The sequence below is a fragment of the Saccopteryx bilineata genome, chromosome 6 (genome assembly GCF_036850765.1).
Source record: "Saccopteryx bilineata isolate mSacBil1 chromosome 6, mSacBil1_pri_phased_curated, whole genome shotgun sequence".
Lineage (NCBI taxonomy): Eukaryota > Metazoa > Chordata > Mammalia > Chiroptera > Emballonuridae > Saccopteryx > Saccopteryx bilineata.
In genome coordinates this window covers 162,684,447-162,917,653 of record NC_089495.1, presented here as the reverse complement: position 1 = coordinate 162,917,653, position 233,207 = coordinate 162,684,447, and the positions used below count along the sequence as shown (strand labels likewise).

Sequence of the window (233,207 nt, the reverse complement as noted above, 5' to 3'; positions counted from 1 at the left end):
TTAGTTAATTCCCTCAGCTCCCATCACAGGCTTTCTTACTTTCCCCTGACACTAAAAACCCAAACTGGATCATCCCCTGGAAATGTCCTAAGATTTGTAAGAGCAAAAAGTATAAAGGTAAAAAACCACAGTTTTTTTCTAATAATTTATAACCATCCTCCCACCAGGACTTTACTTAAAAATACACGCTTTTAGGTGGGGTTGTTTTTTTTTTTTTATTTGAAACATGTATTTACTTTTGCTTTGGGGCCAAACATGAAAACTGAGCTGCTTCAACAATTTAATTTTTAAAACCTGTATTAGATTTTTTATTTTTATAAGGCAATTAGAATTAGCTGATGGAGGAAAAAGATTTCAAAGAAAAAGTCTCTCTAGGGAAACTAAGTACTAATTAAACCCATTCTAAAATGAAAAAAATGAGAGCAGTTTCACAAATTTAGTTTTATAGGTTAGCTTTGGTTTTCTTTAATATGGCCTTAAAATTATTTTATAAGCGATGTGCAACCAGAGGTTTGCTTACTTATTCCAGAGTAATTTGGGATTTCAACATCTGTGTCAGAGAAAACTATTGGCAACTGCTAATTTAAAATTACTTAGAAATGCCTTAAGAAATTCAATAGCTCCATATATTAGCTTTGTAGGGATACTTAGAAATTGCAAGCCTGGCCTGTGGTGGTGCAGTGTATTGAGCACCTACCTAGAATGCTAAGGTCACTGGTTCAAAACCTTGGGCTTGCTGGGTTAAAGAACATATGACAAACAAGCAAGCAATGAAGAACTAAACTGAAAGAATTATGAGTTGATAATTCTTGCGCTGCCTCCCCCCAATAAAGTCAATAAATAAAATCTTAAAAATATTGCAAAACATTTCATTGACCATATTATTAAATACCACAATCAGCAGTTACACCTTTGGAATTTAAATGGTGAAATCTTTAAAGTGATGTAGCAGCCTGACCAGGTGGTGGTGCAGTGGATAGAGCATTGGCCTGGGATGCATAGGATCCAGGTTCAAAACCCTGAAGTCACAGGCTTGAGCACTGGCTTGCCAGCTTGAGTGTGGGATCATAGATAAGACCCCATGGTTGCTGGCTTGAGCCCAAACGTCACTGGTGAGTCCAAAGTGTTGGGGACCAAAAAGTCGACAGGGTTTTTAGAGTTTGGATTTCTGGAGGACAGAGGTGTGGGGAACTGGCCTAAGCTGACAGTCTGCCCAACCCTCCACCTCGCTTGCAAAAAACTAAGCCTTCCCCACACCTCCATGTTAGCTGTGATGCTTGTCCTGCCTCCCATGTTCTCCTGAAAAGACTGGAAGCAAGTTTCCTCTTTATGTAAAGTCAGGATGTTAAGTATTGGTGGGAGGGTTTTGCACTTGGTGGAATTCTTGGGTTGCCTTGGAAACTATAATCAGAAAATTCATTGATTTGCTAATGGCCCACTTTGCCCTAAAAATAAAGGAAGATGCAGTTTCTGGTGGCAGCCATGTTTTCTCTGCTAGGGCAGTGTTTCTGCCAGCAGTAAGTAATTGCAAAGCCTTCCCAAACCTATCTTTATATATTTTTAATTCTTTAAGTCATTTTATTTAATTCTGCACCATTCTCGCTTGGGAACTGAATATACTGGTCATGGCGGGTCCACAACATCAAGGTCCCTGGCTTCAGCAAGGGGTTACTAACTTTGCTGTAGCCCCCTGGTCAAGGCACATCTAAGAAAGGAATCAGTGAACAACTAAAGTGCCCCAATGAAGAATTGATGCTTCTCATCTCTCTCCTTTCCTCTCTATCTGCCCTTCTCTGTCTCTTTCTCTCTCCATTAAATAAATAAAAATAAAGTGATGTAGCAATATGTACTAGAGATTGGGAATCCAGCAACTAAATTGTAAATAATTTTTTACCCTAATGCTCATTGAATCCTCTTTAATAGAAGAACAAAAAAAGCTAGGGAGAGAAAACTGGAGAGAAGAGAGTAAAGGAAATTGTGTCCAGGCTAGTACTAGGCCTTGCTCATGCAGTCCTCAACTTTTGGTCCACACTCACGTTCTGAGTGGTCTTATCCAGGCTATAAATGCCATTCCACACTGGTGACACATTTGTATCTCTAGTTCATATCCTGGAGGAACCTAAAATAATGTTCAAAGCTGAGCTCCCAACTCTTCTTCCACTCACAGCTCCATCAATAACCTTCCCCACCACAGGTGAGGATAATGAGGATGACAAGGCCATCATTGCAGTTCCTCAGATTAAACCCTAGGGTCATCCTTGATTCCTCCCTTCTTTTGCCACATCAGATCTATTACCAAGCCTTGTCAGATCTTTCAGTGTCTACTCCCTTACCACCTGGGCCAAGCAGCCAGCATCTCTCATTTGGATTATTTTAATAGCCTTAAGTGGTCTCCTTCCTCCACCTTTACCTCAATTCTGTCTACAGAACTCAGCTGCCACAAGTCTTTTTGAAAACCTAGCTCTAGTCCTTGTTTGCTCAGAACACTTCAGTGGTTCCCAATCTCACTGAAAATAAACCTTACTAAAGCTTGTGAAAGGGCCTCTAGCCTTCCATCCGGTTTCAGCCAGCAGCGTCTCCTTCACTCACCCTGCTCCAACATCCCTGCCTTCTTTCTGATACAGAGGTGCCAGGAGGGAATTGTGGTGGCATATGTGCCAGCCACCACACAACTCTCCATGGGGCCTTTGCACTGCATTCTTGCTGCCTAGAATTTTCTGCCCTCCCAATGGTGCCATATACTTGGCTTACTCCCTGCCAACTTCAGGTCTAGTGAATTACTGACTTGGTACCCTCAGGCCTTCTATACACCATCACTCTGTTCACGTTCCTTGGCTTACTTTTAATGCTTTTCACTAATATATTTATCAATGTATTTGTATTTGTGTGTTGCTGTTTTCCCACAATAGAACATAGATTGTTCAGTGTCTAGAACAGGTGTCCCCAAACTTTGTGCACAGGGGGCCAGTTCACTGTCCCTCAGACCGTTGGAGGGCCGGACTATAAAAAAAAACTATGAACAAATCCCTATGCACACTGCACATATCTTATTTTAAAGTAAAAAAAACAAAACGGGAACAAATACAACATTTAAAATAAAGAACAAGTAAATTTAAATCAAGAAACTGACCAGTATTTCAATGGGAACTATGCTCCTCTCACTGACCATCAATGAAAGAGGTGCCCCTTCCGGAAGTGCAGCGGGGGCCAGATAAATGGCCTCGGGGGCTGCATGTGGCCCGCGGGCCGTAGTTTGGGGACCCCTGGTCTAGAATAATGTCTAGTACATAGTAGACACTTCATAAATATTTACTGAAGGAATAAAAAATCATCACTGCTCCTCAGAAGTGGATACTTTTGTCCCCACTGTACAGATAAGGAAGTGAATTTCAGGCCTAGGGTTTTGAAATTTAAAAAGTTTATGGCAAAGGAAAGCTGTAGATGCTGTTGATCTTTGGATCATAATCTTGTAGCATGGTCCAGTACAGAACTGTGTATTTAATAAAAACAGCCTAAATTTTCCCTTATTGCAAAGCTGAAAAGGAAATGTTACTCAACATCCTCATCTCTTGGATCACACATCCACTGTATATTTGCAAAAGAGGAACAGGTTAGCTAGAATTAATCCAAGTAATACTGCTTTTTCTAAAATTGCCAAATGAATTTTTATAGCGGTGATTTCTACCTTTGAGTCTATGTGGATTATGAAAATTTCCATAATTGTGTTAAGCAAGAATATGGCCGTGTGATTTGGTGTTAATTGGGCTTTTTTCCCTCTCTGTACACCTTGGGACTAAAGCTATTTTACACATTTTTAAATATCTGCTCTAACATCAAAGGTGGTACCTTGGAGTTGAAAGCTTAAGTACAGCGTCTGGGTGAACTTAGACAAGTTATCTAACTTGTTTCCTAATCAGTACCAAGGGTCTTCAAAGCCACCTTAGGGTTGGTTAATCCTGAGAATTAAATATGTCATAGTCCCTATCACACAGGAGATGCCAAATCAAAGTTGGTTTTCCTTTTCTATTAAAACACCCACACTGCAAAACGAAACAAATGAAATGCTGCATCATAACGTTAATGCACAGCAAATTTCTAGGTCTGCCTTATTCACCTCAAAGCGCGAACCTCTACAACTAAACGAAAATGATTGACTCAAATGAAAGAAGAAAGTTGAGAAATGTGCATTTTTGTGGAATTGTGCAGCGCACAAAGTTGATTGCTTAGTCGCCTTGGAATTTGACAACGGAACCTGCTCAGTTGACAGACAACGACAAAGGTCTGCCCACTCTGCCTTAGCTGCGGCGACCTTCCACAGAGAAGGACCCCAATCCCACTTCTTGTAGTGCGGCTGCGCAGTGGAAGTAACTGTCCTTTTAGCGCTGCCGTAGACCGCGAAGCCCAGCAGCGCGTTCCTATGGGCTGGGCGTGTGTGGCGCCAAAGCGCAAAGCGGAGGCGCAGGCAAGGATCCGCAGCTGGGAGACTGGGGACCGCGGGAGCGGAGAGTTGCGGCTGTGAGCCCGACGACTGGTCGGCGTGCGAGCGGGGGGTTGACAAGGCCCCGGGACTGGGACGGCACCGCCCTGTTCTGCAACAGGGCCGTGGAGCTGCTCTGTGAGCTGCCGACCTTCGATGTGAGGGGCCCGGCGGGCAGGATGGGCGAGTTGGGGCCGGGTCTGAGGGCAGGACGCGACAGCACCCTTCCGGTTTTCTTGCGCCGCCCAGGAGGGGTTCATTCTCACAGAGTCAACGCCAAAGTCCAGCACAGAAATTTTGGAACCTGGCCAAAGTATAGGTGGAAAACGAAAGTCTTCGTGCTTGTATCACGCAGAAATTTGGTGCATTTCTATATATGGGTATAGTTCTTATAGTGGGGTTTTTTTTTTTCCATCTATGACTTTACTGCTGTTCTTTGCTGAACCTGGCATTTGTGCATGCAGGCGAATGCTAGGCCTCTGGAGTCTGGCTGGGATTCTGACATGGTCGTGTGGGTTTGAGCCAGTTACTCAAACTTTCTGTGTGCTGTTTTCTCTTCTGCAAAAACGGGGACCATGGTAATAACAGTACCCAATTCTTGGTGTAGTGAGGGCTCAGTGAGGTGGTGTACATCGGGTCTCTGAAGAAAGCTTGACACATTAATGACTAAGTCTTTGCTGCTGCTGCTACTAATCACTGTTATTAATTTTCTATTATTTTTTATTGCTACTGTCCCGGTCAGGGTGCTAAGCACTTGACCTACACTGTCTCTTGTCCTCACAATAATCCTATGTGGTTTAAACTTTTTTTCATTTTTCCCAGCTATGTATATGTGGTGACAAGGGGAGATTATCTTGCCCATGGTGACAGCCAGTAAGAATGAACGCTAAGGATTTAAATCCTGGCAGTCTGGCTTCAGACCTGCACTCGAAATTCTGTACTTGACTACGTTTTGCTATCATAGGACAGCCACTGTGTGGATGCCAGGATACATTCTGCTAGGAGAGGGGTGTCAAACAGCTAATATAAAGCAACATATAAAGTTACACCAAAGAGGCTTGGAAGAGCAGCACAAAGAAAAATCTCCATTGTGAGCTGGAGCACAGGAGGGGGCTTTGGAGGTAGGTCTGGAAGGCTGAGGTCACCACTCTGAGTAGGGAGTGGCTCAGCCTAAGGATATGGCTGACAGCTGATCCTCTAGGAAGGGTGACTGACAGTGTGTGCAGGTTCTAGGTGTAAGAGTTTGGTGTGTGTGGTTCTAGGTATAAGAGAGTTTAGTATTCACACAGAGCATATGGAAGCTGGTAAAGGATCTTAGGGGAGTGATTGGGTAATTTTTTGAGTTTTGAGGATGTCTATGGCAGCAGTGGGGGAATGGATTGGAGAGAAGAAAGAATGGAAACAGAGAAATGATTATGGGTGGTTATAATGGACTAGGTTAGATTTATATGGTCCAAACTGTCCAGTCAGGAGGCCCTGAAATCAGTGTTTGGGTTTCAGTGACTTGAGACAAATAAGACTTGTGACCATTAGAAGGGGTGGAGTGGGGTGGAGAAAGGATGGGTAACAAATGAGGGGAAGGAATTGGGACCTCGGAGGCTTTTTTCTCAGGTAGCTGAGTAAACAATACTGCAGTTCAGGAGGAAGAATGGGTTTGGGGGTTTGTTTTTCTTTTTTTATGGAGACAGAGAGTCAGAGAGAGGGATAGATAGGGACAGACAGACAGGAACAAAGAGAGATGAGAAGCATCAATCATCAGTTTTTCGTTGTGACACCTTAGTTGTTCATTGATTGCTTTCTCATATATGTCTTGACCGTGGGCCTTCAGCAGACTGAGTAACCCAGAGGTCCCCAAACTATGGGCCCCGCCACACTTCCGGAAGGGGCACCTCTTTCATTAGTAGTCAGTGAGAAGAGCACAGGATGCGAATGCTGTATGTGGCGGTGCTGCAAAGCGCAGCGTTGCTCAAGTACAGTACTACTTCCAGTGACACAGGATGCACACATCACGGCTCTGGAAGCACGTCATATCACTTGTTACGGTTAGCAGTGACAAATATGGAACCGGACATTGACCATCTCATTAGCCAAAAGCAGGCCCATAGTTCCCATTGAAATACTGGTCAGTTTGTTGATTTAAATTTACTTGTTCTTTATTTTAAATATTGTATTTGTTACCACTTTGTTTTTTTACTTTAAAATAAGATATGTGCAGTGTGCATAGGGATTTGTTCAGTTTTTTTTATAGTCTGGCCCTCCAACGGTCTGAGGGGCAGTGAACTGGCCCCCTGTGTAAAAAGTTTGGGGACCCCTGGAGTAACCCCTTGCTCCAGCCAGCGACCTTGGGTTCAAGCTGGCAACCTCGGGATCTCAAACCTGGGTCCTTCCACATCCTAGTCGGAGGCTCGACCCACTGCGCCCCCACCTGATTAGGCTATGTCCATACAGATTTGCTTTACATACTTCAAGATTTCTTCTGTCATTTTGGGTGTGTTTCATTTTCTCCCCATTTTCACTGTCTCTTTTTCTTCCTAGTCTTTGTGGGCTGGCCTTAAGTTATAGTTGTTGTTGTGTCCAGTGGCGCAGTTTCTTTGATCACCTGAACTAGGTGCTCCAGGAATGTCCACTATGTGTGTTATTTGGGCCTTCCTATTATAATAGGGTATTCTTTTTTTTTTATTGATTTTAATTTGTTTACATAGATTCTAGTGTCGCCCCCCAATGCATCTCCTCCCCCGTATTCCCAACATTTCCCTTGCATCCCTCCCCATAGCGCCCTCCCCCTTCCTTTCAGGATTATCCCATCCCATCATCCCCTTTCCCTCTGTTCTCTTTTCCTCTGTTCCCTCTGTTCTCTTTTCCTCTGGTCCCTTTGGTCCCTTCGATCCCTTCTCTGTCTCAGTATAATTGAGTTTTGATTGTTACTGGCCCATTGTGTGTAATTGATCCTCAAGCTGGCTGCATTTCAGCCCTTCCCACCAGTCTCGTGGCTTCTGTGAATCCTTGGTTGTAAGATCCTTAATTCTTTTCCAATACAGGTAGTTAGTACAGTGAGTTTTCTCTTAATATTTAATACATTAGCTTTACCCCACTAATTTTGATACGTTGTATTTTCATTTTCATTCAGTTTGAAATATTTTGATTTCCCCCTTTCTTCTTTGCTTTGTGGCTTGTTTAGCAGTGTTTGTGTTACTCATTTTCCAAATATTTGGGGATTTTTCAGATATCATACTGGTCTTGATTTCTAATTTAATTCTACTGTGGTCTGAGAACATACTTTGAGAGAGAGCAAGAGAGAGAGAGGGATAGATAGGGACAGACAGGAAGGAAGAGTGATGAGAAGCATCAACTCATAGTTGTGGCACCTTAATTGTTCATTGGTTGTTTCTCATACGTGCCATGACGAGGAGGCTCCTTGCTCAAGCCAGTGACCATGGGGTCATGTCTGTGTTCCCATGCTCGAGTCAGTGACCCTGCACTCAAGCCTGCAACCCCACGCTCAAGCTGGTGAGCTGGTGCGGAAGCCAGATAAACCCACGCTCAAGCTGGCAACCTTGGGTTTTCAAACCTGGGTCCTCAGTGTCCCAGGCCGATGCTCTACCCACTGTGCCACTGCCTGATCAGGCAAGAGAACATACATGACTCTATAAATTTTTGAACATTGTTTCAAGGCCCAGAATATGGTCTAGTTTGGTAAATGTTCCAGGTGCACTTCTGCTATGGTTGGAAATGTTCCAGGTTCTATAAACTTCAATTGGTTGATAGTGTTCACATCTATTAGATTCAATTTCCTTGTTACTCCTTATCCCAGTTAGAAGCCCAAGATGAATGAAGATGTGTATCCTTATTTTTAGATTTTATTTATTGACTTTTGGAGAGAGGGAGAGAGAGAGAATGAGAGGCAAGAAGCAGGAAACATCTACTCGTAGTATAGTAGTTGCTTCTTGTATGTCCCTTGACCAGGAAAACCCAGGGTTTCAAACCAGCAACCTCAGTGTTGTCCAGGTCAACGCTTTATCCACTGCACCACCACAGGCCAGGCAAGATGTGTATCCTTTGATGAGTTTTGGCAAATGTATATACCCATGTAACCCAAACTATATTGAGAATTGCTATTTTAATAACTGGTAGAACTAATTCCATTCATTGCTCTTTCTTTCCAGAGTTTTGTTTTATCTAATTGTGTCTATAAACTTTAGAACTGCCCAGTTCTTGGTCAAGGGGTTGATTGGGCCAGTTTATATTTTTATTGGAAATACACTATTTCCCCATGTATAAGACACACCCTTCCCCACAAAATTTGCAGTCTAACAACTGGGTGCGTCTTATACAGTGGTTGTAGAATTTTTTACTTGCATTTCCCACTTTTTCATGCAGATGAGGAGTTATATGAATTTTATGATGAATAAAACTTGAGTTCAATAAATATATGTAATACATTTGCCCTCAAAAATTCGGGCCCCAAAATTAAGGTGTGTTTTATACATGGGGAAATATAGTATAACATTAATCAGGTAATGTTGAATCTTCCTGTCCAAATATTGAGCTTTTCACCTATTCCAGTCTTTGGGTCTTCCCATTAGCACTTTAAGGTGTTTTTCATACAGGCATGTGTAGTAAATACACAGCTGGAATGGAATGGGATGCAGGGCTGCTGGGTGGTGGGTGCCTGTTGCAGGAAGGGGAGGGAGAATAAAATGTAGCACAATGTTTTTAGTATATCTAGGTAATGGACACAGGAATGTTTCTTACAAAACTACTTTGCTATATATTTCATTTTATAATTAAAAAATTAAAAACAAACCCAGAAGTTAAATCAATTTAATAGAAAAGTATTACAAATAGTGACTTCGAATTATAGTAGTTTGTTCTGATAAATTGAATAACTGTAATTTGGATATAAACTATTCTTTTTTAAACATATACAGTTTCCAGTGTGATGACATTTCAATAAGGAAAAGATTGCATTTGGAATAAATATCATTTTCCCTGAGTCCACAGACCTAAAATAAGCACTGTCCAAACATCTCCACATGGCGCAGCAGTCCCTGAGAAAGGGGCTTCTCCTTTGTCCCTTATGGGAGATAGTCACAGGGAGTGCTTGTTTAGACCTACCATTGAGAATACTAATGAATTAAACCCAAAACAGTAACAGTGGAATGGTAAAACTATACAGAGCTCTACTTTTGCATTTTAATCTCTGCAGCCAAAGTCAAGAGCACAACCCTGAAACTGTTGTCATTTTGTTTTAGTCATTCTTTGCTGAGAGCCCCATAATCTGATTTCACCAGTGAGTAGCACAATTGGGAATTTTACCAGGAAATCACCCTGGACTGCTAATAAAAATGTACTCTTTCTGACATGTCTATTTCCCCAGCATCTGGTTCATATGTCCAGGGGTTCATGACCAATAAGCCAGATAAAATTAGGGCATCATAGCGGCTTAATTTTAAACGATGCTCTTTCAAATTGAATTCCAGGAAAACAAGCAATCTATACAGAGAAGGATGCTGAAGTCATCTTACTGATTAGTTTGTTGAGAGCTCTAACTTTTTCTTCCAAGATTCGGTTTTTCTTCTCAGCCCCTCGTTGCTTCTGTTCAGTGACCTGAAGTGTTTTCATCAGATGAGCATTTTCCACATAAAGCTCCTTGAGTAGCAAATCAGATTTTGTGTTCTTCTCAAACTAGAGAGAGGAGAAAGCTCTACTTTACTGTGAATCTAGTGCAGAAATGCTACATAATTACCCTGCTCCCTTTTATTCTTCCATCTTTATTCAAACCATAATTTGGGGGGTTTTAGAAATCTGATACAAACATTGGATGTCATAACAATTTTGGTTATCCTGGCATCAGAGAGGAAGTTGAAAACCTGAAGAACTATGTGGCAGAGACAATTCAAGTCCACTTTTTGAGACTCGAGCATGAAATAAAGACATGAAGGCCTAAAAAAGGACTGTTGAGGTCAGAGAGCAGGGAGAGGCTTCAGAGTGCTAGGGAGCCAGGTGTCTGGGTGGACCTGGTGGGCGATAGCCACGACTTTGAACTGGAACTGGTTTTTCCAGGTGGGAGGAGGCAAACAGGGTGTGCAAAGGAGTGACTATAAGGGGGAGTCAGGCCCTGGACGGTTGGCTCAGCGGTAGAGTGTCAGCCTGGCGTGCTGGGGACCCGGGTTCGATTCCCGGCCAGGGCACATAGGAGAAGCGCCCATTTGCTTCTCCACCCCCCCCTTCCTCTCTGTCTCTCTCTTCCCCTCCCGCAGCCAAGGCTCCATTGGAGCAAAGATGGCCCGGGCGCTGGGGATGGCTCCTTGGCCTCTGCCCCAGGCGCTAGAGTGGCTCTGGTTGCGGCAAAGCGACGCCCCGGAGGGGCACAGCATCGCCCCCTGGTGGGCATGCCAGGTGGATCCCGGTCGGGTGCATGCGGGAGTCTGACTGTCTATCCCCGTTTCCAGCTTCAGAAAAATACAAAAAAAAAAGGGGGGGGGAGTCAGAATCTGACAGGAGGGAAAGCAAGGACTTGGGAGGCTGTAAGAATGTCAGTGGGATGGCGGAGCAAATGTGGACAAGCAGGGGAATGGTCCCCGAAGAGTGACTCAGCCAGGGAACCTTCCACCATGATTCAGGAACAAGCAGCAACAAATGGCTCATCCCCTTTGGGCTTGGCTCAGGGTCCCGCAGATAAACCACACTGGATTACCATGTAATAAAGTGTTTATACAGACTCACATTCCTCTTCATTTCTAGCACTGCGGTAGAACTGGAGTAGCTGGTATTTGCCCTTGTGTCTTGTCTTTGCCTCTGACCTCGCTTCCTCTCCCAGCACTCCCGGTGCTGGCTGCTTCTTACTGCCTGAACGTGGCCCGTTCTTACTGCCTGAACTGCTGGCTGACGGGACTGGTGAGCGCTGTTCATCGGGGCAGCTAGGGCCTTTCTGTTGTTCCTTTGTCTATAGCAGCCCAAGTTATTTTTCCCCCATGGTGATTTCTTTAAAAACACAGATCATATCATATTCTTACCTACTTCGAATGGCTTTAAATTAGAATTAAATCCAAACTAATGACCTTGATGGGACCTACCTACCTGCCCCTGAGTTCACACCAGCCTCAATGACTGCTCAGTGGCCTTCCACGTGCCATGCTTCGTCTCGCGTGAGGACATCTGCCTGCACTGCTGTGTGTGGAATGCACCTCCTCAGGGTTCTGGCCTGTCCCGCAGCACACGTGGAGGTATGTGGGTGCCCTTTTACAGCTGTCCCAGTGATGGGGTACTGTTGGCATTTAGCACTACAGTGCACAGGACAATCCCACAGCATTCTCTCTTCTAAAATGCCAACCTGGCCCCTGCTGGGGGACACAGACCTTCCCATGGCTGGGTCATTAGGCATCTGCTCCCATGCCATACCCTGACTGTCCTCACCAGATTCCAGTTGTCACCATTTTTTCTTTTCTTGAGAGTACTTCTTACAACCTGAAGTCATTTATCTTGTCATTATCTATCTCTGCCCCACAATGTCAGGTCCTTGAGGGCTTATCCCAGGGTCTATCTACAACAATGCCTTAACGTATAATCGGCTTGCAGTGACTGAGTATATGCATGAATAAACATTTTTCTTAGGTTATAATACGCCTTAATTCCCAAACAAAAACAATGTACAAATGTAATGTAGAATATATATTTTCTACTAACAGCTTTTAATTGTTAATCTGGAAAAAATTTTACATCCAGAGTCAAAATGTTTACAAAGCCCCACGTTCAGTGATTCCAAATGAACATGTGGTTCTTTTGAATTCTGTGACAAGACACAGATCAGCTACTTAAGCGTCCATAAAAGGAAAAACGTTCTGAAAGAGGATATTAGCGTGCACTGACTGAAGCCCCTCGCTCACCTGCTCTCCCAGCTCACCCACTTTTTCTTGTAGAAGCACTTCCATATTCTTCAAAATCATTTCCACCTCTTCTATTCGCTCTTCTGTGTCTTTAAGCTGTTTTTTATGTTCTTCCTGCCACAAAGAAGGTTACAGACAGTATTTTACTTTCTTTTTGGGGGGTGTAGGAGGAGGAGAGATAGTGAGGCAGACTCCTGCATGCGCCCCAACCGGGGTCCACCTGGCAACCCTGTCTGAGGCCGATGCTCAAGTACTGAGCTTAGTTTAGTACCTGAGGCTGACACACTTGGACCAGCTGAGCCATCATCATCAGTGCCTGGGGCTACCCTCTTGCCAATTGAGCCACTGGCTTCGGGAAGGCAAGAAGAGAAGGAGGAGAGGGAGGGGGAGAGAAGAAGACTGTCGCTTCTCCTGTGTGCACTGACTGGGAATCGAACTTGGGATATCCATATGCCCAGCCAAAGCTCTACCACTCAGCCACTGGCCAGGGCTGTATTTTACATTTTGAAGAGTCATTTCAGGCTTAATTAAAGTGGAAATTAGCTAAAATTTGTGAATTTAATAGTAAGTATAGATGACACTTCATCTGTATAAATTTTAAAATGTCACATGCCACAAAACTCATTTCTTTGTAGATGAAGAAGCCATGGCCAAATAGCTCAGTTGGTCAGAGCATCGTCTGGATACACAAAGGTTGCCATTCTCTTTCTTGGGGCACATATAGACACAGATCAGTGTTTTTGTCTCTCCTCTCTATATAAAATCAATTTTAAAAAATTTAAAAAGAAGCCCTGGCCAGATTGCTTGGTAGAGCATCATCCAGAAGCAAAGAGATTGCTGGTTCAATCTCTGTTCAGTGCACATACTAGAACAGGTTGATGTTCCTGTCTGTCTCCTTCCTCTCAAATCAATAAATAACAACAACAAAAAAAGAATTACCAGGCTGCTTTGTCTTAAAAATGTAATCATACATTACTCCAAAGTGAGTTCCCCCAAATGCATTACTAAGTAGTTCCAAAGATTTTCGATTTTCTTTGTTTTTGTCAATAACCTGTCATAATTTATTTTTAGCTTAACATTTTTGCATAATACTGAAAGATTATTCTTTGTAAGAACATACGCTTTACAGACACTAAATTTTGCCCATCTTGCAAGTCTTTCTCTAACTTTTCCTCATGAAGGCACCCAGTGCCCTCTGGCTCCGGATCTCCACAGCTGCCTGCCCTGGACTTTTCCCCATGAATTGCATTGTGACATTTCAGGACTGAATTGTTTTCTCAAGCTTTCAACTTAAACACTTACACAGGGTTCAACCACACAGTTCAAACACTTTAAAAGTGCTTCCTCCTCGAGGCCTTGCAATCATGCTTTGAGGTGGGTACCACGGGTGTCTGAATTTTACAGCTGGGAGGTGGGGAGCCAGGATCCCAATCCCTGCAGTCTGTGCTCTGAGCCATTGTGTCCTGCTGCCCTTTAAGGCAGTGCCCCTCCTTCCGTCTCTAGATGCCTAGTGCAGCACCTGGCACATAGCAGCCTCCCAAGTCTATGCCGTTCCCTTGCTGACTTCTTGTTCCACTGCCCTCCTCCTCGCTCCCTCTGATAAATATTCTTAAACATGCCTAGTACATACCCACCTCAGGGCCCTTGCACATGCTGCTCCTGCTGCCTAGATTCCTCTTTCCCAGGGGGTACGCCTTGTTGCCTCAACAACTTCAGGCACTGGCTCAAGAACCACCTTCGTTGGCTATCCTATTTAAAATTGCAAATACCCCATTCCAGAACACTTATCACAATCTGACATTATCCACATTATTTATTTTCTATTTTCATTTCTTGGCTCCTTACCCTCTTAAAATAGAGGCTCCAGAAGGGCACAGATTGTTGCCTTGTGTGTCGTTTCTGTATCTCCAATACCTAGATCACTGTGTCCCTAGTGAGTAACTTCTGAAGTCCTCTGTACCTTTGGGTGGGTTTTTTTTCCCCAGTCTGCATAATGGTTTGAAAAGTCTTTGATTGGGCACATCATTTGGAAATGGGAGTTTTCATGAAAAACTGTTTCTGGTTTTTCTTTGAAATCCGGAGAATTGGAATGCTGAGGCTTGTGTTCCTGCAGAGGCTGTACAGGCGGGACCAGCACCCATCATCTCACAGACTGTCCATCACCACCTTTCAGGCCCTTTAGCATTTAGTGTGTGGCCCCTAATGTTTAGCTATGGGGCCTTCTGCAGATACATACAGCCCCCAAGGACACACTGCATCTGGGAGGAACTATGGGCCCCAGGCTGAAAAGACCCTCAGGATTAGCTCACTCTGCTCTTTGATGAGGTGGGACACCCTCCCCAAGAGACTTACCACCCCTCCCTGACCCTTCCTGAGCATCTGTTAAGAGTCCCTCATTATTCACAGTGAGAATCAGGGTCCCACATCACCATCTTTCAGGCCCTGTTAGTATGAGGCCCTGTACAACCAGTCCTTAGGGAGTTAGAGCAGCTGTTGAGCTGTCTTTCTCTAGGCACTGCGGCAGCTTTGGCTGAGAGATCAGCAACCCATCCTTGCCCTCCCATCACCATCAGCTGGAACCTCAGGCCCTTGTCTCCATGCACCATGGTTGTGCTTCCAGTCCCCCCTTCCTCCTGGAGGCTGCACTCCAGGCAGAGCTGAGCTGCCCACTGTTCCCATTCCAGCAGCTGCTGCAGCTCAGCCATGCGGCCCAGAGGCATACTCTGTTCCACCTGCCTCTGCAGCTGGTGGACCTGCAAGTGCTGGCCAGGACTGTAAACTCGCAGCCTCACGTTGGCTCCACGCAGTTGTACCAGGAAAATGCCACGGCAGCTTTGATGTGACTGCTGAGAACTACACGGTCACTGACAATCGTGGAAGACTGTGTTTAAGGACTTCCTACAACTACCAGGGCAAGTTACACATCTTCTCTGTGGTCCCTGCACCTGAAGCAAAACGCAGGACTTACAAAGAACCTATTCGTTGGAATTCTGACAGCAAAACTCCCATGTAGCCAGAGCTTCTGCACAGTGAGTGTCAGAATGACAAGGGTGAGATGTCACTTTGGATCTGTGGGAGGATCACGGTACATTCTGTCCAGTTTTACCCTCCGGCATACCTCACTGGAGTCTGATTATTGCTGGATGTGGTCATTTTCCTTTAAGTGGAGTTCACAGTCTTGAAACCTCAGTGAAGCCAGGGTCACAGAGGGCAATCAACACAGTGAATGCAGAAGGGAACATGACAGCAGGTGTGGAATGAAGCCCCCAGCCACCGAGGACAGCACAGAACTCTTGGAGTTACACTGATTATGATTGAACTGCACATCACGTGGCCAGTATTTTTCTAGGCAATCGGGAGGTCAGATCCAAACACCATTTATTTCACTCTGACTCTGGGGGCTTCATCTAGAATACAGAGCATTTCCTTGGCCCCTGGAAGAACTGGCCAATCAGCCCTCACACAGCTCTGAGGCTCCATCAAATGTCATTCTTAGAAGGACATTTCAGATCTTGCTCCCTGGCATATGTCATCAGTTTGCCTCAAACTTATAAAAAACTTTTCTGTCACAGAGAAAAGGAAGGTGCCCACTTTAGCCCACAAGGGCTGGAACGAGGCTGTGAACCTCCAGCCCAGATTCCTTTCAACAGTCACTGTGTCAACTCACATCTCAGGGGCCATGTCATCACTAACACACCTCTCTAGGACAGGGGTCATCCTGAGATGCACCTGCACATGAACAACTTCCAGGAAGATAGCTGCCGTGCTCTTTTGGGAGAGAAAGAGAAGGAAGAACCAACGCTCAGGCACCTCTGCCAAAAACTGCTTCCTCTCGAGTCTCCTGCTACAGATGGTCATTCTCCAGTCACCCCATCCAGAGCCCGAGCCCTGTCCCAGGCCCCATGACTCCAAGTGTCAGAGTGCCCACACATCCCAACGGCACTTCTACTCTGTCACCTTCTACAGATACTGTGCTCTGAACCCTGGTGCCTGACAGCAACCTTTTCTGCAGGGAAGCTGCCGTGGGCTCAGCACGGGCATCCCTGCAGCCTGCTTTGCAACCATCTATGGGCAATGAGCCCATAAGCATCCACAAACTGAATTCTCGTCAGTCTGTTCCATCTCCCTCTTCATAGAAGAGAGATGCAGATGGAGCTGGCCCAGCTCCAGAGGCCACAGGCCGCCCTTCGTGCTCCTCTGAGCCTTCCCACTGCCAGGTGGGGGCTGTACTATCCCCCTCTGAGAGGTAGGCTCTGAGCCTTGTTCGTGAATCCAGGCTAGACTAACACAATGTTGGATTTGGTCACCAGGCTTATAAAATAAAACAGAAAACAGTGCTGGCACCTCCTATGGCATTACCCGAGCTGCTCTTCTGCTAGTGTGTGTCCAACATACTTGGCTCTGTGACCCCTGAGCTTCCTCGGGAGAACCCACAGAGGCACCAGTGACAACACTGGCTCCCTCCCATGTATCCACACCCACCCTCACCACAGCTCACTCAAAGGAGCCTTAACTGATCTTGAAACTAGAATTCAACTGCAAAAAAAGGGGGGAAAACCCACAAAAATGTGGAAACTAAACAACATACTTCTAAAAAATGAATGGGCCAAAGAAGAAATAAGCGCAGAGATCAAAAGATATATACAGACAAATGAAAATGACAATAGGACATGTCAAAATCTCTGGGATGCAGCAAAAGCAGTAATAAGAGGAAAGTTCATATCACTTCAGGCCTATATGAACAAACAAGAGAAAACCCAAATAAACCACTTAACTTCACACCTTAAGGAACTAGAAGAAGAATAACAAAGACAACCCAAAACCAGCAGAAGAAAGGAGATAATAAAAATCAAAGCAGAAATAAACGAAATAGAGAACAGAAAAACTATAGAAAAAATCAATAAAACAAGGAGCTGGTTCTTTGAAAAGATCAACAAAATTGACAAACCCTTGGCAAGACTCACCAAGGAAAAAAGGCACAGGACTCAAATAAATAAATACCAAAATGAAAGAGGAGAAATCACCACAGACATTATAGATATACAAAGAATTATTGTAGAATACTATGAAAAACTATATGCCACTCAACAATCTAGAAGAAATGGATAAATTCCTAGAACAATACAACCTTCCTAGACTGAGTCATGAAGAAGCAGAAAGCCTAAACAGACCAATGAGCAGGGAGGAAATAGAAAAAACTATTAAAAACCTCCCCAAAAATAAAAGTCCAGGCCCAGGCGGTTATACTAGTGAATTCTATCAAACATTCAAAGAAGACTTGGTTCCTATTCTACTCAAAGTCTTCCAAAAAATTGAAGAAGAAGCAATACTTCCAAACACATTTTATAAGGCCAACATAACCCTCATACCGAAACCTGGCAAGGATGGCACAAAGAAAGAAAACTACAGACCAATATCTCTAATGAATACAGATGCTAAAATACTAAACAAAATACTGGCAAATCGAATACAACAACATATTAAAAAAATAATACATCATGATCAAGTGGGATTCATCCCAGAATCTCAAGGATGGTTCAACATACGTAAAACGGTTAACGTAATTCACATTAACAAAACAAAGAACAAAAACCACATGATCTTATCAATAGATGCAGAAAAGGCTTTTGATAAAATACAACACAATTTTATGTTTAAGACTCTCAACAAAATGGGTATAGAAGGAAAATATCTCAACATGATAAAGGCCATATATGATAAACCATCAGCCAACATCATATTAAATGGCATAAAACTGAGGACTTTCCACCTTAAATCAGGAACAAGACAGGGTTGTCCACTCTCTCCACTCTTATTTAGCGTGGTGCTAGAAGTTCTGGCCAGAGCAATCAGACAAGACAAAGAAATAAAAGGCATCCATATCGGGAAAGAAGAAGTAAAGGTATCACTTTTTGCTGATGATATGATCCTATACATCGAAAACCCGAAGGACTCCACAAAAAGATTACTAGAAACAATAAACCAATACAGTAAGGTCGCAGGATACAAAATTAACATACAAAAGTCCATAGCCTTTCTATATGCCAACAATGAAATATTAGAAAACGAACTAAAAAAAATAATCCCCTTCACGATTACAACAAAAAAAATAAAATATCTAGGAATAAACATAACAAAGAATGTAAAGGACCTATATAACGAAAACTACAAAGCATTGTTAAGAGAAATAGAAAAAGACACAATGAGATGGAAAAATATTCCTTGTTCTTGGATAGGAAGAATAAATATAATTAAAATGGCCATATTACCCAAAGCAATATATAAATTTAATGCAATTCCCATCAAAATTTCTATGACATTTTTTAAAGAAATGGAACAAAAAATCATCAGATTTATATGGAAGTATAAAAAACCCCGAATAGCCAAAGCAATCCTAAGGAAAAAGAATGAAGCTGGGGGCATTACAATACCTGACTTTAAACTTTATTATGGGGCCACGATAATCAAAACAGCATGGTATTGGCAGAAAAATAGACACTCAGACCAATGGAACAGAATAGAAATCCCAGAAATAAAACCACATATATATGGTCAAATAATCTTTGATAAAGGGGCCAACAACACACAATGGAGAAAAGAAAGCCTCTTCAACAAATGGTGTTGGGAAAACTGGAAAGCCACATGCAAAAGAATGAAACTCTACTACAGCTTGTCTCCATGTACTAAAATTAATTCAAAATGGATCAAAGATCTAAATATAAGACCTGAAACAATAAAGTACATAGAAGAAAATATAGGTACTAAACTCATGGACCTGGATTTTAAAGAACATTTTATGAACTTGACTCCAATGGCAAGAGAAGTGAAGGCAAAGATAAATGAATGGGACTACATCAGAATAAAAAGTTTTTGCTCAGCAAGAGAACTGACAGCAAATTAAATGGGAAATGTTATTTTAAAACAACAGCTCAGATAAGGGCCTAATATCCAAAATTTACAAAGAACTCATAAAACTCAACCACAAACAAACAATCCAATAAAAAAATGGGAAGAGGACATGAACAGACACTTCTCCCAGGAAGAAATACAAATGGCCAACAGATATATGAAAAGATGTTCAGCTTCATTAGTTATTAGAGAAATGCAAATCAAAACTACAATGAGATACCACTTCACCCGTTAGATTAGCTATTATCAACAAGAAGGGTAATAGCAAATGTTGGAGAGGCTGCGGAGAAAAGGGAACTCTCATCCACTGTTGGTGGGACTGTAAAGTAGTACGACCATTATGGAGGAAAGTATGATGGTTCCTCAAAAAACTGAAAATAGAACTACCTTATGACCCAGCAATCCCTCTACTGGGTATATACCCCAAAACCTCAGAAACACTGATACGTAAAGACACATGTAGCCCCATATTCATTGCAGCACTGTTCACAGTGGCCAAGACATGGAAACAACCAAAAAGCCCTTCAATAGAAGACTGGGTAAAGAAGATGTGGCACATATACACTATGGAATACTACTCAGCCATAAGAAATGATGACATCAGATCATTTAAAGCAAAATGGTGGGATCTTGATAACATTATACGGAGTGAAATAAGTAAATCAGAAAAAAACAAGAACTACATGATTCCATACATTGGTGGAACATAAAAAACGAGACTAAGAGACATGGACAAGAGTGTGGTGGTTACCAGGGGTGGGGGGAGGGAGGATGCGGGAGGAAAGGAGGGAGAGGGTTAGGGGGAGGGGGAGGGGCACAAAGAAAACTAGATAGAGGGTGACGGAGGACAATCTGACTCTGGGCGAGGGGTATGCAACATAATTTAATGACAAGATAACCTAGACATGTTTTCTTTGAATATATGTACCCTGATTTATTAATGTCATCCCATTAACATTAATAAAAATTTATTAAAAAAAAAAAAGATGCCTCTACTTCCCTCCTCTGGACTTTCATCAGTGTGGCTTGGGGGGGGGGGGGTCCTAAATCACAAAGAAGCAAAAACCAGGTCATGTTGCAGCGGGATTACTTATGTGAGATATCTTCTGCGTGTGACGCTGGTTGACTCCTTAGCCTCAAAGAGTTCAATCTGGCCAGGTGGCTCAGTGGTAGAGCATTGGCCCGGCATGTGGATGTCCTGGGTTGGATTCCCAGTCAGGGCACACAGGAGAAGCACCCATCTGCTTCTCCACCCCTCCCACTTCTCTCTCTCTCTCTCTCTCTCTCTCTTCCCTACCCACAGCCATGTCTCAATTGGTTTGAGCACATCTGCCTCAGGTGCTAAAAATAACTCAGTTGTGAGCACCACCTTAGGTGGGCAGAGCATCGGGCCTGTATGGGGGTTGCAGGGTAGATCCCAGTCAGGGCACATGTGGGAGTCTGTTCCAGTATCTCCTCTCCCTTCACTTGGAAAAGAAAATAAAAATGAGAACCCACAAATACAGAGTCACCTCTGGGAAAACACTTGTTTGCAGTAGAAAAGCTAACAGCCTACAGGAGCCCCCACAATCCTTGGGGGGGTGTCACAGCCAGGCTGACCCCTCTGCAACATCAAGCATCTTGCCCTCAACCAGGTGACCATGGCCAAGTCCATCTCTGGGGCCAAAAGCCAGTAGGGGGCCCTGCAAAGAGTTTCAGCAGAGGGAGGCAATTGCCACACTCAAGTGCAGTTGGTGCTGGGATTGATGTCACATGGGTTAAAGACCCCTTCGCTGCTGTGCTGGGGGTGGGTAGCCTCTCCCATGCCCCCTCTTCTCTCCCTACAGCTCCCTGTTCCTCCAGCTGCACCCCACATGATTCTGAGCTGTTAGTACTCAAGACACTTGCTGTCACACACCTACTATTCTCTCCCAGGAAGAACAGGCTACCCCCAGTGTCCGAACACCTCACAGTCAGGAGCACCTGACCTTCCTGTTTGTCCACATCTGCGAGCTCTCTGCCCACTCATCTTTGCACCTCGTGAGCCTCACAACTGCTGGATAAATGCTGGGGCAGGCGCGCACGTGAGAGCCAGCAGGTGTGACACACAGACATGCAATTTCAGGGCTTCACTGTGCACATGTAAATATGTGTGGGATGGGGGCATGGAGTACCTTATTGATGGGGTCTACTTTGTGCTCTTGATTGGCTACTTTGTATATGACACCGCTTCCCCTCCTCAGAGGCGACTCTGAAGCTTTCCTCTGGCTCCTCAGTTCTGTAATGGCATGCCCAAAGTCGTGTTCCTGGCCACCTTCCCTCTGGGGTAAACTGAGGCACAGCTCTTCACATTGCCTGCTGAAGGTCAACCCAAACCTGGACTAGGTTTGACTTCAGTCCTGGGCCTGGTAAGTGCACCTCTAGCTGTGCAAACTCAGGTTGGCCCGAAACTTCTGAGGCACGGACTAGTCTTAGCAAGGTTCTGTCAGCACTGATCTGCACAGACTCCCCTTCCTAGGTGGGACCCACATCTCAGGCCATCACACCCACCCACCTGGTTTCGACGTTTTTCAAGGGTCTCTCTGAGCTGTGACCATGACAGTCTCAGGCTCTGACATTCCTGATTCATGTGTTCAAGTTCAAGTTCGAGTTTCTTAATTTGGTCACCCTGTTTAAAAAAAAATCAATCTTATAAGAAATATCTTAGCAGTCTGATGCAGAAAGTTCAGAAAATAACAGAAAAGCAAAATTTGCAAAATGTAAATCCCCATGAGCCCTGCAGCACAATGACCACACTTGAGTTGTGCTGTCATCCTTCAGCCCTTCCTCTACAAATACATTCTACCAATCAGACAGGTACAATGTCAAGTGCTGTGCTTTTCTTCTTATTGTGTCTTGATTATCTCCCCATGACATGAAATATTTGAAAAAATGGTTTTTAACACCTGTTAAAATTTATTTTATCATACAGTAAACTGTTGATGGTTGATTCAAGCAGATTCCAATTCTGTTTCTGCCATTCCAAATACCACAGAAGTGAGAACATTTCCAGCTGAGCCTGACCTGGGGTGGCGCAGTGGATGATGCATCGACTTGGAATGCAGAGGTTGCCAGTTCGAGGTCCCAGGCTTGCCTGGTCAGGGCACAAGTGAGGAGCAACTACTATGAGCTGGTGCTTCCACCTACCCCATTTCTCTCTCTCGCCTCTCTAAAATCAGTGAATGGAATTTTTTTTTTTTTTTTTTTTTTTTAGTAAATTTTTTTTTAATTGATTTTTTTTTTTTTTTTTTTTTTAGAGAGAGGGGAGAAAGAGAGAGAAAGAGAGAAAGGGGAGGAGCAGGAAGCATCAACTCCCATATGTGCCTTGACCAGGCAAGCCCAGGGTTTCGAACCGGCAACCTCAGTGTTCCAGGTCGACGCTTTATCCCACTGCGCCACCACAGGTCTGAATGGAATCTTAAAAACAAAAAAACAAACAAAAAAACCTTCCAGCGAAGTCCACAGTGCTCAGGTAAAAGTCCCGTACATAGAATCATGAAGTCAAAGGCTACTGACACTCTGGAGGCTCTGAGACATATTTTGCCAAACTGTCCTCCAGAAAGGTTTACCAATTTACTCTTACCATCAGAATTCCTTTCTGCTGTCTTTCCAGAAACTTGGGATTTACAAAAGCTGCTGAAGTCCATGTATTTTCCAGGTCTTTGCTGTTAAGCCCCTCACTTCAACTGTAGAGCAGTGCCTACCTTTTGCCACGTCAGGGCTGCTCCTGAGGTGTTTTCGGCCGCTCCTCTATGTGCCCGCCCCTCTCTACCCCACTACCCTCCCTGGCCTCTGCTCACCTGCAGCTCCTCCCGGTGTCCAGCCTCCTCCAGTCTCTGTGTTAACAGCTGAATGGTGATGCAGTTTTTCTCAATTTGGGACTGCTGGGTAGAGGCCTCTTCTCCCAGCTGAAGGACCCTGAGATTGAGCTGAAAGAATTCATCCTTGCATTTCTGACTCTAGAGCAAATGGGTTAAAACAAATAAGTTTTTTGTTTTTTGTTTTTGTTTTTTTAGCAAGGGAAAGGGGACAAACAGGAAGGGAGAGAGATGAGAAACACCAACTCATAGTTGTGGCACCTTAGATGTTCATTGATTGCTTTCTCATATGTGCCTTGACTGCGGGTTGGGGTAGGGGCTCCAGCCCAGCCAGTGACACCTTGCTCAAGCCAGCGACCTTCAGCTTCAAACCAGTGACCTTTGGGCTCAAGCCAGCAACCATGGGGTCATGTCTATGTTCCCATGCACAAGCCAGTGACCTTGGGTTTTCGAAACTGGGTCCTCAGCATCCCAGGCTGATGCTCTATCCACTGCGCCACTGCCTGGTCAGGTGAAAGTAATTTTAAAAAAAGCAGCAGCTCAATTCGGATCATTTCAATAGTTCTCAACCAGGGATTGTTTCCCAACGGACATTTCCAATGTCTTGAGACATTTTTGGTTACAATTAGGGAAGGGAGAATGAGTGCTACTCAGCACCCTCCAATATATAGAATGATCTGGTCCAAATGGCAATAAGGGAAATAGGAAACCATGCTCTATCCCTAGAAAAAATAATACGCACCTAGACAACCAGAGGTGGTTATATGACATAAAGATCCAAATCACTGTTCTGAAAACCTTTCATAATTTTCTCATTTCTTTCAATATTTTTAACATTATTTTTAGCAATTTAAAGGAAAACAAAACAAAACAAAACCCTGCCTGGACTGTGGTGGTACAGTGGATAAGAGCTTCGACTTAGAATGCTGAGGTTGCCGGCTTGCCCAGTCATGGCACATACAAACAATAACTAACAACTAATGTGAAGCAACTATGAGCTGATACTTCTCACACCTCAACCCCTTCTCTCTTCTCTGTAAAATCAATAAATAAAATCTTTAAAAAAAACTAAAGGAAACACCCTGGCCAGTTTGCTCAGTGGTAAAGCATCAGCCTAGCGTGTGGATGTCCTGGGTTCGATGACCGGCCAGGCCACACAGGAGAAGCTCCCATCTGCTTCTCTGCCCTTCCCTCTCTCTTTCCTCTCTATCTCTCCCTTCCCCTTCCACAGCCAAGGTTCCACTGGAGCGGGGTTAGCCAGGGTGCTGAGGATGGCTCCATGACCTCGCCTCAGGTGCTAGTGTGGCTCTGTTGCTGAGCATCAGCCTCAGATGGGGGTTACCAGGTGGATCACAGTTGGGGCACATGCGGGAGTCTCTGCCTCCTTGCCTCTCACTTGATTTAAAAAAAAAATCCCTTCACCTTTTTTACCCAATTCCCCTCCCTTCTGATAACTCATCTGTTCTCTATGACTCTGTATTTGTTCATTTATTTTATATTGTTAGATTCCACATATTAGCATATTCTTCATTTCTGACTGGTCTTCTTAATGGTTTCTTTTTCTTTTACAGAGAGTCTGTCAGAGGGAGAGATAGACAGAGACAGACAGACAGGAACGAAAAGAGATGAGAAGCATCAATCATCAGTTTTTCGTTGCGACACCTTAGTTGTTCATTGATTGCTTTCTCATATGTGCCTTGACTGCAGGCCTTCAGCAGACTAAGTAACCCCTTGCTTGAGCCAGCGACCTTGGGTCCAAGCTGGTGAGCTTTGCTCAAACCAGCTGAGCTCAAGCTGGCGACCTCGGGATCTCGAACCTGGGTCCTCCGCATCCCAGTCCGATGCTCCATCTAATGCGCCACCGCCTAGTCAGGCTCTTTGTGCTTTTTAATGCTTGCTGTTTTTTGAGCTTCTTACCAAGTTCCTTGAGCATCCATTGTTTTTAACTTATATATTGCTTGCTTCCATTTCATTTAATTCTTTATCTGGGGATTTCTCTTGTTCTTTGTTTTCGGGCATGTTTGTCTCCCATTTTGGCAGTCTTCCTGTATTTGTATATTAGGCAAATCTGCTATATCTCCCAGTCTTGGTGTGGTGGCCTTGTGTGTGGGTGTCTTGTAGGACCCAGTGGCACAGTCTCCCTATCATTTGAGCTAAGTTCTACAGGAATATCTCTTGTGTGGGTTATGTGAGCCCTCCAGTTTAGTTGAGTCTTAACTGCTGTTGGCCTGTCCATGGGTGGGTCTGACTCTCAAAATTGCTGACTATAAGGATTGACCCTGACCACAGCGTATAAGCTGCTGTGCAAGGGCTGACCTCACAAACAAGATTACCCCAGCAGGGTGAGGTGCCTGCTGAGATCTCTCTTTCAGCATGCTGCTTATGAAGCTAATTGATTAATGCTCCAACATGATCTGAAATCTGCCACCAGATATATTTTCTCTGGGGCATCTTGGGAGAAATTCCAGTGCAGGTCAATGTCAGGCACTACCGGTAACTGGCCCTGGACTACCTTTTAGAAGCTACAAAGTGATTCAGTTTGTGACTGCCTCTGCTGGGTCTGGGTGTGCATGGAAGCGGCCACCACCTTCCACCAGCACCGGTAAATCAGCAAAAGGCCCAAGGCACCCCAGATCCACCACCACCTGCCAGGTCTCAGTCACTGAATAAACCGGTGATGTTCCATGAGTTGTATGAGGTAGGTTCTCAGTGAGTCACCAGGAAGAGGCAAGTGGTGTTTACCAGATTGCTACTGACTCAAACCAAGTGCCAGTTTGGGGTCTGAAGTCACACACCAAAAGTACCAGCATACATGAAGGCCACCTGTCACCTGCTGGATGCTCACAGACCTATTTGGTGTGCTGGGATCTCAGGGAATCATCAGGCTGAGGTAGCAGAGTTCATCAGCCCCAAACAGACCAGGATTTGCCATGTGAAGAAAGGGCTCCAAACAGGAATGAGGTGGTCAGGCTTAGGAGGGAAAAACGGCCTATCCCTGGAGCCACACAACTCTCTCTCCCCAATTCCGCCTAGATCTCCTCAAAAGGCGCCTTAGAAAGTCTACAATAGGGGCCTAAGCTGGCCACAGCCAGCTGACTTCTGTGCAGGCAAGGGATGGCCATCATGAGTTCAGAGGGTAGGGTTAGTGAATCTGTAGTGAGGAGGAGGCTCTAGTCAGGCCTGTAGGGGTGAAGAGAACTGCTCCAGAACTATACAACTCAGGCTCTGATACCCCAAGTCTGCCTGGGCCTCCTCAAGAGCTCTCCAATAAAGTCTACACAATAGAGCCAGGCAGCTGACTCCTATGCAGGGCATGAGTTAGCAGGGCAGGGTGATAAGGAGTCCATAGGGTGGGGTTACTGCATTCCCCCAGGCTGGTGCCATATGAAGGAGAGTGATCAACTCAGGGAAGATGGCATCTGTGGGCTATATATGACAGGGACTCAGCACAGGGTCCCTGAAGGTTATTCCTTCAGCTCTCTCACTAGAGCCATACAATCTGGTCTCTCTTCATATGACTCAAGTCCACTGTGAGCTGCCCTCCCTTCATCAGAGTTTGGGATGAGTGGCTGCAAATGAAATTTTGTGCACTTGCCCTTTAAGAGGGCACCTGGATTTCTAGCGGGCTCCACCTCTCCTGGGTGGACAGAATCCTGGCTGATTTTCACAGCCAGATGTTTTGTGGGCTCCTCTTCCTGGCTTCAGTACTCTGGACTGGGGATCCTGGCATGGAGTTGAGACCCCACATTTCTCAAGGGAGACCTTACAGCTGAGATATTCCTCCAAATTCTTAACTACCACAATGGGTGCAGGATCAGCCCTTTTCACGTTTTTGCTCTTCATACCAGTCTCAATATGGCTTCTGTGAATCCTTGGTTATAAGACTTCTCTTCAGCTAATCTTCAGTTGGTTAATCAGGTTGATTGCTCTAGAATTTAGCTGAAATTTCAGTTTGATCCTGGGAGGACATGAGTGTGGTTTCCACCTATTCTGCCGCCATCTTGGATCCCCAAAATTATTTTTCTATAGTTATACGCATTCACCTTTTCCTCTCAGGAAAACCTTGATTCTATTAATAGCCAGATAGGGAACCTTCCTTCATGTCCTGGTGTAAACATGCTAGTTGATTTTCTTTTATTCATCTTTACTTTATGAAGTCTTTCTTTGGATCAAACCCACAGAATAGTTGCAAGTTTACAGAGAATATCCATGTATCCTTTACAAAGGCTCACTGGCCTTTACTTATCTGCATTGCAACTGGTGTTCTCTATGCACACACACAGTGTGGTTTGTTGAGCCACAGCCCTGTACTACATTGCTCTTACAAGGCTGCCATGCATGCAAGTCGGGCTCTTCGACATACACTTTGTTGTGCCATACACATTCCAGTTTTGTCAACAGGCCCAAATACGATCTTTGGAGCACCCAGAATCAGGTAGTTCCTTCATCTGTCAGGTCGTTTTAGCCTCCTTAAGTTTGGAATGTTTCTATAACCTTTGCCTTGTATGACACTGACATTAAAAAAATTTTTAGCTTTACCAAGCAGTGGTGCAGTGGATAGAGCATCGGACTGGGAAGCAGAGGACCCAGGTTCAAGACCCCGAGGTCGCCAGCTTGAGTGCGGGCTCATCTAGTTTAAGTAAGGCTCAACAGCTTGAGCCCAAGGTCACTGACTTGACAAAGGGGTCACTTGGTCTGCTGTAGCCCCACGGTCAAGGCACATATGAGAAAGCAATCAATGAACTAAGGTGCCTCCACGAAGAACTGATACTTTTTGTCTCTCTTCTTTCCTGTCTGCTGCTCCTGTTGTCCCTTTCTTTGTCTCTCTCTGTCTCTGTCACACACACAAAAAAAGAGTCTATTGATTTTAAAGAGAGGGGGTAAGGGGGAGAGAGAGAGAAAGGCCGTGTGTGTGTATGGGGGGGGGAAGAATCAACTCATAGTTGCTTCCTGTACACACCTTGCCAAGGCAAGCCTGGGGTTTAAAACTGGCAACCTTGGCATTCCAGGTTGATGCTATTATCCAGTGAGCCACCACAAGTCAAGCAACACTGACATTTTTTTTTTTTTTTTTTTTTATTCATTTTAGAGAGGAGAGGGAGAGACAGAGAGAGAGAAGGGAGGGAGGAGCTGGAAGCATCAACTCCCATATGTGCCCTGACCAGGCAAGCTCAGGGCTTTGAACCGGCGACCTCAGCACTTCCAGGTCAATGCTCCATCCCACTGCGCCACCACAGGTCAAGCAACACTGACATTTTTGACAAACATAGTCTCTTCTGTTCTCCCCCCTTTAACAGTTCCTCATTTGGGGTTTGTCTGTTGCTCTCTTGTGATTACTGTCAGGTAATATATTCTGGCCAAAACACTGCTCAAGTGCTGTTGTATCCTCCTCAGGGCACCACATTGGGAAGTGTGAGAGGCCAAATGTCTCTGGTATTTCTGTTGATCACCTCTTTTTTTTTTTTTTTTTTTACAGGGATAGAGAGAGTCAGAGAGAGGGATAAATAGGAACAGACAGACAGGAACGGAGAGAGATGAGAAGCATCAATCATCAGTTTTTCGTTGCAACACCTTAGTTGTTCATTGATTGCTTTCTCATATGTGCCCTGACTGGGGGGCTAGAGCAGATGGAGTAACCCCTTGCTCAAGCCACCGACCTTGGGTCCAAGCTGGTGAGCTTTTCGCTCAAGCCAGATGAGCCGCACTCAAGCTGGTGACCTTGGGGTCTCGAACCTGGGTCCTCCGCATCCCAGTCTGACTCTATATCCACTACGCCACCACCTGGTCAGGCTATGTTGATCCCCTCTTTAATCCTTTTTTTTTTTTTTTTTTTTTTTTTTTAATTTTATTTTAGTGATAGGAGGGGAGGCAGAGAGAAAGACTCCTACATGCACCCTGACTGGGATCCACCTGGCAAGCCCACTAGGGGGCAATACTCTGCCCATCTGGGGCTATTTTTTAACACCTGAGGCAGAGGCCATGGAGTCATCCTCAGCACTTCAGGACAATTCGCTCGAACCAGTCGAGCCATGGCTGCAACAGGGGGAGAAAGAGAGAGAGAGAAAGAGAGGGGAAGAGGGGTGTAGAAGCAGATGGTTGCTTCTCTTGTGTGCCCGGACTGGGAATCAAACCTGGAACATCCACACACCAGGTGGCCGCACTACTGCAGAGCCAACTGACCAAGGCATCACCTCTTTAATTCTAATTTGCATTCATCTGGGTTTTAATTGCAGAAGGCAAAATTATATGTTAACAGCCGTCTTCTGAGCACATGGGTATTTTGCAATTTATAAGAAAAACAAGAGGCCCTGGCCGGTTGGCTCAGCGGTAGAGCGTCGGCCTGGCGTGCGGGGGACCCGGGTTTGATTTCCAGCCAGGGCACATAGGAAAAGCGCCCATTTGCTTCTCCACCCCCCCCCTTCCTCTCTGTCTCTCTCTTCCCCTCCCACAGCCAAGGCTCCATTGGAGCAGAGATGGCCTGGGCGCTGGGGCTGGCTCCTTGGCCTCTGCCCCAGGTGCTAAAGTGGCTCTGGTCGTGGCAGAGCGATGCCCCAGAGGGGCAGAGCATCACCCCCTGGTGGGCAGAGCATCGCCCCTGGTGGGCGTGCCGGGTGGATCCCGGTGGGGCACATGCGGGAGTCTGTCTGACTGTCTCTCCCCGTTTCCAGCTTCAATAAAAAAATAAAAAAAAAGAAAGAAAAACAAGAGACAGAGGACTAGATAGAACAATACTATCAGAAAACTGCTGGATAGATCCACAGTATAGGATGGCCTACAAGATGACTGCCAAGTCTCTCCAAAATGTCAGCATCATTGGGGAGGAACAGGTGTTCTAGATTAAAAAGACTAAAGACACATCATGGCTGACCATATTTTCAAAAAGACATCCTTAACAACTTCTCTCATCCCACATCTCCTCTGCAGTGTGACGTAAATACTCACGAAAATGAGCCTATGTCCCTCCATGTGGCTCTGTGGGGTCTACGGTAGTGATATGGAGTAATTTCCAAGGTGGGATCAGAAGCCTTGCACCTTCCACCTGGTCCTTCTGAAACACTCGTTCTCCGATACCTCCCTTCTGACATTCCCTCCAGGAGCACGGCCCCAAGGATATAGCCTCAAGATTATTCTAGCCTCAGCCATCTTGGTCACCTCACCTGTTCAGTCTTCCCAGCCAAGGTGTCATTCTCACAAAGCAGAGATAGACTGTCTGCTCTGTGCTGTCTGAATCCCGGACTCACATAATACATAGCACGGTAAAGAGGTTTTTATGCCAGTAAAACCCAAATAGCATTGATAGTTCAATGTGGTGTGTCAACCTCAACTGGACCCTAGTTCTAAAAAGTTTACTATATAAGAAATTTCTGAACAGTCCGACCAGGTGATGATGCAATGGATAGAGTGTCGGTCTGGGGCACTAAAGACCCAGATTAAAAACCCCGAGGTCACTGGCTTGAGCATGGGACCACAGACGTGACCCCATAATTGTTGGCTTAAGCCCAAAGGTCTCTTGCTTGAAACCCATGGTCGCTGGCTTGAGCAAGGGGTAACTGACTCAGCTGGAGCCCTCGGTCAAGGCACATATGAGAAAGCAATCAATGAACAACTAAGGTGCCACAACTGTGAGCTGATGCTTCTCAGCTCTCTTCTTGTCTGTCTCCCCCCACACACAGACAGGCAGAGGAATTTCTGAACAATCAGAGTAATATGGATTGCTCTGAATAATGGTCATGATTAAGTTCCTTTAGTGTGATAGCAATACTGTGGCTAGGTAGAACATGCACTCTTTTTTTTTTTGTATTTTTCTGAAGTTGGAAACAGGAAGGCAGTCAGACTCCCGCATGCGCCCAACTGGGATCCACCCGACATGCCCACCAGGGGGCGATGTTCTGTCCATCTGGGGAGTTGCTCTGTTGCATCCACAGCCATTCTAGTGCCTGAGGCAGAGGCCATAGAGCCATCCTCAGCACCCAGGCCAACTTTGCTCCATTGGAGCCTTGGCTGCGAGAGAGGAAGAGAGAAACAGAGAGGAAGGAGAGGGGGAGGGGTGGAGAAGTAGATAGGCGCTTCTCCTGTGTACCCTGGCTGGGAATCAAACCTGGGATTCCTGCACGCCAGGCCGATGCTCTACCACTGAGCAAACCGGCCAGGGCCCATGCACTCATTTTTAAGAGACACTTGCTGAGATATTTTGGAGCAGAGTATTATTATATCGGTAACTCTCAAAAGGTTCAGAAAACACATATATGGACAGAAGTACAAAAGCAGATATAAACAAACAAATGAAGCACATATTACAGTGAACAACTGTAAAATTAAGGTTGTTGTGTGTGGCTGGTCAGTTTATTATCATTTCAACTTTTCTGTGTCTTTACAGTTTTACATTAACCAAAAGCTGAGGGAAAGCAAGCAAGTGGATGCCTCTAATCCATTTACAAATGTGTCCTGGAGATAAGCTGGAATGGGGTAGGGTCAGGCAGCTATCTGAGCCCAGGAAATCTTCAAATAGGTCATTTATACAAAATGCTGGTCCTCAGGCAAACGTAGAGTCTGAAGATTCATTTTAAATCAATCCCTGAATTATTCTCCCAATGGAGGAGGCCCAAGCAAGGCTACCACACATGCGTGGAAGCAAACACCCAAATCTGGGAGCCAAGACAAGCCACTCACCACAAGCAGTCTGAGGCAGTCTCTGTGGCAGGAACCTCATCAGCCGAGCATGGGAAGAGGGGGGCCAGGAGAGAAAAGCTGGGGGACTTATCTCGGGGATGGAGCAGGGATTTAAGAAGCTGAAGGTAACCAAAACACTCCTAGAACTAATTAGTAAGCTCAGCAATGGGCAGGATACAAGACCAAGAGATAAAAATGCATTGTAAGTCCATGTCCCAACAGTGAACATGCAGAAACCAAAATTCACAACAGTACTATTTGGGGTTTCTGGTCTGGCAGGTAAAGAGCTTGAAAATCATTATTCCCATCTCCTAACAAGAAAGAAAGCAAATTAAACTGAAAACCAACAATGCTTCTTTGCTCCATCAGAGAACTGAGGTCACAGGGCAAACCAGCACCCTGAAAACTGGAGACGCGGCAAAGAGAACTGCTGTTTACCGGGAGCAGATGGCTGGAGCCTGAAACAGGACGGGACGCTGGTGCTGGAAGAGTGAGTGCTGGGGGCTGTGCCTGAACTGGCTTGAGTCACAAAGTCACAGGAGGCCAGGCTCAGGGGAGCCCCCCACTTTCCCAAACCTCAGAAACCCTTACAATTAAGATCAGAGAAAAACGCCCTCTCGCTTCTAACAAGTATAATAAAGTGACTGCTACTGACTTTATGTCCCCCCAAAATTCATATTGAAGACCTAACCCCCAATGTTATTATATTTGGAGACAGGACTTTTAGGAGGTAATTAAAGTTAAATGAGCTCAAAGGATGGGGTTCTAAGGTTCTAATCTGAGAGTGCTATGACCTGATAAGAAGGAAAAGAAGAGACAGCCTCTCCCTCTGTGTGCACGCGCTGAGGGACGGTCATGTGCAGACAGTGAGGACAGATGTTTGCAAGCCAAGGGGAGAGTTCTCACCAGGAGCCAAATCAGCCAGCACCCTCATCTGGGACTTCTGGCCTCCAGAACTCTGAGGCAATAAATCTCTGTTGCTTAAGCCCCCACCCAGTCTGTGGTGTTTTATATCCTAGCAGACTGCTACAGTGACCATTTTGAAGTACATTCACAGCACTCTGTTCTTATCTGGCTCACAGAGGAAACCACTTTCCCAGAGTGGAACCAACATAGGAGAAAGGGATACGCAGTGGCCAGAATAAAAGAGCAACACCACCAAATGCTGACAAGGATATGGAGAAACTGTATCACCAGCAATTTCCACATTGCTGGTGGAATGTAAGTTGTTACAACCACTCTGGATAACAGTTTGGCAGTTTCTCATAGAACTTAACATGGAACTACCACACATACATAGCTCAGCAACTTCACTGTTGGGCACTTATCCCACTGAAATAGAAACTTACCATATTACAAAATCCTGCACAGTTATATTCATAGCGGCATTATTTGTGATGGCCCAAAACTGAAATCAGCCCAGCTATCCATTAAAAGGTGAGTGTTAAAACAAACTGTGGGACATTAATACCTTCGAATGCTACTCAGCAATAAAAAGAAGCTATGCCACTGGATGACTCTCCAGGGTTATATGTGTGCACAGCCAGTCCCAAAGGTTATATTCTGTATTATTCCTTTTATATAACACTTTGAAATCACACAGTTTTAGAAGTGAAGGAAATATTATTGGTTGTCAGGGGTTGGGGTGGGAGTAGGGCGCAGGAAGGCGGTGGGTGTGGTTATAAAAGAACAACATGAAAGGTCCTTGTGGTGTCAAGGACCCTTCAGTATCTTGACTATGGCGGTGAATACATGAACATACACAGGGAATAAAATGGTGTGGAACTTACACACAAACACACACGATTACACAAGTATAAGAGGTGAAATCTGAATAAGATCCATGCATTGTATCGATGTCAATAGCTTGGTTGTGTTATTTGTAACAGGCTAATTTGTGTCCTCCCAAAATTCACATATTGAAGCCCAAACCCCCAATACCTCAGAATATAATGGTATTGAGAGACAGGGTCTATAAAAGAGGTGATTAAGGTAAAATGAGATCATATGAGGGGCTGTAATCCAATATGATGTGTCCTAGTAGAAAGAGATTAGGAGAAAGACACAAACCAGGGAAGACCATGTGAGGACATAAGGAGAAGACAGCTGTCTACAAGCCATTAATAACGATGATAACATTATAACCCATTGAATAAAACAGGAAATCTATGATAATACTATAGTGAGGTAACTGAATAAATAAATAGAGAGAAGAGAAAGCTCCTACACTGAAATACCAATTAATAAATACAAAAGGAATAGTGGAGTTAGTCACCAACTGGCTACCATCATAGAAATCATAGTAATAACTGACTCCGCCAAAAAACAAAAGATGCTGAAGTAAGTGGAGTTTGATGAAGAACAGAACATTTACATAATATCAAAGTATCCACCCATAAGATGAGAAGAATAACTTGACTGTGGAGTAGCCTGGCCAACACCGCTAACCAGGAATCACTAGTAATGGGGCCAATCACTGTGTCCAACTGCATGAAATGAGAACACAGTACCAGTTTTTTTATATTTCTGCCAAAGATGCATTATCTCAATCTAATTACAAGGAAACATCAAACAAAACTGAGGAACTTCCTACAAAATATCTGCTTGTTATCTTTGGAAGTGCCAAGACCCACGATGGGTGAAGCATCAACCTGGAATGCTGAGGTTCCTGCTCCTCCCCCTTCTCTCTCTCTCTCCCTCCCTGACTCCCTCTCTTTCTCTCTAAAATGAATAAAGTCTTTTAAAAAAGTGCCAAGGTCCTAAAGCCCCAGGGCAGACTGAAAGAGACTGAAGGCCAAGCACGATTCTGCCCAGGTGGGAGGGCTGGCAGAGCTGACCAGGCAGGAGTAAGGCAGGGACCCCACACCACATTCATTTCCTGATTTTGAGGGATGAGGGGTTGACGGGTCACAACTCACACTCAGATCTTTCAGAAAAAAGTTCTCTATTTCCTTCTGGTACATTTGAAATGATTTCAAAATAAAATGGAAAAAAGGAGGCTGTGGCATCAGCATCATGCCAGGTGTGGATACTTGACCTGTTTGCTGAGCTCGTCCATTTCAGAGCAGGCCTTCTCCTTGTCTCTCTTTAAAGCCTCCATTTCCTTTCTGTTGAAGAAACAAAATTAACATATCACTTTGAGCAGCCAGTTTCTTTTTTCCCAGTCTTCACCCTGTGTAACTGCAGCCTTGGATGTGTAGCCACACAACACTGTCACACCTGCTCCTGGTACCCTGCAACCACTCTGCCTGTTCTACACTATTCCAGCTGCGGCTGCTGACCCAATGCGGATCCCAGTCCTCAGAACCAGAGGACACTGCCACGGTTACAGAACGTCCTTCACGACATTCCTCAATTCACCCATTAATTCCTCTTCAGCACAGCCTGAGACTACTCACTACCAGCAGCATAAAGGCCAAAGTGGCCTGACATTCAAGAAGTTCTTGTCCAAGGGGTGCTGGCAGCAAACAGAAAAAAATGGTTTCTAGATTGAAAAAAATTTTAAATTTCAGAACTGCTATAATGTATTAATAATAGCAATCACTTACTGACTACCTGCTCAGGATTTCACATTTTAATTAATCATCACAGCAATTGTATTAAATCAGCACCGCATTCTCAGCATTTTAGAGCTGAGCTAATCTTTAACTTCAGAGTTGAAAAGGAGGCAACCACCTGTCCTTGGATAAAATAGAGCAATTGTGAGAGCAGAACTCCAGTAACAGGTTTTCTGTGTTCCCCTCACCCCCAACACTCTCTCCAGCCTCCGTGCTCAGGTCTTCGCCCCTCTTCCCCTCCCCACCTCCCCACCCTGACTCTGACTCACTCACTCAAGTCAATAGGCCAGAAACAAATCTTGGAGGAAAAGTACAGCTGAAACCATTATCAAGACATGAATGAACAGGATTTACATGCCCAGAAAGGCATCATGGGCACCACTCACCCCTACAAAAGTACTTGCTGCCTCCCCCAGCCCTTAGCATAGTGTGGAGTGTTCTGTAGGGGTGAAAAGTGTGTGCACATGGACTTCAGAGAGATGCAGGTCTGTGCTGGAGCTGCGCGCTGTGGTGGTGACTTCCTGACTCACGCATGCACTTTCTACTTCAAACTTCTGAGACCAGGCACTCAGGAATGAAGGTGGTTGCCAACATTTGCAAGGTCTGAGCCCTTTCAGCATGTCCAGGCTGGTCAGAGGTCAGCACGGCTCACCAACTTAGGGTATTCTGGAATGCAGGGTTGATCTGTGAACACATCCCATTTTCTATAGCAATAATACCTCCTAAGCTCCTTCTACAAAGAGTGAAATGTGTGATAGGCTGTCAGTTCTGCGTGGAACCACTGAGACAGGGCCCGTACCTCTGTGTATCATTTGTCCTTTCTGTAGATTCGAGCTCTTGCTGAATCCTCCCCAGCTCATTTTTCAACACCGTGTTTTCTTCAGAAAGCCTATTCAACTCAATTCTGCATGAAAAATAAAAAGAGAAAGAAGAGTGGAAACTCTAGCCACTAGGACCATATGCAGTCCGCACAAGGCTGGTCTAGAAGTTGGAAGTCATGGCAATCCTGCAGTCCACATTTCATTTCCCCTTCCCTAGAGCTTCCTCTTCCTTTTTCTCTATCCAGTGTTAACACGATATGGTTTGCATCTCCCTAGAAATAAGCCACAGAAAACAGAGCTTTCTAAGCTTCCAAAATGATCACACAATTAACAACTTACTAATGTATTTGGTACCTTGGTTCCATTTACTTTGTGTTTATAGCTGACCTGTTTCTGCATCTTATAACCTCTAACTGAAATGTGTCCGTGGTTGGTACCAATGCACAATGTTGGTGTGAGTCCTCAGCTTATTACAAAAGATAGTCATCCTTCTCCCCGTTATCTCCAGCATGGAGCTAAGAAACACAGGGTTCAGAAGACTGAAACACTTGGGCATATTTTTCTCTTTAGGGAGAGGCCCCACCTCGTAGCCTATAACCTGAAGTCACAGCTCTGGGAGGAGAAACCTAGGAAGACGCTCACATCAATATGGAGAGAATCCTGATTATCAGGGGGATTCTTCCTGGGAAAAAGGATGTATGAGCAGTTACTACATGAATGACCTGTATCTGGAGCCACCTTTACTTTCTGATGACTCTCAGAGTCTCTGCTTACGTAACACCATCAATGTGCGACAGATGAGCAAATTACCAATAAATAGCACAAATGAGGTAGCTAAAACCCATACCTGCTGCCTAGAGAATTTATTCTTAATACATGTTGGTTTGGCTGACATTTATCACCCCCAGTAAATCTCTATCTGGCATTGAAACTTTTTCAATCTAAAAATAATCAAAGCTATATGACCTTATTATGTTTATTTTATGTATTTTTATAATATCAAGTACTTCTTTTATAAGCATAAGTAGGATTTCATTTTATCTCATGAGAAACTAAAGAGAAAAATAAATAAAAGTCATTGGAATTTTAAAAGTAGCTCAAGTTTTCAAGCAGTGGAGTAAAACAAATGAGATCTGTGTTTTGAAACTGTCACTGGCTCCAGGATAGAAATAAATTGATTCAATTTATTCCATTTATATGTGTGGGGGGGCAGCGGTCTACTTCGAGTTGCCTGGACCTCACTGAACAACTAGCGCCTGTGTGAAGCTGATCATACAGTGCATGACTGCTCTCACTGAAGGTGATGGATACCTCCAAGAGCTCCAAACAAAACAAAAACCTGGAAGCTGAAACCAAGCTGTGATCATTAAGCAACACAAAGATAGGGAATACCTTAAAGCCAATGTCTATGCCAGCAATGTTAAGACACTTTCATAGACACCTGCATTAAGGTAGTACTCTGCAAGTAGGTTAACATGATCCCAGATTAATTGGCCCCCAATTGTTGGCAAAAGTACTATACATCCTTCCTGCAGGAAGCAGCCCCAGGATTGTAGTCCCCTGGGGGGACTACAGCTCCCCCAGGATTCACAGAGATGAACATCACACAAAAATGAGCTCATAATCAAAGATTACAACATACATAGAAAAAAGCCACCTCGCCTGACCAGGTCGTGGCGCAGTAGATAGAGCGTCGGACTGGGACGCAGAGGACCCAGGTTCAAAACCCTGAGGTCACCAGCTTGAGTGTGGGCTCACCACCTTGAGCGCAGGGTCATTGGCTTGAACGTGGGATCACAGACATAACCCCATGATGCTGGCTTAAGCAAGGGGTCACTCGGTCTGCTGTAGCCCCCTAGTCAAGGCACATATGAGAAAGTAATCAATGAACAACTAAGGAGCCATAACAAAGAATTGATGCTTCTTATCTCTCCCTTCCTGTCTGTCTGTCCCTATCTTTTCCTCTCTCTTTCTCTGTCATAAAACAAAAAAGAAAGAAAAAAGAAAAAAGCCACTTCTAAGAGTCAACAGAAGCAAAAAAAAACACAACAAAAACAAAAACAAAACCCCAGAATTAGATCCCATAGAAACCTCAGACATTGGAATCATCAGACACTGAAGATAAATATAATGAAATACCTATATAAATAAAAGATAAAAATTTAAAAATGAACATGCAACAAGTAATTATAAAAATGTGGCCATGGCTGGTTGGTTCAGTGGTAAGAGCATCAGTCCAGCATGTGGATGTCCCAGGTTCAATACCCAGCCAGGGCACACAGGAGAAGCGCCCATCTGCCTCTCCACACCTCCCCTTCTCCCTTACTCTATTTCTCTCTTCCCCTCCCGCAGCCAAGGCTCCACTGGAGCAAAGTTGAGCCGGGCACTGAGAATGGTTCCATGGCCACCGCCTCACGCACTAAAATGGCTCTGGTTGCAATGCCCCAGATGGGCAGAGCACTGGCCCTTAGTGGGCATGCCAGGTGAATCCTGGTCGGGTGCATGTGAGAGTCTGTCTCTCATCCTCCTCGCTTCTCACTTCAGAAAAATACAAACAAAAAAAAAGTCAATGTCACAGAATTTCTGGAAATGAAAAAAAGTCAATGTTAAAATGAATACCAAATCGGTTAAATAAAAGATTAGACACAATTGAAGAAATTTCTGACTTGAAGCACAGAGATATGAGAAAAGTACCCAGAATGTGACAGAGAAAACAGGATAGAAGATATGAAAAAAGGTTAAGAAATAGAAGAAAAGTGAAAAGATCTAACACCCTCATTTACTTCGAGAAGATAAATGAGACTCAATATTTTAAGAATGGCTAAGAATTTTTTGTAAGACTCAAATCTACACATTTAATAGGCACAATATCTTAAGTAAGTTAAGTTGAAAGAAAACCACACCTATGCCTTATGGCCCAACAATTCTACATCAGTGAGTCATCATCAAACATCTCACAACAAGGAAAAAGCCCAGGAGGAGGAGCAGGAGCAGGTGGATTCCCTGGTGAATTTTACCAAACCTTTAAAATCAACAACAGTCCGTCTAAAAGTCTTCCCAAATACTGAAGAGGACAGAATACTTCCTAACTCATTCTATGAGGCCAACATTACTCCAGTAACCAAAGCCAAGCAAAGATACTCCAGGAAAACTATAGACCAACATCCTTTACCAATATTGATGTTAAAACCTCAATAAAATACTAGCCAAAATTATTGTTTAACAGGTAGTTTCTGTTTGAGATGATGAAAGTTTTGGAAGTGCGTAGTGATAATGATTGTGCAACACTATGAGTGTTGAATGCCCGATTTATACACTTAAAAATAGTTAAAATGATTGATTTTATGTTATATATATTTTTTATCATGATAGAAAGGTCAATGTCCACTGACGAAAATTAATTTAAAAACTGATACACTCTCTTAGATAAAAAGATATTAAAGAAATATGATAACTAAATGCATAGCACGATCTTTGATTGATCTAGAATGAACAATAAGGAAGAAACAATTGGGGAAATCGGAACATGGAGTGCAAATTAAAAATAGCATTGAATTCATGTTAAATTTCCCATATCTGATTATGATACTGTGGATGTGCAGAAGCATGTCCTTGTTCTTACAAAATAACATGCTAGTGTTTAGCAGTCAAGTGTCTACAATCACTTGAATTTCAGAAAAAATAAGGGTGCAAAGGGGGGTACATAGAACAAAAAAGAGAGCAGGGTGACCTTGGATGGCTCAGGTCAGGTGGGCACCCAGACCATCCCTGCTGTTCTCTAAACTGCTGGCAGAAGTTCTTCACAACACAAATCTGGTTTTGCCACTCTACATAAAGGACAAAATCATCACCATGATCTTCAAAATCCTGCAGGTCTGACCTTCGCCCAGCTGGGGTCCTGCAGCTGCTGTGGTTTGGGAGGTGGTTTATCTAGAAGTCGCTATAAGACACACACTGGAGTTGTGGCCAATGGCCCACTGGCTGGGGACAGCTCTGCCCCCAGAGTGGGAACCAGGACTGTGGGCCAGCCTTGGGGTAAGGGACCCCGGTGGTCTCAGGGTGTGCCTCCTTCCAGCTGCGGGTCTTTTGTGAACTGGTCTCTCAGTGGCTCCTGACACAGATGTCCCTTCCTCCTTACAGCAATCTTCCTCAAAGGACACAAGTCTCTCAGTTTTGGGAACCTTCCCCGTTTCTTCACCCACTTCACCCTCTACAGGGGGCAGCAGTACCACAGGCTCCTCAGAAGTAATTGAATTCCACCCTCCTGTCTTCTCCCTCTCTGGCTGTATTTCCCGGGAGTCCTCTAATTGCTCTGTGACACACTTCCAACCTCCCTGCACATATCCTATCCAGCTGTGGCCCATCAATTCGGCCTCCAGCCTTCTGCCAATCAGCTTCCTGCACTTCTGAGGCTGTCACTATGACTACGACCCCAGCCACCATCACCTCTTGTATGGACAGCTCCAGCAACCACTTCCTTTGCCCTGTCACCTCAGAGCCCTGTTCAGGGACCCTGGCAGCGTGCTTAGAAGCCCTCCCCAGTCCCAGCAGCACCAGCAACTACCACCTTCCCCTCTGAACAGGCTCACTCTCCAGACCCCTCTGACCTGAGACAACCCCCCCATCAGGTCTCCTCTATCTAGGAGGCTAGGACTGTGCCATGTAGCCTTCCCCGACCTGAACCCCAGCCTCGCAGAAAACCAGCAGCTTGAATTTGGGATCATTACTTCTATATAATCTCTAAGGATTTCACCACACATGTATGTGTCCCTGAAAAATGTGCATGGTTTGAGTGGCATAGCCTTTGTCTCCTCACCCTTAAAATGTTGGGAATGAATTTCTTTCTAACACTGAGACGTGCAGGAGGCGTAGTGCTTCCCCACATGATGGAGCTACAAACACCCGTTTTGCTCCCAAATGCAATGGCTTCCAGCTATGCTATTTTCTTTCTTAAGCTGGGTGGCACACTGACACTTATTCCTTTTGGTTTATCATAAATCTTATATAATCTTTATTTTTTTTAAGGAAGCAGCCTGCCCGTTGTTCCATGCCAGCAGGAGTTGGCACGTGAGCTGCAGTGGAGGTCTCACCACACCTGTAGTCATGCTCCAGGACAAACTCGAGTCTGCTGTGACAGTGTCACCAGCTTTGACAAGTGACACAAAGCCCTATGGAGCCTCCGTCTACACGTGAAGCACGCACCTCACAGATGTACTGTGTGGAGTTAATGGGACCAAATGACACTGCCTACAATGACCACGTCACAGTCACTGTGGCGTGCAAGCACCCATGACATCTCCATGGCAGCCTTCTGTCTCCAGAGGAGCTAGGAGAACACCTGAAGCCATGCCCTGCAGTATCTGTGAAAGCCCTTCTAGAATTCCAGGCTTCTTTCCAAGAAAGCATGTGCCAGTCTGAGTCCCCCAGGGGAATATGGGGAGGAGAGCTAGCCACATACCTGGGCTCTCTCTGTGCTCTGCCAACAGACCAACATCTCCAGGTCATCTCCCCACCTTGAGGCTGCCACTGAAGGCATCAGCTGCAGCTCCTAGAGCCGTTGGGGCACCAGGCCCAGTCCCAATACTGCCAGCTGGTGCCAAGCACCCCAAAACACAGCAGCAGAAGGGCCCTTTAGGTGGACGATGGCCTCCTCTATTGCTGCTCCAATAGCACAGGGACTTCCAGCTCAAGGACGATGCCTGGCACACACATGGGTGGGATGCTGTAGTGGATCCTGCTCAAAGTCAGCAGGAAGAGGGCTCAGATGTCCAAGGACTGAAACGAGGCTCCAAGCCCAATCTGTCTTTGTCCTTGTGACACCAGCAGAAACTTCCGAAGGACAAGGGCAGGGTACATCAGAGTCAGATGAGATGCCAAGGCTCATCTCTGCCCCTCTATCCTCTCACTGGGTGTCTGGTGACCTTCGGGATGCCTGAGGCCAGGGTCAGGCTCATGACCACTGGACAAGCATCAGGGTTCTATAACCACCTGTTAGATCAGCTGCGAGCAGGTCAGCCAGAAAGGCACATGCACAAAGTGAGAGAGGTCAGAGGGTGTAACTTGGCATTCTGATAATGGAGAGAGAACAAACCTATTGTTCTCTCTTGAGTCTGCTCCTTTCTCAAGAGCCCAAATGATCACTTCCAGCTGCAGAAGTTTGGTTTTCATGTCATTTTTCATGAAATTTCTCTCTCCAGGGAAATTTCAGCTTCTGCCTCCTTCAAGGCTTTGAACGGAACCTACCTGGCCACCCAGGGGCCAGCGAGCCTGGGTTGGAGCTCGAGGTGCCCCTCCTGGCCTTTCCCCCACTGGACTGCAGCCGCAACGCCAGGGTGCTCTCACTGCCCCAGGCCTGCTCCTCTGAGGGCTGCCCCAGGCTCCCTGCAGGGGCTGACGCACTGCCTGGGCTCCCAGATTGCTCCTTGAGAACTGCCTGCTGCCTCCCAGTCTCCCCATAGCCAGCCCACCCTCTGGGGCTCAGGGGATGGGGCATCTCCCTCTGTTCCAAGGGCAGTGCCCAGACTTCAGGCTGGCTCAGGCTGACTGGGCCATCAGCACAAGGCACTTGGTCCTCCAGGACCACTCCCCTGTCCACCCACCTTGGCTGTACCTGTGACCACTTCTCTGTGGGAGCAGAAACCACCTTCTTGAGGTCAAGCACACCCCGACTGTGCTCTCCGAGGCTGAAGTTCTTTAAGGGCATTCTGGATGCCACGGAAGGGGCTGGGACTGGGCTCTGCCCGGGGCCTCCTGCCTGCACTGAGGGTCGCGGGCCCACCAGCACCCTGCTGCTTCTCCTTAAGGGCAAAGGACTGCACTTGCTCTTTGCTTGTCAACTCCTGAGCTTCAGCTGCCGCTGTTTACAGTGTGTGAGTCTCTCCCTCTCTTCCCTTGGCTCCTTCTCCAGGTCGAGCTGCTCTGTCTCTCTCACTGGCAGCACCTCTTCCTCCTTCTGCTGATGCTGTAAGTGATAAATCCCTACAGTGGGTGGCCTGCTGGTCCAGCTCAACTTTAACCTCTTTCTTACAGACACAGAATGAGTCACAGACACTGGAAGCTGCAGCTCTAAGTCCTAGACCTTCCCCTCTGGTTAGAAAAGTCACACAAACTTTTCTTTTTCTTTCTATTTTCCATTGATTTGAGAGAGAGAGAGAGAGAGAGAGAGAGAGAGAGAGGCTGCAGTTCCACTTAACTGTTCCAGTTATAGTAGTTGTGCACTCACTGGTTGCTTCCTGCATGTCAAACCCATCACCATAGAGTTCTGGGACAATGCTCTGTTCACTGAGCCAGCCAGCCAAGGCTACACAGTCTTTTATTTATTTTTTTTTTTACATTTATTTATTAATTTTAGCAAGAGAGGAAGGAGCAGAGTGAGAGACAGGAACATCGATCTGTTCATGTTTGTACCCTGACCGGGGATCGAACTGGCAATCTCTATGCTCTGGGATGACGCCTAACCAACCGAGCTATCCAGCCACACAGTGTTTTCTTATTCTAAGCCTCAGACCTCCTCTTTGCTTGGCTGGCTTTTTAAGAATTTTTCTATTTATTGATTTTAGCAAGAGGGGAGGAAGAGAAAGAGGGGGGGAGAGAGGGGGAGAGAGAAACACTGATCTGCTATTCCCCTTGTTTTTGCCTTCATCGGTTGACTCCTGCATGTGTCCCAACCAGGGATCAAACCATACCTTGGAGTATCAGGACAATGTGCTAACCACCTGAGCTGACTTGCTGGGGCTTGGCTGGCTTTATCCTCCCTACTTCCACGGCTCCTGGACTTGTACACACATCCTAGAACCCGCATCAGAGAGGCTGCTGGAGGACTGTCCCTCACAGGCTTGGGTTCCATATACAGAAGCCAACACAGATGTCATTAAGTGTCAGTTATTAAAAATGAACAAAATTAAAATCCAGGCCCTTAGTCACCCAGACCACATGTTCATGCTCACCAGCTACATGTGGCTGGTGGCTGTCTTAATGGACACAGCAGACACAGGGATGTCCTTCACTGCAGAAAGTTCAAAGGACAGCATTGGCCTTGAGTTTTAATCAGATGGGTAAAACCTATCCATAGTCAAAACTGCCCTGAAAACCTCTCTCAGTTGCTGGGGCAGAGGCCTTGGCAGCCCTGGAAGAACGGAGTCACGGCTGTGGTGAGGGCTGCATGACAGCACTCAGCCTGCGACAGGCGTGTTCTCTGCCCCACCCAGTGTCGCCCGAGCCAGACAGGGCTCTGCCTCCAGGCTGCAGAGGGACCGTGAACAGCAGGAACAGCTCCTCCCAAAGAAGGTCAAGGCCTCTAGGGCTGGCGATGCCAGGGAGAAGGCCACCTGCCCAGCTCCTTTGCTGCCTCGTGGGGGTTTGCAGAGATCTTTGGTCACTTATCACACAGCTCTGAGTTTCAGAGAAAATAACAAAGTTTACGGGAAGCACGTGATTTAAAAATGACTTATCACCTCCATCCAGAGCATCAGTCAGTTCCTGCAAGCCTCAGAGGGTGTCATCTGGAGCAGACGGGGGAAAGCAGCACAGGCACGGACTTCTCAGGCTGCTCCCAAACCTCAAGACGAAGAAAAGACGGGCCCACCTCTCCCAGGTTGGAGCACGTGACCTCCTGCTATCAGCGAGGTGACTGGAGCCATGTCCGTTTGGCAACAATAAGGAACCCAACCGTGCCGACAGGAAGCCCGTTCATGAAGACAGCAGGTGTGTGGTGGGCACCTTAGCTGTGAGCTGTCTGCTCAGCTTTAGGTCAACAGGTATGTGGTGTGGCCATGTTCTCCTGAGCTAGGGAGGATCCAAGACTCCACACAGGACAGGGAGGGGCTGGCTGACCATCACTGAGCCCACAATAACTAGTTACTCAATCTAAGTTGATGACACTGTGAGACTACATTCTGGTTTTCCCAAGAAATCTTTTTACTCCTTTGCACATACATTTTAGCCTTTTCAAGAACCTCACTAACCCAAATTGATGGCTCTTTCCATTGTTTTAGGGCTTTCAGATCTTTTATCCATCTCCCCATGAGCTACAGCAATGTTCTAGAAAATTACAATGAGATATGATATTAAATGATGGAGAATATATTGCACTTTACTACACCAATCAAGTCTGAAACTGAAGGTGAACAACACTGAATTAAAACTCTACAAAGTACATCGTTTCATAGCCCAAGCTCTGGTTAATACCTATTTCAAATTTAAGGCAAAAATTCTTATACAATGACCTGCTCTTTCAGTGCTCAGCCACCTGCCCCCGAGAAAAACCACCTAGTTAATAGCTATTACTATTCTGAGCAGTTTGCATAAGCCAATTTTAAATTTTGGTCCCTGACAAGACACCCTAGACGTGAAACCCCGAAAGGACACAGCGCTGGACCTGAACTGCTGCAGCTCGTGCTGATGCGTCTGGGGCAGCTCCTCGTCCCCCGGGGCCGGCTCCCGGGCTGGCTGCTGAGTCTGCTCCAGCCGCCCCCTCTCCAGCTCATGGCCGTGGGTTGCACTCTGCAGCTGGTCTTGCAGGCCTCGGATGACCTCCTGAGATTTCACGTGGAGCTTTTCGAGGTTGGCTTTCTGATCCTCCAGCACACTGACCTCAAGCCTGAAAGCCTGCTCCATTTCCTTTCTCTTCTTTGCAAAGTCCTTTTTCATCACTTCAATTTCTCTTTCATAGTAATTTACCTGAGCAGAGAAATATGAGCAATGTCAACCAGGACTGACTGACAAGAGACCACAGAAGTATGAGGCTGCCTGGTGGCCCCAAAGAGCAGGTGGCCCAGATCTGAGGCGGCGCAGGAAACAGCCATGCCAACAATGTCTAAGGGTCCCCAAGGGCCCAGGTGGCCAGAGGCTTTATTTTTCCCCATAACCTCCCATCATCCCCATGAGGCAGATCCAGCAGGTAGAGAAGGGAGGCTGGAGGCCAGCTGGGCCAGGAACCTAGCCTGGAAGCATGAGGATGATGGCTGAGGCTGTGACAACAGTGAGAGAACAGGGAGCCTTCTTGAGGTCAGTGGGGCGGCTCTAAACTCCCTGGAGGCTCCAGTGGAAAGGACTATTATCCAGCCACAAATACAGCTGATACAGCAGCTATGAACTAACACAGCCAGGGAACCCACAAACATAACCGCAAGACAGAGGTGGCCCTGCATTGCTGCTACTCAGTCTGAGACACCTGACCCGATAACGAGTCATGGACATAATCCTCTAACAAAACCCACCACAATCCAATAACAGAGCAAGAGACACAATCAAATGGGAAGACAGACTTGGCCAGGGTGGTCCTGGCATGAATCCATGAAGTATAACACCAAGGGTAAGTCCCAAGGTCATTTTAGCTTAGAACAAGACCAGGAGCTGTGACTCCCCAGTGGCAGAGCAAGCAGAGATGTCTGGCCTCAGCAGTATCCTTGTGACATACATAAGCCCATTCCCTCCCACTATTAGTTATTCCTTATGGAATAACTCCCTCCAAAGAGGGCTTGAGGTTAAATGTCAAGTTTATTTCCTGTTCCCTATAGACGTTCTCCCCAAGTGGGCTGACAATGGAGCAGGGGCTCCACGGACAGACATGTGCATGCAGAACCGTCAGCACAGCGAGTGAAGCTCTTGGGCATGCAGCAGGAAGCGCCCACATGTCCCTGTGGCCTCCCCCATGCCCCCCCTGACCTTCGTCTCCAGCTGGATCTTGAGGTCTTGGTAATGTTCCTTCACCTGCTCCATCATTATCTCCGTTTCTATACTCAGTGGAGCAGAATCACCCAGGAAAGAGATGATGCCTGCAAACAAGAACATTCTGTTTATATCCTGCCAAGGGAGTCGGCATGTGACACCTGGATGGCACTGCATACTCATCCCAGATTCCCTCTACTGCCCAGGATGACGCCCAGCCTTCCCCACCACCCAGGACAACTCCCAGTCTTCCACACCCGCCCAGGACAACGCCCAGCCTTCCACACCGCCCAGGACAACGCCCAGCCTTCCACACCGCCCAGGACAACGCCCAGCCTTCCACACCATCCAGGACAACGCCCAGCCTTCCACACCACCCAGGACAACATCCAGCCTTCCACACCGTCCAGGACAATGCCCAGCCTTCCACATTGCCCAGGACAATTCCCACCCAGCCTTCCACACCGCCCAGGACAACGCCCAGCCTTCCACACCGCTCAGGACAACGCCCAGCCTTCCACACTGCTCAGGACAACGCCCAGCCTTCCACACCGCCCAGGACAATTCCCACCCAGCCTTCCACACCACCCAGGACAATTCCCACCTGCCCAGGACAACGCCCAGCCTTCCACACCGCCCAGGACAACGCCCAGCCTTCCACACCGTCCAGGACAACACCCAGCCTTCCACACCGCCCAGGACAACACCCAGCCTTCCACACCGCCCAGGACAATTCCCACCCAGCCTTCCACACCGCCCAGGACAATTCCCACCCAGCCTTCCACACCGCCCAGGACAATGCCCAACCTTCCACACCGCCCAGGACAATTCCCACCCAGCCTTCCACACCGCCCAGGACAATGCCCAGCCTTCCACACCGCCCAGGACAATTCCCACCCAGCCTTCCACACCGCCCAGGACAATTCCTACCCAGCCTTCCACAGGTACCTTCTGCAGGAGGAACTCAGTGCTGGCAGTGGGGGGGCCCTTGAAGCTTTCCACTGTCTGTTACACCCCATTCTGACTCAACATTTTGAGTTTTTGACACAGATTACTCCAAGATATAACTAGGAGACTCCTGCAAGATTTGTCAGGCTCTTTAATTCCCTAAAAAATGCCACAAATGATATAGTTACTGCACCCTAAATTGTGTTCCCTGACCCAGGTACACAGAAAACCTCTAAAGGCAGAAAAATAATGTGATGTGCAGCACAAACATCTGTGGCAGTCAGTGCTTAGAGACGAGGCATGTGCCCCATTCAAATCACGGGGAGTTGCGACAAGTCAGGCAAAAAGTGAAGCCCTTGTGGAACCAAGATTCTGAGAGATCACAGGGGAGATTCTTCTCACCAACAACATCAGACATCTGGGCAGCTCATTTTGATGACACACCCATGGGCCCATAAGTCCTACCAGGTCTCCTGGGGTGCCAGGCATTCCCAATATTATGCATGTTGGGGTGGGATGGTATACCAAAGGGATTTGTGTTGGCCCAGTGGTCAGAAAAATGAGAGGAAAAGACACATTCCCTAATCTTACCATCTTCCATTTCCCAAATTATGTTCCATGAAAGAAAGCGACAGACTCAGAGACCCTGGGGCTGGGTGAACTCAGCATAAGCACTTCAGGGAAGAAGGTACCCCAATGCCCTGACAGCCACAAGCTGCATCTGGGTCTGGTCAGTGGGCACAGATAAATGGGCATCCATCACGAATGGCTCCAGCTGGATACACCAATGGCTCAGGCACCATAATCCACACGGCCCCCTCCATCGTAACTCTGCTGTCCGAGCTGTCCCCTACCACACAGACAGAGGCCCCTCCACAGTCAGCTGTAGGGGTGAATGGGAAGAAAAAAGCCCGCAGCTGAGAGAATGCTTTTGGTTTGCCAGTGACACATGAAGTGTGGGGCTGCTTCGGAGCAAGGACAACCCTGGTGCAGGATCGCAGCTCTGCTGTGCCCTCGAGCGCCTCCAGGGACAAAGGAGGCCGCAAGTGCTCCCTTCCCTGTGGCTGGGCTGCCCGCCTGGCATCACATCACAATTCACACGGGATCTGGTAACATCTGATGCCCTGGCCACATCCCCACACCTCCCAGCGGAGGGCAATCATGCCTGGGGGTCTCAGGAGCCATCAGATTCCACTGAAAAAGCTGCAGGTGCGGGTGTTTCCTCAGGGGCCAAGGACGCTGGGACCACAAGCACAGAGAACCCACCGGTTCTGATGGAGGTTCTCACCTCAGCTCCCTTGGGCATGCACTATTTCTGTTTTATTAAGTAAGCTCTTCCCAAGCAATATGGGAAACACGAGTGCTCTGGGGGACACTGATGAGCAAGATGTTCTGAGGGGCTGCGTGATCGATGTGCGATCGATGAAAGCAGCCAGGCTGCTGCGGCAGTCCCTACAGTCCTCAAGATCCCCACTGGCTGCAGCAGTCATGAAGCCATGCACATCGTGTGACCCCGCATGGTGCCTGCCCTGTACCATTGCCAGGAGGATACAACAAGCCAAAACCACCCTGTCCTCAAAAGGACCACCAAAACTCAAGAATAGCTCTGGAATCTGAAACTCCTCACTCTGGTCTCTAGAAGAACACTTAAACACAGGGCCTCGGAGCCTCTCGGAGCCTGGTGCTCATCCCAAATCTATGGGCCGACTTAGGAAGCAGGAAGCCCTGGTTTTCTCATTATACTTGCAAGCATGCAGCTCTGCGTCAAGAGGGTGGGGCACTTCCTGGTGCCACAACCCACTTCAGAACTCAAGGGTGATGCCCTCCACATAACTCAGGTAGTAAACACCAAGTCTGGTCCACCTTGGCACACATGGTGCCTCTGTGAACACTGGGAAGTCCCTGGCCCATTTACACGATGTAGTGCCTTCCCTTTGTAAGAGCTGTCACAGACCCGGGACAGGCCGCCCCCACACCACCAATGTCCCCAGCTTCCGACCGTCTCTATGTGTCTGGCACATGGTAAACACTCACCCAGATCCCCTGGCACCTTTCACACACTGGAGAGTCACTTGATGCACCTACCTTATGGTCACAGGAGGCCACCCTAACTTTTACCATTTTTACCCAACTGGTAAAACCTTCATCCTCCTCTACCTCTCTCTGGGTTCTAGGTGTTGTGTCAAACTCTGGCCTTGGGTTACAGGCCCTTCTGCCACATGTGGCAGTTTGAGGAGCTCGTGATCACCTGGAGGCTGGGTAAGGCCCAGATACGCTGTGAAGCAAGCCCACCTACCAGTGTCCTCCCTGAACCTGAAGGCAGCCTGTGAAGCAGGGGTAGGTCAATGCCCATTGCCACCAGCCCCAACCTCCAGGGACCAGGCTCCTACCTGCTTGTCCATGTCTAGGGAGCAGCTGTCCATTTCGCTGTGCATGGGGCTGGCCGTGCCATCTCTGGGGCAACTGTGCCCGCAGACCCTCCACTGCAGCCTGCAGCTCGTCATTGTGGTCCTGCAGATCCTGTGGGGCAGAGCCAGACACCTCCTCCAGCTGCTGTGGCCACCCAGTCCAAGGAGCCACTGATGTGGAGACTGGGCCATTCAGGGAGCAGCTAAGCCAGTGCCCGGGGCAACCAGCTGGGCCTAAGTAAGCCACACATAAGGGGGACTGAAGACCTGTCCACAGACAGGCAGTGGTGGGGGCATCCCTCAGGGATTGGTGTGCATTTCAGTCCATTTGGGATGCTGTAACAAAAATACCATAGACCGGCGACTTATAAACAACAGAAATTTAACTCTCAGGATTTTGGAGGCTAGTCCGTGATCAAGGTGCTAGCAGTCTCAGTATCTAGAGATGGCTTCTGGATCATAGGCAGCCATCTTTCCCCATGTCCTCACGCGATGAAAGGGATGGAGAGTTCCTGGAGTCCCTTTTATAAAACACTAATCCCCTTCATTGGGCTTACCCTCATGCCTTCCCAGATTCCACCTCCTAAGATCATCACACTGGGGGGATAGGCTTCACCATATGAATTTGGGGGAACACAAACATTCAATATGTAACAGTGTGGAAATGCAGAAAAAAAATCTGCATGTGTGGTTTCTGACCAAGGACATGCTGCCCCATTACTGTATGCTAACGCATCCATGGCAACAGTGAAAACGTTCAACTGCAAATACTCTCTAAGGCCGATCTGGTTAACATTTTACACTCCCTTTTACCAAAGGCAGCCTTGTCAAGAGAACTGAGGCTGAGTTGAAGACAAAAAGCTAAGATGATAATTAAATAGAAAAGGAATTTGGCAATAAGGGAAGGCATGCTTTCTTTGCTAACAAATATCCTGGTTACAAAATAAAGAAAAACACCAAGCAGTGACTTTGGAAAGACTGAGTGATGCACATGGGAAAGGTTCAAGGTTATCTTTACCTATGAAGATTGACTATAAAAAAATGCCCTCAGCCAAGAGGCAGAAACACCCCTGTCTCAGCACACCAAGTACCCAGATCTTGGTACCTAAGACCATTCTCTCATATAAGGAACCAGGACTCCTTGGAGAAAGGCTGATTCCAGGGCAAATGCAGGTAAAGTGCAAGATGAGTCTTGAGCATCTTATGATACCAGAAAGTATGAAACTAATCAATAAAATAAAAGGTGATGATGACGTGTCTCGAGGAAATGACTGCCAGCTGGAAGACACTCACACTGGCCAAATCTTACGCAATTTGAACACCAAAATAATTAGACATGGTAATAAACTGCAAACTACTGGGGGAAAAGTGGGAATTCATGAGTCCATGCCAATAATAGATAGGTAGGTAGGTGATATATAGATAAATCAGGCTTCTCTGGCTTACAGTAGAATACCAAGGGCCTACTGACAGATGTGGAGAGTGGGTGCTAGAGTTGGAGATCATCATTTTGCAACCAGTCATGATAAAGACTGGAGTGGGCAAGAATTATCAATGTATATAAATAAAAATGTAAATGTTCATTTGTTCAAAATCTTAAATCTCTGAAAGTTCTTTACCGATTACTTTGAAATTTTGAAATAACATTGCATACAAATATGCGCGTTTTTATATACCTACTATTATATAAATGTCACACCTGACACCTGTGACAGGTAAAAACATGCTTTTTTAAAAAAACAGCGCCATCTGTTGGACATAAAAGCAACACAGACTCTCACATGGACAATTATCAATATATGTTGTGTGTTCTAGAGTCCGCAAACCAGATAATCTCTATATCTGCACAGACGATGGAACAACAAAAAATATTGTATACCCACAAGCATTGTGAAATTAAACACATTACAAACGGGCGCTTTTTCTTTTCTTTCTTTTCCATTTAACCAGACTGGGCCACAGCAATGTGTGGCTGGGTACAGCTAGTGGATACTAAATCCAAAGAAAATTTAGATCAATAATAGGATGTCTTCATGGTCTTAAAATGTCTCCTGACTTCTTACCAGTTAACTACCAATACAGTGGGAAAACCAGGTAATGACTTGACCAGGGAGCCAAAATTAGTATCACCCATGCTATCCAGATGAGAATGAATAACCTCAATTTAACCTAAAGGAAACATCAGAAAAACACAAAATGGGAAAGCTTCTATTAAAATGGGGGAGGGGGGACTGTAGTGTTCAAAAATATCCATGTAAAGACAAAGAAAGGCTGTGAGAATGTGTAATAGACCATGTGTCATCACCAAACTCGTTTGTTAAATCCTAATGTCCGATGTGATGGTAAATGGAGGTGGAACCTTCAGGAGGTGATTGGGTCAGGAGGACAGAAGCCTCATGAAGGACATCAGTGCTCTTATAAAAGACACCAGAGATGTCCTTCGCCCCTTCTGCTATGTGCGGACATTGAGAAGACAGCCAGCCATCTGCAACCAGGAAGACAGCTCTCACCAGACACTGAATCTGTTGGCAAATTGAACTTGGGACTTCTCAGCCCCCAGAACTACGGGAGCTAAATTTCTGTTATTTGTAAGCCCCTCCCCCCCATTCCATGGTATTTTCGTTGTAGCAGCCTGAATGGACTAACAGAACATTTAGATTAAAGAATGTTAAACAGACATGACAACTAAAGGCCATGGCTGACCCAAACTGGACCAGGTACTGGAGGGGAAATGCTCCAAAGGACTTGCTAACCTAAACTAACGGAACTGAAACACAATGTGCCGATGGGAATCATGAAGTTAGGAAATGTGCCACAGTGACGCGGAATACTCTCATTCAGCAGGGTGTTGGAAAGCAGGCTCTCCAGGAAGCAAAGCCCAGATTTGTAGCTTCTGCACATTTCTATGGTGTAAGTATCTCCCACCACAGCCGATGTCTAGCTGTCAAAGGTTCAACAAGAAGCTAGCAGAACTCCTGAACTTTTAACAATGGTGTACCTGCACACCACTGCGAGGTTGTATGGGTAAGTCTGTTTTAGGGAAATGCACACTGATCTGTTTAGGGGCAGAGGGCCATGATGCATGTAACTTACCTGCAGACATTCGTAAAATCACTCTGCAGACACACGCACACACAGTGAGCAAGCACGCAGTGACAGAGTCAACAGCATGAAATGGAAACGACACATGAATCTGGGCAAAGGGGATCCCTGCACTACTTTTAGTTTTGTAACTTTACGTATTAGAAATTATTTTCAAATAAAAAGTTTTTTAATGCTCTAAGTGTTAGTATAAAATAGTCAAAAATACCCCAAAAAAATTAAAGGGAAATTTTCTAGATAAAAAGATTAGCACTAAAATGTAAAATATTTCTGATGTTTCAAAAACCAAAAGTGAAGTGAATAGCAGTTATTTAAGTAACAGAGTCATGTTAAAGAATGATGAGGTTTATCCTTGTTTGAAAAATACAGCACACTAAAGTAGCAATTTTCAACTAGCGTGTCACACGAATTTTTTAAATATGCAATACCTGACTCTTTAATCAGGGGCACTGACCTCTATTCCCTTAGAGCCAAATAAAATAATGACAATAGCCAACACAACAGCAGTCCAGTGTGAATGAATCAAAATTATACCAATTTTTTTGTCAGGTTGGCAAAAAATATATTTTTGGCGTGCTGCAGAATTTTAGTAATTAGTTTATGTGTGCTATGAGATGAAAAGGGTTGAAAATTGCTGTACTCAAGTAACATGACTCAATGGTTAGGTATAGGTTCTAAGTCTTTGCAACAAGCTCAAAGAAAGAAAGCACAGCATGGAACTACATCCCACCTGCACAACACCCCCCAGCCCTGACCCACACACAGCAGTCTGGCTCAGGAGAAGGGGAACAGCTGACCACACACAGGATTCAGGGTTTGGAGTGGAGGAGAAAACATGGGGCAGGAATCAGAGGCTCACATCACACTCAGAACAGCGTTGGGCTCACCGTTATCCCCTGGTATTACCAAAGCAACATGCGGCAAAAAGAAGTCAGTTCTTACTTTAATTTGGAGAGAACCCATAAGAAGTAAATTGATAAATGCTTAACATCTAACAATAGTGTTTTATCTGTTGGGGTCCTTGATCATTTTTTAAGAGTGTAATGGGGTCAGCACCACTGACATTGTCCACCATCTCTGCCCTGCTCTGCACTATGGTGTCTCCAATTAAAGGGACTGACACTGGTAGGTTTGGCCCAGGAAATCTAAACAGTCACCAACAGAAAACACAATGAAGTCTTACACGGTGCCTGGAAACTCAGGGGCCTTCAGAATTGGTGCCAGCCTAATGACTGTGGCCAGCCCAGGTGGGTTAATAAGCACAGGTACTGAGCAGGCAAGGCCTGTTCCACCTTCTAGCAGAACATAAGGTTCAAAGAACCTTGTTGGCCTAATGCAGGCCCAAAACAGAGGCTCTGTTTGCTCTGCTCAGAGAAGTGTGCTCCGGCCACCCCATGCTAGACCACCCTTCATGTGGACGCTGGGGTGCAGACTGCCAAGAATGCCAAGCCACTCCTTGGCAGGAAGAAGAGGGTGAAGCTTGTATACTACCGTCCAGATCTGAGCCAGACAAACCCGGATGACTAGCAGGGCCAGCCTGTCTCATGGACTCCAGCACCCCATTCTTTGCAGAAGTGGCCTGGAGATGGCACCACAGCCTTATGGCACAGCATGCCTCTGGAGAGCCAAGCTCTGAGAGAGAGAGAGAGAGAGAGAGAGAGAGAGAGAGAGAGAGAGAGATGTGTTGTTTCTTTTTTGACAAGAGACAGAGAGTCAGAGAGAGGAACAGATGGGGACAGACAGACAGGAAGGGAGAGAGATGAGAAGCATCAATTCTTCGTTGTGGCATCTTAGTTGTTTGTTGATTGCTTTTTCACTGATTGCTTTCTCATAATGTGCCTTGCCCAGAGGGCTATAGCAGAGTAAGTGACCCCTTGCTCAAGCCAGCAACCCTGGGCTTCAAGCCAATGACCCTTGGGCTCAAGTCAGAGACCATGGGGTCATATCCATGATCTCATGCTCAATCAAGCCAGTGACCTTCCGCTCAAGCTAGTGAACCTGTGCTCAAGTTGAATGAGCCTGCTCAAAGCTGGTGACATTGGAGTCTCAAATATGGGTCCTCTGCATCCCATTCAGATGCTCTACTCACTGTGTGACCGCCTGGTAAGGCTGGAGAGCCAAGCTCTTAGAAAGAACCACCCCTGCTGTTGGATAGGCTGAGGGATGCATGACAGGAGTGTGTGAGAGCCCCATGCACCAGAGACAAAAGTAAAAGCCTGGTTCAAGACAAAGAAAATATTAACGCTCAGGATGGTGAAGGGGCTGGGTGGCCACATACCCTGCACTTGAGCTCGTACTCCTTCAGGACCTCCTCGAACCGCTCCTCCTGGGCCAGCAGTTCCGTGCTCTGTGGCTCTAGCTGAAGGTCATACCGACAAAGGAGAATTACAGACAAGAGCTCAGGCCAGGCAGAGTACATGCTGTCACCCCCTTATGCTCTTTACACAGGCTCAGCATCTCCAGATACAAGCCTCCAATCCCTTCTTCCTCCTCCCCTCCACTTGTTTAAAGGTCTCAGGGCAGCAGGATGTCCCTGCCTTGGACTCCTGAGACACCCTCTGCCTGGACCTAGTGCAGCAACTCCTCTCCCACCTCCTCCCCAGGTGATGGGCAGGGCCAGGCAGATTGGAGGACCTCATGGTGGGCACCAAACTCTAAACTCTCCTCCATGCCCCTTGTCACTAGAGTAGATGGTGCCAGCCCGCCCTGGTCTTGTCATTAAAGGCCTAACATTCAAGTTGTCACTGGGGTATATCAATACTCCTGTTTTGGCCTGAAGGGGAAGGAAACCAGGAAAGTCACCTTGCTAATTTTCTCTCCATTTCAGAAGTTTAACAGAAAAAAACTAAATTCATCACCTTGTATTCTTGTTCAAGACCCTGATCCCTGTACCCAGAACCACAGGCTCCTCTCCAAACACTAAGGATCAGCAGAAGGACTTGCCTGGTCTTTCAACACAAACTCCAGATCGTTCTGCAGTTTCTGGACCAGCTTCTCTGATTCCGAAAGTTTTTCCACAACTTCAATAATCTCCTTCTGTAATCGACTGTTTTCCTACAAGACACAAGCCAGTGGTTTGCCAGGCTTTGAGAGCAGAGGACCGAGCTGTCGGCAGGACTGTCTGCTCCCTGAATGACAGGCACTTTACCAGCGGCACTCATCATCAGGGAGGAACTGCACAGTGTCTGGTGCTCACTGGCTTCACACCATGCAGAGGGGGCTGTCTCAGGCCCAGTGCAGAGCTGCCCAGGCACAGACTCCATGGAGCCGTCACCAATGTTCTCTGCTTGCCCCACTGTCTTTTTCTCCCACTCCAACTGCTCAGAAGTTCACAAGTATCATTTAAAAAAAAAAAAAGGCTAGTGGAAAGCACTTCTGAGCTTTTCTCTAAATGAGGAATTTGAAACTGCCCCACTACAGCCCAGACATCCACAGGGGAGTCAGGCGGCACTGTCGGACACGGGACACCAGTAAGAAGAGAGGGAGGACACAGTGTGTGGAGAGTCCCGGCAGGCAGAGCAGCAAGGCTCCGTGTGTGCCGCTGTCGGAGGCTTCTGGGTGCCGGGCTTCCCTCTGGGAGACAGACTGAGGGAGGCAGGCAGGTGTGGAAAGAATGTATAGGTTATTAGTCAGGAGAGGAAGAGGAGAAAGCAGAACAGGAGCCAGGGACACCTCACTGAACCCAAATGCAGGACTGGCGTGGGCTGAGGGATGCTCACCAAAACCCAGACACCATGTCGTCCCCACGGGGCGCCAGGAGAAGCAGGAAGGCTCTAGGTTTGCCAACCCACAGGTGCTCTGGTCTCCAGGGGTGCAGCAGAGCTAGCTGCTGACCTCTCTATCCTTGGTCCACAGACTCAGGAAACCGAGCAAGGGGCCTGCAGGACCCCACCTGCCCGGCTGCGCTCACGCCTGGAGAGGGTGCAGGGGCAACGCCAACCCCGGAGAGGCCAGGACCCTTTCTGCTCTGGCCGAGAAGCAGGCTATCTCCACCGCACTGTCAACGCTCCTCAGTCGGAAATCCTAGGGACTTCCCTACCACAGAGGCAAACTCTTAATAGCCCTGGGAGGTGCTGAATCCTCCACTTGAAAAATGTGAGGTGTGGGGGGAGGCACCTTCCGGCAACATTGTTTTTGTCTTTCCTTTTAGGGTTGGGTGCCCTGGGGAGGCACCCCACCTTCATTCCTCACCCTTCCCCACGTACCTTCAGGGCCAGGGTCAGCCTCCCTCGGAGCCCGGCCTCCTCTGCCCGCAGGCACTCCAGGTCCTTCTCCAGCACGGCCCTCTGCCTGCAGGCCTGCTCCCAGAACAGCTCCCGCTCCACCTCCACCTCGGACCGCAGAAGAGCCAGCCTTTCTCTGTACTCCTGCTCCAGGTGTCTGTGAGGCACACATCAGCACATGACATTGGGATTCTAAGGGTGCTGCCCAGGCCCACCTGGCCCTGCCTCTACAGGGACAACTTTCTGGCCAGTAAGACCTCTTCCTTCCCTGGAATCCCCCTGCACAGAGCACCAAGCTGCACCATCTTGGACTCAATAGTTTGTGCTTGACCGATGGGGTCTCTGTTCCTCAGCTAAACTGCATGCTCTTTAAGGTCAGGGCCCTCCTTTAAATCCTACCCCAGGGGCCTGACAGTGGATGTCCCTCCTCAGGGCTGGAACGCAATTGTTAAAAAGGGGTTTTCTTCTTGAATGGCACTGGGGGCTGGGGCGCTAGCAGTGCTGCAACAGGGCAAGGCTGTGTGGAAGCCAGGCCGCGGCAGAGTTTAAAGGCGCCCCCGTGGACCCCTCGCCTCCCCTGGGTCCCAAAGAGGCAGCAACCTAACACTTCAGTGGAACCAACTGGCACAGCCAGAATCAGTGCTGCACATACTCAGGTGGGATCCCAAGGTTTCCAAATATGTTACAGGGCTGACGACAGCATCTTGTTATAAGGGCCATTAGGAGACTGGAGGAGGCATGAAGAAAGAGGGAACCTGTGCTAGCAAACTGGCCTCGTGGAAGCTTCTTTCAGCTCCAGATTTTTAACAATAGTTTCACTCTGTGGAAACCCATGGTGACCTAACATCCTATTTTGTGAAGTCGGGGAACTAAGGAGAATATCTCAGATGAGCAAAGTTAAACGTCTATAGCTACAAGAGTCAACAGTTTGAATTTTCTAGTTTCACCCACAGGAACTTGCTCAGCAAGAAATGTAAATGGGGAAGCTTATGGCTGGATGTTGCCAGGGAACCAGCAGAACAAAGGCTAATTGTTAAAAAGAGCAGAAACGAAACCCAATTATTTCTTAACCAGATGCTCCCTTGTGATGAACGCTGCATAAGCTCCACAATGAGGAGGCTCAGCGAGGCCACGGCCAGTGTCCGGGTGGAAGTCAAGGTGCCCACGGCCCGTCTCCCTACACTGGGACTTGCCGGCCTTGTAGACACCACCTCACAGTGAAACCATGCTCATTTAGTTTCTCAGCTTTGATTGGAAAGTTTTACAGGTCTGGTGAAAGGATACTTAATTTCCAGCTTTCCTGAAAATTACCATTATCCTGGTTAAGAGTGCAAGAGCGAGGTGGAGGTGAGAATGTATGTATGTATACTCACACCTACACTTGCACACTCATACCTACACAGACTGTCACACACTCCTTCTCAACACCATGTAGAGAGGTAGGTGAGGATTCCAACTGGTGAGCGGACCAGTACCTCCACCTACTGCATCTGGCCTTCTCTAGCCAGCCCAGGAAGGAAAAGCAGACACAAGCCTTTGGAACTGGGAAGCATGTGGACTTGGACTGGAGGCCACTCCCCAGGATACATGGGGGAAGGGGGCAGTTCTAGGAGGGACATCCATGAACCCTGAGTATACGGATTGTGGAGATGGAGCCAGCGGGGCCGCTATGAGCTGACCTAGGACAATGCTCAAGCAACTCTGGACAACCACATCCTGGGATAGTGATGAGTTCTCTACCCCTCAGGGTTCCTCTTGCTTAAGGGTCCATTTCTTCCACTCTCAAGATAAAGCAGGTGTGGGCCTTATACTCTCTCAGAAATAGCATAAAACAGAGAGGAGTCCTAGGGTTAAACTTTAGACAACACTGGTTGTATGACTGTGGGCAAGTTAACTGCACAGTAACTTGGGAACACCTGGCATATAAAAGGTTCTCTGTAACACAGGCTAGAGCGCCTTCTTTTTTAGTGTTTATTTTATTGATTTTAGAGAGACTGAAAGGAAGAAAGCTAGAGGGGGGGGTACATTGATCTGTTCCTGTATGTGCCCCAAGCAGGGATGGAACCAGCAACCTGTGTTTTGGGATGATGCTCAAGCTATCTGGCCAGGGCTGGAAGCTCCTTCTTATAGGGCTAAGACCCATCTGCTCAACCTCCAGACCTCTGGCCGCACAGCAAAGGCGCAAACATCTTTGATAATGCAGAAATGGGCTCTTTAGTTTAAACCCCATTATATAGTGGGATACAATAAACTGGCACCATGTGGGAGCTAACCCCGTCCATCCTGCTGTAGCTGCCCTGCAGACCCTCAGAGCCCCAGGAGAGTCAGGTGTACCCATAGGCTCCTCCAATTCCTCCGTGTCTCTGTCCTGTGAAACACGAGACAGTAGGGTAAGGGCTTGGGAGTCATGATGCATTGCGGACGCAAGCCTTTCTCAGTATCGTGCTTGAAAGACACATGTAAGGCAGAGGGGGCAGGTCAAAGTGGGGGCCTTATGACACCTTTCCAAGAGTGCAGCTATAAGAAATGTGTTACCCTTCAAGTGTCACAACCACACACAGAGGGAAAGGCCGTGTTCCCAAGGCTTACCACAAGCTCTGTCCGACAGCTGCTAGCTGACACCACCGATTCCACCTGAGCTGTCACTTCTCTCATTCCTCAGGTCACTGAGGGAAAAGCACCACAGAGATGCCCAGTTCCCTGCAGAGTGCTCTAATGCACTGATGGGTGTCCCACCTCTCCCACTTTATCGGAGAGGGGCTCTGGCCACCCAGGGTACAACAGACCTAGAACTCTAACATTCGTCTTGCAGCTCCTCAGGGCCCAGCTCGGGCTGGACTAGCCCCACAGGTCAGAGAGGAAGTGGGAGGCCTGCAGCCCCTCTGCACCCAACCTGAGACATGGCCAAGGGCCGAGTGTGAGATACCAGGTTTTCCACAGCTTGTACCCTTCACTATCCATGAGGGGACACTTTTGAGTGACAAAACTTTCAGATGCTGACCCACCACTGCACTCTGTCAGGGGAGTCTAACACAGACTGTTCCCCACAATGGGGTGAGACCCTTTCCCTGGCCCCGCCTGGGAAATACTCAGGAGCTGCATTTCCTCACCTGGTTTAGTGAATAAACCAGAAAGGTGATGTGTTCTTAAAAAGTGCCCAGAAGTCCTTCTAGTCTGCCCAGCCACCAGCCTCTCAGGGCATGGAGAGTACTCACCGGAGTCTGCCCATCCCCCGTCCAGTGCAACCCCTGCACTCAGGTCCTGTCCTGAGCAATCCCCGCCAGTCCGCTTTCTCCAGAGCCATTCACTCAGTCCTCCCCCAAACGTCCCTCTATCTCACTGATCACACAGAACAGCGGGCTTGAGTGGGAGACACCACAAATAAAGCAGAGGACAGTGGGGGCGGCAGGGAGGCACTTTTCCTGCAGCTCATACGCATGCACAGCTAGATGCTACTATGCCACGCACCACAGTATAAAGAGCAAGACCACTCTTTAAATGCATCTGTTCCTCTTCTTTCAAAACAGGGCTTCCCCAGAGGTGTGTCTTCTAGATTTCTACTGGCTCCGGTGAAATAGGAGCGTCTCAGTTCTGCCACGTTCATGACCACAGCCTTGGCTGGTGGCAGCCCTATGTCTACCACCTGCCCTCAGCCGAGGCTGGGGCATGCTGCCCTGGTGCCAAGAAGCTGCAGCTCTGGGCCCGGGCACCACCAGCAGGACCTACTTGATCTTCTTCTCTGTAAGCTGCTCCAGGGCAGAGTGGCAGTCATCCATCTCTTTCACAAACTCCAGGTTCCTCTTCTCAGCTTTCTCTAGATCCTGCTTGGCCTTGTCCCGCTCCCTCACCATCTGCTCTACTTGTCCCCTGCCGCAAGAAAAAGACAGGGTTAATGGAACACACGTCCTGGGCCCAGCGAGCTGTGTCTGCATGAATGATGAAAAAGATGGCGCCCGCTGGGTGCACGGCATGGCCCAGTGCTGTGCTAACCTCTAACCTCGTGCCACCGTCACCCACCTCCCCAAGAGGTTTGTACAATTACTATGTCCATTTTACAGATGTACATACTGAAAGAAATAAATGACTTAAGGAAAGTTTCTAGAAGGTTTCTGAATCAAAGAAGTTGAGCCTAAAGGGCTAGTGTGCCACACCTCCAGATGGCCGTGAACAGGTGAGAATTTATCTGTGCGACCACAGGTCTCCAGCTGAGACTTAGGTCCCAGGAGTCCCCAGCACTTAATCTAGGATTGGAAGCATAAGGGCACAGGGTTAGCCATCTAATCCCCCGTGTGGCCCCAGCCCAGACACCTACAACTTGGTATCTGAGTGAGTGCAAGGCGAGTCACCCAGAGCAGAAGCCATCTGTGTGAGCGGTCCTGCATCTGTCCAGTTATCCCCCCAATACCTGGATGCACTGGATTCACTCCTGATAATCACTATTCCAGTGACCATTTCTTCCGCTGAAGGAGCACAGAGCTTCCCCCCCCCCACCTCCCACTGCTTGAATAATCAGCTAAACCAAAGCTGAACCCAATTCTTAGCCTGTCATTTAGCACAGTGGTCCCCAACCTTTTTTGGGCCACGGACCGGTTTAATGTCAGAAAATATTTTCAGGGACTGGCCTTTAGGGTGGGATGGATAAATGTATCACGTGACTGAGACAAGCGTCAAGAGTGAGTCTTAGACGGACGTAACAGAGGGAATCTGGTCATTTTTAAAAAATAAAACATCGTTCAGACTTAAATATAAATAAAACAGAAATAATGTAAGTTATTTATTCTTTCTCTGCGGACCGGTACCAAATGGCCCACGGAGCAGTACCGGCCCGCAGCCAGGAGTTGGGGACCACTGATTTAGCACATGGTGACCACGTCTGAGGAATTCTTTTCCCTTTCTAACCAGCCACCCAGGACTGAGCCCCCTCTGGCTGCTCTTAGCAGCACACCTCCCACTGGCTGTGGAGGGTTTCTCCCTCTGTGCTACGAGAGCTCCAGCATAAGCAGGAGTGTCAAGTTCAAATTCTTCTTTTTGGAACCTTGCTAAAAAAGGCTAAGGGACAATTCTGGCATAGATTTATAAGATTCTCATCAAGTCGGAGAGAAGGCCAGTAACCCCTAAATTCTATGGCCACAAAAGCCCAAGCAGCAGCCATTGAACAGTTCATTGGGTCCTTAGGCCCTACTCAGATCACATAGGAGCCCTCAGCCTGCTCTCACTGCTCACCTTTCTCCCTGTCCCACTGGGAGTGCAGCTGAAGGAAGGCAGAGGGTGCAGAGCCCCCGCCCCGGGACTGGCCATTTGGTGTGGACAACCCCTCGGGCCCGCTGGGCCAGCTGCCGCCCCACACCCACCCTGACCACAGCGGGGCTCTTACTGGCAGAACCTCAGCTCCTGGCGGTAGCAGGACAGGGCCGCCTGCTGAGTGGCACTGGGGATCATCATGAGCTCGTTCTCAAGGGCCCAGGTCAGCTCCAAAAGGTTCACCTTCTCCTCCAAGCTGAAGTCAAGGCTCTGGAAATAGCAAGGCTCGTCAGGCAGAACAGGCTGAGTGGCTTTTCCACTCCAACTGGGAAATGAGTAGCTGTGAGAAGCTGTGGGTGTTGGGGAGCTGTGTGAGGAGACCTAACCTGAGGCCGCCACCACCGACAAGCAGGCAGAAAGATGGAAGAAGATCCTGGCAACAGCCCGGATGACCAAGAGTCCCAACGCCTGACATCCTTCACCCCCAAGTGCCCACTCAGGGGAACCCCTAATAGCCTCCTCTCTGCTTAAGTCATTATGAGTTGGGCTTTTGTCATTTCAAACAAATAGACTCCTGACTGGTATGTGGGAGAGTGCAAGCTCACAGTCCTTGCAGTTTAGATTTGTGGGGGACAGAGATGTGGGGGACTGGCAGTAAGCTGACAGGGTCTTTGCTGCCCACCCCCTACCTCGCTTGCTTAAGTCGGTAAAGGCAGTTTACAAGCCCTTGCCCACACCTCCATGTTAGCTGTGATGCTGATGGCTTCTACTCGTCCCATCCCACATGGCCCTCGAAGAGACTGGAGGCAGTTCTTCTCTTACCCTTTGTTTTATGAAGTTATAATGTTATGTATGGGGGGGGGGGGTCTGCACTTGGGAGAATGCTTGGTTTGCTTCAGAAATGCCACTTTGTATCTGAGCTCTCTTTGTTTTGCAAATGACTTTGCTTTACACTATAAAAATAAAGCTTTTAGGAGTGCAGGCACTTTTGGTAGGTCATCAGCCTCCAGAAGACCTCCCGATCCCATCCTTCTTCTTTCCGTGTTTATTTTCTAATCCTCTGCTATTCCAACACGAGACCTGCAAAATTACGTGTCACGCTGGTTTGTGACACTGGTACATCTCTATGAACTATATGTATGGATAAGGTGGTTCTATTGGTGGCATATTGATCTATCAGAGAGAGATGAACCATGGCTAAGCATTGCAGAGAACAGAGCATTCTTTCTCCCTGAGAATTTTAAAAATAAAAGAACAATTTTATGTATTGCACTAAAGTAAAGAAGAAACAGAGAAAGAAGAAGAAGGAAGAAGGAAAGGAGGAGGAGGACGGGAGAGGGTGGGTGGAGAAGTACTGTCACGTACTGTCATTTGTGCTCATAAAGACATTTTTGGAGGCAATATGGCAGAACCTGTCAGAGATAAAATGTATAATCAGAAATCTAGCCTACAGAAATAGCATTTTAAATGCCCAGATTTATAAAAGGGAAAACCTACATGTCCCACAATAAACAAAAGGTAACACAAATTAGCAAGATACACAGTATAAGACCAATTTTACAAACAGTTTTTTTAAAACTGCAATGACTAAATATATAATTTTCTTATGCGAGGGAAAAGCTCTATAGAATCTATGCCCACAAAGCCATTTGTTGTTGCCACTCCTGGAGAATGGGAGCAGGGAGTGGGGCGCAGGCTTTATTATCTTAAAGATTTCCACATAGTTGTCACTTTTTTTACAATAGGAAGTAAAATTTGGAAATGAAAATAATCAGTCTGACTCATGATACTTCCCCTCAGCATTCTTCCTGGGCTCTGATGCTGGAAGAGGCCCAGCCCATCTGAGGACAGCCTCCTGGATCAGCCCCCAGGAGTGTGGAGGAGCTTGGGTGGAGGCAGCAGGGCAGCAAGCCTCCCCAGGTGCGACCCAGTGAGGGAGGGTCTGGGTGAGTAGGGGCTATGCAGGGAGAAGCGCTCATTGAGCTGGGCAGCCAGCTCTGGGTGGAAAATACTGACTTCTGTGACAGAAATCTGTGATGTCCATCAAGACATCGCATCCACAAGGAAGAGGCCTTCTGCACACTTTTGTCCATGGGACTGACTTCCCCCATCCAGAAAAACAGAATGTCCCCTAGGCTGCAATGCACTGAGGTAAATAAATGCCTGAAACCCTCAAACCTATCTACAAATGGATTTTCAGGTTGTTTCCTCTACTTTTAATTTATTATCTTTTAAGTGAGATTTTCCTATATTTTAATAGCAAAATATAAGCCTGATCTGTGGTGGCACAGTGGATAAAGTATTGAGCTAAAATACTGTTGATGACTGGTCAAGGCAAATATGGGAGTTGATGCTTCCTGTTCCTCCCTCCTTCTCTCTCTCTCCTCTCTAAAATTAATAAATAAAATCTTAAAAAAAAAAAAAAGCAAAATATAAAGAAAAAAGTGGTTCCAACTAGCCTTCCTTACATGGGATTCTCTATACCCTGTGTTTGCAGGGTGCTCTGCCCAACCCCTGTGGGCAGATGGTCCCTCAGGTCCCCTGCCTGGCCCAACGACATGTCCTGGACACCTCCCACTGGGGCAAGCTGTGAGTGACTAGTTCCAAACCTGCAAGACCTTCCTGCCATTCTGAAGCCCGTCCTGGGCCCACAAGGCAACGAGCTGCTCCGGAAAGGCAAACCCGGTGCCATCGTCGATGCTATAGAAGAGGCGCGGGCCTGAGCACACGGACACGAGGGACGATGGTGTGGCGGGGAGGCAGTCACCCTCCTCCAGGACCTGCGCATGGGGAACAAGGGGGGGTGGCCTGTGAGCACACAGGTCTCCTGAAGCACACCTGTTCATCTTTAACGTTTGTGACCTCACCAGCCTGCGCTCAGCTCTTGCTGTCCCATGGAGACCTGATAAAAGGGCTCACAGAGAAGGGAACAAAGGCATGGCACCATCGCACGAGTTGCCCAAGATCGCACAGCACTGCAGGTTACAGAGTGGGGATTTGAACCCAGGGCTCCTCACCCAGTTCAACCCTCTCTTGAGGTCCCTGCGTATCTTCTCTCCTACCATCCACCTGAGGCCTTGTGCAAGGAACGCTTCCCAGCGCCTTAGTGGCCAGACTGGTCAGCAAGTACCACTCAGTGGGAGACACAGAGAAGTTTACCATCTCTCCCCTGAATCAGTAATGGTGCCTGCCTGCCTGCCTCACAAAAGAAGAGCCCGAGAAGGTACGTGACAGCATGAGGAAGTGCAGTCTGCAGAAAGAAGCCCAAAATGAGCTTAAGGGGAAAAGGGGGACAGCCTGTTCATTCCCTCAACACTCAGAAACAAAATCTCAGGCAGTTTTAAAATGAGGCAAAAAAGGATCTTGGCCAGAAAGCTGATTGTTAGGCTTAGGTGCTGTAAGAACCCACAGGGCAAGGTTATTTTCCTTTCTGTTTTCTGCTCCAGCCAGGGTCCTTTAGAACAAGTATTCGCTGTCTGGGGCCACAGGAGTGAACAGCAGGAGCCCTTCCTGCAGGCCCCCAGGGGTCCCACCACACCTGTAGGGACAGCATCCTCACCAGCCTTCCCTCATGCCCTCCTCACAGGCTCTAGTGCCTCCTTGTTCTTTCTGGATATTCCAAGCCAATACTGATGCCTAATACATGTGACCCCAATGCTTTCATGGCCGGTCCCTTGCTCAGGGCTCTGCTAGAGTAATGTTCCCTGGGACCAGCCAAGCCCCTGCCAGCCCACCACCTCCCAAAACAGCGCCCTCTTCTGCAGCAGAGGCTCACTGACCTGCCTGCCCTCTGCTTCTCCTGTGGGTGCAGCAGCCGCCTGCCTCGTCTGCTCTCAGCTGTGTTCCTCCCTCTCTACAGACAGTTACTGAAGGACTGGGTGTTCACTAGCCTGGGCTGGGCACTTTACAGCCCTACAAAGTAGCCATTTCACCGTTTACAGAGGGAGAGAGGGAGCTCAAGAATGCATGGCTACCATGGAGAAACTCAGGAACCCAAATGCACCCAGACCACCCTAGGCTCCCTCCCACCTGCTTCCTCTCTGAGGACTGTGTCGCCATGTGCAGCCTAGAAGGGCTGAGGCTAACCTCCATCTGTGGCACACACCTGAGCGCCAAGCTCTGCCATGCGATGCCACAGCCCACATGCACAGGATGCGACACCTCCCACCCCACAGCCGTGTCAGCTTGGACAGTCTTTGTAGACTTGGGCCCCTGGCCTCTGACCAGCAGGGGTGTGCCGCCTGGCCTGGCTCCTGCTCCTGTGGCTCAGGCTCCTCTCCAGCTGTGCCTCCATATCAGGACAGGAGAAAACAGGGAGCTCCACCTCAGAAGAAAGAACCTCCCTCTAACCAGCTCTGAGCATGACTTGTGGGACCTCACTATGGTCTCCAACTGTTTGTGGCCTGACACCTTCCCTCAGCACTCCTAGTTTCTTCTTTGTCCGTTCTTGCCAACTTCAAATTCAGAAACCTGATTCTCAGATTACCTGGCCTGGAATGTTACTGGTCTCTCACCATCACCCACAAACCACGGGATCAGCCATGTCAATGAAGTAGCATCAGCAAGGCTCCCTGAGCACCCACCCTGTGGTGGGAGAGGCCGGCCTTACTGTCCTGAGAAAACCAAACACCAGGCCAATGGTCATCAACAAAATCACAACTGCTTAAAATCTGCTCTTCTCCAACTGTAGAGACCTGGTAATTGTATAAGAGACACAATTCTAGAAGAACAAACACAGGGTAATGAGTACCTGGGTAACCCTCGGGAAGGCTCAGAAACCGTTCATTGACATGCTCTCACAGCAACACGAGGGGAGGAGGGCAAGAGAGTCTCTTAACTGAGTGCAGTGTGGAACATGCATGTGCATGCCCCCACTAACTGCTGGGGCTCACTGTGAGGACACAGGCAGAAGGTCAGGTCTGTGGAAAATGCTGAGAGCCAGAGAGTGACAGCAGTTAGTTCAAGATTTAATTGTCTCGTTTTACCTGGTAATGAGACCAGAACCTGCTCAGTTTGCTGGGAGTGGAAGATTCCAGAAGTGACAGGCACTCATGATTGAACAGGCCAAGCTGGAACTCCTCAAGACTCACTCTGCCATCTCGGTCTTGATCCAGTTTGTTAAACAGTTCTTCCAATTCCTAAACAAAAGCCACCACACCTCTGCTCAGACGCTCTACCATAGGCAGCCACACGCCAGCCACACTCAGCCAGGCCTGGCCATCCACCCTCCCACCCCCCACCCCCCCTCCCAGCAGGGCAGTTTGCCTGAACATCCAAACTCAAACTGTTGGGTCACATCTGGCCTCCCCGGCTTTGGCTTATGAAATCTACATGTCTGGTCAGTCTCCATCCTGCTGGAAATGGGTGCTACTTGAACTTCCTAAATTGCCTGACCTGTGGTGGCGCAGTGGATAAAGCGTCAACCTGGAAATGCTGAGGTCGCCTGTTCGAAACCCTGGGCTTGCCTGGTCAAGGCACATATGGGAGTTGATGCTTCCAGCTCCTCCCCCTTCTCTCTCACTGTCTCTCTCTCCTCTCTCTCTCTCTTTCTCCTCTCTAAAAATGAATAAATAAATAAAAAAAAAAAAAGAACTTCCTAAATTCCCCAAATACGCATTCAGTGTCTAATGTGGCAGGAACTCAATGGAGGGTGGAAAAGACATACATATGGAGCATGGCCTGGGCCCCTAGAGGTTCAGGGTCTAGCAAGGGCAGCAGGACTAAGGGGGACTTTAGCAAGGGGGAGGGGTGCCCTATCACCACTGCTTGTTTTTCCTCCTTTTGGCACCTGCAGGAGGTGAAAAGGGATGAACACAGCTGTCTGGAACGCAGTGAGGCTCTGAGGGCACTGTGTTTGGCCTCGGTGGCAGAACAAGGCCGTGCGGGAACAGGGAAAGGGTACATAGGCAGAAGGAGAATCCTGAGTGAAGATGCTTAGAGGCTGGTGAGGCTGGGGTCATGCATGGTCAGAGAGGGACCCTTAGCAGAAGCACTGGGAGTCATCAAAGAATTTCAGACAGAAATTGATATAACTTAACCAGTGTCTGCAGAGAGAGGGGATTTTCCAGATCCAACATCAACCATGGCCATCGTGAGGAACCAGTCGTCCAGGCTGATCTGTCCTGGCCCCTCTTACCTCTTTCTTGAGTCCCTGGAGACCGATGCTCTGGCAGACCAGAGCCAGTTCCTGCTCGCTGAGGTAACCACTGCTGCCGACTCCCAGCTCCTCCCAGATGCTCTGGACCTGGCTCTCAGGGGTGTCCAAGGAGAGGCTGCAGGACTTCTGGGGGCTCCCAAAGACTTCAGGACCCCAGGTTGGCAGCTGGCCTGAAGCAAAGGGGAACACACCTGCCAGTAAGTTACTCTGAAACCAGACGGACACAGGTGAGTAGCAAGCATCAAAAGTGGAATCTAGGTGGTCGGTACTTGGGCATTCACAATTCACAGTACAAGTCTGTCAACTTCAATCTGTGTTTGCAAATTTCATAATAAAACCTCTCCGCCCCTCACGGGGGAAACTTTTTCTGAAGGGAGCCGGCAAAGGTACGTAAAGGAGGGCTGCATTATCTGCATTGAGTGTAAGATGTTTAATAAAATTTTATTTTTAGAAGCTTTTCAGGCCTGCACAAAGTAAAGAACATGCTCCCCTGAGCCCAGTGCAGCCTCACCCAGGCTCTGTGACGATAAAGACCGCGCCATGCTGACTTCAGTGTTTCCCTCTCTGCTCTTGTTTAAGTGCCTGAAAGTAAACTTAGATCTCATCCTTCTCCCCTACATGTTTAATATTTAGTATCTACTTCTGAAGTACACGCACCTTTTCTTACATAACCACAATGCCACTATCACACCCACCTAACAAAATCAACAATTTCCCAACTGTCTCAAAATAGTCTCCCAGTTGACTTGTTTAAATTGGTACCCAAACAGTGACTTAGTTATTACTCCTCCTAAGTCTTTTAATCATTAGGACCTCTCCCGCCACACAACCCCTAGCATTGCCTTACTTAAGGGAGTGGATCAGTAGTTGTTCTATGGAATGTCCCCCATTTGGATTTGTCTGTTTCCTCATGGTATCATATAACTTGTTCCTCTATCCCTAATATTTCCTGTAAACATGAAGACAAAAACACTCTCCAGCCAGATGAGACTGTGTACTACCTACCACCTCACATCAGGAGGTACAGGTGCCTTCGACATGCAAAAACTTAGCAGTGGATTTGGGTAACAGATGGCCAGTTTTCATAACTTTCCTTGTTAATGTTTCTGAAGCTTTGCCAGAGAAACGACTTGCAGAAAAGGGCATATGTTGAGGGTGTCCATGAGGAGCTATCCATAGATGAGCTATGCTTCAAACCAGACATTCACCTCCACAACCAGCCCACCATAGAAAGAGGGCTGCTTCTACCTAACTCAGACTTACTTCTATGTTAGAGGTCCGTACCTTTCAGGTAGATGAGCCACTTTGGTGTTAATTACAGTGATAAACCAACTAATGATCAGAAAGTCACTTTTCCCAAGAAAAGCAAGGCCTGCATGGTCACAAAGGTTGACATAGGATGAGAATGAAGAAAATAAAAGGAAAGAACCAGGCAGGAAAGGGCCATCTCTGAGATTCCTTCCAACTTACGATGCCTAAAATTTCCAGAAAAATGTAAAAGCAATCCTGATACTGTGGTTTATTGAGGCTGGCAGAGAAAGTATTTGAATCCTTTGAAGTTGGGTGTGAGTGTTCGTGCACTACCACTGGTTCTGACCCAGAAGGCAAGGTTGGGAAGAAAGCAGCCTGCTCCCAGACAAGGAGCAAGCACTGAACAGTTCTGTGAATAACCTGCCGCAGGAGCACAGTCTTAGAGTCTGAGGAAATAAGTATGCGATGGCTCGGCTGCTCTTCCTAACACAAGGGGCCTATCTGCTCCATCCAGCAGTACAGGCAGATGTTCAGGTCAGTTCCCCTGACAGCTATGGAGGTAAATGTTGAACAAACAATGGCCCTGCACCTGAGCACCACAATCTAAGCAGTGTTTTTCAACCACTGAAGAGTTAATCACTCTGAGGTTGTATGCAGATTACAGACCCAATAATCTCAGTCGAATCTGCTAATGCTCAGAATAATTTCTGCTTCAGTGGTCCCTGAAATAATTCTATTTTCACCAGATTACAAGTGTAAAAAGGTTTAAAACCACCGATCTAAAGGGTGCTCAGTACAAACTGCTGATATTTTGCTGCAGCAGAAATTCAAGGTCAACTCTGTGCTCTGTGATACATCACAGGTATTCTTGTTGCTACTTTCTGGCTCTCTAGGACCAGGACTAAGTTGTGCACTCTATAAGGGGCACAGTCACAGGGCCCCTGTGACTACTCACCCACAGCAGGGGGGAGGCTGCACCTAGGCCTGTGCATCAGGAAGGGGATGCAGGGCCTGCCCTGGGAGCAATGGGCTTGAGACCCCAGGGCCACACCTGCCAGCTGAGATCATGCTGATCTCTGAAGACCATGAAATATGGCAGAACCACATTGCTTCCTTTGCCTCTGTCTGTGGGTCAGGCCTCAAGTACTGCTGGAGATAGAGTGACAGACTCATAACTAGACCCACGTTGGAGAAGAGGCCCACTAGGGACGTGACCCACACTACACACTTCTCAGGAAACGACACTTGGCTAGCTCACTGTAACCCAGCTCCTGGAGCACTCAGAGCTCTGGTGAAAGGGAGCACCGAGCATCAGGCCAAGGCCTTACCTTTCGCTTCAAATAGCTCATTCTGAGGTTCTTTAGCACTTTCAGCTTCTTCATCTGACTTGAGACTCTGCAGAAAAATTAAAAGAAGACATGAATTCCCCAGAGGATGTAGCAGTGGGCAGAACACCAGGAAGAAGTAGACAGTATGTCTTGGGGCTGGGTACAGATGTCTGAGGAAGAGGACCAACAGCGAGGTGACATACAACACTCCAAATACAATGCTACCCCTGCAGGGCTGCCTTTACACCCACGTAGTAGTTCACAATAAAAACACGATCAAGAGCTCATACCCTACCTATCAAGAGAGAAAGACGCTCCCAAACCAGCATCTCTTCAAGAACAGTAAGTAACCCTGGAGCCCTGTTCCGCGGTCAGCCTGAGACACAGTGAAAGCTCCAGGAAACTGGGGCCAGAGTCAACTCTCACGGCCCCAGAGGACCTGCCGTGTCACGTGTTCACCAAGCTGTAAACGTGTGGCTCAGGAAATTCTAAGTGTTTGAGGCCCGTGGGCTGGTGGGCTTGATACATCCAAATACCTAATCTTGTGACTGCATCAGAAAGGCACCTTCCTTTTTGTATCCTTGCCCAATTACTACTACACTCCTGTAAAATCAGAAAAATAGCTTTCTTGAGGCCCTAGCTGGGTGACTCAGTGAATAAAGCACTGTCCAAGAGCACTGAGGTCACAGGTGTGATTCCCCGGTCAGGGCATGTAAAAGCAGCAGTCAGTGAGTACAAACTAAATGGAACTAAGGGAAATGGCAAGTTGATGCTTCTCTTTTTCTATCTCCCCTCCCTCACCCCCTCTTATATCAGTGGAAAAATTGTTTTAAAATGGCCTTCTTGGCCCTGGCCGGTTGGCTCAGCGGTAGAGTGTTGGCCTGGCGTGCGGGGGACCTGGGTTCAATTCCCGGCCAGGGCACACAGGAGAAGCGCCCATTTGTTTCTCCACCACCCCCCTCCTTCCTCTCTGTCTCTCTCTTCCCCTCCCGCAGCCAAGGCTCCACTGGAGCGAAGATGGCCTGGGCGCTGAGGATGGCTTCTTAGCCTCTGCCCCAGGTGCTAGAGTGGCTCTGGTCGCTCGGGCAGAGCGACACCCCGGAGGGGCAGAGCATCACCCCCTGGTGGGCAGAGCGTCGCCCCTGGTGGGCGAGCCGGGTGGATCCCGGTCGGGCGCATGCAGGAGTCTATCTGACTGTCTCTCCCCATTTCCAGCTTCAGAAAAATACAAAAATAAATAAAATAAAATAAAATAAAATAAAATAAAATAAAATAAAATAAAATAAAATAATAAAATAAAATAAAATAAAATGGCCTTGAAAAGTGGTTGCGGTGAGCAAGGAACAGAAACAAGAGATTTGTGTACAAATTCTACCACCCCAATATCTGAAGGAGTATGCTCTGTGGCCAGAATTCCCTGCAGACAAGTAGACTTAGAGATACTTCAAAAAGAAATGCCATTCTCCAAAGTGCACTACGCTTCTGCTGACGAAGCGCCCAGGACTGCCAGTCTCCCTTTCACATCTTCCTGTAGTGAGTAGCGACTAAGTGAAGTGTTATTTCCACAGTGCTGAGCAGCTTGGGGTAGGGAAGAGGGTCCCGAGACTCACCTCCACACTTTCCAGAGATGCAGAGCGTCGAACCTGGCTTCTCACAGTGGCCTTGGCTTGTTGTTCTGGCAAACATTTGATTCTGGTTGCAGAGTCTCGTGGCTCGGGCCAGCTCCTACGGCCATACCACTTAGAGCCATTCACATACTTTGGTGGGATAGCACGGGAGGCAACTGGAAAATAAAATGTGAGACGAGGGGAGAAGGAACAGGCCTCTAAAGCAACCTTTAGACCATGAGTCCCCAAACTTTTTACACAGGGGGCCAGTTCACTGTCCCTCAGGCCATTGGAGGGCCACCTCTCACTGACCACCAATGAAAGAGGTGCCCCTTCCAGAAGTGTGAAGTGCGGCAGGGGCCAGATAAATGGCCTCAGGGGGCTGGGCACCGCATGTGGCCCGCGGGGCCGTAGTTTAGGGACTACGCCTGCTCTAGGCCCAATGCATGTCACTGAGATACCTTTAAAAAGGTGCACATTTGGACACGGTTTATCCTCCCTGATCGATGCACTTTGATGCTCACAGAAAACACCTGTAAGAACTTCGGGAACAGTTAACAATAGTTATCCTATTCCCCGGGGGCAAGGAATAAGAAAGCCAGGATAGGAGACAAGGTCTTTCCACTCTAAACTTTAAATACTGTTTAAATTATTTTGAGCATATTTTGCTTTTGTTAAGTAATTTAAAAACTAATATAAAATCCAGATTTTATGCAAAAAAATCCCCAAAAAACCCTTCTAATAATCTAGCAACATACCAGATGGGTGCAGACCTCAGATATAGCTGCGTAGGCTCAGGCTCCATACAGGTCTAACGTCTGGGCCACAGGCAGGTATGAACTTCAGTTTTGGGATTCATGAGAATCCCTAAACCCATTTAAGCTGGAGGTTGAAATTTCTGAAATTCTGTTCTTCAAAAATTTAGCAGTAATTCATATCACTTTTTCACAAGCTCCCAGCATGCCATTACCTGCTGCAGTGACAAACTCTGTGCATCACGTGATAACATGTATGCTCAGGAGGCAGACAGGTGTGAAATATCAGATCTTGGTGATGACTATGAGCAGTACAATATAAGTAACTCCCACATCATGACCATTCCAATAATGGAGCATGAGGCATAAATGGGTTAAACCTTAATAATCTGGCACTTTCCTCTTTACACATGACCTATCCACATCTGCACAGAGCAGCTGGAACCTCTCAGGCAGAGAAGACAAGACACTGACTCTATGAAGAATTCCGGGCAGACAGGAGAGACAGGAAGGCCAGGACAGGACATGAGTTCTGAGGGAAGCAATTAGAATAGGCCAACAGGAGAGGGAAAGGGCCCTGTAAGGCCAGGCCAGGCCAGGCAAATGAAGAGCATTTCATCGCAAATGTGTCTTGAGCCTCACCGCAAAAGAAGTCAGACTCCTTAAGTCCAAGTACCACCACAGTTTTTCTTTCATGCCCAAAATGGCCAGTCCACAGCCCCTGATTGTCTTGGGACAATCAGGAGGATGGTGAGTCCATGCTGGTCAACCAGAAGAAGGGTGATGCCAGTAACAGACAAAAACAAGGGACACAGGAGGAGCTTCTGGAAGAAAGATGCTTGGTTCCACATGGGACATGCAGAATATAAAGTAAGAGTGTGACATTTAAGACAGCCTACAATATGCAGGCTGACTATATAATTTCTGACCCTACTGGGGCACTTTGCGGTAATCACAGGCCCTATTACTAATCACCCTGGGACAACAGGTCTGGCCCAACAAACTCCCACCATGTGAGAAGGCTTACGGGATGTGCTGAAGGGCCAAGTGTCCAAGTCAGCAGAGGAAAAGCAAGAGTATCTGTAAGCAAACCCGCCCGCGTTCAGAAGGACCAAACTACAAACAGTGAGAAAGACTCTCCATAAAGTACTGCAGAGGGAGTGAGTGAAGGACCAATGAATAAAGGCTTTTGCTTCTGATTCAGGATTCCATCCATAGGGAGGCTGCTGGCTGGTTACTGTGGGTGGGGAAGAATCCTCCTCCTCACCCTAAGGTGATATTGGAGAGGGATTTTTGTGTCAGGTGAGAAGTGGATAGCTGCAACATATGTGGGAAAACCAGGTGCAGAAAACTTGGAGGGGAGCTCTGGCATGCCCTCTTAAGTCATCAGACCCCAGAGAAGCAGAGTCCTGGCCCCCAGGCCCAAACCGTGGACACCTCCCGGTCTCAGTCCTCACGCTGACACATCTGGAGATCATGCAACCAACATGTTTCTGCTTTATAGATTTGATTTTCCTTCCTTCTGCTTCCCCTCCTTAACTGGCCCCTAGTCCATGTCCGGAGTCCCATCCTGTCCTTAGTGCTGGTCCCTCTTCCTCATAGCTGCCAGACAGTTCGCACTTGCCTTATTGTAATGAGCCACCCAGAAAAACATGTCTTTTCATAATATTCCCAGTGTTCTCAAAAACAGTCCAGGAACCTACTGCCTCCTTAAACCCAACAGGAAGAAGTGCTCCACTAGAAGTGTCCACATGGCAAGTCAGAACAGAAACAAGAGGAATGATGGTAAAAATTAATGGGGCAACACACAAAAATCATAGGAATCATACGCTATCAGGGTCGGAAATATAGTAAGTCACCTAGGCCAAGCATATTTCAGTGCAGGCACAGCCTAGCTCCCCTCACACAGCCTGGAATGTCTACAGAGCACAAGACATGGCTCCTCCGGGCCCTGCTAGACAGTACATCACTCCTGCTGACCCAAACCCTAGACTCAGGTGGTGTCTTCTTTGTGTGGATGTGCATTTTTATTTATAGGGAAAGAGTAACAAAATATAGAAATTAAATAAATTTAGTTAAGGGAAGAAAGATGGCGACAGAGTAGGCTGACATTCCACCTCCCAGGACCAAATTGGATTACAACTTAATTTAAGAACAATCATCTTGAAAAACCAACCTTAAATGTAAAGGGGTTAAATGCTCCAGTCAAAAGACATGGGGTAGCTGCATGGATAAGAAAACAGGCCCGTACATATGCTGTTGACAGGAGACCCACCTCAGAACAAAAGATAAACATAGAATAAAAGTGAATGGATGGAAAAAAATATTTCACGCATATAGAAATGAAAAAAAAGAAAAGCTGGGGTTACAATACTTATATCTGACAAAATCGACTTTAAAACAAAGGCTACAGTAAGGGATAAAGAAGGTCACTACATAATGATAAAGGGAGCAATCCAAAAAGAGGATTATTATCCTCTTTTTTTTTTTTTTTTTTGTAATTATCTATGCACCTAATATAGGAGCACCTAAATATATAGAGCAGACTTTGATTGATACAAAGGGTGAGATCAACAGCAAAACTATAATAGTAGGGCATTTTATACCCCACTAATATCAATGGATAGATCCTCCAGACAGAAAATTAACAAAGAAACAGTAGCCTTAAATGACACACTAGATCAACTGGATTTAATAGATATCTTCAGAACCTTTCACCCCAAAGCAGCAGAATAGACATTCTTTTCAAGTGCTTATGGTTCATTCTCTAGGACAGGGGTCCCCAAACTACGGCCCGCGGGCCACATGCGGCCCCCTGAGGCCATTTATCCGGCCCCCGCCGCACTTCTGGAAGGGTACCTCTTTCATTGGTGGTCAGTGAGAGGAGCATAGTTCCCATTGAAATATTGGTCAGTTTGTTGATTTAAATTTACGTATTCTTTATTTTAAATATTGTATTTGTTCCCGTTTTGTTTTTTTTACTTTAAAATAAGATATGTGCATTGTGCACAGGGATTTGTTCATAGTTTTTTTTATAGTCCGGCCCTCCAACGGTCTGAGGGACAGTGAACTGGCCCCCTGTGTAAAAAGTTTGGGGACCTCTGCTCTAGGATATACCACATGTAAGGAAAAAAACAAGTCTCAATAAATTTAAAAAGATTAAAATCATCACAATGGCATGAAACTAGAAATCAACTCCAATAAAACTGAAAAACATTAAACACTTGGAGGCTAACTAGCTTATTATTAAATAACGAATGGATTATCAATGAGATCAAGGAAGAAATAAAAAATTTCCTTGAAACAAATGAAAATGAAGATACAACAACTCAAAATTTATGGAACACGGCAAAAGCAGTCCTGAGAAGGAAGTTCATAGCACTATAGGCATTCCTTAAGAAGCAAGAAAAAAAATCAAATAAACAACTTAACCCTGCATCTAAAAGAACTACAAAAAAAACAACAAATAAGCCCAGAGGAAGTAGAAGGAAGGAAATAATAAAAATCAGAGTGGAAATAAATGACAAAGAGGCTAAAAAAAAAATACAGAAGATCAATGAACCCAAAAGCTGGTTTTTTGAAAAGGTAAACAAGATCGATGAACCTTTAACCAGACTCATCAAGTAAAAAAGAGAGAGGACTTAAATAAATAAAATCAGAAATGAAAGTGGAGAAGTAACAACTGACATCACAGAAATACAAAGGATTGTAAGAAAATACTATGAAGGTCTGTATGCCAAAAAATTGGACAATCTAGGTGAAATGAATAAATTCCTAAAAACATATAATCTTCTAAAACTCAATCTGGAGGAATCAGAAAACATAAACAGACTCATTACAACAAATGAAATTGAAACAGTAATCAAAAAACTCACAGCAAACACAAGTCCTGGACCAGTAGGCTTCTCAGACAAATTTAACCAAATATTCAAAAAAGAACTAACACCTATCCTACTCAAGCTATTTCATAAAATTCAAAATGAAGGAAGACTTCCAAGCTCCTTTTATGAGGTAAGCATATTTCTCATTCCAAAATCAGGTAAAGACACTATGAAGAAAGAAAACTATAGGCCAATATCCCTGATGAACTTAGATGCTAAAATTTTCAACACGATATTAGCAAACTGTATCCAGCAATACATGAAAAAAATCATACATCATAATCAAGTGGGATTTATCTGGGGAGGCAAGGCTGGTACAATATTTGTAAACCAATCAGTGTGATTCATCATATAAACAAAAGAAAGTATGAAAATCACATGAAAATATCAATAGATGCAGAAAAAGCATTTGATAAAATCCAGCACCCGTTTATGATCAAAACTCTCAGCAAAGTGGGAATACAGGGAACATACCTCAACATGATAAAGGCCATCTATGACAAACCCACAGCAACATCATACTCAATGGCAAAATTAAAAGCAATCCCCTTAAGATCAGGAACAAGGCAGGGGTGCCCCCTTTCATCACTCTTATTCAACATAGTTCTGGAAATCCTAGCCACAGAAATCAAACAAGAAGAAGAAATAAAAGGCATCCAACTTGTAAAAGAAGAAGTAAAACTATCATTATTTGCTGATGACATGATACTGTACATAGAAAACCGTAAAGTCTCAGTCAAAAAACTACTAGACCTAATAAATGAATTTGGCAAAGTGACAGGATATAAAATTAATATTCAGAAATCAGTGGCATTTTTATACACCAATAAACTGTCTGAAAGAGAAATTAAGGAAATAAAATCCCCTTCAACAAAAAAAATAAAGTACCTAGGAGTAAATTTAACGAAGGAGGTAAAGGACTTGTACTCGGAAAATTATAAAACATTAATAAAAGAAATCAAGCAAGATACAAACAATTGGAAGCATATACCGTGTTCATGAGTAAGAATAAACATCATTAAAATGTCTACATTACCCAAAGCAATCTATAAATTCAATGCAATTCCTATCAAAATACCAATGGTATACTTCAAAGATATAGAACAAATATTCCAAAAATTTACATGAAACCAAAAAAGAATACGAATAGCCTCAGCAATCTTGAAAATGAAGAATAATGTAGGAGGTATCACACTTCCTGATATCAAGTTACACTATAAGCCCATTTGTAAACTCATAACAGCTTGGTACTGGCATAAGAACAGGCATACAGATCAATGGAACAGAACAGAGAGCCCAGAAATAAACCCACACCTTTATGGTCAATTGATATTTGACAAAGGAGGTTAAGAGCATACAATGGAGTAAAGACAGTCTCTTTAATAAATAGTGTTGGGAAAATTGGACAGGTACATGTCAAAAAATGAAACTAGACAACCAACTTACACCATTCACAAAAATAAACTCAAAATGGATAAAAGACTTAAATGTAAGTCATGAAACCATAAAAATCTAGGCAGTAAACTCTCCGATATCTCTCATACCAATATATTTGCAATTTATCTCCACGGGCAAGTGGAATAAAGGACAGGATGAACAAATGGGACTATATCAAACTAAAAAGTGTGAACAAAATAAAAAGACAACCCACACAATGGGAGAACACATTCATCAATACATCTGATAAGGACTTAATAACCAAAATTTATAAAGAACTTCTAAAACTCAACACCTGGAAGGTAAACAATCCAAATAAAAAATGGGCAAAAGAACTGAATAGACACTTCTCCAAATAAGACATACAGATGGCCAATAGGCATATGAAAGAATGTTCAAGATCACTAATCATCAGAGAAATGCAAATTAAAAGCACAATGAAATACCACCTCACATCTGTCAGAATGGTGCTCATTAACAAAACAACATACAGTAAGTACAGTACTGGTGAGGGTATGGAGAAAAGGGAACCCTCCTGCACTGCTGGTGGGAATGCAGACTGGTGCAGCCACTGTGGAGAACTATATGGGGTTTCCTCAAAAAATTAAAAATAGAGCTGCATTTTGATCCAGCTATCCCACTTTTAGGAGTATATCCTAAGAATACCAAATCACTGATTCAAAAGAAGAAATGCACCACCATATTTATGGCAGCATTATTTACAATAGCCAAGATCTGAAAACAACCCAAGTGTCCATCAATGGACGAGTAGATTAAAAAGCTGTGGTACATATACAGAATGGAATAGTACACGGCTGTGAAACAGAAGGAAATCTTACCTTTTGCGACAGCATGGATGTACCTGGAGAATATTATGTTAAGTGAAATAAGCCAGGCAGAGAAAGAAAAATAACATATGATCTCACATATATATGTGTAATCTAATGAACAAAGTGAACTGAGGACAGAACAGAGGCAGAGGTGGGGACCATAGGGACAGCAGTCAGAGGGAAGGGGGATGAAGGGAAAGGATCAGAGAAGGTAAAGGAATTACTGAAACTATATATACATAACACAGAGATATAGATAATAGGACAGCAAATCCTAGAGGGAAAGGGGGAAGGAGTTAGGGGAAGGGGGACAAACGAGGTATAAAAAGGGACACGGGGGGGGGAGTTAAATTCAGTGGGACACTTGAATCCATGTAATCACAATAAATTAAAAATTAATAAAAATTTTAAAAAAAGAAATGTGTTTAGTTATATGTTCAATAATAGCCTTTAATAAAAAGAGCAGGGACGTCTTTCAAAATCCTGGGGATTTGGTTCAACAATGATACTCTCCTTCCCGGAGTTTCAAAAGCACATGTTTTCTGATCATGGTGGGAGACGGTGAGAAGGACTAGCAAACAAATGGGAAGCAAGGAGTGATGCTATGAATGAAGGAGCAGGTGACAAATGAGGCAATGAGGGGGCAGGGACCTAAACCATAAGTGACAGAAGGTACCTGAGACAAGGAGGATGAAGCTGAATGAACACAGTCCTGGAGGGTACAGGCTCGTTCTGACCCTTAAGGAAACCCAGTGGCTGCAGGACAGCCAATGCCTGACCAGCCCTTCGACCAGTGGTGTCTGCCGTCTGCCTCTATGGATGGGCACTTGGAGACGGACACTGGGAAGAGCCCTATCTGGTGGCCCGAGAGGAAGAAGGTGTCTGAGGCAGGGCATACTACCATTTAATTGAGGAAAGCTCTGAAACCCAGAAGAAATTAAAAACAAACTGTAACTGGTGAGAAAAAGCATAAGATCTAAAATAAGTTATTTTTCGTTCTGGAGGAACTGAGAACATGTTCCACAGATCCACATCAAGCTTAGAAGCATTACACAGTCTCTAGTATAAAAGGGAGACATACAGTGTCAGTGATGCCGGGCACTTGCCTTGTAGGTCCATGGTCACACAATCACATTCCAAATCCTGTGGGTTAGGGAAGGTAAGTGGCCTTCTTCACATTGTAAAGAAGGAAAGTACGAGACAAAGCACCCAGTGAACCTCCTCGAGCCTTCCCTCCCACTTCAGGGTTCCATACACTGTACTCAGGTGTCTTTGCAACCAGCAGGAGGCAACGGGAAGGGGGCCGACCATAAGCATCCATTGGAAAAAGCAGGTTCTGGCAACAGTGCATATATAAGGGCCAGAACTTAGAGTTGGAGAACTTAGACTTAAATAGTAGCCATAACTTACTGACTGTGGGATCTGAGTCAAATCTCTTCCTACTCAGGTCTCAGTTTCCTCATCTGAATACTGGGTACGATAATACATAGGATAGCTATGAGGGTTAAATCAAACCTTTATAAAATGTACAGAAAGCTCAAAGCCTGACACACAGAAGACACTCAATGTTCCCAATCCACTTTTCTTTGTTGCTGTAGGCCCCTCCCACACGGTCAACCCTGGTATCCAAGTTACACACCAGCTCCCACCATGGATCAGCCAGAGCTCCTTCTCAGACTGCTAATCAACATCACCACCACCATCCTGAAACACACTGCCCATTTAGAGGGAAAGAACCTACTGCCTTTTCACTCACCCTGATACACATCCAGGGGAGCCAAGCTCAGTCTTGGCAGGTCAAGTGATTGCCACTCACAGCCTGAGGCCCAGTGGAGCACCTTCCAACTCACGCCACAATCTACATGCCCTGGAGTAGACCTCCCTCTAAAATGCTCCCTCCACCTCCTGACCATTACCAAAGCCAGGTGGCTTTCCCGTTCAGGTTACTACTTTCACATAGAATGTTATCTTTGTACAACCAGCCCCATTTCAGTAACAAGACTCTAACAAGTTCTATTAGCACAGTACAAAATTATTGTCTGACACAAAAGATACAATAAGGTCTGTCTTGGGCTGCTGGCATCCTACTTGCTCTGCCAATGGCAGAGATCTATAAACACCTTACAGGTGCACTGTACTATAAATTCTTAAAATCTTCAACACCTCCTATCCATTTTATTATGTCAATACCTTATGCTGGCCTGACCAGGCAGTGGCGCAGTGGATAGAGCATTGAACTGGGATGTGGAGGACCCAGGTTCGAAACCCTGAGGTCACTGGCTTGAGTTTGGGCTCACCAGCTTGAGTGCAGGGTCACTGGCATGAGTGTGGGATCATAGACATGACCCTATGGTCACTGACTTGAGTCCAAAGGTCCCTGGCTTGAAGCCCCAGGTCGCTGGCTTGAGCAAGGCGTCACTCGCATTGCTGCCCCCCCGCCTCAAGGCACATGAGAAAGCAATCAATGAACAACTAAGGAAACTAAGGAGCCGCAACGCAGAATTGATGCTTCTCATCTCTCTCCCTTCCTGTCTGTCCCTCTCTCTGTCTCTGTCATACACACACACACACACACACACACCTTATGCTGTAAGGACAAAGACATAGTATTATTTGACACTTGTGATACTGTGATTTATAATAAATACATATTTGGTTTTCATTCTATCCCTAGCACAGAGCTCTGAAAACCCTTGGAATTCCTAATAAAAGCAACAACTCCTGAGTTTTTGTTAATGAGGTGACTTTTCCAAAACACCCAAGGATGGGGGCTGGTTGCCAAGAAAACCAACCATATGGTGAGAAGGTTGGAACTTGTGGTGCCACCCTGTGACCTTGCGGGAGGGGAGAGAGGTTCGAGGTTGAGTTTAATCACCAATGGCCAATGCTTTGATCAGTCAGGTCTGTGTAATGAAGCCTTCATAAAAATCCAAAAGGATGGGGTTGAAGAGCTTTCAGCTGGTGAACATGTGGAGATTGGGAAGAGTAGCCTGGAACTTCTAGGCCCTTTCTCCACACCTTAGCTTACCATCTATTCCATTTGGCTATTCCTGAGTATATCCTCTTACAATAAAACAGGGATCTAGTAAGTACAATGTTATTCTGAGTTCTATAAGCTGCCCTAGCAAATTAATCAAACCTGAGAAGGGGGTTGTAGGAACCTTTGACTCATAGCTACTGGCCAGAAGCACAAGTGACAACCTGGACTTGCAAACAGATTGTAAAGTGAAGGAACTACAGTAGCACAGTGGATAGAGAATTGGTCTGGGATGCTGAGGACCCAGGTTCAAAACCTCGAGGTCACAGGTTTGAGCTTGGGCTCACCAGCTTGTGCATGGGGTTGCTGGCTTGAGCATGGAATCATAGGCATAACCTCATGGTTGCTGGCTTGAGCCCAAGGTTGCTGCTTAAGCAAGGGGTCACTGGCTTGGATAGAGCCTCCCGGTCAAGGCACGTATGAGAAAGCAATCAATGAATTAACTAAGGTGCCACAAGTATGAGTTGATGCTTCTCATATCTCTTCTTTTCTATCTGTTATTGTCTGTCCCTCACTCTCTCTCTTGCAAAAAAACAAAAACAAAAAATTATTTTAAAAAACCCAAACAACCAACTATTAAAGTGAAGGATTAATGGGACTGAACCCTTAACCTGTGAGATCTGACACTATCTCCAAGTAGATCATGTCAGAAGTGATTTGAATTTCAGAGCAGTGTTTTTGAACCTCTGGTCTGAAGACTGTTGCTGTTCCATGAAAGAATTAATAACCATCCTAATGTTGTATAAATATTACAGAGTTTACAACCACCGGGTCTATAATCTTCATATAAACATCAGGGTGGTTAACTCTTTTGCGGACCTGCCCAAAATTTCTGGTGGATAGGAGGTTGAAAAACACTGTTGTAGCGCACCCAGATAGTGTCAGAGAATTGCTGGTGTGGGAAAAACTACCATATGTCTGGTGACCAGAGTGCCAGTAGTATTCAGAGTATTGTGTGAAGTTTAAAGGAAAACAATACGGTTTTTATCTTATAACACTATTTTATAAATAAGGAAATAGTAGAAAAATCAGAAATGTTCTGTCCTAGTTGTCACAGCTCAGCAGAGATTCTGGGGTTAGAACTTAGTCTCAGATCTACCAGGTTTTTCAATCAGTACATTATACTGCAGAATGTAACAAATAATGAAAATAAACTGAAGGTGAGAGAAGGATGTCTTCTCACCTGATTCCAAAGAACTACTGTCTTCATCAGAGGAGCCAACATCAGCATTTGATGATAACACTGCCACAAAACCTTTCTTAAAGTCCTCAAAGTTAACCTGGGTGAATTTAAGAAAAGAGGTCAAAGTTACTTTGAATAAAACACATATATAATCCATCAGCCTTTTCTTTTTGCCCCCCTCAAATAAAAATATTTTATTGTTGCCTTTTACATGGAGAACATTCATTTCAATTTTTCAAGAATTCACTCAAGATTTTTTTAAAAAGTAGGAAGTCCAACATAGTAGTGGCATAGGAAGACATTGAACTTACCCCCACCCAGGAACACACTGAAATATTTATATATACCTTTATGTAAAGAAATTAACTCTGAGATATAACTGGGGGATGACTGAACAGCTCTGAACAGTAAAGGAGAGAAAGAGACCAAGCAGAGAGGCTGGGGACACAGGAGCCCCCCAGGATCTGCAGGAATTCTCCAGGAGTGGAGGTGCAAGTGAGCACCATTGTTCCCATCCCCTGCCACCTCCATAGGTCAGGTGGAGGCTCTATCCAAGTACTCTGGCCTACCTGCAAGACTGCCACAGTGCATTCCCAATCATACTGCCCAGAGTCCATTTTGACTCCAAACAAAGGAAGCAAACAGAATCAACAGGACTTGCCTACATGAACCTGGCCTACCCTCCTGGACATACTCCAGTTTGGAGTGCCAGTGCCCTGGATGCGGTAGGCACCTGTTTGGCTTCACATGGCCTCTCAAAAGCACCCAGCACACACAGCCTACAGAGGTTGCTTCTACACAAAGTCACTATTTCAAGATTGGAGAACAGAGAGAGATGTTCTCTCATTTATATAAAAAAAAGAAAGAAAGGTAAATAAAATGAAGAAAACCTTTCACATGAAGGAACAAGAAGGATCAACATAAAAAATTCAAATGGAACAGAGGTAAGTAATTTGTCTGATTTAAAAAAATGAAAAGAAATGGTCATAAGATGCTCACCAAACTTGAGAGTGGAATAAAGGAATTCAGGGAGAACTTCAACAAAGAGAAAGTATAATAAAGAATCAAACAGAGCTTAAGAATACAATGATAACTAGAAGGAATCAACAGAGCTTAAGCTAACATAGAAGAAGGGATCACCAACCTTGCAGACAGACTAGTGGAAACCAACAAATTAGAACATAAAAACGAAAAAACAATTTTTAAATTGAGGATGTTTTAAAGGGCCTCTAGGACAATATCAAGCACACTAATAATCACATTATAGAAATCTCAGAAAGAGAAGCAATTCAGAAAGAAACAAAAACTTTATTGGAACAAATAATGGCTGTAAATTTTCCTTACCTGTGAAAGGAAACAGACATATAGGTCCAGGAAACACAGAGAGTTCCAACCAAGATGAACCCAAAGAGACTAAGACATATTGTAGTTAAAATGGCAAAAGTTAAAGATGAAGAGACAGCAAGAAGAAAGGCAGCAGGAGGAAAACAACTAGTTAGTTTTAGTGTCTCGGGGTTTTTAATTCATTTTAGAGAGGAGGGAGGGAGGGAGGAAGGGAGGGAGGGAGGGAGAGAGAGGAGAGACAGAGAGAGAGAGAGAGAGAGAGAGAGAGAGGAGCATAAAGCATCAACTCCCATATGTGCCTTAACCAGACAAGTGCAGGGTTTTGAACCAGCGACCTCAGCTTTCCAGGTCGATGCTTTACCCACTGCACCACCACAGGTCAGGCCGAAAACAACTAGTTATACACAAAGGAAACCCATAAAGATATTAGTTAATTTCTTTTTTGTGTATGTGACAGGGACAGAGAGAGAGAGAGAAAGAGAGATAAGGACAGACAAGAAGGGAAAGAGATGAGAAGCATCAATTCTTTGTTGCGGTTCCTTCATCTCCTTAGGTGTTCATTGATTGCTTTCTCATATGTGCCTTGACTAGGGGGGAAAGGAAGGGAGGCTACAATAGACCGAGTGACCCCTTGCTTAAGCCAGCAATCTTGAGCTCAAGCCAGAGACATTTGGGCTTCAAGTCAGCGACCTCTTGGCTCAAGCCAGTGACCACAAGATTATGTTTATGATCCCATGCTCAAGCCAGCAACACCATGCTCAAGCTGGTGAGCATGCACTCAAGCTGGTGACCTCAGTTTCGAACCTGAGTCCTCCGCATCCCAGTCGGATGCTCTATCCACTGCACCACCACCTGGTCAGGCAAGATATTAGTTCATTTCTAAGCAGCAACTTCACAGGCAAGAAGGGAGTGGCAGAACATCTTTAAAGTGCTGGAAGAAAGAGACCTATAACTTTTCAAGAAAGGTTATTATTCAGAATTAAAGGAGAGAAAGAGTTTACTGGATAAGCAGAATAATAAAGGAGTCCATCACTATTAAACCAGCTTTTCAAGAAATGCTAAAGTGTCTTCCATAAGTAGATATGGAAAGACCATACTAGAAATAAAGAAATATGAGAAAGAAAAGAATCTCACAGTTAAAAGCAAATATTTAATAAATACAGTGAAATTAAAAACAAAGTATGTAGAAGGAATAAAAATGTAGTCCTTTTAGAATGTAGTCAAACTGGTATAGAGACTAAGAATAGAACTACCATGTAACCCAGCAATCCTCTACTGGGTATCAACGCAAAAAACTCAAAAACACTGGTATGTAAAAACACATGCACCCCCATATTCATCACAGCACTATTCACAGTGACCGAGACATGTATACAACTAAAGTGCCCCTCAACAGAGGATTGGATAAAGAAGATGTAGTATATATATACAATAGAATACTACTCAGCCATAAGAAATGATGACATAGTGACATTTATGACAACATGAATGGATTTTGGGAATATTATACTAAATAACATAAATCAGAAAAAGCTAAGACATATATGATTCCACAAGGTAGGATATGAAAATGAGACTGACTCATGGACACAAATAAAAGTGAAGTGGTTACCAGAGGAAGGAGGGTGTGGGGAGGGGTAAACAGGGACAAATATATGGTGACAAAAAATGATGTGACTTTTGGTGATGGGCACACAACACAATCAATAGTTCAAATGCCAGAGAGAGGTTGACCTGACACCTATGCACTTATTGATCAATGTCAGCCCATTAAATTAAAATTTCTAAATAAAATAAGAATATAATCAAACAAAATGGCTATTAGCTTAAAATAGACTGCTATATATAGAATTTTATGATAACCCCAAACCGGAAAACTACAAAGGATATACACAAAGAATAAAGAGAAAGGCACCCAGCATGTGCAGAAAGGAAAGCCCACCAGACTACAGGAAAACATTTTTAAAAAGGGGGGGACAGGGGAAAAATCACAAAAACAATTTTAAAAATGTACTAAATGACAAGTATATAATAATTGTTTTAAATGTAAATGGATTAAATGCTCCAATAAAAAACAGATAAGGTGACTGCACAGATTAAAATACACAACATTATCTATATGCTGCTTAAGAGATTCATTTCAGGCCCTGGCCAGTTGCTCAGTGGTAGAGCATTGGCCTGGTGTGTGGATGTCCCAGGTTCGATTGCCAGTCAGGGCACACAGGAGAAGTGACCATCTGCTTCTCCACTTTTCCCCCTCCCCCTTCTCTCTCTCTCTCTCTCTCTCTCTCTCTCTCTCTGTTTCCACAGCCATGGTTCGATTGGTTCGAGCACATCAGCCCCAGACACTGAGGATGGCTCTGTGCTCCACTTCAGGCACTGAAAATAGCTCAGTTGTGAGCATGACCCCAGATGGACAGAGTGCAGACCCAGATGGGGGCTGCCAGTTGAATCCCATTGGGGGTGCAAGTGTAAGTCTGTCATCTCCCCTCCTCCCCTCCTCTCACTTGGAAAAGAAAAAAAAAGATTTACTTCAAACTGAAAGACACATACAGACTAAAAGTGCAGGAATAAAAAAAGGTATTCTATGCAAGTGGAAATGGAAAGAAAGCTGGGGCTGATTGCAGATGGTGACAAAGTAGGCAGATGTTCCGTTTGTCTCCTCCCGAAACCAAACTGGAGTTATAACTAAATTTAAGAACTATCATCCTGAAAAACTAGTCAGGACTACGAGAAAAGGAGTCTTATAACCAAGGATTCAAAGAAGCCACATAGAGACTGGAAGGAAGGGCAGAGAAGTTAAGAGAGCTGCCCTTATTCCCATGAGCAGTGACTAGGGATCCAGAGGAACATCTCAGTTGTGGGGGAGGTTTTCCCCAGGAAGTGTGGGTACTCAATCCAGGTCATGTTCCCCAGCCTATAGCATCAGAGCCTAGAAGAGGTGCCCACATAGCAATTAGCTGAAAAAGAGGCAAGGTTTCTGTCTGCTAGAAAGAAGCAGAAGATCTCAGAGATGTGGGTACCCTCTTAAAGGGCCAACACAAAAAATCTTGTTCACAGCCACTTCCCTAAGCTCTGGTGAAGGGAGGGCTGAGAGGTGTAGAGTCGTTAGAGAAGAGTATGAGATTGGCAGTTCCTTGGAGAGACAAAGTGGGGAAATAGCCTTCAAGATCCCCGTGAAAAATCATTTTCCAGTACAGCAGCTGCCATTTGTCTTGAGTGGAGCACTCCCTCTATGTGGCATCAGCCTGGGGGAAAGCAACTGCCCCACCCTAGGGAATCCCTCTTGTCCTATCCTATGAAGACTGGGCCACGCGGAGAATAAAGCAGACTTGACCAGGAAGCAGGGAGATAAAAAGACTTAGGGGGTAACAGTGACTCGTTGTCTGGTGTTGAGGCTGGCACCATTCCCTCCACTTTCCCGAGACTATGACTGCTGTTTCTGACTCACAAGACATTCAGTAGAAACTGTCTGAGCTGTTGGCAGACAAAATCTCTGGGTGTCACAGGCCACACCCACCAGACTCCTCATGGTTATACCCTGTGGAGGTCTGAAAAAGAATTCATGATGGACCAACATTTGGGCTCTCAGGTGGAAGCCACACCCACCACCTTTCCTAATGCCTGACTTGCCCTAAGCTCAATACTCTTAACAGAGGTTTTACCAGGGGCCAGCATAACAAGCAGACAGAGGCAGCATGAGGCAGCTCTCAGGGAACCTTGGATCTATTGCTTAATTCCCCCCAGGCCCATTGCTAGTAAAAGTCAGCCTAGGTGTGCTACTTAATCCTTCCATGTGCACCTAAGCGCCCAACAGAGGCAGCCACAAAATCTGGTTTGCGTATAGTTTCAAGAAGGTTGCTGAGGGTCAGTCACGGGCAGGGTCTACACTGGTCTGGGCCTCCTAAGAGGCTCAAAACCAACATATCCAGTGGCTGGCAACAGACAACATCGGAGCAGAGTCCAAGTAGCATTATTAGCAGCAAATCCAAGGAGAGAGCTCATCAGGCAGCAAACACAGCTGAGACTAATTCCATTCCCTGTGGTCAGCACCTGCACAGCAGTCCACACACATTGGATAAGGTACCTCACAGTGAGTAAGGCCAAATTCTGGATACTGTGACGCACTGGGCTCAGTTCCACAGGGGAAGGGTGAGAGGTTTAGAGCTCAGACATTCAAGGTGTGAGTTCCTTGGAGCCTATTGTTGGGACTCGTTTAGGGTTCAGTCACCTCCTGGGGAAAGGGCCAGAATCAGCCCCAGTGGAAAACTCAATTTTCCCACCTGAGACCAGTGGCTCCTCAGCTGAAAACACCTCTGTAGAGGGACCATCAGCCCCATGCAGCTAGAACCCGTGGCTCATCTTTCTGGGCAAAATAGAATTGGAGTATCCAGCAGTGGTAAGGGATTAGACTCTGGAGTAATATCCAGCAGTGGTAAGGGATTAGACTCTGGAGTAGGGGCAACATCCGCCAGACCAAGCGCCAGACCAAGGCCCTCCCAAGTAGCAGGTCCCACTAATGTTGCCTTTCCAACCTCAGCTGCCCTAACCCACCAAACTTGCAACCTGTGGCAGGGTGGTGAAATGAGGCCAGTCTGAGCTGACTCTACAGTCTTTCTAGAGAAGACTCTGAAGGAAGACTAGGCAGCTGCAAGAAGAGGTGGAGCAGCTGAAAACTGAAGGCAAATTTTAAGGAGCTTGGGCACTTTTATGGAGCTGCTCTCAGCTCTAATCAGGAGAAAGTCAATCCTTATACATAGGTTGGCTCCATCAATACACAACCAGGCACAAAAAAACACAGACACAAACAGTGAATAGAATGGTAGCTCCAAACAGGTAGCCAGCCCACGGCTGATTGCAAACAACATCTGACATCAACCCATACCTGAACCCCGTCCAAGAGGACCCAGAACCCACACAACCACTAATGGGTTGCAGACCATATCAGTGCTTGCTAGACTCAACTAGCCTCACAGATGGCACATCCACAGGAGGACTTCAGTAGGCATCAGACAATGCTAAGAATAACTGTGCCCCATAGAATAGACACTGCACAGCTTCTAATACACAAGGATCAAGGTTGACCCCCAGAGACAGCCAGCCCGAGGGGTTAACTACATCCAGAAAAGAACCAATGCCATTCAGACTCACACACAACAAAACAGTAATTATAACCCTCAAGAAACATTCCTAGATCAAGGAACTCAGGTCGCCTAAACGTTTGTACCACTAATACCACCTTCCCCATAAAGATATCACTACAAATATGGCACTCAGAGCACAGCTACCTGATACACAGAAAAAATGGGCAAAGAAATATGACTCAAATGAATCAAGAAATCCCCAGAAAAAGAATTAAATGAAATGGAAGCAACCAAACTGCAAAAACAGAGTTTAAAATAATGGTTATTAGGATGCTTAGGAAACTTAAGAGTAAGAATTAATGATCTCAGTGAAAATTTAAACAAAAAATAGCAAGCCCACAGTGGGTTACAAACATCTGACATTATACAGTGTGTCCATAAAGGCATGGTGCACTTTTGACTGGTCACAGGAAAGCAACAAAAGACGATAGAAATGTGAAATCTGCACCAAATAAAAGGAAAACTCTCCCAGTTTCATACCTATTCAGTGCAGTTCGATATGAGCTCACGCACAGATTTTTTTAGGGCTCCTTAGGTAGCTATCCCGTAATAGCCTCTACAGACTCGTCACTGACTGATGGCCTACCAGAACGGGGTTTCTCCACCAAACTGCCGGTTTCCTTCAACTACTTATCCCACCGAGTAATGTTATTTCTATGTGGTGGCGCTTCGTTATAAACGCGCCGATATTCACATTGCACTTTGGTCACAGATTTGAATTTAGTGAGCCACAGAACACAATGAACTTTCCTCTATACCATCCACATCTCAACTGGCATGGCCGTGGGCTGCTCCGCTGTATACACAGTATTACATCATCATCTGCGTATGCACACATGCTGCCACATCATCCTATAGAAATTGGGAGGGTTTTCCTTTTATTTGGTGCAGATTTCACATTTCTATCATCTTTTGTTGCTTTCCTGTGACCGGTCAAAAGTGCACCATGACTTTACGGACACACTGTAGATAAACTGGATTTAACTGATATCTTCAGAACATTTCACCCGAAGCAGCATAATATGCATTCTTTCCACATACTCATGCTACATTTTCTAGGATAGAGCACACATTAGGACACAAAACAAATCTCAATAAATTTAAGACTGAAATCATATCAAGCATCTTTGGCCACAACGGCCAAAAACTAGAGATCAATTGCAATAGAAAAACTGAAAAACATTCAAACACTTTGAGGCTAAATAGAATGTTATTAACATAATGAATGGTTTAACAATGAGATCTCGAAATAAAAAATTTCCTTGAAACAAATGAAAATAAACATATAACAATCCAAAATCTCTGGGATACAGTGAAAGCAGTTCTGAAAGGGAAGTTTATAGCATTACAGGCCTACATCAAGAAGCAAGAAAAATCTAATAAACAATCTAACCCTTCATCTAAATGAACTAGAAAAAAGAACAATTATAAAAGACCAGAGGAAGTAGAAAATAAGAAATAATAAAGATCAGAGAAGAAATAAATGACATATAGACCAAAAAAAAAAAATACAAAATATCAATGAAACTAAGAGCTGGTTCTTTGAAAAGGTAAACAAGGTTGACAAATGTTAAATAAGAGTCATCAAGAAAAAGAGAGAGAACTCAAATAAATAAATACAATTTAAAAATGAAAGAGGAGAAGTAACAACTGACACCACAGAAATACAAAGGACTGTAAGAAAACACTGTGAAGAATTATATGCCAAAAAACTGAACTACCAGGCCAAAATAAATAAATTTCTAGAAACATAAAATCTTACAAAAATTAATCTGGAGGCATCAAAAAACTTGAGCAGACCATACAATACATGAAATTGAAACACTTAGCAAAAAACTCCCAGCAAACAAAAGTCCTGGACTAGATGGCTTCACAGGCAAATTTTAGCAAACGTTCAAAGGACTACCACCTATCCTTCTCCAGCTATTCCAAAATATTCAAGAGACAAAACTTCCAAGCTCATTTTATGAGGCATGCATTATCCTAATTCCAAAACCAGGAAAAGACACTACAAAGAAAGAAAACTGTGGGCCAATATCCCTGATGAATATAATGTTATAATTCTCAACAAAATGTTAGCAAACAGGATCCAGTAACACATTAAAAAAAATCATACACCATGATCAAGTGGAATTTATTCCAGGGAGGAAAGCCTGGTATAATATTCACAAATCAATAAATGTGATTCATCACATAAACAAAATGAAGGATAAAAATCACATGATCACATCAGTAGATGTAGAAAATGCATCTGATACAAAGAAAACTAGATAGAAGGTGACAGAGGACAATCTGACTTTGGGTGATGGGTATGCAACATAAGTGAACGACAAGATAACCTGGACTTGTTATCTTTGAATAAATGTATCCTGATTTATTGATGTCGCCCCATTAAAAATAAAATTATTAAAAGAGAAAAAAAAAAAAGAAAAGAAAATGCATCTGATAAAATCCAGCAACCATTTATGATCAAAACTCCCAGCAAAGTGAGAATATAGGGAACACAGTTCCTCATGATAAAGGCCATATATGACAAACCTACAGCCACCATAGTAATCAATGGTCAAAAATTAAAATCAATCCCCTTAAGATCAGGAACCAGACAGGGGTGTCCCCTGTTACCACTCTTATTCAACATAGTACTAGAAGTTCTAGCCACAGCAATCAGACAAGAAGAAGAAATAAAATGCATACAAATTGGAAAGGAAGAAGTAAAACTGCTGTAATTTGCTGACAATATCATACTGTACATGGAAAACCCTAAAGCTTCCTCCAAAAACCCACTAGATCTGATAAATAAATTTGGCAAAGTGGCAGTATATAAAATTAATATTAAAAAATCAGTGGCATTTTTATACAGCAATAATGAACTGTCAAAAAGAGAAATTAAGAAAACAATCCCTTTTACTATTTCAACAAGAACAACAAAAAAATTACCTAGGAATAACTTTAACCAAGAAATTAAAAAACTTGCACTTGGAAAATTATAAAACATTAAAATAACAAATCAATGAAGAAACAAACAAGTGGAAGCATATACCATGTTCATGGATAGAAAAAATTAACATAATTTAAATGTCCATACAATGCAAAGCAATTTATAGATACAGTGTAATTCCTATTAAAATACCAATGGCACACTTCACTGATCTAGAACAAACATTCCAAAAATTTATATGAAACCAAAACAGAACATTAATAGCCTCAGCAATATTAAAAATGAAGAACAATGTGGGAGGTAACACACTTCCTGATACCAAACTATATTACAAGGTCATTGTAATCAAAACAGCCTGGTCCTGCCTGACCAGGTGGTGGCACAGTAGATAGAGCATGGAGCTGGGATGCTGAAGACTCAGGTTTTAAATCCAGAGGTCACCGGCCTGAGCGTGGGCTCACCAACTTGTGCCCAGAAGTCGATTGCTTGAAGCCCAAGGTTGCTGCTGCCTTGAGGAAGGGATCACTGGTTTGGCTGGAGCCCTCTGGTCAAGGCACATATTAGAAGCAATCAATGAACAACTAAAGTGACACAACTACGAGCTGATGCTTTCATCTCACTCCATGTCTGTCTCTGTTTCTCTCTCTCACAACCAAAAAAATTAAAAAAAAAAACAGGTCCTGGCACAAGAACAGGCAAACAGGGACCTGGCCAGCTGGCACAGTGGAAATAGCATCAGCCCTTCTCTCTGTCACAGGTAGTGGCTCAATTGTTTCAAGCCTCAGCCCTAGGCGCTGAGGATAGCACCGTTGATTTGAACATTGGCCCCAGACAGGGGTTGCCAGGTGGATCACAGTTGGGAATTCACATGTAGGAGTCTGTCTACTGCTTCTCCTCTCACTTAAAAAAAGCAAGAGCAGGCATACAGATCAATGCAACAGAACACAGAACCTAGACATAAATCCACAACTTTATGGTCAATTAAGTATTTGACAAAGGAGGCAAGAGTATATAATGGAGTAAGGACAGTCTCTTTAATAATACATGGTGTTGGCCCTGGCCGGTTGGCTCAGTGGTAGAGTGTCGGCCTGGCGTGCAAGGGGTCCCGGGTTTGATTCCCGGCCAGGGCACACAAAAGAAGCGCCCATTTGCTTCTCCACCCCTCCGCCGCGCCTTCCTCTCTGTCTCTCTCTTCCCCTCCCGCAGCCAAGGCTCCATTGGAGCAAAGATGGCCCAGGCACTGGGGATGGCTCCTTTGCCTCTGCCCCAGGCGCTAGAGTGGCTCTGGTCGCAACATGGCAACGCCTAGGATGGGCAGAGCATCGCCCCTTGGTGGGCAGAGCGTCGCCCCTGGTGGGCGTGCTGGGTGGATCCCGGTCGGGCGCATGCGGGAGTCTGTCTGACTGTCTCTCCCTGTTTCCAGCTTCAGAAAATGCAAAAAAAAAAAAAAAAAAAAGGAACAAAATAGGAGGTGCTTAATAGTGTTTCCACCAGGAAAGTTTTTATCTAGGTTCTAGATCACCATTTAGATGACCTTAAATTTCCTAAAATAAAGAACTCCCAAGTTCATTTTCTATCTTGCCTATATGAAATCACAGGACACCTCTGAACACAGGTATCCTTTGCTCCTTAATAATAGTTTAAAATTTAGTCCAGCCCTGGCCATTTTGCTCAGTGGTAGAGCATCAGCCTGGAGCTTGAAAGTCCCAGGTTCAATTCCCGGCCAGGGTACACAGGAGAAGTGTCCATCTGCTTCTTCACCCTTCCCCCTCTCCTTTCTATCTCTCTCTTCCCCTCCCATAGCCAAGGCTCCATTGGAGTAAAGTTGGCGCAGATGCTGAAGATGGCTTCATGGCCTGCCTCCACCTCAGGTGCTAGAATGGCTCCAGTTGCAATGGAGCAATGCCTCAGATGGGCAGAGCCAGGTGGATCCCAGTCAGGTGCATGCAAGAATCTTTCTGCATCCCTTGCTTCTCACTTCAGAAGGAAAAAAAAATTTAGTCCAGCTGCAAGATGAATTTTAAATTGTGCAATTTCATAGTACAGTCTACTCTTGAGGTACTCTGAAGTTGTCAGTCTGAACAACTTATCAGTGTGTGAACCCAAGAGCTAGCCCTGTGTTTTGTGAACCACATGCCATCCACTCAAACCATAACCCCCGACCCTTGCTGACTAATCTCTCAAACATCTTTCTGCAAAAACAAAACAAAACAAAACCTCTGGAAATTTACTACACTAAAAAAGTCATCTTGAGGGATCTGTTTCTGCAATGTAGAAGTTCCATAGAAGGAAAAACACCGTTTTCATTTCCTAATAACTTTTCTTTGACATGCATCTTTATTCAACTGATATTTATCAAATGTCAGTGATAATCAACAAAAGTGCTCTGTGTTTTTCTTTATGAGAATGAAGTCAAATACCCACCCTGGCAAAGTGGTCATTTCCGAGAAGTGTTTGCAGAAGGATGGGGAGCTGCTTTTCCAGATGAAGCTTAAGACAGAGCTGGGTCAGCTCCTCCCGGTCCAGAAAGCCTGTCCCAGTGGTATCACAGCTACTGTAGACTTCCCTGAGCTGTGAAACATAGTGGTTCTCTTCTCCTTCATCCATCCCATAGCACTCTGGACATGATAGGGGAAAAGCCAAAAACAATGGTACTCTATTATTGTCATAACTTACACATGATCTCTTCTTGTTATGACCCCAGGCAGTGTGGAGGCACAGGGTAAAAGCTGGGTGTATAAACAAAGGACATCCAGAGACCTCTCAGATTTACATGAAACTGGGAGGAATAAGCTCCACAATTGCAGAAGTCAAAATCATGTTACTAGAGAGCCAAACTTCCTTCACAAGAACCAAAAATGTTTGTTCTGCAAAAGAAAAATAAAACCCTGACTGACCAGGCAGTGGTGCAACAGACAGAGCATTGGCCATGAATGCAGAGAACCCAGTTTTGAAACCCTAAGGTTGCCGGCTTGATCAGGGGTTCATCTGAGCTGAGCCCGGGCTCACCAGCTTCAGCACAGGGTCATTGGCTTGAGCATGGGATCACAGACATGACCCATAACTCTGAGCCCAAAAGTCTGGCTTGAAGCCCAATGTCACTGGCTTGAGCAAGGGGTCACTGGCTCGGCTGAAACACCTCAGTCAAGGCACATATGAGAAAGCAGTCAATGAATAAAGAAGAACTGATGCTTCTCATCTCTTTCCCTTCCTCTCTGTCCCTATCTGTCCCTATCTCTGTCTCACACAAAAAAAATTTTTTAAATTATCTTACCTAGTTATTTCACATAAAGAAATTTTGTAATTCCTTAGAAAAATTCCTTATATTAAGGAAGCAATACTATAGACAAAGATATGAGTTCATCAGTATACTATTTTATATAAGGAGAGGAAAGAAAATAACTTACAAAATCCAACAAAAGAATAGTTTGCTAAATTATATTTATATGGCAGATCTAAAGAATATTTAATAGCATACAAAATATAATTCATAAAATATCAAGGCAGGATAACTACTATATATTTATAATAAAAGAAGCTAATATACCTACTGGTCACTATATATGTATATAAAATAATCCACTTATTACTCATAACAGTCCTATAAAAATCAACTCTGCAACTTTTTGAGGAAAATGTACAGGATGGGGCAAGAGTAGGTTTACAGTTCTTCATATGGAAAATAATGGAATAATTAATAAATAATAATACAAGAATAAACTGTTTCATGTACTCACAACTGAATTAAAAAAAAAGAAAACACCAAAATGGTAAGCGATGATTTTGTGCTATTATACATTTTTCTAGTATATATATAGAATATATATTATTCTACTAAAAAGTAGGGGGTCAGTGAACGTGTAAATACTCCAGTACTTTCAGCCTTTTGTATAGTGTATTTTCACCAATGAAATAAAAGTTGGTTTTGCTTCTCATTTGCATAATCAAACAACTTTCTTTGACTCGTCATTTGCTTTTCTGATGTTCTTGTTTTATAAAAAAATCAAATACTTCTTTTTCTTAATCATTTCATATTCATTCTGAAATATCCACTAATTTTTGTGAGCAGTATATATATATACAAATACAACATTCTATATATAACTATACACATAAAAAATATATATGTATTATTGATTGCTTTTAGCAAGACAGGAAGAGGGGGAAGGAAAGAAAAAGAGAGAGGAGGGAGAGAGAACGAGAGAGAAAGAGGAGAGAGAGAGAGAAGCATTCATTTGTTGTTCCGCTTAGCTGTGCACTTATTGGTTGTTTCCCATATGGGAAGGGGTATCAAACATGCAACCTTGTCGTTTTAGGATGATGCCACAACTAACTGAACAGCCAGGGCCTCTATTTTATATATTTTCATATTTCTTAAAATTTATTATAACAAGCAGAACACTTTATAACCAGAAAATATATTAAGAAAACATGAAAAATATTAAGCTCCTAAAGACATTAGGATGAACTATATAAAACTGCCATTATTTGACCATTTTGATCCACAAAAATGACAACTGGATATTGTTCAGCTTATTATATGGACAAAGGACCTAAGGGACAATTCTGAAAAAAAGAAATATAAAAAGTAAACAAACATAAAAAATGAAGCAAGCTCAATAATAAAAGCACAAACATGAAATAATAAAGTAACATCTTTTCCTATGAGGGTACAGCAAACATTCCTTGAATGACAAATACAGTCATCCTTTGCTATATCACAGTTCACTTTTTGCAGTCTCACTGTATCACGGATTTTTAAATTGTATATATCTAATTTTGTATTACGGATTTTTCACTATATCGTGGGATTTTGTGATATATAGGTTTTTTTGTTTTGTTTTGTTTTGTTTTTCTGAAGTTGGAAATGGGGAGGCAGTCAGACAGACTCTCACATGCACCCGATCGGGATCCACCAGGCATGCCCACCAGGGGGCGATGCTCTGCCCATCAGGGGCATTGCTCTGTTGCAACCAGAGCCATTCTAGCACCTGTGGCAGAGGCCATAGAGCCATCCCCAGCGCCCGGGGCCAACTTTTGCTCCAATGGAGCCTCGGCTGCGGGAGGGGAAGAGAGAGATAGAGAGGAAGGAGAGGGGGAGGGGTGGAGAAGCAGATAGGCGCTTCCCCTGTGTGCCCCGCCGGGAATCGAACCCGGGACTCCTGCACACCAGGCCGACGCTCTACCACCGAGCCAACCAGCCAGGGCCTATAGGTATTTTTATATATTTATTATTTTAATTATTTTTGCAGTAAAATAAGCATTTTCTAACCTAAAAATTTGAAAACAATATAAAAATATTAATTAAAACAATATTCAATAGAAATAAAATACGTAGCAGACAAGTAGACAAAGACTCACACGTACAAAAAACGCAGCTACATAGGCTGCTTCATCTTGAGCTAGTTTGCCCATGTGAGATCAGATATGGCACACTATTGGCTGATGGATGGGAGGTGACCAACCAGAGCACTGTGTTCTGTATCCTGGGCGCTGATAGGCTCAGTGACCATAGCATCAGTCTCTTCCATCTCTCTCATATAGCACTTGTTCAGCATCTCACACCTTGTCCATTCCACATTGATGTCTGATCCTACACATAGTATTATTCTGCGGTGTTGCGTTTTTGTGAAATTTTCGTAAAAAACTGAATTGATTTCAAGCCCTACAATGTCGCCCAAATGTTCTGCACCTTCTAAGGCTTCTGGCACCAAACCCAAGTGCCAGAGGAAGATGATTACCATCGCAGAAAAGGTGGAACTCCTCAACATGCTAAAGGAAGGGAGAAGCTATGCAGCTATAGGCCACCATTACGAGATCAATGAATCTTCAGTTTGCTACATAAAGAAAGACAAAAAGAATTTTAAAGATGAAGGCAGCAGTGTCTTTTAACAAGACTGTGAAAAAGTGGTAACTTCTCACAATGAGGCCATTGTGAGGATGGAGTCTGCATTGGCCCTGTGGATCAGTGACTGCAAGAAGAAGAATATCTCCCTGGATACCAACACCATCCACACAAAGGCCAAGAAACTTGACAAAACTTTTGCTGCGAGCAGTGACATTTGCAATGTTGATGGGGCCAATGACGATGCAGAAGTAGGACCTTCGAGTGCTCCTCCCACCAGACCAACCCCATTCAGTGCCAGCAGGGGCTGGTTTGACAAGTTTCAGAAACACTTTGGACTTGAGTGTTTCTCTGCATGGAGAAGCTGCCTCTGCGGATAAAGCTGGAGTTGAGGAGTACACAAACAACACATTCAAAACCATTATCGAGGAAGGGGTCTATAAGCCTGAACAAGTTTAAATATGGATGAGATGGTCTTATTCTGTAAGTGAACGCCATCTTGCACTTTTATTATGAAGGACTAAGCCAAAGCCCCTGAATTTAAGGCCAAAAAGATCGTGGAACTTTTATTATGTGTGGGAATGCTATAGGCTTTATGATAAAGCCAGGGCCTATTTATAAGTCAAAAAACCCAAGGGCCCTAAAAAAAAGAATAAGAATGTGTTGCCTGTGTACTAGATGCACAACCCAAGGCCTGGACCACAAAACTCCTCACATCAGATTGATTCCACCAGTGCTTTATTCGGAAGGTCAAGCTTTACCTGGCAGAGAAAGGCCTCGAATTCAAAGTGCTTCTGATAATGGACAATGCTGGAAGCCACACTGTTGATCTGTCATATGATGGTATGCAGATAGAATTCTTCCCAACAAACACGACATCGCTGATTCAGCCCATGGATCAAGGTGTTATCTGCACTTTTAAGGCTCTCTATAAGCTAAACACCCTGCACAATCTCATTGAACCTATGGACTCGGATGAAGACTTCTTGCTAAAGGCATACTGGCATGACTACACCATTGTATCATGTCTCCTAAATATTCAGAAGGCCATAAAGGAGATGAAGAGCTGGAAAAAATTATGGCCAGAAATGGTCCTTGATTGTAAGGGATTCTCTCCTGATGAAGTCCATCACTCTGTAGTAGATAAGGCCAAGAGGGTGGCAAAACTACTGGGAGGAGATGGCTTCAATGATATGACTCCTGATGATGTTAATGACCTGATTGACACCCACTCACAACTATTGATGGACAAAGATCTGACGGAGATGACGAAGTCAGCAAGTGAAGAAGAGAAGAGGAACAAGAGGAACTAGGGGTTGAAGAAGAAGAGGAGGTTGGCTTAACACTTCATCAGCTCGCAAACATGGTCAGAATGGCCAAAGAACTTCAGCGAGTGGCTCAACAATGGGACCCCTAGATGCTTCATTCGTTGCAGTTCTCAAATACAATCGAGGATGGCATGTTGGTTTATAAAAACTTTGTCACTCAGAAGAAAAACCAGCGTCAGCAACTCCCCATAACTATGTTCCTCACTTGGAAGCAGACACCAGTTACGCCTTCACCTTTAGTGAAAACAGAAGTTACAGACAAGGGCAAAGATACTGCACCACCTGATGAAGCACCTGATGAAGTGGTGCCTTCAGAAGAGCTGTAATGCTCTTCTTGGCTGTGCAGTACTTTCATGTCATCGTTATCACCTTCATCGTCATCAGTACTGCACAGCTAATTCATCAGCCTCTTCATCACTCAAGTTGTAGTATATTCACTGGTGAGTAACCATATAGAATCCTATATGTTGTTAAAATTACATAGATTTAAGAGTGTAGAAAGTGTTTAAGAGCATAGGAATTGTTTATAAAAGTGTGGAAAAGGTTAGTAACAGGGTGGGAAAGGTTTATAAGTGTGGAGGGAGAGTTTATAAAGCCTTAAAATATATATAAATAATAAAAAAATTACAGCTCGCTACTTTGCAGATTTTCACCTATCATGGGGGGTTCTGGAACCTAACCCCCGCAATAGACAAGGGGCCACTGCATAAAGATGTAATTTAAAAATGGTTGCTGGTGTTCACTCACCATTGCCCACATGTGGCAGAGAGATATGTACATCAATTGTATGAGGGATTATAATCTGTTCACATCAACCACTAAATGGAAAATGTGCATGATCATCATTCTACTGAGGAAAACAGACGAAATGAAAGGCTAACATTAAATTAAGTAGAATCTTCATAGTGATACTTCACTGCAATCTCAGAAGGAGAAACACCTCACCTGATTCTTAATTAAACTCTGCTCGGCCTGACCTGTGGTGGCACAGTAGATAAAACGTCAACCTGGAACCCTGAGGTCACCGATTCAAACCCCTAGGCTTGCCTGGTCAAGGCACATATGGGAGTTGATGCTTCCTGCTCTGCCCCCTTTTTTTTCTCTCCCTCCACTCTCTAAAATGAATAAATAAAATCTTTTAAAAAAAACATACACAAACTGCTGATAGCTGCAGAAACAGCCAGTGTCCATCCTAATAAACAAATCAGTTCACCATCTCAGATTTCATGTAAAAGTAAAATGATAACACAACCTGCTCAACAAGCTGTGTGGACCTGCACTGTTTGCGCATCAAATTATCCACTCCCTTCTCAGACAGGAGCATGGAAGTCAAGAAAGGGCAAAGAGGAATGAAGCTGTGAACACGGGCCACTCTCCCAGACTGTTTTAAGGAGGTAACTGCAAAAACATCAAGAATAAAAATAAACAGAAAAAAGAAAAACATAAGCAACTAGAAAACAAACTAAATAATGTTTCTAAATCAACATCTGACCAATTCCTTATTTGAAGTTATTGCCTCTCTTAATTGGAGCTCCACTACTTTTGTAAATAAGAAGCATCTTTAGTAAACTGCATAAAAATACTGATATGAATAGTGCTAATTTTTGATAAGCCAGAAGTAAACTTACAGAACTTTTTAAAAATCAGTATTTTAATTTTTCAATTACAATTGACATACAATATTTTATTAGTTTCAGGTGTATAGCCCAGTTATTAGACATTTATATAACTCACGAAGTGACCATCACAATAAAACTAGTACCTGTCTGACATCATACAGTTATCACAATATCGACTATATTTCCTATGCTATTACATCCCCATGACTATTCTATAACACTTGTTACTCCATTCATCTTTTCCATCCATCCCCCCGAATCCCTTCCCATCCAGCAACTGTCAAAATATTCTCTATTACCTGACCTCTGGCTCAGTGGATAAAGCATTGACATGGAACACTGAGGTTACTGGTTCAAATCCCTGGGCTTGCCTGGTCAAGGAACATACAGGAAGTGCCTACTATGAGTACATGCTTCCTGCTTTCGCCCTGCTTTCTCGGTGTTGCTCTCTTTCTCACCCTCTCCTCCCCTCCAAAAATCAATAAATAAAAAAATTCTAAAAAACAAAAACATATTCTCTATCAATGAGTCTGCTTTTGGTCTGTTTGTTTCATTTATTGTTTTTTAGATTACACATATAACTAAAATCACATGGCACTTGTCTTTCTCTGACTTATTCCACTTCCTCTAGGACCATCCACATTGTTGCAGATAGCAAGAATGTTTTTTCCCGCCCTGGCCGGTTGGCTCAGCGGTAGAGCGTCGGCCTAGCGTGCGGAGCACCCGGGTTCGATTCCCGGCCAGGGCACACAGGAGAAGCGCCCATTTGCTTCTCCACCCCTCCGCCGCGCCTTCCTCTCTGTCTCTCTCTTCCCCTCCCGCAGCCAAGGCTCCATTGGAGCAGAGATGGCCCGGGCGCTGGGGATGGCTCTGTGGCCTCTGCCTCAGGCGCTAGAGTGGCTCTGGTCGCAATATGGCGACGCCCAGGATGGGCAGAGCATCGCCCCCTGGTGGGCAGAGCGTCGCCCCTGGTGGGCGTGCCGGGTGGATCCCGGTCGGGCGCATGCGGGAGTCTGTCTGACTGTCTCTCCCCGTTTCCAGCTTCAGAAAAATGAAAAAATGAAAAGAAAAGAAAAAAAAAAAAAGAATGTTTTTTCCCTTGCTGAATCACTTTCCGTTGTATATATGCACCACACTGTTCATTATCTACCATATTTCCCCATGTATAAGACACACCATTTTTTGAAAAATTTGGGGTCTAAAAACTGGGTGCATCTTATAGTGGTTGTCAAGTCATTTAAGAAGTGTGGCATTTCAGCCCTGGGCAGTTGGCTCAGCAGTAGAGCATCAGCCTGGTACGTGGAAGTTCCAGGTTCAATTCCTGGTCCAGGCAGACAGGAGAAGCACCCATCTGCTTCTCTACTCTTCTCCCTCTCCTTTCTCTCTATCTCTTTCTTCCCCTCCCACAGTCAAGCCTCCATTGGAGCAAAGTTGGCCCAGGCACTGAGGATGGCTCTATGGCCTCAACCTCAGGTGCTAGAATGGCTCCGATTGCAGTGGAGCAATGCCCCAGAGGGGCAGAGCATCACCCCCTGGTGGGCATACTGGATGGATCCCGGTCTGGCCCATGCCGGAGTCTATCTCTCTGCCCCCCCCAATTTTCATTTAAAGTAATTGTTGATAGATATGTCGTTATTGCCCATTTTATTATTTCTATTTTCTATCTTTTCTTCCTTTTCTTAATGAAGACCCTTTAATATTTATTCCTTGTAATACTGATTTGGTGGTGATGAACTCCTCTAGCTTTTTCTTGTCTGGAAGCACTTTATCTGTCCTTCAATTCTAAATGATAGCTTTACTGGGTAGAGTAGTCTGGATCATAGGTCCTTGCTTTTCATCACTAAATTGTGCCAATCCCTTCTGTCCTGAAAAGTTTCTGTATAGAAATCAAGGGAGAGTCTTATGGGAGCTCCCATGTAGGTAACTGCTTTTCTCTTTCTGATTTTAAAATTCTCTCTTTGTCTTTGACTTCTGGCATTTTAATTATGATGTGTCTTGGCATGGGCCTCTGAGTTCCTCTTGCTTGGGATGCTCTGCACTACCCGGATTTACATGTCTACTTCATTCATCAGGTTATGGAAGCTTTGTGTCATTATTTTTTTCAAATATGTTCCCAATTCCTTGCTCTCTTTTATTTTCTACCAAGAACTCCATGATATGAATGTTGGTACCCTTAAAGTTGTCCTAGAGCAGGGGTCAGGAACCTATGGCTCGCGAGCCAAATATGGCTCTTTTGATGGCTGCATCTGGCTCGCAGACAAATCTTTAATTAAAAAAAAAAGTTAGGGCCCTGGCCGGTTGGCTCAGTGGTCGAGTGTCGACCTGACGTGCAGGAGTCCCGGGTTTGATTCCCAACCAGGGCACACAGGAAAAGCGCCCATCTACTTCTCCACCCCTCCCCCTCTCCTTCCTCTCTGTCTCTCTCTTCCCTTCCCGCAGCCAAGGTTCCATTGGAGCAGAGTTGGCCCGGGCGCTGAGGATGGCTCTATGGCCTCTGCCTCAGGCGCTAGAATGGCTCTGGTTGCAGCAGAGCGACGCCCCAGATGGGCAGAGCATCGCCCCCTGGTGGGCATGCCGGATGGATCCCGGTCGGGCGCATGCGGGAGTCTGTCTGACTGCCTCCCCGTTTCCAACTTCAGAAAAATACAAAAAAAAAAAGTTAAAAATATAAAACATTCTCATGTATTACAATCCATTCATTTCCTACTGCTCATGTTCATGGTTGCAGATGGCTGGAGCCAATCACAGCTGTCCTCCGGGACAACACCAAATTTTTATTGGATAATGCGTAATGTACACGGGTCGTTGTATGGCTCTCACAGAATTACATTTTAAAATATGTGGCATTCATGGCTCTCTCAGCCAAAAAGGTTCCCAACCCCTGCCCTAGAGGCTCCGTAAAGTAGCTTATTTTTTTTTTCTGGATTTCTTTTTTTGTTGTTGTTCTGAATGAATGTTTTCTGCCTCTTTATTTTCCAAATTGCTGATATGATCCTCTGCTTCATCTATACTACTGTTGATTCCTTCTAATGTATTTTTATTTGTCACTATAATCTTCATTTCTGACTTGTTCATGTTTTATATCTCCATTTTTATTTCTCCTCTTTGTTCAAGTTCTCACTGAGTTCATCATCTACTCATCCCTTAAAGTTATAGAGCATTTTTATAACCAGTGTTTTGAACTCTTTGATTCTGGTAAATTGCTTTGCTGCATTTAATTAGTTCTTTTTCTGGAGTTTTTTTTCTTTTCTTTCATTTGGGACATGTTTCTTTGTTTCATTTTGGCTGCCTTCCTGTGCTTGTTCTGTGTATTAAGCAGAGGGGCTACATCTACCTGTCTTGGTGGAGTAGTCTCATGTAGTAGGTTTCCTGAGGATCCTAGTGGAGCACTCAAGCTGGGCACTCCAGGTGTGCATCTGTGTGGATTCTGTATACCTTCTTGTTGTAAATGAGCCTTGATGCTGTTGTGCATCAGTGGGAGGGATCTACTCCCAGGCTGATAGGCTGCAAGGACTGCCTGTGACCATTCAGGGGTAGTCAAACTTTTTATAAAAACCGCCCACTTTTGCAGTGCTGGTCAACCTAGTCCCTACTGCCCACTAGTAGGCGTTTCAGCTTTCATGGTGGGCAGTAGCAGAGCAACCAAATGGTGCCGCGATTGGCCCACCATGAAAGCTGGAACGCCCTCTAGTGGGTGGTAGGAACTAGGTTGACCAGCACTGCAAAAGTGGGTGGTTTTTATAAAAGTTTTATTACCCCAGAGCAGGACTTACTTCAGCAGGACTCAGGTACCTCATGAGCCTGACCCTTGAGTGTGTCATTCAAGGAGTTGGTTGAGTGGTGCTCCAGTATGGTTTGAAGCTGTCCACCAGGTGTGCTGGCTCTGGGGTCTCTTGAGAGGCGCAGACCAAGACTGGTTGCCACCTGTGCCCTGCCTGGGGGCACCCAGTATGAGCTACAGAGCAATTTTCTGATGGCTGCTACTTGTGCTGGGTTTAGAGTTGCCTGGGAAAGGCCAAAGCTTTGAACCAAGGCCAGCTGCTGCTAACTCTATGATTGGGACTTTTTATTAAAATATATGGGGCATGCCAATGACAGATCCTGCTTGTTTGGAGTTTGTGGACCTTTAAGAGATTTTAGGGAAGTCCAGATCATCAATTAAGACAGGTTGTTACGCGGAAAAGCCACTGGAAATGGCTTGGGCGGGCCCACAAGTTGCATGGGACCAGGTCTCAGGAGACTCAGCTACGGCACCTGCCTGCAGGCTCTGTGGGAGAAGGGCTCAGAAAGGAACTCTGCCCTCTGCCGGCACTTTTGTCTGGGATAAAGCTGCCTCTCCCACTCCTGACCCAGAAAAAGTCAACTCAGTTCCTCCCCATATGTCCCTGACACTTTTCAAGCTGCTGCTCTAATGCTGTAGCTCAGAACAAGTGAATTCGAGTAAGTCCATGAACAGACCCTTTAAGAGGAATGCCTGGGACTCCAGCAGCCTCCGTGTCACTTGGTCACAGTTATCGCTGCACTTCACAATCAGAAGTTATAAGGACTTCTCTTCTTGGCACTGAAACCCTGGGCTGGGGTGGGGGGGGCAGGACTCCTCGCTTCTCAGGGCGGACCTCAGCAGCTGAGATATCCCTCCTGATTTTAACTGCCACGTGTGGGTGTGGGACAAGTCTGTTCTGCATCCACAACCCCTCCTACCACTCTCAGTGTGGCTTCTTTTTTATATCCTCAGTTGTAGGACTTCAGTTCAGCTAGAGTTCAGGTGGTTCTGAATGATGGTTGTTCTGTTTAGTTGTCATTCTGATGTGGCTGTGGGAGGATGCGAGTGCTGAGTGCATTTACTGATGTTGCCATCTTGACTGGAATTCCCTGACAGAGGAACTGAACAGTAAGGAAGACAAGTGGCAAAATTCAGTATCTGAAAGGCATGAAGTTAAAGCACAGAGAGTAAGAAGTGACCAGGGAACCCAACTGCAGAGCTAACCACACTTGCACCTTCAGGATGCTCCTAACACCTGCAGTCTCCTTGCTGCCCTTCCTGCTCCACTTTCTTTTTTCCTATTTTACCTTTAACTGTAACCAATTCAAGCAATTAGATGTATATCAAGTAACCCAAAACAATATACAGATTCAACACAATTTTTATTAAAACATAAACAGCATTCTTCTCAGAACTAGAACTAATCTTAAAATTTACATGCAATAACAAAAGACCCAAAATAGACAAAGAAACCATGAGAAAGAACAAAATAAAATGTATCATACTCCCTGATTTCAAACTATACTACAAAGCAACAATGATCCAAACACTATGTACTGGAATAAAAACATATATACAAAACACACACACACACACACACACATACACACACAAAAAAAACAGATATACAGATCATGGAACAGAGAAGTTAGAAATAAATCCTTGCTTATACTGGCAATCAATCTATGACAAAGGAGCCAAGAATATACAATCAGATAAAGACAGTCCCCCTTCAGTAAGTGCTGCTGGGAAAAGTCACTATATGCAAGAAATGAAGCTGGATTGATCACTTTCTTATAGCATATAAGAGATATCCTTAAAATGAACTAAAGACTTAAATGTAAGAACTGATATCATATAATATTCCTAGAAGAAAACACAGGCATTAAACTCTTTGATATTGTTTCTAACAGTATATTTTTGGAATGTCCACATGGGCAAAGGCAACAAAAGAGGAAATAAACAGGACTACATTGAACTAAAAAGGTTTTGCAGAGAAGAAAACCAGCAACAAAACAAAAAGACAACCTACTGATTGGGAGGACATATTTTGAAAATGATATATTAAATAAGGGGTTAATATTTAAAATATATAAAGAACTCACATGACTTAACACCAAAATAACAAACAATCTGATTAAAAGTGGGCAGAGGGCCCTGGCCGGTTGGCTTAGCGGTAGAGCATCGGCCTAGCGTGCGGAGCACCCGGGTTCGATTCCCGGCCAGGGCACACAGGAGAAGCGCCCATTTGCTTCTCCACCCCTCCGCCGCGCTTTCCTCTCTGTCTCTCTCTTCCCCTCCCGCAGCCAAGGCTCCATTGGAGCAAAGATGGCCCAGGCACTGGGCTTGGCTCTGTGGCCTCTGCCTCAGGCGCTAGAGTGGCTCTGGTCGCAACATGGCGACGCCCAGGATGGGCAGAGCATCGCCCCCTGGTGGGCGTGCCGGGTGGATCCCGGTCAGGCACATGCGGGAGTCTGTCTGACTGTCTCTCCCTGTTTCCAGCTTCAGAAAAATGAAAAAAAAAAAAAAAAAAGTGGGTAGAGGACCTGAATAGACATTTCTCCAAAGAAGATACACAGATGGCCAACAGACATGAAATGATGCTCAGCATCACTAATCATCAGAGAAAAGCAAATTAAAACCACAATAAGGTATCATCTCACACCTGTCAGAATGGCTGTCATCCAAAAATCAACAGCTAATAAGTGTTGACAATGACGTGTAGAAAAACTCTTGTGCGTTGCTGGGGGAATGCAGATTGGTGCAGCCACTGTGGAAAGCAGTATGGAAGTTCCTAAAAAAATTTAAACTAGAGCTGCCATATGATCCAGCAATTCTACTTCTGGATATTTATCTAAAAAAAATAAAAACACTTAATCTATCTGACTAGGCAGTGGCACATTGGATAGAGGATTAACCTGAGATGCAAAGGACCCAGGTTCGAAACCCTGAGGTCAACAGCTTGAGGACGGGCTCATCTGGCTTAAGCAAGGACTCACCAGCTTGAGTGCGGCACTGCTGGCTTGAGCATGGGATCATAGATATGACCCCACGGTCACTGACTTGGACAAGGGGTCACTGGCCTGGCTGCAGCCCCCGGTCAAGGCACATAGGAGAAAGCAATTAATGAACAACTAAGGTGCCACAATGAAGAATTGATGCTTTTCATCTCCCTTCCTGTCTGTCCCTACCTTGCCCTCTGTCTCTCTCTCTCTTTCTTTCTCTGTCTCTTGCTAAAAAAATAAAAAAATAAATTCTAAAATTTATACATACCCCTTATGTTTATTACAGCATTATTTACAAGTAGCCAAGATATGGAAGCAACTTAGGTGTTCAATGATAAAGGAATGCATAAAAATGTGATACACATATTCAATGGAATATCATTCAGCCATTAAAAAATAACATCTTAAGCCTAACCAGGTGGTGGCGCAGTGGATAGAGCGTTGGACTGGGATGTGGAAGAAGGACCCAAGTTCGAGACCCCGAGGTCGCCAGCTTGAGCGTGGGCTCATCTGGCTTGAGCAAAAACTCACCAGCTTGGACCCAGGGTCACTGGCTCCAGCAAGGGGTTACTCAGTCTGCTGAAGGCCCGCAGTCAAGGCACATATGAGAAAGCAATCAATGAACAACTAAGAAGTCACAACGCGCAATGAAAAACTAATGATTGATGCTTCTCATCTGTCTCCATTCCTGTCTGTCTGTCCCTGTCTATCCCTCTGGCTCTCTCTCTGTCTCTGTAAAAATAAAAAAATAAAATAAATAAATAAATAACATCTTGAGGCCCTGGCTGGTTGGCTCAGAGATAGAGTGTCGGCGTAGCGTGCAGGAGTCCCGGGTTTGATTCCCAGCCAGGGCACACAGGAGAAGAGCCCATCTGCTTCTCCACCCCTCCCCCTCTCCTTCCTTCTCCGTCTCTCTCTTCCCCTCCCACAGCCAAGGCTCCATTGGAGCAAAGTTGGCCCAGGCGCTGGGGATGGCTCTATGGCCTCTGCCTTAGGCACTAGAATGGCTCTGGTTGCAACAGAGCAACGCCCCAGATGGGCAGAGCATCACCCCCTGGTGGGCATCCCAGGTGGATCCCGGTCAGGTGCATACGGGTGTCTGTCTGACTGCCCCCCCATTTCCAAATTCAGGAAAAAACAAACAAACAAACAAAAACATTTTGCCTGACCAGGCAGTGGCGCAGTGGATGGAGCGTCGGACTGGGATGCAGAGGACCCAGGTTCGAGACCCCGAGGTCACCAGCTTGAGCGCGGGCTCATCTGGTTTGAGCAAAGCTCACTGGCTTGGACCCAAGGTGGCTGGCTTGAGCAAGGGATTACTCAGTCTGCTGTAGCCCCACGGTCAAGGCACATATGAGAAAGCAATCAATGAACAACTAAGGTGTCACAACAAAAAACTGATGATTGATGCTTCTCATCTCTCTCCATTCCTGTCTGTCTGTCCCTATCTATCCCTCTCTGACTCTCTGTCTCTGTAAAAATAAATTAATTAATTAAAAAAAATAAGATCTTGCCATTTGCAACAGTACAGATAGATGGACCATGAGGGCATTATACTAAATGATATAAATCAGACAAAGACATACCTTTTGATTTCTCTTGTCTATGCATTCTACAAAAACAAAACAAATGAATAAATAAAATGAAACAGAAACAGATCCATAGATATAGAGAACAAGCTGATAGTTGTCAAAGAGGGCAAGGACAGGAAAATGGTTGGGGGGAAAAGTCTATCAAGGAAAAACAAAACAAAAAACAAATGCCTGTCCCTCTATCCCAACCAGACTCCCCAGAGGAAATCACTGCTTTGGGACTATCTCCAAGTCTCCATGGCAGATGGACTGACATACACATGTACATGTATGATATAAACAAATATATGTTTTTGCATAATTGTTAAGTCTGGACAAATTATTTTGCAACTTTTTTAAAGCATATGTTATCTGATAGATCTTCTCATGCCTTCCTCATTTTAAAAAGTCTCTGACTACATGCTCTTATGTGCAGGGATGTAACATAATGCTAAGACTTCTCTTTGAGACACTGGGGGGGACCAGGGTTTTCTCTTACAAAACATGCCTGAGGCCTCTTCGTGAGTCCAGAAAAGGTTAAGGTGAAGAAGCACAAAAAAATAAATAACGGCAAGGTCTCAAGGCTCGGTGGCTCCTTTCTCATCACCCAGCAGTGGTGTTCACAGCTCTCCGTCTAACTCCTGCCAGTCCCAGCAAGTCAGGGCTGTCTCAGAGGTCCAGCACTCCTATCTCATTTCCTTGGGGACACAGAATCATATTTTTGAGGCAAGTCTGAAAATTCCAGAAAGCAGGAGGAGCTTCCCATATAACTATAAAGGAAAAGGTCACAGGAAGAGTGGCCCAGCAGGGCCCTCGTTTTGAGGAGACTGGCACTGTCTGGACAGCCCCTGCTCCCACAGGACCTCCTGCAGTGTCCCCTCTGGCCTTGGTCCTTTTTAGCTCGCGGCAGAACACTCAGTGTACCCAAAATGAGCCTGAGTGGCAAGACTGCAAGGAAAACTTGACCCTGCTAAAATGCAAACAAAATCGGCACCTCCCTCCCCACCACCACATCCCTTGTAGGAATGCAGTGCAGCAGGCATATTTCACAGAAGAATAAACAGGCCCCCTCTTTCCAAAGAGCGGCAGGTGCAGTGCACCCAGCACTACCCCAGAGTGCTCCCACATCCAAGGCTATGACACAGTCTCGAGAGCCTCTTCTTGGACGGCACATGTCTTCCTGGGAGAAGACACTCACCAGTCACAGGGCATCCTGCAGTGAGTGCACACAGGACCCTGGGGGTCTGAAGGAAAAGGAGAAAATGTAAAGGAAAACGGGCCAAAACCTCAAGCCACCTGGACCCAAGGCCAGGAGAGAGTAACTGCCACAGTGTTCCCAAACTGCATACCCCACCTTGGCCCTCTTGGCCACAGGTGACAGGCACCCAGGGAAGGTGCTAGCTCCCACCAGCACCCTCCTCCAGTCTCAGAGGTGACCTGACGGCAGGAGGCTTTGTGTCCACTGTGTCAAATGCCTCAAATGCCAAAAATACTTTGGATTTACATTTTTATGCCTGACATAAACCCATTTAAGCAACAGCAATGCATGATGTTACAATTTAACTATACTGTTCACAAAAATTAGGCAATATTTAAAAATGAATATGAATGTACAAAAATACTCCAGTACTTTCAGCCTTTTGTATAGTGCATTTGCACCAATAAAATAAAAATTGGTTTTGTATCTCATTTGCATAATCAATTTTCTTTAACTTGTTTGCTTTTCTGATGTTCTTGTTTAACAAAAAATATCAAGTGCTTCTTTTGATCACTTCATATTCATTTTGAAATATCCCATAATTTTTGTGAGCAGTGTATTTCAAAGGAAGGTCACTGGCAATGCGGGCCCCTTTAATATTAGGAGTGTCCCTCTCAGAACTCTCCCCAAACAGATCTGGGCTAGAGCGGGCCAAGGAGGGGAAGAGAGGAGTAGTGCTCTGGACACTTCACCCGGAGGGTGAGGGCTTTCCCCAGGGGAACACGGAGGAGAAAGATGGAAAATCAAACAAAGTCACAAAAACCTTCATGGGCTTCCACATCACACAGAACCTGCCGGACACATGGCATACCTGCGTGAACTCCTGTCCCAGCTTCCAGAACTGGGAAAAACTCAAGTGGAGGAGCTAGGGGCTAAAGGGGACTAGAGGGGCCCTCTTAGGAGCAGTGAGTAGCCAGCCTCGTGTTGACAGAGCTTGCTCCCCGGCACCAAAGCCTCCATGCAAGGGCTGGCTCAGGTGGAGAGCTCCATATAGCCCACCATACTTCGGTTACACCTAGCTTTGCTCAACTCTACACAGGAGAGATTTCAGCCATTCAGAAACACTGCTTTCCCTCATCAGGCAGCGGGTGCTTCATCTACTGGTCATCCAGGTACAGGCAAGCGGGTGATTCAGGCCCAGCAGTTCTACAGGTCAGGCAAAAAAGTTCTTTTAGTCACAGTTTGCTAGGACAATTCCTAACCCCCTTCCAAGACAGTGTCCAGCGATGTTCTCAAAATAATGAGGAGAAGGAGGCACTGCCTCCATTCATGTACACACTATGAAAGCTGCTCTCTTCCGACCCTGGGATGGGGTAGAGGGTGTCTCTCTGTAGCTGCTCAAATACTGCGTGACAAACCTTAGTGGTGAGATAGTTCAAAACACCAGCCAGAAAGACTTGGAAAACCCCAAAGATCCAAAGCCAAGGCCACCTTCACCTAGAAGTCGAGGCCCAACCACCACAGCAGAGGAGTCACATTAAATCAAGTGGCTTCCCCGGCATTCAGAAAAAACCTTGAGTGACAATACACTCAAAACTCTAAATACCATAAGATGATGGAAGTTCTCAGAAGTGATGGAGAAGCCTGAGTGGGGGGGCTCGGAGTTCTGATGTTTACATACATATCCCATCGCGGGAACCTGAAGGTGGTAACCGAGGGGGAGGGGAAGGTGTCTGTGGGAGAAGAGAGGGCAGTAAAAGTAGGGCTTGACCAAACAGGAATGCACACACGCACCGACTCACAGAGAGAGAAAGGAAAATCATTAGACCGGTGAAACAAAATAGACTGCTGGACAAAAGGAATGATTAGGCGTCAAGGGAGGTATCTTGGACACTGACATATAGTTAGGACAAAAAATTCAATGGCAAGATTGGAAGATAAAAACAAGGAAATATTATATACAATGAAGAGCCCAGAAATAAATCTTTGAAAAGACCTTTTTTTAATTTATTGGGGTTTTTAATTTTATTTTATTTTTTATTTTTATTTTTTTTTCATTTTTCTGAAGCTGGAAACGGGGAGAGACAGTCAGACAGACTCCCGCATGCGCCCGACCGGGATCCACCCGGCACGCCCACCAGGGGCGATGCTCTGCCCACCAGGAGGCGATGCTCTGCCCATCCTGGGCGTCGCCATGTTGCGACCAGAGCCACTCTAGCGCCTGAGGCAGAGACCACAGAGCCATCCCCAGCGCCCAGGCCATCTTTGCTCCATTGGAGCCTTGGCTGTGGGAGGGGAAGAAAGAGACAGAGAGGAAAGCACAGCGGAGGGGTGGAGAAACAAATGGGAGCTTCTCCTGTGTGCCCTGGCCGGGAATCGAACCCAGGTCCTCCGCACGCTAGGCCGACGCTCTACCACTGAGCCAACCGGCCAGGGCTGGGTTTTTTTTTTTTAAAGAGGAAAGAGACAGAGAAAGAGGGGGAAGGACCAGGAAGCATCAACTCCCATATGCGCCTTGACCAGGCAAGTTCAGGATTTTGAACCAGTGATCTCAGCATTTCAGGTTGACGCTTTATCTACTCCATCACCACAGGTCAGGCAAAAATTTTTGCATACATGGTCAAATAACTTTCAACAAGAGTGCCAAGACCAGCCCTGGCCAGTCTGCTCAGTGGACAGGGTGTCAGCTTGGCCTATGGATGTCCCAGGTTCAATTCCCAGTCAGGGCACATAAGAGAAGCGACCATTTGCTTCTCTCTCCCTTTTCCCTTCTCACAGCCAGTGGCTTACACTGGTTCAAGCATCGGTTGCAGGCACTGAGGATAGCTCAGTTGATTTGGGTATCAGCCCCAGATGGGGTTGCCGGGTGGATCCCGGTAGGGGTGCATGCAGGAGTCTGTCTCACTGTCTCCCTTCCTATTACTTAAAAAAGAAAAATGGATTAAAAAAAAAAATAAAGAACGCCAAGACAACACAATAAGTCTCCTTAAAATAGGTGGGGTATGTGATGAAACAGCTGAACTGACAAGAGCTACAGGAACTGTCAAGACGATAGTAAGACCACCCCCCACCAGATCTAACATGGTGACTAATTTCACCTAATGGTAACCCCTAGCCTCATTATACACTCACTGTAATACATTAGAAAGCTAAACGACATTCCCACACTACCCTGTTTGGAAGCAGAATACCCAAAGAAGAACACAAAATGACCAATGGAGCTCTTCCAAGAAATCTCCACCTCTTTCCCAGAAAGATCCTGAATATTCCTTCCCCTCACTGAATACCCTACCCAAATTAAATGAAGCTCAATACAGGAAGCAAATTCCACCAAAGGGAGCTGCTCTGTCTGTGGAGTAGCCCACTCTGTGTCTTCACTAATAAACTCACTTTCACTTCAAATTCTATGCTGGCTTCTGAATTCTTTCCTGTGAAAAGCCAAGAACCCACAGGAGGTCTTAGACTTTTAGATCCCCACCCCTTGGAGACTACAACATGCCCAATAAATGATGCTGGGGAAACTGGTTATCCACACACAAAAGAATGAAATTCGACCCTAACCTTAAACCATACAAAAATTAACTTACAATGAATTCAAGCTCTAAATTAAGACTGAAAACTACAAAACTCTTAGAAGAAAACATAAAAGCGTCATATTAGTTTGGCAACAATTTCTTGGATATGACACCAGAAGCACAGGCAACAAAAACAAAATAGACAAATGGTACCATATCAAACTTAATAACTTCTGCACTTCAGCCTGACCAGGCGGTGGCGCAGTGGATAGAGCATCAGACTGGGATGCGGAAGACCCAAGTTCGAGACCCCGAGGTCGCCAGCTTGAGCGTGGGCTCATCTGGTTTGACCAAAAATTCCACCAGCTTGGACCCAAGCTCGCTGGCTCCAGCAAGGGGTTACTCGGTCCACTGAAGGCCCGTGGTCAAGGCACATCAGAGAAAGCAATCAATGAACAACTAAGGTGTCGCAATGCGCAACGAAAAACTAATGATTGATGCTTCTTATCTCTCCGTTCCTGTCTGTCTGTCCCTGTCTGTCCCTCACTCTGACTCTCTCTCTGTCTCTATAAAAAAATAAATAAAAGAATAAAATAAAATAAAGAGTTTAAAAAAAAAATAACTTCTGCACTTCAAAAGAAAACAACAGAGTGAAAAGGCAACCTATATATGAATGGGAGAAAAGAACTGCAAATCGTGTATTTGATAAGGGATTAATAACCAGAGTATGTAGAGAGATCCTGCAACTCAACAACAAAAAGGAAGTAACCTGAGTAAAGAATGGGCAAAGAACCTGACAGACACTTCTCCAAGGAGGACATACAAGGGGCCAACAAGCTTATGAAAAGATGCTCAACAGCTCTAATCATTAGAGAATTACAAATCAAAACCACATTGGGGCCCTGGCCGGTTGGCTCAGCAGTAGAGCGTCGGCCTGGCGTGCGGGGGACCCAGGTTCGATTCCCGGCCAGGGCACATAGGAGAAATGCCCATTTGCTTCTCCACCACCCCCCTTCCTCTCTGTCTCTCTCTTCCCCTCCCACAGCCAAGGCTCCATTGGAGCAAAGATGGCCCGGGCGCTGGGGATGGCTCCTTGGCCTCTGCCCCAGGCGCTAGAGTGGCTCTGATCGCCTCAAAGCGACGCCCCGGAGGGGCAGAGCATCGCCCCCTGGTGGGCAGAGCGTCGCCCCTGGTGGGCGTGCCGGGTGGATCCCGGTCGGGCGCATGCGGGAGTCTGTCTGACTGTCTCTCCCCGTTTCCAGCTTCAGAAAAAGAAAAAAAAAACCACATTGGGATGTCCATTAAGTTGGTCACTATAAATTTTTTTTAAAAATACAGAAAACAACAAATGTTGGCAATGATGTGAAGAAACTGGATCCTTCATATGCTGTTGGTGGGACTATACACTGGAGCAAGTGCTATAGAAAACAGTATGGAGGTCCTCAAGAAACAAACTAAAAATACACTTCAGGGTATTTATCCTGAAGAAGTGAAAAGGGGATCTAAAAGATATTTGCACCGCCATGTTCACTGCGGCACTGTTCACAATAGTCAAGGGGTAGAGGGAGCCCAAATGTCCAATGACAAATGAATGGATAAAGAAAATGAGATATATACATACACCGGAATGTTAGTTTTTAAAAGGAAGGAAATTCTAACACATGCTACAACTGAAGAAAGTTCAGGACATTATGTTGAGTGAAATATGCCAGTCACAAAAGAACAAATACTGTGTGATTCCACCTACATGCAATATTCAGAGTGGTCAAAATCATGAAGACAAAGTAGAATGGTGGTTGCCAGAGGCTGGGAGAGGGAGAAATGGTAGCTTTCAGTTTTGCAAAATAAAAAAGTTTTAGAAATGGGTGGCACATGCATACAGTTAACACTACTGAACTAAAAAGTTAAGAGGGTAAATTTTATATTATGTATTTTTCCATAACTGAAATTTCTTAAATAAGAAATAAAAAATGTTTAAAAAGAAAAGAGCTCAAAATTTGATGGTTTGCTTTTTGAAATTTCCTGGTTCTGTTTTATAACACTTTAATTTGAATTTTCCTTAAAAAAAAATCTACCCCAAAGCTCCAGGATTCTTCTATAAACAAAGGTAGGAAACCAGTTGAAGGGAAGGGGAATGTTGGGCAAACAAGTCTGTAACAAGTGTTTTTTAGGTCTGCTCACTTGTACTGGGGCAGTGCCATGTGTCTGTGGTCCGTGGAAGGCTGTGGGTGCTTGCCCTCATGGAGGCAGATGGCCTGCCTCCATGGGGAGGGGCGATTGTTTGCTGGAGGTTTTTTTTTCCCCCAGCCTGTTTTGCTGGAGAGTGTGAAGAGAGAGAGAGAGAGGCAGTGCTGAGGGGCTTGGGAGCCCTGAGATTTCCACCTGGCCTGTTTGGCTGGGGACAGCTGAGGCTGGTGGGGGCCTGTGGGTCCGGGTGAGTTAGGAGGGAGAAAGGGAATCGATCATCCCTGCCTGTTTGCTGGTCTACCATTAGGAGACTTTCATAAATGGAATGGCCCACCATCCTCCTGCTCAGCTGTTCCTTTACCGTCTTCCCGAGTTCAATGCGAATCTGCCGGCACTGCGATGGCCACTGGCCTTACAGGGAATTACTGGAATAAGACTTTTCAAGCCGACAGATGGCAAAGTCCCACCAGTGGGACAAGAACAATTACATCCACACCAAGTACATCCTCATGAAATTTCAGAACAAATAAGTCATAAAAGTGTCCAAAGAGAAAGGAGTAGGCGCACACTCACAGTGCCTGAGGCCAGAGCGGCAGAGCTCCAACTCTTAGCAACAAGACTAAGAGTTAGAGGCCTATCTTTCATATCCTCAGGGAAGATCACTTTCAACCTAACCTGGAAGCTACCAGAATTTAGACTTATGCAAATTGAGGGACTGTTAGAGATGGAATTAAGCAAGACTGGTGGAGACAAAATACCTTGGCAAGGCAATTTGAATAACTTCTGCAGAAGGGCATGCTACCGCTATTGAAAGCCAGCCAGACAGCAAGTGCATGGGCAGAGGAAAAATTCTGTTTTTATCCCTAACACAAGCCCTAGGATGCTGGGCCTTGCTCATTGGCTGGAGTGTTGACCGTACAATCTAATTTTTTCTTGACTGGCTAGTTTAAATGGCCGCACCAAGGTGGGAGAGGTGGGGATATCATTCACTAGGTAAGGGCGTTGAGGAATAGTCAGAAACAACCAGATAATGGGATGAAGAGGGTTGGGGGATTGGTAAACAAGTTAGCTAGTTCTCATTCTATTCCCAGCTTGGAGGAATACAAATGAAGGAGGTTGGGAATTAGTTGAAGAAAAGAACATGAGTTAAACATTTCCTTCATAACACAGGAAGAGGAAGACACAGGATCTAGGATCTGGGTTACATGCAAGCAGTGGAGACTGTTCTAGGTGATGTCGATGTAAGAAACATTCGAACCTGTAGAGAATTTTTATGAGTTTATTTGAGCCAAATTGATGACATATGCCAGGGAGCAAGATTTCAAAGCTCCTGAGAATAACAGTTTTGCAGCTTCCTTTTATATATTTGATTAAAGAAGGAACATAAGGAAGGTTACATGAAGATGGGAAGAAGCAATTACAGAGTAGTTAAGATTATGTGATCTCTTAATAAATCTGAGAGTAAGCATTTCAAATGTGTGTAACCTAGATGCACAAAAACAATGGACAGGGCTTCAATGGCAAAGAGAAGCCCTAATCTTAACAAGTTGTATGGTTGGGGCATGATTACCTACCACAACCTGCCCAGTTAAGAATTTTTTATCAGATCACCCTGTAAGGTTAGTTTCCAAAGAACACATTTTTTTGTTGTTATTCACAGAGGGTAGCCCTAAGCAAGGCCAGAAGGCAACCCACACAAAACTGACAATGCCAAGACCAGCTCAGCCGTGGGTGTGCATGAAAGGAAGGCGCTGCAAGACTTAAGAAAAAACACATACAACACAACATACAGAAAAGATGGGTACAGGGGACTCCCAACCTCTAGGACTGACAGCCCAGATCTCTGCAGCCTCATCATATTTATTGGTCTCTACTCATTAGATAAATTAACAGAGGGTTCAGGTGCATAGAACGGTAATTAACTACTATCTTTCAGGTATGTAAGGAAAAGGCCATAGGGACCAACTGTTTTCCTTTCAACAATCTTTCTAGTGCTTGCAAGGGCAGCATTCTGCCCCTGCAGGACCTGGCGTTCCAAAGTCCACACAAAAGACTTGTCTCAGGACCACAGTCTAATTCCCAGCCATTTTCCCACAGGACTTTACATAGTCTATGGAGTATATGGAAAAGAATAAGTACATTAAAAAGTAAATAAGCAAAAACTGAGAAAACATTAACCTCTATAAAGCCAAACTTGGCACAAGAATGGAAATGTAGCCATGCCCCACACAACACGCCAGTGTGGGGGTCAGACAGTACCAACCTCCACTGGGGGGACATGGAAGCCTCGAGGTGGAGGAGGTCACAGCTCTGAGCTGTGGCAAGGGGAGAAGATTCAGGGTGGCAGACCTGCAGACAGGGATGATTCGGGACACAGCATGCTTTGCACTGTATATGCCCAGAGTAGTATTTCACAGATTCCAGAAAGGAGTCAAAATAAGTCTACCAGTTCTATTTTCATTATACATTCCCTCTCCTTTTTTTCCCCTCTCATCTCTCCGTCTTCTCTCTCCCTCCCTTAATTTTTCACCTTTAACCTCCTGCCTCCCTTCTCTCTGGGAACTGGCCTCTCTTGACCCCACTGACAGTGAAGTCCTGGGTCAAGTACTGGGGTTGTCTGAGTGAAAGACACCTAAGTTATGACACTAGTGACTGGCCTGTGCACTCAGGTGAGCTCTGGCCAGTCCAAAACCTGGAATACCAACTGAAAGATAAACATGTGTTGGCCCTGGCCGTTTGGCTCAGTGGTAGAGCATGAATGAGCCTCAATATTCAGTCAGGGCACACAGAAGAGGCAACCATCTGCTTCTCTACCCCTTCTCCCTCCAATCATCCACAGCCACAGCTCTATTGGTTCCAGCAAGTTGTCCCCAGGCACTGAGGATGGCTCTGTGGAGGCTCTGCCTCAGGCACTAAAAATAGCTGGGTTGCTTATGGTTTAAGATGGGCAGAGCATTACCCTTAGGGGGCTTCCTGGGTAGATCCCAATCTGTGTGTAAGGTCAGCGGATAATGGGGAAAGGTCAGACCCGTGAACTTTGGCTAGGACTGTCCACAACCAAGTGTGCCAAAAGAAACTTCCCAGGAACCCTTTGGAAAAAAACCGTCTGCCAGCGAGATTTCACCACATCATATTAGCTCAACCATCCTAGGGACCCTTTAAATATCTCTTAAGTGGGTCACACCTTGCGACTTCTCTGGCCTCCATCTTTCCTTGAGGCCAGGGAACCTGGTCGGGCAGGATTTGCGCTCTGTACTCAATAAAGCCTTTTATTATTCCACACTTTGTGGCTCAGGCCCCCTTCCTTCCTTCCTTCTCTGAGGGGGAAAAATACTTTACATTTTGGTGCCGAAAACCCGGGAGGAGTTTGAAGTCCGTAAGGACTGATCCTCTTCCCATCCCCTCTGAGAAAGAACCAGGATCTCCGACCTTCCGCCCACTTCGGCGTACAGTGCAGTAAGTCCCCTGCCTCTAGCCTCCTCTCAGTTCTTTCCACCGAGACTCCCTGTCTGAAACCGCAGCTATATCAGGGAAGTCTTTCTGTTCTGAATGCGTGTGCTCGTGGAGACGTCCTGAGCACATACACTTTACCTTATCCATTCATGGCCAGAGATTGAGTTTTGGGATGCCAGTTCTCAAATCTGACCACTCCAAGGACTGAGGGCGGCTGTGGGGGCACAGAAATCTCCCTCCCTAAAGAAAAAGAAACTGTTCTTCTCCACTATGGCCAGGCCACAGAACCCACTGAATTAGCCTCCTGAAGGGACTTTCGGTTTTAACACCCTCACCAATTTAACTATCACCAAAAAAGCTGGGAGCTGGTTGGAGATCCCTTACATTCATGGCTTCTAATTATTTGCGTGCCCGTCCTTAATCTCTGCCGCCTGTTCCACCACCCAGGCCGTTTTCTGGCCAGAGAAACCTCACCTAAAACCTCCACTCCTGATCTTTCCTTCTCCGCGAACTCCCAACTCTCTTTCCCTCCTGTCTGACTTCCGGGGGTGCCCCTCTCTCGGGACTTCTCTCTGGTCCCTCTGCGGACCTCTTTTGCTCCAAAAGCCCCCTCCCTTCACAAAATTCTGTTTCTTATTCACCACTACCATTCTCTCTTTCTCCTCCCCTGCTGGCCAGGGGCCCCTCCCTTCCCTACTGTGTTCTTAAGTCCCCCCTCCGTCAGGCCATTCTCCACCTACTATTGGCTCTTACACTGGTTTGCAGGACCCCAAGGTCCAACCCCAATTTTCTTACAGGAAGTTCTGGTCCTGTCCTACCTCTGGATCCAGCATTTCCAGCCGGATCTGGGTGCCAGGCTCCCCATGAGCCCCCCTCCTCTTATCTCAACCCCCAATCCCCTATCTGGAACCTGTGAACACAGCATTTAAAGTTTTTAATGGTCCCAACAGGCCAAGGCTGTTCGCCAGGCTCGCATGCAGCAGAAGGTAATGCTCCAAAACCAGGCTCTTGTGGCAACCCTGAGACCAGCAGAGCCACCAGCAGCTTGCTTTAAATGTGGCAAGCAGGTTCACTTAAAGGGGCAAGGCCCCCCCCAGCAGGGCCACAACGCCCCTAATCAGCAGGAAGTAGCCAGACAAATAAACGGCGCCCCTATTCTATTTAACACAAAAGGTCAGAATGTAAGGTCGGTGGATAATGGGGAAGGTCAGACCTGCAAACTTTGGCTAGGACCGCTCACAGCCAAGCTCACCAAAAGACACTTCCCAGGAGCCCTTTGGAAAAAAACGACCGTCTGCCAGCCAGTGAGATTTCACCACGTCATATTAGCTCGACCACCCTAGGGACCCTTTAAATATCTCACATGGGTCACACCTTGAGATTTCCCTGGCCTCCATCTTTCCTCAGGGCCAGGGAACCTCCTCGGGCGGGATTTGAACTCTGTACTCAATAAAGCCTTTTATTATTCCACACTTCGTGGCCTGGCCCCCTTCCTTCCTTCTCAGCAGGGAAAAATACCTTACACTGGGCATATGGAAGAGTCTGTCTCTCTGCCCCCACCCTCAATTAAAAAAAAAAAAAAGATAAACGTGTCAACATCGGAAATGGGAGCAAACAGCAAGAAGGGAATCAATGTGGCCTTTCCAGCTCAGGTCACTTTCTTCTAAGTGGAATGATCATTAAATCAAGAGACTTTTTGTTTAGTTTTCTTCCTCTGAGAGAAGCTAAACCCTATGGAGCACACATTCACATGACATTCTGGGAAGGCCTTGCTCCACAGAGATGGTGACCTCCCAAAGGAAGCAGGTCTGTTGTGCCAGGTTTGAGAATCTATTGCTGCTGTCTGAATTTCTGATCACAGAGACCTACTTCTTGTGAAAATGCTACAGGGTATCTTTTTACATCCCCACAAAATAGATGACACTGAAATCTGCTTTCCTAGTTCTCTTAGATCATCCAAGCTCTCTCTGTGCTTGGACCTAGTTGTAGATGGTGGACAATGTCAACGTAAAATAACTTCCAACCCTGTAAGAATATTTTATGAATTTATTTGAGCCAAACTGTTGACAATTGCCAGGAAGCAAAGTTTCAATGAATTGAGAAAGTGCTATGTAAAATGTCAGTTTCACTTCTTATTTTACACATCAGGATCAAAGGGACAGATGTAAGGGGTTTACATGAAATTGATTGATAATAGATTAGGAGGTTGGGAGAAGGCAAAGGAGGGAGCAAGTCTCTGGGATTGGATAAAACTGAAAATGTTTATGTTGTTGAAACGTTTACATAGGCAGGAACAGGACAGTTAAATTAATGGTTCACATAACAATAACAATGAGGTATCTATTGGCTTCTGTTCCCATGGGATGTCTGACCCCCTTAAAGTACATTATCGTAGATGCAAAAGACAACAGACAGGCTTGAGTAAAAGTAAGCATTAACCTTGTTTAGAGAAAGTTCTTCCCTAGGACATGACTACCAACCATAAATTGCTTTTAGTTAGAAAGGTTTGATTTAGACCACCCTGTGTTTTACCTTAGTTCCCTGAATCCTCATGGCCATTGTGTAGGCTTTCCCTGAGCTTGTCAGGTTCAGTTCGTGGCCACATCTTCATCTAGTAAAAAAAAATTATTTTTCATCTACAAGAGCATGGAGTGTCTCCAGCGGAACAGTCATGGTTCCTTGGCCTGTCCACCTGTGGCTGGCTAACGAGGGTGGCCACCGTGCTGGGCAGGGAAGGGGATACAAGCAGCATGCTGCAGGCTCACGCACAAAGGTAACAAAAGACACTCCCAGGTAGGGGCTCTCAGGACACGGCAGCTTGCTGCAGCATAATCCTTTTGTTGTAAGGTACCAAAAGCTACAGAATTAATATTAATATTTTAGGAAGCTTAAAGAACATTTTATTAATTTAGACTAGGCGTGAAGAGAGATTTTGTAAACAATCTTTGAACTTGTGTGATCAACATCAAACCAGGGTGGCCGATAGCATTGTGTTGTAAAAGGCGAAAGATTTATGCGATCTGAAGAGAAACCAGAGTATAGCATTGTATTGTAAATGCAGAGGAGAAGGAGATTTGGATTCCCTGACCTTCCCCCACACCTGTAAGGAAATAGGTGAATAGCTAGCCAGGTGCAGGAAGAGAAAGATTAAAATAAACCTTTTCTTATATTGATGGGCCATTTACAGGCATTTGTCCCCATGGAAACTATCCCTCCCCTCCTGAAAGCATGTAGTTAATGTATAAGTTCTATCAGAAAGTTCTGTCCGTTTTTGGAATAAAACAAAATACAAATTTTTCTTACCGTCAATAAACTTTATTAAATAATGTAATTGCCATTATTATTAATGATTTCTTGCCAGCGTGAGGGCAATCTGTATATCCCATTTTTGAAAAATGTTTTATCTTTGATGCAAAAAATTGAACCAGTGCTTGTTTGATATCTTCTTCATTTTTGAATTTTTTGCCCTTCAAAAAATTTTGTAAGGACAAAAACAAGTCATAGTTGGAGGTTGCTAAGTCCAGGGAATATGGTGGATGAGACAGACATGCGTCCGAAGCATTCCTTCCTTGTTGAAATTCGTAAAAATTACAGTGGCGTAAATAAACTTTATCAGTAGCCATGGGTACACTATCGCTTCACACATAAGACTAAAGTGAATCAACTTTGTTTTAGTTAATTTGCTACGTCAGTATGTATACATTAAGTGATAAAAATAGAGAGGCACACATGCGCCAAATAAACATGTGTTTACATGTCAAAACTTCTCATAGAAACGGACAGAACTTTCCGGTAGACCTTATATATATCTCTGAACGAAGGAATGGCAGGTGAACACTAGAAAATATAGGAATATCTTTTATTATGTAGAGTGACATTTTTACTATTGTGAAACCTTGTAAGTTTCCATGTGTAGAAACGCTTTTAGTGAATCCAATGGACAAATGTTATAAACTTGCTAATGAATTGTGTCCCATCTCCACTTCATCCTTTTCCCAAACCCTTAATTTTAGGTGAAAACGAAGGTTATAAGCTTATGCTGTGATGTCAGGCTTTTTCCCCTCCCATGTATAATTAAGGGTATATAACCAGCCCCTAGAATATTATAGAGACACACAATTTGGGACTGCTGCCCATGTAAGCTATATGTGGCTGGCATATTTAATAAGTTTCCTCCTTTAATAAAACTTTTCAAATTTTATCTGGATTTGGTGTCTCTACAAAAACCCACGGAATTGCGGATTGGGTACTTTACAACACTTTCATACTGAATTTCAGTATTTGATCAAATGATGTTAGCCTTGCCTTTTGATGTCTGGTGGGTACTTAACATAAGTACCAAAATGGGCACTGAAATAAATTGGGTTGGGGTCAATTTCCTTACAGCAATGCTGAAGCCCCAAAACTGGAACCTCTGAGCCTCCAAGCATCTGATTTCCGCTGAAACCCTGCACATTAATGATGTTAGCTACAACACTGCAGGGTAAGGTGTCCAGAGAATGACACATTCCTACTACCAAGGTAAAAGAAAACGGGCCAAGAATTTTGTACAACTGTTTTAAAGCATCACAATTTTCTGACTCCTACCAAGATGGCACTCAATGAACTAAGAGGTTGGACTGCTACCTTCATGACTAAAGTGACCCAGTGCCCTTTCCCCATGCCCCAACTGCCAGACATCAGCCCTGCTTGGTTCTTTTTTTCTTTTTTCTCTTTTTTTTTGTGGCAGAGACAGAGAGAGGGACAGACAGGGACAGACAGACAGGAAGGGAGAGAGATGAGAAACATCAATTCTTCACTGCAGTTCCTTAGTTGTTCATTGATTAATTTCTCATGTGCCTTTGTTTTTAAAGATTTTATTTATTTTAGAGAAGAGAGAGAGAGAGAGAGAGAGAGAGAGAGAGAAGGGAGGATGGGCAGGAAGCATCAACTCCCATATGTGCTTTGACCAGGCAAGCCCAGGGTTTCGAACCTGTGACCTCAGCAATTCAGGTTGACTCTTTACCCACTGTGCCACCACAGATCAGGCTCTCATATGTGCCTTGACCGGGGGGGCTACAGCAGACTGAGTGACTCCTTGCTCGAACCAGCGACCTTGGGCTCAAGCTGGCGACCTTGGGGTCTCGAACCTGGGTCCTCCACATCCCAGTCCGACGCTCCATCTACTGTGCCACCGCCTGGTCGGGCCTTCTTGGTTCTTAAATTGGGTCTAAAACACTGCCTTCACTAGGCTACTGAGGGAACAGTTACAGAAAATGCCAGCTACTAGATACAGAGAAACTATTATCTTAATTACTGTCCCTGCAGAGAGGATCTCAGGTTCCCAGTCTTCTCCCTGCTCAAATCCTATTTCTACAAATGGCTCACTAAAAAACGGCTTTTTTCTCCCTCTCAGGAAAGGCAATCAACCTAAAGTACAGAATACTAACTATGGTAAGAAAAACAAGCTGTCTTAATCCTGCCCTCTGCCCAGCAGGGAACCTATAGCATTAACCATAGGAAACTTGTTTAGACTCCCTCAGGCCTATGTATGAGGGCAGAGGCCAGAACACCCCTGCCCCTACAATCCTTCCACTGGCCCCTGGGGTGGAGAAAATACAGGGAGTGCCTTCCCTAAACTATCAGGAGGTGTCAGGGGTTGAGTGTAGGCCTCACAGCAAAGTAGTTAAAACACTCCTGAGGGTTCAAGGGCCTCTTCAGTTTCTTTCTTCATTCAAACTGAATTATTTAATCCTCTTCAGGATTCCACATATGCACGAAAAGTTTACACATCAGAACTATCTGAAAACCAGGACAAATTCAGTAGCTGAATGCAGAATTGTGGACACAAAACAGGAAAAAAGGAACACTTGGTTTCTCACGGCTTTCTCCTTTTGACGTTGTAATCAGTAGAATCTCAATAATTTGAATGCTATAAAGCTTAATTTAAAATACAAGCATAAACTTTGCAAACAGGTGAAGCAAAACCTTGTTTTCACCCTGGAAAGAAAACCTGCCTGCCCCAAGCTGGACACTGGCCCAGAGACGGATGCTGCGAGCCAGCACTGGGCACAAGAGTGCAGCCCTCTGGAGGCTGACCAAGGAAAATGTTGGTTTGCTTTAACTGACTGACAATGGTGAGGGAATTTAATCTGTGCCCCTAGAAACCTATTTTGTATTGAAGACAGGGACGAGAACCGTGGTTTCTTAGAGCGGCTAAATGTGCTAATGCTTGTAGACCCAGAATATTGAAATGGGAAACAGTTCCAAACAAGACTCTCTGTACAAACTTGCTCACCCATAATGAATAGGACCAAGGGTAATCATTCTAACTAAGTTCATTCTTTATCTGGTGTTACAATCCTATTAAATATTGAAGCCAATCCTTGGGTTCCAGCAGAGCAGACCTTGGAGCCACTTTAAATAGCCTTATGCTTAGTAATTAACCTCCCTACCTAAGCTATTCTGAGCTTTTGGGATTAATTTCTGTATTAAATATTCATGTTCTTTTCTTGTTTTTCAAAATTTATACTATCTATTGATATTTACCTTGCCTATGTAGGCCTTAAGTATCAGAAACAAGACTTGAGAAGCTATCTTTTTTATTAAAGGGATTTTCCAGTCCCAACAAAATTATAAACATATAGTGATACCTCATTTAATTGGCAGATATATAGACTGAAAACTGTAAGAATATCAAATTCTAGTATACTTTTCTAGAGTCTCCTAAAGAATACATTATGGTACATGATGATGGTAGATTCTAGAGTCAGTCTCCAATTTTATTAAATATGGACATTTTCTAGCTCTATGACCTTGGAAAGTTACTTAAACTCTGTTCCTGAGCACCTCATCAGAACATGGTCGGGATTAAAGGAGCTATTGTTAGACATTTTATTTTTTTGACAGAGAGAGAATCAGAGAGAGGGGACAAATAGTGACAGACAGGAGGAAGGGAGATGAGAAGCATCAATTCTTCATTGCGGCATCTTAGTTGTTCATTGATTGCTTTCTCATATTATCTTAACCGGAGGGCCACAGCAGAGCAAGTGACCCTTTCCTAAATCCAGAGACCTTAGGTTCAAGCCAGAGACCTTGGCCTTCAAGCCAGCAACCTTTGGGCTCATGCCAGTGACCATGGGGTCATGTCTGTGATCCCATGCTCAAGCCAGCTCAGTTGGTCTCAGGCACGAACAATTGCTGGGCATTTGAGCATCGGCCCCAGACAGGGCTGTCGGGTGTATCCTGGTCAGGGCACATGCAGGGGAGTCTGCCTCACTATCTTCCCTCCTCTAACCCTAAAAAAAAAAAAAATTAAAATTCTGGAACTAAAAAGCACAACTAAAATGAAAGGTTCAACAGCATATTCAAGCAGGCAGAAAGATCATTGAACTTGAAGACAGAACAATTAAAACGATCCAGTCAAAGGTGCAGAAATAAAAGAAAATGAAGAAAAATGACCGTCTACAGTCTTGAGGGATACCATCAAGGGCACAAACATACACATCATAGGAGTTAAAGAAAAGACAGAACAAAATATTTCAGAAAATAATGCCCCCAAACTTCCCGAATTTGACGACCCATGGAGCTAATGAACTCCGAGTAGGATAATCTCTAAGAGATCAACACTGGATACATTATAGACATACTGTCAAGACCCAAAGACAAATAGATAATTTTGAAAGCAGTAAAAGGGAAGTAATTTATCATATATAAGGGCTCCTCATTATATTAACAGGTGACTTCTCATCAAAAACCAGGAGGCCAGAAAACAGTATGATGACACATTTAAAGCCCTGGGAAAAAGACAGAACTATCAGTTAAGATTTCTATAACCTTTCTTTCATAAGACTCAACAAATGCAAATTATTCTGTTTAAAATCTTAAATTTATGTAAACAGCTTTCAGTTTGTCAGGGACTTGCTCTGTGAACATATAGTTTAAAAGTTGCAGGGTTAGCCTGACCTCTGGTGGCGCACTGGATAGAGTGTCAATCTGGAATGCTGAGGGTCACGGGTTTGAAATCCTGGGCTTCCCTGGTCAGGGCACATACAACAAGCAATCAATGAACATCTAAAGTGAACCAACTATGAGCTGATGCTTCTCATTCCTTCTGTTCTTCTCTGTAAAATCAGTAAATAAAAATTTTAAAATCTTTAAAAATAAAAAGTTACAGGGTTAAAGAATGCTTCCCCTGACCAGGCGGTGGCACAATGGATAGAGCATCGAACTTGGACGCAGAGGACCTAGGTTTGAAACCTCGAGGTCACTGGCTTGAGCATAGGATCACCATGAGTGTAGGATCATAGACATGACCCCACGGTCGCTGGCTTGAGCAAAGGGTAACTCGCTCTGCTGCAGCCCCTGGGACAAGGTACATATGAGAAAGTAAGCAATGAACAACTAAGGAGACTAAGGAGCCACAAAAAAGAACTGATGCTTCTCATCTCACTCCCTTCCTGTCTGTCTGTCTGTCCCTATCTGCCCCTCTCTCTTGTCTCTCTCTGTCATAAAAAAAAAAAAAAAAAAAAAAAAAAAGGCTTCATTGTTCAATTCTACCAATGATTTAAGGCAGAATATAAATTCTTTAAAAACTCTTCCAAAGCCTGATCAGGCGGTGGCACAGTGGATAGAGCGTTGGATTGGGATGCCAAGGACCCAGGTTCAAGACCCTGAGGTTGCCAGCTTGAGCACAGGCTCATCTGGTTTGAGAAAAAAAAAAACCTCACCAGCTTGGACCCAAGGTCACTGGCTCAAGCAAGGGGTTACTCGGTCTGCTGAAGGCCCACCGGTCAAGGCACATATGAGAAAGCAATCAATGAACAACTAAGGTGTTGCAATGCGCAACAAAAAACTAATGATTGATGCTTCTCATCTCTCCGTCCCTGTCTATCCCTCTCTGAATCTCTCTCTCTGTCTCTGTAAAAAAAAAAACTCTTCCAAAAAGAACAGGAAGAAATACTTAACTAATTCTATGAAGCCAGTATTACCCTGATACCAAAACCAGATAAAGACAATAAAAGAACACTACAGACCTCTATCTCTATGTACATTGATGCAAAAACCCTTAACAAATATACCAAACCGAATCCAGCAATATATGAAAAAGTTTACATCATAACCAAGTGTGATTTAAATCAAAAGTAGAAGATTGATTTAACATCTGAAAATAAATTTATGGAGTATCAATAATATAAAGGACACAAACCTCATGGTTACTTCAACAGGAATAAAAGAAAAAGAAGTATTTCGAGTGATGCCAGAAGAATGACAAAATGAGAGATCCCACTGCTCTCTCCTTGAAGTTTCCACAATTTGAACACTTATACCACAGCGAAGAAATCCTCCGTGGGTTCACAGGCCACCTGAAAGTTTGTGCATTAATAAACCAAAGGTGGCCAGGAAACGAGGGGTGGGGAGAGATAAGGCACAGTCCTGGAGCCAGGCCCTTGCAGCAGAGCTCCAGAGAGAAGAGAAATCTCAGTGTCTGGATTTCCTCCTGCCAGAGGAGCAAAGAGATCTCCAGAATGTAAAACTAGAGCAGCGGCTTAGTGCAGGAACAGGGCAGAACACAAAATTCTGGGACACTGCTGGTGCTCCTGCAGTCTGCCTGCAGCCTGCACTCACACACAGACAGGGAAATACAAAGTGCCGTGGCCCCTCAGACTCCCAGATTCGTCTCCCTTCACAGGTGTAGACAATATCATTGCTATACACTAGAACAACCTCTGCAGGACCACTATTTCCTCCGAAGAATAGGGGTACTCTCTGTTTGGTCCCTGGTATGTCGGAACACAGGAAAGAACACCTGGAGACATGAAACTGCAGTTCCCAGGAGGATAAACAAAGAAAACAGTAAAGTCCTCACAGTGCACCCACCCCAATCATCCTGGCCGAAGCACCACAGCAAGGGTCAGCCAGAGGATTTCACATAGCTAAAACTTGTAATCTAGCACCACCTACTGGAGAATAATAGAAAAACCTCTTGGAAGTTACCACTCAAAAAGAACCACTCAAATATGCCTTCAAATACCATGAATAACCAAGAAAGAGATTTAGTCCAAAAGAAAATGGAAAATCTCCACAAAGCACTCTCAATCACATGACAGCTTGGGATTTAAATAAAAGAGAATTTAAAATTGAGGTTCTGAAAAAACTCAACAAGATGCATGAAAACACTGACAATTTAATGCACTCAGAAAACAGATGAACACAATAAGTACTTCATCAAAGAAACTGAAAATTTAATTTACATAAATTATAGGGATGAAGAACTCAATATGCAAATTAAAGAATGAACTAATAAGTTTACCTAATAGAACTGGCCAGATAGAGGAAACAATAAATGACATCAAAGAAAGGCATCTATATTTTGTGAATGGATTGGATTATTTAATAACATTACCTTACTGTGGAGGAAGGACTGTAAAAAAATGCCTTTGAGACAGTTTCTTAGCTTTTTAATTGTTGTTTATTTCTAGTGGTCTTTGTAAGAGTGTAGAAGCATTCCTTCTTTGATAATGTTAAATTTGTAAGTTTCAGGTGACATGTGAAACCTTAAGATTTTTCTCAAAGTTTTGAAAAGCTATTAGCCAGGATCATGGTGTAATAAGACATAACGTTTTTCCTTTAAAAAATTTAAGTGCGTGTGTAGAGTTAAGAAGCTGTTGCACATTTATGATTTAATAAAATAATTCTCAAGGGAAAAAAAAAAGGCATGTAGAGGTGATGCAGAGGGAAGAAAGAAGAAAGAGACTCAAGGCTTAAAATAAAATGATAGCCTGACCAGGCGGTGGCATAGAGCGTCAGACTGGGATGTGGAAGGACCCAGGTTCGAGACCCCGAGGTCGCCAGCTTGAGCGTAGGCTTATCTAGTTTGAGCAAAAATTCACCAGCTTGGACCCAAGGTCGCTGGCTGGAGCAAGGGGTTACTCGGTCTGCTGAAGGCCCACGGTCAAGGCACATATGAGAAAGCAATCAGTGAACAACTAAGGTGTTGCAATGCGCAACGAAAAACTAATGATTGATGCTTCTCATATCTCCATTCCTGTCCATCTATCCCTCACTCTGACTCTCTGTCTCTGTATAAAAAAATAAATAAATAAATAAAATGATAGAATTCTATGAAAATTGCCTGACTCCATCAGAAGGAGAAATATAAGAACAACAGGTATAGCAGAAAAAGAAGAAAGGAAGAAGGGAATGGAGAGCCTATTCAAACTAATGATTGATGAAAACTTCCCAAGCCTTTGGAAAGTGTTAGATACTCAAATCCAAGAAGCAAACAGAACACCTAATTATCTCAACCAAAAGAGGCCTTCTCCAAGGCACATTGTATTAAAAACTTCAAAAATTAATAACAAAGAAAGAATCCTCAAGGCAGCTAGGGAAAAGAAGAACATAACACATAAAGGAAAAGTCTACCAGGTAATCATCCAACTTCTCAGCAGACACTCTACAAGACAGAAAAAGTGTGCCCAAACATTCAAAGTACTGAATGAGAGAAATTACCTGCCAAGAATAATATATCTATCAAAGCTATCCTTTAAATACAAAGTGGAAATAAAAACTTTTCTAGGAATAAAGAAGCTGAGAGAATTTATCACCAGAAAACCCCAACCTCAGGAAATATGGGGGTTATTCTGCCTGACACAAAGAACAAAACACAAAACTATAAGTAAAAGCACCAACAAACTTACAATATAAACAGGGGATAATTTCTGACAACAAATACAAAGTGGAGGTAATAAAGGTCTGAATTAGCAAAGAAGGATAGAGGGCGGAAGCATTCATAAGGTAAGACTATATACAAAATGTTTTTTTAAAATAACTTAATGGTAACCACCAACATACACACACACACACCAAAAAATCCCAAATTGAAATATAAAACTTAAAAAAGAGGAAACAGAAAGAGTATAGAATACCAGCAAAGACTGACAGAAACACAAAAGAAAAGAACCAAAAGAGACATAGAGCAACCAGAAAACAAAAGATAAAATGACTATTAAAAATTCTCACGAATCAATAATTATCCTAAAGTAAATAGACTGAAGTTACCAATAAAGAGGCAGAGAGTAGCAGATTGAATAAAAAAACAAAACTCAACCATATACTGCCTTCAAGAGACATCTAAGCTGGAAGGACAAAAGTAGACTCAAAGTGCCTGACCAGGCAGTGGCACGGTGGATAGAGCGTTGACTTTGGGCACTGAGGACCCAGGTTTAAAACCCCAAGGTCATGACGAGAGCAGGGCCTCATCTGGCTTGAGTTCAGGCTCATCAGCTTGAGTGTCAAGTCATAGACATGACCCATACACAGTTGCTGGTTTGAAGCCCAAGGTCGCTGGCTTGATCCCAAGGTCACTTGCTTGAGCAAGGGGTCATGGCTCAGGTAGAGCCCCTTCACCCCCGTCAAGGCACGTATGAGAACCAGTTAATGAAGAAATAAAAGTGTCGCAACTACAAGTAGATGCTTCTCATCTCTCTTCCCTCTTGTCTGTCTCTCTCTCTAACCAAAAAAAGGAAAAAAAAGTAGAGTCAAAGTGAAAGGGTAAAAAACAATTCTCAATTCTCTAAGCAAATACTAATACCCACAGAAAAGCAGGTGTAGCCATACTAATACCTGACAATGCTGACTTCAAGACAACAAAGATAAACAGAGACAAAGATGGACAATTCATCAAGAAGACATAACACTTCCTAATATATATGCACCGAACAAGGGAGCACCAAACTATATATAACAACTACTAATAGAACTAAAAGAAGAAACAGACAAAAACATAATCATAGCTGGGAATCTTAATACTTCATTGACAGCTCTATATAGATCATACAAAATGAGAATCAATAAAGAAATATTGAACTTAAACAACACACTAGACAAAATGGACATAATTGACATTTACAAAACCTTTGATCCCATACCATTTAGATTATACATTCTTCTCTAGTGTCCATGGAACATTCTCAAGGATAGGCCATATATTGGGCTACAAAACTAGCCTCAACAAATTCAAGAAAACTGAAATTATACCAAGCATATTCTATGACCATAATGCTCTGAAATAAGAATTTAACTGCAAAAAGGAAGTAAAGAAAGCAACAAAAATGTGGAAATTACATAATATACTTCTAAAATATGACTAGGTCTAAGAAGAACTAAAAGCAGAGATCAAGAGCTATAGACAGGCAAATAAGAATGACAACACGGCATAATAAAACTTCTGGGATGCAGCAAAAGCAGTAATAAGAGGAAAGCAGTAATAAGAGGGATGTTTCTTGTTTGTTGTCTTATCAACAAATGAGAAAGATCCCAGTAAACAACCAGAAGAACAGATATAGCCCAAAGTCAGCAGAGAAAAGAAATAATAAAAATTAGAGCAGAAATAGGCCCTGGCCGGTTGGCTCAGCGGTAGAGCGTCGGCCTGGCATGCGGGGGACCCGGGTTCGATTCCCGGCCAGGGCACATAGGAGAAGCGCCCATTTGCTTCTCCAACCCCACCCCCTCCTTCCTCTCTGTCTCTCTCTTCCCCTCCCGCAGCCAAGGCTCCATTGGAGCAAAGATGGCCTGGGCGCTGGGGATGGCTCCTTGGCCTCTGCCCCAGGCGCGAGAGTGGCTCTGGTCGCAACACAGCGACGCCCCGGAGGGGCAGAGCATTGCCCCTGGTGGGCGTGCCGGGTGGATTCCGGTTGGGCACATGCGGGAGTCTGTCTGACTGTCTCTCCCCGTTTCCAGCTTCAGAAAAATACAAAAAAAAAAAAAAAAATTAGAGCAGAAATAAATGAAATAAAGAACAACAAAAGCCTGACCATGTGGCGGCGCACTGGATAGAGCACTGGACTGGGATGCAGAGGATCCAGGTTCAAGACCCTGAGGTCGCCAGCTTGAGTGCGGGCTCATCTGGTTTGAGCAAGGCGAGCAAAAGCTCCCCAGCTTGGACCTAAGGTCACTGGCTTGAGCAAGGGGTTACTCGATCTGCTGAAGGTTCACAGTCAAGGCACATAAGAGAAAGCAATCAATGAACAACTAAGGTGTCGCAACAAAAAACTAATGATTGATGCTTCTCATCTCTCTTTGTTCCTATCTATCCCTCTCTCTGACTCTCTCTCTCTGTCTCTATAAAAAAAAAAAAGAAAGAAAAAGAACAATAAAAACAAACTACAAAGAATTAATATAACAAGCCCAGGCCAGTTGGCTCAGCAGTAGAGCATTGGCCTGGCCCATTGAAGTCCCATGTTCAATTCCTGGTCAGGGCACACAGGAGAAGTGCCCATCTGCTTCTCCACCCTTCCCCCTCTCCTTCTCCTCTCTCTCTTCCCCTCCCACAGCCAAAGTTCCACTGGAGCAAACTTGGTCTGGGCACTGAGGATGGCTCCGTGGCCTCCGCCTCAAGTGCTAAAATGGCTCCAGCCACAACACAGTGGAGCCCCAGATGAGCAGAACATCACCCCCTGGTGGGCATGCTGGGTAGATCCCAGTTGGGCGCATGTGGAAGTCTGTCTGACTGCCTCCCCACTTCTAACTTTGGAAAAATTTTAAAAAAATAAAATAAAATAAGAATTAATATAACAAAGAGCTGGTTCTTTGAAAAGATCCATAAAATTGACAAATCCCTGGCTAGACTCATTAAGGAAAAAAGAGAAATGACTCATAGAAATAAAATCCAAAATGAAAAAGGTAGTTACCACAGATATCAGATACACAAAGGATCACACCAGAATACTATGAAAGACTACATGCCACAAAATTCAACAATCTAAAAGAAATGGATAAATTCCTAGAACTATACAATCTTCCTAGACTGAGTAATCAAAAAGTGGAAAACCTAAATCGACTGATAAAACAGTGAAAAAATAAAAACTCTCAAAAACCCAAAAAACAAAAAACCAGATGGCTTCACTAACGAATTCTACCAAATATTCAAAGAAGATTTGGTACCTATTCTTCTAAAAGTCTTCCAAGAAATGGAAGAAGAGGCAATACTCCTAACACATTTTATGAGGCCAGTGTAACCCTGATACCAAAACCTGGCAATGACAACACAAGAAAACTACAGACCAATATCTCTAATAAATACAGATATAAAAATCCTCATAAAATTCTAGCAAATTAAATACAAAAGTATATTACAAAAAATACATCACAATCAAGTGGGGTTTATTTCAGGAGGACAAGGATGCTTCAACATATGCAAATTGATCAATGTAATATGCCATATCAATAAAACAAAGAACAAAAATCATATGATCCTATTAACAGATGTAGAAAAGGCATTCAGTAATATACAACTGATTCAGTAATATCAATTTATGTTTAAAACACTAAATAAAATGGGCATAGAAGTACCTCAGCATAATAAAGGCCATATATGGCAAATCATCAGCCAATATCATATTCCATGTTGAAAAACTGAAAGTTTTTCCTCTAAAATCAGGAACAAGACAAGGATACCCACTTTCACAACTCTTATTCAACATAGTTCTGTAAGTTTTACCCAGAACAGTGAGGCAAGAGAAAAAAATAAAAAGCATTCATACTGGGAAAGAAAAAGTAAAGGTATCACTTTTTGCAGATGACATGACTTTGTACATAGAATATCCCAAAGACTCCAACAAAAACTATTAGAAACTATCAACAAAACAGTCAAGTCAAAGGATACAAAATCAGTATCTGAAAATTTATCGATTTCCTATAAGCCAACAATAAAACCTCAGAAAATGAATTGAAGAAAACAATTTCTTTTCCAATTGTAATGAAAAAATAAATAAAACACCTAGTAATAAACTTAACAAAGGATGTGAATGACCTATATACTGAAAACTACAAAATATTATTGAAAGATATTGAAAAAGACACAATGAGATGGAAAAATATTCCATGTTCATGGATTGGGAGAATCAATATAGTTAAAATGGCCATATTACGCAAAGCAATATACAGATTTAATGCAATCCCTATTAAAAGCCCAATGTCATATTTATTTAAGTAGAACAAAAATCATCAGATTTGTATGGAACCACAAAAGACCTTGAATAACCAAAACAATCCTGAGAAAAAAGAATAAAGCTAGAGATATCACACTAACTGACTTCAAATTATACTACAGAGCCATGATAATCAAAACAGCATGGTATTGTCAGAAAAAAAGACCAATGGAACAGAATCAATAGCCCAGAAATAAAAAACACAATAAAAATATAAAAACTTTAAAATAATAAACATAAAAGAGAAAAACCACAAAAAAACAAAGAACAAGATCAAAAACTAATAAAACAAACAAAACACTCACTAAAAATATAAATAAAAAATATATAAGGTCTACTGGAAAGTTCTGTTCATTTCTATCACAAGTTTTGACATGTAAACACATGTTTATTTGGCACATGTGTGCCTCTCAATTTGTATCACTTAATGTATACATACTGATGTAGCAAATTAACTAAAACAAAGTTGATTCACGTTAGTCTTATGTGTGAAGCGATAGTGTACCCATGGCTACTGATAAAGTTCATTTACGCTACTATATTTTTACAAATTTCAACAAGGAAGAAATGCTACAGAAGCATGTAGAAATTTATTGAGAGTGTTTGGTGAAGGTACAGTTTCTGATAGGACATGCAGAAGATGGTTTGAAAAATTCTAAACAGGTGATTTCGACCTTTCTGATAAGCCACATTCTGGGAGACCATCTTTGATTGATGACGATGTTGTTAAGACCATGTTGGAGCAAGATCCTTTTCTGACAATATCGGAGATAGCAGAAAGGCTTAATTCAGCTCAGCAAACCATTTCGGACCATATTCGGAAGATAGGATTGGTGTGGAAATATTCAAGATGGGTGCCACATGAATTAAGTCAGAAGAATTTGTATTTTGTTTTATTCCACAAACGGACAGAACTTTCCAGTAGACCTTATAAAAAGAAAAAAGGGAAAATTTTTCAGTTCCAAGAGGATTTTTTTGTTTTCTTCCAGTAAGCGGCATTGTATTACAAATTTTAGCTCTGTGCAATTCCTGGGCTGACCTTCACTGAGATGTTGCTGTCTTGATTATGGAGGCCATGGTGCAATCCTGACGATGGCTGAGGCATGCTGTAGGTTTATGGGTTCAGCAATTCCAATCTCAGGCCTCCAGGTGATCCTCCCCATGTCTCAACACACCAGAGGACCAGACCCAGAGCATCTCTGTTCTTCAGGAGAAAGAATGGCCCTGTTGAAATAGCTGTGGGGTAAGTCTCTGCCATTCTCCATAATCTGTGAGGAGAGGTTGGACTGGGAGTTTGGGGGGCCAAACTTTATTTTTTTCTTTGTCCCTGTGCCAAGTATGGGCTCCTAGCAGACCACAGGAACACTGGCAGTGACCCTCGTTCTGCTGTCACTTTGGTTTATCTCCCCCTCTGTCCCCTAATCCAGTGGTCAGCAAACTCATTAGTCAACAGAGCTAAATATTAACAGTACAATGACTGAAATTTCTTTTGAGAGCCAAGTTTTTAAAACTTAAACTATATAGGTAGGTACACTATTATTAACTTAATTAGGGTACTCCTAAGCTAGCCAAAGAGCCGCATGTGGCTCGCGAGCCGCGGTTTGCTGACCACTGCAATCTATCTGCCCCTTGCAGCAGAAGACCCAGCTATTTCAGGTTTCTCCCCACTCTGGAGACCTGGCAGACAAAAACCTAGACAGTCCAGGTTAATCTCATCTCTGGAGACAGACTACGAGTGCACCTTGTCTTCTGCCCCCCTTCTAAACCCTTCCACTTTTAGCCAATTCCATGCACAGATCTTTTCAGGCAAGCCCACGAGCTCAGCTGGGGTTCTTTTGCTGCATTTCAGTTGTTCAATTTATTGAAATTTCAAGGGGAAGAGATCAAGGGTATCTGTCACACTGCATGATGTTATCTATAAGTAATGTCTTAATAAAGCTGTTCCAATAAAAAAAAAGTTATAGAATGACAAGTGGGATGTGTATGAATATAAAGTGAGATAGTTTTTTTGTGGTGATCAAATAGTTCTATATTTTGACTATCATGGTAATTACATAAATCTATACATAACATCATTGTAAAGAATTAAATACATCTGCATACACACAAAGACAGCATGTGAAAAATAGTGAAAACTGAAAACGTTTCTGTAGCGTAGCTAATATTATTGTACCAATGGCAATTTTTTGGTATGAGTCGTCCTCCAGCTATAAAAGAGGTCATCAACATTCAAGAATTGTTGAAATTAACCAAAGGCTTGCAGCAACCCACTGGGAGGAGCTAGGTGAGGATAAATGGGAATCCATGCATAATCTCTGCAATGACTTGTGAGTCTGTAATTAGAACCAAATAAGCAGCTGTTAAAATGTTATAGAGCAGGCAGTATCAGCATGTACCTACAAACAAAACTGAGAATAAAATATTTCCAGGTGTGACAGTTGAAGTCACCCAAGACTACAAGTACCCTCCCTCTACCTGAAGTCAGTGTGGACTCCCTCACAGGCTGTACTCTCCTGCCTGCCCCTATATGCTCTCTAAGCTGCTCCATAGGATGTGTTTTACTGTACACATCACCTGACACTCCTCATCTTTACAATTACCAGGGCGGGCAATTTTCATACTCCATGCCAGCAATGACACATATACAGTATCTGCCAAATATAGTGAGCAAACATTAAAAGCATCCACATACCAAATTTCTGGTAATACGTGTCTCATTAGCTACAAGAGCTTTCCAGGGGCCAAGCTTCAGAATTTAAGATCCTCAGATAACTCTTCAACATGAATTTTCCTCTAAAACAATTAAAGCATTTCCTGAGAGATCCTGCATAGCCTGTCCCTTTGTACAGCCAGACAGAGACAACCAGACCGGAGAACCCATGGGAACCATTATTATCCTCAAAGATTATTCTTTATTCAAAAGTCAACCAGGGGAGTGATGCCAGGGCAAATAGCAGGTTAAGGATCTTCAAAAGTCCACCCCTCCATAAAAGCAATTTTAAAAACTTGCAAAAATTGTCAAAATCAACATTTTGAGAACTGTGGAAATTAACCAAGAGGCTTGCAGCAACCCATGTGGCACTCAGTCAAGGAAAACAGTTTAATCTTGGTAAAAAGCAGTCAACCTTTTGGCATTTTCACCTCTGAACCCCAATCTCCAGCTCAGTAGTCGACTTAAAAATGGTACCTTACATTTCTAGTCCCAGATACAGAACAGAGCTGGAACCCTTGCAAAGTCTCATTCCCAAAAAAATAGTCACTATTTGATCTGTCGGGTGGTTCCCTGGTCAAACCTACCTGAAAGCTTGTCTTTATTTGACCTCACTGGAATTTGTCCAGTGCTAAAAGCCTCTTCCCAGGAGTGATTTTCAAATGTTTTTTACATCACAGCAGCCTTAAACAGTTACAGCAACCAATACACTAATCAAAAAACTTGAAAAGCTGAGTAATGAGATGTTCATAAAGGTTTTGAAAAGCTCTAGTCTATTCTTTGGATCTAGAAGACCGCACACATGCATAAAGCTCTTTACATACTCAGAAAAACGAGGGAAGGTTCCAAGCTCTCAAGTCTCAATGACCTTAAGACCATACACATGCAGGAAGTGAAGGCTAAGGCAGAGTTGTAAACTGTCTGGCTCAGTGTTGGAGGCATACTCCAACATGAACACAGAGCCCCTTAGCAAAGCCTGTGAGAGTCACTGGTTTCAGGTGTTCAAGGAAATCTCTGTCCATTAGCTGACCATCAAGCTAAAGCCTTCAGCAGTCACAACACAGATATATATACTTTGTAGATGAGAAAAAGCACTAAACAACTACTATGCAAACTGCTATAACAACAACAAAAAAGCCAACAGAGCAGAGAAAATCTAATTTCCAGGGTTGCCACATTATATGATTTGAAACACCCAATCTTCAACCAAAAATTATAAAACATAAACAAAAAAATAAGGGGAAAAAGTAGTCAATAGAAACTGTCCCTGAGGTAGCCCAGACATTGTACTACTACAAAAAGACTTTCAATTAGCTATTTAAGTATGTTGAGGGTTAAGGAAGCCATCTAAAGAACCAAAGGAAAGTGTTGAGTAATATCTCATCAATTAGAGAATATCAATACAGAGATAAAAATTATATAAAGCACTAAACAGAAAATTTGGAGTTGAAAAGTATAATAACTGGGCCTGGACAGCTGGCTCAATGGTAGAGCATCGGCCTGGTGTGCAGGAGTCCCGGGTTCAATTCCCAGCCAGGGCACACAGGAGAAGCACCCATCTGCTTCTCCACCCCTCCCCCTCTCCTTCCTCTCTGTCTCTCTCTTCCCCTCTCTGCCAAGGCTCCACTGGAGCAAAGTTGGCCTGGGCGCTGGGGATGGCTCTATGGCTTCTGTCTCAGGCGCTAGAATGGCTCTGGTTGCAACAGAGCAATGCCCCGGATGGGCAGAGCATCACCCCCTGGTGGGCATGCTGGGTGGATCCCAGTCGGGCGCATGCGGGAGTCTGTCTGACTGCCTCCCCGTTTCCAACTTCAGAAAAATTAAAAAAAAATAAAAGTATAATAACTGACATAAGCAAAGAGAAAACAAGTATCTTGAAAATGGCAATGGATCCTTAACAAGATTAACAGGTGACTCCTCATCAGAAATCATACAGACAAACCTGACCAGGCGGTGGCGCAGTGGATAGAGTGTCAGACTGGGACACAGAGGACGCAGTTTCAAGACCCCAAGGTCGCCGCCTTGAGCACGGGCTCATCTGGTTTGAGCCAAGGGGTCACTCGCTCTGCTGTAGCCCCCCCCCCCCGGTCAAGTCACATAAGAAAAAGCAATCAGTGAACAACTCTAAGGAGCCTCAACAAAGAATTGATGCTACTCATCTCTCTCCTTTCCTGTCAATCTGTCCCTATCTGTCCCTCTCTCTGTCTCTGTCATACACACACAAAAAAAGGAAATCATACAGACCAAAGACAGTGACATATTCAACTAATAATTCTATACCCAGTAAAACCATCCTTAAAAATGAAGGAGATATAATCTGACCAGGTGCTGGCACAGTGGATAAAATGTCAGACTGGAATGTAGAGGACTCAGGTTCAAAACCCTAAGGATGCCGGCTTGAGCCCAAAGGTTGTCAGCTTGAGCAAGAGGTCACTCACTCTGCTCTAGCCCCCCGGGGCAAGGCAAATACGGGAAAGCAATCAATGAACAAGTAAGGAGTCACAACAAAGAATTGATGCTTCTCATCTCTCTCTCCCTTCCTGTCTGTCCCTCTCTGTTTCTCTCTCTTATTGCTATCACCAAAAAAAAAAAAGCGCGGTAGAGCGTCGGCCTAGCGTGCGGAGGACCCGGGTTCGATTCCCGGCCAGGGCACACAGGAGAAGCGCCCATTTGCTTCTCCACCCCTCCGCCGCGCTTTCCTCTCTGTCTCTCTCGTCCCCTCCCGCAGCCAAGGCTCCATTGGAGCAAAGATGGCCCGGGCGCTGGGGATGGCTCTGTGGCCTCTGCCTCAGGCGCTAGAGTGGCTCTGGTCGCAACATGGCGACGCCCAGGATGGGCAGAGCATCGCCCCCTGGTGGGCAGAGTGTCGCCCCTGGTGGGCGTGCCGGGTGGATCCCGGTCGGGCGCATGCGGGAGTCTGTCTGACTGTCTCTCCCTGTTTCCAGCTTCAGAAAAATGGAAAAAAAAAAAAAAAAAAAAAAAAAAAAAGCTTTATCAGTATACTGCACCACAGACCAAAATATAAAAGACTGATCATATCACGTATTGGTGACAATATGAAGCAAATGGAATGCTCAGATTCTTGACAGTGAGGGTATAATGAACATACAACTTTAAAAACCTGTTCAAGCCTGACCGGGCGGTGGCACAGTGGATAGAGAGTTGGACTGGGATACGGAGGACCCAGGTTCGAGACCTCAAGGTCACCAGCTTGAGCACGGGCTCATCTGGTTTGAGCAAAGCTCACCAGCTTGGACCCAAGGTTGCTGGCTCGAGCAAGGGGTTACTCGGTTTGCTGTAGCCCCACAGTCAAGGCACATATGAGAAAACAATCAATGAACAACTAAGGTGTCACAACGAAAAACTAATGATTGATGCTTCTCATCTCTCTCTGTTCCTGTCTCATTGTCCCTATCTATACCTCTCTCTGACTTTCTGTCTCTGTAAAAAAACAACAACAAAAACCGAAAAACCTGTTCGATATTATCAGCTAAAGTTATATATATGCCTAGCCAATGACATGGCAATTCACTCCTATGTATAGACTCAACAGAAATGCATGGACTTGTGCACCAAAAAAACATACTTTTATTTTTTTTCGACAGAGACAGAGAGAGAGAGAGGGACAGACAGAAAGGAAGAGAGATGAGCAGCATCAATGCTTTGCTGCGGCACCTTAGTTGCTCATTGATTGCTTTCTCACATGTGCCTTGACTGGGGGGCTACAGCACAGCGAGTGACCCCGAGCTCAAACTGGCAACCTCGGGGTCTCGAACCTGGGTCCTCTGTGTCCCAGTCTGATGCTCTATCCACTGCGCCACCGGCTGGTCAGGCAAAAACATACTTTTTTAAAAATGTTATACTTCAAAGTTAAAAGGAAAAACATTCGATTTTTTTACCTGACACACTTGCTTTTCACTAAACCATCACATGGCAAACACCTGTTTTGTGGTGGATTGCTGTTGGCCTGACAAAGTTTGAAGAAAGACATTCTCCAAGTAAAGAAAATAGCCTAATTGAGAAACAAGAAGGCTCAGGACACATTTATGTAGTTTTCCTGAAAGTCACTTATTTGGCCCCTCCCCAAGATACTTTTAAAGCTGTACATTACAAGTATTTTATGTAAAACTATCTATAAGATGCAGCAGCTTTGGCTCCAAAATGTACATGCCCAATGTATTTTACCAACCAAACAAAGAATGTGTTCACGCTGTATAAACACAATCACACATCAAGCACTCAGCTACACTGTTTCTCAGACACTACAAAACTGGACACTGTCTAAAAGAGAAAAGAAATGAAACAGAAAACATTTTACAAAACATCTAAAAATGAGTCATATTTTAGTTGCAATCTTCATTAAGAAACAGCAACAAAAAGTGACTCTGAAATACCCTAATTAAAGTCAACAGGATGTTATGGGCTTCTCCTTATAGTTAAGGATTTTAAAACAGCCTGCATGAGCCTGACCAGACAGTGGCGCAAATTACAGAGCATCAGCCTGGGACTTAGAGGACCCAGGTTCGAAACCCCAAGGTCGCTGGCCTAAGCGTGGGCCGAAGTGTGGTCTCAACTAGCTTGAGCGTGGGCAGGGTCGCTGGCTTGAGCAAGGGGTCATTGGTTCGGCTGGAGCACTGCCCCATCAAGGCACATATGAGAAAGCAATTGACAAAAAACTACGGTGCTGCAATGAAGAATTGATGCTTCTCATTTCTCTCCCTTCCTGTCTGTCTCTATCTGTCCCTATGTCTTTGTCTCTTTCTCTCTCTTAACAGCCTGCATGTAAGGAACATTTGGGAACAGTATCTTCCAGGTTCAACTCTCCAGCTTCCTAAAGATCCTAAAGCTGCCCTGGTTGGTGGAGTGTCAGCCTGGCATGTGCATGTCCTGGGTTTGAATCTCAGTCAGGGCACACAGGAGAAGTGACCATCTGCTTCTCTACCCCATCTCCCCTCCTCTCACTTGGAAAAGAAGAAAGAAAAGATCCTAGAGCTAACTTCCTCAGCCATCAACATATGAGAATTAAACTACACATTTTTATAAAAAATTCTCACAAACTAAAATGGCTGAAATATTGGACTAATTTTTTCTCCCAAAATTCATGTTGAAACCCCCATCTCCAGTGTTACTTTATTTGGAAATGGTGTTCTCTAAGGAAGTAATTAAGGTGAAATGAGGTCATAAAATTTTATCCAATAAAATTAATATCCTTATAAGAGACCCCAGAGTTGTGCGCCCATGGCAAGAAGGCTGCTGTTTGCAACCAAAGGGAAGAGCCCTTACCAGAAACCAACCATGCCAGCACCTTCATCTCAAACTTCAGTCTACAAAACAATGAGAAAAACTTCCGTTGTTTAAGCTACCCAGTCTGTGGTACTTTGTTATGGCAGCCCAAGCCTTATAATGCAAATTTAACAGTATTTGAGACTACGTATTTCACTTTTATATATAACATAAATAAAAAGATTTTAGTAAAATTTATGCAACAAACATTTCCTAAGCTCCTACTTTATGACTGGTTCCAGACACTGCTCTCTTAAAACTAATATTTTAGTAAGCAAGGAAACAAAGTAAACGATAAGAATGCGATCTGACCCGACACAGGACGGCCAGTGGTGGACCACCCAGACATGTCTGGTAGAAAACCCACTCTGGACAGCATCCGGACCCTCTGGTCTCCTGGAGACGTCTAGTTGGTACAGCATTTAAGAGAGCCTGGTTTGAGTATGAAAATATAGCCAATCATTATGAAAAATGACTTGTGAACTGATGCATTCAAATGAATCATTTTGAGAAATTAATGAAACTACAATATAATAATGAAAAGTATCATAGAACCCAAAAGGGCAGCAAAGTAGATGAGAATTACATCACTTCCTCCCAGGACCAAACCTGAATTGCAACTAAATTACAGAACAAATAACCCAAACAACAGCAATTACTAGCTGAACAGAAGTCTTATAAATCAGGATTTACAGAAGAAGCCATATTGAGACTGGTAGGAAGAGCAGAGACAAGAAAAATGCTGGTCCTGCAACGAAGTGCAGTAGTTCAGAATCCAAATATTTCTCAACTGTAAAGGTCCACCATGAAAACTGTGGGGTCCCAACCCCATGCCAACCTCCCCATCCTGAACACCAAATCCGGGAAAAGGAGCCCACATAACATCTGGTTGTAAAAATCAGCAGAAACTGTCTGCCAAGGAGAGATGCAAGTCTGCTAAAAACAGAGGCACCCTCTTAAAGGGCCAGAACATAAGAATTCATTCACAGCCACTCATCCTGGGCTCCGAAGGAGGGAGGGTGTATCAGAGTAGACTGAAGTCATACAAAAAAAGACTAAGGTGCACAGGTCTAGGGAGAGTGCTGAAGAGACAGCTCCCAGGGTATCTGTGCTAATTTACTCTCCTACAACACTCATAGATGCCATTTTTCCATAAAGCATTAGCCTAGAGCAGTGGTCCTCAAAGTGTGCGCCAGGGCACACTGATGCGCCCTAGAAGATTTCCAGGTGTGCCCTATGGTATTCAAGAGAAATATGTGCCTGGTTGGGGACCAAAAAACCAACAGGGTTTTTGGAGTTTAGATTTTTGGGGGACAGAGGTGTGAATTGGCTGTAAACTGACAGTCTGCCCAATCCCCCACTTCACTTGCCTGATTATGTTGCAAAAGGCTGTTAAGCTGTGGTGCTGGATTGTTTACACTACCCTCCATATTCCCTGGAAAGACTAGAGGCAAGTTTCTTCTATCCTTTGTTTGGTGTAAAGTTAAAATGATATGTATGGTGGGGGTTTTCTGCACTCAACACAAGAGTAAAAAGAGAGGAATTCTTCAATGTATTGATGAGGAAATGAGAGTTTGTCTTTCAAATACATGCCCAAACAGTGAAGAAATCGCTAGTACACATAGGCTCATGTTTCTCATAAACACAAGAATGAAAAAGCTTAACACATTTGCACTGGAACCTGCAGAATTTACTGAATCTTACTAAGAATGTATCTATATCTATAAAAAGATAACATTTTTGTCGGGGTTTTTTTTTTTGTTTTTTTGTTTTTTTTTACAGGGACAGAGAGTCAGAGAGAGGGATAGACAGGGACAGACAGACAGGAATGGAAAGAGATGAGAAGCATCAATCATTAGTTTTTCGTTGCGACACCTTAGTTGTTCATTGATTGCTTTCTCATACGTGCCTTGACCGTGGGCCTTCAGCAGACCGAGTGACCCCTTGCTCAGTGACCTTAGGTCCGAGCTGGTGAGCTTTTTTTGCTCAACTCAGATGAGCTCGTGCTCAAGCTGGCGACCTCAGGGTCTCGAACCTGGGTCTTCTGCATCCCAGTCCGACGCTCTATCCACTGCGCCACTGCCTGGTCAGGCTGTTGAGTGTTTTATTTTTTTATTTTTAACCCCTATTTTACGAATTTAAAAAGCATTAACTCAAATAATGTAACATAAAAATGTTTTTTAAAGTCAGGATAAATTTAATTTTGTCGTATTTATTTCGTTTACCATGAAAGCACGCTTGGACTTTATATTTTTTTTCTTTAATATCTGACTTAAGCCTGACCAGGTAGTGGTACAGTGGATAGAGTGTCAGATTGGGACACGGAGGACCCAGGTTCGAGACCCAGAAGTCACCAGCTTCAGCATGGGCTCATCTGGTTTGAGCAAGGCTCACCAGGTTGAGCCCAAGGTCGCTGACATGAATAAGGAGTCACTCGGGGCCTGACCTGTGGTGGCGCAGTGGATAAAGCGTCGACCTGGAAATGCTGAAGTCGCCGGTTTGAAACCCTGGGTTTGCCTGGTCAAGGCACATGTGGGAGTTGATGCTTGCAGCTCCTCCCCCACTTCTCTCTCTCTCTGTCTCTCCCTATCCTCCTAAAAAAAACAAAACAAAAACAAAACAAAAAAAAAGGAGTCACTCGGTCTGCTGTAGCCCCCCCAGTCAAGGCACATATGAGAAAGCAATCAATAAACAACTAAGGAGCCACAACGAAGAATTGATGTTTCTCATCTCTCTCCCTTCCCGTCTGTCTGTCCCTATCTATCCCTCTCTCTGACTCTCTCTGTCTCTGTAAAAATTTTTAAAATTTTGAAAAAAGACTCTAGATAAGCCCGCTATATACGTCTGTCTGCAAACATTCTTAAACTTCCTTTTTCTTTTTTTTTTTTACAGAGACAGAGAGAGAGTCAGAGACAGACAGACAGGAATGGGGAGATGAGAAGCATCAATCATTAGTTTTTCGTTGCGCGTTGCAACACATTAGTTGTTCATTGATTGCTTTCTCATATGTGCCTTGACGGTGGGCCTTCAGCAGACCGAGTAACCCCTTGCTCGAGCCAGCAACCTTGGGTCCAAGCTGGTGAGCCTTTGCTCAAACCAGATGAGCCTGCACTCAAGCTGGCGACCTCAGGGTCTTGAACCTGGGTCCTCCACATCCCAGTCTGATGCTCTATCCACTGCGCCACCACCTGGTCAAGCAAACATTCTTAAACTTTTAGAGTGAAAGATTGAAATAATATCAGAATTTAATTCAAAGCTGATAGGACAGTGTAAAGAACATGTAAACATTTTGTATATATAAAACATTTATATATATATATATATATATATATATATATGCAAACACTTGGGCTCATATCATTTCTACTTAAAAGAAAAAAGGAACCTGCTCCTAGCAGTGTAGAAACATGAATGTAGAAAGAAGCTATTTCCCTTAGATCTTTTTTCATTTTCTCCTTTCCTCCACTCAAATTAAATATCTACTGAAAGTTAAATATCTACTGAAAGAGCCTGACCAGGTGATGGCGCAGTGGGTAGAGCGTCGGATTGGGATGCGGAAGGACCCAGGTTCGAGACCCCGAGGTCGCCAGCTTGAGTGCAGGCTCATCTGGTTTGAGCAAAAAGAAAAGCTCACCAGCTTTGCTGGCTCAAGCAAGGGGTTACTCAGTCTGCTGAAGGCCCGCGGTCAAGGCACATATGAGAAAGCAATCAATGAACAACTAAGGTGTCACAACGAAAAACTGATGATTGATGCTTCTCATCTCTCTCCGTTCCTGTCTGTCTGTCCCTATCTATCCCTCTCTCTGTCCTTGTAAAAACAAAACAAAACAAATATCTACTGAAAGAAATGTAATACAGTACATAATTTCTGGGTCTGTAAGGTCCACTGAACCTTTATCCTACTAATCAAACCCTAGAATAGATTCAAGAGCTTTTGTTCCAAGCCAGGCTGCCACAATAAAAACACACCCTACTCTCATTCTTCTGTGAGAACCATGGTAGACATCAAGGCCTTCAGATTGAGACAACTCAGCCAGGTCTAAAAATACCACCTAGGGAGGCTGGGAGGCTCTGATGAGGGGGAAGATGTCACCTTAGAAAAAGTCACACTCTAACACCATGCCTGGGAGAAAAGAACCAGAGAGGGAATAAGCAGGCTATAGGCAAAGAAAGGAGACATAGAAGAGAAATTCAAATGAACTATGTGGTCAATCCTCACAGCTTTGATGGCAAGTGTGGGAATGAACACCTTATAACCATGCCATTCTGGTGCTCCATGAACATGAAGAACCCAGTAAATGAGTTACTTTACCTCTGAAGGGAGCCCACCCTGAACCAACCACTTTCCCTGTGTGGCCACAGGTCAACTTCACATCAGTTTTGCTTTATCTGTTATTGATTTCATCTAATATGTGTGTGTGTGTGTGTGTGTGTATTTTTTTTTTTTTTTTTTGGTATTTTTCTGAAGTTGGAAAACAGGGAGGCAGCCAGACAGACTCCTGCATGTGCCCGACCGGGATCCACCCGGCATGCCCACCAGGGGGCGATGCTCTGCCCATCTGGGGCATTGCTCTGCTGCAACCAGAGCCATTCTAGCACCTGAGGCAGAGGCCATAGAGCCATCCTCAGTGCGCAGGCCAACCCCGCTCCAATGGAACCCCGGCTGCAGGTGGGGAAGAGAGAGACAGAGAGGAAGGAGAGGGGGAGGGGTGGAGAAGCAGATGGGCACTTCTCCTGTGTGCCCTGGCCGGGAATCGAATCTGGGACTCCTGCACGCCAGGCCGACGCTCCATCACCGAGCCAACTGGCCAGGGCTCATCTAATGTATTCTTCAGTTATTGCATCTTTCATTTCTGATTGTTTCTTTATGTTTTCTATCTCCTTTTTAATGTTTCCTATCTCTTCAAACTCTCACTGATCACCCTTATAACCAGTGTTTTGAACTCTGCACCTGGTGGATTGCATGCCTCTAATTTCTTTAGTTCTTTTTCTGGAGTTCTGTCTTATTCTTTCATTTGGGGAGTTTCTTTGTCTCACTTTGGCTGCCTTCCTGTGCTTCTAATGTATTAGGCAGATCTAGTATGTCCCCCAGTCTTGGCACACTGGCCTTATGTAGTAGAAGGCATCCTATAGGTTCTAGTGTTGCTGTCTGTGTTCACCTGAGCCAGGTGCCCCAGCGCTGTTCCTTGTGTAGGCTATATGTTCTCCTGTTGTAGTTGAGCCTCGATTGCTATCAGTGAGTGGAACTGACTCTCAGGCTGACTGGCTCTGAGGGCCAGCCATGACTACAGCAGGACAAGCTGATGTTTGGGGGCTGACTCCATAATGTGGGATTTGCCTTAGTAGATTCTAGTACCTGCCCAGTCTACCCTTTGGGTGTGTCATTTGTGGTACTAATTGGGTGGTGCTCTGGTGTGTTCTGAAGGGGTCTACTAGGTGTTCTGATTCTGGAACCTCTAGGTAGGGGCTCTGGAGTAGGCTCCTTGCAGGCCAAAATGAGCCACCACCTATGTCTGGCTTGGGGCCATCTGGCAGGAAATACAAAGTGACCTATGGTTGGTAGCTAGTTGTGCTGGACTTAGGGTGACTTAGCAAGTGGTACAGCGCATGCTGAGGCTATCTGTAGCTTGTTTGGGGTTTGTGGACATTTAAGAGATTTTAGTTAAGTCTGCAACATGAAGTGAGGTCAGTCACATGTGAGGAACAGCTGCTTAAAGAGGTTTGGGCTACTGGTAAATTGAATGGGGTGGGGTCTCAAGGAATCATCAGGGTTCGGGGAGCAATATTAGTCAGTTTAATGGAAACTTACAAACTTAGAGCCCGCCTGCACTTCCAGGCTGGGTGAGAGGAGAGTTCAACAAAAGAACAGTGGTATCTGCCAACACTTTAGTTCAAGAAACAGCTGACCCTCCAGCCCTCATCTTGAAGACAGACAATTCAGTTCCTTCTTGTGTGTCCCCTGTGCTTTTCAACCTCCTGTCCCATTTCTGAACCTTATGTCCCTTTTATAAACAAGTAGGTCCATAATCCAGCCTTTTAAGAGGACACCTGAGTCTTTAGTACAGGGGTCCCCAAACTTTTTACACAGGGGGCCAGTTCACTGTCCCTCAGACCATTGGAGGGCTGGATTATAAAAAAAAAAACTATAATAAATAAATAAATAAACTATGAACAAATCCCTATGCACACTGCACATATCTTATTTTAAAGTAAAAAAAAAAAAAATAGGAACAAATACAATATTTAAAATAACAAGTAAATTTAAATCAACAAACTGACCAGTATTTCAATAGGAACTATGGGCCTGCCTTTGGCTATTGAGATGGTCAATGTGCTCCTCTCACTGACCACCAATGAAAGAGGTGCCCCTTCCGGAAGTGCGGCGCCGTAGTTTGGGGACCCCTGCTTTAGTAGCTCTCCACCTCACCAGGACTGAGTTCCTGCTGGTTTTCATAGTCAGCTGTTTTGGGATTCCTTCTCTCAACACAGTAGTCCTGAACTGGGAAGCATGGTGTGGGGACAGGACCCTTTTATTCCTCAGAGAAGAACCTCTGCAGCCAAAACATACCTCCTCACTACCACGTGGGATCAGCCCGTTTTGCATCTGTGCCCTGCCAACTAGGCTCAATATGGCTTCTTTTCATCCTTAGTCACAGGAATTCTGTCCAACTAGTCTTTAGGTGGTTCTCAAGAGAAGTTGTTCTATAATTTAGCTGTAATTTTAAAAATTGAATTTATTGGGATGACACTGGTTAAAATTATACAGATTTCAGATACACAATTTTACAACACATATTCTATACAATGGAATGTGTGTTTACCGCCCCAAGTCAAGCATCTGCATCAACATTTTTCCCTACCTATATCCTCTGCCACCAACCCCCAAACAGCCTCCCCGCAAGCAATCAGTACCCTGTTGTCCATGTCCATGAGTATTTTCTCTGTATACTTGTCCTTTATTGCTCAATCTCTCCAGCCCTCTCACTCAGCCAACCGTCTGACAGCTGTCAGCCTATGTACTGACACAGTACTGACTATGTACTGCCATATGTACTCTATGAGTCCATCTCTATTTTGCTTGATATTTCATTTTATTCATTAGATTTCTCTAAAAGTAAAATCATATAACATTTGTCTTTCTCTGACTTTTTTTTTAAATTTTTTTATTTTATATTTTTCTGAAGCTGGAAACGGGGAGGCAGTCAGACAGACTCCCACATGCGCCCAAATGGGATCCAACTGGCATGCCCACCAGGGGGCGATGCTCTGCCCATCTGGGGCGTCGCTCTGTTGCAACCAGAGCCACTCTAGCACCTGAGGCAGAGGCCATAGAGCCATCCTCAGTGCCCAGGCCATCTTTGCTCCAATGGAGCCTTGGCTGCAGGAGAGGAAGAGAGAGACAGAAAGGAAGGAGAGGGGGAGGGGTGGAGAAGCAGATGGGCGCTTCTCCTGTATGCCCTGGCCAGGAATCGAACCCGGGACTTCCGCACGCCAGGCCAACGCTCTACCACTGAGCAAACCGGCCAGGGCCTTTCTCTGACTTCTGACTGGCTTATTTCACTTAGCATCATACCCTCTAAGTATTTTCATGCTGTCGCAAATGATTAAATCTTTTTTTCTTATAGCCAAGTAATATTCCATTGTAAATACAGGGGGTCTTCAGGTTACAACAGTCTCAACATATGATGTTTTGAGTTTACAACTCTCATATCCATAAAAACTTAAAAAAAATTGAGACGTGAGTGTTCCAGCTTATGCTATTAGCATCATAATTATGAACTATGTGGGCAAACTACTTTGGTTGCGCACGCAGAAGAATATGCAATAATGCAGTATATGAGTAAGGAAGATAGAAACCCCAGAACCCAAGAGACTCACTACCAAGGGTTTGACAGAGGTTTTTCTGTGGCAGAGGATGGGTTGGCAAAATTCAGGCTGAGGACTCCAGCAATGACAGATTCAGTAAGATCTACAGAGCTGTTACGGATGCCTTGCAATGCTACAGGCAGGTTTTGGAAGAGAAGAAGTCATCAACCTTTTAGACTAACCTGGAATAATTCTTTAAGAAGGTAGAGAGGCCTGCAACAGATCCTATACCCTCTACATCAGCTGCTTCTTGAGATGAAACAGCTGTAGTACAGGTAGGATCCTCTCCAGCATCTCCTGCATGTCCCATAGGCAATCCTGATTCACCTGACCCAGTATCTCCAGCACCTTCTGCAGGTTCTCCTGCCTCTCCAGCTTCCTCCTCCCAATAGGTCACTCTCTCCCACCTTGCAATGCCCCTTTCCAGGATGCAGGCCAACTACAGGAATAAAGGTAAGGGATTTTTTTTACACTCATTTCTTGTCATTTTTTCTATTACTACAGTACAGTGTACAATATACTTATGTCCTTTTCCCTTTCCTGTGGCTTAGTTGTGTTTTTATGTTCTAGATTATGACTTTACAACTGTATTAGGATAGGTAAGTGACTTAGGCTAGGTGTGTTTCGACTTACACCAAAATTTGGGTTACATCACTGTCATAAAAATGGAACTGTATCGTAACCGGAGGACCTCCTGTACAAAAATAAACTCAAAGTGGATAAAAGACTAAAATGTGATGATCCAAGATGGTGGCAGAGTAGGTGGATGTTATTCTCACCTCCTCCCAGAACTAAAATGGAGTTACATTAAATTTCAGAATGATCATACTGAATAACCAACTCAAGACTAAATAAAGAGGAGTCATAACCAAAGATCCACAGAAGAAACCAAAGCAAGACTGGAAAGTAGGGCAGAGATGAGAAAAAGCCTGGCCCTGCTTCCACAGTGGAAGCTGAGGTTCTGGAGGATATCTCAGCTGCGGGGGGATTCCCCTTGAGAAGGCAGGGCCTGAACCCCAAAGCTGGGCTCCCTGGCACAGAGCACCAGAGCCAGGAAGAGGCACCCACATAGCATGAGGCTGTGAAAAGCAGCAGGGTTACTGTCTGCCAGAGAGAGACGGGAGTTCCCAGAGCCGCCGGCACCCTCTGAAAGAGCCAATGCACAAAACCTCGTTTACAGCACTTAACCTGGAGCCTGTCAGAGGGAGGGCTGAGTGAACTAGAGTTGCATGAGAAGAGCTGGACATTTGTGGTTCTGGGGAGAGACATGGGAGGAAACAACCACCAGAATCCCTTTGCTGAATCACTCTCCAATACTACAGTTGCCATCTTTCTTGGGTGGAATACTCCCCTGCATACAGTATCAGCCTGGGAGAAGGCAACTGCTCCACCCTCAAAACCCCCTCTCACCCTAGCCTGCAGAGATTAGGCCCTGCTGAGGAGTCAGTGGCCTTGGTGAAGGAGTGGAGGTATAAGCAGGGGTGATAGTGACTCAGTGGCCTGGCCCTGAAGCAGTGAAATTCACCTCATTTTCCTGGGAATCGCACCTGAGAGTCAAGAGAACCACTCTCCTGGCTATTGGCAGATCCACCCGCTTGCCCAAGAGGCCCACCTACCCGACTCTTTGTGGCTCTGCCTTGTAGAGGTTGAGGCAAAATCCAGGACAGATCAAGACATGTGGCTGTGGGGAGGGGCTGCACTGACCTCATTCTTGAAAGTCTAACTAGCATCTCCCTCTCCCCCTCAGGGAGGTCCATACCCCATCATCACAGCTCCACTAGAGGCACTTTCAGTGACTGAGTCTAACAGGCAGACAGCAAGTGAAGGCAGCCTGAAAGATTTCAGGGTGTCTTGGGACTTTGATGACCTGCACTGAACCAGGTGCTGGCAGAAGTTAGGCTTGTTGTGCAGCTTGGTCCCTCCTGCATGCACCTAAGCCCAGCAGAGGCAGCCACATACTGTGGATCACTTGTAGCTCCAAACAGGTTGCTGAGGGCGAGTCACAGGCAGCATCTTACACTGGCCTGCACTAGATTCCCTCCACTAGGCCCAGAACCAAACACCCAGTAGCCAGCTTCAGACAAAATCAGAGCAGTATCCAATTAGCTTTACCAGCAGCATAACCAAAGAGAGATTTTGTCCAGCACCAAACCAGGCTGAGGTGAATTCTGCTTCCTGTGGTCAGCACTGGAATAGTAGCTTGCCCACTTTGGTCGAGGTAGAGCCACTCAGGCAGACAGCCTGAGGGTTGATCCTACATACAATGGGCTAATAACAAGCAAGACTCGATTTCAACAACAGGGTCCACAGAACCCACAAAATGGACATTGCTGAAGCACCCAAGTCAATAAGACTGCACCACTGGACTCCACAGAACACTTATTACATAAGGCTACTTCACAAAGACTGGGACTCACAGCAGATCTATCTAACACAGAAACAAAAACAAAGAGGCAGAGAAAATAGGAAGAAAATGAAACAGGCCTCAAATGACAGAACAGGAGAAATCTCCAGAAAAGGAGTTAAATGAAGTGGTATAACTTATTTATCAGATATAGAGTTCAAAGCAATGGTTATATGGATGATCAAGGAACAAAGTGAGAATTTCAACAGAGATAGCAAGCATAAAAAAGGACACAGAGGCCTGACCTGTGGTGGCGCAGTGGATAAAGCCTTGACCTGGAGGAAATGCTGAGGTTGCCGGTTCAAAACCCTGGGCTTGCCCGGTCAAGGCACATATGGGAGTTGAAGCTTCCTGCTCCTCCCCCTTTCTCTCTCTCTCTCTCTCTCTCAATCTCTCTCAATCTCTCTCTCTCTCCTCTAAAATGAATAAATAAATAAAATTAAAAATTTTAAAAAGGACATAGAAACTAAAAAGGAACGAATCACAAATGAAGAATACAAAATCTGACATCATGGATACACTGGAGCCTGACCAGATGGTGGTACAGTGGATAGAGGGTCACACTGAGATGAAGAACCCAGGTTCGAAGTCCCGAGGTTGCCAGCTTCAGCTTGGGCTCACTAGCTTGAGTGTGGAGTCGCTGGCTTGAGCATTGGATCATAGACATGACTCCAAGGTTGCTGGCTTGAGCAAGGGGTCACTGGCTGAGGCGGTAGCCTCCAAGTCAAGGCACATATGAGAAAGCAATCAATGAACAACTAAGGTGCTGCAAGAAAGAATTGATGCTTCTCATCTCTCTCCCTTCCTGTCTGTCTGTCCCTCTCTGTTTCTCTCTCTACTGTCTCTCTCAAAAAAAAAAGGAATACACTGGAATGAAGCAGAGGATCAAATCAGAAATTTGGAAGACAAGGTAGGAAAAATCCCAATCAGAGCATCAAAAATAAAAGAGAATTTAAAAGAATGAGGAAAGTTTAAGGGACCTTTTGAACAACATGAAGCACAACATCTGTATCATAGTGGTACCAGAGAAGAGAGATAGCAAGGTATTGAGAGAGAACTTATTTAAAGAAATAATGGCCTGACCAGGCACTGGCGCAGTGGATAGAGCATCAGACTGGGATGAGGAAGACCCAGGTTCGAGACCCCAAGGTCTCCAACTTGAGCGCAGGCTTATCTGGTTGGAGCAAAAGCTCACTGGCTTGAGACCAAGGTCACTGGCTCAAGCAAGGGGTTACTCGGTCTGTTGAAGGCCCATAGTCAAGGCACATAAGAGAAAGCAATCAATGAACAACTAAGGTGTTGCAACACTCAACAAAAAACTAATGATTGATGCTTCTCATCTCTCCGTTCCTGTCTGTCTGTCCCTGTCTATCCCTCTCCCTGACTCTATGTCTCTGTCAAAACAAACAAACAAATAAAACCTATTAAAGAAATAATGACTGAAAATTTTCCATAACCTGGTAAAGGAAAAAAAACACACAAGTCCAGGTGGCACATAGAGACCCAAATGGCCCCAAAGAGGTCCACACACACACACAAAAATTATAATTAAAATGGCAAAGGTTAAAGAAAAACAAAATCTAAAAGCAGAAAGAGAAAAGCAGTTATTTGCCTACAAGACGATTCCCATAAGACTGTCAGCTGATTTCTGAAAAGAAACATTTCATACCAGAAGAGATTGGCCTGAAAAAAAAGTGATAAAAAGTGATGAAAATCAAGGACCAGCCCTTGCCAGTTAATTTAGTCAGTTAGAGCCTCATCTGGAAAGATGAAAGTTGCAAGTTCAATACCCAGTCAGGCCTGACCAGGCGGTGGCGCAGTGGATAGAGCATCAAACTGGGATGCAGAGGACACAGGTTCGAGACCCGGAGGTCACCAGCTTGAGCGCGGGCTCATCTGGTTTGAGCAAAAGCTCACCAGCTTGGACCCAAGGTCGCTGGCTTGAGCAAGGGGTTACTCGGTCTGCTGAAGGCCCGCGGTCAAGGCACATATGAGAAACCAATCAATGAACTAAGGTCTCGCAAAGAAAAACTGATGATTGATGCTTCTCTCTCCGTTCTTGTCTGTCTGTCCCTGTCTATCACTCTCTCTCTGTCCAAAATTTAAAAAAAAAAAAAAAAAAAAAAAGAACTACCATATGACCCAGCAATCCCTCTACTGGGTATATACCCCAAAAGCTCAAAAACATTGGTACATAAAGAAACACGCACCCCCATATTCATCTCAGCGTTATTCACAATGGCCAAGACATGAAAACAACCAAAGTGTCCCTTGATAGAAGACTAGATAAAGAAGGTGTGGTACATATATACAATGGAATACAATTCAGACATAAGAAATGATGACACAGCCTGACCAGGCAGTGGCGCAGTGAATAGAGCGTCTATTCACTGGGACGCAGAGGACCCAGGTTCAAAACTCTGAGGTCACTGGCTTGAGCCCAGGCTCATCTGGTTTGAGCAAGGCTCACCAGCTTGAGCCCAAGGTCTCTGTCTTGAGCAAGGGGTCACTCGGTCTGCTGTAGCCTCCCCAGTCCAGACACATATGAGAAAGCAGTCACTAAACAACTAAGGTGCAATAACAAAGAATTGATGCTTCTCATCTCTCTCCTTTCCTGTCTGTCTGTCTCTATCTGTCCCCTCTATCTGTCTCTGTCACCAAAAAAAAGAAAAAAAAAATGATACAGTGACATTTACAACATGGATGGACCTTGAGAACATTATACTAAATAAAATAAGTAAATCAGAAAAAGCTGTCTATGGCCATACCACCCTGAATGCGCCCGATCTCGTCTGATCTCGGAAGCTAAGCAGGGTCGGGCCTGGTTAGTACTTGGATGGGAGAAAAAGCTAAGAAATATATGATTTCACACAGGTAGGATATAAAAATGAGATTCATGGACATAGATATAAGTGGTAACCAGTAGGAGGGGGACATAGGGGAGTAGGTGGGAGGAAGGGTATAAAGAGGGACAAATATAAGGTGAAGAAAAATAATTTGACTTTGGGTGATAGGTATACAATATAATCAACAGTTCAAATGTTATAGAAATGTTTACCTGAAATTTATTTTCTAAATAAAATTAAAAAGAGAAAAAAGAAAAGGAATATCTGCACCTATATGTTCATTGCAGCATTATTTACAATAGCCAAGATCTGGAAGCAGCCCAAGTGCCCACAGGTAGATGAGTAGATAAAAAAGCTGTGGGATATGGAACGATGGAATCCTACGCAGCCAGAAAAAAGGAAGGAAATGTTACCCTTCACAACAGCATAGATGGACAAGGAGACCATTATATTAACTGAAATAAGCCAGTCATTAAAAGACAAGTACAGGCCCTGGCCGGTTGGCTCAGCGGTAGAGCGTTGGCCTAGCGTGCGGAGGACCTGGGTTCGATTCCCGGCCAGGGCACACAGGAGAAGCGCCCATTTGCTTCTCCACCCCTCCGCCGCGCTTTCCTCTCTGTCTCTCTCTTCCCCTCCCGCAGCCAAGGCTCCATTGGAGCAAAGATGGCCCGGGCGCTGGGCATGGCTCTGTGGCCTCTGCCTCAGGCGCTAGAGTGGCTCTGGTCGCAACATGGCGACGCCCAGAGCATCGCCCCCTGGTGGGCAGAGCGTCCCCCCTGGTGGGCGTGCCGGGTGGATCCCGATCGGGCGCATGCGGGAGTCTGTCTGATTGTCTCTCCCTGTTTCCAGCTTCAGAAAAATGAAAAAAAAAAAAAAAAAAAAAAGACAAGTACAATATGATTTCACTCACATGTAGAATCTGGAGACAAAATGAACTAACAAGCAAAGTAGAGACAGACTCATACATCAAGAGAATGCTGACAGCTGTCAGGGGTGGCGGAGGGATATAGGGGGCCTGGGCAAGGGAAGTGAAGGGATAAAGTAAAAAAAAAAGAAAACTTCATGGACACGGATAACAGTGTGGTAACTGCTGAGAGGAAGGGAGCTGAGGCAGGTGGACAAGACTTGACTTGGGGGAGTGAACACACAAAACGTACAAAAATGTTGTAGAATTTGTCACCTGAAACCTGTATAATTATGGTAAATAGTGTCATCCTAATAAATTCAATAAAAATAAAAACTTTTTTCTGGAACTTCTGGGTAGAATTATTAGCCATTGGAAGAAGCTGATTGAGATCTCAGGGATCTTTGATTGAGAATCAAAAAGAAGGTAAACTTGAAGAAAAAAAGGAGAGAGAGAGAGCTACAAAAGCCAAACCTCACTTTCCCTCCACCTGTGAGTGAGACGCCCACCACCAATGTGACACTACGCAGAAGAGGAACTAGGGCCACCAAAGGTTGGTTCAGCCAAAATAAATTAACCCATTGTGAATCCCTGATTTTCCTTCCTAGCCCTTCCTATTTGTTTAATCCCAGACTGAGTATTCCATCATTGGCAGCTAAAAACATACTGATGGATTTCTAGAGATGTAAAATTCCTTACTAGAACCTTGAAAATCTAGAAATTGTGGAGAATGACTTCCCTTCAGATCTTTAAGAATAACAATAAATGAGGATCATTTTGAGAAACTCCAACACACCAAATCTTTACTTAATAGACAAAGCAGATCCCCCAAAAAAGTAACTAGATTAAAAGGGTATTTCTTGGCCCTGGCCAGTTGGCTCAGAGGTAGAGCGTCGGCCTGGCGTGCAGGAGTCCCGGGTTCGATTGCCGGCCAGGGCACACAGGAGAAGCGCCCACCTGCTTCTCCACCCCTCCACCCCTCCTTCCTCTCTGTCTCTCTCTTCCCCTCCCGCAGCCGAGGCTCCATTGGAGCAGCGTTTGCCCGGGCGCTGAGGATGGCTCTGTGGCCTCTGCCTCAGGCGCTAGAATGGCTCTGATTGCAGCAGAGCATCGCCCCCTGGTGGGCATGCAGGGTGGATCCCGGTCGGGCACATGCAGGAGTCTGTCTGGCTGCCTCCCTGTTTCCAACTTCGAAAAAATACAGCCTGACCTGTGGTGGCGCAGTGGATAAAGCGTCGACCTGGAAATGCTGAGGTCGCCGGTTCGAAACCCTGGGCTTGCCTGGTCAAGGCACATATGGGAGTTGATGCTTCCAGCTCCTCCCCCTTTCTCTCTCTCTGTCTCCTCTCTCTCTCTCTCTCTCTCTCTCTCTCTCTCTCTCTGTCTCTCCCTCTCCTCTCTAAAATGAATAAATAAAATAAAATAAAAATTAAAAATTAAAAAAAAAAGAAAAAATACAAAAAAATAAATAAATAAAAATAAAATAAAATAAAAGGGTATTTCTCATAACACAAAGATTTGTCAGTTTCATCTAATGAAATACAAAATGGTCAAACGCACAAAAACTGGCATATATCAAAGATCCTCAAATTTAAGTGCAACAGAATTACCTGGAGGGCTTTGGTTCATTTGACAAATGATTTCAGTTGAGGGCAGACTGTGAACCAGACTGAGAAACTAGAAGCTATTTTATTCCTTAAAGTCTATAGAACGACAATCCAGGATTGAAGGAAATAAAAAAAGTACAACCAGGCAGCACCACAGGCATGCTCCAACTTTTGTCAAAAGAGGATAAAAATACACCCTGGCTGGTTGGCTCAGTGGTAGAGCATTGGGCGGGCTTATGGACGTCTGGGACTTGATTCCCCAGGGCACACAGCAGAAGAGACCATCTTCCCCTCCCACAACCAAGGCTGGAGCAAATTGACCTGGGACTCTGAGGATGCCTCCAATGGCCTAGCCTCAGGCTCTGCAATAGTTTAGTTGCCGAGCAACAGCCCCAGATGGGTGGAACATCCCCTGGGTGGAATTCAGTTGGGGCACCTGCAGGAGTCTGTCACTCTACCTCCCCACTTCCCATTCTCAGGTTTTCTGCTTTTCCCTTGGCTTTTCTTTTTCTTTTTTTTTTTTTTTTTTTACAGAGACAGGGAGTGAGTCAGAGAGAGGGATAGACAGGGACAGACAGACAGGAACGGAGAGAGATGAGAAGCATCAATCATTAGTTTTTTGTTGCGCATTGCGACACCTTAGTTGTTCATTAATTGCTTTTTCATATGTGCCTTGACCACCATGGGCCTTCAGCAGACCGAGTAACCCCTTGCTCAAGCCAGCGACCTTGGGTCCAAGCTGGTGAGATTTGCTCAAACCAGATGAGCCCATGCTCTAGCTGGCGACCTTGAGGTCTCGAACCTGGGTCCTCGGCATCCCAGTCCGACGCTCTATCCACTGTGCCACCGCCTGGTCAGGCCCCTTGGCTTTTCTTGTGCCTTGCCTGTCTTGGTGAGACACAGATAAACAGAATGGCCCACCATCCTTTGACTCTACTGTTTCTTTACCATGTGTCACAATTCAATGAGAACCTGCACGTGAACGGCCATGATGGCGGCGGCCCGGCCTTACAAGGATAAACATAGAGAACATCCTCCATAAGATGTCTCCGTCTCATGGTTCAGATATTTAGAATCCTTTGGTAAAGAACTCTCACAAGGCGACTCAAGATTATTCCAGGATGGGGAAGGAAAACCTGCTACCAACCCCCTCCAAATAGCTCCAGGTAGTCTGACCCAAAGTTGTGGCCTCTTGCTTGTGATTAACAAAATTTCTGGCCTTGAGCCTGAATTCCTAATTTGTACTTGAAACCAAGGACTAAGCTAAAGCCAGATCTACAGCCCTGTTATGACTGCTGCCAACTCAACCTTTACAGAAAGACCATGGAATTAGAGAGGCAAGTGGCCATGGCACTGGAAATGCCCTTTTGGGCTGGAGGAGGGCATTCCTTCTAGTCAAGAGTGAGGCCAGGACACTGTGTTTTGGCTCCTTTTTCTAAACCTTTCCTGAGCCAGGGAAGGAGAGAGATCTAGTAGCCACCTATTTATGGCAAATCTAAACCTAAGTGTCCAATGTAGAAAGAAGGACCTCCTCTCACATGCCCCAAGTCTCAAATGCCACATGTTTCATCTAAAAAGAAAAAAGAAAAAGGAACCATCCTCTTAACTGGCATATAAAGTCAATCACCATAAAAGGGCAGGATCTGAATACCTTGAATACTTAATAGTTAGAACTTTGCAACTTTTTTGTTACTCTATTATCCACCACCAAACATGCATAAGGATTCAAAACAAAGGAAGCACTAACACTGAGTTTACAACTTCCAAGGAATACAATTTAGGGAAAAACAATTTTCCATCAAAGTTTATATAAACTCCTCAATTAAAAACATTGTACACCCTAACTTTTCCTCCATAAAGTGCTCTCTTTCTAATTTGATGGTAGTTAATGTTATCTGAAGTTCAAGGTCTTTGGAAAAGGTTATTTTCCCATTCTGCAAAGCTGATTATCCTCTAATTTTTATTGACTAGGAACTATACTATACTTAAATGTGAAAATGCAGCTTTTATTTGCCAATATAAACCAATTAAATTTGTATTAGTTTAAATCACTAGACGATGTGAAATAAACAACAAGCCTGACCTGTGGTGGCACAGTGGATAAAGTGTTGACCTGGAACGCTGAGGTCACCGGTTCAAAACCCCAGGCTTGCCTGGTCAAGGCACATATGGGAGTTAATGCTTCCTGCTCCTTCCCCCTTCTCTCTTTCCTCTCTCTCTAAAAATGAATAAATAAAAAAATATTTTAAAAAAATCAAACAAGGCCCTGACCGGTTGGCTCAGTGGTAGAGCATCAGCCTGGCGTGCGGAAGTCCCGGGTTCGATTCCCGGCCAGGGCACACAGGAGAAGCGCCCATCTGCTGCTCCACCTCTCCCCTTCTCCTTCCTCTCTATCTCTCTCTTCCCCTCCCGCAGCCAAGGCTCCATTGGAGCAAGGATGGCCGGGGCGCTGGGGATGGCTCCTTGGCCTCTGCCCCAGGTGCTAGAGTGGCTCTGGTAGCAACAGAGTGACACCCCGGAGGGGCAGAGCATCGCCCCCTGGTGGGCGGAGCGTCGCCCCCTGGTGGGCGCGCGGGGTGGATCCTGGTCAGGCGCATGCGGGAGTCTGTCTGACTGTCTCTCCCAGTTTCCAGCTTCAGAAAAGTACAAAAAAAAAAAAAAATCAAACAACAAGGGCACCACAGTGGTAGCCTGCTTCTCTAACTGCCTTAGCATTTCTTTTTTAACATATTACATATTCTTGCACAAAGCTATTAAAATTGTAAGACCGCTGATAATGTTCTCTTTAATAGGCCAGTTTTAACTATCATTAATTTTTTAAAATTTTCTTTTAAAAGTATTCAAAATCCAATGTGAAAAACCTGGAAACCACAGCAAAGGCCTCTAAGAAGAAAGTTGCCATCACTGATAATCCCTTCCTCCTATTAACAGTGTTGGTGGTGGGATCTTAAGGTCTGACCTTCTCCAAGACATCAAGCTTCATATACTGCCCACAAAAATTAGGGGACATTTCAATATGAATATTAAGTGAAAAAAAATATCCCCTAATTTTTGTGAGCAGTATAGTTCTCCTCCCCTCCACCTTCACCCTCACTCACCCCACCATTTCCCCATTCCAAAGCTTGATCTGGGTCTCCTAGAGCAAAAAGGAACCAAGTGACCCTTCTCACTTCCATCTCGTGCAAACACAGACCTACACAGAGCTCCTAACAACGCACCAGGGCATGATTTATGAGAGTGAAACACCCAAAGAGATCGGAAAGACTCCTACATGGCATTTGTAGAGAGTCAAGAGGCTATTCTGCCAAACTAGTACAACAGAGGAAACAACAGGCTTTTCTGCTCCAGAGACTGGCATCTTATTTCAAATAGTTTTCCACGTAATACAACAAAAGGAAACGGGTACATCCTAAAAAGTTGCAATCTTATTTACAGGAGATGATTCTGTCGAATAATTCGCCTTAGAGGGATGGGGCCTTCGCGTTTTGCAGAGGACATAGAGGACGCCAGGATGGCAAAGGCGCCTGGCCACCGGCTGCGGCGCATCTGGGAAGCAAAGAGGCTGCATCGGCCCCACTGAGACCACGACTCTCCCCAACCGTCACTTTCCCAAAGGAACCACTGGTTCGCCCCATCCCGCATCGCACACCAGGAGCTGAACTTAACTTCAGTAAAGGGGCCGGAACAACGCAAATTGTTCAAACGGGCACCGACACTTGAGAAATGGCCGAATTGTAAGACCTGGTTTTTAAAGGCTTGGTTAAGCAGCCGGGTTCCCGGAGAAAACCTTATTTTAAAGCGACCCCACCCTTAGCCCTCCAGGATGACGGGAAAAGCCGGACATCATCTCACACTTACCTAACCTGCAGCCCCTATAACCGGAGCCAAGGGGAAGCGCGCACCCCATGCAGTGGCCAGGGTCCCGGCGCCGAGGCGAGCGGCAGGGAGTGGGGGTTCCACAGGTTTTCATCCCTGTTCGTGCTCCGCCCAGAGCACTGTCGTCCTACCAGCCGACTTCCTAGCAAGGCGGACCCACTGGAGGCGCGTGCCGCCGCCCGACCCTGCCGGCCCTGCTGTCCCGCAGGCCAGCCCCGACCCCGCTCACCTGGGCAGCGTGGGGGGGTTCCACCCTCTTCGCCCGCGTGCAGATCACAGAGACCCGGGCCAAGGAACCTGAGCAGGCCCGTGGCTCTGACCCCGCGTCAGCCTCAGCTCTTTGTGTCGGAATGTCCAGATGCCGCGCTCATCCCGGCCACCGGTGCCGCCCCTTCACCTCCCTACACTGGGGCAGCCGGCCAAACGCGGAGGAGGCGGTGCCGCGAGTGGGCCAGCCGTGGGGCGGGACCGGAAGTGCGCGAGAGCGAGGGGGCGGGACAGGGGCAGACAGGGCACCTGGAGTGTTCCGAGCTGTACCAGGTGGAGAATGTGGGAAATAACCGACAACCTCTAGGGAAATTCTGGAGCGTAGAATCCTGACCTCGATAGCCCCAGTAAGCGGTGTGTTCTCTGTGGGGTTTAGTTCTTGGTCTAGCATCCTATGCTAGAAACAACCAGAGGAGACTGACTCCAGATTCATAGTTGAGGAAACCGGGAGATGTAAAACTGGTTATTATCTTTCCGTCATATATACATTCAATAAATATTTATTAATCACCTACTCATGCTAGTAATTCTGCTAGGGTCTGAGGTTACAGAAGTTACAATGCGGGAGAAGGACGGGTTAGGGAGGCGGGAGCCCCTTTAGAATTTACATCTGGAAAACAATTTAAAAACTTAAATAAAATATACAAAAATGTAAGATAGTTTTAAATGCTAAAGAGGACTAACTAGGAGATGGGGATAAGGAGTGCAGGAGGTTGACCAGGGAAGGTAAGTGAGAAGGTAACATTTTAAGTGAAGGCCAGAAAGGAAGTGAGAAAAGACATGTGTGGTAGCAACTGACTAAAGCCCTGAGACTAGAGCAGGCATGGCCAACATACAGCCTGCATAATGAGTTTATGTGGCCCACGATTAAATTTTTAATATTCTCCGCTACTTTAAAATCTCAGCTACTCAGGCCCTGGCCGGTTGGCTCAGCAGTGGAGCGGCGGCCTGGCGTGCGGGGGACCCGGTTCGATTCCCGGCCAGGGCTCATAGGGGAGGCGCCCATTTGCTTCTCCACCCCCCCCCCTTCCTCTCTGTCTCTCTCTTCCCCTCCCGCAGCCAAGGCTCCATTGGAGCGAGGATGGCCCGGGCGCTGGGGATGGCTCCTTGGCCTCTGCCCCAGGCACTAGAGTGGCTCTGGTCTCGGCAGAGCGATGTCCTGGAGGGGCAGAGCATCGCCCCCTGGTGGGCATGCCGGGTGGATCCCGGTCGAGCGCATGCGGTAGTCTGTCTGACTGTCTCTCCCTGTTTCCAGCTTCGGAAAAATACCCCCCCCCAAAAAAATCTCAAGCTACTCAGAAGCAGAAGCATCTTTGATTATTGGAAAACGAGATGTTTAAGAAAGAAGATAGTGATACGCAGAAAAGAATTCCGCGTGTGACTAATCTAGGGTTAACTTCCAATAATTGGTCGAATGGATTCGCAATACTTCTTTATTTTTAAAAAAAAATTTATAAAGATTTACAACTTTTGTACTCATCTGCACTTGATATGAACTGTTTGACGTTTAGCGGTGATGTGAAACCCACAGTCTTTTAGGCAGTTTGCCAGTGTGCACCCAAGGTCAAACAATTCATTATTTTTGTGGTCAAGTGTGCTGAATCAAGTGGCATTGTAGCATAGACAATAGCTGCAGTTGATAACTGAAAACGTGTCCAGGCTGTTTGTAAAACAAAATAATTGTTTTAGTTGTGATATAACACCTTCAAGCTAATATAACCCCTTCATTCTATTAATTAAATATTGTTCCAATTGCCTGACCTGTGGTGGCGCAGTGGGATAAAGCATCGACCTGGAACGCTGAGGTTGCCAGTTGGAAACCTTGGGTTTGCCTGGTCAAGGCACGTATGAGAGTTGATGCTTCCTGCTCCTCCCCTTTCTCTCTTGTTGCATTCACCAAGCACGAGAACAAACGTCGGAGACTTTCAGGGGTTTAGATCTTACTTTATTGGCCAAGTTTAACCTGCGCAGGGACGAACCCTCAAGGGGCTGCAAATGAGAGTCGTGCCTGGCGCTTACAACTGGGTCCTTATATATCCTAAGTGAGCAAGCATTAAACAGAAGCAGATGTGGTGGCAGTTAGCTATTCGCTAGGGAGGTCGTGTGCAGCATAGCAACAGGGGAAGGGTTTAGCTTAGTGTAGAATTTCAAACATAAACTTCTGATAAGGGTCTCTAACCAATAGAATGCAGGATATTTTCCCAGCTTTGTGCTGATCTCTTTGTTCTCAGCCTCACAGGGACCCTATCAGCCCTTCCCTGTTCCTGCTCCTTCAAGAATTAAACTCTGGCAGCCACAGCACATCTCCCCAAACCTAACATCGCTCTCTCTCTCTTTCTCCTCACCCTCTAAAAATCAATAAATAAAAATAAAAATAAATATTTTTCTGATTGATTGCAACACAGTTTGGATATTTATATGGTATGTAATTATATTTTTATTAAAATATATTTTTATTAAAATAATATTGTATATTAAAATATTTTTTCACTCACATTTATTCATAAGCAAATTACATAATAAAATTTTATTTACTTAAATGAGCACTCTGCTAACTGGAGGCCTATCTCTAGCTCCCTACCCCATGGTAGGTGGGAGGGCCTGTATAATCCAGGGCTGTGTCCATGATGAAAGCAGCTTCCCAGTGCAGAAGGGCCTACACTGGAGCTGGGCCACCTCCATTAAGATGTCTCATACTATCCAAAAGTGGCATGTCCATCCAACAAAGGAGCTGGTGCCCCTCTCAGGTTGCAGTCCAGGAGTCCACTACATTGCTCAATGATCAGTCCACGATAGCCCAGCTCTCTGTACAAATCACCAAGATAAAGGTCCATTATGGGCAACTAGGTATACTGCGCTTTATTAACAGGCCTCAGTGCCATTCCATAAGCACTCTGTCCATTTCCACAAGCTGCATCCAAACCCCTCAGCAAGTTTACACGGCTTGGCGGGGTCAAACACGTTCAAGGCCTACGCCATTCTGATAGTTTTTTTACTGCTGCTGCCAAAAAGCACCTATTACCTTCTAATGCCAACACCTGCTGCACGTTAGAAGGGAACCAGTGGACTGCCAATTTCACATGAGGCTTCAGGTCCATCCCCGTTAGGTGGGTCCCTCAGCCTTCCCCCTATTCAAACTGGAACAATGGGCCTTGGGGAGGATCCTCCTTTCCTACAACTGTCTCCACGTAATCTTGCAACCATGCAACTCGAATGTCAATCATTCTCTTGGCAGCTGCCGGGGTCACTCGCTTCCCCATGTTTTCAGCAGTTGGAACCTCTCTGCTCTGGCTCAAGCTGCTGCCAAAGCTCTAACAGGACTCTACTAGACCTGCCATCCAATTTCTATCTGCCCTGGCTGCAATCAAATCTGCCCACATCTGTATTTGGGTCGCCTTTACAGGCCTGTTTTATTTGTCAGTTAGGGAGACAGCACAGGCAGCAGCCCTCACTGCTTTATGATCCCGAGCTGCCTCCAGCTCCCCCAAATCTGCTACCATCTGTGTAGGGGGTTGCGCCTGCCCCTGAGGAATGCTTGGCTGCTGGGTTTTTACCTTCTGGGCAACCACTGGCTGAGCTCTGAGTCTGCAGACATCAGCTGTAATCCAAGCCTCATCTTCAGAAGAGAAGGAGTTGGAAACTCCTGCTCCTGTCAACTAAGAGCCACTCCACCTGGCACAGATGTTCCTTCTTCAGTGACCATTTCAGACCCTGAGGCTGCCAGCTCTCAGCCTGAGGCTAAGACTCAAGTTCTTGAATCTGTAGTTGTTTCTCCACTAACTGTTGGTGCCAGTGTTTTACTTCCTGGGCAAACTGGAGCTCACAAACCTGACACTCCTTCTCCAGCACTTACTCCAGTTCAAGCCATCACTGGTTCTCAGCTTATTGCCTGACCTGCAGTTCTTGGATATGTAGCACTTTCTCCAGTGACCATTCCAGTTCACGCCATTGTTGCCGCTTGGTCTGCAGCTTACCCTGGAGCATTTGACCTTGAGCAGCTTCTAGCACAGAACTGGTTTCCTCTTGCAGGGTTGCAAAAAACCCAGCCCATGGCCCATCAAAGAAGAGCCATGGAGAACTATATACTGAAGAACAATAACCACTCCTCTACCCTTCTTGTTGGGCAGATAAAATATATTATGCTCACTTTGTTAAAGATGGCACTGCCCAGGTGGAAGCCCGTCACCCAGGTGATTGCTTGGGATGGGCATGATTGTATTAATGTGTGTTGGGGGCAGGCTGTGGGCAGGCAGGATTGTAGCCTGGGGCTTTGTTTTAGGACTAAGCCTTTCCCACCCTTTTTGATGTGGGGTCGAGTTTGTATCAGAGACTTTCTTATTTTGTATATTGTATTAAAGGTTTTGATTTCTGCACTATAAAATGGGGACAGACCAGGAGCTTGTTCTCTCTTGTTCCTGAGATTAATATTGGGGGGAGAGCAGAGAAAGGCTATGCGGAGGAGACCAGGAGAAGCAGCCAAGATGGCGGAGTGTTGAGTGAGAAGCCAGTTTGTGCAGAGTTTGTGCAAAGAGAGAGAAGGAGATGGGGAACAAAGGAGAATGAGGCTGGTGAGGTAGACACCTTTGATTCTAGGAAACTCAGATAAGTAAGTAGCTTTGTGAGTACTGACGAGTGGGTTTTGGAGCCCAGTGTGTATTTTTACTTGCCCGCCGGGTGCAAGCTAGGATTAAAGATGATGGCCCACCAGCTTTTGGTTCCGTTGTTTCTTTACCGACTGTCCAAACCCAATGTGAACCTGCATGGGCCAGATGGCTATGATGGTGGCCCTGGCTCCTGGCTTTACACCACTCCTCAAGGGTGTTGGTGACTCCATTCCAATCTGATCCAAATCCTGCTGTCTGTGCCAGACATATGGTCAGATGCCAAGGCCATGCACGTTCACATTGAATTTGAACAGACAGTAAAAGATCTGTGGAGCCAGAAGATGGTGGGACATTCCATTTATTATATATTACCTGTTGATGACAAGATTGCAACAAACAGCCTGACCGGGAGGTGGCGCAGTGGATAGAGCGTCGGACTGGGATGCAGAGGACCCAGGTTCAAGACCCTGAGGTCGCCAGCTTGAGCCCAAGGTCACTGGCTCCAGCAAGGGGTTACTCAGTCTGCTGAAGGCCCATGGTCAAGGCATGTATGGGAGAGCAATCAATGAACAATTAAGGTGTCGCAATGCACCATGAAAAACTAATGATTGATGCCTCTCATCTCTCCATTCCTGTCTGTCTGTCTGTCCCTGTCTATCCCTCTCTCTGACTCTCTCTCTGTCTCTGTAAAAAAAGAAAAAAAGGAAAAAAAAAGATTGCAACAAACCCTCACCCTCAGGTTAGTAATTTGACAGGATTCTTCCACTCAGGGCCAGCTAATATTGTATATCCTAGTACAACATAAGAGGCTTAGGCTGTTGTTTGGCTGGTATAAAATGGCTCTCAGCTGCATTAAGTCTAGATGAGGAAATGTTCAAAAAAGTCAGAGTAAAAAGAGCCATATACAATTGTTCTTGTAGGGTGAATCTCTCCTCCTGACTCCCCCCTTTTTGTTTCTGTTTTGGGGCTTGAGAAAGCTATTGGCGCCTGACCAGGCGGTGGCACAGTGGATAGAGCATCGGACTGGGATGCAGAGAACCCAGGTTTGAGACCCCGAGGTTGCCAGCTTGAGCGCAGGCTCATCTGGCTTAACCAAAAAACTCACCATCTTGGACCCAAGGTCGCTGGCTTGAGCAAGGGGTCACTCAGTCTGCTGAAGGCTCATGGTCAAGGCACATATGAGAAAGCAATCAATGAACAACTAAGGTGTTGCAAGGAGAAACTGATAATTGATGCTTCTCATCTCTTTCTGCTCCTGTCTGTCTGTCCCTGTCTAACCTACTCTCTGACTCTCTCTCTCTATCCCTGTAAAAAAGAAAAAAGAAGGCTATTGGCTCCTTCTGCAATACTTATAAGTTTGGGTAAATTTCTGAAGTTCCTGAGGCACCTGAGAATTTCATAATATTCCTTTTTATTTTCCTTTCAGGACAATCTTTTTTCTAAAATCCTTCCTTTTTTATTTCTTTCTCACCTTTGTCTACTTTCTTTTTTTTTTATTCATTTTAGAGAGGAGAGGGAGAGACAGAGAGAGAGAGAGAGAGAGAAGGTGGGGGGAGGAGTTGGAAGCATCAACTCCCATAATGTGCCTTGACCAGGCAAGCCCAGGGTTTCGAACCGGAGACCTTAGCATTTCCAGGTCGATGCTTTTATCCACTGCGCCACCACAGGCCAGGCTGTCTACTTTCTTAGTTGCTTCTATTTTTGTTTCTTCCCTCTGCAGAAACCTTCTACAACCTGAACAAACTTTCTGCAATTTACACAGACCTGTCGAAGCTATTCAGAAATAACCAACTTTCAGAACAATTTACTTTCTTCCTTTTCCTTCAAAAGTACCTCCATACCTTATAAATTTTATCATTAAAACCATATAATTTCGCCTGACCAGGCGGTGGCGCAGTGAATAGAGCGTCGGACTAGGATGCAGAGGACCCAGGTTCAAGACCCCGAGGTCGCCAGCTTGAGCGTGGGCTCATCTGGTTTGAGCAAAAGCCCACCAGCTTAAAAACCCAAGGTTGCTGGCTCCAGCAAGGGGTTACTTGGTCTGCTGAAGGCCCACAATCAAGGCACATATGAGAAAGCAATCAATGAACAACTAAGGTGTTGCAACACGCAATGAAAAACTAATGATGATGCTTCTCATCTCTCTCCGTTCCTGTCTGTCGGTCCCTGTCTATCCCTCTCTCTGACTCACTCTCAGTCTCTGTAAAAAAAAAATAAAATAAAACAAATAAATAAAAACCATATAATTTCTTTCTAATTAATCATAATTGTTGTTGGGCAGATTAAATATATTATGCTCACTTTGTTAAAGATGGTGCTGCCCACGTGGAGGCCCATCGCCCAGGTGATATTAATGTGTGTTGGGGCGGGCTGTGGGCAGGCAGGATCCTTGTAGCCTGGGGCTTGATTTTAGGACTAAGCCTTTGCCACCCTTTTTGATGTGGGGTGGTACAATCCCATCATGCCTCAGATAAGTGACTTTGTATTAGAGACTTCCCTATTTTGTATATTGGATTAAGGGTTTTTGATTTCTACACTATAAAATGGGGGCAGAATGGGAGCTAGCTCTCTCAGTTCCTGAGATTAGCATTAGAGGAGACAGCAGAGAGGAGAGAGCAGAGAAAGGCCACATGGAGGAGGCCAGGAGGAGCAGCCAAGATGGCAGAGTACTGAAGGAAAAGCCAATTTGTGCAGAGTTTGTGCAGGGAGAAGGAAGGAGATGGGGAACAGAGGTGATAAGGCTGGTGAGCTAGAAACCTTTGATTCTAGGAAACTTGGATAAGTCAGTAGCTTTGTGAGCACTGAATGTGAGTGGGTTTTGGAGCCCAATGTGTGTTTTTACTTGCCTGCCGGGTGCAAGCTAGGATTAAAGATGATGGCCCACCAGTTTTTGGCTCCATTGTTTCTTTACCAACTGTCCAAATCCAATGTGAACCTGCATGGGCCGGGTGGCTATGATGGTAGCCGAGGACACTGGCTTTACAATTATTAACTTCTAAGAACCTTAACTTTCAATGAGAACTAAGTTAGTAATTAGTAATTTTAGATTGATACTTTATCTTTTTTAAAATTTATTTTTATTTATTGATTTTTAGAGAGAGGAGAGATAAAGATGGGGAAGAGCAAGAAGTATCAACTCAGTAGTTGCTTCCTGTACAAGCCTTGACCAGGTAAGCCCAGGATTTTGCACAGGCAACATGAGCATTCCAGGTCAATGTTTTATCCACTGCACCACCACAGGTCAGGCTAGGTTGATACTTATATGAACATATTTTATGACCTTTATAAATAGATTATTTTAATGCAGACTGGTGCAGCCACTGTGGAAAACAGTATGGAGATTCCTCAAAAAATTAAAAATAGAACTGCCTTTTGACCCAGCTATAACACTTTTAGGAATATACCCCAAGAACACCATAGCACTGTTTCAAAAGAAGAAATGCACCCCCATGTTTATGGCAGCATTGTTCACAATAGCGAAGATCTGGAAACAGCCCAAGTGTCCATCAGTGGATGAGTGGATTAAAAGGCTTTGGTACATATACACTATGGAATACTACTCAGCCATAAGAAATGATGACATTGGATCATTTACAACAACATGGATGGACCTTAATAACATTATATTGAGTGAAATAAGTAAATCAGAAAAAACTAAGAACTATATGATTCCATACATAGATGGGACATAAAAATGAGACTCAGAGACATGGACAAGAGTGTGGGGGTTACGGGGTGGGAGGGAGGAGAGAGAGGGGATTGGGGGAGGGGAGGCGCACAAAGAAAACCAGTTAGAAGGTGAAGGAAGACTGTTGGACTTTGGGTGATGAGAATGCAGCATAATCAAATGTCAAAATAACCTAGAGAGGCCCTGGCCGGTTGGTTCAGTGGTAGAGCGTCAGCCTGGCATACAGGAGTCCCGGGTTCGATTCCCGGCCAGGGCACACAGGAGAGGCACCTATCTGCTTCTCCACCCCTCCCCCTCTCCTTCCTCTCTGTCTCTCTCTTCCCCTCCCGCAGCCGAGGTTCCATTGGAGCAAAGATGGCCCGGGTGCTGGGGATGGCTCCATGGCCTCTGCCTCAGGCGCTAGAATGGCTCTGGATGCAACAGAGCGACGCCTAGATGGGCAGAGCATCACCCCCTGGTGGGCATGCCGGGAGGATCCCGGTCGGGCGCATGCGGGAGTCTGTCTGACTGCCTCCCCGTTTCCAGCTTCGGAAAAATGCAAAAAAGAAAAAAAATAACCTAGAGATGTTTGCTCTGAACATATGTACCCCGATTTATCAATGTCACCCCATTAAAATGAATTTAAAAAAAATAGATTATTTTTGTAAGGTCAGTGGATAATGGGGGATGGTCACTTGGGGAACTCAGACCCGCGAACTTTGGCTAGGACCGCCCACAACCAAGCGCACCAAAGGAGGCTTCACAGGAACCATTTGGAAAAAAGCGATCCTCTGCCAGCCAGTGGGATTTCACCACGTCATGTTAGCTCAACTTCCCTAAAGGGACCCCTTTAAATATCTCCCATGCAGTTTAATCCGTGCAACTTCCCTGGTCTCCATCTTACCTCGGGGCTAGGGAACCTTGCCGGGTGGGATGCACGTACTCAATAAAGCCTTTCGCTATTCCACACTTGGTGGCTCCGAGCCCCATTCCTTCCTTCTCGGCGGGGAAAAATATCTTACAATTTTATTGGCAAACAAACATATTTTCAAAGATATTATACAGATAACAGGAACCTTTTGTAAACCCAGGGAAAACAAACATATTTTTTGTTAAGAACTTTAAAAGACATTAATTAAATTATTTAAATGAACTGGTTTCTCTTTTTTTTCTTTCTAAAATTACCCTTAGCAATTTTTTTAAAGAGTCAAATTAAGATTATCTTAGATACAGTATTAAGTCTAGTTTTAACTTGATCTGGTAATTTGTATAAACACAACAAAAATAGTACAGTAATTGATCATATTGGCTTTTTATAATCTGCTTTGCTGGAACTTTATAAGGAATTTTTAGATTGAATTTTAATTACCCTCTCAGGGCACACAAAAAACCCAAGCTACATAGTTGCTATTAGGCTTTGCCTGTAATCTTTCTGAAAATGTCCTTCTTTCCCGCAGTTGTAACAAGCTTGTCGCCTTGGTCACACACTGTCTCCATTTCCCAATCCTCAAATCCCTCCTGAAGAACCTTCCCAGGGTGGGGGAGTTGCCTCAGGGGAGGGGAGGGTTGGATGAGGGGAATTTGAGTTTTTAAAGGGGCTCCGGATTTAAAGAAGCCCTGGAACCAAACCTAACATTCCAGCCTTTTGTTGTTTAAATAAAAGGGGCAAAGGTATCTACTTCTGTAGCTACTTCCTGCTTGTTAGGGTTGGTGAAATCTAGAGAGAAGGGCTGGGCTGAGGTTCAGGCTAGGTGGTGAGAACAGTTTTACAAGTCCTTTTCAATCCCAAGGGGTCATTTCATATCCCATCCCGATTGCTTTAAACATCCCCTTGGTAGCCCTGGCTGGTTGGCTCAGCGGTAGAGCGACGGCCTGGCGTGCGGGGGACCCGGGTTCGATTCTCGGCCAGGGCACATAGGAGAAGCGCCCATTTGCTTCTCCACCACCCCCCTCCTTCCTCTCTGTCTCTCTCTTCCCCTCCCGCAGCCAAGGCTCCATTGGAGCAAAGATGGCCCGGGCGCTGGGAATGGCTCCTTGGCCTCTGCCCCAGGCGCTAGAGTGGCTCTGGTCGCGGCAGAGCGATGCCCCGGAGGGGCAGAGCATCACTCCCTGGTGGGCAGAGCGTTGCCCCTGGTGGGCGTGCCGGGTGGATCCCGGTCAGGCGCATGTGGGAGTCTGTCTGACTGTCTCTCCCCGTTTCCAGCTTCAGAAAAAGAAAAAAACAAGAAAAAAAACGAAAAAAAAAAAACCATCCCCTTGGTAAAAGTGCTTTCCCAATCTTCTAAGTCTGAACTTCCCTCCTTTGGATACCAAGGGCATTGTTGTCAGATCAGATTGTGAGCAAGAGGGCAGTTAAATTCCCACTGACATGCTGCAGCTCAGAGGACTACCCATGGCTGTAATATGAGACTCCACAGCTCAGGGGAAAGGGAATTCCCCATGATGAAGGAGAGAAGAAGGGAAAGGGAAATCCCCTGGCCTGATTCCTAAAAGAGACCTCCCGCAAGCATTCAAGGGATTCTTGCTGTTGGGCAGATAAAATATATTATGCTCACTTTGTTAAAAATGCCGCTGCCCACATGGAAGCCCTTCACCCAGGTGATATTAATGTGTGTTGAGGTGGGCTGTGGGCAGGCAGGATCCTTGTAGCCTGGGGCTTGATTTTAGGACTGAGCCTTTCCCACCCTTTTTGATGTGGGGTGGTACAATCCCATTATGCCTCAGATAAGTGACTGTATCAGAGACTTCCTTGTTTGTATATTGAACTAAAGGTTTTGATTTCTACACTATAAAGTGGGACAGACCCAGAGCTTGTGCTCTCAGTTCCTGAGATTAGCATTAGAGAGCAGAGCAGAGAAAGGCCACGTGGAGGAGGCCAGGAAAAGCAGCCTAGATGGTGGAATGCTGAGGGAGAAGCCAGTTTGTGCAGAGTTTGTGCACGGAGAAGGAAGAAGATGGGGAACAGAGGTGAATAAGGCTGGTGAGCTAGAACCTTTGATTCTAGGAAACTCGGATAAGCCAGTAGCTTTGTGAGTACTGAATAAGCAGGTTTTGGAGCCCAGTGTGTGTTTTACTTGCCCGCTAGGTGCAAGCTAGGATTAAAGATGATGGCCCATCAGTTTTTGGCTCCATTGTTCCTTTACCAACTGTCCAAATCCAATGCAGACCTGCATGGGCCAGGCTGCTGTGATGGTGGCCTTGGATACTGGCTTTACACTCCCCTACTGCTTGTATCCCTTACCGAACAGGATAAGTGGACATCTTTTCCTTTGCCAGATCTTGGGAGGTCATTTCTTCTGTTGTAAAGTACTGTAATCTGTGGGTTACATAGAGACACCAGACAGGTTACAGAAGAAATTTGAGGAGTTTATTAATTAGCCGTCTAGCTAGCTACATGGGGCATGGTCCCAAATCATGTAGGTTCTCATACAGTTCTGAGCCTTCTTTTATACAAAATCAAGTACCAGTTCGGATGGGTAAGGAGGGGAAGCAGGTACAATAGTCAGTTAATAACAAGCTTAAAACATTTATCTGTAAGATCTATTAAAAGGAAAAAACATTCCCACACATCAAGACCACAAAATAACACGATAGTGATAATTGTTTTACATACCTGGCAAAGACATTCCAAATCTTCTAGTGTCTACACCCCATCCCTGTCGCCAGTGAAATGATTAGCTTAGGATAAGGAAAGAAGCTGAATGAAATTACCTTTGCTAAAAGAGTTGGGGCTCAGGCCCTGGCCGGTTGGCTCAGTGGTGGAGCGTCGGCCTGGTGTGCAAGGGGTCCCGGGTTCGATTCCCGGCCAGGGCACACAGGGGAGGCGCCAGTCTGCTTCTCCATCCCTCCCCCTCTCCTTCCTCTCTGTCTCTCTCTTCCCCTCCCGCAGCGAGGCTCCATTGGAGCAAAGATGGCCCGGGCGCTGGGGATGGCTCCTTGGCCTCTGCCTCAGGCGCTGGAGTGGCTCTGGTCGCAGTGGAACGACCCCCCGAAGGGGCAGAGTGTCGCCCCCTGGTGGGCGTGATGGGTGGATCCCGGTCGGGCGCATGAGGGGGTCTGTCTGGCTGTCTCTCCCCGTTTCCAGCTTCGGAAAAATACAAAAAAAAAAAAAAAAGAGTTGGGGCTCGCTTATTAGGAAACCTAATAAGCTAGACCCTACTTGTTTAGTTTACAAGTCTTATACATATAAAGGATTTTAAAAGGGATGATTATTAGAAAGCATATGCAGGTATTTCAAGCAAGGGGAGTGGGCTTGTGATCCCTCTGTCTAGAGGTATATGTCACTCTCAGGACTCCAGGAGGGGAGGTAGAGTTAGAATCAGTATAGGAATTTTTAAGTAAGATACGTAAACATTGTCTCCTAAAGCAGTGGTCCCCAACCTTTTTTGGGCCACAGACTGATTTTAGATTTTCTTTCTTTTTTTTTTTTTTTCATTTTTCCGAAGCTGGAAACGGGGAGGCAGTCAAACAGACTCCCGCATGCGCCCGATCGAGATCCACCCGGCATGCCCACCAGGGGGCAACGCTTCGCCCCTCTGGGGCGTCGCTCTGTTGCATCCAGAGCAATTCTAGCGCCTGAGGCAGAGGCCACAGAGCCATCCCCAGTGCCCAGGCCATCTTTGCTCCAATGGAGCCTCGCTGCAGGAGGGGAGTAGAGAGACAGAAAGGAAGGAGAGGGGGAGGGGTAGAGAAACAGATGGGCACTTCTCCTATGTGCCCTGGCCGGGAATCGAACCCGGGACTCCTACACGCCAGGCCGACGCTCTACCACTGAGCCAACCGGCCAGGGCCCACAGACTGATTTTATGTCAGAAAATATTTTCACGAACTGGCCTTTAGGGTGGGAATTGATAAATGTATCACGTGACTGAGACAAGCCTCAAGAGTGAGTCTTAGATGGATGTAACAGAGGGAATCTGGTCATTTTTAAAAAATAAAACATTGTTCAGACTTAAATATAAATAAAACGGAAATAATGTAAGTTGTTTATTCTTTCTCTGCGGACCGGCCGGACCGGTATCAAATGGCCCACGGATGGACCGGTACTGGTCTGGGGCCTGGGGGTTGGGGACCACTGTCCTAAAGGATCTTAAGGAAGGGGAAAAGGAAGTTTTCAGATAAGTTTTATCTTCTTTGTTGTCTAGCAAGTAGTGGCCTCAGTCCTTCCAGAGAACTATAGTTAAACTATGACTAGATGACCCAATTGTCCTTATAAGCCAGGAAGCTCCTGCATTCTCTAAAGAAAAGAGGGGTAAGAAGCTTGACTTTTTCTCTTTAAAATGGCATTGCTACCAATTTTTGCAATTCCTTGGTGTTGGAATCCATGGGAGTTCGAAAGACCAGAGTAACAGGCTTTATTGAAAGGAAGAAAGGAACCCTGCCGGGCACTTCTCTTGGAAAGAAGAGCACCAGTTACAGACTAGGGGCGAATTATATAGCGTTTGGGAGAGCCTGAGGGGATACTGAGGCAAAAGTCCTGGTATGTTCCCTTTTACGGTTTTAGGATTTCAGCTTTCTGGAATGCTCCTTCTTGGGGCAGGTAGACCAGCTTCTTGGAATTCCTCTGTCTCAGGGGCCATAGTCCAGGAAGGGTGAGGTCTGACAGATAAGCAGAACATCAAGAGGGCAGTTTGGAATTCATGTATCTATCACTTGTCTCATTATACTTCTGGTACCTCACATGGGGCACCACTTGTCGCAACAATGAACTATTAGGAGACCAGATGAAAGGCTCCAAGGGGCTGAGGGAAACCAACAGCCCCAGTCAGCAGGCCAAAGAACTGAAGCCTCATCCTCAGCCTTACTCAGGTATTTATTAGCAAGTACAAATAACTCAAGGAAGCAGACAGCAGAAGTTTTCAGGGGGTGAAGTAAAGAACAAGGAACATGCTGACTTCTTTTTTTTTTACAGAGACAGAGTCAGAGAGAGGGATAGAGAGGGACAAACAGACAGGAATGAAGAAATGAGAAGCATCAATCATTAGTTTTTCTTTGTGCGTTGCAACACCTTAGTTTTTCATTGATTGCTTTCTCATATGTGCCTTGACTATGGGCCTTCAGCAGACTGAGTAACCCCTTGCTTGAGCCAGCGACCTTGGGTTGAAGCTGGTGAGCTTTTGCTCAAACCAGATGAGCCCTTGCTCAAGCTGGCTACCTCGGGGTCTTGAACCTGGGTCCTCTGCATCCCAGTCTGATGATCGATCCACTGCGCCACCGCCTGGTCAGGCAGAACATGCTGACTTCTAATCTCTGTTCTGAGAGCCTAAGCATTTCTTGTTGCTGAATCTTATCCTGCTGTTTTGCTGTTTCCAGCAAGCACTGTTTCCAGTATGGGTCAGAGAGGCCCCCACATTCTTGTTCGCTCAGGGATTTTGCCCTATGGTGCCTCACTGGCTCTAATTGTCATCCTAATGCTGCACATTTTAATAGCATATTCCTACAACTTCTCTCTATATAATTCAGCTCCCCCTCTGGCTCAGAGACTTCACTTTTCCCTTCTACCAAAGATGAAAGACTATTTCTGGCTGGAGCTGAGAAATTTTAATGAGCCAGAGCAGAGAAGAGCAGACAGAGCAGAGCAGAGCACAGTGGAGCAGGCTGGAGTAGAGCCAAGAAGGCAGAGCAGAGCTGGCTGACCAAAAAAGGGGCCTTGCCCCAGGGCCACCTTGTGACAAAGCTGCCTCACAGCAGTGCTATTCCACAGCCATGGTGCTTCAATATTGAACTGTAACACTACTGAGCTGTTCCACAGCTGTGCTATTCTCATAGTGTTGTAAAGTACTATACCTTACTTCCGCGGGTTTACATAGAGAAACCAAGTCGAAATGAATTTTTGAGGAGTTTTATTGATTAAGCCGGCTGCATATGACTAACACGGGGTATAGCTGACCCAAATCATGCAGTGTTGAATATAACTCTGAGGTTGGTTATATACCCTTGACCACATACATGTTGGGCAAAACATGACACAATCATTAACAAGCTTATAACATTTGTTTAGAGCAGGAATAGTCAATGTTTTTATACCTACCACTCACTTTTGTATCTCTGTTACTAGTAAAATTTTCTAACCACCCACCGGTTCCACAGTAATGGTGATTTATAAAGTAGGGAAGTAACTTTACTTTATAAAATTTATAAAGCAGAGTTACAGCAAGTTAAAGCATATAATAGCCCTAGCCGGTTGGCTCAGTGGTAGAGCATCGGCCTGGTGTGCGGGAGTCCCGGGTTCAATTCCCAGCCAGGGCACACAGAGAAGCGCCCATCTGCTTCTCCACCCCTCCCCCTCTCCTTCCTCTCTGTCTCTCTCTTCCCTTCCCGCAGCCAAGGCTCCATTGGAGCAAAGATGGCCCGGGCTCTGGGGATGGCTCTGCAGCCTCTGCCTCAGGCACTAGAATGGCTCTGGATGCAATAGAGCGATGCCCCAGAGGGGCAGAGCATTGCCCCCTGGTGGGCATGCCGGGTGGATCCCTGTCGGGCGCATGTGGGAGTCGGTCTGACTGCCTCCCCGTTTCCAGCTTCTGAAAAATGAAAAAAAAGCATATAATAATAATTACTTACCAAGTACTTTATGTCAGATTTTCGCTAAGTTTGGTAGAATAAATCTTTATAAAACAACTTACTATAGTTAAATCTATCTTTTTATTTATACTTTGGTTGCTCCGCTACCGCCCACCATGAAAGCTGGAACACCCACTAGTGGGACCAGGTTGACTACCACTGGTCTAGAGGATCTATAAAAGACATTAAAACCTTCAAGGTAACACAATAGTGATGTCATTTTACATATCAAAGACATTCACAAATCTTTTAGTGTCTATCTCCCCTCCTAGAGGTATATGTTACTCTCAGGATTCCATGAAGAAAGGGAGAGCTAAAATCAGTGTAGGGTATGTAAATTTTGTCTCTTATTGAAAAGTAAAGGAAGTTCTTCGGATAATCTTTATCCTTTCAGAAAACTATAGTTAAACTAAATGACCCAGTCGTTCTTGTAAGTCAGGAAACTTCCATATCTTTCTCCCTCCATTCTCTAAAGAAAGGACGGTGCAAGAAGCCTGACTTTTTCTCTTAAAATACTAATATTGATTTTTGCAATTCTTTGGTACCTTACCGCAATAGCTGTGCTGTATCACAATTAAGCTATTTGCACTGAAAAAAAAATTTCCTTCTTTGCCATACTCCAAACTGGGGATTCTTATTGGCATTGAATTAGCACCTAAGACCATCTGTTGACTGTAAGGAGAAAGAAGGCAAAGGCAGAAGTAAGGAGACCATTAAGAAGTAATTGCATGCCTAAGGGAATCTATAAGTTCAATGCAATCAAAACCACAAAGACATTTTTCACAGAAGTAGAACAAAAATTCCTAATATGTGTGTAAAGACAGTATCCACGGGCATCATCGCAGCCGCCTGACCCATGCAGGTTTGCATTGGATTTGGACAGTCAGTAAAGAAACAATGGAGCCAAAAACTGGTGGGCCATCATCTTTAATCCTAGCTTGCACCCAGCGGGTAAGTAAAAACACACACTGGGCTCCAAAACCCACTCATCAGTACTCACAGAGCTACTGACTTATCCGAGTTTCCTAGAATCAAAGGTTTCTAGCTCACCAGATTTATTTACCTCTGTTCCCCATCTTCTTTTTTCTCCCTGCACAAATTCTGCACAAACTGGCTTTTTCTTCAGCACTCTGCCATCTTGGCTGCTTCTCCTGGCCTCCTCCACGTGGCCTCTCTCTGCTTTCCTCTCTAATGCTAATCTTAGGAACTGAAAGAGAGAAAGCTCCTGGTTGGCCCCCATTTTATAGTATAGATTCAAAACCTTTAATCCAATATACAAAATAGGGAAGTCTCTAATAAAAAGTCACTCATTTGCTTGACCTGTGGTGGTGCAGTGGATAAAGCGTCAACCTGGAAACGCTGAGGTTACCAGTTCAAAACCCTGGGCTTGCCTGGTCGAGGCACATATGGGAGTTGATGCTTCCTGCTCCTCCCCCCTTCTGTCTCTCTCTCTCTCTCCCTCCTCTCTATAATGAATAAATAAAATCTAAAAAAAAAAAAAGGTTAAAAAGTGTTGGGCAGATAAAATGTATTATGCTCACTTTGTTAAAGAGGCCGTTGCCCAGGTGATATTAACGTGTGTTGGGGTGGGCTAAAGGCAGGGAGAATCCTTGTAGCCTGGGGCTTAGTTTTGGGATTAAGCCTTTCCTACCCTTTTTGGTGTAAGGTGGTACAATCCTATCATGCCTCAGAGAAGTGACTTTGTATTAGAGACTTCCCTATTATGTATATTGGATTAAGGGTTTGGATTTCTACACTATAAAATAGGAACGGAGCGGGAGTTTGTCTCTTGGTTCCTGAGGTTAGCATGAGAGAGAAGAGAGAATAGAGCCAGCAGCCGGAGGAGGCCACGTGGAGAAGGCCAGGAAAAGCAGCCAAGATGGCGGAGTACTGAGTGAGATGCCAGTTTGTACAGAGTTTGTATCTGGGATAAGGAAGGAAATGGGGAACTGAGGAGAATAAGGCTGTTGAGCTAGAAACCTTTGATTCTAGGGAACTCGGATAAATCAGTAGCTTTGTGAGCACTGAATGTGAGTGGGTTTTGGAGCCCAGTGTGTATTTTTACTTGCCCGCTGGGTGCAAGCTAGATTAAAGACTATGGCCCACCAGTTTTTGGCTCCGCTGTTTCTTTGCCGACTGTCCGAATCCAATGCGAACCTGCATGAGCCAGGCAGCTCTGATGCTGGCCATGGCCCTGCCTCTTGGCTTTACAAAAAGTCACTCATTTGGGGCATGATGGGATTGTACCACCCCACATCAAAAAGGGTGGGAAAGGCTCAGGTCCCAAACCAAGCCCCAGGCTACAAGGATCCCACCTGCCCACAGCCTGTCCCCCTACATCCAGTGCAAACTATAAGCGAGCAAACATATGTATCATTATTTACAAACTTATTTGACCAACAGCCATGCTGGACTCTGTCTGATACAGTGTGGAAGAACTTTCTCATTGTTTTAAAATGAACTATATAAAACTGCTGATAGGCAACCATTTTGACATACAAAACTGGCACTTTTATTTGGTTCAGACATTTTAGACACTTTGTCTTTTCCTTGTAATAAAGACTTAAAGGTTCTGGTCATAATATACCAGTGTTAAAATTTCATTGAGGGCCCTGGCCGGTTGGCTCAGTGGTAGAGCGTCGGCCTGGCGTGCAGGAGTCCCGGGTTCAATTCCCGGCCAGGGCACACAGGAGAAGCACCCATCTGCTTCTCCACCCCTCCCCCTCTCCTTCCTCTCTGTCTCTCTTCCCCTCCCGCAGCCCAGGCTCCATTCGAGCAGCGTTTGCCTGGGCGCTGAGGATGGCTCTGTGGCCTCTGCCTCAGGTGCTAAAATGGCTATGATTGCGGCAGAGCATCGCCCCCTGGTGGGCGTGCCGGGTGGATCCCGGTCGGGCGCATGTGGGAGTCTGTCTGACTTCCTCCCCATTTCCAACTTCAGAGAAATAAAAAAAGAAAAAAAATTCATTGAGGTCAGTATTCCAATGGCGGGTGGGAACTGAAAGAAAATAAATTGGAGTCAAGGTAATAAGGTATTCTTTTAGTCTTATCACTGTAGGGCACAAACATCTCCCAAGTATAAAACTCTGAGAAAACTGCCAGTTACCACCCTACTAGTAACTAGTTTCCATGCTCCATGACATCTGTCAGAGAACCTACTGACTTTCAGTGATGTTTATGGTCCTACCTGAAGTTGATTAAATTTCTCGTTTCTCAAAATGGCCATATCACCTTCTAGAATTAAAGCCGGGCCTGACCTGTGGTGGCGCAGTGGATAAAGCGCCGACCTGGAACGCTGAGGTCACCTGTTCGAAACCCTGCACTTGTCTGGTCAAGGCACATATGGGAGTTAATGCTTCCTGCTCCTCCCTTCCTTCTCTCTCTCACTCTCTCTCCTCTCTAGAATGAATAAATAAATAAAAATCTTAAAAAAAAAAAGCCAAAGGGGAAAGTGTGGGTGGAGTGCAGAGAGCATTCCTAGCAGCTGTGACTGATGCAGTGCTGTGAGAATACTCCAGCTCCCAGAAGCTTCCTGGGCACACCCAGGAAGGGAGCTCACTCATTTTAAGGAAGTGACTTAGTGCCAACCACACAGCTCCCTGATCTTTTCAGCCATTGGCTTTGAGGAACACGCTGTAACACCTGCTGAACCTGTGTATATAAACTAGTTTACTTCCCGAATAAAGTGGATCTGCCTCACTGAACCTGGTCCCCGGGGTCGGGTCTCTGCGTCTCCGTCGTCCTCACCCCTGGCGGGACTTGTCCACAACTGGCACCCAACGTAGGGCAGGGACCTAAGCGGCATTCAAGGGACGGGTGAGTAACCTTCTGCGATGGGAAAACTCCCCCACTCTCAAGCCCGCAGGCTCGAGCCTTGCACGTCCTACTGCAGAGTAGGTGAGTTGAAGTTAGTGAAAGGGATCTTTGTACCTACTGGGAAATCCTCTCAAGTTTCAACCTTTGGCTCCAGGACGGACCTCTCTGGGACCTGGATACTTGGGCCCGAGCTTTCCAGAGCATCTATTCGGCCAAAGTACATGAGGGACAAACCTTTCCTCTCGGCCTCGTTCCTGCCCTGCTAGCGATACATGCCTGCCTGACCGGTGTTCCTGCTGGGGACCCTCCTCCAGTGCCAATGATATCTCTACCTTCCTATTCACCCCCCTCCACTGAGGAGGAAAGTAGTTTAGCCTCTGAGTTTGACAAAATCACGGCTGAGTGCGCAGAAACAAAACCAACCGAATTGCTAACTGCGCCATCAGCTCTGCCGCCAGAAAAAGCTGAAGTCGCTACTTCTGCATTCCCTGCCGGGGCTCTGTGCCCCACCCCAGCCTCTCAGACGCCATTTTCTCCAACACGTGTTCCTGCTGCAGACCCATGGGCCAGCCTAAATGCCCCCATGTGTCTTTTTTCTGTCTGTCTTGTCTATTTTTCTGTATCTCTCTCTCTCTCTCTCTCCCCCACCCCTCTCTCTGAAATGATGCTGGAAGGACCCAGCCACGGCACAGTGGCGGGGATCACACCCTCTTCTAACAGAAGGGAGAGGTTTTGCTTGTGTTTTTCAGCCAGTTTGGATTCCAGGAACACCCCAACCTGCTTGACAGGGTTTTTTGGGCACCCACTGAATGGTTCAGTCTTCACTCGTCCAAAGCCACAGCCCTGGCCTTCTCCACACCGACTATGCCTGAGAGGAAGAGGTCCTCAGCTCTCCAGAAGAAGACCCTGCGGCTGCATGCATGCCCCATCACTTGGGGGGATGTGGAGGCTTTGGTGGGGCGGGCCCAGAGAATGGCCCCTGATGGGCCCCCAGGCCCTGGTGCTCTGTTCTTACTTGTGTGTGCTATAGTGACCACTGACTCCCAGAGGTGGGCAGACCCCCACATCTGGGCTGCTTTTCCCCACCCTGGCATAATTATGCCTGTTGAAGTTAATAGCCCACAGTTCCTAGCAGTATGTTCCACTAACTGCTCCCTTAGTCTCCCTTGTGACAGTAGTGGCCAGGAATCCCAACAGTGGAACAGCACTATATGGGGGGTAACCTCAGTGACCCAATGCTACTTAAGTTTAATAACACTGTCCCCTCGGAGGGGTGGGTCCTCCTTCGAAACCTTACTACAGGAGACTTTGCTGAAAACGGTACTACCAACCAAGGCTCAGTACTTGGCCTACAAGCCCTCCTCCCCCTAGCTACCAACAGCTGGGCCTGCCCCGCTAACCTTGCCTTCCCAGGGTTGCCTCTTTGCCCGTTCCTGTACACTCCCAAGAGAAGGAGTTCCCTGGAAAGACTGCCGCATTGCCTCTGGCCCAGATGCACAGACCATCAATCTCAGAGTTTGGCATCAGAAGCTGAGAGACGGAATGCAACCATATGCAGTATGCAGCCCGCAGCAAGCCGTCTGTTCCATGTTTGGACACTGGGACCTTTGTGGGAAAGGGGCGTGCATGGACCTACGTCCATTTTTTACAATCAACATAGAACTGTGTTTAATGGCACCTAGAAGGTCTCTGTAACACAATGGGAGGGAAATGACATCCTGACCCCTAGGAGGAATCCCCTGTTTAAGAATCCCCTGTTTAAAAAGACATTCTATTTCCTAACTAGTCAAACATTATAGAAGCTTGCCTCATTGTTTAATCCAGCTAATCTATTAGCATATAGTATAATAGGTACTATAGTTGTTTTAGTTCTACTAGGGTTCTGTTGCATAATGCGTAGCATTCAGAAGCTACAACAACAGCAAGCTATCATTCATCAAGTTCAATTGGCCTTAATTAAAAGAGAAGGGGGAGATGTGGGTGGAGCGCAGAGTGCATTCCTAGCAGCTGTGACTGATGCAGTGCTGTGAGAATACTCCAGCTCCCAGAACCCTCCTGGGCATACCCAGGAAGGGAGCTCACCCACTTTAAGGAAGTGACTTAGTGCCAACCACACAGCCCCCTGATCTTTTCAGCCATTGGCTTTGAGGAACATGCTGTAACAACCTATAGGCTGAACCTGTGTATATAAACTAGTTTACTTCCTGAATAAAATGGATCTGCCTCACTGAACCTGGTCCCCAGAGGCGGGTCTCTGCGTCTCCGTCGTCCACACCCCTGGCAGGACTTGTCCACAGGAAAGAGCAATTTTTAGTGATTCTAGTTATTCCACCAATTTATTCTTGAAACCAGATTCATGTCTAATGTCCCTTTTCCAAACTCTCTTATCCTTCTAACCACTCATAAATGTCAGCATTTCTGCTTAGTAGCTGGTATATTACTATGGGGTGCAAACTATCTTGTAGACAGTGACACGTGGTAATTTTTTGTCCTTCTAAACTAAACCGGATCATTTTTCCTAATCAGCAATTTATCAAGAACAAGTGATGAGATTTGACCTTAGTGAAATAAGGTACATGAAAATATAGTAAAACTATCAGAATTTACTGAATATACTCAAGCTGAGTGGCTAGGGTCTTAGTTATAAAGACATCTTAAGAGGATTTGGTATATTTCTCCCATCCAAGTACTAACCAGGCCCAACCCTGCTTAGCTTCTAACATCAGATGAGATTGGGCACATTCTGGGTGGTATGGCTGTAGACAGAATTTGGTATATTTCTAAGTGAAACCTGAGTCTGAAAATAGCATTTTAAAGACAGCTTTAAACCGTTTCTATGCTTCCATTTTCTGACCTGTTTAATTGCTTAAAATCCTCAAATAACTTACATTCTGATCTAGTTTTCCTGTATCTCCTTTCTCTCTGATATGTTTTACCTATTTTTTCTTCCAATATGTTTTTCCCCCTCTAGTCACAATAATGAACTATTTATTCAAAGATGTTATCTAATGCATCATGCCACTGAGTACTGTGGCCATTGATGTTAAATGTAAAAAATTATCTTTAGGTTGAAAAGAGCTTAAGACAAACGAGTGCATCTTAGAGGCAAAGGTCAAACCAGCTTAACGGTCAGGTTAATAATGCGTCAAGACCCCACTATCAGAGTTGGTTGAAAACATCTAAAGTTAGGGAGAGACATAAATGCTATGTGAAGAGAAACATTACAAAACACTCTAGCCATGTTTTAATTAAAATAGACTATTAGCTTTTAATATAATCATGAGTAAGAAAAACCACATAAGTTGTAGCATTCATTTCAAATAAAAGTGAAGTCAATACTTGAATCTCCAAGCTCTGAATTCCATAAACAATGTTTTTTGAGGTGGTAGATTTTAATATTTTACTTATCATTATATTTTCTGTCTTTTAAAAATGATAGAATCTGCATTACTCATAAAGTAAAACCTTGCTATATTGAAAATATTCCTTGGCCCAGAAATATTTTGTTTATAGGCAGAATTTCTAGGACTACATTTCAGAAGGTAGGAGAAAAATTTCACATAGTCAAGAACATTAATTTAAAAAAAACATTTCAAGTTTAGGTGACATTTTACCAATTTCCTAAACAGTTGACCTGACCTGAGGTTAGCGTTCCTAAGATTTGTATATTTCCTCTTGAATAGAAAAACTTAAATAAGACACCAGGTAAATATGAAAAATAGAAAAGCTCTTTCATATTACCTACTTTCATAATACTATTGGGATCCAGTTTCTTTCAATTTATTACATGTGAATTCACACTGCTCCTCATAATCTTCCTTTACCAAAATGTAGGAAAAGTAACTGGTGATTAAAGCAGGTATATCGTTCAGCCCTACAAAGAACTATTTTTAAAAGGGGACATTTCTGTGAAGATACAGGTTGTCCCCCTAAAATCTTAGTGTAATTTTAAGCTTTGGCTCTTGTAGAAGTGTAGACTTATAAAACATTTGAAAGTTTAAAACTCTCTTAAACTTAGTTTTGAATATTTTAAATATTAAACTTTTAATTGTTTTGTTGCATCTCTCTTAAAGATGGCAAAGATTGGCTGAAACAACAAAAAATAGTTTACTATTTAAAAGTAAAGTTAATTACAGTTAAAATGAAATATTTAACGGCCCTGGCTGGTTGGCTCAGTGGTAAAGCGTTGGCCTGGCGTGCAGGAGTCCTGGGTTCAATTCTCGGCCAGGGCACACAGGTGAAGTGCCCATCTGCTTCTCCACCCCTCCCCCTCTCCTTCCTCTCTGTCTCTCTCTTCCCCTCCCACAGCCAAGGCTCCATTGGAGCAAAGTTGGCTCAGGCACTGGGGATGGCTCCATGGCCTCTGCCTCAGGCGCTAGAGTGGCTCTGGTTGCAGCAGAGCGACCCCTCAGATGGGCAGAGCATCGACCCCTGGTGGGCATGCTGGGTGGATCCCGGTCAGGCGCATGCGGGAGTCTGTCTGACTGCCTCCCCGTTTCCAACTTCAGAAAAATACAAAAAATAAAAAATAAAAATAATAAAATTAAATTAATATTTAAAATTAAAGTTAATTAAATTTAAAATTATTTTTCTTAGAGCTAATTAAATTTAAAATTTTTTTAATTAAAGTTAACTAATTTAAAATCTTCAATATTAAACTTTGTTTTTAGTTTTGTTTTGTTTCCTCTCTTGAAGATGGCATCATTATCGTTTGTTTTTAACATTCTATTATAGTTCTTCAGATATGCAGTGTGCACTCATAGCTGATATGCTAATTTGGCTGGTTTGTGAGATGGTGTTTCTTAAGTTCTTAGAGATGAGGGGCACGTGATGTTTCAGCCCCTCATTTCTTCCTTAAGAGAGGACGGCTTGAGAGCACTGAATACCAGTAAGGTTATCAGCGCTGACATAACTTCTCAGAACTTTTCTGTGCCAGTCTTCATCGCCACCCAATCTGGAAAAGGCCTAGGAAGGGCAATCAACAGAACACAGGTACAATAAAAAAATACAAGGTTCCAAACTTTAAAAAAAGTGTCTCTGAGAGTACATACATTCACACTCCTTTACATGGTTGATAGTTACTCCTGCCCTCGGTAGCTGACACTGCCAGGTTATTGTAATGCTACTTCCTGCTAATTCACTAGGTGAGTCCTTTAGGGGCTACGACTAGATTGCCAGAGCCAAAGGGAACTAGAACTATCTTAAAATTGGGTTCAAGATGTCAAGGTTGGCCCTGGCCAGTTGGCTCAGTGGTAGAGCTTTGGCCTGGCGTGCAGAAGTCCCGAGTTCGATTCCCGGCCAGGGCACACAGGAGAGGCGCCCATCTGCTTCTCCACCCCTCCCCCTCTCCTTCCTCTCTGTCTCTCTCTTCCCCTCCCGCAGCCAAGGCTCCATTGGAGCAAAGATGGCCCAGGCACTGAGGATGGCTCCATGGCCTCTGCCTCAGGTGCTAGAGTGGCTCTGGTCGCAACAGAGCGATGCCCCGGATGGGCAGAGCATCGCACACTGGTGGGCGTGCCGGGTGGATCCCAGTCGGGCGCATGCGGGAGTCTGTCTGACTGTCTCCCCGTTTCCAGCTTCAGAAAAAATACAAAAAAACCCAAAAAAGATGTCGAGGTCATGACAGGCTCCCAAAAGCAATATCACCTGCTGCTTGTTCCTTAAACATAATGAACATACACTTGGGCAAAATCAGTGTTTACTCAGCTATTCAAATTCTACCCAACCTTCATTAGTTGTTATGCACTCTAAGCATGTTTTGTTGTTGTTGTTGTTTGTTTTTTACAGAGATAGAGAATCAGAGAGAGGGATAGACAGGAACAGACAGATTGGAATGGAGAGAGATGAGAAGCATCAATCATCAGCCCCTCGTTGCGACACCTTAGTTGTTCATGATCACCCCCCCATATGTGCCCTGACCGTGGGCCTTCAGCTCAAGCCAGCGACCATGAGTCCAAGCTGGTGAGCCTTGCTCAAACCAGATGAACCCGCGCCCAAGCTGGCGACCTCGGGGTCTCGAACCTGGGTCCTCCACATCCCAGTCAAATGCTCTATCCACTGCACCACCACCTGGTCAGGCTCTAAGCATGTTTTTTGTTTGTTTGTTTGTTTGTTTTTAATTTTTTTAAATTTTTTTGTATTTTTCTGAAGCTGGAAACGGGGAGAGACAGTCAGACAGACTCCCGCATGCGCCCGACCAGGATCCACCCGGCACACCCACCAGGGGCGACGCTCTGCCCACCAGGGGGCGATGCTCTGCCCCTCCGGGGCGTCGCTCTGCCGTGACCAGAGCCACTCTAGCGCCTGGGGCAGAGGCCAAGGTGCCATCCCCAGCGCCTGGGCCATCTTTGCTCCAATGGAGCCTTGGCTGCGGGAAGGGAAGAGAGAGACAGAGAGGAAGGAGGGGGAGGGGGTGGAGAAGCAAATGGGCGCTTCTCCTATGTGCCCTGGCCGAGAATCGAACCCGGGTCCCCCGCACGCCAGGCCAACGCTCTACTGCTGAGCCAACCGGCCAGGGCTGTTTGTTTGTTTTTACAGAGACAGAGAGAGAGATAGACAGGGAGGGACAGACAGACAGGAACAGAGAGAGATGAGAAGCATCAATCATCAGTTTTTCTTTGTGACACCTTAGTTGTTCATTGATTGCTTTCCCATATGTGACTTGACCGCGGGTCTTAGCAGACCGAGTAACCCCTTGCTTGATCCAGCGACCTCAGGGTCTCGAACGTGGGTCCTTCCACATCCCAGTCTGACACTCTATCCACTGCGCCACCGCCTGGCTCTAAGCATGTTTTAATGAGGCATCCACGTGCTGTAATTTATTGGGAGGCCCGAAATCTCCAGTGACTGAAGTGCCATAAGGAACTATTCACTTGCACATTAATTATGGTAGAAAAACACCTGATTCTAAAGAACTACCAAGGTACCAGAGACAGTATCCATTTTACAAGTGTCTATTTCAGTTGCGAAGATTTTTTTTTTAATTTTTATTTATTTATTTATTCATTTTTAGAGAGGAGAGAGAGAGACAGAAAGAGACAGAGAGGAGAGAGAGACAGGGGGGAGGAGCCGGAAGCATCAACTCCCATATGTGCCTTGACCAGGCAAGCCCAGGGTTTTGAACCGGCGACCTCAGCATTTCCAGGTCGACGCTTTATCCACTGCGCCACCACAGGTCAGGTAGTTGCGAAGATTTTGCTGTATATTCACCGGAAGTCAAAACCATAAACATTACTTTGTCCTGTGTCCTTTACCATTTCCATTAAAAACCACTGCACTTTCTACACCCAGTATTTGATACATAGCACATATTTTCTGTCTCTCAGATTAGTCACTAATGCTTTGTCTAGTAAACTCATGGGACTGAACTCTGATATATAGAAAAGATATAAATTTTCAAACTGAATTAAGAGTGGCAAGTACATTATGTACATAAATAAATATCTTTAGTGATACATTTGTTAAAATTATTCATGCATGGTTATAAAGAAGGGAAGAGGTTCAAATGGAAAACCATTGACAGATTAAATCTGATTTAAACTATTCTGAGTTAGCTTGACCTGTGGTGGCACAGTGGATACAGTGCTGACCTGGAATGGTGAGGTCTCTGGTTCAAGACCCTGGGTTTGTCTGGTGGTCAAGGCACATGTGAGAAGCAAGTTGAAGCTTCCTGTCCCCCTTCTCCTCCCCCATCTTTTCTCTCTCTCCTCTCTCTAAAATCAATGAATGAAATCTTTAAAATATTCTGAGTTATGGTCACAAAAGAAATCTATAATTTTTTTAATAATGTGGTATCTTTGTAGAAACCATTAAAGACCCCATATATATGATGCAGAAGGGTTAATAAACTCTTCTTCAATGTGTTAATTTTAAAAAACTTTCCATTTTTTTATTTTTTTAAATTTTTAAAAAATTTTTCTAAAGTTGGAAACGGGGAGGCAGTCAGACTCCCGCATGCGCCAGACCAGGATCCACCTGGCATGCCCACCAGGGGGCGATGCTCTGCCCATCTGGGGTGTTGCTCTGTTGTGACTAGAGCCATTCTAGCGCCTGAGGCAGAGGCCATGTAGCTACCCTCAGCGCTCGGGCCAACTTTGCTCCAATGGAGCCTTGGCTGCGGGAGGGGAAGAGAGAGACAGAGAGGAAGGAGAGGGGGAGGGGTGGAGAAGCAGATGGGCGCCTCTCCTGTGTGCACTGGCTGGGAATCGAACCCGGGACTCCTGCATGCCAGGCTGACGCTCTACCACTGAGCAAACCAGCCAGGGCTAAAAAACTTTCCATTTTTATAATCACTGCTTGGTATGACTTATCCCCAGATGTTGGCTTTGCTGACTGACAGAAACCCCACTTAGTGAGTCCACAGCCTTACTTTTAGCTCCTGTGCTCTTTTTTGGTTGAGAGGATGAAATTCAAATTTTAGGTCTTTATATACTCTCAAACAGAGCCCAAAGTAGCACCCAAAATAAATTTTGTTAGAAATCTTAATATCAAAGTGAAGAAGGTCCTCTAATTCTCCTTCCTGGGGAAGACAGAGGAGAGAAAACCAACACAGGACAATTTTAGTCAACCAGGCTATCTTCAAAACTACCACTCTACGCTACGAGGATGGCTCTAAATTTTGTTCTGAAACAAAGGTTACTCAGTTGTGTCAATAACGCTAATGTTCAAACAAGGTACAGCTGTTCGTGGTCTTGTCTGCATCCCAGCACTCTGAGTTTGGGACGAGGGCAAGAGGCTATGGCCCTCTTGTGCACTGTGCTGCTGACTCGGGCACATTCTCCAGACTTCCATTAGTGCAGCTGTACAATTCATGCTCCCCACTTGCTTGCAAGGCCCCACTATAGTGATCAGATGAAAGGAATGATGTATGCTGTTTATCAGCTCTGAAGAACTTGCAGACATTTTCAGCAGGCCAAGCGCTTTTTGAAGTAGAGACACACCAACAAAAGGAGTGGGCACAGGCCCTGGCCGGTTGGCTCAGCGGTAGAGTGTCGGCCTGGCGTGCGGGGGACCCGGATTTGATTCCCGGCCAGGGCACATGGGAGAGGTGCCCATTTGCTTCTCCACCCCCCCCCTCCTTTCTCTCTGTCTCTCTTTTCTCCTCCAGCAGCCAAGGCTCCATTGGAGCAAAGATGGCCCGGGCGCTGGGGATGGCTCCTTGGCCTCGGCCCCAGGCTCTAGAGTGACTCTGGTCGCACAGAGCGACGCCCCGGAGGGGCAAAGCATCCCCTCCTGGTGGGAAGAGCATCGCCCCTGGTGGGCGTGCCGGGTGGATCCCGGTCGGGCGCATGCGGGAGTCTGACTGTCTCTCCCCGTTTCCAGCTTTAAAAAAAAAAAAAAAAAAAGGAGTGGGCACATCACCACAGCAACAAGTGGATGAATCAAGAGCCATGGCTATTATCCCTGAGGGAGAAAACTCTTGAGGCAGCAAGGATTCAGCTCAAATAAGTAAGTAAACAAGCCACATTCAATGGGAAAGGGAACCCTTCCTGCTGCCCCAGTGCACGGGGCTCACGTCAGAGCGCATATGCTAGTTTCTGTTCACCTTCATCTTACTGGGGTGGGAAACTGTCACTATGACAAGAAAGGATACGCTTTTTAAACTGGAAGGCAGCCTGACCAGGTGGTGGCGCAGTGAATAGAGCGTCGGACTGGGATGCGGAAGGACCCAGCTTGAGCGCGGACTCATCTGGTTTGAGCCAAAAAAAGCTCACCAGCTTGAACCCAGGGTCGCTGGCTCGAGCAAGGGGTTACTCGGTCTGCTGAAGGCCCGCCGTCAAGGCACATTTGAGAAAGCAATCAATGAACAACTAAGGAGTCCCAACGAAAAACTGATGATTGATGCTTCTCATCTCTCTCCGTTCCTGTCTGTCTGTCCCTGTCTATCCTTCTCTCTGACTCTCTCTCTGTCCCTGTAAATAAATAAATAAATAAATAAACTGGAAGGCAGAAAGATTAATGATATATGTCTTGGCCGGACTAACCCCACTTTATGATACAACCTCTGATCCAGCACTGGACTCAAAATCCAACAGTGTTTCTCTCATGCTGGGAATGCAATCCTGAGATGCTCACACCCAATACCCCTTGACAGACAGAACAGGAACATAGCCACTGGGGGTGAGTCCAATAAAGTGGGAAAGGAAAGCTGGGAGCAGGCCTTTGCTATGTGACCATACTGCTGTCACCTGCCAAGTATTTACATATAAAATTAGAGTAAAGCACATTACTTTCACATTAATCCCTTGATAGAGTGAATTATATAAAAATGATATATACCTGAACAAACATGAGAGGCTTATTTCCTAACATATTTGGTTTTTTAGTTATAATGTTTTATCCATTGGATAGGTCAACAAAGGCTCAATGTTCTCCTGTCTGGATAGCAGCCAGAATATGAGCGGAAAAGAGATTTCTTTTTCATTTGTTAAACTTTAATCCCAACTGAACCTAGTTCCAAAATTAATTTCCTATTCATATGGCCATAAGTCTATAGAAATGTAAATCAGATAATGTTTTGATAATCAGCTAATCAGGACTTAACTCACTACAGGAATAATTGCACTTCACTATCCCTTTTATATTTTCTCCACTAATACATTTTAATTGTGTAGAAATATAGTACTTCATGGGATTAACATGTCTATTAGTAGAGGTTTAATCATGAAAGAAAATCTTTGTCTGCAGAACGTGCACCTTCTGGGTTTTTTGTGTTTTTCAATGGCTAGATGGCTGAATAGCATACCATTTACAGGTACAGCAAATTTTCTGAATAGCAGCTGCTCAGTTTAACTTACTCTTTTGAAGGGAAATATATTCTAATGTTGGAAACTTTTAAGAAAAAGCAAACACCAATTTTTTCAATTTAGACTCAAAATGAGATCATGACAAATAGTCAACAGCAGAGAGATGAGACCAGTGTACACTAAACGTTGTAATCCCTTCCAATGTCCAAAGGTCATAAACAAAAGCAGCCTATTATAAACATCGCTCCTGGTGTTTTTCTGTTCATACGCTAAAGGCATTGTTGCCTGGCCAGGCGGTGGCGCAGTGGATGGAGCGTCGAAGTGGGATGCGGAGGACCCAGGTTCGAGACCCCAGGGTCACCTGACCCCGCGGGCTCATCTGGTTTGAGCAAAGCTTGGACCCAGGGTCGCTGGCTTGAGCAGGGGGTTGCTCGGTCTGCTGAAGGCCCACGGTCAAGGCACATATCAGAAAGCAATCAATGAGCAAGTAAAGTATCGCAATGAAAAACTGATGATTGATGCTTCTCATCTCCCTCCATTCCTGTCTGTCCCTGTCTATCCCTCTCTCTGACTCTCTCTCTGTCTCTGTAAAAAAAAAAAAAAAAAAAGGCATTGTTTACAACCAGTCTTCCTATACTAGACACTGCCCCCACTGCCTGTGGAGCTCACACCTGTGAAAACCCACACATTTCCCTGCATGTTCTCTGATGTTATAACTAGAGCCAGAACCCCAGCCAGCTCAGCTGCAGGGTTGTTGTTTTTTTAATTTTTTTTTTTACAGGGACAGAGAGAGAGTCAGATAGAGGGATAGATAGGGACAGACAGCCAGAAACAAAGAAAGAGAGAGATGAGAAGCATCAATCATCAGTTTTTCATTGTGACACTGTAGTTGTTCATTGATTGCTTTCTCATATGTGCCCTGACCGTGGGCCTTCAGCAGACTGAGTAACCCCCCACTCGGGCCAGTGACCTTGGGTCCATGCTAGTGAGCTTTTTGCTCAAGCCAGATGATCCTGCGCTCAAGCTGGCAACCCTGGGGTCTTGAACCTGGGTCCTTCTGCATCCCAGTCTGGCGCTCTAGCCACTGCGCCACCGCCGGGTCAGGCAATCAGCTGCAGGTTTTGAGGAAATGTCAGCTGCCACCATGGCAGGGCTAGTATTCATGATTACAAATATTCCTTCTTTCAGGGCCCTCACAGTAGATCAAATGCCCTTGTTTAGTGCGTCTCTCATGTGTGCCAGCTATGCGGAGTGCCCTCAGGGTTGACCTACAGCCCCCACAGTGCACTGCTGTGGTTGCCAAGAGCCTGGAAACTCTCAAATGAGATGAGCCCTAGTGAAGGCCAGTGATGTTTCCCCCGACTGCTTGGCAGGGAGGAGCTTTCTAACACAGGAGACCTGTTTTTAAACACATGCAATTCTCTTAAAGGGGCAGGAGAGAGCACAGGGATGAAACCTTTATATACGGCTAATTTTCTATTATGGCGAGTTTAACAACAGAACTTCAGATAGAAAGGAGGGAAAGACCAGTAAAAGCAAATATACAATATGTGACTCAGGTTTAAGCTATAACCTTTCGATAGTCTTGTGGCCCTAAGACCTATGCAACAGTGGCCAAACAGTTATTTCAAGGGCCAAATGTAGGCCCCTTAAACATGGACGGGAATTGGTAGATGGCTTTAAGAAAGCATGAAGATATTTATTGCAGTGCTGTTCTGGTCGTGAGCTTGTAAAATGTCTGCCAAAACCAGCAGAGAAACAATTATCTAACAGATTATTACAACAATAATACATCGAGACCTATTAAATGCTGAGGAATATGAATTGTTAGGTCACAAAAGAAGTATATAATTTTATGCCTATTTCTCTGCACAACGTTACCTTTACAAATATTTCTTAATATATAAGCTTTATGGGGGCACATGAGGTACTGGTAAATGGTTAAAAATCTCACCAAAACCTTAACAAACTCACATGTCCTAAATTGCAACGCCTACGGTTTCCTGGACGTAGTCCATATCCAACATATCATGATCACCCGAAACCTTGCAGGCAAGGTAAGCTGCTGCCACAACAAGCCTCCTCCAGTTCTTGGGGCAGATGTCAATTTCAGCAGAAGTTATAAGTCTTTTTAGATAAACCTGCAAAAGTAGAGCACCGGTCTTTGATTTCAGTTCAGTTTTAAGTGCTGTGATAAGAACTGTTAGGAATGGCAGATTTCATCTATTTTTTTTTTTAACATGCCCTTTATTTCTAGTTTCTACAGAGGCTGCTTGGCCAGTCAAAGCCAGAGGCTGAGTCACAGTTAGCCCAACTTTTGGACACAAGAATGAATGTACATCTTAGCAAAGGTCATGCTGAAGAAGTGTATTGTGTTATTACCTTTCCACTTGTAATGGGCAGTATATACAGGCCCAGTGTAGATTCAAGTTGTTCAATAAATACTATCACATGCAGTGTTTCATACCTGGCTGGTAGTTATATGGGGATTTTACATAATACTTGCATATGTAAATCCTGAACACATTACATTTAGATCTTCTTTTCATAATAATCAGTCCTTTTGTGGCACAAGCTAAAGATAAAAACTGGTGGTCAACAGAGCCTCCCAGTGGCTGTTGTGAGGTACAGCAGGACAGCAATACAAACAGCTGGGCAATAGACAGTGTTCTTGTCTGGGTGCCTTTGTGAGGAACACACATGCATACAAAGGACAGTCTTTCTCATACTCCTTAATGTTTACACCTCCATTATCATTTTATGAAATGCATCTCTGTCTTACATAATCTGAAGCGTTAGTCAATTCTGTTGGTTTCAGGTGGTAACGGAACTGCCAGTCTGTGTCCCTGACACTCCTCTACACCTGCCGGTAACTTGTGAGATTTCATGACTTTTTTTACATGTACTAAATGTCTATTCTACAAAGAACTAGGCAAAGTTAACAGCTGAGTAAAGATTATAGAGGTAAGTTTTGATTGGTTGTTACCTCAAAAGGTGCTTTGTAGAAGAGTATATATGCCATTTGAGAAACAGAAAAAAGTTCAGTTTTAGAGTATGTTTACTGTCTGAAGGTCATCAGATTGACAGCTCAGATTTGTCAATGTTCTCCAAACTCAACTGTGATTTCAAAACAAATGATTAGGCCCTGGCCGGTTGGCTCAGTGGTAGAGCGTCGGCCTGGCGTGCAGGAGTCCCAGGTTCGATTCCCAGCCAGTGCACACAGGAGAAGCACCCATCTGCTTCTCCACCCCTCCCCCTCTCCTTCCTCTCTGTCTCTCTCTTCCCCTCCCGCAGCCGAGGCTCCATTGGAGCAAAGTTGGCCCGGGCACTGAGGATGGCCCTGTGGCCTCTGCCTCAGGTGCTAGAATGGCTCTGGTCACGGCAGAGCAACGCCCCCTGGTGGGCATGCCAGGTGGATCCCAGTCGGGGGGCATGCAGGAGTCTGTCTGACTGCCTCCCCGTTTCCAACTTCAGAAAGATACAAAACAAAACAAAAAAACCAAATGATTACTGAACATGATATGTTCTTAGTGAAATTCTGCACCCATTCCCTGAAACACAGTGCTCTCAGGTATCCTAAGAACAAACTCCTTATATGGTTCAACTGTCTATAGAAATAATTAAGGCACTTATACAACATTGGCTTTCTCTCAACTTTCTGTCGTCTTTATGGCAGACTTGGTATGTGCCGTTACGCATTCATTTCTACCATTTGGCCTGCTGTGTCAGTGGATTTGAGATTTCTCTTCTCACTGAAGCTAACTCATCTATCACCAAATCGATCTCATTCTACTTCCGCAGAACACTGCTCCCACAATTACCTTTATGAAGAATCCTCCATCTGCCAGATATTTTCCCCAATGTGACTTTATGTTGTTGCCACCACACCCTCCACAACTCCCAGGATGCTTCCTCTCTCCTTGCTCAGTTAAGTGCCCTCACGCTGCTTCTCATCTCCCACTCTCTCCTTAGCCCACGTTAGTCCGTCTGCCATCGTCACTCCACTCCAACCACTACTGCTAACTGAGGTGCCTCCCGCATACATACCAACTCCACTGGTCAGGCCTGCCCTAAAAACATGAGGGACACTGCCATTTGCCTAGTTGCTGGGGCTGAAAAACCTCCATTTGAGTCAGCCTGCTCCAATCTGTTAACAATTCTTGTTATCTCTACCTGTCACTGGCAATCCAAGCTCTCAGGCGCCTGGGCTCTGGAGGGCAGCGGGGGCAGAGCCTGGCATGGCTGGTCCCCAGTGGGAGCAATGGGGAGCTGGGATGCTTCTTCTAGCCCACTTGTGTCTGGCGCACTCTGCAGTGGGCAACTCTCCTCCTTTCCGCGAGGTGCCAGGTGCTCCCTGCCGACTCCGGGCGCGCGGCGCTTCCAGCCGGCCACGCTCCGGTTCAGAGGACAAGGCGGCAGTAGTTGTGCTCGCTGTAGATCTGACGCACAGTCTCCAGGGGTGCTCGGGGCTCCCCTGGGCTCAGCGTGGCCACGGGCCTCACCACCATCACTACTGGCGCTGGTTTTGCCACCTCCCTCATCGGTGACCCTGCTGCCATCTCCACCGGGGCCACTCCCCCACCCCCTCCGATGGCAGTGGTGGCCTCTCGCCCCTCGGACCTGCAGAGCACGGGCTTTAATGTCTGCGAGGGTCCTGGCACCAGTCCAGCCCTGACAGGAGGGCTCTGTGATGGGGACAATGTAGGGGCATATCTGGTAGGTGGGCTGGCCTTTGACCACCCAGGGGGGTTTGATACGTGAAAGTTGTATCCGGATGGGCGGGACTTTGGGCTCTTCTTTGGTGGGCTGTGGCTTTTCGGAGTGAACACTTTCAATTGTGTTACGAAAGGACTATCTTCAACCTGGGGCTTCTTTTCGGGAAAGGACGCAGAGGCTGCCTTCTCAAAGAACTTCCTCTTCTGGTCCTTGGGCTCCTGATCAGCAGTGTCCTGGTGCAAGCTGGGAATTCTGTCCGGAGAGGCAGAGGCCCAGGCCAGGCCGTCGGCATCAGCCTGGATCGGAGAAGCCCCCGTGTCCATCGCAAATTTGGGGCCTTGGGGGTCAGGCGCAGCAGGGGAGGTGCCGGGCAGGTGGGAACCGCCTCCCGCCATCAAGTCAGTCTTTGCCTCCCAGTCCTTGAGGAAGGGGATGTCTGGTGCCACAGACTGTGCGTCTTTAGTGATCCCTCCTTGCTCTAGCTCCTGCTTTTTATACAGATTCCTTCTGGCTCTGGTTCGGAGATCCCAGAGATCAAGCTGAGAGCGTTTCTTTTTCTTTTTTTGTATTTTTTTTTTCTTCTGAAGTTGGAAACAGGGAGGCAGTCAGACAGACTCCCACATGCCCCGGACCGGGATCCACCCGGCATGCCCACCAGGGGGCGATGCTCTGCCCATTTGGGGCGTTGCTCTGTTGCGACCAGAGCCAGACTAGCGCCTGAGGCAGAGGCCATGGAGCCATCCTCAGCGCCTGGGCCATCTTTGCTCCAATGGAGCCCTGGCTGCAGGAGGGGAAGAGAGAGACAGAGAGAAAGGAGAGGGGGAGGGGTGGAGAAGCAGATGGGCGCCTCTCCTGTGTGCCCTGGCCGGGAATCGAACCCGGGACTTCTGCACGCCAGGCTGATGCTCTACCACTGCGCCAATCGGCCAGGGACTCAATCAGTTTTTTGTTGTGACACTTTAGTTGTTCATTGATTGCTTTCTCATATGTGCCCTGACCGGGGGTGGGGGGGGGGTGCTACAGCAGACCGAGTAACCCCTTGCTCAAGCCAGTGACCTTGAGTCCAAGCTGGTGAGCTTTTGCTCAAACCAGATGAGTCCGCGCTCAAGCTGGCAACCTCAGGGTCTCGAACTTGGGTCCTCCGCATCCCAGTCCGACGCTCTGTCCACTGCGCAACCGCCTGGTCAGGCTGTATACAAAAGTTTTTAAAAAAATACAACCTGTCAATATTTCTTCTATCTTTAATTAACCATTTTACACTAAGTTGGTGAAATTATGAGACTAGAGAAATTTTTCTAGTTGCAAAATGCCTTGCAACGGAGTCATTAATTAGTAAGTTTTTAAAAAATATTTTATTTATTGATTTTTAGAGAGGAGAGAGGGGGGGGAGGAGCTGGAAGCATCAACTCCCATCAACTCCCAGGCAAGCCCAGGGTTTCGAACCAGCAACCTCAGTGTTCCAGGTCTACGCCTTATCCCACTGCGTCACCACAGGTCAGGCTAATTAGTAAGTTTAAAGTGAACCTTGCTTTGGACACAAATTTGTGAAACAGTAATATATCAGTATTGCCCAAAATATGAAAAACAGTAGACTTAAGGCAGATGGTAATACCAAGAGCCAAATATTAAAATGGCACCCTGAGGATGATTCATAGAAATACCTAATTTTCTTTTTTTTTTTAATTTTTATTTATTTATTCATTTTTTTAGAGGGGGAAAAGAGAGAGAGATTGAGAGAGAGAAGGGGGGGAGGAGCAGGAAGCTTCAACTCCCATATGTGCCTTGACCAGGCAAGCCCAGGGTTTTGAACCAGCAACCTCAGCATTCCAGGTTGATCCTTTATCCACTGCGCCACCACAGGTCAGGCCCTAATTTTCTACTTGTTTTCATCATATGGGTAAAACCAGTCAGTAGAGATTAGATGGGGGGTGGTGGGGGTGCCTGGTCAGGCTGTACTAAGACAATTACCCTCTGCTGTATCCATAAAAGAAAAATGACTTTTTTTGTGGCTTGTACTTATAGCCAGACAGTCTATTCCCCACGATTCCACTGTGCGCCTGAGAAATGATAGTAAAAATACTTACGTAAGAGGTAAAGACTGTCAGAAAACTACAAACTCACTCAGGAAAGATGTGATGTCATGGAAAAGAAGCACCACATATTGATTTTAACAGATTTTATTTGTCATGTTACACCATAGGTAAATTGGAAGCTCCCCAAAAGAAGCAATGTAAAAAAAATTAGACTTTTAAAAGAAAGTATACATTTAAAGTAGGCAAATAATGGTATATTTTCAAAATTACACAAAATAATTTCACTATAAAATGCCTTGATTTGCATGTGACTTAGTGCTTATTTCATATGAATCAGATCCAGCTGCTCTGGTAAACCTCTATTACATATGTTTTATTATAGAATGTCTAGTTTTTGGGTTTTTTTTTGTTTTTTTTGTTTTTGCTTTTTAGAATGTCTAGTTTTAAAAATATCTATTTTTAAGCCAGTACATAAAACCAATATTTGTGCAACCACATATACGTAAGTTATCCTCCTTATCTTCTTGGATCCAGGATGCTAAAAGATTAATGAAACAATTTTTTCAAAACTTCAAGTTACAGATCAACAGACAATATATTTCTTCAAGTTTTCTCAATCACATTACTAAGAGTAACTTGTATTAATTTATTCTAAGATTTCCAGATATAAATACCAATCAGTGATTGATTGGCTATTAAATCATAAGTTTGTTTGTTGTTGTTTTTTTCTTCTTGAGAGTCAGGGAGAGAGAGAGACAGGAACACTGAGAAGCTCCTGTATGTGCCCTAACCAGAGAACTGAACTGACCACCTCCATCTCCAGATGACACTCCAGCCAACTGAGCTATCCAGCTAGGGCTTGTAAAGTTATTCTTACAACTCGGTCAGAGTATATAGAATGCCTTAACTTCTCTTAGTTCAAATCCTCTAAAATATATAACCATACCATTTTATTTGCTTTAAACTGACATACTGACTTAGCAGTCCATACTCTGTAAGAGAGCAGGTAACTCCAGCACAGAAGAAATTATATAATGTGGCATGGGTGATGACTTCAGTGGCACTACTCCATGTTTATTTATCCAGACTGTTGCTCTCAGCCCTGCATTGAGGCCTCCTTGTATATCGGTTTCTAGTGTGTCACCAACCATGACACAGTCCTCAGGCCGTACACCGAGGAGATCACAGCAGTAATGGAATATGGAAGGTGCTGGTTTTTCTTCTTTCTGTTCTCCACCTATAACAATAGCATCAAAATAGGACTGACAGGCACAAGCCTCAATCTTTTCCCTCTGGGTCTGTCTGTCTCCATTTGTTAATAAAAGTAGGCAGACCTCCTTTCGAAGTTCAGTGAGCATGGCTTTGACATCTTCTGCTAATGTCATATGCTGTAAACGTGTAGATTTCCACAGAAAATAACATTCTTTAGCCAATTTCCGATTGGCTGCACCGCCCTTTGTTTCCTGTATTGCTTCTTCCCAGTGTGAAGTCCTTAGATCAGTAATGCATATATTGGAAGGATGAAAACATTCTTTGCTGAGTTTAACTTGAACTTTGTCACAAATTATTTCAGCCTCTTCTTTGTAATGATATTTTGATTGTAAAAGCTTTATTACCTAAATAAAGGAAAATAACTCCATTAACACATTTCAAGTCTTCTAATAGTCATGCCGTGAGAAGACGTGATCCTATAAACCCAGAGCACAGAGATTCTAACTCCACTTCATGTTAAGGCACCTCTATTATCATACCATTTCCAATGGAAATTGGTCTTATTTTTAAATTATTTTTATTCATTTTAGAGAAGAGAGACAGAGAGAGAGAGAGAGAGAGAATGGGGGGAGGAGCAGGAAGCATCAACTCCCATATGTGCCTTGACCAGGCAAGTCCAGGGTTTTGAACTGGCGACCTCAGCATTCCAGGTCAATGCTTAATCCACTGTGCCACCACAGGTCAGGCTCAGAAACTGGTCTTATTTTTTAAAGAACCCAAGAGTAAAGATCTCCCAAACTCTAGACCAGTGTGTTTCAACTGCTAGTCCATGGACTGCTCTGCCGGAAAATTTTTGCCAGTCTGTGGAACAGTTAACCCCTCTGATGTTGTATGAAAAGTACAGACCCAATGATCTTAGTCAAATTCACTTATGCTCAGGGTGATTTCTGCCTTAGCGGTCCCTGAAATAACTGTCCTATTTTCACTGGTCCTCAAGTGTAAAAAGGTTGAAAACTGCTACTCTACAACGCATTAGTATTTTTTTTAACCAATTTTTATTCTAAAAACATTCTTCATATATAGCTAATAGAAATCCTTTTTTATTCTTCTTTTAGCAGTTTCAGCCCACCACCTTTCTTTCTGGTCATGAAGACATGAAAATGAAACTTGTGCTTACAGTTAGTAAAGTATTTTATATTTCTAACAACTATTATTTAGACTCCGGAAATAACACTAGTTCACCTCACCTTTTCTTATCTATACCATTTTATTTATTTATTTATTTTTCTTTTTTCTGAAGCTGGAAACAGGGAGAGACAGTCAGACAGACTCCCGCATGCGCCCGACCGGGATCCACCCGGCACGCCCACCAGGGGGCGATGCTCTGCCCATCCTGGGCGTCGCCATGTTGCGACCAGAGCCACTCTAGCGCCTGGGGCAGAGGCCAAGGAGCCATCCCCAGCGCCCGGGCCATTTTTGCTCCAATGGAGCCTCGGCTGCGGGAGGGGAAGAGAGAGACAGAGAGGAAAGTGCGGCGGAGGGGTGGAGAAGCAAATGGGCGCTTCTCCTGTGTGCCCTGGCCGGGAATCGAACCCGGGTCCTCCGCACGCTAGGCCGACGCTCTACCGCTGAGCCAACCGGCCAGGGCCCATTTTATGTTTTTAAAGACATAAACTGACCACCATATAAAATGGAATCCAGTTCTATACTTTTACAGGGACAGAGAGAGAGTCAGAGAGAGGGATAGACAGGGACAGACAGACAGGAATGGAGAGAGATGAGAAGCATCATCAGTTTTTTGTTGCGACACCTTAGTTGTTCATTGATTGCTTTCTCCTATGTGCCCTGACTGCAGGCCTTCAGCAGACCGAGTAACCGCTTGCTTGAGCCAGCGACCTTGGGTCCAAGCTGGTGAGCTTTTTGCTCAAGCCAGATGAGCCTGCGCTCAAGCTGGCGACCTTGGGGTCTTGAACCTGGGTCCTCCACATCACAGTCCGACGCTCTATCCACTGCGCCACTGCCTGGTCAGGCCAATTCTATACTTTTAAAAATGTGTCTACAGCTCTAATGGAATGAAGCATGTTCTGTGATTTCAGCAGTTGAATGACTCAGTGCTTTTTCCAAACCTAGCTTTGCAGATTAAAAAAACTTCAAGTAATTTTGAGTCATTCTCTTTGTTACCCTGGTTCTGATTTCTTCTTCAGAATTAAGCACACCTTCTCACGTTCCCACAATTCTTTACCTTTGCTTTTATTACATTAGGGTTTTTTGTTTTGTTTTTGAGAGAGAGGCAGGGAGAGAGAGGATATCTGGCCAGGGCTCCCCCCACCCCTCTTTTAGAGACAGAGAATGGAAAGTAGAGGGGGTAGGGGAAAAGGAAGAATTCATTTGTGTTCCACTCAGTGGTGGATTCATTGGTTGCTTCCTGAGTGTGCCCTGACCAGGGATCCGCAACACTATGGTTTCAGAATGGTGCTCTTAACCTACTGAGCTTGAGGAGATGGCAAGCCCCCCTTCTCCCTGGAGAGGGGAGAAACCAGAAGAATACAAGGGAAAGGAGCCAGTAGGGATAACTGAGTCAGCCAGTTATAAATTAACTACATCCCATAGTTCTCTAAATGGTTGCTTGGAGCCACAAAGCAAGAAAAGCAGGATCTATATATAGCTACTACTAGTGATCAGAAAACCCCTTCCCCCTTGCTCACCCCACCTAAACTCCCCCTCCCCTCTTCTCCTTGAGTCCTGGGAAAATTTAAACAAAGAAATCTGTGCCCATTGCTTGGATACTGTAAAGGTATATAACCTGTAAGAAAATCTAATTCAGGGAACTCGTATTTTGGTGCTACTAGTCCCATGTGCTCCAGCAGCTACTAATAAATTCTCCTTCCTCTATTAATTAAGTTGTCTGAGTGTCTCCTCCATCAGGGTCATTCTCCTGCAACAAGCGAACTGGCCAGGGCCTACATAAGGTTCTTAATCATTTGGCCTGACTTCTAACATTTACTAAGACACTAGTGTGGCAAGCATTATGCCCAAGGCCCACATACATTATTTCTACTTTTCTATCTCTACAAGAATTCCCTTTTTGAGATGAAGAAATAAAATCTCAGAATTGTTAAGTAACTCAACGGAGCTGAGACTTAAACACACATTTTCCTATTTTCCAAGTCCACATGCTTGCCTTTAAACTGTTGGATTAGGCACTTGGAGACTGGGCCCTTGTCTTGTCTTCATGACATTATCTGGTGGGGAAAATGCGCAGGTATGCAATCACAAGTCCCAGGTTGACTTGTTGACAAGTCATTGCTGGCTTGTCAGAGAAAGTAATATTTAAACCAAAGAATTACCAAGCCCCTAAGGTGGGGATGGAAAAATGAGAAAATCATTCTAAACTGAAAGAAAAGCATGAACAAAGACAAAGAGCTTGAAATTTTATAAATTGGGGAAAACAAGAAGCTTAGTTCTGCCAAAATGGAAGTCATGTGAAGTAAGATGCTAAGAGACAAGACCAGAGGCTATTTAGAAGCAGTCCATAATGGGCCTTGCGTCCCAGGCTCTAGCAGATGCTACCTAAACCACCTTGGCACAAACTGTTCCCATACCTGTCAATGGCTTCATACGATAAGTAGTTGGGCTTCTCTGCCTGAGGGCTTTAGTTGGCCACAGGGGCACCCATGAACATAGGCTGGGGCCAAACCATTGCCCCAGAGCAGGCCTAAACAAATGAGGAACAGAAATTGGTGAATAAATATCACAGCTTTCTGGCCCTTTTGGAGGAACAAGTAAAGATATTCTGTATACTATTTCCTAGAGTTCCTCAACTGTTCACACCAGTAACTTGCTCATTTATGTAACCTGTATTTGATACCTTCGCCTCCCTTCCTTCTTACTCTACCACTCACCTACAGTGCCTCCTGTGATCACCTCCCAAGCAAACTACCTGCACTTGAATTTTTCCTGTCTTAGGGACATCTGGGGAAAGTCAACCATACCAAGACAGTTTTGAGGATGAGGGCAATGTATATAGCTGGGACTAAAAATTGTTTGTTGTTCAAGCAAAGAGGTCAAACAAAATTTGCTGCCACAGCCTGACCTGTGGTGGCGCAGTGGATAAAGCGTTGACTTGGAAATGCTAAGGTTGCCGGTTCGAAACCCTGGGGCTTGCCTAGTCAAGGCACATATGGGAGTTGATGCTTCCAGCTCCTCCCCCCTTCTCTCTCTCTGTCTCTCCTCTCTCTCTCTCTCCCTCTCCTCTCGAAAATGAATAAATAAAAAATTTAAAAAAAAATTGCTGCCCCAAACTATACAGGGAATAGTGGAATGCTACTCTCACCAGACACTCAATTCACCTACTGCAAATAAAAAAAGAGATGAACAGACATATTCTTCCTTCAGAGTATAAGAATAACTTCCACCAATAGTAAAGAAAATATTTTTCAGGCTGTCTTCAGAAAAAAAATGCAATAGTTAAGAAAATTTTTATTATACCAAGAAAAATATGCCAGCCCTAAGAATTTTAAGTGAAGGCAAAACACTGATAAATTTTGCCTTACAAAGTTAAATTTCAATGAACAAATAAAAAATCAAGCCTTTGCAACTTTCACGGTTATGTCACCATCTTTTATAACAATGTCAGCTGAATTATTCTTGATCTATGATTGAAGGTCATTCTAAATTTTTAACAACCCCATTGCTACACAATAAAAAGAAATAGGCGTCTAGGGACTCCACAGTGGTTGATCTGGCTCATAGTTAAAGAAACAGAGAGCTCCCATGGCCCTGGCCGGTTGGCTCAGTGGTAGAGCGTCGGCCTGGCATGCAGAAGTCCCAGGTTCGATTTCCGGCTAGGGCACACAGGAGAAGCGCCCATCTGCTTCTCCACCCCTGCCCCTCTCCTTCCTCTCTGTCTCTCTCTTCCCCTCCCGCAGCCGAGGCTCCATTGGAGCAAAGATGGCCCGGGCGCTGGGGATGGCTCCTCGGCCTCTGCCCCAGGCGCTAGAGTGGCTCTGGTTGCAACAGAGCGACGCCCCAGAGGGGCAGAGCGTCGCCCCCTGGTGGGCATGCCGGGTGGATCCCGGTGGGGCACATGCGGGAGTCTGTCTGTCTCTCCCCATTTCCGGCTTCAGAAAAATACAGGGGAAAAAAAAAAACAACAGAGAGCTCCCAATAAAGATCTAATTTTCAGTTACTGCAATCTGCAATTCACTGGATCTCTTAAAAAGCAGAATTAGCTCACCTTAAAGGGGAGATTCTTGTAAAGGTATAGTATACCACTCACAAGCTTCACAATTTCTTCCCATTATATTCCCTGAATTAACTTGCCCATTTGTCACACAGCAACTAATTACAGATTCATTTGGGATAACAAGTAGCATTTTAATAATATTAACATCTTTGGGGAAAAAGTTTATCAGTTTATCATACGTGTTTATCACACATTAATATTTTTTTTTAAAGATTTTATTTATTCATTATAGAGAGGAGAGAGAGAGAAAGGGGGAGGAGCAGGAAGCATCAACTCCCATATGTGCCTTGACCAGGCAAGCCCGGGGTTTCGAACCGGCGACCTCAGTGTTCCAGGTCGACGCTTTATCCACTGCACCACCACAGGTCAGGCCTATCACACATTAATATTATATAAAAAAAATTCCCAAGTTGAATTAGTACATGCTATTATTAGTATTAAGTCTCCTAACATTTGCATTGAGAGAATGGGAGTTTTGATTGAATTGAAGGTGGAGGAAAAGATCTCTAACTTGGAGGGTAAGACAGGCTTGAAAAAAAATTCTAAGTAGAATGAGCCTACCAGGTACCAATAGCCTAAAGAAATAGTTTTTAAAATAGTGGGCGTAGGGGAATCAATTTGTAGACATAATATAAATTCAAACTTTATCAACATGAAAATTCTATTAAAGGCTGTATCTTGTAACATACAGAGTAAACTATTCTCTACCTCCTGTTTTGTGGACCCAGAATTAAAATTAATATAATCAGTTCTAGTGTTTCATTAACTGTGATATAAGAAGACTTTTTGAGGACTAGAACCATATAATACTTTATAACACTATGGTTAAGATATGAAGTGGCTGAATCCCAAATAAAACTAAATTAAAAATACATGCTCACAGGCCCTGGCCAGTTGGCTCAGTGGTAGAGCGTCGCCCAGCTTGTGGAAGTCCAGAGTTCGATTCCCAGCCAGGGCACACAGGAGAAGCGCCCATCTGCTTCTCCACCCCTCCCCCCTCCTCCCTCTCTATCTCTCTCTTCTCCTCCTGCAGCCAAGGCTCCACAGGAGCAAAGTTGGACCGGGCGCTGAGGATGGCTCCATGGCCTCTACCTCAGGTGCTAGAATGGCTCCAGTTGCAGCGAAGCACCACCCCAGATGGGCTGAGCATCACCCCCTGGTGGGCATGCTGGGTGGATCCCGGTCAGGCACATGCAGGAGTCTGTCTGCCTGCTGCCCCTTGCTTCTCACTTCGGAAAAATACACACACAAAAAAAATACATGCTTATAAAATATGACTGCCTGTATACAGCCTAACAATTCAAGCAACACTCGTTATTTTTAGTTCAAGTCTTTGCTCAAATATAATTCACTCAATATGGACTAATCTGACCAACCTATTTAAAATTGTGCTTTGTTCCTCTCTCCACTTTGCCTAACACCCTTATAAATACACTTGTTATATTATGTTCACTGTCATCCTCACTAGAAAGTAAACTCACATGCAGAAATATTTTCTACTTTGTTCACTGAGAAACCCTACATTTCTGTAGAAGGCTTCCTCTTCAGTAATGACACTGAGACTGGCTTGAAGAAGGTGGAAATAACTTTCCCAGAAGACTAAAAGAAAATTAAAGCTTATCTAATACAGTTAATATATGACTCCTTCTCCCCAAACCCAAGGCAATGGCTAGAACCTTCCCCCCTCCCCTTTTCATAATTCATTCAGAATGATTTATGAAATCTGGCGTGTTACTTTTAAATAAGACAACATTTATGGGTGTTGCTATATTCTAATGTACAAAGGGTACTTGTATAGTCAAAAGTATATAATTCAAAGGAGGCAACAACAGAACCAAGTGTGGGGAGGCCTGGATTTTCATCCATCCATCCAGCATTCATGTAACATTCACCATGTGTCAAGTGAAGATGACTGACAGTTTGCTCATTCTTAAGAAGCTCACTATTTAGTTGTGGGCATCTGAATTGCAAAAACTAATTGTAATATCCTTTTCCAAGTGCATTAAGAGATATGTGAACAAAATACTGTGCTGGTATAAAGGAGGGTGTAAAGACCAAATCTGTTTCAGAAATTTTTGCCTGAACAGGCGGTGTTGCAGTGGATAGTCAGCCTGGGATGCAGAGGAACCAGTTTTGAAAACCCGAGGTCGCCAGCTTGAGCGTGGGGTTGCTGGTTTGAGCAAGGGGTCACTCGCTTGGTCAAGGCACATATAAGAAAGCAATCAATGAACAACTAAAATAATGGAGGCCGCAATGAAGAATTGATGCTTCTCATCTCTTTCCTGTCTGTCTGTCCCTATCTGTCCCTCTCCCTGTCTTTCAAAAAAAAAAAAAAGCAGCAAGAAATTTTACCATGAAAGGAATGTGGACAAGACCACACCAACAGTCTAGACAAGAGACAAGTCTAGTTTTAACTAAGATAACAGCCAGGAGTATGTGCAGGAAATGATGAACTGGGTGACAGGCTAGATGGTGGTATAATTCATTAAGTGAACCCTGGATTCGAATGTACCTCCCCTGTATTATATTAAGCCTACCTGATAGGGATTTGAGAACTAATGTCATTATTCAAATATTATAGTGAGGATTTGAAGCTTAGAGTGGTTAAGTAGGTAACATGTTTAGGCACTAGGAAAGCTGTGATTTAAACTCAAATGCCCAATTTAAAGCCTGAACTCTTTTGGCTTACAGCATGATTTGGCCTAATTGTAACACATTGTGCTTGGCCTACCAAGAACACACAGGTAAATATGTACTATCAACCCCTTCGAGATATTGGAGGCACTATAGCCTCTGAGGTCAAAGTCAAGGGTATGAAGATGGAAGGGACAGTCAATAGTGTGGAATGCTCAGGTAGGTCATTAAGATAAATTTAAAATGTCTACTGATTCTGGCAGTTTGGAGGATACCTGATGACCTGTCAAGTCAATTTTTATTCTAGTGGCAAACAGGAAGCTATATTGCAATGGATTTACGAATAAATAGGAGATAATAGGTATAGAGCTCTCTTGAAAACCATGGGCTGTCAAGAGAGAGAGATATCATCTAGTGGAGAAAGAACAGTCCAACAGAAGCAGTTTTTTTTATTTTAGGTATGGGGCAGACCTGAATATGCAGGGGTGGTACGCACCAAGAAAGAGGATGAAGATCCAGGGGACAAAATCTAACTAATGAAACATGAAGAGGAAGGGACACTCAGGTTTAGAAGGATTAGCTTTTGCAAGTGAGTTTTTCACATCTGATAATCCTTGTTTTCTCCTTAAAGCTGAAGGCAGAGGGAGGAAAACAGGATTGGATTAGGTTGCCTGAAGAAACCAGGAAAGGTCTGATGCAGTATCTGTGGGTACAGGAAGGAGAAAATGCGGCGGAGCAATACCTCATGAAAGAAATGCCCTGTGTAGGTGGGACTTTTGAGTTTCACTTCAGAAATCTAGTAAAGGTGACAGGAGGGGAGTTTCTGCAGAGAAAATCCTCTGGAATCGATTATGTCCCGGCTCACCACTGATAGTTGTGTAAGTTCCTGGGTCTCCTCAAAGATCCACCCGAGGAACACGCTGTGGGGGGACAACCCTTCCCCGAGGTCAATCACAGAGAGGCAGCTGCGTGCACGCGTCTTGGCTGATTCAGACCTGACTGGGCAAAAAGCCAGGTGACTCGGTGTGGTGTGACAATAGACGTTTTGGGGCAACTCTGCCATCGTGGCAGCTTTCCAGGTTCCAAGGCGCAGAAATGAACTTCAAGACCCCAGCTTCCCAGAGCTTGCGGGTAGACAGGCAGGTAACCTAATCTGCCAGGTTTGAGGGAAGGTAGCCTCCCCTGCCCACTCGCCCGTCTTCCTCCCGCACCGGAGTCTCAAGGGCCGAGAGACCAGTACTTCCGGGGGGGGGGGGCCTGCGGGATCACCAACCCGACGCGAAGTGGAGGGGAGGACACCAACGGAAGGGAAAGCGCGCGGTACCGGGTGGGACTCGCACACTACACCCGCAGGATGGTTGCGGAACCTGGAAGTTACCTCCAACATGCCTTTTCTACTCGCCCCCGCCGTGTCGATGAGCGTGTTGTCCAGATCAAAGAAAACGGCCCGCACGCTCAGCCCCATTCCAGCCGCCGGCAAGACACTCCAATGCCTCACCAGAGCGGCGCATGCGTGATGTAGGCCGGCGGGAAGGGGACACGTGGGCGGAGCTGTGAGGGTCACCTGACCCTTCCGTGCACCGCCCCTCAACAGCGGGAGCCCCGGGCACTCCAGGCTCGGAATCGTGGTATTCTGTGTGTGTCAGAGGTGGATGGCTTTGTTACCGCGGAGGGGTTGTTGGAACAGCAATAAGAAGTGGTTTCCTCCTTTGTAGCTGCTTTCTGCTTATCTTTTTCCTTTTGCTGTCCATGCCAGGAAGATGTATCTGGGGAGAGGGTGCGGAGGGGGCGGGGGCGGTGGCAGGCTAGCTATCGCACAGGGAGCTGCTGGCACGCTGAAGTGTCACTGGTCCTGTGTTTACCGTAAGTCAAGATATAACTGTGTTTGTGTGTGTGTCTGTGTCTCATTTCGTAAGTCTGCAGCTATGGGAAAGGTCGCTGTTAGCAACAGGAGCATAGAAATGTGGAAACCTATGGAGAGTTTTTATGTTTATTTGAGCCAAGTTGACAACAGTTGTGGGGGAGCAGAATCTCAATAGATTAAGAAAATGCTCTCTCTGGAGAACGGCAGTTTTGCAGCTCACTTTATATATTAGAATAACGGGGAGATGTAAGGACGGTTACATGAAATCCACTGTGGTAGATTAAAGGGGGTGGGAGAAAGCAAGACAGGGGAATCTCTGGGATTGGATAAAAAGCAAAATGGAGAAATATACTTCTTTTACGCTGGTGGGTACAAGGTAGTTAAATGAACATTTACAGTATGTAGAGATGATATGCAAGCAACAAGATAATGAGGGGGTCTGTGTTCTCCTGCTCTGATGCCAAGGTTGTGCCTTTGAGGGATCTGGAAAAGAAGATTATTATTCTGACATTTCAAAGGTATGTTATCTTAGATGCAAAAGTGAATAAGTTCACTTAAGGTAAAGATTGCCCCATGGCAAGAATATGACTACCCACCATGATGCTCTTTTAATTAGAAATTTTTGTGAAGACCAGTGGTTTTCAAACTTTTTACACTTGGGAACTGGTGGAAATAGATTTCAGAGACCGCTAAGGCAGAAATCACCCTGAGCATAAGCAGATTTGACTAATATCATTGGGGTTATAATCTTCGTTCAACATCAGGGTGGTTAACTGTTTCACAGACCAGCAAAAAATTTCTGGTGGGCTGGTCTGTGGACTGGCAGTTGAAACACAGTGGTCATTATAGACCATCCTGTGTGGTTAATTTTGGTCTCTGAGTTTATATGGCCCACTATACAGGCCTTCCTTGAGATTGTGAGGTTTAGTGTATGGCCCCTTTTTCATCCACAGATGGCATAGCCAGTGTTTTTAAATCTTACTTTATAGCTTATCACACACACTTTATTTTCCAAGCTCAGAAACTTCCTATCTGGGTCTTACTGTGTTCATACTACTATGCTATGGTAGCCATGTTAGAACTGGAGCCCTCCTCCCCAGTACATTTTTAAAAAGTGTAACCTGAATTTTTTAGAGCCCTCATTTGAAGGCTCTAAAGATAGCTGGCTCTGTTATGTCTGCCTGATGTTTTGTTCATCTTGATTGTTTTTCCCAAAGCCTTGTATTTCCAGGTATCAGTACCTTCTAATTTTATGATTTTCAGGTACAGCAAGAGGCTGAGTGATCTGGATGGTCTATTAATACTCTAGAAGGGCAATATAACTACTTCCTTCTACTGTTAGTAACAAAGATCTTTAAATTGTTAACTGAAGGTTGACACTGCCAGTTCAACCCCAATAGGAGTTCCTGATTTAGGTAGGGTGTAGTGAAGGGGGAGAATTTATTCAGTGAAAACAGCTCAGTTGTGAAACTGCTCAATTGTGGAAGACCCGGCTGTGAGACAGCTCAGGTGAAGGAAGCATCCCTGGGGAATCGCCTTAGGTGTTATAGCTCCAGCTCTTAGTGGTGCCACAGCCCCAGCATAACAGCGTGTGCCAGGGAAATACAATCTTCAAAGGAAATAAAAGTGCACTCCATAGATGCAGAGATGAAGCTGGCTTATATAGAGAAGAGTACTTACCCCAGTCACTGATTGTTCCTTTCTCATGCAAATGAGTAATACAAATCCTCAGTTTGGTCTAAAAAGCATTGTACTGGTTGGTCAGTAAAGATGCAAATGAAGCCTGACCTGTGGTGGCGCAGTGGATAAAGCATCGACCTGGAATGCTAAGGTTGCTGGTTCCAGGCCCCCGGCTTGCCTGGTCAAGGTACATATGAGAGTTGATGCTTCCTGCTCCTTCCTCTGTTCTCTCTCTCTCTTTCCCTGCTCTCTCTCTCTCTCTCTCTCTTCAATAAAAATGAATAAATAAAATCTAAAAGGGAAAAATACTTAAAGAAAAACAAGAAAAAAGATGCAAGTGAGATAGCTGTGCAGCTTGATTGGATTGGGAAAATCTCAGTACATTTGTTCAAATTTTCATCCTAGGAGTTCTCTAATAAGAGCTGACTCAGAGGCCAGGAGCATAGCTCTGTCCGCAGCTTTTCTTCGATATGAAGTATGCAGGAGAGGCCTTTCTGGTGTTAGACTCCAGTTATGCATTTGAGTTCAATTAACCATGTGGGCTGCTTTTCAGCAGGTATATTCTTCTCGGGGTCAACAAAACTGATCTCTAATTTTCTATCTAAATTGCCTCTATTGGCTATCTCTATTGAAATTTGGATATATGGTCATCATCAATGACCAGAAATTGTATATTAGATAGACATATTTTGTTACGTGGTTTATGAGCTAAGAGTGATTTTACATTTTTAAAAGATGATTAGAAAAACTCAAAGGAAGAGTATTCATGACACATGAAAATTATATGAAATTCAAATTTTAGTGTTCATAAGTACCCGGGGGTCATCAGGTCACGACACAATTCCATTTCTACGACTATGACGTAACCCGAATTTTGGTGTAAGTCAAAACACACCATAGCATACCTATCCTAACACAGTTGTAAGATCATAATCTAGAACATAAAAACACAACTAAGCCACAGAAAAAGGAAAAGGACATAAATATACTGTACTGTACCCTGTACTGTAGTAACAGAAAAAATGACAAAAATGAGTATACAGAAAATTCCTTAACTTTATTCCTGTGGTTGGATTGCACCCTGGAAAGGGCATTGCAAGGTGGGAGAGAGTGACCTATTGGGAGGAGGAAGCTGGAGAGGCAGGAGAACCTGCAGAAGGTGCTGGAGATACTGGGTCAGGCGAATCAGGATTGCCTAAGGGACATGCAGGAGATGCTGGAGATGATTCTACCTGACTACAGGTGTTTCATCTCAAGAAGCAGCTGATGTGGGGGGTACAGGGTCTGTTGCAGGCCTCTCTACCTTCTTAAAGAATTGTTCCAGGCTAGTCTGGAAGGTTAATGACTTCTCTTCCAAAACTGCCTATAGCATTGCAAGGCATCCATACCAGCTCTGCAGACCTTACTGAACCTGTCATCACTGGGGTCTTCAGCTTGAAATTTTGCCAACCCATCCTCTACCGTAGAAAAACCTTTTGCCAAACCCTTGGTAGTAAATCTCTTGGGTTTCTATCTCTTCATCTTCAATCAGCTGCTTCTCCAGGCTGAATGAGGTCTTCACTCTTGATAATTGTTGCTACAGTAGAGTAGTTAAGGCCTAGCATGTGGTGATGTTCGTCAATAATTTTCCTTTTTTTTTTTTTTCATTTTTCTGAAACTGGAAACAGGGAGAGACAGTCAGACAGACTCCTGCATGCGCCCGACCGGGATCCACCCGGCACGCCCACCATGGGGCGAAGCTCTGCCCACCAGGGGGCGATGTTCTGCCCATCCTGGGCGTTGCCATGTTGCGACCAGAGCCATTCTAGCGCCTGAGGCAGAGGCCACAGAGCCATCCCCAGCGCCCGGGCCATCTTTGCTCCAATGGAGCCTTGGCTGCGGGAGGGGAAGAGAGAGACAGAGAGGAAAGCGCGGCAGAGGGGTGGAGAAGCAAATGGGCGCTTCTCCTGTGTGCCCTGGCTGGGAATCGAACCCAGGTCCTCCGCATGCTAGGCCGACACTCTACCGCTGAGCCAACCGGCCAGGGCCAATAACTTTCCTTTTTCTGATCTCTTTATAGTGTCTTAATTTCACTTTCATGGTGGTGGCTTTCCTCTTCCTTGAAGCACTACCATTTGAAGACTCTGAATTTTATTTAGGAGCCATGATAAGGGCCAAAAATTGCCAAAGCAAAGTACAAATGGATCACTTGAGCTTTTAACAGTCCAAAATGGCGTAGGTAAGCATACTGGGGGACACCAACTCTCTCACTCATTCCCTGTGCATTTTCTTCTGTCATGTGCAACCAAACTAGTTTTCCTATGTAGTCCATAAGTACAACGCTAATGGCATCAGTCAAAACACTTGTCTCAATTTTTTAAAGTTTTTATGGGAATGAATATTGTGAACTTGGAATATTATATGTCAAGACTATCATAATCTGAAGACATCTTTATAGCCTTTTTAAAAGACTATTTTGTTAAATATATGTTTTGCTACTCCATTCATTGCTACTCTTTTCATTTCCATTTGCATGGAATATTTTCAGTCTATGTGTATCTTTTGTTTTGAGATGGGTCTCTTGTACACAGCATATATATGGGTCATGTTTTCTTATTCATTCTCCTATGTTATGTCTTTTGATTGAAGCATTTAATTTTTTTATACTTAAGGTTATTATTGATATGTACATTTAATTGTCATTTTATTCTTTAAACCAAAGCCCTCTTTCTCTCAATTTCTTTTTTTCCTTTCTCTTTAAAAAAAAATTTATTTATTCATTTTTAGAGAGGAGAGAGAGACAGAGAGAGAGAAGGGGGGAGGAGCTGGAAGCATCAACTCCCATATGTGCCTTGACCAGGCAAGCCCAGGGTTTCGAACCGGCGACCTCAGCATTTCCAGGTTGACGCTTTTTTATTCACTGCGCCACCACAGGTCAGGCCCTTTCTCTTCTTATAGCAGGTTCTTTAACATTTTTTTGCAATTCTTATTTGGTAGTAATGAACTCCTGTATCTTTTCTTTTTTTCCTTTATTTTTTCCTTTTTTGTCTGGGAAACTCTTTATGTCTCCTTCAATTTTAAATGATAGCTTTGTTGGATAGAGAACTCTTGGTTGTCGGTCCATTTTTCATCACTTTGAATATTTCCTACCAATCCCTCTGGCTTGAATTGTTTCTGTTGAGACTCAGATGACAGTCTTATGGGGGCTCCTTTGTAGGAATTAACTACTTTTCTCTTTCAGTTGTTATGATTCTTTCTTTGCCTTTAATGTTTGGCTTTTTAATTATGATGTGTCTTGGTGTGGACCTTTTGAGGTTGATCTTGATTGGGTCTTTCTGTGCTTCCTGAACTTGTGTGACTTTTTTTTAAATTTTTTTACCAGGTTAGAGAAATTTCAGGTATAATTTCTTCAAACTGGTTCTCTATTCCTTGTTTGCTTTCTTCTTAAGGTACCCTTGTGAAGTGGATGTTGTTTCCCTTAATGTTGTCACAGAGATCTCTTACACTTTCTTCAGCCTTCTTAAGGCTCTTTTCTTTCTGCTGCTCTGCTGTGTGCTTACTGTTATCTTGTCCTCTAAATGCTGATTGATTCTCTGCTTCATTCAACCTACTGTTGATTCCTTCTAGTGCATTCTTCATTTTACATATTGTATTTGCCATTTTCTTTTTTTGTGTGTGTGACAGAGACAGAGAGAGGGACAGATAGGGACAGGCAGACAGGAAGGGAGAGAGATGAGAAGCATCAATTCTTCGTTGCGGCACCTTAGTTGTTCATTGATTGCTTTCTCATATGTGCCTTGATGGGGGGGGGGGGCTAAGCAGACCAAGTGACCCCTTACTCAAGCCAGCAGCCTTGGGCAAGCTGGTGAGCCTTGCTCAAACCAGACAAACCCGCGCTCAAGCTGGTGACCTCGGGGTTTCAAACCTGGGTCCTCTGCATCCCAGTACGACGCTCTATTTACTGCGCCACTGCCTGGTCAGGTGGTATTCGCCATTTCTGGCTGGTTGGTTCTTTCTTATGGTTTCTATCTTACTTTTATTTTTTTAAAGATTTTTTATTTCATTTTAGAGAGAGAGAAGGGGAGAGGAGCAGGAAGCATCAACTCCCATATGTGCCTTGACCAGGCAAGCCCAAGTTTTTGAACTGGGGCCTCAACATTCCAGGGTGACACTTTATCCACTGTGCCACCACAAGTCAGGCTTTTCTATGTTCTTTTTAATGCTTACTATCCTTTTGTTTGTGTTCTGATATCATCCATTCTGACCATAAGACCCTCATTATTTTCTTTAAATTTAAAATTATTTTTAATATATTGTGTTGACATGGTTTTAAGTGTCCCAATGAACATAACAGCCTCTACACACCACATGTGACTTCCATGCTTTATGCAGTCTTTTCCCACCCCCGTTTCACCCTGTTTGCACCTCTCCACCTACTTCTACCCTCACTTTCCCTTTGACTATTGCTACAGTTTTCAGAATCTGTGTGTAATGCATATATAATTTGAGTAATCTCTTCACCTTTGACCCCATCCTCTCTTCCTCCTTTCCTCTGACAGCTATCTGTTCCCTGTGATTCAGCCTGTTTTATTTTTTTGTTGTTGTTCTTCAGTTTATTGTGTTCATTAGATTCCACTTATAAGTGAGATTATATAGTTTTTTACTTTCTCTGCCTGGCTTATATCACTTAGCATAATAATTTCCAGGTCCATACATGCTGTTGCAAAAGATAAAAATTACCTTCTTTTTCGTGGCCTTGTAGTATCCCATTGTGTAAATGTACCACAGCTTTTTTATCCACTTATCCACTGATGGACACTTGGGCTGTTTCCACATTTTAGCTGTTGTAAATAAGGCTACAGTGAACATAGAGGAGCATATCTTCTTTCAAAATAGTATTTTGGGATTCTTAAAATATGTTCATCAAAGTGGGATAGCTGGGTCAAAAAGCAGTTCCATTTTTAATTTTTTGAGGAAATTTCGCACTGTTTTCCACAGTGGCTGCATGACTCTGCATTCCCACCAGCAGTGCAGGAGGGCTCCCTTGTCTCCACATCCTCCACAACACTTGTTGTTTATTGACGTGTTGATGATAGTCATTCTGGCAGGTGTCAGTGTGGTTTTACTTTACATTTCTCTGATGATTAGTGATGTTCAACATATTTTTTTAATGTCCATTGGCCACGTACATGTCCTAGTTAGATTTTTTTTGTGTGTGACCGAGTGAGACAGAAAGAGAGACAGAGAAAGGGACAACAGATAGGGACAGACAGGAAGGGAGAGAGATGAGAAGCATCAGTTCTTTATTGCAGCACCTTAGTTGTTTATTGATTGCTTTCTCATATGTGCCTTGGCCGGGGAGGGGGCTACAGCCAAGCCAGCGACCTTTGTCCTCAAGACATGAAACCACACTCAAGCTAGCGACCCTGTGCTCAAGCAAATAAGCCTGCAGTCAAGCCAAATGAGCTCGCACTCAAGCCGGGGACCTCGAGGTTTAGAGCCTGGGCCCTCTGTGTCGCAGGCTGATGCTCTGTCCACTGCATCAGCGCCTGGTCAGGCTGTATCTTCTCTTAATGGGTGAAACAGTTTGGAGGTAGAGAGGTTTGCTACAGCAGTGAATGGGTCAGGGGCCCTAGCATGAGACCCACTGTAGCACAGGGTGCATCCCTTGTATTTGTTACACTTTAGGGAGGTTTTGGAAAATTAAAGGACTCAAATGTTAATGTTAAGTGAAAGCTTAAAAAGGGTGATTTCCTACCAAATGACTGCGAAAGAGAGAGAGTCAAAGAAGTTTATCTGAGGAGTTAGACAGCTACAGATATAGGATATGCCTGTAGGAAACTCTTGTACCTTGAGGGGGTCCCAGGATTGGGATGGCAGATCCAACACTGAGTTAAATTTTCCCCTGCCACTGTAACCCTGGAGGCATCTTCCGCCCCCTCGCGGAGTTGGGGGGGCTCCCAACGCCGCTTAGGCCACTCCTTCCGCGGCAAGCGGAGGGGTCCTGGGAGCACACCCCTGCACTGCTGCCCAGGCGGCTGACACTGGCCCTTTTCATCCGGTCACCAGCCCTCCCGACCACACTTCTGCAAGTCGCTGAGCCACTGAGACCCCTGACCCTCGCTCCGGTTCCCACCGTCTGGGTGTGTGGGCTGAGCCACGGAGACCCCTGACCCTCGCTCTGGTTCCCACCGTCTGGGTGTGTGGGCACACCTTTGGCCCCCGGGAATAATGACAGGGCACTGAGAAGGTTCTCTTGGCAGCCCACGGGAAACCGCGGCGGCAGATACGAAATAGATGGCAGTGGACCTTGTGCGAGTGTCTAACAGGGGGCCTGGTGTGCCCAGGCACCTAGGACGCAAAGCAGTGAGGAAACCTGGAGGGCAGGCGTTTCTTCTTAGGCGGCTAGAGGCAGCCATCAAATGTCTACGGCCATACTACCCTGAACACGCCCGATCTCGGAAGCTAAGCAGGGTCAGGCCTGGTTAGTACCTGGATGGGAGACCGCCTGGGAATACCGGGTGCTGTAGGCTTTTGCTTCCCTAGCCCCGTTTTTTCTCTTTTCCCTTGGCCACAGGGTCGTGTACCCTACACACGCCTGGGCACTGCACTTCGATGTGGCCCTGGCCACTCCACGGAGCCTGGAAGTCCACTCAGGAGTTTGCTAGTCGCCCACGAGCGCTGGGCCTGAGCTGCTTCCTCCCCTCCTCCGCCCTATCGTTCACACTAGCTGCCCAGGAGCCGGGTCCTGCCACTCACTTCTATCCCTGGGTGCCCAGTGTGCAACTAACTCCATGCTCCTCTTCAAAAGTGGTCTGGTCCCTGAGGCGGCGATGCTGGCTGCCCAGCAGGCAGAGGGGCATCTCCCGCGTTCCAGGGAGCAGTGCTTTCACCTTGGACAGGGATTCTCTTCCGCCCTCCCGCACGTGGAGTTGGGCGCTCGCCGCTTCTTTGGAAAGGCAGTGCCCAGGCAAGCAGAGGATTCATTGGAACTGACCCCTGCACTGCTCCTTAGGCACCTGGCACTGGCCCTTGCAACAGGGATGGAACAGATGGCACGCGGAGCTTGTGGGAGTGCCTAACAGGGCCTGGCATGCCCAGGTATTAACGGTGTGGGTGTTGAGGGCGGAGTGTTGAGGAACGTCCTGGCCAGGCTTTTCTCATCGGGTTGAGTGGGTGATTGGTAGCTTAATCGTTGGCTTCTTTCTGCACCTCCCTCTTTCTGTCTCGTTCTTTATCTTTTCTTTCTAAATTGAATAAAGAATGGAAAAAAATCTGAAAACAAAAAAAAGAAGTTTCTTTTTTTTTTTTTTTTACTTTTTAATTCTAGGCCTTTAATATAGCTTCTGCTGTGTAATCTCTCATGAATTTTTTAAAATTTTTATTAATTTTTAATTTATTGTGTTTACATGGATTAAAGTGTTCCACTGAACATAACTCCCTCACCCCACACCCCTGTGTTTCTTTTTATACCTCTTTCCCCCTCTCCCCCAACTCCCTCCCTCTTTTTCTTTAGGACTTGCTGTCCTGCTATCTATATCTGTGCTATGCATATATAATTTTACCAATCCCCCTACCCTCTCTGATCCCATCCCTTCATCCCCCTTGCTCCGACTGCTGTCCCTCTGGTCTCTGTGACCCTGTCTCTGCCTCTGTTCCATTCCTCAGTTCACTTTGTCCATTAGATTGCACATATATGTGAGATCATATGATATTTTTCTTTCTTTGCCTGGCTTATTTCACTTAGCATAATAATCTCCAGGTCCATCCATGCTGTCACAAAAGGTAAGATTTCCTTCTTTTTCATCGCCACATCTGGGCCAGGTGTGAGGAGATTTTCATTAGGATACCACTCTAGCAAAGGTTGTTAGGTCCTGAACCAATGCTTTCTGACACTGGCCCCTGGATGTGCCAGCCCTGGGCCTCCCAAGCAGGAACCCAGTGCAGACCAGTGGGAGACACTGCCTGTGATTGGCCCTCAGCAACCTTTTTGAAGCTACAAGCAATTCAGAGTTTGTGGTTGCCTCTGCTAGGCCAGGTGTATAGAAATAACAAACTGCACTCCAAGGCTGGCTTTTACCCACTCTGGTCCACTCTGGTCTGCTCAAATGACCAAGTTTCCCTGAGTTTTGCCTCCTGCAGCCAGTCTGCTGGCTTATTGATGGACTCACCTGCTGAAAAAAATCTCTGCTGGAGTCTAGAGCCTGCAGCAATTTGGCAATTAGGAAGGTTGGTGGTTGTCCTCTGCCCCTTTGCCCCAGTTATCAATCTGTCCAGACTTTTTTCACAGACCTCAGTAGGGTGTGGCCCCAGGAGTCTGGTGGGTGTGGCCTCTGAGACCCAGAGGTGTGGTCTGCCCACTCACAGTTTCAACTGAGTCTCTTGTGAGATGGAAGCACCAGTCATAGACTCGGAAGAGTGTAGGAGGGAGCTCCAGTCACAACACCAGAAAACTGAGTCACTGATGCACCCCCTGCTTCCTGGCTTCTCAGAACAACCCATTGCCATGACAGGTAGGATAGACTCCCAAGGGCGGAGCAGTTGCTTTTCCTCAGGCTGATGCCACTCAGAAGGGATTGCTCCACCCAAAAAAGATGGCAACTGTGGTACTGGATAGTGACTCAGCACAGGGCTTCTGGTAGCCATCCCCCACAGTGTCTCTCTCTGGGCCTCCAGTTTTACACTTTCCTCCCACAACTCCAGTCCTCTCAGCTCTCCCCCACCAGAGCCCCAGGGAAGTGGCTGTGAACAAGGTTTTCTGCACGGGCCCTTTAAGATGAAATCTGCTTCCTAGAGCTGTGTCTCTTTCTTGTGGACAGAAACCTGGCTCTTTTCACAGCTAAATGCTGTCTGGATGCCTCTTCTAGGCTCTGGGGCTGTAGGCTGGGGCTCCAGGCCTGGGGCTGAGGACCCACACCTCTCAGGACAACCCACCCCGCTGTGAGAATCCCTCCAGACCCTCAGCCTCTGCTTGTTACAGGGAGCAGGGCAGCCCTTTCCGCATCTCCACCCTTCCTACAAGTCTCGGTGTGGCTTCTTTGGTGATCGTTGGTTAAAGAGTCCTCTTAGTTTAGTCCAAAGTTGGTTTTTCAGGATGACTGTTCTTAAATTAAGTTGTAATCCAATTTGGTCCTGGGATGTGGCAGCTGGAACTTCTGCCTACTTTGTTGCCATCTTTCTTTCCTCAGAAGTTTCTTTCTGTTTTGCAATTGCAGCAAGTAGTGCAGACGTTGCTCTTTCAACTCGGTACCTTCATCAATTCCTGACCTCATAATTCTTCTTTCTGCAGAGTTTGAAAATAATCTTTTAGAACCTTCCCTCTGCTGCCAGGTTTTGTGAAAACTTTTTCAGAATTACCTAACATTTTAGAAGCTTTTAATATCTTGTTTCTTAGCAAATATTTAAAACATTTTAAAAATCTTTGTCAATGTGTTAATTATGGAGTCAAAGAAGTTATTGTTTTTTTCAAAAATCATAAACCAAGCCTGACCAGGCATTGGCGCAGTGGGTAGAGCGCCTTACTGGGATGTGGAGGACCCAGGTTCGAACTCCCGAGGGTGCCAGCTTGAGCGCAGGATCATCTGGTTTGAGCAAAGCTCACCAACTTGAGCCCAAGGTTGCTGGCTCGAGCAAGGGGTCATGCAGTCTGCTGTAGTCCCCGGTCAAGGCACATATGAGAAATCAATCAATGAGCAACTAAGGTGTCACAATGTGCAATGAAAAACTAATGATAGATGCTTTTCATCTCTCTGTTCCTGTCTGTCTGTCCTTGTCTATCCCTCTCTCTGACTCTTTCTCTGTCTCTGTAAAAAACAAAAAACATGTTGCGTACCATTGCGCATAGCTGACAAGGAAAATTACTGAAATATATATGTCCAAAATATAATATGTAGCTCACATGTAGAGTTTCGTTTAAATTCATTATGTATAAATAAAATATACTAAAGTGTATTTACATTGTTTCACTTTCATACTGAATCAAGAAGAAATAGCCAGCGCCATGAGATAACTACTGCGTAAAACTGCTGGTCATCAATGTGTTCAAATATTGACAAGCACTGCTTTTCCTGAATGGCAGGCCACCATGTAAATATAACACATACTCCAATCATATAGTAACTTCTGAGGAGTGATTCTTCTGCATTCTGTGAAGAGAGAAGTGAACCAGTTTGACCTGTATTGTGACTTATAAAACTCTGCATACTGTGGGTCTTGAGAAAGTGCTAAAACATACAGAATGCCTTGAAGATATTTTAAGCTTTCTTTATTAATGGCTGACATGACATTGATGATCTCTTCCTTATGGTACTAACACAGACGCGTGTCTCATCTGCAAAGTGCCCTGCAGAACGCTGAACATACACTGATGAGAATAGACGTGTATAAGTTGAACGTGTAAAGTGGCATTTAAATGGAAGCACAGCATGGTTTGGGATGCATGGGAACGGGACCTTTGGATTTACACCTATACAACGTGAAAGAAAAAAATGGGATGAATATTTACAGTGCATCTATAACCAATCATTCTATGCATCATTAAAAGCAGATGTATGTACAGGGTAAAATTTTCGAGTGATATTGGTGGGTTTCAGGCAGATACGTTCGATTTTCTACCCAGTTGATACGTACAACTTTCCAAGTGTCCTGCATTATATCCTGAAACTTTTGAACGTGAATGATAGAGCATGAGTTATGAGTTCACATTATGATTAGTACCTCTTCCAGAGGATATTATTATTTACAATTTGACAGTAGGGGTAGAATTAGAAACCATTTAGTAAAATATTTTATTTCACTGTTAAAATACATCTGGTATCCTTGTTAAGATAGGTAGATAGGTATTCCAATTTTAGTTGTATTCCTTCTGGAATTTGACCCAGGCTGAGGGTAAACATGACAGGGCAAAGATTGGTTGTTTGACAATGGTTGTTTGATTCTGCACATGCTTTGTTCCAAGTATTGTGTGAAATGTAGGGTAAATCTTTAGTTTTAACTTATGACACAAGTGTAACATTTCCTGTAGATGTGCAGTTAAATTGGACTTGCTGTTAATGTTAGCTATAAGATTAGAGTTACTTTTAGATTCCGTGTTTACTTGTCTTTTCTTAAGGGTTCACAACATTATTGACACAATGATGTTGTATTTTACCACCAGGAATCTGATTGCATACTGAACTCAAAATGGTGTTTATGGTGCAGTTCAGAAATGAAGTTTTTTGTTGTTTTTTTTTTTTTTTTGTATTTTTCTGAAGCTGGAAATGGGGAGAGACAGACAGACTCCCGCATGCGCCCAACTGGGATCCACCTGGCACGCCCACCAAGGGGCAGGGCTCTGCCCACCAGGGGGTGAGGCTCTGCCCCTCTGGGGCATCGCTCTTTTGAGACCAGAGCCACTCCAGCACCTGGGGTAGAGGCCAAGGAGCCATCCCCAGCGCCCGGGCCATCCTTGCTGCAATGGAGCCTCGCTGCGGGAGGGGAAGAGAGAGACAGAGAGGAAGGAGAGGGGGAGGGGTGGAGAAGCAGATGGGCACTTCTCCTGTGTGCCCTGACCGGGAATCGAACCCGGGACCTCTGCACGCCAGCCCGACACTCTACCACTGAGCAAACCGGCCAGGGCATGAAGCAGTTTTTTATTAAAGGAAGACGTTTTGTAGCCTAAGCGGGGAACAGCTTCCTGAGCTGAACATAGACGAAATTTAGAAATGAATGTCTGAAGTTAATTTTAAAGCAATCCTATACACATGAGAGAAGCTAGCTCAAAACACTTGAACCTACTTTTAGCAAAGAACCCAGATACAATGAAAAACTAAATCTGATGTGTAAAAGCATTAACCATTGCCTTGGAAGAATATAGTCTGCTTTAAAGTATGAACAAATCTTTGCACATCTTCTTACCAAACTTATATTAACAGTAATTTGAAATCTCACCATTTCAGGTTCAAGAATCTAAGCACAGCAGTGGATGTACATATCATTGTGTAACAAAGCTGAGTACTATCTCAATTCCTAAAGAAAAACAAAAGTATTGCCAAGCACAGCTTTCCCTGAAGAGCAGACCACAATGTAACTCTAGCAAGTACTTCAATATTGTAGTAACTTATGAGTGGTGATTCTTGTGCATTCGGTAAAGAGTGGAATGAAAGCGTTGATATATATGGTAACTTTTAAACGTTTGTATACGGTGGGTCTTAAAGAAAGTGCTAAATCCTACAGAATGCTTTAAAGAGATTTTAAGCTTGCTCTCTGCATTAATGAATGAAATCACAGAAATGATCTGTTCCTTATGCTACTAACATGGACACATGTCTCACCTGCCATGTGCCCTAGCAAATGCTGAACATATACCAAAGAGAAAAAACGTGTATGTGTTGAACGTCTAAAATGGCAACCGAATGGAAACACAGCACTGTTTCTGATATGCCAGAAACTGGACCTTTGGATTTATACCTGTAAAACATGAAAGAAAAAAGAAGATGGATATTTACAGCGCACCTGAAAGTGATCATTAAACATATCATTAAGAGCAGATTTACACACAGCGTTAAAATTTTTGAGGGCTATTGGAGGGTTTTTGGCAAAATATGTTTTAATTTACTCACAGTTAAAACATTCTACTCTCCAAGTGACCTGCATGGTATTCTGAAACTTCTGAACATGAATGACAGAGAAAGACTTATGAGTTCCCATTTATAGCAGGATATCTTCTGGACCTTAGAATTATTCCCAGTTTGACATTCGAGGTAGAATTACAGAAAGTTTAGAAAAACATTTTATTTACTGTTAAAAAATATCTGGGTCATCATTAAGGTAGGTATTTAAATTAAAGTTGTAGCTCTCTGGAATTTGGTCCAGGCTGAGGGTTAACATGACAGGTCACATATTGGTTGTTTGACAATGGTTGTTTGATTCTGCACATACTTTGTTCCAAGTATTGTGTGAAATGCAGGATTCATCTTTAGTTTTAACTTATGACACAAGTGTAACATTCCTGTAGATAGATGTGCAGTTAAGTTGAACTTGCCATTATTATTATTATTTTTATTTTTATTTTTTTTGACAAATACAGAGTCAGAGAGAGGGATAGATAGGGGCAGACAGACAGGAACGCAGAGAGATGAGAAGCATCAATCATCAGTTTTTCGTTGTGACACCTTAGTTGTTCATTGATTGCTTCCTCATATGTGCCTTGACTGTGGGCCTTCAGCAGACCCAGTAACCCCTAGCTCAAGCCAGCGACCTTGGGTCCAAGCTGGTGAGTTTTGTTCAAACCAGATGAGCCCACGCTCAAGCTGGTGAGCTCGGGGTCTCAAACCTGGGTCCTCTGCATCCCAGTCCGATGCTCTATCCACTGCGCCACTGCCTGGTCAGGCAAACCTGTCATTATTGTTAGCTATATACTTGGATTTACATTTAGATTCAGAGTTAACTTGTCTTTCCTTAAGGGTTCATAACTTTGTTTACACAATGATGTCATTTTACCATCAGGAATCTGATTGTATATTGCTTTCAATATGCTATTTACGGTGCAGTTTGAAAATGAAGCTTTTTTTGGTTAAAGAAAGATGTTCTGTAACCTAAGCGTGAAAGATCTTCATGAGCCAAAAGTAAAACACAATTTAAAAATAAATTCCTGGGCCCTGGCCGGTTTGCTCAGTGGTAGAGCATCGGCCTGGCATGTAGGAGTCCTGGGTTTGATTCCCGGCCAGGGCACACAGGAGAAGCAGCCATCTGCTTCTCCACCCCTCCCCCTCTCCTTCCTCTCTGTCTCTCTCTTCCCCTCCCGCAGCCAAGGTTCCATTGGAGCAAAGTTGACCCGGGCACTGGCGATAGCTCTGTGGCCTCTGCCTCAGGCACTAGAATGGCTCTGGTTGCAACAGAGTGATGCCCAGATGGGCAGAGCATCGCCCCCTGGTGGGTGTGCCGAGTGGATCCCAGTCGGGGACATGCGGGAGTCTGTCTGACTGCCTCCCCGTTTCCAACTTCAGAAAAATACAGAGAAAAAATAAAAATAAAAAAAATAAATTGCTGAAGTTAATTTTAAAGCAATGCCAAACATAAACATAAGCAAAGCTAAATCAGAAAACTTGAAACTAGTTTTAGCAATGCACCATGATAAAACTAAAAACTAAATCTAGGGCTGGACATTGATACAATGAAAAAGTAAGTCTAACATGTAAAAACCTTAACTGTTGCTGGGGCAAGAATGTAGTCTACTTTTAAGTATAAACGAATTTGTACAAAACTTTTACCAAACTTATATTAGAAGTAATTTGAAATCTCATCATTTCGTGTTCAAGGACCTAACCAGCGTGTTGAATGTGAATGTCACTGTGAAACAAAACTGAGCATTAACAATTTGTAAGAGGAAACAACCGCTCTCAAGTTTTCAGTCCCAAACATCAATAACCCGTTTTTGTTTTTGTTTTTGTATTTTTCTGAAGCTGGAAACAGGGATAGACAGACAGACTGACTCCCACATGCGCCCGACCGGGATCCACCCGGCACGCCCACCAGGGGGCAATGCTCTGCCCCTCCGGGGCTTCGCTTTGTCGCGACCAGAGCCACTCTAGCGCCTGGGGCAGAGGCCAAGGAGCCATCCCCAGCGCCCGGGCCATCTTTGCTCCAATGGAGCCTCGCTGCGGGAGGGGAAGAGAGAGACAGAGAGGAAGGAGGGGGGGGGGTGGAGAAGCAGATGGGCGCCTCTCCTGTGTGCCCTGGCCAGGAATTGAAACCGGGACTTCTGCACGCCAGGTCGCCGCTCTACCACTGAGCCAACCAGCCAGGGCCTCAATAACCCTTTTTAAAGAAAAAAGAAAACGCCTGACCTGTGGTGGCGCAGTGGATAAAGCGTCAACCTGAAAACGCTGAAGTTGCCGGTTCAAAACCCTGGGCTTGCCTGGTCAAGGCACATATGGGAGTTGATGCTTCCTGCCCCTCCCTTCTCTATAATAAAAAAATAAAATCTTAAAAAAAAATAAAAAATAAATAAAAAAATTAAAGGGGTAAAGAACCAAAAAAAATTCCAGAACTGAAAACATTTTTTACAAAAGAGTTAGCTGATTCTTTTTGTCTTATGGAACCAGGAATGTCAAAGATAGTTACAAGATCCTGATACAGAGAGTTTTACCAAAATGTACTGTATATTTACAAAAAGCCTGAGATGTTACAAGGCCATTTATGATGAGAAAAAAGAGCTCTCTAAAAACCTCCTTTGATGCATAGTTCAAGAAACTGATTCCAGCAGCAGAATCAAACCCTGACACTCTAACACCAGTCCCATCTTCTCCAAAAAGCCCGCCATCTTCTGCATCATCAAATATTGTTTAAAGTTGTATTTGAAAATGTTCAAGTATTTATGTGCACAGAAAGGTAAAAATAAATACTATATTAAGACACATCTGTGTAAATTGCATTTAATAGGGAAATGTACCTGCTCTAAATTACATACCAATTTACCGAAGAACAAACTTACAGAATCAATCTCATTTATAACCTGGGACTGCCTGTATATAGATTTAATGCAATCTCCAACAAAATACCAATGTCATTAAAGTTTTTTTATTCTGAAAGTAAATTTAAGGCCCTGGCTGGTTTCTCAGTGGTAGAGCATTGGCCTGCCTTGTGGATGTCCATGGTTTGATTCCCGGTCAGGAAACACAGGAGAAGCAGGGACAATCTACTTCTCCATTCCTCCCACTCCCCTTCTCTTTCTCTCCCACAGCCATGGCTCCATTGATTCAAGCTCATTGGCTTTGGGTGCTGAGGATGGCTCCATGGAGCCTCCACCTCAGGTAATAAAAATAGCTCAGTTGCAAGCATGGCCCCAGATGGCCAGAGCATCGGTCCCAGACAGGAGTTGGCCAGTGGATCTCAGTCCAAGCACATGCTGGAGTCTTTTTATCTCCCCTCTCTTACTTGGGAAAGAAGAAAAAAAAAGTAAATTTAATGTGTTGACATTAATCAACAAGAGTATACAGTTTCAGTGAACCTTTTTTTTTTTCTTTCTTCTTTTCCAAGTAAGAGGAGGGGAGATAGAAAGACAGACTCCCCTCTGGGCAGCCCCAGCGCCCTGGGAAAGCCACGCACGGGAGGGAGTGAGAACTACTTCCAACGGTGGAGATTTTCCGTGCTGGTGAGGGTTTCACTCAGAGGGAACCGCGGCCGGCCTCATATCCTGGTGTGCGCGCGCAGATAAGGAGTGAGCGATTCCTCCGAGTGCCTCCGCAGTGCGCACCCGTGTTATCGCAGAGAGGGGCAGAGTCAGGGGCCTTTGTGTGGGCCAAAGCGGAATCTCGAGCCGCCCCAGCGCCTTGCAAAAGCCGCGCACGGGGACGGAGCGAGACTCAATTCCAACGCTGCAACTTTTCCCTGCGGTTGGGGGTTTCACTCAGAGCGTGAGACTGCTGGCTGGATATCCTGGTCGCAGACAGTGAGTGAGAGTTTCCTCCAAGCGCCCCCCAGAAGTGGGCGCCCGCTTGTGTTACCGGACAGAGTGGCAGAGCCAGTGGTCTTTGAGTGGGCGGAAAGCCCGCCTGATTATGCTAGCAGCTCTGACTGACTGAGCCTTACCCAGAGCCCTGTGCTGAATGGAAATAGAGTGGGGAGTTGCCAGCTCTTTGAGCCTCTTACTATCCAGGCAGAGGCAGCAGCAACCCCATAGCTGGATTATCAGGCTACTAATTGAGGAAGGAAAGACTAGGAGAAAGGCTCCAGGAACACGGACTCTCTCACTGTCGGAGCCTATAAATGCTAATGAGCCTCGACTCCCACGAGACTAAAGCACAATACATGACATTGCCATAGAGACTTATCAACTGCAAGCCTCTACCTGAGCGTGCCAAAGGGGCAGAACCCGGGGGTACAGAGTCACCGACCAGGAAGAGGGAGAGAAAAGAAAAAGCAAGAAGATAACCTCTCAAAATCAAGAATAATCTGCAGACTTTATAACCTATCCCATTTTATTATATTTGTTCGTTTGTTTCTCTTATCTTCATTCTTGATACTTTTTTTTCTTCCTCCAATTTGGCCGATTAACTCTCTACTGGTCTTACTCTCTCCTCTCCTTGAACTACACTACCCATAAGTGTTACATCTCCCATTATCTTTTCTCTTCTCTTCCTTTCTCTCTATAAGGGTTGCACTCCAAAACCCTTAACTCTCTCTCTCTCTCCTTTCTTTTTTCTTCTTTTAGTGGTTCCCTCTTTTTTTTCTCTCTCTCTCTTTCTTTTCTCCCTCTATATTAGTTTCTTCCTTTCTCCTTTACATCTCCTCTCATTCAAACCTCAATAACAAACAAATTATCTTATCTGGGACTCAAACCTATGTTTGTGGCATTTTGGGGGGTTTTTACTTCACCTTTTTAACTCACTAGCAGTGCTCCCATCCCTGGCTCTCCATATTATCTAGTTCTTGTTCCAATAAATACAATAATAAGTTTTTAATTTGTCCCCCCATTTTTCCGTTTTCCTCTTATTCCTCTCATCATAACTCTTAGACAACCAACACCTAAAAGCAAATCATTTTATTCTTGACCCAAATTTTTTCCTTATTTGCTTTTTGTGGGTCCATACACTCTTTTTTTTTTTTTTCCTTTTTTTTTTTTTTTCTTTTTTTCTTTTTTGCCCCTTTATTACTTTTCCCCAATTCAGGCCCTCCATCACAGGCATTGTTTGTTATAACTCACAGTCCACCACAAGATTTTCTCAAGAAAGAGGGGAGAGGAGAGGAGAGGAAAAAAGGAGGGGGGGAATAATTTCCTTTTTTAAAAAATTTTTATTTTATTTTATTTTTCTTTATTTCATTATTAATTTTTTTTTAAAAAAACAACTCTTTTCGATTTTTTATTTTTTTTTATTTTTTTAAACTTTTTATTCTTTATTAAATCTCATTAATACTATCAACAAAACCACCCTCAGATGCCATTAAGGAAGAGAAAATCGAATATCATGGATACAAAAGAAAGAGAGGTAACACAGCTAGATGAGGAAAAATCTATGGAGAAAAAATTTAATATATTGGAAACCTTGGAGCTAAATGACAGAGAATTCAAGATAGAAATCCTAAAAATCCTCCGAGATATACAAGAAAACACAGAAAGGCAATATAGGGAGCTCAGAAAACAACTCAATGAACACAAAGAATATATGTCCAAGGAAATTGAAACTATAAAAACAAATCAAACAGAGATGAAAAACTCAATTCACGAGCTGAAAAACGAAGTAACAAGCTTAGCTAATAGAACAGGTCAGATAGAAGAGAGGATTAGTGAAATAGAAGACAAGCAACTTGAGGCACAACAGAGAGAAGAAGAAAGAGACTCAAAAATTAAAAAAAATGAGATAGCCCTACAAGAATTATCTGACTCCATCAAAAAGAATAACATAAGAATAATAGGTATATCAGAGGGAGAAGAGAGAGAAAATGGAATGGAGAACATACTCAAAGAAATAATAGATGAGAACTTCCTAAGCCTGTGGAAAGAACTAAAGCCTCAAGTTCAAGAAGCAAACAGAACTCCAAGTTTTCTTAACCCCAACAAACCTACTCCAAGGCATATCATAATGAAATTGACACAAACGAACAGCAAAGAAAAAATTCTCAAG

General features: G+C 44.9%; 2 protein-coding genes and 1 pseudogene across 7 annotated transcripts; 1 reads left to right on the top strand and 2 right to left on the bottom strand.

Annotated features, from left to right (window-relative positions):
• Window positions 1-9,293: 9,293 nt before the first annotated feature.
• Window positions 9,294-212,578, bottom strand: NINL (ninein like). 6 transcript variants are annotated; one of them, XM_066237907.1, is made up of 23 exons: window positions 212,461-212,578; window positions 197,217-197,383; window positions 96,063-96,256; window positions 84,213-84,309; window positions 73,093-73,265; window positions 71,483-71,549; window positions 68,883-69,073; window positions 67,732-67,884; window positions 65,356-65,526; window positions 62,880-63,016; window positions 61,232-61,372; window positions 57,488-57,662; window positions 56,222-56,336; window positions 55,561-55,637; window positions 50,163-50,292; window positions 46,822-46,931; window positions 45,533-45,834; window positions 36,135-36,239; window positions 34,816-34,885; window positions 23,091-23,249; window positions 21,806-21,919; window positions 12,364-12,477; window positions 9,294-10,162 (listed from the first exon to the last, which is right to left on the bottom strand). In XM_066237907.1, the coding sequence occupies exons 3-23, from the start codon at window positions 96,243-96,245 to the stop codon at window positions 9,971-9,973; spliced, it is 2,976 nt and encodes a 991-aa protein (XP_066094004.1). In that variant the 5' UTR covers window positions 96,246-96,256; window positions 197,217-197,383; window positions 212,461-212,578; the 3' UTR covers window positions 9,294-9,970. The 6 variants fall into 6 exon arrangements, with proteins under 6 accessions (XP_066094004.1, XP_066094006.1, XP_066094003.1 ...); XM_066237909.1 differs by lacking the exons at window positions 197,217-197,383; window positions 212,461-212,578 and adding exons at window positions 162,794-162,928; window positions 164,816-165,016; XM_066237906.1 differs by lacking the exons at window positions 197,217-197,383; window positions 212,461-212,578 and adding exons at window positions 110,785-110,810; window positions 164,816-165,016.
• NANP (N-acetylneuraminic acid phosphatase) lies at window positions 202,120-212,590 on the bottom strand. The gene is made up of 2 exons (XM_066237913.1): window positions 212,461-212,590; window positions 202,120-203,607 (listed from the first exon to the last, which is right to left on the bottom strand). The coding sequence occupies exons 1-2, from the start codon at window positions 212,545-212,547 to the stop codon at window positions 202,969-202,971; spliced, it is 726 nt and encodes a 241-aa protein (XP_066094010.1). The 5' UTR covers window positions 212,548-212,590; the 3' UTR covers window positions 202,120-202,968.
• An 8,439-nt stretch (window positions 212,591-221,029) lies between these two features.
• On the top strand, window positions 221,030-221,138 carry LOC136309802 (5S ribosomal RNA; annotated as a pseudogene).
• Window positions 221,139-233,207: the final 12,069 nt, after the last annotated feature.

Excerpts from the sequence above, each read along its gene's own strand:
- NINL (XM_066237905.1), bottom strand. The coding sequence starts at position 164,680 with ATGAAAACCTGTGGAACCCCCACTCCCTGCCGCTCGCCTCGGCGCCGG. Across the intron at positions 65,527-67,731 it reads GGTTCTGGTCTCATTACCAG|GTCCTGGAGGAGGGTGACTG; the intron begins GTAAAACGAGAC and ends CCCCATGCGCAG. Across the intron at positions 46,932-50,162 it reads CCCTAGACATGGACAAGCAG|GCATCATCTCTTTCCTGGGT; the intron begins GTAGGAGCCTGG and ends TCTTGTTTGCAG.
- NANP (XM_066237913.1), bottom strand. The coding sequence starts at position 212,547 with ATGGGGCTGAGCGTGCGGGCCGTTTTCTTTGATCTGGACAACACGCTC. Across the intron at positions 203,608-212,460 it reads GTAGAAAAGGCATGTTGGAG|GTAATAAAGCTTTTACAATC; the intron begins GTAACTTCCAGG and ends TCCTTTATTTAG.